The sequence below is a fragment of the Melozone crissalis genome, unplaced genomic scaffold (assembly GCF_028551555.1).
Source record: "Melozone crissalis strain CALT ecotype California unplaced genomic scaffold, PUWL_Pcris_2 ptg000013l_1, whole genome shotgun sequence".
Lineage (NCBI taxonomy): Eukaryota > Metazoa > Chordata > Aves > Passeriformes > Passerellidae > Melozone > Melozone crissalis.
Window position 1 is genome coordinate 44,311,837 of NW_026535791.1, and position 217,331 is coordinate 44,529,167.

A 217,331-nucleotide genomic window follows, 5' to 3' on the forward strand; every position below is an offset into this window, starting at 1 on the left:
ACCAGAAGTTTATTCCTGTGAGCTTCCCATGCAGGTATAGCTGCCAAACTTGCCCACCTGCCAAATTCCATTCTGTGGCTGAAGATTGGATCTCCAAGGAGGTAAAAATCAACAGATCCTAAGAACACATCAATAGTATCTTAAGTCTTCAGTTAAACTGTGCAAAGGCAGAAAATATTATATTAATGCTTGAGATAAAAGGGAGGTACACAAGGAATAAAATGGTTCAGCTGAATTTAGCAAGACAGTGAGAAATTCAGATTTCACGTGCATGTGAAGAAGGGAGGGTGGAAAAAAACAGGTTTAGATTGGCTATTAGAAAAAACTTCTTCACAAAGAGTTGTCAATTATTGGAACAGGCTGCTCAGGGAACTGCTGGAGTCACCATCTTTGGAGGTATTTAAAACATAGTTTAGTGATGGATTTGGCAGTGTTACATCAATGGTTGGACCTGATGATCTGAGAGGTCTTTTCCAACCTAAATGGTTCTGTGGTCCTGTTCCTGCTAAGGATGGTCCTCTCTTTGAAGCAGCTGAACTCAACATTTTAAAGAAATGCTCCAAATGGAAAAATCATCACAGCTCAAACAGAAAGCAAACATCCATGCTGCAGCTATCAGCACACAGAATATCTCATGGTTATGTGGAAATTAATTTCAGATGTGAAAATGTGGGAGCTGGGCACAGGCTGTGAGTTGAACCCACAGTTCAGGTATGTGGAATGAGAATGACGTGCATTGTGAGCTTAGTGCCCTTGCATTGATCAACTGCATGCAAAAATCCATATGGTGCAGTTATTAGAACAATAAAAACTGAATATTGCTCAAGTCAGCAGGTTCAGCACCAGAGAACTTCAGAAAATGGACAGTATTGGTCCTGACTTTGTAATTTAATGGAGCCTCCTTGAGAAAAGACTGATTTGGTTTACACAGCAATAATAACTCATGGGGGGAAAAAAGGCTTTTAGGAACTCTGATTAAATTGGCACACTGGAAAACACTTCCCCATACTCGGTAAATGTGAGTAATGCCATTTCCTCCCTTTGCAGAGTGAGGAATGAGAGTGCCACTGTTGGATCAACAGCCCCCCTCTGTGGCTGCCAAGGGCAATCTGGACGCCACAGCAGTGCCAGTGGCTTCAGGATTTCCTCTGGGGCTTATCCTGACACCTTGGAAAAAACATTTCAGATTTAATGGTAGCATTTTGCTTTAATTAATTGTGCACTGGGAAAATTACCACTCCTTTCCCCACTGCCAGGCTACACAGCTGCCATTCCTCAACAGTGATGTGCCACGAGCCCTGCAGCAAGAGGAACTGGAAAGTTCTTGCAGTTCAGTAGGGAAAGTCCACAAACCAGGACAAGGACCAGTCACACCAGGCTTTTACTTCTCTTCAAACATACTGTCACAACATGCCAGACAAGCCTAATGCAATCAAACTCTTTCCTGTATTTATTCTGATATTTCTTTCATCAAACTATCTAAAAGGAACAACTTTTCTTTCTTTCCTCTTCTGCATAGAATCTTTTTCAGTATCTCTTTTTCTATAGCTGCTCACCACACTGAATTATTTCCCCACCTTTTTAGTAACATTATTCATCAGATTTATAACATGAAATAAAGAACAGTGATCATACTGCTGTTTTTCTATGTCCAAAGCCTGCAAGTAGACAGGAATGTATCAATAAAATAAAACCAATAATAATAAAAACAAACAAAAAAACCCAGACACAATCTATTGATGAGCCATTATCTTTCTGGTTAACTACTTCCACCACGGAGACAAATTCAGAAGTTAGTTCAAGTATTCTATGCACAATCTGCATAAACATCATAATCTTCATCTTCTGAGGACTCAAATGATGAGAGCCCAAGAAGAAATAAAGAAGTGAATACTCAGAGAAGGGGAAGTAGACACAAAGTGACGCAATGGAAAACACCAAAATGGTGCTAAATAAATCAATTCAGAGCTAAGACTTCTGACAAATCTACTTCCAAAAATGCAAATTATAAAAAAAACAACCTGTGCAAATACATGTGGAAATCCCATGCTATGTTTACTCTGCCTTTCTACAGATACAAGGTAAAAGCCACTGTCAAGACAGGACATGAGAGAGGGATGGGTTTTCCTATACAAAGCACAGACATTTTGATGTTTCTAATTCAGGTTGGTAAGTCTTGAATCTATTTGATTGCTGGATCTTACCTGCTAGCTGCCTGTTTAATTAAGTAATTCTCATTTCTGTACCTGTCCAAGCAGGACCCAGAAAATCAGAGTTTCTCTGGCCCCTGGGTAGCCTCACCATTAGAGCAGCACTGCTCATGAAATGCAAGCCCCAGTGCAGGAATCCCGTTCATGGAGGGAACATTTGGGTCACAGAATTGCAAACAAGAGGCTGCTTCTTGCCTTCACCCCAAACTGTGAGAAACATGGAGCTAACCTAGGATAAATTCACCCTAAGAAACCATTTGTCCCTGGAAATGCCCCATGGCATTCATCCTGCCTGCCTCACTGACAATCCCCCTGGCAAAATGGGAAGTCACTTTCCCACCTCTCCACTCAGTAAAATTCCCAGTGATTTCTCAGAACCCAAATCAGCAGCACTTCACTGCCTTACTGAAAAAGCCACCTGGTGCTTTTGGAGTTGCTGTCTGAGGATGACTGGGGGAAAGGGAGAGAAGCAAAAATCAGAGAAAGAAGAGCCCAGTTTCCAGCACCCTGTCAAAAGCTGATGCAGTGAAGCTGCAGCAAGGATTTGGAGGGGAAGGATGATGGATTCCTTCTGGGGATGGATTCCTGAGGACTGCAATGCAGACAGAGAACAGGGAACAGGCAGCTCTTGAGGACCTTGCCAAGGCCTCATTTCTCAACCAGGTGTGACAAGTGTGGCTGGGGCAAGGCTGTGGCTGTGCCACCAAAGCCAGAGGTACAAATCCCTGTTTCTATTCCCAGCCCTGGGCTGTGAGAGAGGGAAGCTCAGGCTGAGGTGAATCCCACTGACAAACTTCTCATTAGCAATCTGTGGTAATCACATATACTCTCAACAGAGAGAGACATCATTCTCTCCCAGGATTTTCCTGGGAAGCTTTGAGAAAGCTCAGAGAAAATAATTCTTATCCTCACCTGCTGCACCTGTTTTTGTGCACATCTGGAATGTGTTATAGAGATTGTTTACCAAAAGGTGCCTTCTTAATTGGACTCTGGTGATGGTGTTTTGATTGATTGACCAATTAGGTCAAAGCTGTATTGGACTGTCTGGCAAGGGCAATGGGTTTTTCATGTAGGATAGGATAGGATAGGATAGGATAGGATAGGATAGGATAGGATAGGATAGGATAGGATAGGATAGGAACAGAATAATAAAGCAATGGATCAGTGTTCTGTAATCATGGAGTCAATGCTCATTATTCCACGTTCAGGGGCTCCCTGCTACTACAGCAATTCTCAATATAGAAAGCCTTAGGAAACTCATCAGGCAACTGAGATATCTACAGGTTGGGCAAGCTGTAGGTTGCAAGTGTCATTTGTAGATTTAGTCCAAGTGGTTCTTGCAAAGTTTTTGTGATGGAGCAGTGGAGCAGAATCTGGAGTGTGCAGCTCACTGCAGATCCAGCCACACAGCCAAGGATGACAGCTGGATTTTGTGTGCTGAGTCTGCCCCACAAAATGGTACCACACAGGACCAATCTAGATACACACAGGAAACACAAACATTGCCCATTTCCTCAGTAAATAAGCACCCTTCTGGCTAATACTTCTTAATAAACTTCATTCTAGCTCCTGCCATGTCACAAAGGTGTTCCAAAGTTACCCACTCCCAGAGACTAATCCCACACAAGTATTGTAAATCTGTATTTTCCACACAGAAAGTTTGTTCACATTTTTTTTTAAGAGCTAGAAGTTTCATGAGAGAAATTCTAAATCTAACAAGGAACTGAGAAAAGTCAGAGACTCCTCTTCAGCCATTTGCCTACAGACCCTGAAGTTGTGGATAGGGCCACAGCATTTCAAGGGAACACCCACTCAAACCCCCACTTGTTCACACTTAAAAAGCTGATTAAAAATAAAAGTTTATGTGCTGTGAAAGAAAGTCCCGACACACTCAGGGGAAATTTCATCAAAACACAACATGAAGAACAGGGAATGAAACACCATGTTTAGAGGAACAAAAGGGGGCAGGAATACTCCCAAATGAGAGAGTTCTGCTGTCAGAAAAAAATACAGAAAAACCCATCAGAAGGACAGATCCTGTTGTAGCTAACGAATGCTATTCCAGACCTGACAGATGTCTCTCAAACACCTAGGCATGTTTACCTCATGTTTGTTACAAACCTAAAACATGAAGGGGATTTTATCAACATTTTCAGAGCATTTCTGTAGCAGCAGGTAGCTCAGTGATTTCAGTGCTTGGCTCTGGTGCCATCATCTGCCTGACACCAACATTGGTTGGTGGCAATTCAATCAACACCTTGAAATACCTAGAGTGAGTTATTTCCATATAGCATTTCAGAACTTCTCAAATCTGTACTGTAGGCTAACAGCAGCATTTTGAGACATGGTTACAATTCAAGCAATTTGTAGACAAATACTAAGAGCACTTAAAAGCTATCTTACCTGCATGTGAACATGTTTTAATGCTTTTATTTTAGGAACCCCAAAGATCAACTTGCCTCTGTTTCAAAATGGAAATTGCAGGTGCCACCAATATGCTGGGCCAATGGAAAACTAAATGATAGGCAGCAACCAGAGCATGATCCTCAGGCTGTTTCATTGAAGTGCAGGATCCAACAAACACTACAACAGGATTCTCACTCCCAGATGAAATGACACTACAGTCCCAGCACATTTCCACAAGAGATGCTGCACAGTGGGAGAGGGGATGGTCTGTGCTGCCAAGCAGCCTTTGCCCACGAGGAGCAATGTTTGAGGGGATGTGTGTGAGCACCATGGCACCAGGCCAGCCTTGCTTCCACAGCGGCCTCCTTCCCTCCCTCCTTCCCTCCTTCCCTTCCTCCCTCCCTTCCACCAGAGGAAGGCAGTGGCCTCTGCTGTGGGGCCTCCCTGGCTGGCCAGGACACCCAGAGTGGGTGGGAATGTGCAGGTGGCTGTGGATGGAAGAGGACAAGTAGGAACCCCTGGCTGGGTCCTGGTGCTCCCAAACCTCCCCAGTGTGCTGTGTCTGTCACCCAGGATCACAGAACATTCTGGTCAGAAGGGCTCACCAGGACCATCAAGTCCAACCCCTGAGCAAATGGTCCATACAGGGATGAAACCCCCAACCTTGGTGTTATTACCACCACACTCCTAGCAGTCTCCCACAGGGAGCAGGGTTTTGGCCATTCCTGGTGTCCAGGCTGAAAGGTCCCAGTGACCCCTCTGTCCATGTCAGTCACTCTTGTTACTCAACCATTTTCTGCTTACCCCTCTTCAAATCACATTGTGAATAAATGGATAAACTGCATCCATCTGAATTGTGAAGGGCAAAATATTTCATTAACTGGGAGAGAATGTTCTCCTGACATTTAAAGCAATATGATAAAAAGAGGTTGCTGTTATGTTTTCCCCTTCATTGCCTAGAAGTCTTGTCGTTCATTGGGAAGAGATATTTTAAACAAACCCACTTGCAGTCAGCAACAATATATAGACACAAAGTTTCACAAAGATATAAGTCTGAGATATATTTAGGAATTCACAAACTGAAAAAGGTGGAAAAAGTTCACACTTGGTCACCAAAATTACATACAGCTTCTTCTGATGAGGATTCTTTCTCTAGTTTAAACAAGTGGTTTGCTATTTTTTCTTGGTTTTCTATTCTGCCATGCATTTTTTGTGTTTTATCTATGAATATTTCCTCTCTTTTGGCACAGTACATGTTTCAGACTTGAAGCACATCTGTGGCACCAGGTAACCCCTTCAGAAGTGCTGCTGGTACCTGTACACAGACTCCTGTACCAGCACGTCCAGCCGTGCCTGAAGGGCAGCAGAAGTCATGGGGAGAGATGGAATTCTGCTCCAGAGCAGGGCCCGTGGTCATTGCTGCTCCCAGCAGCTCCCCATGGGATCCCTCACAGCCCACAGGCACACAGGGCCCTCACACAGCCCCAGTGCCCAGGGAACCCAGAGTCATGGCCAGGGCTCCACATGGAGCAATCTTTATGGAAACACCTTCACCAGCTTCAAACATGGGACACTTCCGATAGCTCAGAATGCCTTCTAAAGATGTCAGATTTTCACCCATTTTTTTAAACAGCCCATCTTTTAAAATCAAGAATAATACTGGTAGATACTTTTTGAACACCAATTAGAAGTTTTAAAATCTGTGTATATATTTTTTTATATATGCATCTGATTTTGCATTTGCAGTTCAGGAATTCCTACCTGTCAAGCATCTTCTTCTCCTGCATTTTGAATGAAAGCAGTGTGGGTTTTTATCGTCTATTGTTTTTCCTTTTATATAACAAAAAAACCAAATCACTGAGCTCCACTAATGCTCCTCAGCCCTCTTTCACACAAAGAAAATTCTATTTGGCAGTGCCCAAACTCCCAGTGGAAACAGAGTTCTGTTTTTGTGTTCTATTCTTCATTTTTTACAGAAATCGGAATGCTCTGAATTATTGTCTGTTACACTATTATATAAACTTTATTTAATTTGAAATCAAAATGACAATCAACAAGGACAATCTGTCCCTGCTGAAAAGCAGCACAACTGCTAAAGCTGCTTGGAGGGATGAGTTGGCTCAATGGGAAGCAGCAGCAGAGAAAAAAATCTGCTAATGGAAGGAAAAGTGAAAGAACAGAGAACAAAGATCAGGAAGCTCTTACAGAATATTCACAGAGGAAGTAGGTAAAATTAAGGAAGAAGAATATGTCATATCACTTCTTTACTTAACTGCTGCTGCACAATGCACACCATGTGGGACAAGCTGGTGCCTCACTTAACTACAGAAAATTGGCATCAGCTGTTTTTTACAGGGCTGAGAAGTAACTACTTCCTGACTTGCACATCTGTGTAAAATGACTCCCTACAAAACTTGGCTTTATGTGCTCTCCAACAGATAAAAGTGTGTCAAGTCAAGGAGCCTGAAAGTGTTTACTTTCACTTACCACAGACATATTAAAAGTAAGCCACCATTGTTATTCTTGTCAGTTCTTTATTGGTTTTCATCCTAAAGACTAGCACATTTACAGCATACATGGATTGGATGAACTAGAATATATAAAACAGTAGCCATATGTTTATGATATATTAATACTGCCCAAAACCAAATAAATAAAAATATTTCAATGCACAAAGCATAGCAAATACAGTCGTGTTGGGACAAAACTGTGTCATATAATACAATAATTTTACACGTATAAATGAAAAAAAGGCAACTGTGCTGTAGGTACTTTCACAGAACATACACAGAACATACTTGGCAACAGTTTTCTTCTTTTACCTTTGTATGTTTTATAATTTAAAAAATGTACTCAAAAAAGGAACATTAGACAGAACTTCATTTTACAGTAATCCTTAGATTTGCCTCTCCTGTGCAACAGAAAAGCTCTCTTCCCCCTTGTGAGGGTCCCATGTGGACTTCATGTGTCACAGTTTTCTCTGGAGCACCGGTCGAGCCCTCGCTGTCGGCGCTGCCCTCGGCAGGAGCCCAAGCTGTGCCCATCCTGGCAGTGCCATGGCTATCCCAGCAGTGCCATGTCCATCCCAGCAGTGCCATGTCCATCCCGGCAGTGCCATGTCCATCCTGGCAGTGCCAATTCCATCCCGGCAGTGCCATGTCCATCCCAGCAGTGCCATGTCCATCCTGGCAGTGCCATGTCCAGGGGACACCGCGCTGGCAGCTCAGCACCTGGCACAGCCCCGCGGCATCCGGGGCTGTGGCTCCAGACAAAATTCAGCAACATTTTCAGATTCCATTGCCATACAAAATAAATAAAGGATTGCTAAGCTCTACAGCAGGTCTAATGATTGTTGGCCACCGTCTAAGAGAGCGGCACTGGTAATTGTTACAAGAGACATTTGTTATTTCCTTCTGAAGCTGAACATTGGGAGATTTTTAGTGTAACAATACAGGACTTAAAATAAACAACGTTTGAAATAGACAAAATAAAATTATCAACTCATAAAATTATGAACTCATAAAAACTAAGGGATATAAAGAGCATAGTTCATACAAAAATAAAGTAGCATTTCATAATGGGCCAGGGACTGAAGGCTGAGCAGAACTAATGGAGTAGCATGTCTACAGAGATCCCACTGAAAAATGTTTCATCACATATTTCTTTACATATTAGCAAAAAAATAAAATCAACACTCATTAATTGGCTAACAAGGTTTGCAACATTTCCGAGTGACCGTTCTACTGCAGATGATTTGTTCAGACCTGGGGTAGGTACTACAATACATTGCTTTTGCAAAGAATTCCATGTTTTGTTATCCTAAAGAGTCTAAAATAATGGTAACAGCCTAGTTCAGCAGAACTCTCTGACCTGGCTTTGTGACATGCTGCTCAGTGTTAAACTGCAAAAAGCAAAATGCAAAAACTGCTGGACCTGTAACCCCCAAACCTATATGGGAGCAGAATGAACATGGCTGATTGATAGAGCAGTGACAGCACAGACAAACATCAGTGAGAGGGAGAAAGAAATCAGAAAACAGCCATATACTTACCTGGCTGTTGCTACTCCCCCAAGAAAAAATGGGCAGATTTTTTCTATTCTAAAACTCAGATTTTTAGGAACCAAGAAGGAAAGGACAGTGTGCTGAATGAAACTAGCTAGAGATTACTGGATCCTGTTAAAATTTGGAAATTAACATTTAGCTGCTTTTTAAAATGCTATCTTAGCTTCAAAGGCATTCTTTGGGAGATTATTTCAGAGGAGATCTGTTGAACATTTTTTATCATATGCTATCCAACTGACCACCTTTGTCATAAGCTAGAACCCACCTGTGGTTCTCAGGCACGAGCAGTAGCACTGAGCAGTTCCCCTCTATCGACACAGGGCATTGCTACCTTCCTCAGAAATACCCTGACACCGGCCACACTTTCCCCCACCAGGACTCTCAACAGGTGAAATGCAAAGGTAAACAGAACCCAATTTTGATTTTGGAGCAAAGGGGATGCATTGGGCACTTTGAGACATTTGGTAATGACATACAAAACCAATACAGGAAAATCGTATGCTGACCAAAATAACGTAACGCCCCGAGATACTGAGGCTTACAATCCAGAAGTGATATAAAAAACCCATGGGTAAAAATGTGTTAATTAATGTACAACACCATGGAATATACTGAACATGTCATGTGCAACATCAGCAATTTGCTTGTTGCACTTGCCTTAGAGTGGGGAAGGGCATGGGGAACTGTTGCTGGCATTAATAGTTAAGCATCATGATGTTTCTGAAATACTTTTAAAAAAAGTGTGCCCAAGGCCTTATCGGCCAAAGATGACAGGAATTTCTTTTATTTGAACTGAATTATAAACCAGACCTCACATGTCTGGTTTATATATACAAGTGGCCTTTTATATATTGTTAATTTCATACATGAAGGTGGCATCCTATATACAGTAAAACAATTCTTTCTCCTGGCTCTTATTGTGCTGATTTTTTTTTTTAATCAAACCCCCTTTTATTGATTGTAACAATGCGTTCTACAGTTACTAAACTGTCTAGGATCCTTTTTATTTACAACTTTTGAATTTTACTCTCAGTTTTAAAAAGTTTAGGAAAAGCTCAATCTGAAATCAACTCAGTATAAAAAGATGTTATGGAAACAGCTGCCTAAATGCCGTTCCTAGAGTCCTTGCCCATCCAGGAGGTACCTAGCTATTTGCATATAGGTAATTATTAAGTAGCACAGTATCTGCTCATCTTACATACACTGAAGGCTATTGAGAGTCATCACACTATTCTCAAGCTAAGGTGTCAGAATAATTGTTACTATAGATTCCAATTCAGTAACATGCTCTGTATGACCTAATGAAACATACAAAAAGGTTATTTATCTCTTCTGGATGACAAAATCATGTGTTAATCTAGAGTGTATCCACATGTTTTAATGGAACAGCAATTAAAGGACATGGTATGCTTATGTTTCAACTTTTCCATAAGTTCCTTCTGGAGGCCTGTAATACTTTGGGAAAGCCTTCAGTTGCAGGGAATTAAATGCATACTTGCGACATCCAACATTCTTCATTGTATTTTCTCGGCGACAACCCTCACTAGGGAAAAAAACAAGCACAAAAAATGACAGCAGTAAAAGGGAAAAAAAAAGAAAAAAGACTTAAACTAAGATGAAATGAACTGGTTATTTTATAGCATTAAAATAAAGTTGGTTATATTTAATGAGCGTTTAATTAATTTGCCACTGCAAATATTAAAAGAGATGATTCATCATACAATGCCAGTAAGAAGCACACAGAATGGACACAAGCTATGTCTGATTGCTAGTTTTGCATTTCTAGAAAGCAGCAGCACATCTACTGAAAAGGCTCTTTCACGCCAGTTTCATGTATTTCAAGGTACACTGTTGAGGAGTTCACATGCCATTCACTGCACAAGGGATCCCAAGGGATTGCTTAAAAGCAGTTCTGCTAATTTATTAGCACATAAAGCTGAAAACCAAAACCTGCTGATCTCTCTATAAGAGCTTTAAAGTAATTTTATTGTTCCCTGTATATCAGTATTATAAGTATTTACTTAAAGATTAGAGCTGATACAAAAATAATGTATGCCTTTCTAGTTATCTCTGCATGCATAAATGGACATGAAAACCAAGGCAATCTAAAAAAATCCTAATCATGAAATAGCAGTGCAAAAAAGACTGGCTGCATCATCACCCCAAAGAAACAAAGCTGTGCAGAATTTAATTTTCACCCAATATTTTGGTGCAACTGCCCCACATTACAAAGAGGTTCTGTGCTACAATAGAAAACTACTCCAGTTATAAGGCTTCTTTACACTTGTAAATCTAATCCACAGTTCCTTTGATTATATCCAAAAAACAGACATACAAAGAGGAAGCACTATCTTTTAAATATATATTATAAATCAATTTAGGCTTGCAGGAGAATTATTATCCCTGATTGAGGACTGGAACCTAAACAATGACAACTAGACCTTCATGGCAAAGTGTACAGTACAGCATCTTATGGTGGAAATGTCAGATTAGTCCTGTCTTGGAGACAGCTGCAGCATCTACCAGGTAAGCTGGGATCATCTGATTCAAAAGGAGGGTTTGGATTCTGGTTCAGTTTGAAAGCTCTCGTGCTCTTACAGACCTCACCATTCTTCTAATTTTGGTTCATGAAACTGGCTGTAACTGTGTTCTGTATGTAATACCTAGTTTAACTTCATAAAATACAGTAATTTTTTTTCTTTACTTTAAGGAATAGTTTAACTAAGTTTGAAATTTGTCTCTGGAGCACATTCTGTGCTTGCCTTTTATAGAATGGATCATCTGTGATGACACTGTTTTTCTGGCACTGGTTTGTGTTTCACAAAACTCCCCCGATGGCTCTTGCAGCCAAATAGATACATCAAAAGTTTGCACAACTCATACTTCAGAGAACTAATAAAAGCAGTAAGTTTAACTAGCAAATATGTAATGCTAGGTGAGCATTTTAACTGCAAAGTGAATCATTCTCTTCATATCACATTTCACTGCATCTGGTTATTGCATGTGTCCCTCATGGCACAGATACAGTGACAAGGATTTATTGCCCACATTTCACATGCCATCTTCCTTGTCCTGGAAATATATAAGGAGGATGCAGTACTGCATCTTAAATCTGAATGCCTTAACAAAAGCACAGACCAGGCCCCAAAAGGGAAAAAAAAGCCCCAAATTTTTTCCCATTGAAATGAAAAAGAAAAAACCTACATTTTTTTCCAAGAAGCCTGGGCTTTCATTCCAAACAGTTTTAAGGTGGTCTTACTGCAACCCTAGTGGTAATCATGAGCAGCACCTTCACACTTTAAACAGATTAACAATCTCAGGGAGCTCAGTGGATGTGCCTGCCACCAGAGTGTGGCTGCACCCTGGAACAGCTGCCCAGGGCGGTGTTTGTGGCCCCAAGCCTGGCAGAATGCAAGAAGGGCTCGGACAGCGCTCTCAGCACAGCCTGTGGCAAGCCAGGAACTGATCCTTGGCCCTTCCCGCTCAGGAGATTCTGTGATTCTGAAGTTCCTTTCACATCTGGTTAGACTGAACCCAAGACACCCCCACATTGCAAGATCAAGGCCACAGTCCAACCTGACAACTGCTCACCTTGTAAAAAGGTAGACTGGGGCACCCCCAGCAGACAAACCAGTGCTAACCATAAAGAACAGATGATTTCTGTGGAGACACAGCAGCATCAGGTATCAGCACAGCACAGGGATGTGTCCCAAACCACCACAGCATGATAAACCTCAACAGCAGTGAGGATGCACCAATGTACTGAAACTCATTGCAACTAAAAATTAATATAATACGTGCTTTTTATATATATAGATAAGCATATATGTCTTTGTGTTGTTTTTTTGGTTTTTTTTTCCTTTAAAAACAAAATTGGAAGAATAGTGAGGAAAAATATTAAGAGATAGTGTACTGCACAGTCTGATTTCATGAAGACACAAATATAACCACACAATTTTTTTTTTTAGTTAGAATAATTAAATCCAAATTTAGGATTTAATTCTGATTTTTATTCTAACTGTGCTTTTATACTTTTTTTTTTTTTATTTCAGCATATTTCTCTCAGCAGCTCTCAGTTCCATTAAAATTTATAATAAAAGCTAAAGCTATCTATATTTTTTGAGCAAGTTAATAGTAGAAAATACAAATCACAGTACTAGTTCTCCTCAGAAGCCCAATGTCATCTCAGGCACCAAGCGAAGTAAAACCCCTTATGAAGTTATCAAACTACATTAAATGAGGTTAGTTTTTTTATCAGCTATTGCTATTGACAAGCTCTGCCAGACCACAGCATCAAGAAAATCTTTCCATTTAAATTGGCCTCCCCTAGTTTGATGTTATATATAAATGATGATCAAATTTCATCTGCAATTACTCTGCATCACTAAACTAGGAAGCCACTTCAGCCTCATCACTTAAATAAATGCTAACTTGCCATTGCTCGCTTATCACTAAGCCACTATCAGCATCATAATTTATTAAAGCTGTGCAACGCTTAAAAATGGAAGTAACAGTAATATTTAGTCTAATGTAATCAAAATAAAGCCCAGTGGAAAACCTGAAACCCATCTACTAAAGGAGTTAACTGAAACCTCCCACTTCTTGCCTGAAAATTAAAGACCACTATCTTTAACTTCTAGGATGCCCATATTTCACAGTAAGTTCTATAACAGAGCACCTAAAATAGATAATGGATCATTAGCAGGCTAATGCCAGTCACATCCCCTTCCTAACCACAAGGTTCATTTTCCTCATGTCTTTAATACATTGCAAAATGCAGATCTACAAATAGAATGAAATAATTCTGCATGCAGCACACTGCAAGTTGTTTTATGAGTGTTTTCTAGTCTATTAGAATATATTTAACCATGAGAAAGGAACAAAACTATGTTTCTACAAACTTCAATAATGTAATTTGGATATTATGCTTTTAAATGAAAGTATAAATTTGTTACTTCTTTAAATAAATTTCTTACAATTTCTTATAAACCCCACCCATGTTTTTATTTTTCTCTTCGTACCTCGTAAAAATGAAAGGCAAGGTTAGCATACACCTTAAATATACAAAAAGATACAAATTCTTTTCAGACAGAGTTCCTTTCTCTGGAATACATGAAACAAGTAACACAAAACTGTATTTGGTAAGAGATCTTCAGGCCGGCTAAAGTAAAGAGGTAACAGGCCAATGTCAGACTATGTTACAAGCACTGAAAGCAGAACAATAATTTAAAGTTTCAATACAACTGTTTTTGGATAAAATAATTTGATGTATATTTACAGTTTAGTACAATAGAAACGTAAAATTGTAAGGCATAATAATAATTCTTGGCAGACAATGCTATGACACATTCCTTTGTCCAGCAGGTACCAAGTGGCAATACACATTCAAGCACTTTTTTGTTTTTGTGGGTTTTTGTTGTTTTTCTTTTTTTTCTTTTTTTTTTGTTTTTGAACTCTATCTTCACTTGCAACGTAATCTGGCCACCAGGTATGCTATGCTCAGAAACAGCCACACAATCAGTAAATTGGGGCTGAGAGCTAGTAAAGGAATAGAGTAGAGGAGGCTGGGATCTAGTCTGAAATCTCGGATGGGCACCAAGCCACTCAAGTTCTTCTGGGTGACTATCTCCCGTGTTCCAATGCTGTGAAAAGGAAGAAGTTTGGGAAGAGGGAAAATAAAACAGAACGGAAGACAGACATGCAAATGGATGGATAAAAAGAGATGGCAACACAAGGTGGTCAAGAAAATGAAAAAACATGGAAGAACGCACAACAGAACCAGAAGATGAAGTAAAGAAAGAGTGGAAAAACATCTCAAAAATATGTATCAGTACAGTTATAAAAATAAGGAGAGGGAAAGAGAATAAAAGAGAAAAATAAGAAAGAAGTACTGTAGTCTAGTGAAAATAAACACATGTAGGTTGAACATTAATGGTTTTCCATGTTCATTCTTTCAGATTACCAAGCAACAATACCCCATGCTGCTCTGCCATGCTTTGGCGTGCTGCAAAGAAGTGGAGCTCTGAAAAGCAAGCTGAACATGAATAACCATTGTAGTATTTGACCCTTTCAAACATCTTTCCATGTGGGCTGTAGTGACTTAATTTAACCTCTTAACTACCTTTCCAACACCTTAATTAAAAAAAAAAAAGCCAAAAAAACCCACCCACCTATTTTTCTGCTTGGACATGAATTCAAGGATATATCAATAGGCTTATTTCTGAAGACATGCTGCAAAGCCCATCTCATTGTGCACCCACTCCTTACATTGAGCACCAAAGGCCACAGTGAAGAGCAGCTCCCCAGGTAGCCTGGTTGGCTCTGTAGTGTGGTCTCCAAGTCTGGATCACTCTTATACCCTGAGCACTCCAACTCTATTTTTAGTTTACAAAGCAACAACTAAATGACCAAGATGAACAGAGGGATGGAGCACCTCTCCTACAAGGAAAGGCTGAGAGAATTGGATTTATTTGGCCTGGAAAAGAGATGGCTTAGGGGTGATGGTATTGCAGCCTTCTAGTACTAGAGGAAAGACGGAGAGAGATTATTTACAAAAGCATGTAGTGACAGGACAAGGGGGAATATGCTAAAAGGGAAAGAGAACACGTTTAGATTAAATATAAGGAAAAAATTCTTTATTCTGAGGATGGTGAGGCAGCCAGGGATGTTTATCCCTGGGAGTGTTCAAGGCCAGGCTGGATGGGGCCTTGAGCAAACCTGGTCTAAGGTTCAATTGAATGTGTCCCTGTCCATGGCAGGGGTGTTGGAACTAGATCATCTTCAAGGTCCCTTTCAACTCAAACAATTCTATGATTCTGTGATTCTAAATGCAATCTGTAAGCCTGATGCTGCTCAAGCTTGTGCACTTGCTCCACCCATAACAAACCATCCATAACCTTGATGGTTGAGTAGCAGGGTTATGTAAGCATAAGACAATGTCCTGCAAGAAATCAGACACACCCTGGAGGTGGTGAAAAAGATGCATTCAGATGCCGGTGACACATCAAGCCAAATGGAATTAGGTGGGCAAGGAACTAAACCAACTGTTTTGATCTGGATTTCTGATCTGGATTTGATCCAAATTGGCGATGAAGACATGTTTTCACTCCTGGTGCCCAGTGGTCAAGGCTAGATTGAATCTGTGATGCCTACAAATCCCAATTTCTTTGTAGAAATGGGGAGAGTGTGTGTGTGATCATGACAATCAGCCAGTGGAAACCTAGTGTTTACTGGAAAGTGGTGGATAAAGCCTCAATGAAATGGCCTGGAGGAAGAAAAGTGTTTTAGAATATAGAGAAAATGTACAACACTTGGAGAGGTAAAGAAGGGCTAAAAATGCTAAGCTGGCATTATGAACACCACATGCCACATCCCCACCACTAAAAATTAGTATCATGCTACTCAATTTTACACAAAGACATATACACAGACACATATGGTGGGAATGGAGGCAAGAGCTGGAAAGCGCATTCCTTGTCACTGTTGGCCCCATAAAGATGCTTCCCCCTGACAGGTGAAAAGTCACCTTTTGGAAATATCAAATATTCCAAATTGTACAGGGTCTTAAATCAAAACATTTATCAGCAGACTAGCTCTAGGGTTAGGAGACAGAGCAATTTCCCTTCTACTTTAGCTTGCATTTGGGAGGTGGAGGGCAAGGTTTTTAAATTTTCATATTTATTTCTTAACATCTCCAATCCATTGGAAATAAATAAAAAAAATTTCTCTGAGTCTGATTTGCCAGTTTTGTACCAGTAACTGGCAAGGGATCTCCCTGTCTTTATTTCAACCCATGAGCTTTTTCACATATTTTTCCCCCCTGTCCTGTTGGGGGAAAGTAGGGAACAGCTGGGTGGTCATCTGCTAAGTGGTCTGGCTCAACTTAATATGATTTTATTCTTAAAGCAGGTCAATTAGTGAAGAAATCCAATCAAGACTGTTATCATAGCTGTTCTATTTCATGAGTGGTCATACTCAAACATGATTCCTAGGACTTTATTATGTAATCATTTTAGTCAGCACCATGGTGATTTTCCTCACCTCATTTCCAGCTGCTGTTCAAGAGCTCCTACCAGAGATGGCCCTTCTCTGTTGGCCAAATTGTTTGTGTTGCACCTTCCTAATTAATTTCATTTAATGAAAATGAGCTGGGCTACCCAAAACATGTAAAGGATTTTGCTACCCAGAATGATCTTGACTGCAACTGCCTTAGAGCATATTCCCACAAACAGCTCCACTGGCATTTCTGGCAAGACAGAAATCTAGTAGGAAGAGGGAGGGCAGGCACTCAAAGATCTAGAGGGGAATGTGGGCTGCAGATGGAAGAGACAACCTGAGCCAGCTGGACTTTGACTCTTGTTCTGACTTTACTGGTCAGGTAGCCATGTCCTCTTAGCTTGGAATTCCAGTCATATCATCATGATTTTACTATTTGTGAGCTGGGAGTTACTGTGTGTTTGATTTGGGACTGGAAAGGCTGTAACTTATTTACAGAAAATGACTTTATTGTAATAGGGTATCGGTTTCTAAGGTGAAAGCCACAAACTTGTTTCTGTAAATTTTTATACGAATCTAGAAGAACATTCAATGTTTCCTTCCTGATGTCCCTGCTCATTGAACATAATTATCACAGACACATAATTATCACAAGACTGGGAAAGAAGGGAAGTCCCTGAGGACAAGTAAGTGGGAACTAACACCTCTGAAGACCAACATTACATGGAAGAAGATGATGCTTTCCTAATTTTTTGAAGACTGGTATAAGCAAAGATGTTTTTCTTCTCTGGAAAGTTGTCAGTAGAAAAGAGATTAAATACTTTGAGTCTCACAAATTACTAGTGCTTCTACCCTGTCCTTCCAAATGCCTCAGAAACTTCAAAAGTCTTTAAGAATGAACAAAACCTTGCTTTTCCAGTACACTTAAATAAAAGACCCAAGTTAAAAGAACAAAATTCAAGCTTTCTGAATGCTCTGGAAGCAATCTGGGTACAATTTGCTACCCTTTTTTAACCTGTATCTGTCGTCTAAGTCAGGTGAAACGGTCCAGGCTGGAATGGGATTTGGTGGAGTTGGACTCCTACATATTTGTTCTATAATCCTTGTCTCTCTCATTATGCTTTATTAATTCTGTGCCATTGTTCCTGAGTGGAATTAACAAATAATTTTAAAAATATGACCACCTATCCCAAAGAGCAATAAGAGGAAGAGTGATGGGTTTGAAGAATGGTCTAATCTTGGTTTTCCTTCTGGACAAGTCAGTATTTGTCTTGCACAATCTCTCTTAGTCAAAGATTTAGCAGAAGAAAAAGTCATGTCCTTCACCTGCCAGAGCAAGTCCCTGATGTTGGTAGAACACTCAAGCCAAAGGTTTTGATTAAATTGGCTCTCCTTCAATATCCCTGTGTAGCTCAACACAAAGCAGTAATTTTCTTGGGTCAGTATTTTATCTGATCCTGTGTTATATTAAATTGGTAGACTGAAGGACCAAAACAATGTTATTATTAACCTCTCTCTCTCTCTCTCTCTCTCGATTTGTCCATGATTGCATTAAAAAAACCCAGTGACCCTGTAAAGAATTTGAAGAAAGTAACAAGATTCCCAGTATTTCTCCTAGTTGGTTTTACTCTTATTAAATACACAACTGTGAAACTGTGCAAGAGTTTCAGATGTCTATGTCAACAAGTTGGACAATTTAAATAAAGATGTCTGAGAACCACTTAGTCCATTTTAAGTTAGTAAATTCTCCCTCACAAAGCTGTTTCAAGTTTTGTTTCTAATATCAAGGTTTAAGTAGTTTCTGAGTGCACTTTTCATGTACTGTACTAACTCTGTGACAATGTAGCAAAAAGTGCAGCAAAAAATTGAAAATAAAAAAGTCCAGTGCCACCCAATTAGATGCAGGTATAAACCCCCAGATTACTAGTGTAAGAGGCTGCAAGTGTTATTATATGAGACATTTTTCTTCTAGGTAACTGAAGAGTAAGAAAGGGTCAAACAGCAAAAACATACAGAAAGGATAAGAGAATTGAACACTCTAGAGAATTTGGTGAAAAGACACACGAGTACAGTACATTTGATAAGAGTGAATGTTGAAAAACAGGACTGAACAGCATTGTTGAACTACATTGATAAAGACTAAAGCTAGATTTCTTATCCTTTCTTTTGGTATGTGACTTACGGAGTTTTCCAGCAGTGCTTGAAACAAGGCATTGAACAACAGTAAACAGATTTTTTTTTTAAGTACAGTACTTAATTCTGCAAACATCTCTGCTGCTTCAGAATACAGAACATCATTATTTTGATATGACAACAGCACACTGACACGTTGTGATGAAATTTGGTTGCTATATAGTGTGAAACACTCATACTGACATTTCACCCAGTGAGCAGTGTTTCACTGCTAAAGGATACACTGGCAAACCAGTGCAAACTGCAGGTGTCTGTGTTTCAAAGAACAAAAAACAGTAATCTCCCTGATCTAGAACTAAGAAACCTAGTGCTATGACAGTTCAGGTAAAGTAATCATTAAACAACTTTCAAAGAAGCACCAGTTTCCTGTTCTGTAAGCTCAGCATTAATGGAAAACATATTTTTACATGCTTGTCTGAAAACTCCTGATTTTCTACTGAAATCTCAAGCCCATCTCATATAAATCTGGTAAGAATCAGCTTTAGCATATGCAACTCACAAGCATGGGAGGGATGAATTCTAGCAGTCAGTTTTACAGTTTCCTGACTTTAGCTTACTTTTTTTTTTTCTTTTGATGGAAACAGAGACCATCAGTCCTCTGCAGTTTGCATGGTTCCTTATTTAGGAATAAGCAATGTGGTCAAACTCTTACCTCCTCATACACTCCAGAGCCTGAGTGAAGACCTGTGGAGCCATTCCATGTTCATGCTGTAGGATCAAACACTGCTCCAGGGTGATGGACATGGCAGTCCTATCCTTGGCACTCTTACAGCTCGTGAACCGAACCCCGTTGAGTCTGCGGCATATCTGGAAATGGGACAGACAACCCATCACTCCTTCTACAGGCAAAACTTCCTGCCAGAGACAACACCTGTACTTCCCCTCAGACACACACAAATGTTCTCTAGGGCTTCAATGTCAAAGTCTGGCATGTTTGAGGGAGCAGAACGTCATTGTATGAGTTGAGGGGAAAATCTGACATGGAAAATACATTTTATTTCCCCATGTCTCATTCTAGAGAAGGTCTAGCCCGGCAGCATTTGCAAGCTACATGCAAGCAAATGAAGAAATTCAAACATTCTAGTAATAAAAAAGGGGCAAATACATATGAATACAGAAAATCAGCTGAACTATGCAGAGATGGTTAGATGAATAAATACCTCAGCAGCTTGCCAAAGGATATCAACATTCTTGTTTTTCCTTGCATGAACATTTTGTCCCAGAAATCTTAACAGTTCAGGCAGGCACGTCTGACTACGAGATCGAGGTAGACCTATAAAGTAAACAAAATCAACTCCACTTATCTATCTGTATTCAACAGATCTTTTACAAAGTGTTTCTGTATGCCTGTTGCAAACACATTTGTGTTTTCTTGAAACTGGAAAAATTATTCAAGTTCTGATTTACTTAGTATCATCAACAAAACAAAATCACGTCTAATAAACTCAATTGGAAATATAAATTCCAGTTATTTAAAACTTCAGGGACTCAGAATCTAATAGCAGTATAATAAGAGAATGAACAAAGGGAGCAAGATTGGTATCGTCTTTTCATTTCAGATTTGACAGGAGAACATGCATGACTTCAGAGAAACTCTGAAGATATTTTATATTCTGCTCACATTTTCGATTTTAAATTTGCAAGCTGGTAGCTTTCAGTTACAAGAAACACCCACAGGACACCACATTGTCATGTTCTGTTTATTAATATTTCACTAAGTAGAAATAAAGTAGTTGAAATTTTTGAGAGTACCTTCAGTACTCATCTTCTGTGTTCAAACTGTTGCACATGATCTCTTACACATGTAGCAAGATACTCCAGACAATCAATTACAAGTATTTAACAAGTTCTCTTTTTTTAAAGGAGTAACCACAGAGAACACCAACTAAAGTTGTGACTGAATAAATACAGAGGTATGCACTGTAAGAGATAACATTGTGACAAAAAGAATCCTACATGAGTGACACCTGAGGCTTTATTTTAGGCCTACTTCTCACAGCAAAGTCTCAGGTTGGACTAACCTGATCTCCTAGAGGAAGGTGACCTGCTGAGCACATGGGGGAAGGCTGTGGATGTTGTTTACCTGGACCTTGGCAAAGCCTTTATTGCTGTTTCCCACAGCATTCTCCTCGACTAAGTGCTCATGGCTTGGTGGGACATTCTGTTCACTGGGTAAAACAACCCAGCTGGATGGCCAGGCCCACAGGGTGCTGGTGAATGGTGCTACACCCAGCTGGTGGCTGGTCACCAGTGTGGCTCCCCAGGGCTCAGTTCTGCAGCCAGTCCTGTTTAAAATCCTTATCAATGATCAGGAGGAGAGGATCAAGTGCACTCTCACTCAGTGGCACCAAGCTGGGCGGCAGTTCTGATCTACTGGGGGGCAGGAAAGCTCTACAGAGGGATCTGGACAGGCTGGATCAATAAGCCAAGGCCACTTTTGTGGGGTTCAGCATGACCAAGTGCCAGATCCTGCCCTTGGCTCACAACAACCCCAGGCAGTGCTACAGGCTGGGGCAGAGAGCCTGGGAAGCTGCCCATTGGGAAGGGACCTGGGGGTGCTGGTCCACAGCAGCTGAACATGAGCCAGCGGTGCCCAGGTGGCCAAGAAGGCCAATGGTGACCTGGCCTGGATCAGCAATGGTGTGGCCAGCAGGAGCAAGGCAGGGATTGTGGCCTGTACTCAGCACTGGTGAGGCCACACCTCAAATCCTGTGCTCATTTCTGGGCCCTCCACTGTAAGAAGGACATCCAGGTGCTGCAACCTCAGTGGTGTCCAGGGAAGGGCAACAGAGCTGGTGAAGGGTGTGGAGCACAAGTCTGATGAGAAGCAGCTGAAGGAGCAGCTGTTTAGCCTGGAGAAAAGGAGGCTCAGGGGACCTTACTGCTCTCCACAATCACCTGAAAGCCAGCAGGGCTCTTCTCCCAGGCAACCAGCAACAGGACAGGAGAAAATGGCCTCAAGCTGCACCAGGAGAGATTTAGATTGGATGTTGGGAAATATTTCGTCACTGAAAGGGTTGTCAAACATGGAACAAGCTGCTCAGGGAAGTGGTGAGTCACCATCCCTGGAGGTATTTTAAAAATGTGGAGTTGTGGCATTTGGGGAGACAGTTTGGAGTGGACTTAGCAGCCCTGGGGAAACAGTTGGACTTGATGATCTTAAAGACCTTTTCCAACCTAAACAATTCTACATTTCTATTCTATAATTAACAATACTGTGCCTGTCCTGGGCTGGGCTGTTTGATTTCTACATCTAGAAAGAAACCAATACCAGTAAACAAAAAGAGGGCACAGGCCATCTCCTCTCTCTAAAGACAAGGTGAGCTAACAGAACAAGGACAAGGAGCTAAGACTATTTCTTAGAAATTCTGCAGAGTTTAGAATTAATAACACAGACACATGGACAGTGGATAAGGAATCAACTTTTCTTGTGTAGTGCTCCTGAAGAGAAAATTTCCTGCAATCTTCCAGCAGATAGTTCACTGGGACCTTTGTCCCCTAGAATGATCTGTTTGTTTTTCCTTTTGCCTCTACCTACCACAGACTACATAATTAGGCATAATCACCTGGTTTGCAGTTAAATGTAAAATGCTATTCTTCCTTGATAAGGGTTCACAGAAAAGCACTATTCATTTTGTATATCCTAAATTATCACAACTTTCAGGAGAAAAAAAAAAGAAAAAGCCAAAAGATGATTGGATCAAACATAAGAGGTTTGCGGAAGAGGGAAGAGACTGAAATAAAAATAAAAAAAAAGGCAAGCAAATAAAAAGGAGAGGAAGGACCTGAATGGGAATTATTATTATAAAAGACTAGACAGATACATGAACAAAATTCATTTTAAACTGGTTAATTTTTGAATCATACAAGAAAATCTGATGCTAGACTACTATACAATAAAAAATTAAACTTCACAGCTAACATTCCAGAGAATTTATTATGCAGCAGTATGAATGCCTGGATGGAGGGAAGCAGGTTCTGCTCACAGCTGTATCAAAAAAAATTCAAAGTAACCAAACTTGCAATTACACACTTTAACAGACAGAATTCTTACTATCCTGTTGCATGCTGTTGCATTTGTATTTCTGGAAAAAAATTGTAACTGTAGAGCACATGAAATAACCTTAGAAGAGGTTTGATTGTAATAATAAAGAATTTATGAATTTTCACTATTTTTGTAAATAACACTTATGGCCACTGCCTTCTCAATAAAACCCCAAGCAGTAACAAGCAATTAAAACACCAGTAAAAATTAAGCATGTAGCTTTTGTCACTCTTCCAGGCTCTCTGTTGTTGGCTGCAGATGCAACAATTACAGGGAAGTGCCAAAGGAAAACAGAGGGAAGTGACTGAGTTCCAAAAAACTGGCAGTTGTTCTCTGTGCAGGTTTTATCATAAGTGCAGAGAGCATCACCAAAAACTGCAGGTAAAAGTGCTGCTGCTAGAACCTGTCACTTTTACACCTTTACCTTACAACAATCTCACTGCCTAACTGGATGATTATACAGTGCATAGTGCACTTAGAAAGAGATGTAAAAGTAACCTTAAAAAGGAAAGTTAATCAGTCTGACCTTTAAGCTCTTGAATCCACTCTGCTTTAGTACTAAAGTATTAAAACAGAGTTGTATCGTTTCCTGGAAGTTATTAAAGCTGGCGTACCATCAACATTTAAAAAACCAACATAAAGCAAACAAATGAAAAAATCAGCCTGAATTGTGCCGTTCAAGCAAATTTGTCATTAATTACAAAATACTTACAATCATCAGGCAAAACTTCCTTGAACTGCTCAAAATATGAATTCAATCTCACTAAGCTTTCCATGTTAATTATTTCTTGCAGTGAGGTGTCTCCAAACCTTTAAAAGGAGAAAAAAGGAACAATTAAGCCCAAGGAAAAATGTTTCTCTTTTTCTTTGAAACAACTGCACTTGGCAATATGTGTACTAAAAAAACCAGTTTAAAGATTCATCCCAAGATCTCCCTAACCATTCAAGTGCCAGGTGAAGAGTAACAGAGAACTGTTGTAATGATTCATTACAGAGAAAGAAAATATATGAGTATGAGGGGAAAAAAGGAAGGAAGGCATAAGAAAAATCTTGTAGAAAATAGTACTTAAATTCTTTGGCTTTCATGTCTGTCTTTCAATATTAAATTCCTACCTGGCAAATTTTTTACCTAAATTTAAACTTTTAATAATGGATTTAATAGTTTAGTTAATAAACTAATAATAACAACCATAACATCAGTAGATAGGACTGAGAACGTTGACTTCAGGTACGTAAATGAAAAATAGGATTAATAAACCATGAATGTAATAAATATTGTCAACAATGCCCCAATGCATCTTATCTAAATATATCCACTTACACAGATGTACACACAGAGTGCTGACATCTGTAACTGTGCTAGTCACCTTGGGCTTCCTTTGAAGGCAACAGAGAACAGTAATTGCTGCAATGCTTTTGTTCAGACTTTTTCTCGTTGTCCACCACCACAGTGCACACTCCAGCCTGGTACTAAGGCTGCTGTCACAACATGCATGTGCCTGGCTTCACTGGAGTGCTCCATTGGAGCAGTGCCCTGCCAATGTACTCTTTATAGGATGTGGCCATAACAGAGGGAATCTGCTGGCTCTTCCAGAACTGAGCAGTTTCCATAGCAAATATAATTACATAATTATATTTTTCAGTTTTACAACAGTAGTGTTGCATTACATTAAAACTGCAAGGGTATGTTAAAACAGAGGTGCACCTTGCCCATTATCCTGAATTTTGACAGTGACCAGGAGAGGGAGTCTCAGGGAGAGTGCAAAACCAAGACAGTAAATACACAACAATACCCAGAATGATCTCAGCCTCTAGTGATCTGCCACTCACAGATTTCTTAAGTCACAAGGAGCACCTCTGTGCTAACTAGCCCTTGATAGATCTCCCATTGTAAATTCATATCTGAACCACATAAACCTGGACTAATCTCAAACTCATGAGGTAAGTAGTTTCACAGCTACGTGGCACATAAAGAAGGACTTCTTTCTGTTTGGCATTTGGCAGATTCATTTAGAACAGTGCTGCCATGTTCATGTATTGGAGAAACTGAATCAGTCAGTTATGTAAGAGTGCAATTCCACATCAACATAGTTCCATTGCTGAACTGCCAGCAAGGCTGAGCTTGCCTGACTGGACACCTACTTCTCTGCTAGGGTTTGCTGCTCATTGATTCCCACGTTGAAAAGAACAGGCTGAACCCTCAGCAACATTCCACTTTGAATCTCACGTGGCAGCAAATCAAACAAGGCGCTTGGCAGAGGGATCCTCACGTTAAATCCATCACTGAAAAGAAATAAACAGCTGTGAGACATAAGGATAAAAAAGCTACATTCCAAAAATGTGTTATTTGTCTAAAGAGGGATAACACCTAGAATATAATATAAACATTAAAAAACAAACACCAGTCAGAACTGACTCTGAGGAACTGCCACAACTTGCTTCTAGTCAGAAGATCTATTCTAGTTCAAAACCAAACCTGCAGCAACCTGTAATGGTGCATTTATAACCTCATAGACATTCATATCAGATCTACCAATCTCCTGACAATGGCTGATTTTGCTCTCCTCATTTATACTGCAATTCTTCTACAACTTGGGTAGAAAAAGCCAAATTTTAGCATCTTCCCACTCATGAGGAATAAAGTATATTTATTGTTTTTTACCGATTTCCAGTGATGACTGGCAGCATGTCAGTAGATGTATTTGATGTAGCCTGAGTTACTTTAAAGGTTACATTCCTCAAGTCCATGATTCCCAAACTCATATCTTCCAGCATTGCCAGCTCCTCACCTAAATCCAAGAGGAAAAAGTGAATTGTAATTACTTGTTATGCACAACTTTCCTTTGTCAATTTGATGGCAACAATAGGCCAACACTCCATAGAGAAGTTCCACAGATGAAGCAGTGCTGCAGCCCTGGTCTCCCGCTTGTCTACAGACAACGTCATGGCTGATTTTTTGAGTTCAGTTTGTCATTAATTACAAAATACTTACAATCATCAGGCAAAACTTCCTTGAAATGCTCAAATAACTTGGTGTTTTCAAGTTTAGAAAACACCAGTTTTCTAGAACAGTCCAGACTACTGCTCTTTTTATAAGTATTTTATATGCTGATTTTCCAAGGTAGGTGATGCTAATAAGTACTTCTCAGCATTGTCAGAGCCATGATATCCTTTGCACAAGGTATTCTGGATTTGTCTAATAAAACATTCCCTAACCAGTATCCAGACAGCTTTTGAGACATGGAAGTGAAACACTTCTGAGTGAAGTACTTTCCCTTTTTCATATTCTCTCTTCAGTCTCACATTGTGCTGCAAGACTACAGAAGTTTCAAGAAAATTCAAAAAGTGTATTTTGGGCACAGTTTCTCCCAGCTTACCAGAACTTTCATCCAATTATTTTCTGAAAAAAAAAAACCCCAAAGACCACTGTGATACATTTTAGTCTTTCTTAAACCTTTGAAATTCTATTATAAAAGAACTACACTTATCTTTTGGAAGCAATTCAAGCAAGTGTAAAAAAATTCAGAGTTTTTAGATAATTAAGTACTTTGGCTATAATCTAGTTTTGCATTTTAGTTTTTAAAATAATTTTGTAGCTGAGCTGCAGATTGTCCCAAACACTCAGATCCTGCTGTAGCCAATTTAATGCAGAATTTGCTGACTCAACAGCTAATCCCACCCCCTGGCCTTGTGCCTTTACCATAAGTGCTCAGCAGGCTCTCAAACTGTGCCAGCAAGCCAATGGTGTAGAGTTGTCTTAGAAATCCATCATCATGCAGGCAGTTCCTCAGTTTGATAATGAAACCACAAATGAGAGCTGTCAGCTGTGAGAGAGGAAACAGACAAGAATGAAATGATTCAAAATAAAGAAGGTTCTTCAGCCCCAAACAAAAATCACAGCATGTATAAGAGGTGCAATAAAATCTGTCACATAGATGCACTTTTCCTTTAAATATCATTTTTTCCTTGCAGCTGAAGACAACCAACCAATGAAAACCCAAAACACTCATAAAATCAGATTCAGGGCACACTGCCTTCATCTCACAAGCTGTCTCAAAATGGGGCTGCTGTAGATCTCACACCTTGTTTTCTGAACACGATCACTTGTGGTAGGGTCTACAACTTATGAATTACAGAAGTTGCTCCTTAGAGAATTGGTTTTGTTTTAGACAGAAAAGCAAAACAGCTAGTTCCAGGCCAAGAATTTTGATAGTATGAATAAATTACTGCTTTTCAAAAATTACATTTGAGAAAGCTTTAAAATGCAGTATCTGTTCACATTATGAAGACTTAAACTCTGATATTACAAGATATTCAGAACAAGATCCTGAGGATCTAGTCCTAAGATTAGTACTAAGTAGTACTAAGTACTATTATCTAAAATTAATACTAGTCTTAATTCACTGTCCACAAAGGAATTTCCCAGGTGATGGCCATCTACTTTGTATATAGGCGTATGACTTTGTTATAGAATTAAACAGAAGAGAATAAAGTTCTGAACATGATGGGTAAACGTATCCAAAGGATTGAATTTTAAAATTATCTGCGTTATGTGGTGGGTTTTATATTAGAAAATTCCCTGATTTTATCTCTATGATGTGGTAGACAGGGAAAGGCGCCGCGGAAGTCGCCTGCCTTGTATCAGAAGGCAACACTATGAGATCACAGTATCAAAGATTCATTAAGGTTGGAAAACACCTCCAAGATCACCAAGGCCAACCCAGCAGCACCACAACGTACACCACTAAACCATGTCCTCAACTGCCACATCCCCACACATTTTTTGAACACTTCAGGGATGGTGGCTCCACCACTTTCCTGGGCAGCCCACTCCAGGTCTTAACAACCCCTTCCATGCAGAAATTCTTCCTAATATGTACTCTAAATCTTCCCAGCACAACTTGAGGACATTTCCTCTCATCCTGTCACTTGTTTTACATTTTTGATATTACATTATCAGACTAAAGCCCTGCCAGTGATGTCCAAGAAATAAACTGTTTAAAACAAATGAACAAGACCATGATTTCACAGGAAAGCAGACATAATACAAAGGTGTAGTGGGTAGAGGATTTTTTTTTCTGTGGGCAGTGGAAATTTTTTTAGTGCAGACACGTGCTAGTCAGTGTCGGACACAAGAGATGCCAGCAGGTCCAGAAACAGAACTTCTGGGAAAAAAACCCCAGAACTAATTTTTCCTCCTGTAGCTGGACTTCTGCTGGGTTTGTCCATGCAGAAAACAACAAAAGGCAACTGAGGGAGTACACCTGCTACTCACAGACCTTTTTGCCCCCCTGTCTCACACCTTACTTTTTCTTTGGCCTGGTGGCATTGGAAGGCAAGGGCTGTTTCTGAATACAGCAGGATATTTTAGCATACTAGTATTTTTACTAGTTCTGGAATAATTTTTGTTTTTAATAGCAAATGACTGTATATCCAAAGAGACACCTAATTTATGAATTGTCAAATGCACATAACCAGTAAGGACAGGATAGCACAGCTTGCAAGGGGAAATCAGTGTCAAACCTGGGAACAGATCTGAAAAATTCTGGAAAGAATAATCTTTCATATTCATAGAAACCCCACCAAACATGGAAGTGAAATCAAATCATGCATATGTGCTTGCTTACAGTCTGGCAGAAGACAACATCCCTGCGATACTGAAGGCTCAGGCAGAGCCCTATTGTTGGGGCACTGTCCTGCATTAATAAAAACACCATGGCTTTCTTGGCCTTGTCGCTCATCATGGCTACACAGTCAGTGAGTGTGGTCAGCAAGGGATAAAGAGCTTCACTCCATTCACCTGGTTGAAAGAAAAAAAATATTAGCAGGGTTGGAAGGACTTTATTTGAAACAAACACACATTAAGAAGAAACTTCCCGTTGCAGGACAAATAATTCACATTTAGAACTCATTTTATTTTGGCTGGATGGTTATTCCCTGCTTTGTAATAATTAAGTAACCTTACAGTGTGGTTATTGCAGGAGGAAAATATGGAGAATTTTACTTTGTAAAGCTGTTATAACTTTCCAGGCCATGTAAAATTTACCAAAATTTGTGCCCACACAACAGGCTGTACAATAGCAGATTTGGAAATCATAACAGAAACATGAACAATTATATACAGAAGTGTATATAACTGCATGTTCTTGTTTAAACAAACCCTTTCACTGCACATACATGGACAGACAGTAAGGAGTCCATTGTATTACAGAAATGGGGACCATCTGCTCAGCCATCTCTGTCAATGAGATTCCTCCCAAACACCTGCCTTTTCAATCTCTAGCCTCATAGGTGTATCATTCAATTGCTTCACCACCTTATTGATCCTTATTGCACCTCAGTGAGGCAAGATGATGTTCATCTCCTACTTGCACCTAAGAATAATAAGGTGTGAGGTGAGAAATTAATGTAGGTACTCTTTTAAGTGTTCCCTGTCTCCTGAACAGTTTTAAAGGCTTTAAGTTAGATAACAAGAAATATTAAACATAGTGAATTAGATGGGAGTCCTAGATTGTTGGAAGTACTTTGGAGCTTTTCTTCCACTGAAATAAACAACATATGATCCAGAGGGATTCTGTTCAAGGTCCTGCACAGAAAGCACAGAAGTGAAACTGAGTTGTCCAAGTCCTTCTCTTTTTACAGGGCAGGACAATATGTTTTATTTTTTAGAAGCACCAGAGCTCACAAACAGCACACACACAACTCTCACCCCAGCTGGCTGTAGGAACAAGGCAACATACAGACCAGAACCTGCATGAATGAGACACTTAAAGTCCCCGAAAGTAAATTGTTTGGGATTTTGATTCAGAGGCAGAACTAAGAGTCAGTAATAATAAATGTTCCTTTGATAACCAGCCAAAGAGGGGAACTCTGGAAGTCTGCTAACAGAAACATATCTGGCAAGAGTAACAGAACTATCCTTTTGGCTTTTGTTCTATGTGGTAGATGCAAACTACACAAAGAGAAAGTTGTTTGACTCTATTTCATTGCCTTAAATAAAGCAGGAAACATCAAAAGAACAGGCAAGGAATCACAGCTTATCTTCTAAATTCTATTAAATATTTATCTCAAAATTAGTCAGATGCCACAACATGGCCTTGTGAACACTTAGAAAGCAAAATACAGATGAAACTAACAGTGTTTCTTTTACTGCATTTAAGAGCTTTTCTGTAAGCAAATGAGAATAACGAGAACTGAAAATATTTTCCAGCACATCATCATCTCACTGACTGTATGTACATACATGTATATATATATATATGTACATGTATATAGCTACTAACTCAGTGAAGATTTAAAACTGTAGTGTGTCTGACAGCACTTCATTTTAAAGATATGTTTATCTTTGGTAATCACAAAGTGCACTGGTAAAGATAATGCAATTATTAGATGGGTTTCTTTCTTCCAACATTCACATACAAGGCAGGGACTCAACTGAGGTAGTGAGCAAAAATCCTCTGTGCTGTGTATTCTCTTGGTTTAAAATTCTAGCCATGAAAAAACAAACCCTTGTCAGTCTGCAAAGTTCTAAATGATTTTTTGCTGCGTACTTCACAGAGGTGTCACCTGTGCTCCTTTTTTTCTAGTCAGTGGCAGTTGTTATTAACAGTGAACAGGAAGAAAATGAATTGCACTCCCAGTCTCAAATTAGGTTGGAACAAGGTAGGGGTGTTGGGAAGACCAATGAGTTCACACAGTGAAATTTTGCTGACTATATACTACTGCCCATTTCATAAAAAATAAGTGTCTTATTAAGAGAACCAAATACATAAAGCTTGTAGGCTCTAACGTCAGGTGGGAAAAGTTCTTGCTTTTTTTGCCCTAAGGGTCTCTTCTCCAGAGCAATAAAAATATCATTAAAACAGCTGTCCTCCAAGGCCTTGAAAAGATATTTTAGTCTTTTCATATTAAGTACAGAGGGACAAGGACAGAAGAAAGAATGTTAACACTGGGATGAGACTCCTAAATTCTGTATCCTGAAACATGAGACTTGCAATCCCCAATACCACTTGGTGTGCACCTGTGGCCTCAGCTCTCTTCACAGAGAGCAGAAGGCACAACCTGCCCAGGATTTTTCCTGGGGGAGGTAGTGAGAAAGCTCAGAGAAGAAGAAAAACAATTCTTATCTTCACTTGTTCCATCTGTTGTTTGGCACATGTGGAATGTGTTATGGAGATGGTTTTCCAAAGAGGGATTTGTTAACTGGGCTCCGGTGACGGGTGTTTGGATTGATTGACCAGTTAGGTCAAAGCTGTTTCGTGACTGTCTGGAAAGGGTCATAGGTATTTTCTTGAGCATAATATAGTATAGTTTAGTATAGTATAGTTTAGTATAGTACAGTATGAATATAGTATAACTTAATAAAGCAATTGTTCAGCCTTCTGAAATCACTGGAGTCATTGCACGTTATTCCTTGGCTGGGGGTCGTCCTGCGTCAATATGCACCCACAACAGAGATTTTCCATCAGCCTTGTTGGCTCCTCCATGTTCTCCTCAACTTCTCATTCAGAAAGACCAGCTCAACAGCCCATGTGAAAGGGCATGTCTGAAATTTTAGACTCCCACAGACTTCAATGACATTTGGAACAAGCCTCAATCCATTGTCATCTACATCACTTTGCTGAAACACATCAACTGGAGAAATCAGAGGCCCTTAACAAGCACTCTCCCATATCTGGACATGTAAAAAGACCAGATACCCCCTGCACTCTTAGGAAATAACTGCTCAACAGCTTAGGTAACTCACGTGGTGTTGTAAAGCATTGCCATTTCAAAATGGTCCATCTTAAAGCAAGGCACTTGTTCAGTTAAGTATGAACAATCCCCTGCAGTTTTCAGAAGAAGCAGAAGCCATGAATGCACATACCTGGGGCAGATTCTTCCAGAGTAGGGCTGCAATCTGCACAGAAATGGAGGGGCAACATGCATGATTAAGGAGCAGCAACACAGTCTAAATACAAGCAACTCAAATGCTCAGTGCCAGGGTTCTCAAACATTTTCACTGAGTGAAGAGGAGCTAGGCAGAAATACTCTGTTGCCCCCAGGCATGGAGGGCATGGGCTGTCTCCTCCACTCCATTGTTCTGATCAGAGGAACACCTGGATGGGGACTTGGAGGAAAGCCAGTACCTGCTAGCTCAGAGGCTCGCTGTGGATTACCAGCAAGGGCACTGTCAACCCCCAGTGATCCACAGGGCACAATTTGAGAACCACTGGTTTACTGCAATCACAGATTAAGCTGGCAGTAAGGCTGCTAAACAGAAGAGCGAAAGACCAGCAATAAGTTCAATGCACTTAACAGAAAATTACATTAAGGCACCCACAATGTAAGAGTAAGAAGAAACCAGTACTTTGCTACCCGAGTCAAATTCCATTACACAATTTCTGAGATAATTAACAGAAATTTTAGAATGTATATTAAGGGCTGAAACTCCACCAGTGAAGTCTGTGAGTATTCCATACTCACTTCAGTGGGAGGATCAAGCTGTCAGATGAAAACATACTACAGGTCAGTGCTAACAGTAAAAAATAACATAAGCCCTGTTGTAGCAAGTCCTGCATTAATGAAAAGTAGTTTACTAAGCTAACAGAATTTAAGCTTCTGTTGTTTATATCTAGATTCACTAGTCAATCAATTATAAATCTGAATATAACAACAGAAAATATAAAATTCAACAGTGTTGCATCAGGACAATCATCTCAGCTAGATAATCAGAAAAACCTCTCACTAAATTAAAATCCATCATGTTCACTAAAAGAAACTGTATGTCCCTATGTGGTTTTAGTAATGAATATCTAAGCCAATAACCTAAGTATGTTTGAAAATATATTTTTTAAGTTTCCTTTCTACTATTTCAGGCAATATTTTCTTTCACAAACATTCATTTCTAGAGAGATCCTTCATTCAAATTTTTCCATCCCTCTCTTACCAGTTCTGGAACTATCTTGCTTGGCTTGGTTTTACATTGCTTTCAAAATAATTTCCGTCTGCTCTCTGCTCATTTATTCAAAATTCAGAATTACTGACTGGAAAAACCTTAATTCTTTCAATACACAAAACCAAAAATGTTGTGATTCTGAACTTAGAAAAAGGACCTTCTTTGTCCTTCAATTCTGCCCGAGATTCTGTTGGTTAAACAGAAGGATTTTTTCCCCCTATTTTGGAAGGACAGCAGGGAAAAGTTACAGAAATTCTTTGCACTAAAAAAATCTTCGGTTGGGTCACAGAGTGAATTCCACTTTTACATGGTGTAAGTGTCAAGATCCAGAGCAGATTTAAAAGAACCACTGAAAATGGTAGGAAAATATTATTCTAAGTTGTTTCCAGCATCCAATTGTCTTGGGAAAACCTTCTGACAACACTCAACACAGATTTTTCCCTGTGAATTTTTAATATTAAAAATCCACAACATTTAATCATTTGTGTGAATGTGCATTGAAGGTTACTGATTAAACTTACATGTAAATACATATAAAACTTCATGTAAACTAGCTGGCAAGCAAAAACATTTATAGGTATCAAACCAGTAAAAGGAATTTAGTCAAAGGTTATTGAAACAAAAACCTACACTCCTATTTTTTAATAATGCACAAAAATGTCAGTCTAATCTAGAAAAACATGGTTGTCTAAGATACTAAATAAACTATAAGGTAACATGCAAAACTACACAAAAAATATATTAACATTTTCACTTAATTTTTGCCTTTTTTTTCTTAAGGCACTCCCACTGCAACACTAACAATGTGATGGACATGAAGTCACAGACACACATAAGGGACAAGGGCCATCAAACAAGACAGAACAGGACAAAGGAAATGAGAACACAGATCAGGCATTTTAGAGGTTCACTTCGCCCACCTGTGCTATTAAGTGGCCAAATCAGAATGACCACATGCAAAGAATGTCAGAATAAGTCAAGTACATAAGTAAATAAAATAATTCTGAAATTTAATGCACAGCTGCCAAACTGTCATTCTAAAATTACAAGGATTTATTTCATTTGCATGCTTACAACTTTACACTGGGTTCAATACAGCACCCACTTGAGCTTAAATTTTGAATGGATTATTCAACTAAGAACTTGCACTGCCAATTCCTACATTCCAGCTACAAGAAGTCTAAATAATTGAGTGCCTCAGCACCACAGTTTGGGTTAAAATTTGCTTTGAATTGTTAGGTTCATCTACATTCAGCTCAGTCTAATGGGACTGCTTGTGGTCCTCTCCCATGCTTTAGCAGCCCAGCTGGGACTATCAGTTTTTTAGTAGTGCCTGCACTTCTCTCATGTTTTATTTACCTGTAATAAGCTTTGATTGCTGCAAAGAAGCTGAAGCCAACAGGAATGCCAGCAGAGGTGGTGTCTGTCATGTGATAACCCATACAACTGCTTTACCAGCTTAAAACACACAGGGTGAAAACCAAGCGACACTGCCACCAATGGATTTGGAAATTATTTCAGTGGGACCAGGATTTCAAAAGAAGTAATGGGCTTAGCAGCTCCCAGTACACCTAACAGCTCTTTCTGCCTGACATCACTGCTTAACACCACCACTGAGCTAAAAACACATGGAGGGCTGTAGGGGAGGCTCAGGAATGATGCCAGCACACAGGAAGAGAGCAGCAGGGAGAAGCAGCGTCTGGCATACGCACTTGTCTTGAGAGAATGGCATGCACAGGATGGTGTGGATGAAGATGGTGGTGAGGATGATGAAGGTGGTGAGGATGATGAGGTCTCATTTAAATCTTCTGGATTTATCCAGTAGGCACGACTGTCCCGATTACCTTTCTTACTGGTACTGCTGACATCACACTGGAAAACGTCCTCACAGCTGTCACTCTGCAGGCGCTCCTTCTGCAGGAGTTTGTCCACTCGCTGTATGATACACTCCAGACTTTTGTCAACATTCAACCAAACTTTCTCCTGAAAAGAAAACATTTCTTTCCCAGTTTAAAACCAAAAGAGACACTGGGTAACAAATCCCTTGGCGATATATTTCCTCCTGTGATTCTAGTCCCAATTCCTCTACAAACTTTCCTCTGGACTATTGGTTGCATGTGTGCATGTGTGCATTGGTTGCATTAGTTGCATGTAGTGGTTGCATGTGTGCACACACAAATTATGGATATTTAAATAACATATACCAGGATGTCAACAATGTCTAGTGACATGACTTGTGTGCTAAATAGCAAAGTTATTTTCTGTGTAAGCTTGCCAAACGATTTTAAGTTCCTCCTCTTGCCCTATAATTCCAATTTCTAGATGGCACTATTGTTTACTCTTGAAATTCATGCTTGACATAGTAATTGTATACAATCACACATCTTTTTTTCTTTGTAACTCAGTGAACAACAGATAAAATGACTGTATTACAGCAATGCCTAAACACTGAATTAGCTTTATTTCTATCTTATTACTGTGAGTTTGACTGTAAGTCAAAGTATGCCAAAATAATTACAACTAGCAAGGATCCATTTCCAAAATGAATTGAATCTCTTTTAAAAGTTGGTATTTCCCAATATTAGCAATTGCTTTAATTAATCTTGACTATTTGCGAGATTTAGTAAACTTCTGCTTATTTAGCACAATGACAGAATTTACACAGTCCAATTTTCATTTTGATTGGCAGTGTGGTAGGGAAAATAAATTAAATACTTTGTGCAAACAGATTTAAAATCCTGTTCATAATCAAAACAGTGATTGACTGCAAGTTCTAAATGTTTATGGGAGTATTTCTGTAAGAGGAAGGCCAAATTGCATAGCTAGCACCCCCAAAATACGCTTGGGAAAGTGCAAAAGCCCATTGTAGTGTGGTCAGTTCTTCACTTGAAAACCTATTTACTTTCCCTTGGGCCTCACCTTAAAAATGCTGTGTACCTCCTCTAAGAGTTTCCACTGTTTACGAGACCCAGAAATATTAAAGCCTGCTTGTATTCCCATGTCAAGGAGTAACTGCCTGCAGGATAGAGACAACATCTTTGCTAGCTGACCAACACCTCCTACATACTCATCCTATGCATATCTGGTGAGCAGCTACAGAGCTTATTAAAAAAGAAAGTAAAAAGAACAAAGGATTCATCGCTCCACTATGCAAACATACCCATTCTTCTTCGTGCCAGTCCACCTGCAGAGAAGATCGACTATTTCTTCCTGTCCATCTGGCCACAAGTGTGTCTTGATCATTCCTTAGCATCACTTGTTCCCCTTCCCCAGAGGTTGGAGATGCTTTTGAAGCTATATAGTCTGGCCTTGCAGCATTCAGTCCATGTATTGAATTTGCCAACAGCTTGCAGTCACAAACTGTGACAAGTTGCCGGGTCTAAAAAGCAATAAAGCCCCACATTTTGAAAACTTTTCATGATTCCATTCAGTTTATACTTTTCATGATTCCATAGACAATTTATACTGTATTTTTTTCAAGAAAGAAAAAAAAAGAAGCAGTATTCTGTAAAAGAAATTATTGCTTGAAGGTGCCTTTAGAATACTTTTACAGAATGACCTTAAAAAATAGTATAGGATCCCAAAACACAAATGATACATACAAAGTCTGTACTACTATATTAGATTTCTAATTGTTGAAAATTTCACTGAGGAATGTGCAATTCATCTTTATTTGCACTTTATTCTCCATTTGATGAAAACTTAAAACAATGTGCAGACACATGTAGTGTCTGAGCACTGAAACAGGCTCCCCAGGGATGTGGTCACAGCACCAAGACAGAGCTCAAGAAGTGTTTGGATAATGCTCTCAGGCACATGGTGTGTGTCTGGGCAGGGCAGGACCAGGATGATCCTGATTATAGTCCCTTCCAACTCACTATACTCTATATTAAATTATTTTTATACCCCACACAACAGTTGCCACACCAGAAGGATCAGGTTTCACCCCAATCATCCTGTCTGAAATCATAAAAATATTTAAGAGGAGGGCTGAAGGTATAACCCACTAATCAATGCAATTTGTTCCCTGTCTTATTTAGCTGTGTTGTATTAAAGGATTTCTGTAAACCATATGAATAGGAAAATTATGTGGCCTGAGTGTCTACTAAAATACCAACAAACAAGACATGAATATGTTATATATACACATAATCCAGTTGTAGAAAATCCCACAGAACAATTAAACGCTGTATTCATTTAGAATGAGTACTACAATAAATAACACATTTACATGAGGTCCTGTTATACAAAGTTGTATGTGTATCCCTTCCACTGGGACAATTTATGTCAAGCTGATTGGCCCCTACTGCTGTTTAGAGCCTTCAGATCTGCTTCAAGGACAGACAAGGTCAGTAAAACTGTATTTGGGTTTTTTCTCCCTGTAAGATTGTGTTCAGCTGTGGATCCAGTCTGTTTTTTGTTAGCACATCAAGAAATAACTTGTTTACATTACTATAATTCAAGAAAAGGTTATGTCACCATTATTCCTTATTTCACCAGTGGAAAAATACAGAATTGTTTCATTAACTTTCACACAGTTGCTGCTGCTTGACAGATGACTCAGAACATTAAAAAAATCCCAGGTGGTTATGGAGAAAAGGATATAAAAGAAAGTGAAGAATGCACATTACTGCAGTGTGATGAATGAATAGAGGGAATCTGAGGACATTGCACTTTCAAGAGGAGGTAAAGGCAAGAGTGTCAAAAGTAGGAGATACATAAATAAAACCAGGAACTTTTAAAGGCTTATATAACTTTTGTTTAGGTCTGTGCATGTTACAACACTACTGAAAAAGGTAAAACAGATGTTTCAAGAAAAGCTACTAAAGGTACAGACAGAACAAGCAATACACTGTGCTTCAGCAGGGAGATGAATTATTCTCCTACCTTATCTGCTAGGATGGCAAGTGTTCTTTCAAGGCCATTAGCTGATCTATCCTTGGCAGCTCTTGAGAGCCTTTCTGCATAGTAACTGACTTGTGTTTTCAGGGTGTTGATTTGTGCAATAATTTCCTTTGCTCTAACGATGTCCTGTGGGATGTATATTATAGACTGGGAACCTGTTGAAGTGCTGAAAAAGAAAGACTGATTTTAGGGGGGAAATTGATCTACAGGGACACACATTACAGTGGCATGCTGGGGAATTAATGGCAGACAACAAAAATGTACCTAAACTGGTGAACAACAGTGAAAGTCCAGTGGGCAATTGCACAGCAGGAACATGATGCTAGAGACTTCTCTGCCTTTAGTAAAAGTATTCAGATGCAGATTTACTAATACCTAATACCAAGGGGCTGTGGGCAGAGTTTGCACACCAGAGGAACAGTTTTGCTGAGGAGAATGTGGGTGACAGATTTTGCCATCAGATACAGAACCACCTTTTGCAGGGACATCTTGCTCCATTCTCCCTCTTCTTACAACAGAGATACTTCACTGAGGCCTTCCTTACAAACATGTTTTACCATATATCTACTAATATAATGAAAAGAAAATCTATGCTTCTTCTAACACAGAAATGCCACCCAGATCCATAATGCAAACACTGTTGTATTAACAAAAAAGTCCTTCTGCAAGTATATAATTTCCCCTATTGCAGACCAGAATCAAGTTACGCCAGCAAAAGCAATTTTATGATATGTAAAAAATCAACATGCATCTTCAGGCTGATCCAAGGACACTGTTCTCTGTGTAGTTTCTGTTAGCACACACTTAAAATACTAAACTAGGGACAAACATATCTTTACATGGGGATAATGCAGCTACACTAAGACTGCTTATTTGACAATGGAGAACAGATTATGCCCTTTTAAGTTTAGATGTCTATAGAAGTTGCTTATGCAATCCAAGACAGATGGTCTACAACTGCTGGAGAAAGAATGGCACTTCCAAAGGGTAATTTGATCCCACTTGAGAGTCATTCACAAAAGCTGCCTTTTAACTTAGAAAATTACTCTCAGTTGAAGTTGTGCTCTTAGTTAATTATTTGGAACCGACTGACAACTACTCCCTTTGTCAAGCAAAATGCTGGGTTCTTCCTTCCCAGTAGGAAAGGTACCCAAATACTAGGCCTTACATCATCTCCAGCCGTGCCAAGTGCAACATCCATGCATCAAGCATGAAAGGACACCTATTGTGTATTACCTTAATTTTATTATTTTTTTTCAGTCATGAATGGCTTCAGCATAGTGACAGCACAGAAGAACCTACTGTTTGCACCCATCTCAGCACTGTTAAATGGAGACAGCCCTGCTGAGAGGTTACATGGAGAGGGGTTTCTTTTTCAGGAACAGATCATGACCTCCAAGGAGTGGGAACTCTGCTACCCTTAGAGCAATGCTGTTCATTTCTGCAGTGTATCTGTGAGGTAGGAAACGAGGGTTGTGTTCAAAATCATGTCACAATTCCAATTCTTATCCCTTAATGGATATTAAGGCAAGGGAGAAGTCTAATGCCAGTGTCTGCCTGAGCTCCATTACAAAAGAAAGATGAGGGATGTGTTATCAAAGGATGTAACTCAGAAGTGATTCCTGGAAGAGTTTTCTTGTTTGTGCTCTGCCCACCCACCCAAGAGGCAGAGAACAACCACTTCCCAGCACTGTTATCCCATACAGCAAATTAATCTCAGGTTTTAGGGCTTTCCCTGTACTTGATTTGTGCTTTCTAGTGACTGGTGATCTTAGTGACAATTCCTCTGAGCAATTTCTTTCCACAACAGTGTGGTTAACATGCATAAAGACATAGTTGGCAGAAAAGGCCATGCAGCATATTGAGATTGGATTTAGAATTGTTATATTTTTAACAATAAACATTTGCTAGGATGACTGGGGAAAAAATTATGGTGTAAAGTTCACATATACTTACTTTCCAACCTGCAATTGCTTTTTCAAATGAACAGCTCTCATTGTGTTATAGCAGCAAACTGTAATACAGACTTAAATTCTCAGTGAATTAGGGGTTCAACCTTAATAAGAGTAATTTAGAGCAGAATTTCTGCATTTTTCAACCACCCAGCAATGTCTGCTTTTGATAGCACTGAACACCACAAAATGAGAAAAAATATTATGTGAAAATGTTTAAATAAAGACAAGGATTACAAAAGTATACATCATGCCAAATCTGTCACTATCAAGGTTTTAAAATACAAAAAATTATCTTAATTATCTTCCATTACTGGCAAAAAAGTTTCTCATTCCAGAGAGTTTTCACTGGAAATAACAAAGGAAAATATATAAAATCCTTGTGTTCTGATTTTCAGTTTTTTTAACTTCTTATGGTCAGAGAGAGCCAGAAGTTAGCTGTTCATTGCAAACAAACATTGCAGATGAAATGAAGTTCATTCACACATCATGTTCTACAAAGCAGCTACAATTACTTAGAGCACAATTAGGGATGCCATGATGCATGACATTAAAAAGCCCTGCACACTTGAAAACACACCAGATCTTTGCCAAACAAAGGAAAATAAAACAACCCAGAGAACAGAAACCCTCTATAGAACTCTTGGAAACAGAAACTCACCAACACTCCTCATAACTGCTACAAAAACAAAAAACCAAAATAAAATTAGCAGATTGTTAGCAAATACCAAAAGCAGAAACAAAACAAAGTATGACTGGGGAAATAACTTATTTGAGTCATGTTTTCAATAAGATGGGTATGTGAAGTTGTAAGCAAAAAAACACAGATTGCCAGATGACCATGAGTTGATCTGGGGAAATGCTGTGAATGCACCAAGCACAGTTATGCCAATGAAAGAAGAAGGAACTGAATGTAACAATGAAACTGAGGAGATGGATCTCAGTTCTACTATACTGGCTTTTTTAATAACATAGATGCATTTAAAATGAAAGTTGTTCTTCAAATGTTGAACCTGCAGTTTTCATGGACCCAGAAGGAACAGTTCTGAAAAGCTTAGAGGAAAAGTTCTGGATAGAAATTAAACTCTCCATTCAACTTAATTATTGGGTGAGGGGGAAAAGAACAAATCCCCTTGGGAAATTAGCTATTGCAGGAGCAAGAACCACTTCAGTGGCTACGCTGACAGAAGGAGGTAATTTCAAAGAGCAAAAGTGGTATCAAAAGAACAGAAAGGGTGAACCTGCATACCAGTGTTCCCAAGTTTACAGTTTCCCATCCTAGTGCACTCTGTCAGCCTGAGTAATTGCACTAGGTGTTTTTGCACCAATCTGTTTATCAGTTCGTATCTAACTGACATTCACAACATGCTGCTATTCATTTCTCTACAGCCAAAATTAATTCTGCAGTTAATTCCCACGTCATTCCCTTGTCCTATCAGCTCCAAATCCTACTAATCCTTTATTTGGAAGGACATTATCAAGGTCTCCTTTTCCCTGACTACAACAACTCCTTGTCCTGTTGCTCCTGTGCCTTAAATGCTCCACAGAGTAGCAGAAGCAATGCAGACCCTGCAGCGCTCTCCCTTCTCTGGGAGCTGGAGTGGGTGCCATGTTAGCAAATGGGACCTTCCCAGCTTCTGCAATCCCTATAGCTCATACATCCACTCTTCCACAGAGGTCACTGGGCAGTCCCTGTGGACCCCATTGGGGTCAAGTATCCTGCCTGTAGGGCAGAGAACAAATTCAGAAGCCCAATCTCTGCATAAACCTTAGGCAATGCAGGAAAGCCTCCAGCAATAGTTTCAGAACTAAATCTATTTTGTCAACAAGGAATTTACTAATCAGGTACAGCAGGTTCCTACCAAAGAGAGCTCAGCAACAGGACCTGGAAGCTATGAGAGGGCTGAAAGTCTCCTGAAAATAATGGGTTGAAGCATGATGTAGTGCAGCTGAGGATGTTCAGCAAATGTTCTGACCCACAACTGGGCAGTACCCAAACCCAACACCTAAAATAACTAAATTAAATGAATCAACAAGTATTCAGAAAAATTACAGTTTTCATAAAAAGACTCTTAGAAAGAGTCTGTCAGTAAACAAATAAATACAGTAATATAAGGAAGAAACTGTTTTCCCTCTCCTTCTTTGGAAAAAAAATGCATAGAAAAATATTCAATTCATAATATTGTATAGTAGTACTATTGAATGAAATAAAAACAGAATGGAATGATTTTCCAAATAACTGAGCATGGACCAGGAGGAAAACGCACAATAATAGCTGACACAATATTATTTCTACTTACTGTTTCTTTGCCTCTTCAAATTTATGCAGTTTTTTCCTCAAGCCACCTGATTTAAAGCCTTGACAATGAGCTGCTGGTGCTCCTATGGTGACTATGTCATAGTTCTGATCTGGGATGGACAAAAAGGACTTACAAATGAAAACCTGTCATCTTTAACATGGACAAACAATTGTGGACAAACAATTGTGTAAGCTCAAAATCTTTTCTGAAAAATTTCTGGAAAACTTTGCCAAGGTTTGAAAGACATGGAAAACTGAGTTGTTCTAGAGGCCCTGGAAATCCATCAAATACTTTTTCAGGTGAAAGAACCATACATGAATGCAGGTCCTTTGTTTCTTAATCTAGAAGATGGACTGTGAAAAAGAAGTATTGAACACTGGTCTGTATACAAAGCTTGCCATTACTGGAATCCCTCACATGGACACAAGTGTGTGTTCATGATCACAGGGAATTACTGCTAAAACAAGGGAAAGCCCAGATTATTTACAATGAAACAAGCTTGATGTGAAAAAATGTGATTTTGCATTGCCATACACATTGATTCTGGAGAAAAAGCACACAAGCTTAACAAGAAACAACAGTCAGAACCTTTTTTATTCTACTGCAATTCAGAATGTCTGGAAGGGACGCAGAAGCTAAACCCAACCCTACTACGAGGGCTAACTTGTGCCACCTAGAGTTCAGTTAACTCCAGAACCTAGTTTTGCCACCTGAAGAACAGCAATAATTATACTTCCATCTCTTCTTTTGTAAAGAGATTTGGAATCTGAGAATAGAAGGTGCTACAAAAATGCCAAGTAGCACTACTACTATAGTTTGCAGAAACTTGGCTGTACGGTTGACGATGGAAATTAAAAAAAGAGGAGAGAAAAGTAACAAGACCAGTGAAGAAAGAGAAACTAATACCTGATCCTCCATCATCCTGGACTCTCATCCTCTGTATATGTAAATTTGTGGGAACAAACTCCAGTTTTTTATCAGCTTTCAAGCTACTGGCTTTAAATGAAGGACCTGAGAAATGCAAGACAAAATTAAGCATAAAACTCTTCTCCTTGTGCATATGTTAAAACATTCAAGAAGCTTTATTCATCATTTGCTATGTGCTGAAAGTAAAGCAGAGAAAATTAAAAAGAAAAAACAAACCAAAATCTTTCTGTTACTGTTCATGCCTTGTCCTCTACTTTCAGAGTAAGATAAGAGAACAAACAGAATAGACAAATATTCCCCGGTAATTAGCAAACTCACAATAATTATTAATAAAGACAAAAAATATAATAACATTGTTTACTCATCATAAAACCTTCTGGGTTCCCAATTTCAGAGAAGCACTAACAATCCTGGTAGAGAAGAATCATGTTTTTATAAAATAAAATCACCTTTATACTGGTGCAGGTCAGTCAGATTTTCCTGGTAAGTTAAAATAATTGTTTGGTACTGTGTAACTATTTGTCGACGAAGGCTTTCCCAACAAGGAGACAGTTCTCCCAATTCTTCTAGTTCACAAACCCTGGGGGGAAAAAAATTGGGGAAGGAGGGAAAGAGAGGTGTTTATGTCCATAGTCCACTTGACCAAGAATGAGTTTCACATCTTATCAACAAAACACCATCCTCAGCTGACACACTCTCAATTTACCGTGTCTGAGCTACTCACCAGACTGGAAACAACACGTATCCCAAACTTCCAAACGCACATCACAAGCACATCTCAGAGCACAGGCTGAGCACTACTCTGAGGTAAATTGTTTCCTCACAGGCAGAATACACTGTACTCCCCCCAGGAGCCTCAGGTGTTGATCCTAAGCAGAACTTCCCACCTTTCTGCAGGAGCTTTCCAACTATATGAGGATTGGTAAATGATGGCAACTGTCTTGTGTCAGGAGACTTGGGACAATGAGGACCTTTTAAGGACACTTTACTGAACTGTGGTGGCTCTTTAATTAAAAACTCTGACAGAGGTTGAGTGGGATATTAGCACCTATCTGATGTTAGGTACAAGGAGTATATTCACTGGTAAGGTAGGTACACAACAGTTTGCAAGGCCAGGGAAAGCCTAAGAAGTGTAAGCATTAAGGGTTTGGAGAGTCTGCAAGCATTAAGGGTTTGGAGAGACTGCAAGCATTAAGCATTAAGGGTTTGGAGAGACTGAAGATGAACCAAAAAAATCTTCATCTGAAATCCAGGATTTTGGGCACTCAGGGTAGAATAAAGGAGGACTGGACATCCACAGATACAAACAGGAAAACCCCTTGTACCCCAACTGCCAGGTTTCCAGTCACACATGGCAATCCTCTGTTACATACTGTTCCCCAGCAGTGCTGCTGAGAAAATACTCAGTGTATTTCATGACACATTTGTATTACTTTCTTCTTGGATTAGTGTATTATTTGGAATAAAGGAAGAAAGAGGAAAAAATAAACAAGTCAACACCAGACTAAATTCAATAGCACATTACCCCGGAAAAGGTAGAACAATCATCTGTCAAAAGGATCCAGCACTTCTTTTTGCAATTCTCTCAATATTCCTAATTCCATAGTTTTAACCAATTGTCTGTGTATAATTTAAGACAGCATTTCACAGAGCAATTCCCACTCCACAGTACTTTGGATATTATCAAAAAGAACTAAATTTCCAAGAAAAACATCAGATTGATTTGCCAACAGGCAACAGCATAAAGTATATTTATCAGTGACCTAGATAAAGACACTTCCAGTTTCATCATAAAACTTGCTTTCTGCATAAGATGCTATTATGATTACCTTGTCAAACTCCCTGCTCAAAACCAGCCATGCATCTGAGCCCTGGTCTTCCTGAAGTAAATTCACAGCTTACCACTTCAAGTTTACTTGTTTGTCCCTTAGAGCCAAGCAGCAAGGAATATGGATGCCATAAATAAATAGGCAGTCAAAACGTCACACCCCCTAGATGTTTCCTTTCAAAGGGCTCTGGCCCAGAAGAGTTTTATCTAAGAGACAGCAGTTGTGATTATCCAAGGACGTTTTAAAAGTCACCAGGATGTGAAGACAGAAACAGCTGTGCTTGTTTAGCTGTCTGTCATTCCTCCAGGCTGCAGCACTGAGAAGGGAGAACAGAGCAGGTCAAATTTGAGTGACTCTATGAATACAAAGTGTGATTGTGCACATTATTGAGGGTCACCTCAACTGAACAGAGACAAGGCAGCCTTTCTCAGTAATTACACAAAGGCCTATTTACCTCTGAGCCACACCACCCAGTGGACATATACAAGGTCATATTAACAATCACCTGGGCTGTTATTAACCTGTACCTCTTTACAACAGGCATCCACCAATCTCTGCATGATTTTAGCAAGAGCATCTGAACAGTCACATTTCATGGCCAAGGCCTCTAACTTCACTGTCTACAGTCTTACTGAAAGACACATCTTTTTGCTCATTCACCCTGAATTCTCCTTATATTCAAGTCCTTAACCTTCATCCATCATACATGGCATCTTATGGATAAACTTCCCAACTCTTTATTATTATGTGGTTGTATCTAATAATGAATAGGTGCTTTTAAACCTACTGTGAGAAAAGCTGTACAGAAACAAAGATGCAAAATAAAAAACAAATACCTCATGACTTAATGTGCAATGGCATACCCCTAGCCTGCTCCACCAAGGTTGTAGTCGGATAGCTGAACAAGATAGAGCATTCAATTTCTAGAATCTAAGCACACACACTAAAAACATAACATCAGAAAGTTCAGAAACTCAATTAGCTTTCCCATGCATTACAAAAAGTCTCTGCCATCTTCCTGTGAGAGTTTGTCATTTTCACAAAATATGAAAATACCTACAATGAATGGATTAACCCATGATTTTATTTCACTATATTCCAAAGGAACTGAAATGTCCTAATATACAATAACGAGAACACCAGTTAGTATTAATTAAGGTCAGACTTAGTTAAAATCTACAGGATTGGATTAAAATACAGTCAAAAAAAAAGCCCAATACTCAAAAACACAGCTAAAATGTTTTAACATTCTAATCTTGGCATTTACAAAGAGTACATAAAACATTAGATTTGCAAACCACAGCCTACAAATGTAGGGAAGAAACAATCATAAAGGAGTATGTTGTCTGGAAGAAAGTTAATTGCTTCAAAAAAGCAAATTCAGACTAAACCTACAAAATGCTTAACAGATTTCCTTCCCCCTCACACCTCCTAAAATGAGACCATGTCATTACTGTACTACAGCATTTCATTTTACTTGCTTTAATTCTGTTTTGTTTTCCATTCAAAACTACTCTTCTGACTCTCAAAGCCATTTCTTATCTCACCGAGTAGTCAGTGCATTAACACAGATACATTTATGCCTTTTTAACTCAGTAACAGCCACATCACTGCTGTATTACTGCACATGTAATCCATCCCAAAACTCACCTTGCTGCATCTTCCTCTAGAAGCAGCTTCACAAATTGTCTAGGGATGTGCAGTGACAGGATGCTCTCTGCCATCTGCTCCAAGATTCTCAAGTGGTTTCCATCGGTGGTTGGGAAACGATACATTCGGCAAATGGCACCACCAAACACTGAAGAATTAAAACCATGTTATTTAAGCCTAGGATCTGACTTAAAAGTGTACAAAGTCTCTTCTTTCTTAAAGTAAATGGCTTCAGTTCACTATGCTGAAACACCCTGCTGTAAAGATCTGGTTTAAGCAGGCATCAGTCTACCTTTTGCAGGCATGGTCATTCTGCAATGGCCATTCTCCAAGTGTTTGCAGGAAAAGCCTCCACTCCAAATGACTTACTACACTGCTAAAGAAGCTAAATTAAATACATATTCACCTTTTAAAATGCCCTTTTTTTTGTCTATGTACTGTGCATTTTCCTCTCACGCAACCATTTGCTGGAAAACTAACTCTTCTGCAAGATTCTTTTTGTAAAGCAATTTGTTTTCCTCTGACCCTTTCCTCACCCTGCAACAATTGTTTAGGAATGGACTATGAAATTGCATGAAAAATGTTATATTACAGTCAATCTAATGGCAAGAGTTTGCTTCTGCTGTTTTTACAATACAGAATAGTGCATATGATAAAATGATTTATTCTGGTATGACCCTCAAAGGACTGCTCAATCAGCAGCCTGCTCCTATTCAAATGAAACATCTGCTGAAATGCCCTGGGGCCACAGGCACACAGGGCAGATCAGCTTTTACTGATACCTAAAGCTTACTTGTTACAGCCCAGGGCAGCTTACCAGATTTCAGTAGTGCATCCTTCCGCAATGAAGCATATTTGGATCTGATTCCTAAGGATTCTGTTAAACTTTCATCAACTGGCAACACAGTCTGAACAAGAACAAAAACAAGAAAAATCAGAAATAGTAAAGAATGAAACCTCAGTGCCCAAACAATATGCAGTGATGACCTATCAGAAAGACTTCAAAGAAATATCCAACTCCGCACATGCTTTAAATAAATATTTCAAATATTTCTACTGTGAATAAAAAATATTGCAGGCTGAAATAATAAATCCTATTTACTTCTATGCACACTTCTAAATACTACAAAAATTTTCATCCAGGCTTTCAATTATGCTAGCACAGCTCCAGAATCCTTGCAGGTACTGCATCAATAGTCATGAACAGATCTGGAGGATAAAAAGGGATTCTAGTGCACAGTGTGAATATAATACACATATAAGAGTGCAATGATCACCAAGATACTCAAAACACAAGCTTTGCAGAATTAAATATATGTCTAGGCTGAGAAAGTACTGCAAACATCTGCTTTCAAACAGGTCTGGGAATTCCCTAGCATCTTCATTACAGTTTTGCCTAATGGTACCTTCCTATCCACAATGTGAAATAAAATACCACATGTCTCTGAAACTGGTAATCCATGTGCCAAGTGCACCAATGAACAGTACCAGAAGCCTCTTCCAATGAAGAACATGAATACTTGATAACTAAAGCTTAATAATTTTAAATTAATTTTTTTCCCAAGACTTTTAACCCCACACATGAGCACCAAGAGCTCTGCAAATCTCAAAATGGCTTCATCACCATTAGGCTGCTCCTTACAGTATTTTGAAAATGTAAAGCTCTACTAAATATCAAGATAGACAGGAAAGTTGATGGCAGATGTCAACCTAGCTTATTCAATGCTGGCAATAAATCTGCATTCTTCTGAATTTGGTCGAATGCTCAAACTCACCCTTCCATTAATGGTATCAGGTGACCTTGTCACTGGAGGCCTTTGGTCAGATTTTTCCTCCATCTGCCATCCAATAACTGTGATGTTACCAACACGGTCACTTTCAGCCGACCTGCAACAAATACTCTGCGTTGAGATTTTTTTGGAGGAGGACCTGTTCATCAACAAGGAAACACTTATAAAAGGGTATTAATCTTCAAACTTCAATAACAGTTTAAACAGGAAGCTTTGCAACTTCATTTGTAATAATTTTATAATGGGTTAGTCCAACAGGAGAACATTCCCCTTATTCCACAAGGATGCTGCATGGAATGAAGGCAGCCTAGGTAGTGCTCTGTGCTCAGCTTATACATTTGAGGGTAACATGACAATGAGAAGAGATGCATGTATTCACACATTTTGATAATCAGAATATACTTGATATCAAAACAAGGGAGTTTAATTAGGTTCATTTCAACTTAGTCATGACATAAGAGGTTTTCATCTCATCTTAAGCATGTTTTGAAGAATTAACAGTTAAAAGAAGGAAAATATTACAAACCTTAGTGTTATGTGCAACCTGTGGTACTTCTCCTGAAGAAGATCCTTTACAGTGAATGTCCCAGAACCCAACAAATACATCTGAAAGAAGATGAGTTCCAGAATTTTATTTACCTTTACAGTGAACAAAGGCTTTGACCACAGCACTGAAGTGCAAAATACAATTATCATGCATAGAAGTCCAAGAGCAAAATCATAACTAAATACACCACATACAACTAATTAAAATCTCTTGAAATTTAACATATTTGACAATTTCTAAAAGTTTTTCTTCTACTAGAGGACAATATGCATTTTTGTTTCTCTAGGATATACATGGAGGCATCTCAGTATATATGAGCTTAGGTCAAGCAATTCAGGAACACTGAAAGCAATGGCTGAACAGGGCTCAGGCTGCATCATTGACCCAAATTTGTCTCCTTGTGAAGAACGTACTTCCCCTGGAAGCATTAATTTTTCCCTAAAGCTTCTCCATGAAGCACTGAACAGACAGGGACAGCTCTGCTGTCCCTGAGGAAGCCATGAAAGAGCAGACACATTGGGCCTGAAACAGTATTCTGGACAACAGTGGGAAAATAAACAGCCTGTATTGTCCAAAAATCCAAGTAGCAACATGGGAGCGCTGACACTGAAAGTTTTTTTTCAGTAAAGGAACAAACCTTACCCCTGAACAAAATGTAATGTATCAGTGATTCCCAGAATTTAGGTGTTCTGTTCCAAAGGAACGTTTCATTCTGGCATTTTGGCACAGGCTAGAAGCCTCAGTTAGGGATGTTAGATCCTATTCATTATCTAGTTCGCTAAAAATGTCCACAATGTAAGAGGACAAATGACAGGATCTTTTTTATTTAAATCCATGGTCTCCAAATTTGCTGCAGACAAGCCTCAGTTGAGAAAAGTGACAATGCTCCTCACTCTGTCAAGCCAATCTCATTTGTTCCTCCTTTCCCTACCCATCTTGCTTTCTGTATGATCAGTGCTGCTATCCCTTTGTTTTCTTCCACAGAAGTTACTAATTTTATCTCTTTGTCTCTCATTTCCTTGCTCCACTGACTGGGCAGGCAACAGAATAAAGCAAACTTACTGTTCCCTGAGATCTATCTTTGACGTCATACACGGAGAGTTTGATTTGTGTCATTTGATTGATAAGAGAGTCTTGGAAAAAGGCAATGCTGCTTAGAAAGATAGGATTACTTGTTCCCTGTAATCATAAACAAAAAGCCAAAAGTTAATGCAAGGTGATATTTTTTAGGAAAGAAATGATTCCTGTGTTAGCTTTGATTTTAAATCTAATCTAGAAATATCTGAGCACTCACCTCAATAATTTCAGTCTGTGCATGCTTCGTCCAGAATGCCTGGGGAGGCGTAGTTACACTCACTGCTACAAAACTATTTGGTTTTCGATCTAGCGATGGAGTTAGCAGCTCACTGCAAGCTTAGGTATGCAACAGATAAATACATTCAGATTCAGGATCTTTTTCAAGTTGCTGTAAGACTCCACATTTTTATAAAACCACATTATACACCCTGAGCAATCAAACCACAAAGGGCTTCATATTCATTCTATCACCACACCATAAAAGCAGACATCACTCATCTTTGTGCATGCAAACAGTAAACATGCAACCAGCTCAGCCTGGCTCCAAGCTCTGGAGCTGCAATTTAAACTTGTTCTCTTCTAATACATGCCTATCCACCCCTTGGCAAGCTCATCCTAAGAGCCCACATGCAGCTTTTCCCCTGGGAATCTCATGACCTGGCTGCATTTGATTCCAAGCCACGCTCCATTAAGCCCATTATCAAATGGCATTTGCCCAGGGACAGCCAACAGAAGCGCCTGAACATTGATCAAGCAGCACTGCTGAGGAAAACCAGCTTGCAATTGCAAGATGACAGCAATCTATTTCCTCTAAAATGTTACTGTGAGTTTAACTGCTGGGAAAAGGACTATGGTGAGTAGGAAACAATTTCCAAAAATTTTCACGAGTCACTCTACACAATAATATTAAATTTCAGAGCGAAATTCCATCTGTCTAGATACAGGTAGCTACAGTGTGGTCCAACTCAGCTTCAGCTATGTGCATGAAGTAAATGCTGAAATTTAGGTAAACAGCTTTGTAATTCTAGATATTTTAATTTATCTGAAAATAACTGAAATACCTCATTCAGCTCTGAGAATGCTTGTTAAGATTATTATTTATAACACAATTACACACAACTGAGAAAATTTTCTAATTTTTCATTAGCCTACTGTTAAGAGCATAACCTTTCAAATAAAAGTCCACTATTAAGCCAAGAAAAACATCCTGCAGTTGAAAATGTGGACTGAATTTTCAGCAAGAAAATATTATTCATTAATTCTTCAAGTGAGGTGAGTCAATGCACAAGCTTCTTGTCCAAATTCAACCATCTCACAATTCATGTCACTTCTGCATCTTGCATTATCAATTGACAACAGAAACCCCAGGAAAGAAGTTAGGTGTAATTCGCAATTCTTAGAAACCATTCTGCCCTAAAATGGTGTTTCCAGCAAATCTCTAGTTTGCTTGAAGATCTGAACTGCTGATTAACTGACAGTGAAGGGAGTTTCACTGCATCTTCACATAAACAAAGTAAACAAAAAAAAAAAATAATCATCATCATCATCATCACATAGTAAACATTAAAATTTTGTAAGACTGATATTTTAGTTACAGACTTTTAGAAACTCCACAAAATGAAACTGCTGGCTGCTTATCAAAAGATACTGTACAAGCAGGACAAAAACGGTACCCCATCTCCACAAAAATCAGAGCAAAGTTGCAAACTTCACTATATGAAATGCACTTCAAAATCAACACTTACAAAACCTCATACATATTCAACAGCACACATTATCAAAACTAGCATGAAAATCACTAAGCCTACCTAAACTGAACTCTAAAATTGGCTCATCTGGATCCTGAATGTTTCCTGTAAAACAGAAAAATTACCACAAGATTAGACAATTCACATCACTGCCCTGTGAATTCTTTCCTGAAGTTGCAATCACACAGAGAAAGAAACTACATTTTATACAAAAATATTTTTCTTTAATTCAGTGAGCCATGACTGGTATCGAAAACACTTATCTGGTAATCCTTGGTATCTAATAATTATTTGGAAAATCTGGGATGATCTCAGTTTACAAAACATATTAATATATGTAAACTTGCACAAGATTATACGCAATATGGGAATAGTAAATGCTTAATCTCAATAGAAAACAACAGGATTAAAGCCTGAGCCACTACTAACTCCAAATTATTAAATCTGTGGTAGTTAATAGGACAAAATTTAAAAGTACCTGTCTCTCTCACTAATGAAAGTAAACCTCTGAGGGTTAGAATCCTAATTTAATAACCATAAAAGATAAGAGAGACAAGCCTCAGCTCCCTGAACTCTCTTGAAAATTTTATACAATGTAAAACAAGGAGGTTGCCAAGACTCTTCCTAGACCGTGACATTATTTTGTTATTTTCTCCCCACTGCTTATTTTTGAGTGACAAACATAACTACAAAAAATCTAACTTAATTTTTTTAATGCCCCTCTGATTTCAATGTTTTGTCTATTTTAAAAGTTGCAAATTCAAGATTTTTAGAATTTTTTAGCATAATTCCTTTATCTCATTACCTCCAGATAACCAGACAGATCTAAATCTTCGAGCAATTAAAAGAAAAACACCAACATTAGCACAAGGCAGATTCTGGAAGAAGCAGTAACAGAGCAGTAGCTGTCAGGAAGGTACAAACCTGTCAGAGAAAGGCCAACCATGTCAGAGGTGACATCAATGGTGGAGGCCCTCTGCACGGTGCGGGACTTGGCCCCATGGCGGGGGCTGTGTTCTCTTGCTGTCATTTTCTCATGAAGAGCCCTTCTCTCCTGGCTGCTTGGCTTTAATGATGTTTGTCTCACAGCGTAGCAGAGTGCAGCAGGTTGTATCCAATTGCTATTCCTCTAACATTACCATGCTAAGCAACAGAGGAAGCAAAAATACACACCAAAATTTTAGGCCACTATCAGCTACTGTTTTTTTCAACAGCAGCAAATCTGCTGCCATAAAATCATCTCAGGTCATTCAAATAAAATGCTCAAGGCAGATCCAATGCATAGTAACTCCATTTGCATGAACTCTACATCTGCAAAATTTTACAGCAAATTGTTGAAAATTGGACCACATGCAAGAAAGTTTTTCTGTCAGAGAATGGGGCTTGAGAGAGACATGTTAAAAACCAGCTGCTCTTCTCCTTTGTCTAAGTGATTAAACCATCCTTAATGAAGTTTCCTGGTTTCTGCTCCCTGGGGAGCACAAGTAAATTTGTCAGATGGGGCCTCTGTCTGCAGAGGAAGCACTAGGGATAATGACAAAGGAACAACAGGTTGGTGGAGTGCAGAACAAAAGGGCAGGAAATGTTGTCAGTGTCAGCACACTGTGCTGTTCTAGGCTCTACTGCCATGAGAAAGGGATAATGAAAACTATAAATAATGCCTACTGGGCCAGAGAGAGGTTGAAATTCTGGGATGGTGGTGGAAAGAAAAAGCAAAAAGAGATGCCTGCTGATGTGGCAGATGGCAGCATCGGTGCTTTTCCTCCACTTTTTTGGACTACAGACATCCATGACAGTCCTTCCCCTCACAATGCCTATGAAGTGAAAATTACAGTAGGAAAGAAAGCCTACAGAAAATTTGGTTATGATTTTGAATGTGAATGTTCCTTCAATCAACCGTGCTAGCACTGCAGTTATGGAACTTTTTTATTTGTTTCATAATCTTATGACAAACTCTATTAATTTAGCAAGTAAGGAGTAAAATCTAATAAACCTGAAAAGTACTAATAAAGTAACTAACACCTTCCCAGCAGTCTGTCATTCATTCTACAAAACATTTGAACCACACTGCAAAATGGGAGAGTATTTCTTTTCCTTTTAGGTTGATGGGCCTAACAATGAGCAAGATGCATTCTAATTAAATAAAGCACCTAGCTTACATTTTGTTCTAAAACACCACTTTAAATCTGTCAGAAGGCCTCCAAAGGAACATTCAACCTGCTTAACTTAAGTCTCTGAATTTAATTAGTCAGCATACCGCTCTGGAGGATTTCAAAAGAATCTTTCTCTCTCTATGGGGTACTCAAGCTTCTTAACTATCACTGCTTCACTGGACACCAAAAATTCAAATGCAAGTTATGCAGGTAAGACAACTGAACTGAACACAGTCTGGACATCTACATCAGCTTAGAAATTAGATTTTAAACGAGGAGCTCATTCTAGGGAGGAAATTTGGACTTTGCCTACATAATAAGCCAGTCTGTTACCACTCAGAACTAAGAATTTGATTCAAGTCAGATTTACATAATATGGCATAAGTCAATTCCAAATAGGAAAAAAAAATTTTTTTGAATGGAAGAAGCAGAAATTGAGATCTCTGAACCTCCCACCCCAAAGCTCTAAAACTCAGTGACAGTGTATAAAAACAACACTCTGCCTATAGATAAAATTTCTTACAGCCAAATATTAAAGCAGGCAGATTTTCAATGCATATTGAATAGTTGAGGTTGGATAAATTCTGGAGTTTATCTAATCCAACTCCTTTGCTTGAAGGAAGCTTCTCAGGACAGTGTCCAGCTGGTTTTGGACAAGAATTGGACCAGGTCTTTTTGGACAAGACCTCTCTAACCAACCTGGTTGTTCCAAGATTTGATCACACACCGTAAAAAAGCTTTATTCTATTTATTAATGTTTAAGTGGCTAGTGAATAACCAACCTTTCTCAAATAGTACTGAATGTCCTAGTATTTATTCAAATAAAACTTCCATCAAAATTCTTTGACAGTTTCCAAGGCTTTCCATTCTCCTATATTTTCCTTTCTTTCAGCAATAGGTTTTCCTTGGTTTGTTCTTTGTATAATGTGATGTTTAACAGTCTGTAAATCTATTAAACCTAACTGCCTGATGAAAAGACCTACAAAATATACTTGCAGAGATTAAGACAGGATGCCATAGGCCCTTCCCCCAGAATCTATGAATAACATATTAGAGAATAATTGACATGTTCACCAAGGTACAGGCCAGACTGCAATTAGGTTCAAGAGCCTGGCTGCTTTTCAGTTTAAATCTCTGCAATCCTTAAAAAGGGTCAATCCTTGATAAGTTAAAAGAGGGTCAGGTATCTAATTTGTTTTGAAGCTATTTCTACTTAAATATTACTGAGTGTAGTAGTTTTCCAAGCCTCTCTAAGATCTCAACTATTCCTTTAAATTGCAATATTAATTTATCATTTAATGACACATCTTTACATTACTTACAAGGACCATACTTACAGAGGGCTCTTTTCCTTATGTGGGGAGGGATTTTGTATATCATAATATCAGTTAAATCCACATCTAAAAAAATAAACAAAATAATCATCATAAATTTATACTGCATACATAACGCCCAGTGGGCAGGTACCATTCTCAGATTAACTGTAAGTGTAACTTCTGATTACCATTGCTCACAATAAGGTTTACTGAAAATAAAAAATATTGTATGATCTTCTACTGGACCTCACAGAGCATTAGTCATGGCAATACCCAGCCACAGTAGGAGCACAAATAAATAAGCTTATGCTGAGAAGGACTGACTTCAGGTCAGCATTTGGTGAGTGGGTAAAACGGCTGTAAGAAATATATGTAAACATGTTTACCAAAAGGCTTGGTGCTATTAAGAAAAAGGAATGTATATGATATGTTGACTTTAAGACAACATTTATTACTATGCTTGCTTTTCTACAGCTAAACTTTCAAAATACTGTTGTTTGGAAGAGTTACAACTGTTACTGTCATGAGAGAAGATTCTGTGTCAAAACACAGAAGTTCAAAAGATCAGGATGCAGGTCTCTAAACACTATGTGAGGGAGGCTTCTACAAACAGGTGGCAATGAGCATTCAGTAACAGCAAATTATTTTTAAGCTTACTACAGCTTAATGAAGATTTATATTTTATAATGCCACCATCTCATTCAGTACATTTATATTAAAAGGCTATGTCTTTTAAGATCTCCCATTTATCCCATATTGCAGTAAAAGAAATTAGGAATTCCAGTCTCAGTTTCTTGCTTTAGTCACCAGCCCTACCAATTACCCAAGACTGCTTTAGAATTTAACATGAGCTCCTATGACTTACAGAAAGATATTATCTCACCTAAAGAACATAGGAGGCAACTCCTATGTTCTTTAGGTGAGATAATATCTTTTTGTATGATCTCAACTCACCACTCAGGTTCTCTGTGCAGTCAGTGGTGAGAGGCACTTCCAGAGAACAAGTCACTCTTTTCCAGGGTAGGTGGGATGAGTCACCCCATGGAGATACCTCTCTCTAATTATAAAAATTATTTAGATGACTCACTTAGCCCTGCTGCAGCTGGGCAAACTGGATCCCTCCTACAGCTGTGCTAACTCAGACAGGGGTGAGTTCCCTTTACTCAATGCATAACCAAATAGCAGGTGCTCTGATCCCTCTCCTGAATGACAACTGCTTCAACGATTAAAGCCTTATGGTCATGTTTTTGAGAAAAACCAAAGAAAGTAGCATTCTTACCAAATAAAAGGTAGTATTAAGAGTTTTCCTTAGATGGGATCTATCCTTAAATGGATAGTTTCCAAAGACTCGTACCACTCAAGCAGACAGCAATGCCAAGGCTGATGTAATTCATTTTGAGGCAACCTCTCCTGAAGATGGCATGATTTATCTACACACAGCCTTTGGCTTTGGCCTCACTAAGGTGGCAGACAGTGTATGTTGTGCAGCTTTGCACTTCATGAAGCTTTGCTGTAAGCCCAGTTTTCAACAGAAACATGAGGATCTGTTGTTGACCTCCAGTACTGGTAAAGGCCACATCCACAGTTCAGGAAAGGCTTCTGAACAAGCCTCCCTTCTGTTATGTGAATACTTATTTGTCACTATATTAGCACAAAAGTGTATGACCTGGAGAAAGGATCTTCATCTGATGCCATTTCTGCCCTGCTACCCTCGGGCCTGCCAGTTAGCTGTGGAAAGCAAACGCCATCCTGCTCAGCTACGTGACCTTGTGTCTTCTGGGACTGAAACTTTGGGACATTTGGTCTCACTCTGCTTGCAAGATCTCAAGCAAAAATTATGATCATCTCAGCCCCAGAATAAATCCCTGATGATTAGTTTCTACAACTGCAAGCTAATATTCTCCTCACCTCACCAACTGTTTTGGCAGTGCTTTGGTCTGTCCCCTTCTTGAAAAAAAATCTCCTACCAAACTACCCCTTGAAATAAACATGAAATAAACCTTTTTTCAGCCTAACATCTACTTTTTTGACACTCCTTACACAACTGCAGGAAACAGGATTTTTCCAATTCACACATCAATAAGCAAGAGAAAGAGGATACTCCAATTACTGACTGATTCAAAGTCTGCTTTGAGACTGTACTTTTCTACAGCCATAGTGCTCTAGACTTATGGCATTAGATCAGGTAAAAAGACATACCAAAGCAAAAAATGCAACAGCAATGGAAGGCTAAATGCTACTGCTATATCTACCTGAAGAGAATAATAAACAAAAAAAAAGAGTGTGACAGTTTCCTTAATGCTTTTTAAAAAAAACAACCATAACCACTGAAAGTTTACCATCATCTCCAAGAGAATATGAAAAAGCAGTTGTGGGTTACTTACTGAATTGCAATCAGTTTTAGAATCTCAAGGCTCTCCAGACTGTAAGGACCATTCCCTGAACCTTAACAATTAAGGTACTTGTTCCTGAAAAATCCATTTTGAAACATCAAGAGGGCTCCTTTAGCCAACTGCATTCTTCAAACAACATCTTCATAAATATTTTCTCTGATTGAAAATGTTTTAACAATACACAAAATCATAAAATTGAATATTGCTGAAACAGTATTTTGGATCTGCAGCATGGCCCAGTTTCCAACTAACATTTTATTAACCATATAAATATGGACAAAATAATGGAAAGGAAGAAATGCCTGATTATGGTAAGTTATGAACATGCTGCCTTTTGTGTAAGAGCACCATCTCTAGTATAACTAGCATGCAGGGAGTGTTTTATTGTTTATTTATTACTTCCAACAATAGAAAACTTTGGCAGTGAAACTAGATTTGACATGTTGGCTCAAACCCAATTTTTCAGCAATTCCAGCAACCCACCTCCAGCACCTGTTTCAAAGATGATGCAACGAACTTTATTACTCAGGCACAGGTCTGAGGTGAAGGTCTGGATCAAAAACTATCACTCATGGCTGCAGAGGCAGCCCAAGAGCAGAGCATCAGCCCAAAGGACTGCAGCTCCCAGATAAACCCTGCTAAGACCTTCTCCAATTAAGAGCTATTTTCTTTACAGTCTGACATGCACTTCACTATTCTGTCTCATTTAATGAGAAACTGAATGTCCTGAATCTCGCACAGATCAAAACAGGAAAAGTCAAAGCCATGAATTTGGCACCTTGAGTCAGATCCTTCCCGCCAAACTCACAGAGGCAGCAACACAGACCATGTCTACTGCAGATCCATGGATTGACAACAGTTTCAGTCCATTCATGCCATGAATGGACTAGGATGGATCTAGGCCTTGGGAAGGCAAAAGAATGCAGGTGATGCCAGCACCCAATATGAAGCTTTGCCTCCCACTGACATTATTTCCCCACAAAGACACACCGGGCAGGTGCCAGCTCCACAAAGAGGCTCTGTCTCTCCCTTCAGTCTGCTTCCTAAGTCTAGGTTCCCCTCATCATCTGGCTAAATATCCCCTTCTCCCAGAACCTTGAGTAACAAAAACAAAAATATTAAGTTTGGCCTGAAGAATCTACTTGTCACTCCCTGAGGATTCCCTGAGGATTCTGAGTAAGTGAGTAACCGCAGCAAAACAGGGAAAAGTCTTCCACAAGAAAATGAAATCAACAAACACAAGATGTAACAAAGGTATTTGTGCAATGCAAAAATCCCTGAATGCAACCTTCCAGTGATATTTAGATAAAAGGGCATTTCAGCACAGGAAGTGGCTTGTTTTCCTTTTGCTTTCCTGTCCACAGATCCTACTTAGTTGCAGATAAATTTGTAAGTCACAAAATTTTTTCTTGATCCTTCCCCACTATGAACTTCAGTAAACTCAAATAATCTAAAAACACAGATTTATCTTTTAATATATTTGAGTTCTTTTAACAGGAAATTGCAATTTAGGCCACTGAGTTCTCTGTGCAATTTAAAACTATTTGTCTGTATTCACAACATAAATAAAAATAGCACTCTTTTAAATGAGATACTGTTTTAATTTCATTCGTCATTAGAATATTTTTATTCCTTTAGTGCTTCTAGGAGCACAAAAATACACACATCCAGAGGTGGAAATGAGCATTTGTAACACATATGTCTGTTGGCTAAAAACTAAAAAGCACAGCTCTGTTTCACTTTGCAGAACGGCTTTATCAAGCTGAACATAGTCCAATGCCATGGAAAATGCTAAGTTTTGCTACAGGGGAGTTTGAAGTCCAAAGGCTCTCAGGCTCCTCTGTCACTTTACCAGCAGAAACTGAAACAGCTTACAAGTGGTCTTTACCCCAAATTAACCTTTACCCTCTTCACAAGAAATGTGCTGGGCACTTTGTGGTAAAGTTTCCTAGGATGAGTTCATTCCTCCTGAGCTGGGGTTCTCACCCTGCCTACACAGGCATGAGAAGGCCATGAGAACAGGGGACATATTTCCTGTTGAGGAGTCTGGACTGGAAACACTTATCTGAGTTTGATGGTCCTTTCAACACCCTCCCAACGCCTGCCTCACCTAGAGCAGTCTTTCATTATGACCATGAAGAATGTAGAAACACTCTGCTCTAGCTGGAAAAAACAAAATCCCTCTCTGAGCTCCTCCTGCTGCAATAAAAAGTGAGGCAGGGGGAAAACCCAATGAAAGAAAACAAATCAAACAAAAAAACAAGCCCACAAAAAACCCCAAGCACCACCCCAGAACACAAAAAAAAAAGAAAAAAACCAAACACAAACCAAACAACCCCAAATCCCACAAATAAACAAACAAACAAACAAATAAAAACAAACAATGATTTTAAAAACCCTCAAAAACCACAAACAAATCCAAACCCCAACACTTTATGACTTGAAATGGAGATGAACCAGACACATATAACATTTGCTAAAGATTTCACACTGCTGTTGTTTACAGATCAATGGCATTAACATATTCTCCCTCATACAGGCAATGAGAGGGGCACACAGACAAGACAGAGGGATAAAAGCACTGAAACAAGATCTGTAATAAGAAGTTTTGGTCAAGTTTGGATTACAACCAAATGTCTAGGGAACTATCTGATCTATGTACCTATAATATTCATCCACTCCACAGACTAATGTAGCACTAATTAAAGTCAGCGTATACTGAGCAAAACAACCCAGGAATCACAGAGCACTGACAGCACTGTCCTCTCTGTGTGTGATGGGATCTGACATCCTGCTCTGAAATCAGTGAGCTTCACCTGAGCAACAGGACTGCCCCTCAGAGTCACAGGGGAAACTTTATTTTCCTGACACTACATTTTCCCACGTGGAAGGAATGGTCCATGGGGTCACAGGCACAGCAAAAAAATCTCTCAAGCACTCTTCATTTCCACATGGGACTGTTCTGACTCACTGTGATTCTTACACTTACTATTTTAAATGTTTATATAAAGGAAAAATACACAACAGCACCTAAAGACAAACCAGCAATGCACAAATTCTTTCTCTAACTTATGTGCTTTAAAGAAGATATAACTGACTCAGAATTTGAAACAGTTTCAAGTATTTAGAAAATTAAAAATAAATGTTAGTGTAGGAGTAATATTCCACAAAGTTTATTACTAAGATTTAGGCAGCATAGCAAAACTGGAGTCCTAAGCTACTAATGCAAATCTGCTGGTGCATATTTCTCCATCAACACTTGTTTTGTACTCCTGAACTGTGTTTTGTTCATGTATTTCTGATCATGTAACTTTTTTTCTTACAGAGTACATGCCTATGCTATGCCTAATGGCCACAACAGTAGATATCTTTTTAAATATTTATTTTTCTGCTGTTCCAGTAACTTATTCCTTTGTGCTGCTTTCATTTTGTCTTCCTGGAAAATAAAATTATTTGTTTGCTTACAGTGACCTTTCTAAATCAATGGGACAGAGGGTTGCTGCAGGCCAAGATCCTGACTGCATTGCTCTTCCCTGCACTTCTTTCTGGAGTCACGTGAACAAGTGGTGGGATGCTGGCAGTGTGAAGCATAAGCCTCTAACTCCTCAGAGGCCAACACCAGTCCATGCTTCCCACCACTGTTCCCGTTCCAACGCCTCGGTGGAACAGCCTCCCAGTGAAAGGAATCCTTTTTAATGCCAGTACTACCCTGTGGGCAAACTGTAAGATCAGCCTGTAATATACAATGGAGGGGGTGTGCTGCGTTGGTTTCCTGCCAAATTCTCAAAATAGGTTCCTTGACAAGTACAGGAGGCCTGTCACTAGTGGTGTCCCCCAAGGTTCAATTCTGGTCCCACTGCTGTGTAACTTATTCATTAAGGATTTGGATGAAGGGGCAGATGCCGCCTCAGCAAGTTCTAGTGACACAAAGCTGGGAGAAGTGGCTGATACCACAGAGTGCTGTGCAGCCCTTGGGAAAGACCTCGAGAGGTTGGAGGGATGGGCAGAGAAGAACCACTTGATATTCAAGGAAAGCAAATGCAGAGTCCTGCACCTCGTGAAGAATAAATCTAGGCACCAGCACAGGCTGGGGGCTGACCTGCTGGAAAGCAGCTCTGCAGAGAAGGACCAGGGGGTCCTGTGGACAAAAAGCTGTCCATGAGAAAGCAATGTGCTTTTGGGGCCAAGAAGGTCAATGGTGTCCCGGGGACCATCAGGAAGAGCACTGGCAGCAGGTCAAGGGAGGTGGTCCTGCCTCTCTGCTCAGCCCTGATGAGGTCACATCTGGAGTGCTGTGCCCAGTTCTGGGCACCTTGGTGCCAGAGAGACATGGGGCTCCTGGAGCAAGCCAGGAGGGCAATAAAGGTGATTAAGAGACTGGAGCATCTCTCTTTATGAGGGAAGGCTGAGAAGGCTTGGCTTGTTCAGCCTTGAGAAGAGGCTGAGAGGGGACATCAATATATACAAGTATCTGAAGGGAGGGTGTGAAGAGGATGGAGCCAGGCCCTTCTTGTTGGTGCCAAGCAAAACAAGACACAATGGGTAGAAACTGATGCGCAGGAAGGTCCACATGAAAATGAGGAAGAAGTTCTTTACTGTGCAGGTGACTGAGCACTGGAACAGATTGTCCAGAGAGGGTGTGGAGTCTCCCTCACTGGGGATATTCAAGAACTGTCCGGACACCATTCTGAGCCATGTGCTCTGGGATGACCTTGCTTGAGCAGGAGGTTGGACCAGATGTCCCACTGTGGTCCCCTCCAGCCTGACCCACTCTGTGATTCTGTGATTAACTTGTAGCAGAGTAACTGAAACCCAACCATGTAGGAATCGTGATATGAACTGATGATCATCAATCACTTTTAAATATACTGGAATTATATTTGGAATATATTGAAACTGGTTGGTATTTGGCTGCTGAATAAAACAAACCCAAATCAGTAGCACAAAACTGGAATAAATAAAGAACACAAGGTGCAAAGAAAATAGGTAAGTGACTTGACTGTCTCTGAAGTGTCATAGGAGGAAACCAGACCAAATGTCACTGCCATATTTCTATGAGTTTCATTCAAATCAGTATCTAAGATCAATAGCTTCCTATTAGAATACCATAATTCAACAATTGATCCCTGTTTGTCAAAACTTCTATGAGTTTCCCCAGTTTTTACCATCAGCCTTTCCAAAATACAATATTGTTTGTTGAACTGTAATTGAGCAAAAAAGCTATTAGAGAAAATAAATGTCATGTATTAGATATTATGATGTTATCTCTGAGACAGAAACAACAAAAAGTTTGGTAAGAGTAACAAAAAGTATTTCAGCTGCTCTGATGGTTTTCATGTGTAAGATGAGCAAACATATGAACAGCTGAGGATAAATAAAAATGTTGCAGGTACTTATTTCAAAGGTTCATATCTCCTCATGCCAGCATATTACAGGTTAAAATGCTCCATTCAGACAGAGATGCTGCAGTAGCTGCAGGACATGTTGTGCAACACTTAATTCCACGATAATTTTATTTTCTGCCAGCTACCAACAGATCTGATGGAATAAACAATTCAGTCCAAATTTCCAAGAATTCGAAGAATATTAAGACTCCTATAGGGTATGGCCATGGATTTCTGGAGTACAGGGCTTTCAAAAACAATTTTCAAGTAACTGTAACCACAATCTACTTTGTTTTCAGCAGCTAATACTGATCAATCTTTCATGCAGTTTAGTGGCCTTCAAAATTTATTTTAAAAATAACAACTGCTGCAGGGAGGCAACAATTACAAAAAAATGTTATAAATGGTATGCAAAGACAAAGGGTGGATATTAATGCTGAGTTCCTTGCAGCACTCAGTGCTCAAAAATATGTACCTAAATGTCAGAATTTTGTCAATTCTCCAAGCACTTACATGACTTCTAAAACTGGAATGTTACTATAGGCCAAGCTAGCATGAATTTCACTTTTTGTAAAAGCAAATTTTGCATGAACACAAAAAAGCCTGAAAATGTGAATGATGTATCCCAAATTACTTTCCTTTCTTAAGCTCATGACTAACTCACTCTCATGACTATTTGACTCCCAATTTTTGCATGTTAAGGCAAGCCACAGTGATGCTGACTTTTGCTAACTTCTGTTGCCTCCCACCAGACTTTATCAGAAATTCAAATAAGCATGCTGCCTACCTCAGCAGTCAAACTTCCACAGCAAGGCAGCAGAAATGATCATTTTGTCCACAGCTACTTGTCTTGATCTTCAGGCCCAGATGAGAGCAGGTAGCTACATTTCAGCCACACTGCATTTACAGTCCATCACCTCATCAAAGCCACTTTCAGCAACAGGTTAAACTAAGCTACTGAACTGCATCACAGTGTGGGCACATGTTCCTACATCCACTGCTTCTGCTGGAGAGGCAAATGGTGGCACCCTTCCAGCCAAAAGGTGGGACCAAAAGCTGGATAAAAAAACTGGGTCAGAACAAAAGCTTAATCAAGCCTGGAGTCTTCTTTGAGAGCAGGCAATGCTAGAGGCTGAGAAAAACACTATAATGAGCAGCACTGATATTCTGTGCAGCATCTCCATGTTTGTACTCCCATATTCAGCTGACAAGCATCCTGAGAACTTCTTAGCTGGGCATCACACCCTGACCTCAGTATTTAAGGTCTGGAGGTAACACAACAGACAATGTCACCAGTGTCCCTCTCCGGCCCTTGCAGCTCTGTTACCCTATAGCCCTGTAGATACCACACTGCCATCACCAGTGACGGGCCTGAAGCCTTGCAGCAGGGCTTGCAAACACTGAGCATTTTCAGACTTGCTTTGTTTGAACTTCTACTGACCTGCCTGCAACTTTGTTTTAGCCTGCAATTAAACTTGGTTCAGCTGTGACAACAATTTTTTCCAACTGCACAGATGTCTGTGGCTGATTTGTTTTAATTGTTATTTATATTTGCATCATACCATCATCATTTTACAACTCAATACAATGATTTAGTGTAGAAATATAAAGGCCTGGCATGATAGCAGAGGCCTTCAGACTTGGAGACATAGGATGGAGTAGAAGCACAGGATAAAAAGAGAGAGGGTACAGAGCTGGCACTTGGTGGGACTGTGGCTATAGCTCACCCATGGTCACTTAAAGAACTGCAGACTTAAGGCTGGGTAAAATTAGTTCTAGAGTGATCAGCTGTATGTATAGTATCACATACAGTAAATCTGGATGTAACTCAGAGCTGCAGACCAAGGAAAAAAGGACCACATTTAAAAGATTGTCAGCAAATATAAAAATGACCCTAAGTGGATCCTAGAGTAGAGAAGAAGAAAACTACCAACATGAACATCATATTCCTCAGATATTCAAATCTTTTAGTATCTGAAGTTATTTGGATGCCAACAACTGCTAAATGCCTCCACACCCACCACCAAAATGAAACCCTACAGCCCAGAAGTGGAGGCAAAAGGTGAGCATTACAGCATGACAGAGGTAGACACTTTATGTGCGCAATGAATTTAACTGAATAGTTACTTATTGAGACATTCCCCTATACAGAAGCATTAATTCTTTTCCAGTAATTACTGGATCCAGCCAAGTAATGATTCCTGGATCAAGCTGTAATGAGTTTTAATTAAAATAACAACAACTACTTGTCTTTAGATACAACATGAGTCTCATCTCTGCAGTTAGAAAAAAAGATTCTGAGTGTAACAGCACGTATACAGAATTTTGTGCCATTCTTCCCTGTTTACATCTACCAGCAGATTCTGTGGTCCTGTGCTTTATAAGACAATTTCTTCAACAGTTAGGAGCACTAATTTTACTGTTTCCAGCCTTTTCAGGTCCTGCAGATCTCCTCTCTAGAGTTCATTTACAGAGTTTTTACAGACTAAAGATGGAAGAATGAGAGCTAGCCATAAGAGATTAGTCAGGACAGTTTGTGATCATTTGGATAATTTCCCTGTTACAAGCACAATATCTCTGCTTCCACTGGAAACATAATATGATTGCCTGCCCACAGAGATATCACTGTGAATCACGGACATCACTGTAATACATCTTTGTCAAATAATTTTTTAAAACAGCAAATGTCACAAAACTCAACTTTTTAACTTTTAGAAGTGAAATAAGCTAGAACTGCATGGCAAAACTAAATGGGACTTATTAAACTCAGCTATCAATAGCTTTCAATCTTTTCTGATTTGAAAATGCCCTGAAAATCTTCCAGTGGAAGAACAAGCTAATTTAGAGCTACTGATCGTGGGTTGTATTCCTCAGTCACTTCCCACCGATTTTATTTGCATAGTTCATGGACAATTTAAAACCATCAATTTAAACATTCTAAGAACTAAACAGTTGTTTCCATCTGCTCAGAACAACAGAAAATATTCACCTAACATTCTAAATTTTTCCATGTTTCATCTCAATTTAGAAGCAAATTTGTATTTGGAAAGTGTGAGCAAGTGACTTTCTGGTATTTTCCAGTTCTGAAAAGGGAAAGCCTATTAATAACTTTCTTTATGCAATTAAGAAAGAAAAAAAAGAATGCAATCTTTTTTCAACAAAGAAAACAAAAACAGAGCATAACTGAAACCCTACAGGGCAAATAGTTCTTCATAAAGTATATAGTTACAAACAACTAGCACACTTGCTAATCCAAAACAAAGTGAGTTAGAAAAAAAATGAGTCTGGCATTTCCTATGTGGAAGAAGTCAGGAACCACTGGTTGACATGAAGGAGAGTAGCCTTGACCTTTTAATACTGAAGCAACAATAGTGTCAAAGCCCTGTGAAAACCCAGCTACTAAAGGATAATGTAGAAAAAGTGGTATTAGTGTGCATCCAACAAGCACTTTGTTAATTCTTCCATTCTGTGGCTAAGTACCTTAGGAGGGATGGCTCTGGAGTAATAGAGACAAGATTTTTAAGGAGCACTCTACAGGCTACAATTGCATCCTTATTCTGGCTATGAAATTATCTGAGTTCTAGAGAATATCAGGCATGCAGCCTCAGTCCCTAATAGAGACTGTAAAAGTCACAAAAAAATGTCCTCTACCTTTCATTAATACTCTACAAGTTACTATCTGACCTAAGCCCCATGAAATGTTTAGCTAATTTAAATGATGGAATGATTGGTACTGTGAATCATAATCTTGCAAATAGATGAGGGTTCTCAGAGATCCAGAGGGGGTGAGAAGGTAAAGAAGTGTGACTGTCAGTCAGGTAGAAGATGCAAAAGTTGCCATATTTATTAACATTTGCATAAAAGCATATGCCATGAAACTGCAGCTATATCTGCCTTTCACAAGTGCAGATAGATCACCTGGGAGTGGACAACAGCAGCATCCAAACAATTAGAGTTCAAACATATTCAATTTTTCTCCCCAGTGACAGTCCCCAGGTCCACCCTGCATAGGTAAGAATAGAATTTGTAAGCACTCATCCAAATGGATTTTCCTAATATGCTCTGCCATGTCATACAAGGACCCCTTGATGTGCCAAGATCACAACATAAAATGCAGGATTTAACAGGGCTAAATATACTGTGAATTTCTCCTCAGTTCTAGGAAACCAGTGACTATGTGGTTATTGCCCTGTTTTCCAGGCACTTCTACAAACCAAAATCCTTTCAGTTCTCATGTTGTTCAGACTCTCCTTTTTGATTACTAATATGGAAACTGACCTCAGGACAAGAGATATCTTGCCCCTTTTGTGCTAAATGACTTCAAAGCCAAAACATTTAAGTTACAATATACCAGATATATACAATATATCTCTGTAGTGATGGATGCAGCTGCACATAGAAGAGATCTTTCCTATTCTGTAAGGCTCCTATTTAGCAAAGTGATTTAGTCTAGTCTAATGAAAGATGTTTTGTAATGGATGCCAAGTATTCATTGGTACTTAGTGGTGCTCCTGGGGAAGGGGAAGAAATACAGTTTTTAAACAAGACCCACAAGAGTGGCACCAGATGACTGGAGCTGCGCTGGGACAGTTACAAGCTGCTTTAAGACTTGAAGAAAAATCATAAGATATTTTTTGTCTGCACTTGCCTCTTCCCTTCACTACATAGCAAGATATCCAAATCCTCAGTTACAGACAAGCTGGAGTTCAACCAAGTGCATTTCTCCAACTCCTAAAGTAGAATAAGTATCAACACATGGTAAAACACAGTCAACTGAAACCACTCATTCCCATGCTCTGGGCATCTGTTTTGTCCTTCATATCCATAACCACTGCCCCTCAGCTTGACTTTTGCTCCCCGCAGAGCTTCCTTAAAAAAACAGTCCTCAAAATCTTCTTCTTTCAATTTTTTCCTCCTTCCATAGCAAATACTATCTGAAAGCCTTTATCTCCCAGCTTTCCTTCTCAAAGAAATAGAAGACCCTGTGTGGCAAGAGTTGACTTGATAATTGTTACTTAACCCATCAAAGCAAATGGTTAACACATACAACCCATTGTTGGAGGACAAAATGCACCAACAGGCACCACACAAAACAATGCCGATTTGTCCTACTTTGAATACAAAATAGAAATAGCTTTTCTTCTGGTAGTATATGGTTTTCAAAGATGATTCATGGAAAATATCAGGAAATTATTAACATTTTTTATTATTATTAAAGTAATTCAAAGAAACTAAATGCTACTTGTCAAACCATTGATACATGCCACATACCTTAAATATTCACAAAAGACTTTTTTTCCAGAATTTATATATATCTTCAAAAGCCATTTAAGTACACAGTTAAAGAACTCATCCTTGAACTAGCAAGGATGAGCAAAGAGCTCATCTGTTTGATAGTGCCTCACTGCTGACTTTGAAAATTTTGTATTATCCCCTAACTTATGATTAAAAATATGTAAAATGCCCTTAAATTCTAATTTCTATTTTTACCTAGTTCGTATTTCTTTGATCTATGAACTACAAAACAATAACAAAATGAAGCAGTGATGGCTTTCTTTTTTTTTTTTTTTCAGTAACTATTACTTATGTTTATAAATATATGCAATTCTATGGCAAATTTTATGCACCATCAATCCCACTATCCAGAGATGCTTTCAGGACACTATACCAAACCTATATATGTACACAACTGGAGTTTCCTCCACACCACTGTTTTTCTCCACACCTCCACTTTGAATGTTTGAAAGTATTTGGCAGCTGCCTGGGACAACCCCAAAAACCACCTTGTCTAAGATCACAGCAGATTTGACTGAAGGAAAGTCTCCAAAGTGAACATGCACAGCCACAAGTGAAAAATGCCTCCACTTAGAAACACCAAATCAATGTTCAAAAGTCCCAGTAAAAATAGCTCAGTGTTAATAGCCGAGCAGCACTTTTAAAACTCTTTCTTTGCTCATGCTAAAACGGAGAAAAGGTAAAAGTATAATTTCAGACAGCTTATTATTAAAATGTTTTCAAAGATAATATGCTCCTACAGGGATCTGTACTATAATACATCCTTCAGATTATTTTATATTCACATTCTAAACATTTCTGGGATTAAAATTTAGCAGGAACTGCATTCAGTGTAGGGGTTTTTTATTAGGGAAATTACAGAATGATCATGAACATAAATATTCTGCAAGGCATATATCTTGTTTCAAAACAAAATCAACATAAACACATTTCAAGAATAAATTATCTCTATCACGTTTGACTACAAACCCCCAAAATACCTTGGCAAAACTTAGGTTTAGTTTTTATAGCATATATCCTGTCCTAACAGCAAACATACTATTAAAAATATCATGACAGAATACACAAGTAAGTTGGAACAACCTTCTCTCTGGTACTGTGCACAGTTCAGCAGAGACACAGTTCAATAGCTCACATGGTTTTGTTGTAGAAAAATATTTAGAATTTTATTACTGTTTAAGAATCTGTGTGAACAAAGCATAAGTACAGTATTTACCTAGATTAAACCATGAAAAGGTTAAGCAAGGGGTACAGTCTTGGGATGAGATTCACTTCACTGAACTGTACTGAAGTTAAGCAAAAGAGGCAACTGGATAGAACTGAGTAGGGAAATATATGAATCTTCAAAAGGTCATTTTCTCTAACTTTCAAACAGCTATTTTAAGAGACTATGAAACAAGATTAAATTTGCATTCCAGCATCTCATGGTTAGTAATGATCTGCAGCAGTCAGTAGATTGTGCTTATTTGATCATCCACCATCATCCTCCTCACTGCCCATTCCCACACACAAAGAATCTGGGTTTGCTACAAATTCTTCTCTTTCTTCTTCCCCAATATGACTGTAAGAAATCTTTTTCCTGAAATTTAGAGGTGGGTTCCCTCAGACCTTATAATCCTTTCTTTTCTAGAAACATCTTCAAGTGATGTTCTTCCAGTTTTTCTGGGCATCTTTTTAAGTGACAGTCATGCAGGCCTGAGATGCTCCAAGTATTGTCTCTCAGGAAGAGGCTTAGACAGATTTTCAAAACAAACCCCCAGTTTACTAGCCAGAAAAACATGACTTGGAGCTAAATAAAACCTAGAATACAGGGGGGAAAAAAGACACATATAAACTGGGACAGATTCTAAATCTAAGGTAGTTGACCATGGCTCTAATAAAAAATAAATCTGAAAGAGCTCTGACACATTTTCACACTTATCTTCTCAATCCTCCCCTCCTTGTCATCCCTCCTCTTGGACTGTTATTCAAATCACAGTTTCCAGCAGAACAAACCCCTTCCAAACTACTGACAATTCAGTGCATAAACAGAGTTTTTCCTCACTGTGGCAACATTCCAAGGACTGTGAGATCATCATGCAATTGCTTTTACCATAGAACAATAACAACGTAGTACCACTATACAATAATTAATTACAAAGCAGAAGGGGAACAAAAAGAGAAGCCATACTAATCTCCCCTGATATTCTTCTCAGCACTTATAAACCTCAGAATCCCAGGCTGAGCCCTTATTAATGAACAAATAACTAGAGAACTAAACATAGTGCTACCAGAAGTACATTAAAAATGTTTCTTGCTGTGGTATTTTCCTCCTGTTATTTTATGAAGATTTCTGGTAAAAAGCAACCTGATCAATCTCTTAATAGCTGGCAAAGCCAATGAGAGCAACTCAGGATTTGCAACAGAGCAGAAAGCACATTATTCACCATTGCTCAAAGGATTCAACTTCTTTTCAAACCCAGTGTTGGGACAAACCAACATCCAGGGAAAGGGCAGCTCTTCACTAACACACAGTTTTAAGTTTCAATGTTTGTCAAAATAAGGAGGCATCTGGGGCAAGGACTGCCACTGACTGTAAGTGCTGCACCCATCATTTGTCACTACAGGCACATCAGGGATCTACAACCACAGTATTCACTTCAGAGCAAGCTTTTGTCTCAGTGGTCATGAGTTTGCTACCCAGCAGTCAGCTTCTAAATGTATATTTGTCACAGGCTAAACTAAACATGCCTTTTTCCAGCCCTACAAATTCACTCAAAGCCTGATTTATCCCACAGTTTTCCATGTGCTGTGCAGGGGAACTGCAGGGCAATACAGCAGACAGTAAGCATTACACTCTGTAGGAGTTATCAAAATGTACAAGCAGCCCAAACAGCCTAAGTCCTGCTGAATCCAAGCAATCACTGACCTTTATAAATCTTGAAGCTTGCTCCTAATTTTACATAAAGCATTCTCCTACTGATTACTGTCATGTATTATGCAATTATCATTATGCATTCTATGTTGGTTAAATATTTTATCCACGTGCTAAGTGAATGCACAAACTTAATCAGTAAGACATGCCATATATTCACTTCGCATCACCTCTAAATCACTCAAGCAGACGCTTCTGGTTTGGTATCATAATCTTCCTACAATACCATAATGTTGCACATAGACCTGCACTAGTCCTCTGCAGACATCCTGCTTGTTGGCTGTAACCTAGCTGATATCAGCCACATTTCAATGCTCCCCATAACTCCAACAGCAGAGCTGTGGCAATTACATTTCCCATTTTATCAGTCTTCCTGACTTACCCAACACAGCTGTCTCAGACTCCTCTTGTAACATAAGTTCTTTGATCATCCCTGCAGTTTTTCACCAAGTGGTTTGAGTTGAAATGGACCTCAAAGACAACTAAACCTGCCATGGGCAGGAAGACTTTCCACTAGACCAAGTTGTTCAGAGCCACATCCAACCTGGCTTTGAACACTCCCAGGGATGGGGCATCCCCAGCTTCTTTGGGCAACCTGTTCCAATGTCTCACCACTCACACTGTAAAAAAATTACTTCTTCATATCTAATCTAAATCCACCCTCTTTCAGTTTTCTCTGCCTCTATCACATACTGAGGTGAGGTTTCTCAGACACTGCAAGAGGTGTTGCACACTTATGCTGTATCAGGTCCCAGCCCAGATGCACTCAGCTGAGATTTCCTCCCTCAACTGGAAATACCTCTTTCTGACACTTGCCTGTCCCCAATACATCATTTTCATGATGGTATCAAACTGACAGACTAAAGACAAACTTAAACCCACTTACCCTCATATAGGCCTTTCTCCTTCAAAATCTTCCATTGCTGAACTCCCTCTTCATAGGAAAAGCTGCTGCATTACTTCCTAAGCTGAGGCTGTAGCACCATCCAGTTTCAGGCACTCAGCACTGATGCTAGTCAGGTGCCCAGGCTCTGTTAACAGTCAAGACAGAAAGCAGGAGTTGGGTGCCTAATTAAAAATCTGCCTCTTTCCCCTGATTACATAAGAGCTCAGACTGTCATACTGCTAATTTTGATATCAAGGTTAAACTGGGTAAGAGAATTCATGACAATGTGTGGCCTGACACGTTGCTGGGTTGAATTCCATCCCTTTAGTATTATCTAATTGTCCAATTAATTGTATAGTCACTCCATCTAAAACTGTGCACTAGAAATTAACATGCTCCTCCCATCCACATGTTTCAACAGCCTGCTTTCAATACAGCATACCAACAATATCAACTCCAGAAAACAAAACAAAACAAAACAAACAAAAAAGCCTCAAGAAAACTAAACAAGCCAACTCCCAGAGAATACTTAATCATATATATCTACCTCCTTCTGTCTCTCTCATGGCAGTTCTTTGGTTTACAGTTCTTACACTAACTTAATCTTCCTCCACCTTGAACAGTATATTTGTTGCAACACCATATTAAATGGCTCAGTAGAATCCAGAGAGACCAGATCTAGCCCATTTATTTTTCTAGAAAACCTACTTTCTTATTAAAAAAAGATACTAGGCCAGTTTGACATGACCTATCTTAGAAAAATAGATTGTGTTTCATCCTCCCTCCACTCAATTCCCATGTCTTTAATTATTTATCCTTTAAAAATTTTCTAAGGTCAATAGGGTCAGATTAACAAGCCTGAAGTTGCTCGATCATATTTTCCATAAAATTCAATAGTGTAAGTAATAGAAATCCTCTAAAAAAATCTTAGTAACGGATCTATATTTCAATCACACATATAAAAAGTACCTTGAAGAAATTCCCAAATTGGAAACTCCCAATGGAGCAACTTAAAAAGCTATTCTGACAGTCAGAAATTCTGATTGATTTTAAAATATGAGAGATGCAAAAATTGGATGCTTTGTCTGGGAAATGTAATATCATGAGTAAAACACCCAAGACTTCCTGAAATCTCCTGAGACCACAAAAAACACAGGATATAGTTAAAGCCTTTGTATAACTTCATATGTGTTGGACTCTATAATCTTGGGGGTCCTTTCCAGTCTTATGGGAAATTCCAGGGCAAATCTGAAATGTTTGTGGGATTCTGTCACACAAGCCTCTGAGAGTTGCACAATACCTTAAATTCTCATTATTCAGTTAAATTTCTTATATTCACAAACTGCTGAATATGTTCATGTAGGCTTCTCAATTACTTGGGTCACTCAAGCATGCAATATCTGGAAAAGTTTCTGTTATAAGGCATGATGATTTTCTTGATAATATCCAAAAGCTTTCTAAAATAATAAGTACACCATTCATTTCAAGAAATCTGTTCACATGCTGTGAGAATTTGGTTTTTGTTTTTCTTTCTCTTCTTGTTGTTTTAGTGTTTTGGTATCTCTACCATCTTGACATAAAAATGCAAAAAAAAAACCAAACCCAAACTTAAAAGTACAAAATATTTCTTAGTCTGCAATTTCAATCTCTTTTTCTGGCCCACATTTGCATTTCTCTGCCTTGAGCTGTAAATAATCATTTTGTTAGAAGGTAATATTTTTATATGTTGCCTCCTTCAGAAAAATTTGATCTTTATTTTAAAATACTCACTTATTGACTCATTCTTCAAACAACACAAGTGTGAGTTGTGCATCTTGGTGCTTTAGCAATAGGTTTGTATCTGCCTGCACATGCCCCACAATAGTCAAAATAGGCAAGCAGTTAAGTTTTCTTCTGGATATCATGGCTAAAAATGTCTATTTGTGCTAAATTAATAGCCATGGGGCATCCAATAGGAGGGGTAGAAGTGGGAGGGCAGGCACCAATCTCTTCTCTTTGGTGACCAGTGACAGAACTGCAAGGGAATGGCATGTAGCTGTGTTGGCAAGGTTTGGTTAGATATTAGGAAAAGGTTCTTCACCCAGGTGGTTGGGCACTGGAACAGTTCCCCAGGGTGGTCACAGCACCAACCAAGCCTGACAGAGTTCAAGAAGCATTTGGACAACACCCTCAGGCTCATGGTGGGATTCTTGGGGCTGCCCTGTGCAGGATCAAGAGCTGGACTTGATGATCCTTGGGGGTTCCTTCCAGCTCAGGAGATTCTATGATCAAGTAAGTTCTGGTTCAGGAAGGTGACTCAGCTGAGGGCCAGCACATGAGCAGACACACAACTATAGGCTTCAGCTCCACTGTAGCAAGCAGAAAAGTTAACATTTCTCCTGGTGTAGGTTTTAAGACTGATCTGACTTTTTGGGAGACCTCAGATCACTGATAATTGCTCCTGACTTCACCAAAGGCCGCAGATCCTCAGTGTCTACCGAGGACTTATATTGAGATGTCTGACTACAGTTAAAAGATATTAATTTAAAAATTTTCCCTGCCCCCCCAAAGTCATGAGAAATCCTGCACTAAAGTTAAAAATAACTATGAGTCTATTCTGCTATTTATTCTTCAGAGAGTAGCATGCTAGCAATGCCTCAGTATGAAACAAACTGCAGATTTTTTGTCTTTTATTGCAGTGCTTCAAGTTATTGCAGGCCATATGTAAGGAGACCATACAAAGTGTTCACAGGTGTTTGTACTGCACAGTCCAGACCTTCTGGTGTGGGGAAGTCTGTACCTGAGGACTTACATGGTTACTTTCTATCTTCCTAGCTAAAAGGAAAATACTGATGGAAGTAGAAAATTATCCATATGCAGAGTTTCCATGAATGAAAGAAGCATGGTAGACAGCTGGTTTTGAAAGGTGGTTTAGTTGGTTCACATTAAGTGTTAAATCTCACAGTATGTTTTAGTGAAACAATTATTGCTGAAACCCTCATTACTATTCTGTGGTAGTTCATCTACGTATCTCCCAAGGATAATACTGAGATTATTAACAATTAGGTACTGGACATTTTGTAATTTAAACATTGTAACAGCTTTATAATTAAAATGCAAACAGAGGAGTAAAATTAATGTTATTGAATTGAATGCAAGCTTGGGCTGGATAAACTTCCAAAGACTTTAAAGGGGTTGATGTAAGAGTAGCATTTAATTCCAGAAAAGGCTTGATTTTTGTGCTTGCACAGAATATAATATAGACAAAATATTTGAAAAAAGAGACAAAAGCCATAAGAAAGAACCAAAGTAATAGACCACAGATCGCTCTTGTTTCCAGACACTTAAAACATTTGAAATTCAGCCTCTGCCTTCTCCCTTTGTGCCCTCTTCAGCTGTTCTCATTAGCTATGTGACATTATGTCCTCTTACTTTTCTTTCTCTCCCTCTCCCAGGATTCAGGCTCTATTCAATACCATTACGCCTTCACATAACACGTTATTCAAACTCAGTTCATCTCTCTCTTCACTGCTAAAAGCCATGGTTAGCTCTGTATACTAAAGCCAGCAGCCAGAAAACCCTCTAATGGAATACAGAATATTACAGAAAGGCCAAGTGGCACACATTATGCAATGATTGCACATGTAGTTATTGCAATTATCCAAGCCACGTTGGCATGGGGCATGATGTGATCTAGTATTAACAAGAGGATGATGAACATTAGGCCCTAAGAAACAAAATCATTGCACATTGAACACAGCCACACAGCATACATGGCCTGCTCTGCATTTATACTTTACAAACTGGCAAGAAGGAAAAGGGAACAAACTAGCAAATGCTGGTGGTTTTTGCTAAAAAGCCTCAAACTGTAAAAGCAGATAGAAAACCTGCAGTAAAAGGAAACAACAATAATCATAAAGCAGCTTGCTGTGCTTATATTAATGATCACCTCTCCTTAGTCAGTCACCTGTGCTGTTTGTCCACTCATCATCTACACCAGTACATAATTTAGCAGGGCACATTTTCTAGACATGTCACCCAGAGAACTGACTGAAGAGAAAGCTGTTACTTTTACTTAAAAAGAGTGACATAACCTGTCTCATAAACAATTAAGGAGCCATAATCAAAAAATTATGTGGAGCTTTACATATGCAACACAGAGTTTGACTCCTAATAAAGAAGCCACTAAATCTACATCAGTGGAAAGAAAGTATTCACCAAAGTACCAAGCAAACAGGCAAACAGAAGTGGTGGCATTCTCTTTTCTTTCTCTCCTATCTTCTCTCTAGATCTACTCTAACACAAAGCTTCAAGCAGGTAGTGCAATCTGACAAAAAATGGAGTGGGTTGCACAGTCAGGGCTGTATTTGAGAAACACTTAATTAGGATGATATGCTGTCCCTGTAGGGGAGCCCCAAATGCTGGCTTTTAGCTCTATTATTGTGGATTTCTTTGCAAGTGTGGAGACAGACCCCACAAGGGAGAAGTCATAGCTGTCATGGGGTAGAATGACAATTCTTTTTTAATTTCTTCAGTAAGAAACAGAGCTGCATTGGATGGGGATGAAGGATTGCCTGAGGCATTTCTTTTCCAATGCAGACAATGATTAATAAAAGAAAGAAAGATGGTATGAATGACTGGTATTACTGCAATTCCTTTTAAGTCACAATATAGCTACAGGATCTGGCAATGCTAATTTGCTGCTGGCAACTTTATCCTGGCCTTCTTGGCATGGAGAAAGATCTGTAAGTGCATGCCCGCTCATTGAGCAGTTCAAGATGGTCAAAAGAAAAAAATTAAACATAACCCCCTAGAGCATCCTGTTGTGCACTCTCTTCCATTCAGCCCCAATTAAATAACTGAGTCCATGGTATCGACCATTTGCTTTAATTTCAGATGTAGGCACAGCCATGGCAGCACATCTCTCTAGACTTTCCAATAATTGATTCTCAGTCTGCTTTAAGACACACATTTAACACAAGAAAAGCAATGCTTCAGGAGAAAGTGCATCTGCTGACTTTGTCTGCTTGACCTTACAAAGGAATCTGATCTCCCTTAGCAGGAGCAGGGGAATAACATCTCTGAGAAGTCAATACTGTTCACCATTGACTCTACTCCACCATTCATTATTTGCTGAACTCTGTAAAAGGGGACTAAGGGCACTACATCAGGGACAAGGACAATGGAGGTCCACCCTCCATTTCTGCATGCAACCATAAGCATCACATTTGACCAAGAGCATCCTGTTACACCTCTCACTACTTCCTACTCCCATACCAGCAAAACTTCCTGCCTCTACCAGAAGACTCTTATTATTAGTCTGCTTCATACTGCCTTGCAGTTCAGGCCACATCCCCTCATCTCATCAGCATATGTGGCCAACTTCTCTTACTCTGGAATGCCAGAAGCAGCTGCTTAGCTCAAAACACAGCTGCTCTGCACACAGGAAGCAAGAGGAGTCCTATGACTGAACTTTGCTTGGAAACAAGTGGCCAAGAGTCTTCTCACTTCTGCTAACAGGAGCCCCAGAGACAGAGATTTCTCTCTCAGGGCCTAGAAATGTGACCACCAGCCTCTGCACCCTGCCACAGACAGGACATAAAGCAGCTCTTTCACTGGAGAAGCAAATACTTCACAAATGTTTATGAAGTGCCCAGCAGGGTTTAGATCCCATCCTGAAGGATACTGCTCCATGCTACAGCAATGGTCAGTGACAGGCAGACCTGCCTTCTTCATCAACATGTCTGGATGGTTAAGGAGAAAAAGTAAAGAAAGACTGGTTTGCTCGTATGGTAGAAACAGGCAAGAAATATTGGCCTTTCAGCACAGGCTGTACTTTAAATCTCAGAGACTTCCAGAAACACATAATTTGTCCAAATACAAACATATCATACTGTCACTAGCTATTGAACTTCCTCACCTTCTGTGGGCAATGCATCCAAATAAGAACAGAAAACCCCTGGCCAATATAATGAACTAGTCACACTACAAACCTTAGGGCAAAAGCACGCCACTGGTACCACAATGTTTGATCTTGTCAGTGCTTCATTATTTCCAAGGCTGAAAGTTCCTTGTAGATTTCCCTGCCTCTAATTTATGATGAATCTTTGAACTCTTGCCTTCAGTGTCAACAGATCATCACACATTACAGTAGTAGTGACTAAAATTATCTTACCTTACTCCACCTTTCACAAATTAAATTCAGCATGTGTATCCAGTTCTTTTTTTAATGAAGTCTGAAAGACACAAAAAGCACAAATTATTTCTGACTGAATCAATCCATATAAACAGGCTAGTAGTATAGGATTGGGGGGGGGGGGGGGGGGGAGCAGGGCAGCAAGTAGTAATTACAGGGACTAAACCCAACTAAAAACCTGTGAATAAATGCTGAGTGTTAACATTTTATAACATAGCTTCTCTATCATTTGAAACAAAATCATTCATTCAGTTTCACACTTTCACCTCTTTATTTACACTCAGAGAACAAAGTCTATATAACTGGGAGGTAGGAAATAACTCTATGGATCAAACTTTTTATCTTAAGGTCAAAACATGAATTTATCAAGTAGCATGCCTTCCAGTATAATTTTAACCTGAAATATCTACAATTTCGCTTCAATGGAGCATGTTAGAAATCTTTGAGTGTGGTACTACAAAACTGTGGCAAGTCAACAGGTTCCCATGTGGAGAAGATGCTTCTCTATTAATATGTACACATGGGCCAACCATATAAATATATACAGTAAGATTAAGAAAAGTAGCACTCCTCAAAACACTAAATTCAGGAAAGATTCATACATAAAGCAGTGTTCAAATGTGTGATGCAGTAATTAAGATGCAATTCATCAGCTTACAGCAAAACTAACAAAGGAGAACCAGAACTGAAGTACAAGAAAGAAGTTAGAAAGTACAAAGATAAAACAGCACACTACAGACTGACAAGCACTTCTGCTACCAATTGAGAGCTTATCAGTTGATAAAAAACAAGAAGAAAGAAGGCCTTCCAGTCAGATAACAGAGCCACAAAAAAGGGTGATACTTCACTGGGGCGGACCAGCAATGTTCTCCTGTTGCTACAAGCAGCAGCAATGAAACTAAGTTAGGAACACTTGCTACAATGAGCTGAACAGCATCCAGCTCAGTCTGCAGCATGCAGAGAAAGGCTTGTGCAGACGAGGAAGAGCCACCTTCTGCAAGAACGCAGTTACAATCAGCAAAGTGGAAGCTGAGATGAGTTACAATTTGCTCTGCAGAGATACATAACAAGGGCTTTCAACGCTGCGGTGAAAAAAAGTGTTAAGATAAACAGAATGTTAACAAAGTAACAAATGTGAGCTGAATAATAGTAACGAAAAAAGTTTAGACAAGCGCGACCTTGTTTTCCATATAATAAAGTGTTACACCAATGTTAAAACAGATTTAACAACTCAGGAAAAGGCATCTAGCCCTGTGCTTTCACGGACTCATAAACAAAGCATCTAAAATTTCTTGCAAAATTATACCTCTTCATAGAAGTGGCCTGCAAAGCAGCTTAGGTTTTGCTCCCTTTTCATTGTCCAAGGTGAAGGCAGAAGCACAAACTCAAGGTTCACATCCGTGACTGTCAGTTCAGATGAGAAGTTACAAAGCATTTAATTAATCCCGGCTTTTGGTCCTCCATGAGGACAGAGACGTCTAACATTATATGGAGCTCTTTTCAGGGTAACTGTGATAGCCAAGTTATCAAAAAAAAATCATATACTATTTAAAATCATTTTTATATTGACAAATTCAGTTGCAAAGTTCCAATTTAATACTCTTTATAACTTCAACCTTTTTTATTTAGTATGGTTATTTTTTTCTTTTTCCACTCCAAAAGTGCTGTGAAAGCTCCTAGACTCCATGAAGGCTATTGTCAAGGCAAGTAATTGCCAGTCACAGTCACAAGATCAAGGGCTGATACTGTGGACCTGCAACATTAATATCCTGTAATATACTGTACCCCCTTCACCTTCAAGACATCTAATATAAAACTTAAACCTGGTCAGTTGTTATTTATTTAATTTAAAGAAAGAAACTAAAATGCAGAGATGATAAAGGAATCTAAAAATTCTATTTACAACACTGTGACAAAACCCAGATTAGTTCTGTGGAGACAGGCAAATCCTTTTCAACTTTGTGGCTTAGTTCACATATCTGTAAAAGAGACAATGTGACCTAGTAAGTACATCGAGCTTCTTTGCTGCCAAGTCATACTCCTAACTTGTTCACTACCTTCAGCAAGTCACACCCATCTTGCAAAGCAGCACTGAGATTGGTGATGTGTTTTGAAATCAGCCCATCAGTGAGATTTTTTAAAAAAATATTTCAACTTCCGCAGAGAAGGCCAGACCTACCCCTACCAATCTCTCTGCAGTTTCTGACCTCCTGCAGATGCCCTCCTGCTCTGCACCCCCTTCTGAAAGCAACTTTGGGCTTTCAACTACATTTCTAGAGGTCATTTTAAAGTCCTCCTCTTTGACACAACCAGTTTTTAATTGCACTCCAGTTCTGTTGCACTTTGGTACCTGATTAAGAACTGTCAAAGTGCAGCTTTAGCTATAACAACCAAAGTGAAGACCAGCAGCACATGCCCAGGTATTACATTATGAGATGCCAATGGCCCTGGCAGATGAACAATTCTAACTGGGGACCTATTCAAGCCCTTTTGCACCCTACACTGTAAAGTTTTTAAATTATACTGCCCTGTAATAGCAATAAAATGATAGCAAAGTGTGGTAGTGTACTACTGTAGACTGCACCAAAGGACCACCTTCTCTACATGTTCTGCCTTCTTTCTCTGGCCTTTTGCATTAAGGCAGCTTCATTACAGAAAAAAAAAAAAACCAAAAACCCACATTCTATTAAAGACTGCAGCATGGTTTGGCTTAATTAAAAACATTCAGAAATTGTTTTGCAATAGACTGATGATGGCAGTTCAAACCTTAGAGCTTGCTGCTAGATTTTAAAAGCCATTCAGATCCTTCACTGTACAGAAATTATACACAGTGAGGCTTTTTCTCTCCCCAATCACTTATACTTGCATCCAGGGTTGCCACATAAACTAAGGAGAACATAATTTCTCCATTAAATCTGCCACAGCATTATTCTAAAGTACTGCAGAAAGTGAAGTGCATGACACTATTTTGTGTAGAAAAACATCAGCATGATAAAAACCAAACACAAAAATAACAGGGAGTGTGCATGCCCTCATTGGAAATCACTCACTTTCTCCTCCATGCTCCCTTCTTCCTTCTTCCTGACTCACTGAATAGCAGCTAAATCATTCCAGGAAGGAAGGCACAACTAACACTGCTCCTTTGCAATTAAATGTGGTGTCAACACCTCTGAAGGGTACCTGCAACCCAGGACACCAGGTGTGATTTTTTCTATTAGGTAATCGGGGAAAAGCAGAGCTACTTTGACTGGAGGTGAGCCAAAATGGCACATGTTGGTATAACTTAAAAGTCTTCAAAAAAAAAAAAAAAATCTAAGCACACCACATTAAAAGTAAAAAGACTCCATTAAAAAAAAAGACTCCACCACCCCACCCAACTTCTCCCCAGAATAGTTGGACAGAAGAAAAAGAGCAAAACAGAACACTTTGCAAAAGGTACAATGCAGAACCAAAGCTCTCTAAAGAGCTCGGGATGGGGAAGGACTGTTTGCTGATAATACTGGCAAATTTGAGGAACAAGAAACTCTGCAGTGGACAAGAAGGTGAGGATGAACCACATGACAGCAGAGCTGCAAACTAATGCTCATTCAAAACAAGTTGTTAGACTCAGTGTAGCTCAGAAGATATTTCCTGTAAACATATTTTAGAGGCTCAAGTTTCCAATAATCAGCCTACAAATACAGGCAGCATGTTCTTTTTCTAGCAGATAGAAGGTAGAAAATACTGTGTGTCCTGCTGTGCTGTCTGATCTCCTTTGCTTTGGGGCAAATAAAATACTGCATTGTCTCAACTCTCTGGCCACTCTTGCAATATATTATTTCTTGGGCTCTTTCTTCATTCCCGATTTTGAAATACCAGTTTACAGGAAACAAGAATGTAAAGAAGATAAACTCACTTCATTCTGAGCAAATCATTATTGTGATCAATATGGCACCTCTTTTTGCAGTATTTACACAAGATGCTATCACAATTACACCAAAATATACCCTCCAGGAAAAGAGTAAACCTGCCTTGTCTTCATGTCACTTCCCCAGAATTACTTCAGATTCACTTGCATTATGTATGCAACCTGTACTGTGCACATTACGTACACAACATTAAAATTTTATCTATTCTCAGCTCCTGGTTGTGAAGGAATAAACACGTCTTCAACTCTATCTATCATTTGGTTGCAGCAGTGCTTTAACATTCCTAATGCTAGGCTGTGTTTCTGAAGGAGTCACAGCTTCTTGTCAGGCAGAAATACAGATACAATTTACCCTTGCTCTACATGTGATTTTTATGAAAAGAAAATCACATAACACAGAAATACCTCCCCAGGTTGAACACACAGAGTCAGAACCCAGAGCATGACCCAACATTAGGTCCATTCCTCAACACTGTCAAATACACATCTCCACAAAGTCAGTCTAGATAAAGAGTGCAGTTCTGCAAAATGGGAAGCCAGGAAGAGAATATTACAAAACACAGATTCGAGGTCAAAGAGTTTGCACAAGTAGATCCTGTATTTCATATTCTATTTTACATACTAAAGAGAAGACATGGTTTGATTTCACAAGCATTACTGACCCAACCATCTGCTATGCGTTTATGCAAAAAGATGAGGTGACACCCAGGACCATGGTGCACCAGCTGTGAACAATTTTGTAATAGTGTTGATAGCAAATGAATGGTGTCCAGTGTCTAAAATTCTTACTCTCTTCTTTCATTTATTCTATCATTGTCACAGTAAGACACATTTTATTCAGCTACCAAATGCCCACAATGCCTCTCCCTTTTTTATCATGGGAGGCAATGTTTTCAAGCTAGATAATATTTCACTGTAAAACTAAACATCCAAGGAACAATGGCTGGAAATTATCTTCATGCAGTATAACCAATAATTTTCTGAGGATGTTAAGTTTTACACAAATTCCCAAGATGTTGAGACATCCTACAAACTGGCCTTGTAATGTTCATTTTATGAGCCCCCAAATGCAGCTTGAGAGCTCATGTAAATGGGAACATTGGGTACTCCAGCCATGAAACATACAGTACAATATGGAGAAATCTAGGCTGCATTATTAACTTTATATTCATGTAAACAGTCATGTTTACTGTGAAGGTTGTTTTCCAGAAATGCGAATCACAAAGGAACAGGGGAAAAATGCAAGTTCCAGGGAGGTTGGGAAAGGTTTAATACTTTCAAAAAAGAAAAAAATGCTGCACACTGTAACATTCTTCCTTCATCAGTTACCACAGCCCTCCCAAATGCCTATTTGACATATGCCTTCCCAGCAATCTTTTAGATGTCTGCAAATGTTGCTAGTGACAATAAAGTGCTGTACTAAGAAGAAAATGCTCTTCCCATTTATCCTGGATGCCTTGCTTATGACTGGAAGGGGGATCAAATCTTCACATAAATTGAGTCAAATTACAAGAGTTCTTGTCTCCTACTTATCACAAATATAACACCAGCTAAGCAGATCTTCACTGGTAAGTGTTTTGTCCTCCATTTCTCTTTCTGCTACATTTTACATTAAATTGCTATTTAAAGGCACCCCTGTTTTTTAAAGAGACAATTCTTACCTGTGCCAAATTTTTTCTAGCCCACAATAAATTCTTACTGGTTGCCCCTTGTGACATTTTGATTTTCCATGAAATTTAAAGACTAGGGTGATGTTTAGATATCTGAAATATAAATCCCACTAACAAGTACAGAAAAGAACATGCAGTCATTCTTGAGGTATTAGGAAATATTTGCATCACCCCAAAAAAGTCAAAGCATTTACAAGGAAATCAGAATGGAGACAACATGGGTGTTGAAGCCAAACCCCTCCCTTCCTCAGATCACACACACACATAGACAGTGGCAGCATTCTCTCACTTCCACACATAAAAGAAGCTGTATCCCTCACACTCTCCCTGTGCAAATGGAGGTTTATTCTTCCATGTGCCCAACCAGGCCCCCTCTCAACTGCTCTCTGTACCTTGAAGGTGCTCATCTCTTTCCACTCTGCCCATGCACTCTGTCTCCTTACTGCATTCCAGCAAAATCTGTCTTCCTTACTATGTACCAGCACAAGAGTAGTCACTTTTCCAAGCAACTTTCCTGTGTAAAATCAGTTTTCTGTATAAGTGCCAGCATTATAATACCATGTTCTCATCAGAATCTACAGAGCTATGGGACAATGATGAGAAATCTTCCTTATGCAGGCAAAACCACAATGGCCACATTCTTCCTATTACTCACTACCTCCTGTTTACCAAAACACAATTGAAAGTCATCTATGTCTCTCAGGAACAGAGAATAATTTGAGTAACTTTTCCCAGACACCCACATTTGAGAGAGTGTTTATGACAGAAAGAGCTCACTCTAGCCAGCTCAGTTGCATGCATTTTTATGTCATGTATTTAGAGCCATGATGCTTATATTTAATGAGAGTAATACTTGTGACACAGTCCTTTTCATACAAATCCACGTATCATACAGAGTTCAAAAGCGCTCTTCTTCCAAGTTTTCCTGAAACAATAGAGGACACTGTCAATGTGGCATTATTTATTTCATGTCCTTGTATGTGCATTATGCAAATCAACATTTTACCATTTTGGTCCACATATCCTCAGAAGAAGCCCTTCCAACTGCTTGACAGAAATAACATTGAAGCCTGGAAAAAAAAAATCTTATCCTGTAAAGTCAGGCCACTTGTGTCTATTTCTGAAATGAGACAGAAGAAATCTTTTATAGCAGTTTGTATTTCAGGAATCTGGGACTTATAATACATTCACCTATCACATACAGGAAATTGGATGAAGTTATTGGCATTTAGTGCAATCTAGAATATTGCACTGCTGTCTTTTTTTTTTTTTTTAACAGCAGACTCCATGCTCTGTTATTCACCTCTGCCTGTAGCTGCTTTGTCATCTGGAAGTAACAAGTATTTTTCTAAAAAGTAAATTTGAATTAAGGATCATGAACTCATTCCCTTTAAACTGTGTTTCACCTGAACATAGAAGGTCAATTCAGTGTTATGTGAGACATCAAACCTACCAATTAGGTGCTGTTTATTAAAGCTTATGCAGACGAGTCAGAGGTACTCTGTTGCTTTAAAGGCAAAGCATCAATTTGAAATGAAAACAGAGCTAATCCCAGATTTCTGCATCCCTATAAAATACAAGGACAATTCTGCAGAGAAATAACATGCCATCATAATCCAGGCCATAACCTCATTTAACCAGAGCAAAATGAACTACCCTCATCCTCACACTGGCTCTGACTCCAGAGCACGACAGGGGGACTACAGCCATGAAGTCAAGTGAAAACCCCGACCCTGAAGGCAAATGAAAGGACCATCATTGTTATCCTCAGAGTATAGGCTGTACCATTCACTCTTTATTTAAACCAACACAAGCTTCAAAATACACAAAGGTTTAAAACAGATAAAAAATGAGACTGTGACTTTTCCTGCCTGATGCAGAAGCTTGTGCAACACAATAAGCTGGGAGCCCCTCTAGCAGTTCAGGCCTTCCAGGGCAACCAGGATGTGTTCACGGTCTGACTGTGTCCTCCTGCTTGAACTGCTTCAGGATAAAGTGAAGAGCTTTTCAGGACACACCACAAACAAAGATTTAACAACTCTTTCCCCCTCCTCTTTAAAACCAGGCAACAAATCTAATCCCTATAAGAAGAGCTCTTCAGAAAACAGCCAAAGGGGCTGAGGAGATGCCCTCTAGATGCTTACACTTATAAAAGACCACAAAAATAACTCATGTAAAAATTGTCATCTCTAAAAATGACACAAATAAAAAGAGAAGTTCTTCAACAAACAAGATGGTGCAGTACTGCAAATGGTGCTATTCATACTGCTCACACGCTAGGATTTTATCCCAACAGAACTCCTGTTTACATGGGTTTACATCAAACATGCAAAAAAGAAACAAATACTTGTAAATAAAACCCAACTCATAAAATTTTTTCCCTCCCTCAATTTCAAATTCCTATTTGGAAACAGAAATGCTGTGCTGTTCTCTGACAAGGATGTACCACACAAACACCAAGATGCTGCTTTTTCAGATACTGCAGAGTCCTTTATCAGGAAGTCTAATGTCAAACAGCATATCACCACAGAAAATACGGCAACTATTTCCTCTGGGGAAAAATATAAATCCTTATTCAGTGCATGAGCTATCTTTTACTCTGTGCAAGACTTAGCTTCTGAAACAGCAATGGTCCAGTCTGGGCTGATCATTAGCTAAAAATACGATACAATAAAAAAATATCACTCATATTAAAGATGACTCACATAAATTAAATGAACTGCAATGACAAGACTGGATTTCCCCTAAGTTCCTCATCAGGCAAGGCTAGTTATAAATCATTGCTAATGCAGCTTTTGTGTAAAACAGGAGAGTAAGTGCTTCCTCCCACTAAAGAATTTTGGAGAAATGCTTTATTTTCTCTAGGGTCCTAATTTATCTATGTACTACCCGCAGCAACAGCTCTGTTTCCTGCAGCCATTTCCTGCTGTCATGGCAAGGAGAGGTAGAACCACATGCCCAAGGATGATGCCACTGTCTGTTTTCAAACTTCTGCTCAAGGACTGAGAGAGCAGAACATGTAAGAGATCAGAGTTAATCCAGCAGCTGCCAGGAAGGCTGACAAAGGGCTCAGAGTAACACAGAGCATGGCCACAAAAGAAGCCACCAAAAAAAAGCAAGAGGTTCTACAAAGGAAGAAACAAATCAAGGACAACCTGAAGACCCCATCTGTTGTTTAGAACACAAGCAGCACAAGGAGCAAAAGGGAAGTGATGAATTATGTGAGCTTTGTGGCATTCAAGGCTTTCCTAGGTGGAAAACCTACCAAGGGGAGAGAATCCACACCTGAGCAGCTGAAGTGAGAATCAAAAAGGGGGCTTAAATTCCAGCAGGAAGTTCACAAAAGCTTTAGAGAAGGCAAAAATAACAAAGCATGGCTCTGTAGTAATGCAGAGATGAGAAAAACAGCTGTGATATCCTGTAGGTTAGGAACAGGAGGGGAGAACAGAGAGCTGGGATCTTCTGTTTGGGTTTACAGAAAAGAAAGGCCAAGGATGTAATGAACTCTCACAATTCAAGTCCTGCCAAAAAGTACCAGTGAAATAATCCAAATAGCCTCTGCCACTTGTTACCTTTGCAGCCTAATACAAAGCCATCTTAAGGAAACAAAACTCAACTAACAGGGTGCCTAGAGAGCAGACTTTGACAAGCCCTGTTACACTTATTGCAAAATCCCTCCACAGAAGGATCAAATGCAGCTGGTTCCTTTGCACTTAACACAGATTTTATGCACCTAAATGCATACTTAAAGGCAATTGTTTAAGCAAAATTCTGACACAACCTTAAATAACAGTAATTAAGATACAAATCAGTGGAAAAATTCAGACTGTAAAGAATGTTTTATCTACTTGTTTGGGTCTGGGAGGAGAAGGAGATTGTTACGTGCCAGAATTTTGTTAGCAAACAGTCCCAAACCCACTGTTTAAACTAGTTTGCATTTATAATGCTGTAACATGAGAAATATTTAATATCAAAAACACAAGTCACAAAAATTAGTCAACAAAATTTTTCCTCTGGCAGTTGGGCACCCATGACAGACATTGTTTTAAATGCTCCTCTCACACTGTAGTTTTCCAAGTTGTATGCCATCAGAAGTATAAAGATCCTACAAATGCACTAACAGACCTTGCTTTCCATTTTATTAAGGAAACTAATCTATTATAAAAGCTAGAGTAACACCAAATCTGGTTAATTCATAGCAATGAAAACACTTTCTATCAGTAAATGCTACAAACTAGCATACAGAAGAAGAACCTAAAGATGCTGTCATTTTGAAATGCTATTATTACAGCACCGTATTTCTTCCAGAGAAGATGACAGTCGCCCCTTTTATGTAAATTCTACATGGAAATGAGTGGTAAATTCAAGTACCTGAAAGTAATCTAGGAAATGATCAGGTTTTGAAAATACCCTCATCCCCTCATTCTGAAAACAAACACAAGTGATCTGGCTCCCTTATTATTGAAAGCAACTGCCAACCTCACTGTACTTTAAAAGGATACTGCTTTGCAAATACAAAATAAATGGCGGGGGGGGGGGGGGGGGGGGGAGAGAAGAAAAGAAAACAATAAATTAAGATAAATTCACTACTGCAGTTCAAAACCAAAATCCCTAGCTTAAAAAATCTCTTGTGGGGAATACAGCAAATGCTCAAGACTCAGAGGATTCTACAAGAGCATAATAAGCTATACCAGTCTAACCACTTTTAAAATTACAGCACTAAAGTGAGTAAAATAGCAGTAAAGCCACTATAAACAAATGTTACACCTACTCTGCATATGTCAACACCAACTAGAACATGTCTCATTTTTTGCATATTACTAATTGCCAGAACATGACATATGTGCTTTTAGTGGCACAAGATGAAAATCATCCCAATACCACTCATAGTATTTGAAGAAACTGTTTACATCAGGCACTGCACGGATCACATGCACAGTCTCAGCCTGAATGCTGAAGGCAGAACAACACAGTGACTCTAAAGGTAAACAATTATTTTGCTACTTCAAATACAACTGCTTTTTTTATTCTATTGACACAGAAGTTCATTAAGCAAGAACTAGAGAACTGCAGCACCTTCCAAAGAACAGAGAGCTGCTTAAAAACGACTTGTTTTCCTTGTCCTACCGTCTAGCAGCACTGTTTCTTCAAAAGAGGTCTTCTGTCCTTAACATGGCTGCCATGCCTTACATAACACCAATGAATGAGAAAGTAGTTATTTTGTTTCCTAGGACACACACTGCCCATTAGCCATATGATTCTCCATATGGCACAGCAAGCAGCCCAGACAAAGCTTTGCAGCAACGCAGCTCCAAAGATCAGCATCCTCTGAGGATAGCAGCAACAGTAATTCAGACTTCACAAGCTCTAAATTCCCTATGGTACATATTTAAATAAACAGGCATTCTTACCTTGAGAAAGCAATATGAATAATAATAGCAGTGCTCAGTAGAGCCTCTTCTGTTTCATCTGTGCTTGTAAAAATGAATCTTGGTGCAACTGTGTGCTGCAGCAGGTAATCAATAATATAACCTGCTTCTTCTGTTGCCAGAGCTGCTCCATCTGAGCGCTAGCAAACGTGAACACTGTCAGTGTGAGTCATAGCAGTGACTCAGAGCAGATGCAGAGCTGCAGGAGGAGTTTAAGTTTCAAGGCTTCCTCTCGCTCCAGCTCGCTGTCACACAGGCACTCGCTGCCTGCCTGTGTCTGTGTGTGCCTGCAGACTGCTCCAGAAGTTGGATTTTATCCTCTGCATAATCTTAGAGAGTTGGGCAGTTTCAGTTTGTTTGTTTGCTTTGGGGTTTGGGTTTTTTCCCCCAGAATAGCAATTCTGCTTCACCACAAATATATTTGTCAGGAATGCAGACCAAGTGAATACCATGGTATGGCAGGTGATGCACTACTACAAGATAAATGTGGGCTCATGTATCTCATCAAGCATAGGGACAGAACTCAAAAAAACCAGGAAAGACTGTAAAATGAAAGTATTGAGTCTGGGCAATAAGCATTTACTCATGACAACTTCATAGCAAAGTGTCTGATTTCATTAAGCACTCTGGGCACAGCAAATTTGGTCTCAAACGCAGTGAGATGAGAGAGCTGTAGGAAGGACTGTACGAAGGAATGCATATGAGCAAAAATGCTCTGTGCCTGACACCAGTTTAGCAGGGAAAAGAACCTATAGGAAAAGAGAATAGCTGCATTATAAACTGGAACAGTGCATTTGGGTTTAGGGTTGAGTTCTGGGATGATACCCACAGGTATCCATCCCACCAGGCACTGATAACCTAGTCAAAGAAGCATTTTGAACATGTATTTATTTCCCAGACCTGCCAGACTCCCCACCATGAACAAGCAAAGCATCATGAAGCCAAAGTTAGGCACTAAATGTTGGACACTTGATGTGCATTGCTGTACTGATCCCACTTATTTCTGAAAGGCACATTGTACTGAGCAGTTGCAGTATTTAACAGATTCAGCCTTCAAGAGAGATGAAGCCATCTAGTACTGAGCCATCAGGTTAAGTACATGGCAACAAATTACAGTGGGAGGAATCAAGCAAGTCTTGTCAAAAGAAGATGCTGGCTGAAGGAACAAACAATGTCACTAAAACGCAGAGACATGCTAAAGAGCCACTCATATAAACATTCCAGATAGTCTGGGGAAAAACCACTTGGTTTATGTCAAAGCATTTACAGCTGAACAATTTTCCTCATACTTAGCAAATGTCCAGTTGGCTATCACCCAGCTAAACAGATTTGTGTTGAGATTTCTCATGGAAAGGCTAATATCGAAGCATGACTTTCATGGGTCTGTGTGTTTTGTCATTTTAAAGAATTCCTTCTTTTTCAAAGCCCAGTAAAGTGAAAGGTACCCCTGCCCATTCAATCCAAGTATGTGTGCAGCTCTCCTCAGGACTGTATCTGGCTGTTAAAACTGCTGAACAAACCTTGTACTACTGAGGGCGAATGTTTACTCCATGTCTCTTAAAGCAGCCAAGAACACTGCCTTGGCAGGGATCAAGAGATGAGAAGGAATCAAGCTGAGCAAAACAATTCTTGAAGGATGGTCATGGAAACAGCATAAACAAGGGGGATATAGAATAGCTGGTATCTATGAAGATACATTGAATTAAATTCTTTCCCCTAAAACCATTAGTTTTCTATCACTTGGAAAATCTGTTGAATCCCATCCTTTCCCTCGGTTTACTAATGACAGTGACTATTTGCTCCTGTTAAGTTTCCAAGGCTTTATTTTCATGTTTTAAATGTTTGAATGGGTAAGAGAATGCTAAGAACCACAGCATATCAGGGAAAAAAAACCCAAAACACAACAGCAGCAACAACAAAACAAACCAAGACCCCTGGGATTTTAATCAGGAAAACAAACATGATCCAAATGGCATCTATGACATAGGAAGAGAAGAAGACAAAACTGGATGATGCTTCACATGTCTGGGGGTTTGGAGGATGGCAATTTGTTTTCTTTTTGGAGGTGGGGAGTTGTGGGTTTTGTCTCCTTTAAAATACATGGCATGCAATTGTATCTTTACATTCAATTTTGTGCTGCTGTCCAGCTAAGAGCCAAGATTTGGATCAAAGCTGACTCAAAGAAAAGAGCTGTTAAAGGCCTCAAAGGGATAAAGCACACCAAGAGTGAGCACCCACTGTGAAAAATGCATGTACTTGCCTCAGCTGCAAATGACCTCATCTACAAATCAGATGTGATTTAGCTGCTGTAGGCAGCAGTTTCCTGTTGTTTAATTGATCAGCTTCTTTTGCTGGACATTCTGCACTAGAAAGGGGTTGGGTCAGGGGTTGAAAAGTGGGAAAACCTGAAGCTTCTTACCCTCCAAAAAAGTGAATGTACACAGATGTGGATGAAATCTTGACCAGAAATTTAGTACAGCCTTCTGAACTAAACACTGCTGCAAGTGATTCTGCATCAAGAGGCAGTGTAGACTATTCTTTACAGTCTACAGAAAATGTTTTTTCCTTATTCACCTTTAGGTAACAAGCAAGCAAAGCCTTTTCTATAGTACCTATCCAACATGGAACCAGGCTCAAGAATCTTGCTCTTCCTTATCACCTCCCTGTCTCTAGGAATTAGTTTGTTCGGAATTATTTTTAAAGTCATCATTAAGCCAGTGATGGTGGAAATTATTTCCCACAGCCTATTCCAGATTGTCAGATTTTTTATTAACCTGCTTTCTCATTAAATCTCAGAATGTCCTTACTGAGAACACAAACCTCTAATCTTGTTTCTGAGCCTTATTCTTCTTAGGTTATATTGTCTGGGGGTGGGGAGGAAATGGAAGAAATAAAAAAAAGCATTCATTCTCTTCAAGGACAGACCTGGCTCCTGATGCAGAAGCAGATTGAGGACCACTGCCAATATCCACAGTGCCTCCTTCCACCCTCACCCTCCTAGCTTTCCAGTCATCTTTCCAACAGCTACACTCTCTGCTGCATCCTAATGTTTTGTAATCTTGTTTTTCTGAGCCCTGTGTAAAGGTAAGAGTTCAGAGACACTAATTTTCGAGGAGCACTGACACACATTTTCAAGAGGAAAAGAAGAGTTATTTTCCTGAACCAGCTATTACTCATTTATTTTTGACAAGGTCATTAAAATACTTTCCAAAGTACCAGTGAGCAGCCACACATGGAAGTGAGCACCATGCACACACACAGTAGAAGACACCCACTGCAAAAAGAGCATGTATTTTGAAAATACATATAGGCAAAAAGTTGGAAAGATAAATATTTTTTGCATTATCTTACAAACACAGCTAACTGACTTGACATATGTCCACAGAAAAGAAAATGCAGAAACTAGATCTCAGTGTCTTGCTCATTAGACTATCAGGCTTCTCTTTCAGTGCATCTCACTAGCAGGTTCCTTTCTTCCATCTAATTACCTTTCATGGGTATTTTGATATGCCATGACAAAAGCACTGTTTGCTTCTCAGGAAAATTAAGACTCCTGCTGGGAAAAGTGTCAGAACCAGAATCTTTACCCTGCACAGAAAATGAACAGAGGAAGCCACACATGAAAGCAGATCTTTCGTGATTGGGTATGGGGGCAGGGAAGAGGATGATGCACTTAGCACAGTTATCTCAAGGTTTCTAAAGATTCATAACAGGACACACTGTAGCAGTTGAACTTTTTACCTTCACTACATCATCCAGCACTCAGTAGCATCTTGCAGTCCTCTCTAAAAAGCAGTGAGCAAAGCAACCCACTAGAGGCTGTGGGAATCCATTTCCTCCACACAAGTACATCTCTTCACTGAGACCACCTCCTCAAGCTACTGCTACAGCTGTGACCCACGTAAAATGTATTTTTTATTACTCCCTAACAATCCAAAGCTACATAGACTGCAATGGGAAGAGACAACAAAGTTACAAGCTGTCAGTAACACACTGCATGCAGACCTCAGAGGGAAGTACTTCTGCAAATCCAGTGAAAATGCAAAAGACAACCTAAATGCCCATTTCCCCTTAATTGTCTTTTCTCACCAGATGAAACAACAAACTGCAGAGACTAAGATCAGAGAAATCAGCCAAAACGAGACAAGGACAACACATCTCATAGCAACAAAGAAGTACTGACCAGATGAGAGACTGGCTTACAGACACTGCTGTGGCTCCTGCATCTACAGACAACCATGCATTGCAAAGGCTTGCTTGGGTAAGGAGGACTCTCCAGATTGCTCTTGATGTCAGCACAGAGTCAGCTGATCTTTTGGCAGTCGGCCTGCTCACATCTATCCACTTCTGCTCTCTTTTTCTCTCTAATGCTAACATCTGCCCATGTTTTGCATCCACAGAAAAGGTCAGCAAGACCCTAATGACACATTAAATCTGATAATCAAGCAAGACACCATTTGCAATTACTGTGTGCCTGCTCTCCTTCCCCTGATATTCAGAACTCAGTTTTTTCCTAAAAAAATCCCAACACAGGGCAAGTGCAGAAGAATCCATAATCTCAAATCTTACATACGTGTCATAAATTCAGTTTCTGACAGAGAAAGTATGTCAGAACACACCCAGCCTCCCCAGGCTTCCAAGAACATTCAAATTTGTTCTATCAATACAGACACAAATTCCTTACTCCAAACAATCTTTATTTTTCTATACAATGCACAACTACCCCTCTGTTGCAAACCAGCCTGCTGATTTTCTGCCCTCATACAATCACTTCAATTGAATATTGACCTGTGAATCCTAAGAAAAGAGACACCCAAACAACCCAGGCATAAACTCATTTTGAGGCAAGCCCGTCTGACTTAAACATCACAGTTCTTCACATTGTCTAACAAAATTCTATACTCTGATGGATATTCTCTAAACCCACTCATTTTTCTCATTCAATATACTCTAAACATTTTCAAACTGAAGTTCTTCCTGTTGTCTCCACAATGCAGGACTTGTACATCTCATGCTGGTGACCTGTGACTGGTAGATTCTTCAAATGCCTCAGAAAGAACAATTGTCAGTGCTGGAGAAAATGGATGCAAAGACTTATTGTTTTCCCAGTACCATCTGCTGCACTGGGGAAAACAAATCAAAACCCTGTAAGACTGAATGCAAAGCTGGACATTTTTGATGATTATTCCTGCAGTGTTTGTTATAAAATTTACTCCTCATTTCCACAAAGAAAGAGCAGCTGTAATGAGACTTCTGTGGTTGCACAACAGATTTCTAATGCTTTGTGCTGGCTTCCCAACTTATCTGTAGTTTTTTGCAAGTTAACCAGTCCCTATTTTCAGCAGGGAAATAATCTTTTGATAGGTTCCTAACTAGTAAGGCCATGAAAAGTAACTGTCTATTAGACATGTTTATGGGCCTCATTCTCTTATTCCTATTTTTGTCATTCTTTGCCTCCATTGTGAAAAAAAAGAAGGTCCTGCTCTTACTACAGTGTAATACAGCGCTTCACAAAATGCAAAGAGGGCTCCCAAATGTAAGTTGATCAATAAAGAAAATAAAATTAAAAGCCACGGGGTTAAATAATTTTTCTTCCTTCTCAAAATTCTTTATACCTTCTTTCAAAGGAAGAAAATATTAAAAATATTAGAACACAATCCAATCATAAAGAGTTATCTGCAAGCTCACAACTTTGAAGTCATTATGTATTTGTGGTACACAGGAAATTATTCTCCAGATTAATGTCACCAAATAATCAATGGGACCAGTCAAAGACTAAGGTAATGTACATATTGAGTTGTGCATCCAGCAGGGAGCCCAAGGTGAAAAACCTTATTAAAAGTGTTGATAATGGAAGTGTTTCATGACTAATTTAAATTTTGACACTCAGAACTTAATAGATTTGAGATCATTTGGGATTTTTCCTAAAATTAGGTCACAGAAAAAGCTCACTAAAAGTAGCACTGTGGTGTTCCTAATGGGATTTCAAAAAATCTATATGTCAAAGGCTACATGTCTTATTCTAAGAACAGTCAATTCCAAACCAGCAAACCTACAGAGACAGTAAAAGTAGGCAAGTAATAATGATTTTATAAAAGAATCAATCCAGAATCTCCTTATTAAATTAACCATTTTCTTTTCTGGCAGGTACATAAAAATACAGATCCCAAAGAGACCCACCAGTTATGACATCTTTTTCCATGTGTCTGTTGGAAGAGCAGGTTATATATCAGTGCTGTGATGGGTTTCTGCTTTTCTTTTTAATGAACTTCATAAGTTTATGTATAATCCATAAGCATGCATTAATATATTGCTGTATGTAAGTTTAGAATATTTTCACTTTCTATTAGAGTTAAAGGTCTCTGGCATGGGATGGCTTGGTGACTAAGGTGAGACCAGAGATAACAGGTGTTTGCATCATAGAGTGTTTTGGGAAAAGACCAAACCCTTGAATTTTATTTTAACATACAACTTCTTGCTTATAGGTAAACTGCACCAATCTAAACTGGTAAGATTACATCATCTTTTTATATTACAAAGACAATAAAACAAGTATTTTCTATCAACCTGCTCTTTCCCATTTCCACCTTCTTCTAATTCTGTTCTTCAGCTCTGTGGAATTGATGGCTGCTCCTGCACCTGCCTGATGATGGTCACAGCCCACAGGTCCTGCCACTCTGCACCCTGGGAGCTGCAGCTGTCCTTTCCAGCCTGGCTGGGCCACAGAACCAAGGCTTCCTTCACAGTTTGGTGAAAAGGACAGGTCTGTTGGCATGATTTTGCATCTGAGACAACTGAGGATACAGAAAAAGCATGCACCTGGAGATGAGGTCACATTATCCTCATTACTTGCTCTGTAGATTATCTCAAAGCTTTTAACCCAAATCAGAGGAAGGCTGGTTTTCCTTCCCCCAGCTCATTTTAGGTTTTTCTGGGGGGCAAGGTGTGGGACTGGATGGCTGTGTCTTGTTTTGATTTTTTTTCAAATGGAAGAATGAAGCAGATTGAGTATGAGGCTCAGAGGTACAAGTTTCTAGGGTCCACCTCACCGAGCTGGTAATGATTTTATTCACTACTTGCCTGACATTTTGTAAAAAGTCTTGGGAACTGAATCCTAAGCTCTAATTAGCGCATTTAATATTGGACAAGTTTTCTTTAGGGTATTATTAAGTAATTCTGGGAAAATGCTTAGTTTTGGAAGGAAAATATCCATTTATCTCCCATCCACATCTTGTGAAGTTGACTCTAGTCAATGCAGAACACTTCAAAGAACTATTTAATAAATGACAGTCACATTCCTAGAAAGGTGTACTCCAAACTACATTCACTTTTGCAAGTTGAGGACTTCAAAAACTCATTAAATAATTTTAGAGACAAAGAAGAAAAACAGTAAAAAACTGGCTATAAACACAAATCCACCAGTACATGTCAGCAAGAGCCACAAAGACAGGTAGCATGAAAATACTTCATCAATTGCTATATTCCAAAATAGCATTAATTCTCTGTTAATTTCTCTTGGGAAAAGCAATTCTAATAACCCTCTATGCAAGGCCTTCTGAAACAGACTACAGTAAATTAACATTTGCTGATTATATGAAAGGTGAACAGAGACAGCAAGCTGAGCAAAGAGGAAGAAGTACATGATCCACACCCATAACTGTGGAAGGACTCTTAAAATACACAGGCAGTGATTCAATGTTACACCCGTAGTTAAGACGGAAAAGGAAACAGAAACATTAAAATGAAAGACAAGTAAAAGCTATCCTCACATTAAACCAGTTTCAAAACTATTGGTGTCTTTTTTTTTACAGTGGGTCTAAAATAAGTAAGATTTAAGCAGCACCTGTTTTGGGCAGAGTTTCTAAATAATCTGCCTATTTTAGGAATTCATATAATAGACTGAAACCACACAAATACTGGCTAAACACTGTTTTAAAAGAACTTGACACTTTGTCAAGTTTATATAAATAAGCTAAAAATTTATTTTTATAGACTATAATAGGTAGTCAACATAAGTCTTTTTCTTCTACAAAAATAGAACCTATTTCTTCAACCTGCTCTCTCCCCCCAAGAAAGAAACTGAAGCAATCAGCATGAAACTGGCAGCAATCAGCATCTATATAAGAAAGTGAAAAGGAAATAATCATTTTTACTTGCATAGAAAAGAAATCCACAGAAGAAAGCAACATATTTTTGGTATCTTACTTCTGATCTTTTCATTTGTTTGCTTTTAAGAGAAGCCTTTACAGGTCTATTACTCCAATATGCAGACTCCTGTAATTTAGGTACTAAAAAGATGAGATAATTAGAGTCAAGTTTTTCATTGAAAAATGCCCCATTAAGGGAAAAAAAAAGGAAAAGAAAAAGTGGGAACTTAAAACACCTCATTAAAGAAACAAAGCTATTTATTCCTCCTACAGATGCAGCTTGCTAAACAGGTATAAAGGAATATTTAAGTACAGAAGCTGAAAAGTCATGCCTTAAAATTCTGCAATGCCTCTCGTCACTTCAATAGGTTGAGAATAATTACAATTCATGCTACCCCTTATAGGCTATGGGGAGGATGAATAGACTGCATTAGCAGGAATGTCCAGGGGAGTCAGAAAATGCACTGTATTTTCTACTTTCCCAGCAAGAAGACAGGCAGAGTGCAATTCAGAGCACCTAAGCTAGGCAGGAGGTATGTTGCTAACTTAGATTCTGTCAGGAATCACCTCTATAAAGGCAACTGCTTCCCTCTAAAACCACAGAGGGAACGAAGTCTGCTGGTGTTAATATGCCCAAATCAGGCCTACCATCAAATAAAAAATTCTGCAGAAGATCTACAGAAATGCTGCAGTGGATTAAGTCAAATAGCTATCCAGTAGAAGCAGAGCTCAAAATAGAACATAGATGGGAAGAATCTCTGATGTGATTTTGTACAATATGAGAAACCGAGGAAATGTCAGAGCAGGGGAATGAAGACTCTCAGCAAGGCAAAGATCAATGTTACCATCAACAGGATACACACCAACCTGAGAGCAGTTCTTAGCATATGGTGTTGAAGGGAAAGAAGTCAATAGCACTGTGGTGGCTCACTAATCAGCCAAACTGGTTTAGAGAGCAGGAAATGGAGAAGTGATGGCAAAAGTGCACAGCACGTCATCTTAGGGGAAAGTGTGGCAGGGCAGGAAAACAGCTCAGCTAACTCTGATGGAGAAAGATGCAAAGAGGTGGATTCAGGACAGGAGGAACTCGGCAGAGATGGGCACACATTTCCCCAGGCAAGAGTGAGCTGACTGATTGACAGGCTGCTCAGAATAGAGAGAGATGCTTGGGGAAGCTGTGACAGTAAAGAAGAGAGAGGAGACAAAAGGACCTGGGAAGAGATCATCAGGAAAACTTCACAGAAGCATTATTTGGCAACAAAAACAATGTTTGCTAATTCTCTGTGGAAAAAGACCCAAACTTTCTCAGGTCTGTCTCTTGTTTTGAAATTAGGCAGAAGTTAACTATATGAATTTAAGCTGTAGTTAACTATGCTCCTTGACAGCATCAAGGCCTCTTCCACTGACACAGCTGTACAGAAGCTGTAGAGAGCTTTTCACCATGAAGAGCTCTATAGGCTTCAGTCTGGAAAAAGGTCCAATTACAATTTCTGATGAGCATAACACTCCCTGAAAGTTTGAATCTGACTGTCAGGAAACCAAGTGAGACACTAAACCAATAAAGCTTTATTTAGGCAGAGGCTTCAAAAGTAACTCCCTTCTTTGTTCAAGGGGACTAACCATTTACCATGAGGCAAAATCTTCCTACACCAAAGCAGTGCTACTTCACATGAAGTATTTAAGGTCTGCTTAGCCTCTTTAATGCAATAAAGGCAATAATACTCAATAAAGGGAAAAAAATACCATGCAAGTTTACAGTGCTTCAATGAGAAACTCCTGGGTGGGCATTAATATGGGCATTAATATCAAAGGTTTGGCTTCTGAAGCTGTAATATGGAGTTATGCAAGTCCCCCAGGATTTCTGACTGTGCTGGAGCACAGTTACATAACCCACATGACAGGCTGAGCTTGGATGCTGTTTTGGACCACCCATCACTGAAACTCCTGGCCTTTTGGCTCATGACAGAATTACTCCTTTAATGTCAGCACAGCTTTCTCCAAGTGTTGCTTTGCAGATTGGCACTAGTGCTATTTTTCAGAATTGTGTGGTACCAACAAAAAAACCAACAAGAAGAAAAATATCAGTAACTCTAGAAGAACTGCTGTGCAGAGCCTCCACATGACATTCTACTGCGTGGGCGACATTCTACTGCGTGGGCTTCAGGCCTGGAAAGGTACTGTGGCAGGTGTGGCCTCTAATACTGCAGAAGCCACATAGAAAAAGGAAAAAATGGTACTTCAAGTTTGAAATTTCTATGATACTCTGTTATCAGCACCGTGAAATCTATAACAAAGCCACCTGTAGCAGTTACCTTTTATTGTCCTCCTTAAGTTCACACACTAGTTTTTGTACTTTGAGCAGCTAGTTAGTACAGGGTCTTCTTGAGGAGCTGGATATCAAATACAGGAGGAAAGGGTAACTATGAGGATTGCTTTTTTACCTCTTGGAAGGTGGGGTGGCTGCTTATCCTTTTTCCTCCAAAAATGTCTCTCATTAGTTTTCATCACTACCTCTACTACTCACCAGTTTTCTCTAAGTTCAAAGAACACTGAAGGAAGGTACTCAAAAGGTAGATACATAGCAATACAGGCAGCACTATGGTACTCCAGTCTTAGCCTAGTTTCTAGAAACTAAAGATATTAACAGCTCAACTACAGGACAAACTTGGCTTGAATGCAGCACAGCGGAGAATAACAGCACCAGCAGAATGAAATACTGTCTTTAGCTCACATAACACTCGACATACCCCAATTTGTGTACCAAAGCAGATCAACCCTAGTTTTTCAAAACAGCATAAAATTAATCCCAGCAAGACATGGGGGATAGCATTCTTAATATTCAATTTGGGAGAGCAACTAAGAACAGCTGGTGCAGAGCAGCATGTCTTCAAGCTAATCTCTAAACTGTTATCAAGTCCCAGAGTGCTCCTACTATCATCTGCAAGCATAAAAATGAGACAATTCAGGAAATTACTGTTAGTCCTTTTTCTCTTTCCTCAGTCTTTCAAGCCTGAGAGCTAACAACTCTAATAAGAAAGAAAAAGGAAAAAAAACCCAAAACAACTAAACAACAACAACAACAAAAACCCCATCAAAATAATTTTTCATATAAGTAATTAGGCTGGTAGGTCTTATTTTAGACAGAGATTACCCAGTTAAACATCCAAAAAATTTTCCATCTCCTAGGTATTTTTTATCCCATTGCCTGTTTGAACAAACACAATATAATCTATTTTTGCACTATACAATTGCCATGGGAGCTAAAGGATGAGAATTGTACACTTGGGGCTAATTAAAGGCAATGTCAACACTTATGCACACATGCACCATAATCAAGCACTTACCTTTCTTTGCAGGTGAAAACATGAAATTAGTCAGCTAGTTTTTGTAGTAATTTTGCTCTATTTCCTCAAGTCTATCTGCTTTTTCACTCTTTGAATTATTAAAACAGTGATGCCACAAAATCATTCAGAGTAAATTATCTGCTTGAAACATATCCCTTTAGACAAGTATAATTTTTAAAGTTAAAGTAGGAACAATTTTCTCCTGGCATTCTTTTAAGCAACATAAAATTTGTAGCTCTTGTAACTGTTGTATCTAAACAACATAAAAGAAGTAACTCTTGTATTTATGAGAAATCTTTTAATATATTTCTGAAAAAATGTCACTTAGAACATGAAGCTACATAGATAACAAAACTTGAACCTCTTTAGGATAAGTTCAGCAAATATTTTAAGAGGACAGTACAGAGGTACAGGCCTACCCATCTTTCTGAACATACTCATCCACATCTGGCTCAATGCTGCATGGAGAGACTGAAAATCAAACCAAGCAAAGGCATGTTTTGCAAAAAAAAATTAGGGCAAAAAACCACCTTAGGATGAAAATACTGCAAGAAGCATAAGGTAGACAAGATACACCCTCTGTTATTATGTTGTCCCAAGTCTGGGGCAGAGTCAGAAGTTTTAAAGCACCTATGGATGTACACAGTGTTTCAGGAATTACAAACTTTGTGATATTCAATGTTTTCCTCAAATTCCCAATTGCTAACACTGCAAGACTAGGCAAAAGTCTCAGATCTGACTCTTAAAATTAAGTAACCATCACTGCAAATCTCTACCCTTTTGTGTTTTAGCAGAGGGAACTTTGAAGACCTGAACCACCAAAGTTCAAGTGCAAGAACACTATTACAAGCACTTCCACCTCAGGGTTACTTGAAACCTCATCAATGTTTACAACTAGCTTGAATAATGAGTTTTGACCACTGGCAAGGTAGCTGCACCCAATTACAGTCACTTGGACTGGAATACTGCAGGAATATTTAGACCAGGTTCAAGTAGCAAAAAGAAGGATGCACGTTGGCACAAAAGACAAAAAAAAGTAAGCTGCTTCCCTCCAGATGGACAGTACTTTTCTCTCAAAAGAACAGCACCAATGTGAGACTTTCCTCTAAAAAGACAAAGGCATCTTCTGTCCATTGCTACATTACAGGGTACTCTCTACTCAGTTAAGCCTGCCCTATGCCTCTGTAGCCATACATCCACAAGCAAAACAGCAAAGCCACTTCCCCTTCTCCCTCTAGTAACTCCTTTCAATTTGTATTTAAAAATGCTCAAGAACAGAGTAGTTTTGCCTATGGTTATAGGTAATTTCTTTAACAGAAATTATTTAAAACACTGACTCCAGTCAGATAACTGACTTCCTGTTCTGCAAGTAACTTCACCAATGCCAGTGCAACTTACTCAGCACAAGAAAGACACCAAGGCTCCACTTCAAGCTGTTTTCAATATGTAGGACTGGGTGACAAACAGGAAGAAGTTCAGTTTCCCAAGGCGTGAGTTTTGTGCCTCTGAGCACAGGAAGAGCAGAAAGTCAGCACGTTACCAGTCATGAGTGTCTCAGATGTCTTGTGCAAACTTGTCCACTTTAGAACTAAAACTGCTGGGAAGCACTGATCAATAACTATAGGTAACTCTGAATTGCTTCACTTTATGTAAGGTTAAAGTAATCCATCTGGAGTGAAAAAAAAATAATTCAGGGAATCTGTGGGGACATAAGCACATGCAAAGGAGTGATCAGCAAAACCTAACACATCTGTGATCTACATTTCTGGGGGTTCTTCATAGGTATAAGCAGAAGTGGCAGCAAAACATCTACTGTAAAATGTAAAGTACTTGAGAAACCCTTCCTTAACAACAGCTTCCTTGTTTCATGCTTAATACAGAAAACCACTTTAAGTATTCTAGTGATACAATTAAAAGCACTAAGAAAACTGGAGTATTAAACTTTGCAGAGACCTCAGGTTCCTCTGACTAAATCTGTTGCCTTCAAACTGCAATCCCCAAGTCCCAAATGAAATCTGTTGGTGCTTTAGACCTCATCTTGACTCTGGCTCAAACTGTTATCCCCATAACCCTACAGCAGAATGAGCTAATAGATCATATAATCACCTCTTTGCTACAAGACATTCTAACATGCCTACTTGTAGAGGCCCCAGAAAGTCAGTTCAACCTAGACTGGTGTTGGTTACACCACTAAAAACTCAGAAAAAACAATCTGAGCCAGCCCTTCACTCCCATCCTACTTCCAACAGCAGGCTCATGTCTCTCAGCGTGCAGAACAACTGGGCTGAAGCCCAGACAAATATAAGTGCACTTACAAAAGCCTTGACAAAAAAATGAGCACTGATGCAAACAAGCGCATCCTGTTTCAGCTCATTTCCAACAGTTACCTAGAAAACTCTTAACTTTGCTTAAAGTATGTTTAATTACATTAATTAGTCATTTCTCAGTTCCAAAGGTTTGCAAAGTAGAAAGGAGACAGCAGCTAAAGCTATGCTTTTCTGTTCTTCAAAGAAGCAACCGGCAGACACCTGAACTCACACCTGTAAGGGCAAAACCTTTCATGATTTGTTGATGAACCAGAACATGACACCATTCATTTAAAAGGAATTACTTTTTTCATCTAAAACTATTAGATACTATTAGAGCTAAGTAGTATTTCTGTTTTCTGTATATTGCTTACTAACATTCCTCATATCAGCTTGTCCTATTTCTCCTGCTACAAAAATGTATGGATGTTTTTTTCTTTCTATGATTCTATGATCTATCTCCAGTCTGTATGACTTCCACAGAAATAAAGGTTTGATCCAACACCCACTGATGTCAGAGGAAGAGACAAGTCAGACCATAAAGAGAGGAAAATAGCCAGAATGTAAAAGGTCTGTTCTGACCAATTTAGTGTCTGGCTTTCACAGTTTTTAATGACACCAAGTGCCAAGAACAAAGACTTCCTCAGCTGGAGTCCTGGCAGGTATCATAAGCAAAGATGATGGGTTTATGTATTCTTCATTCTCAGTGTACTTATCATCATGAGCTCCATTTGCACACTGCAATCTATTTATTCTCCTGCAACAGAACAGAACTTGAAATTATTTTTTAAAGGGAAAAAAAAACCCCAAACCTCAGAAAAATATTACATATTTTCATCCTATCTTCCATTACCTGCAAAAGTTTCTGTTGACCATAGTTGCCTGAATACACACCCTGTACAGACAAATTTAAGAGCTCCTGTGTATATGGAACTGATATGCCTATGTAAGTTTGCATATTTGCAGATATTTCTCACCTACAGATATGTAGACAAACATCTTTAAGCAGAAAACCATCTACATATGTCTCACTTATCTCTCTGTGCCCATGGCCAAAAAAACCAACAACTGTATGTTCAAATAATTTTATCTTTCAAATCTGTGATTAGGTCACATTGAAAGAGGAAAGTGGCCAATATGTCAAAAAGAAAAAAACCTGCATAATAATTTTCATTGGCCTTTTCATTGTTTTTGGAGAGCTCCCGAATAACACACTATGTAAGAGACAGCTACCAATGGTATTCTATTTCTCTGAAATTAAAAGCCAGTTTCAAGGGTAGCAACAACTCTGTCCAGCAAAATAATTTACCATCACGAGCTGTTTCTGTTTTTAGACTTTGTTTTCCTTAAGCAATAAGTAAGCACAGACTTTAATTTCTCAAGCATTAAGAAAATTCTTCATCTCAAAGCCTACATTCACCATGCCTGGGAAAGAACACATACTTTTTTCCAAAGCAACATCATTATTGATTGCACTGTAACAACCAGCAACTGCATTACACCTCACATCTCTGGGTTCTGGCCACTCACCCCTCCTACCAGCAATTCCTTGGAGAAAACCAATGACAACCAAGGAAAGCAAAGCCTGCAGATTCTAAACCAGGTGGTGACTTGTACCAAAACATAAACAAAACCACCCCAAAACCCAAAGAGCTATTTGTGAAGTTCCTGCTTGTACTGCTTCTTGGGATATTCTAAAAGGACTGGAACCCTCAGCAGCCAACAGCCACATTTAGCCTTCTATGTCACCCTCCTGTGAGTCGTGGACCATTTTTCCCCCACGATGCAAGTAGCCATAAATAGATGTGGGAATTCAAAAATATTAAATTAGTTTTGTGGGATTTATTTTCTTTACTTAAAAAGGGATGATGGTTGAAAGAAAAAAAGAAAAAAATCACATCATACAGTGAAATACATTTAATTACATTTAGAATTCTCTAGGGAAAAGAAAGATCTGAGCAAATTCACCATTTGAAATGAAACCCAAAGTTTTACAGCACAACAAAATATAAACACACAGAAATACAAAACTTTCCCAAAGTCAAAGCACAGGATGTATGTTTACTTTATGCAGCAGCAATCATTTTACACAACAGACATTACTGTCATGTCTGATTAGTAGATATCACAGCATGGCAGTCCAGATTCCAGCTACAAAGTACTATGGGGAACAAAACACAGGAGAAATTTCTTCTCCTACATGTCCAAAAACATAAAAATGACTCTAAGCTACACCACAGCAGTTCCCTTGTTGCCCTGCCTGGCCCATTTGTGTTGGTAAAAACTATCTTTTGCAATCACATCTAGATAACCACTGCTAATGACTCACAGAAGCACATTAGTAAAGTGGGATTTATGCCATCTCTTTTTTCAGTCAAGATAATTAAAATGATTTGGCAGTACTGCAAACACAATTCAGCATCACTGGCACTGTTTAGAAAACTGTGTTCACAGCTTCACATGTATTAAGACAGGTGGTCATCTGCAAAATTTCATGCTGATGCATCCAAATAACAGATATCCAGCCAGCCATTTGAACTATGGGTAAAAAGGATGGGTGGGAAAAGAAGATAAGATCCAACAGGGTATGATTAAGCAAATACCCTGTTTCTGAGAGGATAAAATTCCAGCATTAAAAATAGACACTGTGTAATGCCATCTCAAGTGTTGCCTTTTACATTAACAACAGATTAAAAACTAAGACTTCAACAAAAATATAGAAGACAACTGATTTTGATACAAAAATACCTTCTTCCAATTACAATTATTATATAAAAATAATCATTTAAATATGTTATCAAATTGCAACAGCGTTTCTCCCCCACCCTCCTCTCTCCTTTTAACGTTGCCTGAAATCAGTTCTCCAATGACAGCAGCAACTCCACTTTGCTTCAGGCATTCTTCTGGCACCAAGAAATGGAAGCAGGGTATCAAGTTAATTAGGAGCATGATATTAAAAGCTGTGTTATCAGCAAATGGAAGGTGCAGACAGCAGCAGATTTTCTGTGACTCTTTGTGAGAGAACTTGTCTCCACTTCCATCTGAAAGTCAACATCCAGTGCTCTGAATATGGAAATTCAGTTAAAGCCTGGAGGTCAAACAGCAAGAGATTTCAGATTCCAGCAGTTATAACAGAGAATTCCATCTCCAACAGGTAGACTGCTGCTGCTACATGGGGCTATGCCTTCATCTGTAAGATTTTCACACAGTTCTTAGCAAATCCTTTCCAGAGGAACAATAGGCCAGTCAGCCTGACAGTGCGAACAAATGACAGTATCTTATTTCCAAAGCCTTCCAATGTGTTGCATGTCCATCTCATCACCCATCATCATGTTTTCCAGTAAAAATCATCTTCATGGGGACATCACAGAGCTCCCACTCCAGCTTAATGCCCCTCCTGTTCAGAAAGGAGACTGCTTCCCTACTACTCATCCTACCACATTTACTCATTATGTCTGTCATTTCAAGGATTTCCCCACTGATCATTACTGCCAGGAACACCCCTCTTGAGCCTAAACTCTGCCTTCATTTCCACCCCTGCTAGAACCCAACGCTGAGTGTTGCAGAGGAATTCAGTATCTGATAAATGCAATGTCATACACACTCATCACTACCAAAATATCACTTTCAAGTGTGAATACCACAGGAGGTCTCTGGGAAGGGACTTTTTTTAGCATTTCAACCACACAGACACAGAGTAACAGGTCTAAACAGCATATGGTGGAGTTTCTTTGTGTAAAAATCAGATAGAAAAGAGCAGAATGTGCCTGAAAGGTAACATGGAAAATGGCTTTAGCTGGGCTGCCAGAAGAAGACAAGAGTTATCAACTGTTCTGGTATTTGGGTAAATATAAGCACATTCTATATACACATAGAGGTGCAGTTCCTTTTTCTCCCAGAAAACTTCACTAAATCTTATTGAAGAATATTCAAATGAATTCCCAAAAACATGTAAAACAACCCAACAAAACCATGCAATGTAGGAAGGAAACATGTGGCTTTATCTTCATTTTCAACCTATCCAGCCATGACCTTATTCACAGTGCCGGCTCTCAGCTGTGTTCAATACGTCTTTTAGGAGAAAACCAGCTCTACACCCAGATTATTTCCAGCCACACACAACACAACAGGAGAGCACAAATATATCCTGCACTATTCTATCATCCTCCACTCCTGTCAGCAAACAATAATCTCAGATAAACGCAAGACTCTATTAGAAAGTACCTCCACTAAACAAAGCAAACTTAAAAAAAAAAAAAAAGCTTTTATCTGAGCTACCCACCTGCCCAGTGCATTTAAACACTGTTAACCAACACACACACCCATTCACCTTGTAAAAGGGTACAAGAGCTGTTCAAAGGCAAACAGGGAGGGAGGTGATGGGATGGGGAAGGGGACTGACTTCGCCACCTTGGGAAGGTTTAGCCTTTGGAAGGTCAGCAAGCAGCTCTTCAGAGACAGAGGCTGATTAGAACCACCTCTCATGCTGCCCAGCCCCCAGGAGGACAGAATGTTTATTTCCTGTGGGATGTTACTCAACTTTGGTTCAGTAGGAAACAAAAAACCCTTTATATCCCACGTGCCATGGGACTCAGAGCTACCTGACAGGAAGGATTACAAGCCAACATTATAGTAATGCATCAAACTCCCAGCTTCAACACAAACTTCCAGCCACAAGGGTTTGACCTTGACAAACAGCCTTACAAAGCACCCTGTCAGAAGCAAAAAGCTGTTCATTTAGACCAAAAGAGTAGAGAGTAGTATGTATCTTGCAGCTAATGGAAGCAGCAAAGATGAGATCCAGAATTTGATGCCAATGTCTCATTGAAGACATAGTCAACTATCAACCATAGCTTTATTTTTTAGTCATCTTTCTTCCTCTCTGGAAATGAATTACATTTGCATACTTCCTTCTACCCACAGGGTAGCCATTAAAGAAGTTTTCATATTAGTAATCACTGTCACTAAAATCAAAGTAGCTGAGAATATTTTTGGATAACCATGTAAACTGAAATATTATTTTTATATGCATCAGCTAAAATTAATGGTTTTCTTTGATTTAGGTATCTATAGTAGTCAGCATGGGAACCTCATGCTTCACTTTTAAGTTTTCTTTCTTCCTTTTATGCTTTAGTGTGCTAGTTTTGAAAGTTGAACAAATTCTTATAATTTAAAAATTCTACACAGCCTCTGTACCGGACCTTCTAATTTGCACAGTACCTTGAAGTACTGAAATAAAGAATTATTTCAGTACTTTTAAAATTTATCGTGCAGAGAGCTGCTTCTCCTTTCATTTTCTTTCTGAGAAATGCAATTCTCCCAACTTCTAAACTTTTGTGTACTTTCACTTTCTGACTGCTAATTCTGTTAATTCCTAGTACCAAAATTCTCTCATAATTCTCCTTCCTTTATTTTTCTTTTTTAAATCTTTTTAGAGGGTTGATTTGGTGATTATTTTTTTGCTTTTTAAAGTCTTCCTTCTTGCAGCTCTTTATGTTCTCCTGCTCTTAAATCACAATTCTAGAGTGTCTCCCATTACCTCCTTCCCAGCAATATCATCAAAATGACAGATAAATTATATTTTCCCTATATTATCCATAAAGTAACATCAAGGTCTTTTAAAGTGAGTGAGCCTAGAACTCATATATAATCCTGCCAAACTTTCACAGGCAGATCATGTCTCTCAACTTGTGCTCTGCAAGTACCCTTTCTGTTCAGGCATATATCTCTTGCCACCTTCACAGCTTCCCTGTTTCAACTGATCCAAATTCTAGTCTAATCCCAATGTGGAATCATAACTGTAGCAATGACAAAAAAGGGGTCATTGAAAAAAAAAAAAATCCCATTTTCCTTCTACTTATAGAAGTAACACTTTTCCCTTCTACTTACAGAAGCAACACTTTTACTTGCTTTTTTTTATTCCCAAGCTCTTGCAACATTTTAGGTAAACTGAAGCTCTCCTCCTTCCAGAGCCACATAATGTTACCCTCCCTAGAGGAATGTATCAAGGGCTCTCTAACCAGAATGCTAAACAATAAACAAACAAACACACAAACAAAAAAGGGTAAGAAAATAGATGGATTTTTAGCATTTCTTGGTTCCTCCCATCCTCAGATCTCACAGATTAAATTATACCAGCTGTTCACAAGCTCTAATTTATAAATCTCAGCAGCAGGTCTCAGATGGGAAGCATCAGACCAAGGGGAGCATGGCACTGCCACAACACTGCTCCCTTCACATAATTTTCCTTGGCACCACCCATGTGCTGGGAACCTTGGCCTCAGCAAAAGGCTGCATTTACTGCTCCACTTAGGGTTAGGGTTACCCTTAGGGTTATGGCTGAGAAAACCACAAAGCCTACAGCTCCAGGAACAGTGGAATTACAAAAGGCATGCCAAGTGGAGCTCTCCATTAAAAATAGTAAAATAGCATGCTGTGTGTCACCTGAAATTCTGCTGTTCCTGAAACTCCTCTTGGCTGACTGTATTTTGCTGTGTTTTCTTTTTATAGAGTATACAATCTTCTGGTCATAAAAGATTGCTTGCTTCCAGCTTGAAAGCCTCTTGGGAACACAGAACTCTAGCCTGCCATTCATATATTAAGTACAGAACATTTCAAAACACCATGACACAGCAATAAAAGTGAGAACTTGAGACAGAATTAACAAGGCTTTTTTCTATATCTCTCTCTAGATCAAGTGAAGCTCTAAATCCATAGTTCATGCTGGATGTCTGTGTCACTAGCACTGCTACCACAGCCACTAGTTTTTCTAGCAGAAATACAGTTCTTACTGATACTTCTTGGAAAGGGTAATTCCACTAAAATATAGACTAGGTCAAACTAACAGGAACATGTATTCTTGGGTAATCTGTTCTTGCCAAAAGAAACATTGTAGAAAAGATTCAATCAGAGCATATGTAGTTTTCTCAAGTCTTACAAACTTTGTAAGATGAAGTGTGTCTATTACTAGAAATGAAACGCTCTAAGTAATGCTGACAACTTAGATGGAAGCAACCATACATTTTGAGTTAATGCTCAACAAATGTTTCCTCGAGGTTGTTTGAGAAAAGGTGCATTGCTTGGGAAGAGAAAGGGTTTTGCTAGACATGAAAGCAAAGGTGCACTTCAACATTTCCACTATTCTTACCTAAAGGGGAAGAGAAGGAAATTCTCTGTTTACAGTGAAAGCAGTTCCTCCTTAACACAAGATTTCCCCATTTTTCTAATGGCCAAGTCACTTAAATGCCATCACTAGTCTATTTTAAAAACCTCTGATATGCAATTGCATGTCAAACATTACACTGCCATGCCACTGAACAACAGCTGGGATACACAGGCTCCCATGAAGTGAATAAACAGTTTTTAAAGCACTTTCTAATTTTTCAGCACAAGAGGAGCAAGCAGAAGGTGGGACCAGTAGCATCTGAGCCTGTAACTATGTCTGCTCAACACCACTTCTTAAAAGACTCTTCTTTTCACTTGCTTACATTTTCCCAAAGTGTGTGCCCAGGAATTTTTCATGCTGAGTGTTTGTCTCAGACTGGTTTTTAAAGAACAATCATCAGTTTCAGCTCAAACAGTTCAGTTGCTACCAAGAGTAAGGTCTAAAGAAAAAACATTTTGCATAATATGAAAAGAAAGCAAAAACAACCAACTGTAAGTATTTTCTTTCTATTGTAATCCTTTAAAAAGTCACAGTAAACACAGATCCAGTAGAGGTTAATTCACAACTAAAATCTCCAAAGATGCCAAAAGAATGAGTACTTTTGATTTCCACAGGTTGGAAATCAAAAGTTGCACATGCAGTGTCTTACAGGCACCCCAAGAGGTTCAGAAGACAGTTCCTTATAATAATCATTCAACATTTGGCTAAATACTGAACTTGGCCAACAGGACCTGTATTTCTACAACAGGCCTTAAGAGATAAGGAAGAAATATCAAATTTGAAAACACAGGTAAAAATGGCCAAACCAAAGGAGCAGAAAAAGTAACTGTAGAGCAATACTGGCAAGTTGTCAGAAGACCAGAACTGATGTTAGGAGCCAGAAATAAAGTCAGAAACAACTTGGCTGAGAGGAATCTTTGCAGTAAAGAGCTGGGAAATTGCCAAAAATGGGCAGACCAAAGAGATGGGATAGGTAGCATAAGGAGAATAACCAAAGGGAGCAGTCTATACTAGTGCAAGGAGGCTGGGAACCATCTCTGAGAATAGGAGAGATACTGCACACAGATTTCCAGGGAGAACCAGCCAGCTTCTGCAGAAATAATAAAGAACCAACTAGCTTGGGTGTCCAAATCAAGACACTCACGATTCAACATTGGAAATATACAGACTTTTACATAATATAAGTAATAGATGGGAAGGCTTAGATGGGAGGGCTTAGATGTTCTATGAAACTGAAACCAGGTCTTAAATCAGGCACACAAAATCTGAGAAATATTGTACTAACCAATGGCAAAAGGAAAATTTTCAGACTTGCCTTGCACCACACAGAAACTCTGAGGAGTGGTAGGGTTGTGTCACAGGCCTCTGTAAGGATGCAGCTCTCAATTAAAAAAACAATTTTGTCCTCCTCTTCCTTTAATCTCTTGCTTTGAAGGCTGCACAACTTCCAATTTCTGCAACAAATAAAGCTGTTACACTCACTGATAGTCACAGTGAGTTCATCCCCATCAGAACAGTTCATCCCCAGATTAGACCCCTCCTGTGCACTAAACACAACAAGAGAAAAGTAGATCATCTAACTAAAGATTTAGCATAATTGGAATCCACAAGGCTAAACTGTGACTACATAGATTGCTCTTTTAAGACAGCTCTTTTGACAGCAGTGTGGGTCATTTGCAGTTTAAAATGCTCTATTCATGCCTCTGAACTGTCATGTTTATAAGGAGCAGCCTTGCTTTCCATTATGGCAGGGAACCAGTTCCAAACACTTCTCCCAGTCTCAGAAATAATGATGGGTGGTCCACCCACACTTGGGGAGTAGAAGTTATGATCCCTTCAAAACCTTGAAGTTATGATCCCTGCAGAAGCTCAAAGTTATGATCACTGCAAAAACATGTTCATCCATGCTCACAGAAATATGTGACTGGACAACAAAGCAAGTTTGTGAGTCTACAGGGAGCTAAATGTCACAGGCTAAAAGCTCCCAGCTTCTAACTGTGACACCATCTTTTAAACATACATATATATAAAAATATACATAAGGCTTTTCTACCAAAATTATCAGCTACTGGCATCATATTAATTGTTGCTGTAACAGTCTGTGTGATACCGTACGATTTTGAACTTTAAAAAGTGACTCATAAAACCTGGAAGGGATAAGATAGCCATGAGATAATTCTCTTGTGCAGATAATGTCCATTCTCAAAAATAGAAATGCTGAAAAATGCTCTACAGACTTCTGGACTTGGACAGGAAGACTTATGCCAGAGTTTACATTTTATGTGTAGCATCTTCTACAAGACAACATGTGAGAACCTTTTAAAAAAGAAATTATGCAATGTACAATAACTTTTAATATTTACAGAACTGTTATCAGAATTAACAGTGCACTAGCATTTAGCACTTTCTGGTAAAAAATGTAACAGAAAAATGGCACTAAGAGCTCGGCAAGTAGCTCTGGTGACTGAACATATTACCACACTTCTGTTCAAGTTTACAGCCTCCCAAGCAAAGTCAATGGACCAGATCTAGTGAACACTCTTCAGAAATGTCAAGCCAACATTTTAAATCGAGCCACTGAACTTTGTACTAAAGTTGCTGAAGCGTAGGGACACACTTCATTCCACCTGCCCTGCTGTGGGAGGCAGTAGTTTCCAGCCTAATGAATGTAAAAAGTAGCTACATGATCAAAAGAATTGTTACTGGCAAGACAAAATGTAGGTGGGCAGGGGGGAAAACTAAAAAAATTTAAATCTTTAGACATTTTTAGAGATCAATAGCTACTCTATTCAGCACAACACAAACACCATCCCCACTCCACAGGTTGGTTTTTGAAAGGGCACTGTGAAAAATTAGAGGCTTAGCAAACTATGAAAAATTATTCTCTTAACACTGGTTATCACAGATAAAATGTAGAGAAAGAGCTGGAAAAAGAACAGAAGAGACTCCAAGCAGGCCAAGTATTTTTAAAATACCTGATACAATGCCATTTCATTCTGAAGTCTTATTATAACTCTTAAAGACCGGACAATCATTTAAAAATTCTTCTTAAGTTTGAATCCAAGCTTCAGACTGCCAAGGGTTAGGATTTGAACCAAACACAAACAGGAATTATAGAAAGATCCAATGCCTAACCTTAGCAGTAAACCCAGCACTGCATTTCAAAACAATAGATTTAACAACAGAGAAAGAGTGGAAAAACAAATTCTCATCAAATCTCTGCGTCTCCACTCCCAGCTGTAATTTCCACCTTGGAGACTTGTTCTACTCATGGCAAGGAGAAAATCCAGGTATCAAATTCCTTCTAATCACATTTCATTTTGCTGGAAGGAAGTTAGAGAAAACTCAGTGATACAACAGGGTAGAGCCAGGTAAAACAGTTTTTCAAGCACAGAGTTAATCTGGGCTGCTCAGGCCTTGCATAAAAGGTGGGAACTGAGCATGAGGCATTCACAGGAACTGGCTATAGTTGCAGGATTCTGCACAGTTTGCAACATTGCAGTAAGGTACCTTAACTATAAACTGTCCCAAGGAATTGAAGTGTGCTGTTTCCAAAGATTTGCAACATCTGTACATACATGCTTCCTGTAATTAGTCATACTGTGGGAAGAATAGTTATTCTTCTAAAAGTTTAGATGCATGGTAACATATATTATTTTGTTAAGGAAGATTAAAATACCTGTGCTTGTGAGAGCTGATGGCCCCAAGAGCTCTAAAACATCTCACCTAGCAATGGGAGCTAGCAGCACACAAACCTTGTAGCAGGCCTCTGCCTGCAGGTTCTCACTCGCAGTGGCACAGCCCCACTTGCTTCCCATATGCTCAGATTCAGGATGCATTTGCCAGGGAAGCCCAGCCATAAAGCCCAGCCCCTGCTGTTGCATCCCCCCCCAAGCACACCCCAACTAGAGCTGCAGGTTTGGGATACTTCCAGATTTTTTTCAGAAGTTACAGCTCCAAAGTGCTCCACTGGAAAATGCTACAAAACCTTGATGAGAAAGATACTGGATAAATTTTTCCTATCGCTATCTGTCCTCCTTCCTGTCTTCCTGTACTGTCTTATCCTCTACACTCATTTCCCTTCACATCCCTCCTCTGTATCCCCACTCCTTTTCTCCTATGCTATTCCCTTTCACCTCACTTGGTTACCTCCTTCACAAGGAGCTAATCTGCTCTGTCTGCAGCAAACTGGAAGAACAACAGCTGTATTTAGAGAGAAGCAACTCACACACAACAGGCTTCTCTGTCAGCACACCACAGCAGCAGATGCACAAACAAGATGCAGGCGTTTGTGAGATATACAAGAACATTGAAGGGCACAAGTGGGCCAGGTCTAAATGTAACAGCTCAAGAATGTCAATGTTTTTCTGAAAATAGCATGCTGGTTTCATACAAGGTCTTAGCAGTATCTCACTGCTGTACATGATGAGTACTTTCAGTGAATACTGACACACATTTACAAACCTCTGTTGCAGAGAAATCCTTGGTCACATTCTACAAGCTGGACAAAGACTCCCTCACCTAAGGTCAAGATCTCAACTTGCCTGGAAATTTGGGGAAAAACTACATTACTCTGTCATATATCATCAAGATGGTTTTAGCTAGGTTAGGATATACCTTGGTACTTCAATTTCCCAGTTCACTATTTATTGCATATTTGGTTAAATAATCATAAATTCAAGAATTTCACACTCAGTGGAAGTCCAGAAACCGTCCTCTAGCTGAGTGAACATACTTTACTGAAAGCTTCAAGTACTGTTTTCAGGAAATGCTAACATATTTCTGTAGTACTGGCACCTGTCTTTCCTCTGTGAGAGACCAAAGTGGCTGGATTGATGTGCTGACAGAAGCACAATGTCCATCTGTGTTGGCTCAGGCAACATCATTAACTTTATGGTACAGGGAAAAAAGAGCAGTAATTGCCAGGAAAGCCTGGAGTGTTTGCCTGATCTCCTGGATACCTCCCTTACTGTGTACAACACAAACCACAAAGAATATGGCCCTACCACTCCCCTGTGCAGCCAAGACACATGCCCTCCTCTCAATCATGCCCCGAATTGACAATGTTCATGACATTTTCTGTACTTCAATTGATTTGCTCCTCATTGTCAACTTGCTTTGTCTTGATTGTGGCATGGCTTTGCCTCAGGTGCCACCAGCCTGTGGTGACACTGCCCACAGCAAGCAAAGCGCTGCAGAGAACAGAACACGGGAAGCAAAGGAAGGCAGGCAGCGGTAGCAGGAGGTGCCTGTGAAGTAGAAAAGGGAAATGCTTCCTTCTATCTGAGAGCCAGAAGAATCAACTTCATCTGTAGGAAAGAGTTTATGGTATTAGATAAAGCAGCAATAGGTGTGATTTAAATACTTTTGAGGCTGTGCCTATCTGCCTGATAGATGTGCATGAAGTAGATACACCCTAAAGCTTTCTTCTTTCAAGGTCAACAACATTTTCAACAACAATGTTTCTGGAAAGGATGTCTGTTTGAGATTTAGGTAGATAATCCAACAATGGAGAGGAAATTCAGTTTATCAGACAAGAAACAGGAAGGGAAGTGGCAAGCAGAAGCAAAGAACATGTAAGACAGAGCTCTGAGCTGTGCTGCCTGTATTACTTGATCTCCCATCTCTCTTCAAACACAACAGGTAGAGGTTTCAAATTTCATGTCTAAGCAAGGCAATTGCTCTTCATATCCAGTCAAGAAATGGGGTTTTTTTCCAACAGAGATATCTACAAAGGGTGTCCTAAAGGTATTATATTCTAACAGTGCATCTTACACACAAGCAACTGGGCAATTAAAATTTGCTGTAGCAGAGCACAGCCCAGAAGCCTGAATTAAATCTTAACAAGGAAACAAGAACTGAAAGGGGATCCTTGGCCTACTCATTTTCCTTCCTAATTCTAGTAAAATAATACAGAGACTAAGGAACCAGAACATATAGGAAACAAAGCAGTCATTTCTCCTAGCAGTCAGTTCACAGGGAGAACCTCCATTTAATACAGCATCTGTACAAACAGACTGAACTAGTACAGGTCTAAGAGATAATTAATGACATCCAACCCTCAATATATCTGAGACCTTAAGACTGAAAATTCTGCTACCTGAGAAGGGGTACAGCCTTCAGTCTCAACTGACAGCAAATTAGACAGGTGTAAAATAAGCAAGTTTCTGCAGAGGTATCATCACTGTCTTCAGTAAGGGAGCCCAACACCCTCTGAAGATCATACGGTTCTTTTGCCATACTTTGGCAGGGTTCTTTGTTTCTCCATGGCTCCCTGCAAGATACCACCCACTACAGATTAAGTTAAAATTAGTTCATTAAAAATAAATTAAATCAGAAGCAAATGTATCTAGCAAAATACATACAGCCTGGATACAGATACTTGAAAGCAGCACTGAAATAATGATTTGCTATCAACTTAGTACTGCAGCAGGGAACAGTGAGTAAAAGAGGTCACCATCCACCTCAAAGTTTGAAAGTGCCAGAACTTCTAAATTTAAGAACACTAAATGTCAAGTTCCTGCCAAAAATACATATACACTCCCCGCCATTTGCTCCCACCTAACATTTGCATAAGAGAGTCAGAGATACTTGTGAAAAAATTGGCAAGATATTGCATTCTCTGAGTTCCTAGAAGCAAGGCTTCTGAATTAAGAAGCAAGTCCACTGAATTAAGATCTTCAGAAGCAGGAAGAAAAACTTAATAAGCTTTTAATTAAGAGCTTCTGTGAAAAGCATTAGCAAACAGTAGTTCTGCAGTGGGAAACTGCAAAGTAATCTTGTTTTCACCACAACAGGGTTTTCTAGAGTTTGAGGGCAGAGACAAAGATGAGTCTCTGCCTCTGTTGCTTAAGTAACCCAGCAAGACCCTCCCAGCTGGGTCTCTACCGCCAGCCTAGACAAGCTCAACAGCAGGGGCTTCTGCAGAAGGATGATACCGGCCTGCGGATGGAGAGCTTCTGTCAACACCGGGCTGGACCACGCAGGCAAAATCCCCTCTAGTGTCTCTGCAGTCCAAAGTGGGCTCTGATCAGCATATATTGACTTTACTCATGGTATGGGGGTACCTATGCCACTGGGCTAAAGCTTCAAGTTCATTCTCAGCGCCGCTCCGCGAAAACCACATAAGACGGATGATGGTGCATCAGTACTGCAAAGGCATTTCTACCATATTTCACAACCATATTCCAGCTCAATAAACAGGAAAAAATCTGAAATATGCACCAAATTAAACACACAATCTGCTTCCTTTTAAGGCTTCTCAACATGGGAAAGGAATCGTGAACCCCGGCCTGTAATAAATTAGGGGTGGTTAAACATCATCCCTGTGTTCGCTGTCTCGCTCCCGCGTCCCCCGGAGGCGGCGGCTGTTTACGCGCTGTCCCTTCCACACACGCCGTTTCCGCGCACCGCCGCAGCCCGGCACGGCTCGGGACCGAGGGCCGAGCGCGCACGGACGGAGCCGGCAGCGCTGCCCGTGACAGCGCCGGCGACCGAACCGGGCGGGCAGGGCCTCCCCAAGATGGGGGCTCGGCCGTGCCCGCCCGGCGCGGGGCCGCCTCCCGCCGCAGCCGCGCGACCCCTCCGCGCTGGGCGCCCGGCCCGCGCCCTCTCCCGCTGCCCCCCGCTCCGCGGCCGGCACCCATCGCTCACCTCCGCAGCCGCGGCTCGCCGGGCACCGCCCCGCGGCAGCCTCCGGCCCCGCGCCCCCAGCGGCTCCGGCGCCCGCCCGCTCTGACGGCGCCGGGAGCGGCGGCCCCGCCCCGGCCCTGGCCCGGCCCCCTGCGGCCTCAGCCGGGCCGGCATCGCCCGCCCGTCCGCCCGCGCTGGAGCGGCAGCGCTTCGGGCTGCCCCCGCCGGCTCCGGAGGATCCAAAAATATAGAAACTAGGATTCTCTTGTATCTTCATCTGCAGTTAAGCACCGGAGACAGAAGAAATTCTTCCAAACTACATTTCCCCACGCCCAGCTTATCACTACGTCCTTTTGTCCTGTCGCTGGTTGCCAGAGGGTAGAGGTGGACCCCCACCCAGCTACAGCCTCCTTTCAGGTGGCTGTAGGGAGCACTGAGCTCACCCCTGAGTCCCCTTTTCTCCAGGCTAAACAACCCCAGCTCCCTCAGCTGCTCCTCACAGGACTTGTGCTCCACACACACCCTTCACCAGCCTCACTGCCCTTCTCTGGACATGCTCCAGCACCTCATTGCTTTTCTTGAATTGAGGGGCCCAAACTGGACACAGCACTCAAGGTGTGACCTCACCTGTGTGGAGTACAAGGGAAGAATTACTTCCCTAGTCTTGCTGCTCACACTGATACATTTTAGCATGTTTCCTCCATCCATCCATCCATCCATCCATCCATCCATCCATCCATCCATCATTCTCCACACCTGAAGTTGTTTGATAGCTGTCTCACTCACAGGCACATGTTGAAATTGCTGTGTAGCTGGAGGCTGGGTTCCATTTCTTAACGAATTTCTGTACCCCACTATTATCAATGAGGGATTTATAGTGCTCAGGTAACATTAAGAGTCATTTGAAAGAATGTAGGAAGAGGTCAAAGCCCAGCTCTGGCACATTCTGTTATTTTTACATGGTGCACAAAAGCCAAGGAGAACACAGGTTACTAACAAGTTACCTTTTGGGAACTCCCAGGAGAGAGGTGAGGGGGAAAGACTGAAGTGGGGAATCAGTGAGACACAAACACACTTGTCTCTGCAGAGGACTGCTGCCAAGAACCAGCTGAGCCAGTCCCAACACTGCTCTAGTGTAAGAATTTTAATTTGCCTGTTGCAGTTCCCTCATGCTGGAAGCTGCCAGCTGAAGTCCCCAGTATAATCTGAACTGGGATAGAGAAGCCAGGAGAGACAGATTGAATTTTTAATTTTTCTTTCTGTGTGTCATTGGTGAAATGCCATGAAGGACTCCCTGTTTCAAAACCACACAAAATTTATAGAGAGGAGCTGTTTTCAATGCATAATAATTTTTCTCATTTACCTTTGCCCATCATTTAGCATTAAGCTAATGAACCCTGCCACATTTTTCAACAAAGAGGCAGAAAATAAGAGTTCTTCTGCATACCATGCAAACTTAAAGCTATCCTTGCAAAAAAACATTAAATATATTTGGTGAGAACAAGCTGGAAAGCAAGTAGATCTTGTCACTAGCACATTTCAAATTAAATACAGATCTTGACTGAAAAAAACCCCCAGAGTTTATTTGCAGCTGATGACATTATTAATCATCATCAACCAAAGTACTACCTTTGTAAACAGCAGACTTGGACAGCTCCCCACCAAGGACTCTGGAAGAACAATGTTTACTATTGATATTCATTTAGTATTTGATTTTGTTCATTTGATACTATTGATATTCATTTAGTATTAAGGAATAAAAACAGCACTGAAACCCAAGGGACCAGAAGGGCCTTACGTTGCACCAGTGTTGGAGGATGTGGAAAATCACCGTGTTATTTGTGGGCAGAGCAGTCTGAATTACCCAGGGCAAAATACAAGAAAACCCAGCAGGGTAGGAATGGATATGCTTGAGAGGTTTTCCATTTTCCTAATTTTTTGTAAGATTATGTTTTCCTCATCTATATGTAACGAAACCTCACAAATAGAGGGGAGTTGTATTTCAGTAGAGTACTTAGAGAGCTGCTCTGGGACCATTACCAACTATATGATTATTTCACATTTTCTTCAAAAGTGTGTACATACATATAAACTCATTGCCAATTCTATTTGTGGACAACCCAACACCTGACAGTGCTGAACACAAGAACTGGGCCATCACAGAGAAGTTCTGGAACAGATGATAAAGCATGCTGTTCAAAACTTCTATTATTCTTCAATGGCCACATGTCAGGTTATAAATCCAGGAAAAGAACAAAAAGCTACACCCTGGAGAAACAAGCCATACACTGGGAAAACATCAGAGGGAAAAACTACTGACTTTGAAAAATGCATCAGGGTCATAAGGGACATGGAATTGAACACAAGATCTCAACTTAACACGGTGTGTTAAGTGACAAAATGTGACACTCACCTTGGAAGCACAATCAATAGTTTAAAAAGAAAGCAGGGGTTTTACCTGTACAGAGATCAATGAAAAAAATCAGTAATAGAGGTTTATTTCCTTCCTAAAATAAGGTTGCAAATTTCCCCCCCATGATGAGACTAAGGAAGACAGGTATAACAGAAGTCACAAGTTTGGGGAGTCAATCCATGCATTTCATTGCATCTTTTTCTTTTCAATTTTTTAAATTTCAAATGCATTACAGCAGGAAAACATAAGATACTACTAAACTCTTTGAAGAGCCATCTTCTCTTCTTCTCCCAGAAGTGAAAACTGAAGTCAAATTCTGATCATAAGACAGACATGCTCTTTCTATAGAGGGATTACTGGCTATTGAAACATTCTATCAAGAGAAAACATAATCAGATTTTATGCCATTTTCAAGAGCTGATACCTTTCTCTGGCATAAAAAGCTTCACAGAAGGTCAGACTAGGTGTCTCTTACTTTAATTACTAATATAAAGCAGGAAGGGACCTGAATGTCCAGTCTCAGCTGATAAAAGGCTTTATGAAGTTTTTGCCCACAAATTGAGCAATACAAATTTTTACATATCCAATAATCAATCTCCTCAATGCACTATTTACTCTCATCTTCCTCAGCGTGCCAACAACCCAACAACCTGTAACAGATTTCTTCCCACTCTGAATTCCAGAAATCATCCTGCTATGAACCTTAGTGAGGTAAAGCTGCTACAGAACCAAAGCTTGAGAAAACAGCTAATAAATACTAGACCTTTGTGACCTCAGAAAGACTTCAAAACTTTCCCCACCAAAAAAGCCTCAAAAGTTCCTGTCACAAATTGACTACAAAAAGTTCATATTCCTCTTCCTTGGAGTGGTAATGAAAGGAAACAATACAATTTTACAGTAACACAATTTATCATTAGAACTTATTAATTATGAGCCAATTTCTGCTTTGCTATTTTTCTATGGCTCCTTTCAAAGCAATAGTAGCAATATTGCAGATTTTTAAAATCCTGTTCTAGGTCACAGAGATTTACTTGTATCATTTCCTCTGTTACTAAAAAATCTTTAGGGAAATTATTCCATTCTATTTCACTGCAGCCCATTAGTACCTACAGGTCAGCCAAAAAAGAATATTGCATCTGAAAGCCTCCATCAGGACACACCAACCTCAGCTTGACATTAAAATATATTTCCAGTGTTCAGCTACTAAAATACATTATTACTTGAAATATATCACCTTCTACTGACCTAATTAAGCAACTGTTAAAATGCTAACCTTTTTTATTCTTCCACTTTCAGTGTTCAAGAACATTATAAATGAATCTTCAGTAAATCCTGAAAATAAAGCATAGTCCACTTCAAGAAGCTCCTATGTTTACAGAATTTTCTTCCTACAGACTGTCAACCAAGTAATTGTGAAGTGTGCAACTTACAGAAATAACCAGTTAATGATTTTCTCAAGATATCTGCAATAAAACCATGCCTGAGACACAAAATTCAGCAGGTAGATTTGGAAAAAGAAAAATGGGAAAGGATCTTAAGGTTTCTGGTTATTATTCTGTCAACTACAATTTATGACTGGAATTAAGCTGTTGTGCTCTTCAGCTTTAGACAAGAAACATATTTACAATAAATACACATATTCTAAATGACGACATATCAAGGCAGTGTAAAATTCATCATGTTAACAAAGCTGCTACAGTTCTGTATTTGTAAATTTTCTAACCACAGGCTTGAACAACAGATATTGCTTACCACCTACGTTCTGTGGCTGCATTTTTAGATGATGACTTCATTTAATGCTGCTCTTATGAGTAGAAGGTGTCAAGCTAGTTTGTTCCAGGCTTTCACTGAAAACATATAATTTTAAATGTTTTCTTTGAAAAAAAGCATCTCATCCAACCTGCTACTCTCCAGAAACTTGAAGAAGTGAAAAGAGACTGGAGAATCAATTCCTTGTGCCACAGTGAATCATGAAGCCCTTTATAATACAAATGCACCTAATCTGGGTGCAGAAAATATTTCAAAAGTGAGGGTTTTATAAAGATACTTTGTCTTTCCTTCTGAGAAGCACATCTTACATACTAGATGTGTGATACTTTTTAAACACCAACCCTTCTCTTACTTTTCAAGCTATGTACAAGTGGGTCTTTGTTCAACAGACTCATATGCTTATCACTATGTACTAACTTGAAAGAACAATTAACAGCCTAAAGAATTTTCAGAGTAAATGACCACAGCCTATTTTTTATCGTCATAAACATGTGAGCAGTTCTGCAATATGTGCTTACAGCTCTGTAAATAGAACCATGTTTGCAGGATTGGACCACAGAGAGAACATTTAAATTGCTGAAACAGAATGTTGTAACACAGACAGGCCCTAACACTGACAGAGCTGAGATGTCAGTCTCAGCAGCATTTAGCACCCTCTGACTCTCCATCATGGAAAACAAATGAGAGGAACAAGAGCAGCAGTGAGGTCCTTGCAAACCCTGTTCTTTACTTATTCAACACAAATTATTAGCACAGCTTATATTTGGGATCCTGAAACTAGTATTAGCCTTTTGGCACCATGCCAACCATTGGTCCTCATCAACTCAATTTCACAGATCCCCTCTTGCAGAATCTACCAAAGAACAGAAAAATGCATTTGTTTCAGTAAAAGTCAGTAATGTAGCACAACGCATGAAACAAAAACATGAATATATTTAAATAAAAACATTTTGTGCATTAGGGGAAAAGCTGCAATCAAATGCATAGGCTTTAGGGCATTAATGAAGTGAATTATTTTTCTCAAAGGAGCATTAATATCTCTCAAGTAGGACAATGCTCAAAGTCCCAAGACAATTATATAATTACTTATCTTTAGATAGAGTATTATGTTACACAATATTGGAACTTAATAAGTCTCTTGAGCAAATCAGTATTTTGATTCCTGTTACAGTATTTTCATACTGTCCTAGGTAGTTTAGTGAACCATTAGGAAGTTTTGACACTAACATTCTATTGGATCAAATAATACATGTGTTCTGTTAATTATTAAATCCACAAATATCCAACAGATTTAATTTTAACACTTGATGTCCACTGGATCGAGCTGATTACTAGAAATAACTATGTGTCTGTCTATGATGCAGCAATGTTTCTGCTCCCTTCCAAAAGGAGTTGCTGCAGCACCAATAGGAGAGGCTTAGTGATTATGGCTGAGAAAGGAACAAAGATCACTTGAACAATCAATATACAAACCCATGCATTAGGGCACACCATGAAAGAGTCCCTGACTACCAAACTCCCATACCATTCCCACTCCTCTCTCTAACTGACATTTCAATACCTACCATCTGGCTTTATATTTATTTTTAGTACCTTTTTTATGTTTTTCCCCATGGAAAAGGCTTGTGAGTAATACTTTGGAATTAGTGTGTTAAGATAAAAATACTCTTATAGACATAAATTATCATTTTAGTGTACGTATAAAGCTAATATGGTAAGTAGGCTGTGGAAAACAAAGGATGCTTACAGCACTTGAACAAATGAACTAGCTTCCACATGATCAATAGAACACAGAAATGTGAAATCAGAGTTAATTTAGGTGGCAAAAATAAGGTCCTACACACACAAGGAATACAAACATTCTCTGACTCATTACAGAACAGTTGCTTAAGACAGACAAAATTAAATAGTCAACATGTGCTCCTTCACTGAAGTCATCAGCTTTAGAAACAAAAAGCATTGCATACATCTGTTCAGACTGAATGTGTATCAGACACTTGGCTATAAATTCAGCCAAGAAAAGAATTTACTATGGCTCTCTCCCCTCTCACTATTTCCTCATCTCACTTCTAATCAACTAGTCTGATTTGAGTTTCCACATGTAAGAGTTACAACACCATCTATTTCTTAAAGGTTTGACACTTAAAGAGGTGGGGACACTGAAGGAAGAAAAAGGAAATGTTCCTCTGGAAAAGCAGGTCTTATGCAGAACCACTTAACATTTACCACAGTCATGGTTTAAGCACTATTTAATGCTTCTTACTCCCATAAATCCCACTTCCTTAGCAGTGTGGGACTGAAAAACAGCACCACTCCCATCTATTACATGTTTATTGGGTAGCAAATTTACTGGAGAGGAAGCACCTTGCACACACATTTTACAACCTTGGTCAGTTCCTCGTCTCTGAAAATAGTTCTATTCTGAGAAACCCCCTGAGATACTCATCTACTAAGGAAACTCTTCCTCAACACATCAAGTGTTGTTCCATACCTTGTATTATTTCTAATAGTAAAAGATTATCAGAATTTACAGTAGAGTCACAAATGACAACTTTACTTCAAAACAGAATTACAACTTCTGCAGCTTGTTCTGGATTTCACATTTTTATTGCAAGTACATGACAGGTACTCATTTTGGCCAGAACTTGTAGCTTTATCCTTGCCTTCTTTTTAACATTTAAATGCACATCCAGGTCAATCTGTTGGAATACTCAGGAGTAGATACCTTCCATGAAAACACTGCATGAAAGGATGCAGCAGGTACCATCTTCTTATTTTAGTCTCTGTTTTGTGTAGAGTGCTGATGAACCCCAAATTTCCATGGTGAGATCTCTTGATGAGGACTTCAGTATCCCTTCCTTCCTCTGAATCTTGCCCTGGTATCCAACTGAAAATTGAAGACAATATATTATTATAGAGTGTTTGTGCTACCTTGGCACTTTTTAACATCAGAACAAAGCAGAAGAAAACCAGTGATGTAGCCAACAAGCCACAGGGGATTCTGATGAAAGAGGCGTTATATGATCTTAAACCTCACACAAAACTACAATTATGTGCTAAGTGCCCTATGTGTTCTGAAATAAACAACATAAATGATAGAACAGCATAGTAGGATGGCAAGGAACCCATGAAAAACAAGGTAGAGTAAATCTGCTCAGATCAATTTTGCAAACATAACTGATAAACTGGAGGAGGAAAATTCAGAGCTAGCTGAAGTAGGAGTCATACAAATGTCTGTGAGGAGAGGGATAACTTAAATACACAAAGTTTCTGGAAAAAAACTAGACATAAACCAGTAAAAACAGAAACAATATTCAGCTTGTAAAATCTGCAAGTTTGTTCTTGGCAATTACAGAAAAAGCATTTAATGACAGGCTAAAGAAGATGGTAAAGCTAAAATAAAAGCCACAGTGCAGCACTTACAGAAGCTAAACTGCAAGTTCTTTTCCAATGCAGCAGAAAAACATACTTTGATTTGGGAGAATTATTCTGAACTTAGCCAGTCTTGAAGATGGCAGTGACAGATTGCAACTCAGCCATATTCTGATATTAGACTGAGGAGGTTTCTTTCACCACCATTAACTAACCTTCTCCCAGAATTCAGGACAGCAGCAAAATTTGTAAAGAGCTAGAGTCACGTTGACACAGCTTGTCCAGTAACCAAACAGCTTTCATTTTAAACCTTGGCCCTACTTCAACATCTCTGATAAGACTTTCTGTTTCCTTGAAAAGAAAACAGCATTGAGGCAAAACCCCTGATGATTTCAGCATACTGCAAATTATATCTGTATTTAGTGTCTAACTTGGTTTTGGACAGTCTTTAAGTTTCATTATTACAACAAATAAGTTTGGCTGAGCATGATTATTGAAATTTAAAGAATTAACAGGACAAGAAAAACTTCACTCATCAGCCTTAAAATTTGGGAGAACTAAATAAAATAATTTAAGAGCCAGGCCTCTTCCTGCATGACTGGAGGCATTTAGCTAGAAACTTAGTTTCATCAGGCTCCCTTAACAATCCACAGACAGAAAAATACAGACACATCACCTGGAGATACATATGTTGCTACTGCAGTTTTATATAGGCATTTCAAACTTCCAATATACAACATCTTCCCACACACAGAAATAATAATTTGTCACTTTATGGATTAATACGGTTCATACAGAAGAGGTACAAAAAGCTGCCACAACAAATACAAAATGGAAGAAAAATTTAAAATACCATTTCACTGTACACTCTTTATCAGATAAAAATAAAAATGAGGCCTGCACTTCTCCTGTTTGGAAAGTTTTAATACCATCTTTACCACATCTTAAATATGTTTAAAATGTTATGGAAACACAAGCAAAAAAATGACGGACAAGGAACTCCTACCAAAAGACGGAAAACTTTATCTAATTACCTTTTTAAAAATGATTTGTCATTTCCATATGGAATAGTTCATTATATTAAAAAACAAACTGTTATTTATCATGAATTCTAGTACTCCAAGAAAACTAATGACTCAACAAGAATTCAATGCAAGATCCTGCTTTAACAGTGAAAGTCTTACTTCACTTCATTTAAATGTTCTCTATATAATTTTTTACAAAGATCTTACAGGCAAAAGGCAGCTTAATGATATTTTACCTTATAATTACCTGATCTACTAATTTTTAACCCAAAACTTTACTAAAAACAATAGTGAAAATGCCTACACTATCCGTGACATTCCAAGCCTAACTCAATTTAAACATGTTTTTTCCAGTTTTTCCTACTCTACAGCTTCTTCATGAGAACTGAATATAACACCCATAGTTTAATCAGGATTCAAAGGCAAGAGCCTGCTTAATGACATCCACCTTACTGAAATAATATGTTTTCTTAAAAAGAGATGGAAAAGGACAGGAAACACCCAGGCCAGTGGCAGAAGACACACCGCACTTACCATTGATCTTTTGCATGCAAAGAATGTCACTTGCAAACTCCTACAGTGTCCTTCCCTCAAGCATTGTTTAGGGCTTTTGTTCTCCTAGTAGATGAAAAAAGAGAGATTAAAAATTTGATTTCTACAGTTCATCTAAGAGACATCAAAACATCTGACCGAATCATAGAACAGAACCACCGAATATTCTGAGTTGAAAAGCACCCACAAGGATCATCCAGCCCAGCTCTTAAGGGAAGGCCAATACGGGACCGGACCCATGACCACGTTATTAGCACCACACTCTGGCCGACTGAGTAATACGGGTTAGAAAGGGACTTTGAGAATCATTTACTTCCAACTTCAGACAAGTTCACTGGGGACTTCGTTTCGGTACGGTGACCTGTGCTCTCCCCTGGAGCTGTAACTCCCTAAACTGCTACAAACAACAGGCAAGAAGCCCAAGAAGGGCGACCTGCGGGTCTCTGGCCCGGAAGGGCAGCGGCGCTCACCTGCAGGACGCAGGGGCTCTCCAGCAGGCACTGCCGCAGGTCCTCCCTCACGCCGCTGCAGGCGCGCCCGTCCTCCTCCTTATCCTCGTAGTACTTGGGCATGGCGGCGAGCCCGGCGCTACGCCCCGCTGCCACCCGCCCCGCGGCCACTGCCGACCGCGGCCGCCATCCCGGGCGCTGCGGCCGCTTCCGGCGGGGGCAGGAAGGGACGGGGCGGCTCCGGGAAGGATCCCGAGCGCCTGCGCCGCGGACGGTGCCGGAAGGCTGCGGGAGGCGGCCGCGGTGGCGGTGCCGGGCGGGGCGGGGGTCGCGCCGCGGGCCGGGGCAGCAGGTGAGACCCTCGGCGCGGGGCGGGACAAGGGGGGCGCGGCGCTGCCCGGCCCGGCCCGGAGCTGAGCGCGGGCCCCGCTGAGGGGGGGCGGGTGTTCGTCAGCAGCGGCGGCCGGGCCGCTCCTGTGCCATGGAATCGTACCCTGTAAGCGCTGGAAAAGACCGTGAAGATTATATGGTTCCAACCCCCCGCCGTGGGTAGCGATATCTCCCACTAGACCAGGTGGTTCTAAGCCCCATACAACCTGGCTTTGAACGCTGCCAGGGTTGGGGCGTCCACAACCTCCATGGGCAGTCTGTGCCAGTGCCTCATCCCCTCCACAGTAAAGAATTTCTTCGTTGTATCTCACCTAAACTTCCCCTGTTTCAGTTTGTGCCTGTTACTCCTTGTCCTGTCACTGCAGTTCCTGGTGAAGTGTCCCAGCTTCCCTGTTTTCCCCCTTCAGATATTGGGAGGTGCTAGGAGGTCTCCACACAACCTTCTCTTCTTCAGGCTGAACTGCCCCAACTTTCTTGGCCTGTCTTCATAAGGGAGGTTCTCCAGCTCTCTTACCAACTAACTCTGCGGCCTCCTCTGGACCTGCTCCAACCAATGTCATTGTTCATGCCTGTGCTCACTTTTAGCCACTTCAGCATTGCAGCCGTGGCCTGCATCGCGTTATTTTATTTGTACCCCGTATTGCGTGCAAAATCAAACACATCTTTTGAAACTCTTTCTTTAGCAAGATGCTGCCAACCACGCTGGTTAATTCTGGGAGCCAGGGCAATGGTGTGCTGAGCCGCAGAGATGCTGCGAGGCACACGGCCGGAGCAAAACGCTACAAGTACCTGCGGAGACTCTTCCACTTCCGACAGATGGACTTCGAGTTTGCGCTTTGGCAGATGCTTTACCTGTTCACTTCACCACAGAGGGTTTACAGGAACTTTCACTACAGAAAACAGACAAAGGACCAATGGGCAAGAGATGATCCTGCTTTCCTTGTGCTGCTCAGTATCTGGCTCTGCGGTGAGTGCGGGAGAACAGACAGCATAAGGAAGAGGGAGGGAAAGTTTAGGGATGAACATTTATTTTCCTTGTAATAACACGCACACACAAAAGGACCAATCTGTATGGATGATTTTTTAATCAAAGTAGAACAGAAGATAAAGGACTAGTCTTTTTGAAGTTAAGGTGGGAAGTAGAAATTGGAGTAGGCTTAAGTAGTACTCTGTAGTCTTGAATTGATCTCTCCATTGCAACTCATTTTCTGTTGCATTTTGAACTGCATAGTTCACTGTAACTTTACAGACAGTAAGAAAACCTTATGCCACGTGGCAATGTTTTTGTTTAAAAATACTGAATATTTGGTTTACCTGAATATTATGGATAAAACATTGTTTTTACCATAAAAGCCCTGGTGAGATTCTGTATATTGCAGAATTAAGCTATAAAAAAGTGGCTAATATAAATGACTGAACTGCAAATTCAGTATTGTCTCGGTTGCCTTCTATTAAATAGTGTATTCCTGTTCATAATAGAAAAACTCTCTACTGAGATGGAATTACACATGTTGTTTGGGTTAACAAGGAGCTTTTATAAAATAAAGAATGTCCTATTGTAGCATTGTCTGAATTTTTTTAAAAATAGTTTGGGTGGAGAATTACAATTGGACCCCAGTAGAGATGAGTGCTCATATTATGAATAAACTGCATTATATATATATTTTTTCATGGAAAAAAAACCCCCGAGCTGTTGGACTGAAAATCTTGGGGGAAAAATAAAAAGGAAACTGGAGATTTCATTACAGGATACAGTAAAAAAATCCATCAGTTTAAGATCTCATGCTTTCATTTCCACAGCTGACTTTAATGACCTTTCTCTGCTTTCAGTGTCTACTGTAGGATTTGGATTTGTGTTGGACATGGGTTTTTTTGAAACAATAAAACTGCTACTTTGGGTTGTATTCATAGACTGCGTGGGCGTGGGGCTCCTGATTGCAACTCTGATGTGGTAAGTAGTGATTTCTGCAGCCAAGTTCAGTATTGCTGTTCAGACACAGAGTCCTCTGCTGTTTGTGAAACACTAGGTTCTTTGTTTTGGGTAAACTTACACTAAAGTATTGAATATAGGTTTTATGCTGTTTGGAGTAATTGTTCCAAAATGATGCCTTAAAAAAGAATATATCTCTTTCTTTACTATTTCCTACAAGATTAAACGGTCAGAAGGTCTGTATGACTTTTGATGACCATTCCAGCTTTTGTTTCTTTCTTCTTGAGCTGGTTAATATTCAGCAGTAATGCCAAATTAAAAAAAAAAGGTGATTAAAAAAAGAAAAAGCTGTTCAATCAAAATAACGAATGAAGAAGTCAAGTAGTGTGAGCCTGAGGATGATTCTGTTTAAACAGGGCCATACACACTTGGCCCATGCTTCTTGCTGAAGATTGTAGCTACAGCCCCATCTGTTCTGTCTTGTGCTTGGCACCTTTTTGCTTTGTTGGTGCTGCCAGTTTTATCCTCGCCTGTCCAGAGACTTGCAGAAGTAGAGAGGCAGGAGCAGGTCATTTTACAATCCAGGCCTAATCAGCTCCACAGATGGGTCCTGCAGCAGTGAGGGAGCCATGAAACTACAGGAAGCCACTGTTTCTGGGCTGCAGCAAGGGGAGGGCACCAAAAAAAGAATTTTTATTTTACAAGGAACTTAAGAAAGCAAGGGCATGTAAGAGTTTTTAGGGATGGAGTTGACATCTTAAAGTGATGGTGATTGGAAAAGGGATAAATCCTGACAGTGGCCTCAGGAACTCCTGCTTGTAACTGCAAAATTGAGGATGAGGTACCTAAAAGAAACATAGCTGATAGATGAAAGGTCCACTTGACCTATGCTCCTGTCTGGGACAGCAAGCCATAAATTGCTTGGGGAAGAGCTAATAGTAATGCTCCCTGCCCCCATCCTCCAGCAATTTGTGCTTCAGGATGCAATCTCCTAAGCCAGGAAGACTTCAGCATCTGCTGGTTTTGCTCTGTCTTTCAGTCAGCTTCCTGCAGGCCTCAAGACCAGTCACCTGGCCTGAGTTTGGTTCAAGTCCCTTCTTCCAGTTCAAGCTCTCCTTTTTTCCCAAAAGCTCCCCCTATTCCTGATCAGTTTAAAGCTGATCAGTTTTAAGCTTCCATGAAAAATCTGGTCTCTTATTTCTGAGCATGTATTGACTTCCTGTTCCTCCTCTGTAAGGGATAAATATTTTGATGTCAGCAGAACTTAAGCTGAAGGAAAGAGCCTTGAGGCTCACTTGGTAGCCTGTAATACCGGGCAGTGCACATTGCATTTGCACATCTTTTCAGTAATAATAAGCACATGTTATGAGCACTCTCTTGCCCTCCTCCTGTCCTTGCAGTGCATCAGTTCTGTAGAGATCAAATAAACCATCTCTGTGTGAGGTGTGCTGATCCTGTAAGAGCACTTCACTGAAGTCATCTCCTGGTGTGTACAGAGAGAAGTGGCAGCTTGTGACTGATCAATTGTAGCACTGATCTCTTCTTTATAAAGAGGTTTTGTTTCTGTATTACCTGCGGGGTATTTCAGCTGCCTGTAGCATGCAAGGGACGTGAGGACAGTTTTAACAAATCCATTTAACAATAGTCTGGTCTGCATGATTCTTGCACGTTTTTATTCCCAGATAGCAGAAACTTTGTGGTGGAGTGTTGGGATCATTATGACTTACTACATCAAACCTATGTTTTGTCAGTCAGCTTTATAGATTCATATTAACAACAGTCTCAAATATCTTTTCATGTAGGTTCATTTCAAATAAGTACTTAGTGAAGCAGCAGAACAGAGATTATGATGTGGAGTGGGGATATGCCTTTGATGTACATCTGAATGCCTTCTACCCTCTTCTAGTCATTCTGCATTTTATCCAGCTGTTCTTCATCAACTGTAAGTAGAATACTTTGATCTCTGTGCTTCAAAATGGTGCACTATCAAAACAGCTGAGAGCAGTTATCTCTTGCAGATGTCATCATTTCTGATTCTGTCATTGGGTATTTTGTTGGGAATACATTATGGCTGATTGCAATTGGCTATTACATCTACGTGACATTCCTGGGATACAGTGGTGAGTAACATCAACTTCTTCTCTATTTGTTTGACTAAAAAGAAGAGCATGTTTTCAGGCTATTAATTTCATCTTAGCATATTATTTGTGAAGCAGAGGCTTAGCTGCATTTTGAAGTAACTCTTTCTTTGTGGTAAATGAAGTCTCATAGAAATGTACCAATCCATGTTTTCAGCTGGATGGACATCCTAACCAAAGAATTTATATTCTCCACCTCACCAAATTTCCTTCCTGTATTAGTCCTGTAGCACCATAACTTAGTTTTCTTGGATTTCCTCTGTAAATCCACTTGAAGATGTTTGCATTAGATAAAAATTCTGTAATGAGTTTAAGACCATAGTTTTAGGTAAAAGAGTTCCCCAAGGCATGTTGAGATAACTGTGGGGCTAGTAGGGCACAGATGTCTGAGGAGGGCAGCAGAGTAGAACTGTTTTTTATTGCTACCTTGCCCCAAGGCTACTTTACATGAAGCGCTTTTTTCAAAGAGCACTACTTTATACTTGCTTCAATATTGCTTCTGTTTCAGCATTGCCCTTTTTGAAGAACACAGCTATTCTTTTGTATCCATTTGCACTTCTCATCATGCTCTATTTGATCTCATTAGCATGTGGATGGAACTTCACCAAGATGCTTTGTTCCTTTTATAAATACAGAGTGAAATAAAACCAGGACTTCATGTATCTAATGTTTATTTTGTTTCTACCTTAGCCATTTTGACAGTAAAGAAAAAATTAAGAACATTTTGTATGTAAATGGTTGTAAATTTCTCTTTATTGTAGATAATTGTGTAAAAAAGTTTGAAGTGTCCTTTTTTATTAAAATATTTACAACAGTAAACATGTTAGCAATTCTGTTCAAATACTTTCGCAGTACATTCCTAAAAACAAGTTACTTGTACATTTCTGTAGCTTAAATTGAACTGCAACAAGTCTATGTAGCATAACTCTTACTGCAGATACTATGCACATACTGGCATAAGCTCTACATTATGAGGGGTTTAAGTGACACCAAAAAGCAGTTTTATTGAAGAGTAATATTGGAATACCTTGCCTTGGGACTGTGTGAAAGTACAGATCAATAGTGTTGCAATAGTAAAGCAACAACTGTCTCAAGATACAGATCTGTCCTCTCCTTGTATGAGAGATTGTGAGAACAGATTTACTTCAGTGACTACTTCAAATATACATGGACAATTCTGGCACACAGAAGAAACAGTGATGAAAGGCACAATTAACATGACCCATATCAGGTTTCCAAAGATAGCAGCAAGTTTTAAACCCAATCTCTAGCAGTCCAATGGGTATTACTACATCCACCATTCTGAGTGGCAGGTCAATCAATGAACATGGAAGGAAAGTACAAGTTGGTTTGGCTACAGGGGTGGGCTCATGGCAATGCCTGCAGTTGTGAAGTCCACAAGGCAGAAGTAGAAACTGACCATAACAAACAATACCTTATGGAAAGTGAAAATGACAGCTTTCCAATGCAGTGTTCAGCATGAAACATGAGCACTGGGATTCAGGTTCCAAAACAACACAAGAGTAAACTGGTTACAGTAAGACAATTTCAATACTAGAATTTGATTTCTAAGGAAAAACTATAATTTATCTTAAAATACCAAATATGCTGGCAGTGCATCTTACAGTACTGTGTGTTTCAGCCACTGTTAAGGCTTGAAGAGATTCATGTTTCCCTCTCAGCAGATGCTGAGCAATGTTCTCCTTTAAACAAGGAAAGCAGTGAACTGCTGATCCATGGAAGGTGAAGAATTCCAGTCAGGATCTGCTCCCTTCCTGGCTAACAGCACAAGCTCCTGTCCTGCAGGCAGCTGCAGCCTAACTGTACACCTTTTCCCTAACAGGAATTCAAGCATCACTGATCATCCACTTCAACAGTAAAAACACTTCATATTTAGTGCCCTATGGTGCGATACCATTGAAGGACTCAGGGCCTGTGTACCTTCCCTTTAGAGATATTAATGGTTTTCCCCTTGAAACAACACTTCCTCATTCTCAAAATAAAGCTACTTCAACTTCCAGCAGTTCACTGTTTACAGCAGAATTTAGCAAAACCCTTTAGAGACCACTAAGGTCAGAAAGGTGACACTCAGGAATAATTCACCAGGTCTCCATGGGCTGTGTGTTATACATCAGCAATCAGTGCTAGCCTGAAAACACCAGTTGTTTAATAGCTTTTCAGCCTTATGCTGGTGATTGTAAAGATGATTTAAAAACACGAGGACTTTGTTTTTTCCCCCCTTTCTAGCTAGAGTTACTTGTTCTAGCTTTTTCAGAATACATCCTTCCTAGTAAGAACAAACGTAGAACCTTGGGTTCATATATTTTAGGGGAGCAAGGCTTGAGAGGATTTCATTTTTCTTTTCCCCTATGACACTAAAATAATACTTTCCAAGTTGGAGGCGAACTACAAACTACTATGATACTTCATCTGGAGCAAGTACTTTCAACAAAATACAGAGATTACTGAAATTATATCTGGGAAAAAAAAAAACCAAAACTGATACACAGTTTCCAAATTTTTCCAAAGACTAATCACACTTCAGCTCATTCAAGGAACTGTGTTTCACACAGGCAAAGTATAAATTGCTTTGCTCTAAACTGACTCAAGGTATTTTAAAACTGCTTTGAAACAGTTAGACAAGCAGTGATAGCAGACAACAGGAGACTCCAGTCTTTTCTTGGTCCATGAATCACATCTATCTGAATTTTTCTAATCCATCTTATTAGTACAAAAAAAAAAAAAAAAATCCATAGGAATTTTTTCCATCAGTGAAAACACACGATTGAGATGCCTGCAAAAGCTCAAAGCCTTATACAGTGCTTTAGAAACACTCTAATTATCACATCCTGTTCACATTATTTACAAAGTGTTCAGTAGCATGACCCACTGAATGAAAGCAAGATTATACTGGCAGTCTTGTGTTTTCTTGGTCCCAAGCAATCCTGATCAGCTCAAAAAAGCAAATGTTCACATCAGTCAGTCTGTTTGGCATCCAGTATAAGTTCCTTTGCCCAGGTAATGAAGGTTTCTGGCTATGCCTTTGGTTTCACAAAAGTTTGCTTTTCTGGAGCTTTAACAGCATCAGGAGGAGCTAACAGGAGTATAGGATAGTGCAGTTTTTTTTCAAACACTTTCCATTATTGGATAAACTCTAAGATTCAGTGGCCTCAAGGGGATTTTTAAGGTGACAACAAAGGAAGTTGAATACATTTAGGGAAAAACTCCCTCAAAATAGGTAATAAGTTTAAGATGCTGTTTAAGATCTCCTGTGATATTATTGTCCCTTACAATGGAGATGTGCAGGAAACACCTGCCCACTGGTGCAGACCCAGTCACAAACAGGACCCAAGCTAAAGGCTGATGAGCCAAACAGCCCAGGTGTTTTTACTTCACCGTACTTCCAGGAAGGAGTCTTGCACCACTTTAGCCTGATTTGAGATTTAAAAGTACAAAGCCAAAAATAGCTGTCTGCAGAAATAATCTACCTGATTACACCAGCTCTGAATTTACCTGGATCTATGAAATATCATTTGTATTGATAATGTGGCACATTTTGTATTTGATAATGCGGCACATTTATCTAGAGAGCCTGTAAGCTCAGGAACACTGAAAGCATTGAAGCAGCCCAGAGTATTTTCAACTCCTGCTACTACAATGTAATAAAAATGCACGTCTTTAGAAAACAACCCACATTTTACCACACACTTGTTTAATTTGTTGTCTTGGACAAATTTCTTCTCAACATCTTTGAAAACTAAATCCACTACTAACCAGTCTTGCCATCAATGTGGAACGAGTTCTGTGTATTTAAGTATATTAGCAGTGATTCATCTTAACTACTGTGAAATGTCAGGAACAGTGATGCTTTTAGAATAAGCACACAGGTTTCTTACATAAATAGTACCAGTAAACTTCCAGACTCACGGAAAAAATGGAAAAGGTCACTGTCAACAAAACTAATTATATTCAGAAACTGCAATATCTAATGTATTTCTGCAGTCTGGATTGTAATAAATAATCCTAGTTTAAATAACTTGCATCATTCATTCACAGACACAGCTGAGAAGAAAACCTAAACACTTTCTCAGACCTTTGCTAGCTGATGTGTGATTAAAAAAAAAGCTGTTGCATGTTGGTAATTTGATGGCAGGGCATTATACAGGAAACAAACGGGGCTGTAGCACCACAATAGGCTAGAGTCACACGGGATTCAGAACCCAGTCACCCACATTCCCAAATCCAAGGATAAACTCCATTTATGTGACCAGTGTTTAGCTTATGCCCACAGCATCTATGGGCAATACAAGCTTTCCAAGTAACATTTTATTTACATCACCTGATGCAATCAGGAAAAGTAAGCAAGGTCCCCTTGGCATCTAATTTTTCTTGAACTTACACCAGTCAGTCTAAACAGAAGGTCTTGCTCTGCGTACAGATCTTGTCTTCCCTGTGTCCCCAGACAACATAGCTAAACCAAAATGACAACAGTCTGTAGAAGTAGTTAAGTTCTTCAACTTGAATATTGCTGAATTGTCAAAGCTATGGCACAATTCTCCAACAAGGCAGAAGAGAAGACAGGTTGACACTATAATCCAGTAGTGCTTGCAGTGCTAGCAAGGCAGGTTTAGGCTCCTGCTCCTTACAAGCCTATCGTGAAAGGGAACCCAAATCTATCAGCTGAATTTTAATAGGGAAGTATAAATTCAAGACCCCTGCTCTAGATCAGGGAATCTGCAACAGGTTTTGTGCATCTGTGCCCTGATCACAAAGACAATAAAGGTCTTTTCCAACTTAAGTGATTGTATGATTCTGTGTTGGGTGTAGCAGAATGTGGTTTTTCCCACAGGGAAAGCTGGCCAGCTTTTGAGATGTCAGTTCCAGGAGGCTGGTTCACAGCACAACTGACAATACCCAAGCCAGCATGGATGCCTCCCTCCAATGTCAATCAGGCACTTCATTCCTATTAAAAGGGAGGAATTCCTGCCTCTCTTTTTCCTGGCCATTTCTGACTAACTGAAGTCTTCCCATGCCTGAGTCCTTACACATAGGCACCTAAGCAGAAGGACTCTCAAGAAAAGCAGCAGCATTAGTACTGCAACAGTTCCACTCTGATTGTAATCCAGACCACGTTCTGTTCCTGACCAAGTTTCTTATTCATTTAAGATCACTGTTGTTTCCCTTGACACAAACAGGCAGGCTACTAACTTGAGGCCAAATTCAGTTCCTGCTATAAAGTTGGTGTGGGTTACCACACTGATCCATAAAGGAGTCAAACTAAGACCTTGATCTTAAAGAAAGGAAGAAAATAAACTGTAACTACTCACTAATGTATCCAAAATAAATGCTGCAATAACAGAACTTTTTAAAAGGAGACCTTTGTAAATCAAATGTATCTACTGTTCATTCTTTTGATAAAAGGTAACCTCTTGTCACTCCAAAACAAAACTGGAGAATGATTTTCTTCAGTACAGAAAATGAATTTGTTCAGCCTAGGAAATGTTTACAAATATTTTTAGAAAGAACTGGTTTGGAGTAAAAAAAAAATTCTTCTAAAATGCAATGGATTAAATCTAAAATTACTGCAGATTTAGTACATAATATGAAACAAGACATTTCAACATGCTTTTTATGTGGCTACAAACTGTACATAGTGGAATTTCATAGCCCCAAAGAATAATGCTCTTCAGAACTCTGTTTATGCCTCTGAACATTATTCAGATTCTGTGTATAAAACTACATAATTTAGAAACTTAATCTTGTTTTTTTTTAAACATGGCAGTATATTTGAAATATGGTATTAATTTATGTTTGCATCTCCAAAGAAAAATGTAGAAAGATAACTTAAACTAGAGAATTCATAAAAAAACTATATCAATTTAAAATTTTACTGCATAAAAATATGTACTTTTCAAATTATTTTAATAAATTAAATATCCCTAGCATTTTTAATATATATCCCTGACAAGTCTATAAAAGAGGGTTCTTGTTATAGAAAATAAATGGAACTCCGAAAGTACCCCCTTCATAAAACTTATTTAACAATAATTATATTTTTTTTTCTTCAAGGAATGTAACAATATGTACAACTCTATATTACTATACTATCAAAATAGTACAGGTTAAGCGTAGCAGGGTTCTGCAACCATAAGATGGTAAAGTCACATTACAGTGGAGGACAACCTGGGCCTCAGACGAGCGTTATCAGTGTGGAGCATCAGTTTCTGGATGGATCAGATAAGAAGGGGTAAATACAATCTTCTCATCTACAGTAGATTTCACAAGAGGTAGAGTTCAAGTGAAAAAGAATGACATTTGGAATAAGGTGCATGCTCAGTATTTTCAATTTGTGACTTGCTAAGGATGTCAGATTTTATAGGAAGAATTTTCAAGAATTCTTTCTTTCTCCTCTAAAGCAGATTTCCATGATCAGTTTGTAATCTTTTTAATATGAATCTGAAATAGAGAATCAGAAGAAATAAGTCATGGTTTAGTGTATTACATTTCTCAGTAATAAGAGCTAACTATTTTTAGTGTTAGCCACAAGTCTGAGCTTCCAAATAGAATGAAGAAATCTCCCATTCACCGGTTATGTTTTTCAATGTTCTACCACCTCTTACCTCATTCAGAATTGCCCAAACAGCTGAATTTTGGATCACTGAAAGCCGGAATGATGAAATAGGATTTAGGCTGGGGTCAACTGTTCCTTCAGCTACACCGTTTTCAAACTTCCCTGCAAAGGTACATAATTGAGTCCTGTTCAATAAACTGAAGTACAAAATCCAGAAAATGTATCTGCAGTATCACAATTCACAGTATCACAGTGAAACCAGTATCATTCCCAAAATAAAAGGCAGTGAGTGATTTTGACATCAGATCCAGTTTTGCCGCAGCAAACAATACAGGGCACATCATCAGCACACAGAGGATTACACATAAGAATAAAAGCTTTGAAACTGTCTAAAGGCATTAACACCTGAAACTCTGTGAAGGTTTTGGCACAGGTACTCATTTAATATCACAGAACTAATATGATGCCTTTGGCTTATGTGTTTTCAAATAGGATTAAGGACAAGGGATATCATTCATGCATAACATATTCCTATTTAAAGCATCTTCAATTATATTAGGATGAGTAAGAATTCAATTTAAAAGCCCAGTTAGACTTTACAGTTAAGCCATATAGACAACTGAAATTTATTATGACAAAAAAGGTATAACAGGATTGCCCAAACTGTGTCCAGCAACTAATTAAAATCCATGTGTAAAATTTCTCTTCCTTGACAACAAGTATCCAAGCACCTTCCCCAACAGCCTCTTGGCTGTTGAAATGCCAATTTCATCCTGTGATGAGACAGCTGATTGTCTATAGGGTGGGTTCAAATCCACGCCAAGCACACAACTCAAAAAAGCACTTGTGCAATCACAGGACAGAGGAGGTGATCTTACAAAACCTGGAAATGCCTCTGTTATAATCCAGGTGATCAGTCCTGGCAGAAAAGTTGGATGTAGCTGCATTACAACTAAGAGTCACAAGAGATCTCTGTTCAGCGCATAAGTCTTTGAAAAGAATTACTGGACACAACATTAAGTAAAGCCTATGGGGTCATATACTCAAAAATGAATGATAAAAACTCAGGTTTAGGTTTGTTTTGGTTTTTAATAAAGATGTCTATGAGAGTTGCAATAGTAAGAATACACATTTTTTTCTACTGTTACATACCTATCCTGAAGTAACCATCCTCTAAGCGTTTGTCTTTGGTTTCTTTGCTTAATACCAGTTCTTCACTCTAGAACAACAAAGCACAAATGAGATAATTTATTTGACATATGGCTTTTCCAGAGAAAGACAAATGTGTGTGCACTCTTCTTATATATCCATTTTTTCCAAATAATTACGAACAAGCCTGGAATATAGTTTTTTATAGCCTTATAGAAGCCAACATGAAAAAAAAAAAAAAAAAAAAAAGAAAAAAGAAAAAAGAAGAAAAGAAAGAAAAAAAAGAAAGAAAGAAAAAAAGAGCAGCAGTGTTCCAGAACTGAACAATTCTTGGCTTCAAAGGAGAAAAATCAAGTTCTCTAATGCCCCATGAAACTCGCATGGTAACTGCCTCGTGAACAGAATACTTAGCACGTACTGGCATACACAGCAGGAGACAAGCAAAGGCAGGACTTGCCTTCTTTTTCTATGGCTTAACAAGAGCTTTCTTTCTTGGACAAATGAAAACTTACAGTTTACTTTTTGATCTAAGACTTTGGGTGAGATAGAAAGCCATCAGACCAGTGAGGGAAGCACCACAATTATCACTGCCTCACTATATGAATGGGAATCAGTCAGTTTTATGGAATAAGCACAAAAAAAATTTGTAGAACAGATCCTGAAAAACAGCTTGAAAATTACAACCATGATCCAATACTGAAAGACCCACTCTAAGAATTTCCCAGGAATTAATTTAAAATGTTTGGCAAAATGGAGATTATATTAATCAGCTTTTTTTTTTTTTTTAATTCCTATTTTTTTTTTTTTAATTCTTATGCTGAAAAAGTGGTGGCAAGGTTTTTGGTTATTTATTTGGGGGGCAGGTGTTTTGGTTTTCTATGTTGTTGTTGGGACGTTCGGGGCAGGTTTTTTTCATAGATTGTCTTGAGGGGGCTTTTAGTATGCTGCTTGAATCCCAGGCAAATTCAGGCTGGGGGTACTCTGGTTTCTAAGGGTTTTTTGTTTTCCTGAATTCTACTAAAGGAAGATCAGGGTTAAAATATTTGAAGGAGTTTCTAGGTCTACTGAAGTCCAGGGTGGAGAAACAGGGCCCTGAGAAGCTGCTCTCCTCAGCTGACATTATTTTACTGACAATATTTTCTTCTGACACCAGTGGCTTAGGAACAGGCCAGATGCAAAATTTCCTGTTTACCTTTTCCACAAATTGCATCAATAGCAATAGAACCCTGTAGAATTACTTCCTTAAAGGATGCTCCAGTGAGGGACATTCCACAGCCAAGTAAAGCCAAAAAAGAGATGCCTGCTGCACATTTTTGCTTGTTATCTTGTGCATTCTTGTATCTTTAGCTTGGATGAAGTGAGGGCTGCTGCTGTATTTTGTGGTTGAATGTATTTCCACAGGTCTTGATAAACAAACCCCTCAGATCTTATGATATAATATTCCACATGTCATGTTTTATAATTAGAACCAAACGAACAATTTTCTTTTCAAGGATAGGAATAGTAAGAATTTCCTATTTTTGCCTGCTCTAAGGAAGGTAGACTAGGAAAATGGAGATGTGAGTAATCCTCCATGATTACTTACTTAAAAAAAACAGATAAAAAGAAAGTTAAAAAAATATTCAACTTACAGCAATTTTGGCCTAGATTTCAAGATTCCTACCCCAGGTATATGGGGGAAGGCAGAGATATTTTGTCATTTTAATATTAAATAAAATAAAAATTTGTCTGAAGTAACTTCTTAATCCCCTCAGTCTTTGTGATATAAATAGGTAGCTGTAGTATCTAGTAGAAGAAAAAGAATCCATACCATCTGACTTCAAACAAGAATATACTTTAGATAATGTAGTACTCTCCTGTGGTAAAACTGGCTCATTTATGGGGAAGAAACATCAGAAATCAGGAGAAAGGTACACATTCTGTTTTAAGAATCTATATATTTCAGTATCTAGTGGGTTTGGATGTGTGTCAATTCCTAAACTAAGACTTTTTTACTAAGTCAAATAGTAGATTGACTTAGGTTTCCCATTTGCCAAAATACACAGGAGAGGGAAGACTGTTTATTTTTTTTGTTTAAAATAGTAGCAATGAACTGGGAGAAAATGACCTTGTTCACCTCAGAATTACCAACAGCACTTGTATCAGACTGCACCCTGAATGAACATTTGAATAGTTACAATAGTCTTCTGTGAACATATCCAGTTAAAAGAAGGAAAAGTATAAGAACATCAGAACATCAAGTTCATACAGTTAAAAGAAGCATTTATGTCTCCTCACTGTTAAAAAAGTCAATAAAGAGGCTTTGCTCTTATCCTGTAATGGAGAAGATACAAATCAAAAATTTTGTACCTGAAAAGGCAAAACTTCTACAGTTGTGTTTAGAAGTATGTCTCCTGGATGCTCTGGATTGCCACTGTGAAACAAGTACCTATAAATGAAAAGGAAAACAAAAGACAGGTTATACATCAGTCAGAATCAGTTGTGTTACTGTCTGACATGTTAATTGTCACATACAGATGTTACAAGAATGAACATTTTTAAACTGAGCCTACATCAGCTGGGATAAGGTGCTTTCACATATCACTGTAATTGGAAGGGGTCAAGGTTTTCAGTTGCTAAAGAGTAGTTGGGCAGTATTTCACACAGGAAGGGAGCTTGCATCATGTGTAATTTGTGCATTACACAAAGCTGTGGTCATAACTGCCTGGCACACACTGGTATCGCCTCCTGAAGCACGAGCCCTGCCCTCCTTCTGCCTCTCCCTGTGCCCACAGGATGAACTCTGCAGATCAAAACAGTTCTGGGAACTTAGCCAAGTCAATATTTTGCCAGGTGAGTGTTCCCCAAGTCCATTTCTCCACCATGGTTCACTGCAAAATGTCATTGATTATTGTGCCAGGAATTCCCAACCCACATCCACACCCTACATGTTACGTGAGTTCAAACTTCTATTCCAAAGGCAGATTTATTTAAGAAAAAAGTATCCCAAACCAAAAAAGCCTGGTTCTGTCATGTATACACACATAAAAAAACCCTGTACCTTTTAAAACCTGTACAAAGTCCCCATTACTCTCACTCAGTTGTACAATTAACTTTTTTTTTTAATTGGACGGAGTAAATAAGTTTGAAACATTATCTAAGTCATCCCTATCAGTATCAATCAGTGAAGTGTTCAAATTCTAGCTGCCTGCTTTGAACAGCTTTTGCAGTACTGCACATGTGTAGAATATGTCACAAAAGAGACAGTTAATTCCTCTTTCTTTATATGTGACAGGAACTTCATATTATTCTGAATATGTATTATGTAAACCAGTAATCATATTTTTTTACCACTAGGTGGAATCAATGCTTGAAAATTGTTCACTACTTGCCATTTTTTCTAGTGGACTGGAGTTAATTCAGATTACTGTCATAAACTAATTAGATCCTACACCTACTCAGATGCCACTTTTAGGAAGAATATTTTACTTTTATTAGGTTTAAATGAATATGTAAAAATCTATCAACACATTTCAAATCTTTCTTCAATTGGAACTTAGATGGTACTTACTGTTAATTTCTCTTCACCATTAAATATGTCACCAGCCAGAGACAAAATTAGTTCAGAAATTATCACTTGATTAAAATTAAAAACATCATCTCAATTTGCAATTTATTAAGATGCAGTTAGAAATGTAAATTCCAGCTTGTTGTTATCCAATATATCTGAAGCCAGGCTGAATACCTGCCATTAATCCATACTTCATAGCAACAAGACAAGTAGAAAACAGTGCTCTGACCCCAGCCCAGAAATGTCTGTGACCCCAAAATGATAGAAGTATTTTAAGAATATGCACACACATGTAGAACATTTCTTTTATCAAGGCTCAGAAAAGGAGTAAAACATCAATAGAACTTGTGATACAAGAAATTAACACTGATTTCTATTCCATTGGTTTCAGCAGAACTGCACAGATGGACTGGAAAACAGAACTGCACTAAATAAGCCTCACTACTGTGTCTCAAGAAAAATAATTTCCACACTGTACTTTAATGTTAGGTTAGTCAATTCCAAAGTATACAAGCTACCTAAAACCCACAGTTCTTCCAAAACAAATGTTGTGATTTTTTCTAGACATTAATTACATCCAAAAAACCCCAACAGGTAACAGTAATTATTTTCTAGGAAGATGCCTTCATTGGACATCTCAATAAAAGCAAAACAAAACTCTCTGGAAAGCTGACCAGAAAACCAAAAGTACATTCTGCTGTCTTTTGACCTAATAGATCTAACTAGTCATTCCTTAGTCAGTGAGATATCCTAAGCAGTACTGTCCATTTTTTATCTTGAAAACACTGAAAATTCTAAGGAGATTTAATTTAAAATGGAACTTGCCATCTAAGGTATTGCCATCAAAGGCTCCACCCAAACCACAGACATGCTGCTTTTCCTTAGCACTTAGTTCTGAGTGGACACACCTAAAAATCCCCAAGAGACTCCCTGTGATCTGGGATCACTGTGCTCCCAATGAACAGTGACTGGCTTCAGAGGTTTGGATGATTTTTTGGGGGGAAGAAATAGCAGTGAGGGCTTTGTTTGTTTGTGAGGGGTTGTCATTTATTTATTTGGGTTTGTTTGCTTGTTTTTACAAACAACCCTGCAAGCACACAGCCACAGCCAAACATTTCTCCTACTGTGCCATCAGCTTTGAGACTGAGCTGCAGCTTCCCCTCCTCAGCAGTTGTCACTCCATTAGAGCAATGCACTCCTGGCACGGAGCCAGAACAATTTACAGCAGTAATTAATCAAACCTGATTTCCATGTAATCAAACCTGCTATTTTAGTATGTTTTCTATAACTATCTGTTAATCCATATGCACACACAAATGTAACACATGCTCATGTCACATTTTAAATTATGTTTAGAAAGGAAGGGATATTTTTATATCTGAGCCTTGCTTCAACACTTGACAGATAACACCTACTTAGACATTAAAAGTTACACATATTGAAAACAGAAGCCTAAATACACATATACAGTTAATCCATATCTATAATATTTTGTTTAGAACTAAAATTTACCAATTAGAAAATTTTATTAGAAATAAAATTTAATTTATGAACAAACAGATGTTCTACAGTTCCTAAAATAAGTGTCATTAGCTATTCTTTTGTAAAACTTGCTTTTCTGACAGGGTAGATTTTCCAATGGAGATTCTTTGGAAATGGGTTGAGAGAGTAAAACTAATTTCAAAGTTAAGGTCAGTTAAACCTCCCTTTCAAAAACCCTTGAAATGGCTTTTAAGTAACCTATCTTTTCCTCCCCAAACCTTTTGGGTTTGCACTCTTTATATGCCAAGACCTTTTTTACAAAGTTGCTGCTATGTTACTAGACATTTAATTGGACAAGAGAGTATTATCGGTTTCTCCCTCCCAGGTGGAGAGAAGACTCCTATGTCTCCTAACTAATGAACTAATTTATTCATCTGATATTTCTTTAGTAAAACAGACATTTCTAAAAACCACAGAGACATTTGCAGGACATGTAGGGTCCTCATTAAATCACTAATGTAGAGTAATCCATCTGATACCCAGAGGATTATGAGGTTCTTACCTTTTACTTAATTCCTACACCAGTAGTAAGATGTCTGGCCCAATCCTTTTTTCTTTCAAGGGAAACACTGGTTTATAACTGGACTGAATGACCTTAAATGTCTTTTCCAACCCAAATGATTCTATGACTCTATGGTTTTCAGACTATGGTAAGTATTTCTCAATACAGATAATGAAGAACCTGGGAACAGCTTTGCTTTCAATTGCTAAATTATTTTGACACCTGTCCTGGGATTTACACATGACAGGCCATGTAAACAGTAAAAACATGTGCTTTTTTCCCTGATTACTTAACATTTTTCTTAGGGTAGAATCACTAAGATTTCCTTGTCTACCTGCTGAAGGTAGACAAGTTAAACCTGTTAAACCTAACGCCTTCTGAAGCATTCCTACAAATAAAAATTCTGAAAGCAATGGATCTGTAAATACAGTAATCCCAACCAAACACAAATTCACCTAAAGTTAAAAAAAACAAACCCTACTATTGCCTTATGGAATATTACTTCACTACTTTCTTAATTACAAAATACAAACATGAACACAATTGAACATTTTTGATCAAAGTCATTAGAGAAAAGTAACTCTAACTTACAATTGCTAAGTATAATACTAATGTATCTGAATCTAAGAGAACCTTTTCTGCTGGCAGTGTCTTTTTAAAGAGTCACAGGTCAAAGATAATAACCAGCAACTCTAGGTATTCAAGCACAGAGAAAAACCTCCTCTCTACCAGAAATAATTAAATCTATGAACTGACTACACATCTAAAATCAAGCCAAATAGAAGGGAAACCCCCCTCCCCCCAGCCAATAAGCTGAAACAAATATTCATGCACACCCTAACACACAAAGGGAGGGGAAGGTAGAAGTGTAATTATCATTTGTACACTGACAAAAGATACCATTAGTCCTCCAATGCAGTTAACTATTTACAGTACTTTAAAAGCCCACAATCAGGTTCCGAATTCCTCCAATAGTGAGCACCTCAGAAAGATTCTCACCTTTTGTAACATCCCCCATAAAATGGATTCATCAATATTACTAATTTGAACTGCTGACTTTGATATTCCTTTAATAGCTGAATTTTTTCATCACCTGTGCTTTCAAAAAAAGCCCAAAACAACCATGCACACCTCTACCCACCCCCTATCTTGCTTATAAAGGGATGAATCTCTCTTCTTTCAAGCATATCCAAGCATATTTATGCCCAAAAAACTATTATTCTCTGTATTACCCAATTTGACTTCTTTTACGTGTTAAAAAAAATCTTCATTTTATTTAAATGAAGTGCCCATTATTTTTTCATCTATAGAAAGTGTTCTAATTACATGTTCTAATTAAAATAGAACTGAACACACAACAATTTTATTAGTAAATTATGGCAGTTTTATAAAAGGAAACAGTATGCAAAATACCTTAAACAGCACAATTCACATCCACTGTCAATATGCTTGGGTTTTGTGTTGAAGGAAACAAGTTGCTTGACCTGATACTAAACCTGATTCTAAGAACATAAGAATGCAGGCCTTTGTGCTATGTAAACATCAGCAATCAAATACTTTCCTTCACATATCCTCCTTATGTTTTTTTTAGCAATCTGATGTATTTTATATCCCATTTTCAGAAAAGGAAAATAGGTAGGAAGGCAGAGAGGAAATGTTTCCTTCCATGTTTGAACAAATTATCCATAGCAACATGCAGCCTTAGAGTTTTTAATTCTGCACAACATGAATTTCTGTAAAAGCAATATTCAGTCAGCAATTTTTTGGCTTTCTACAGATGCCATCATCCACTGCAAGAGTCATTATTCACCAATTCTATCCAGCATTTTTGATCACTGGATGCAAATGTGGTAAAAGAAAACTAATCTACCTCCTTTGTGTCACTTTCTCAGAATCTTAATTAGGAAGTGTTATTCTACTGTCACTGGAAACCAGTATTAACCATGCACTATTTCCTCATGCAAAACACAAACAGAAGATGAATCATTTCTTTTCCTTCTCTTAAGCTCAATTTATTCTCCTATTCTTCATGCCTCTTGCTAAGTCATTTGAAAAAAATTGCTTATACTTCCAAAGAAAAGTGCAATTCCTCCAGTCTATATATATGCATCTGCAAAGTACTCACAATAGGTAAGCAATGCAGTGGAAGCTTTTTAAAATATATTTTTATATATAATATATATTTTGTATATATATATATATATATATATATATATATATATATATATATAGTTGTTATAATTCCAAATCTGGAAAAACTCCCCAAAAACAAAGAAGAAATGTCCTGGCCTCCCCAAACAACACAAAACAGAAAATACCCCCATCCTATTACCTTCTGTGCAAAATGCCTGGTAAGATTTCCACTTCCTCTGACAAAATGAAGCCATCTAAGTGTCTTTATATAAACTGGGCTGCATGGTTGAGAACTGTGAGGGTTGAATTCCCCATTTTTACAGAAGTGTTGACCAATGCACCAAAAGGGCTGAGCTTTCTCATGTTTGTCAATGGACCACAAAGTAGCTTGAGTGAAGAGGTGATGGAAGGATTCTGGGGAGTGGTCTGAGTCTGTTTTATCCATCACATGTCTAAGAAATATTTTTTCTCACACCACTTCAAAACTCAACCTGAATCAATGAAACCTGTACCATTTCCTAACCCTCTTCACTTGTGCAGCATGTGTAGAAGGTTTTTAGCTGTGTAAGAAAATCTCATTCTCTGGTCTACTCTTCTACTGTTTCCCAGACAAGACTGCGACATCCACTTTCTAAAGCTGCACTGTGTCTCTGGAGTGGGCTCACATCAACTGTAATAAAAATGTCTGGCATTAAATTAATCTTAAATTTTTCAATTTGGAGGTCGTTAGGGGTTTTTTTCTATTTTTTGGATAGGGTTTTTTGTTTGCAGTTTTTGCTGGGGGTGATTGATTGCTCTTTTACAAGGTTATTTCTGCTGAATTTTTAATCCAGTGAGATGTAGAAAGGCTTTGTTGGGGTTTTGAGTTTAGTATGTGTGTGTGTGTGTGGGTGTATGCACATAAACATTTTTTACCCCTCCAGCTTGGCTGGGGAAGCATAGATAACTCCCTTCAGTTTTCCTATACACAGGCATTTGCCACCCCTTGAGATTGCACTTGGGTATGTGACCTCATCAAAGGCTGCAAAGATGCAATTATGACATCTCAGAGACTCCAGCCCTTCTGGAAATCACGTGAAGTATTTTAGAGTATCTCAAGTGGCATTAGACATCTAACATTTTGGCAACAGCACCAAGCCTCCAAGATTTCTGACTAAGAACTATAAATCCAGGAACACTGCCAAGTACACAAATCTTGGATATTAGTATCATTAAGGAAGAAGCAGCATGTCCTTGGCTTAGGCAGCTCTTTTCTTCTGTCTCTGATCCATACTTTGAGTTTTTTCCCTTTTCATATGAAGTCCTGGCCTCATTGTTATGGGCAGAATTCCATGCCCAGAGCAAGCAGCATCAGTGCCTGGGAGCCTGCCTGCCAAATCCCTGCTGTCAGTGCATCCATTTGAGGATGTTCTACTCATTAGTACAGAAGCTTATGCAAACAGAAAAACCAAAGTTCTGAAATTCTCTTTTATGTACACTAAAAGTATTATCCCACCTGAAATGTACTGACAAACACCAAAACATTTAAAATAATACACTCAGAGATTTTCAAATATTTCCTATCAGCTGACATAACCATTACAAGCTTATAAAGTGGTGTTGCACTTTAATAGCAAACATCTTTACAATCAGAATTAGAGAATTACTTTTAAACTATACACTCTGTGTTTATGCACTTACATGGTTCTTGAGCTAAAACTGCCCATAAAAGGTTTAATGCATTGGGCTGAAGGGGAGGTTCTACACTGAACAGTGATTATGAACAAAGAACAGCTTCTACATCAGGCAAGTCACTGCTGCACTCATCTAAAACCAAAACAATTTTGCAGGTCTCTAGGTTTTGAGTGGTTGGTACTGCAAAAGCAAATGATGAGGAAGTTCTATTTCCAGTTTTGGCAAGCTGTTAGGAAGGTTTTTTTCTGATGTAATGCATTTGATCTTGTATGTCTCTAGCCACAGGAGGACTTGCATCCCTGTGGGATGCATAGTTAATTATATTTTGGATACATGCAAGACTGACAGCTATGATACTTTTTTGGTAACTTTTTTGTACTTAAAAAAATCATTTTCTTTTTCACTGCTAGAGAACTTGTTTCAAAAGCTGCCTTTACTTTTCTTTACAAAATATCACGCACCCATCTGTCATTTTATGTAGGTATTTCTCAGCACTGTCACAATAATTTCAAAGCAGACAAAATAATGTATAACTTTAGTTACCAGGAGTCCAACAAGATACTATTCACACTCAATACATTGATTTTCTAGCTTAAATAGTCAAATATAGATTTTCTTGCATGACTATTAATTCTGTGTTGTGAGAAGATGCCAGGGAAAATATAAGTGAGGTTAACATCATGTGTTCCCTGTGATCCCTGTGCCCAGAACACAAAAAATGAGATGAACAGTCTCAAATACTGCATATCCAGTATCTATGCCAATATCAGAGTCAAATATAATCTACAAGGTGTTTTGTCAAGGTATTAAGAGTCTACTTTAAAACTGAAATACCAGTCAGCAAGTTGTACCTCATAAAGTCCCTTTATTAATAGCCAATGTCAAATGAGGATGACTACTCAATAACTTGGTAAAAGGAGAGGCCAACCAGCTACAGGGCAACTATAGAGTTCAAAGCAGTGCTGGGGGGAAAAGGAAGGAAAAAACCCAATACTACAAACAAAACCACATTGCCCCTCCCCTAAAAAAAGTAACCAGCTAATCCTTTTGAAAACATTCCAAGTAACACTATGAAGCAGTATTGCAGAAGAGTCTGGAGCACAAGTCCTGTGGCTGGAGCCAGGTGAGGGTCAGTCTCTTCTACCATGCCTCAGAGGAAATGGCCTTAGGTTGCATCAGGGGAGGTTCAGATTACATACCAGAAATATTTTCTGCACTGAAAGAGCAGTCAGGCATTGAAATAATGTCCAGGGAGATGATGGAGTCACCATCTCAGGAAGTTTCCAAGAAGCAACTGTATGTGGCACTTAGGGATAGGGGTGCTGGGTTGATTGGTGGACTAGATGACCTTGAAGGTCTCTTCTAACCTTGATGATTCTGTGAAGCAGTTACATACAAGAAACCTCTTAAGCTTGAAAATATGAGCCTCATATTTTAAAAATATAAAGCAAATGTATATATGTGTACTAGTGAGGTTGGGGTGAGTCTTGGTTTTTGGTGTTTCTTCTTTTCTCACAGTATAAAATACATACTTGTCTTTTCCTGCAGCTTTTTTCTTTTAAAAAAAGAAAAAGCTTTTTTCTTTTAAAATAAAAGTCAGCATTTAAAATGCATTTATACTGAAGCAAACCTGAAGCCCTGTCTAAAAATATCCATTATTAATTCCTACTGCAGAACAGCCATGTGTTATGCACTTTCAAGGGTTTTCTCAAAGTAATTAGTGCATATGTTCTTTGAAAACAACATCTGACTTGTGTCAATCACACCTATAAGGAGGACTCTGAAACTTAGTCAAAAAAGAAAAGGTTGTGTTGGTGATGGACACCAGCATCACCTAAGTGCTGCAATGGAATGTCTTTCTCAGATGTGTTTTGACTAGTTCATAAAGAAACTCTTAAGTACAATTGTCAGATTTAATAAATCTGTGCTTGGAACAGCAATGCACATGCCAAAACAGCAAAGTGGATTACAATAATTATGCAAAAAACCTGAGGGAACAGACATTCAATATTATTTATCTTTACAATGTAGGCTGTTTTGAGCATTTAGAGAACAGTCCATCCCTTTATTTAAACAACACAAAACCAACCAAACAAAACCAAACATGTCTTCAACACTGTTATACAATTTCTTTTTAAGAGGAACCTCCTTCAATCTCCCTTCCTTCTCAAGGATTTTCTACTGAAAGAAATATATATATTTTCATATTGCAAAGGATGAGACCGTAGATTACTATTAAGGAACTTTGGTGTTTTGGCTGGAGAACTTTTGCTTTGAAAGAACCTAGAAAGCTTCAGTACAAGAGCTGTCACTAAAGCAAGCATTAGAATGTTTCCATTTACATGTCCCTGATCTCCAGGTGTGGTTTAGAACAAGCACCATCTATTTGACTGCTTAATATTCAGCAGGAATCTGCCAGCCAGGTCTTGCATAAAATAGGAACAAATGCTACTTTCTGCTCAGTGAAGTGAGCTCAGTTCTCACTTTAAGTTAAGAGATCCGTGACAGTGTTATCCCTGACAGTATTCTCAGATCTCAAAAATTAAATATTTAAAGACTTAATGAAAGCTAATTACTGAACTGCAGAAAACTCAAATTCAGTTCAGCAAAACATTTGGTGTGGAAAAATAAACTACAGGAACAAGTCAGTGCTCTGTCAAAGTGCAATAGATGTGCTATTTATTCAGTCTGAGCTGTGGTCAGTATTTCCATTAAAAAACTTCTTCATCACAAATTTATTATGGCAGTTACTAAGCAGTTACCTCAAACTGACTTGGCAGACAAATTTTCCTTTAAATTCATAGAGCTCTTCTAATACTTAAAAGGAAAAAAAGAAAAAAGAAAAAGCCTGTTGCTTCTTTTCACAGACAGCAGATTGCTATCAAAAGTGTATTTTCTACTCTTAATTCCCACCATCAGATGCATTTCCCCACCAGGTAAGTCTTCCTAATGCTTGGTCCATTTTCCCTTTTCTGTGTTTCAATCTGCCAGTCACAGTTTTATTTTTGACTGCCTCAGTAAGCATCCTTGAAATACCAGGAAACTCCACTGCTCTACTAGACCTGCACTTGCCAAATTCTGCAGCTGCTGCTCAAGTTACACAGACAAACAACTCCCCAATAATTTTAAATTACAACACGTGTAAATCTAATTAGTCACTGAGTACAGAAAAGTAAAATACTGTATTTTTGAGGACACTGTGGCAATAGAAGCTAAAAGTTATAGTAAACTTTGAAATGGCTTACAATGATAGCTGAATAGGTAGCATATTTCAAACTTGTGAACTTCCTTTGAGGAAGCAATGGAATGCAAGATGTTTCCTTTCTTCTAAAACCAAAATACATTTCTTCAATAAATAAAAATAACAAGACAAAACAAACAAGGAAAAACAAAAAACAACAACCCCCAAATCATACAACCAAACAAAAACCAAACCAAACCAACACAAAAATCCCCAAATAAACAAATCCTACAACCCAATAAACCTCCACAAAAAACACACAACCACAAAACCCCCCCAGGAACAACGACAACGAAAACCAAACAAAAAACCCTCCAAAAATCACCATCCCACCCAAAAAAAACCCCAAAACAAACTTCCACAAACAAAAGAAACCCCAAACAAATCAAAACAAGACCCTGAAAAACCCCACTTCTTCCCCCAAAAAAACAAAACATATAATCCTCTCAGGCTAAGACTATTCTTTAACACAGCAGGTGGACATAACTACCTTAGGCCTGGCTACAATTTTCCAGGGCACAACAATGACCATTATTTTCCCACCTTTTACACAGATAATTAGTACTTTCTCATTCCCCTAGCTCCCTTCAGCATTAAGGCAGCATGTATTAAAAAAATGCATTTTTTCAACTGTTGGCACAGAAAAAATGTTTTGCCCTTAATCCAAGGAGGTGTGGCAGTTATGCTCCTCCACACATGCACCTGGGACAGCCAACCAGGGTAGTCTTTCAAAGCCTAGCAATCAACTGAGACAGTAATCTGACATCTCAAACAACCACCTTGGGTTTCACAGGTCAGACTAGTTTGGAACAACATAGTCACAAGGGAACCACATCGTCACAAGGGAACAATCTTCCCTGTTGTGCTAAGCCAAGGTGAAGACTTAGCCTTTGATTATGTACCAAGGTACACAAGTTGACTAATTGGATTCAGGACAGCAAAAATGTCTCCTTCACAAGAAAAACATTCAGTCAAATTGATTCAAAAAAGCTTTGTTCTACCAGGCTATAGGTATTGGTCTAAAAAAAAACAAACCACATAAGGTGTGTGAAGTAAGGAGAAAAGGAATCCACTAACATAGCAATATTTAACTGGACATTAAATAAACCAAGTATTTTATAAATCTTGAATTACTATGTTGGCGAGACAGTAGTCAGCAAAGGAGCAAATGAGTCTCAAGAAAACTAAAGGATGACTAATCTCTACAGTGCTAATTACCTTGATTACCCTTAATTCATCTGACCAGTAGTTGAAAAGAAGTCACCTTTAGTCCCCCATCAAATCTCAGATATTTGTATTCTGAAAGCAAACACTCCCCTTCTTTTTTGTTGCATTCTAATATTTTTTAAACAGGTCAACCTGGAATCTTAGCACAGTGACTTGTTTTAAGCTCTAAAGGTACATCTTAAAAAATACTGCCCTTCAGAGTCCCCAGCTTTCAGCTCTGGGGACATCCTTTTATGCTCCAGCAAGATTTCTGATCTGGATAACCAAGGGACCAAGGCCACAGGGCAAAACACACTGTACAACAACCATGCTGTACAATTGCTCTGTAATTAGAAACAGACTAACCAACTACAAATAGGACCAAATTGGCTTCTTTTAAATTCTCTGCATCCGAGAAGCACTGCCTTTGCATTGCATTTTTCATAAAGGCTCTAGATTAAATGAAAAGGAAAATTTAAAAGCAAGACAAAATTTACCATAGTAAGAGAATTAGAGGGAAGACAGTAATGATTACTCTTTCAGCTGAACTCCAAATGTCCTACACCATTTCACTTTAGGTTACAATGACAGCCTCAAATTCTACCTTAAAGCATTCTTGGTACAAGCAACTTCATATATGAGACCAGCAGCAAGTAATTACTAACCTTTCTACATTGACTGGCTTGTCAAATTTAAAGAGTATATAATCTCCAGCAACTGGTGTGACAGCCCAGAAAAAATCTTCCCCTACGTAGGTTTTTTCTAGCGTGTGCCCCTGGTAGACTTTTAAAGATGTCGAAACCTCTGCAGGTGGATTCACGTGGATTTTGTGCAGTAATGGTTTCAGGAAGTCTTTATCCTAATTGAAAGACAGACAAACATCATGCTGGTCAGACAACCTTGTTTATTATGTTCCTTTCCCAAGTGGTTACACTTAAAACAAACATTGGCATAAAATGGAAAATGAATGCATTACTCAATGTGGGTGCATCAGATCTTGTACTGCTCAATAATATGGATATTCCATTAAAGTAAAAAAATTAGAAAAAATCCACATAAATATGCTGGATTGGCACTTCTACATTATAGTAGCAACCAGTCTGTATCAGATTTAATTCCAGTTGGAGCAGTATACATCATGCTCGAAAATGCAAGGCAACAAGAGAAGACTCTTCTTCTCCACAATGTTTTTCATTTAATCAGCCTGCTCTGTAAAGGAAGGGAAATGTTTTCTACTAACTGTGAGTTTCTGGATCTTCCCTGCTAGAGAAGAGTGGAGGCCAACATGCTGGAAAAGAGAAGGCCTGAAGCGTATCCGTAGGTTAGATTTCTGCCGATCACAATGTTTCTGAAATGGTGGGGGAAAAGGTAAGGGTGGGATAAAAAACAAAAACAAAACAACACATTAGTAAAAACCAACACAAGGTAAGAACCTAGGCCTATTTATGCAGTTTTTCTTGTTTTCATTCCAGAAATCTATCAAGACTGCTGTGCAAATGTAATACTGTTCAAGGTCCTTGCACAGAACCTGTTTATTCAGCAAGGGAGTCTCTTGAGAAATGGAGGGCCAAAATATGAAGTTCATTCCCCATTTGTAACTTTCTCCAAGACTTCTATCCAAGCAGTGACATTCTGCAGAGCTTCTCCAGTGGTTACAGTATAAGTTTATTTTAGGTCTATTACACATAGAATCTTACTAGACTTTTGCTTTTTATCCTGCTGCACCCGTCTCCAAAATCTGAAGCAATAACAGCTATGATGCTCCTGAGAACTGTCCCTCTAGAGTTCTTTTTGATATAATAATCTTGGCAGGAAGAAAGACTCTTCCAGAGCATGCAGTAACTATAATGTATACTATGCTGGCTTCCAGCTCACAAAAATTAACTCATTCATCATCATAGAAACATTTTAGAAGCTTTATAATAAAAAAAAAAAACTTACAGCATCTTTCTCAGGGTTACACACTTTCACCCAGAGGATATGGTCCAGGAGCCAATCAATAGGTTTCTCTTTATAAAACATAAATATGAACTCTACAATAAGAGTGATATCTGGAGACTGGAACATTTTACCTGTGGGTGACATAAAGAATAGCTGGAGTTACTTTAGATTAGAGATAACACTTTCTTTTGAAATAAATGAGATAGCAGATATAATATTTGTGCCAAGACAAGAAATATTAGCACTGAACAACTTGAAATTTCAATGTTATTAGAAGCTCCACATCTTTCAACTAAATAAAACAGCTATTCAAACAATAACTTGTCATATATCTTGGTGCTATCAAAATATTCAGTGTGTATTCAACGTAACACAACACAGTCTCCTTAAGAATAGAAATTGTCAGTTTGAAATATTAAGAGAAAGAAAAGTTATGGATTGGCATCTGTTGTTGCCCATGTCACATGTCAGTTCAAGTACCTGAGATGAGGAGTATTGCAGGTGTTATCTGCCCAGTCACACAGCTTCAGCTACTGCAGGTACAGAAAGCAGAGATGCAACACCTACCACTAACTTCAGAATCTCCCAGGCAGGAAATCAAAAGGAAAGAAGGAAAGTTCCAGAACATAACCAGATACAATGCAAATCAAAAAGAAACATCCCACAGTGGCCAGAGTATTTTTCTGCAGTGCATAGGCCATCAGCAGGACTTCTGGGTGGCACTGTGCAAAAGGATTCTTGGGAATCCTGAAGACTGGGAGGCTTAAAGGAGGCCTTTGCAAAAGAAGGAAACTTACAGGTGATGAAGAAAGTCTATCTAATATCAATATGAGCAATCACCTACATGGTTGTGGAACACTCCTCTGGCAGTAGAGGTGTCTGAAGAGAAAGGTGGCCAATGCATGGGGCTACTGTGTCAATCTGAATGCAGCACTTGAAAAAGGTGCCTTGCATGAAAACACTGCTACAGGAGCAACACAACTGGCAGTGGGCCAGTCCAAGGCTGAAGACAGACTTGTGCTTGCAGGGACAAGTGCTTGTATCAGGGACTGCACTGAAGCATTGGAACAGGCCGCAGAGGGGAATGCTTAAGGCAACATCCCTGGAGGTTTTTAAAAGATGTATAGATGTGGCACTTGGGGACATGGTTTAGTGGCAGATTTGGCAGTGCTGAGTTAGTGGTTTGTCTCAATGATCTTTGAGGTCTTTTCCAACAAAAATGATACTATGACCATATGCCAGCTAAAATCCCAAAGGCAGCTCCTGATTTCAAGGCAGATTCAGAAAACATCACCAGGTTTGCAGATGAAGTCTGAAGTCTTTGCTAGGTTACAACAGAGAAGGCAAGGAAGAAAGACTTCATGTAACCATGAATCTCTCAGGAAGACATCTGCTGAAGGGATTCAGTTCTGCAGATGTTGCTGAGATGTGGGCAGTGCTGGGCTGAACAGGGACGGGCTATTGGGACATGTGTGCACCAATGGATCAGAGTCCAGCAGAAGCTCTTTTCCAATGCAAGTCCTCTGTCTATCCACATTTCAGAGTCCTGTACAACACACTGACACACAGCACTCAGGCATGGGAAATGTTTTGAGGGTTTTTTCCACTTGTGAAGAGGCCTCCATAGACTTTCAAAATAACAAGTTCCACAAGTGGGAGAGTTTCTAATATTTTCTCTACTCTTAGGAAAACCAGCAGGAGTAGACATTAAGAGGAGATCACTGGAAGAGCCTTGCCCCTTTCAGAAAGCAGGTCTGATGCAATCTCTTTTCTTTATGACTTGTGCAAAATTGGATCAGAACAAAACCAATGCAAGAATACTCAATGGAAACTCTGAGAGCAGTCTGGAGGTGTCTGAGTTAGACTACATCATCATGCCATACAACAAATAAGGAAAAAACCTCTGACTAAAGCACCAATTATTTCACCTGTTAGAATGATGCTATACTCATTATAGTAGACAATTTACACACTGGGGTGGAAAAGTAAATGTGATAAAACATTAACTGATTTGTCATTGCTATATCAACGCTGTCCCTTACAGAAACTTTTCACCCAGCCCTTTACAAAGCAAAATATTGTCATCACTTTTAAGTTGCTGCTGTAATGAGGTCCTCAAATAGGTATCTCCACATGAAAATACTCTGTGACTAGAATTTGAAGCTTCCACTACGCAAGGCACAACACTTACTAAACTAGGGACAATTGCAAAGCTTTATTCTTAAAAGACATCAAAAAGATGTTATTATTTTTATTAGTACATTGTTTAACATTATTTGTGGAAGTAAATATTTAAAAGTGGGTAGGAAACAATCATATGATTAGTTTAATGTTGTGTAAAATAGTCATGCAGAATAACAGCTTTCAGCTTGTCACACTTCCAACTAAACAGACCCCAATTTTCCTGGTGATTCATCTCTGCCTACTGCTTCCAATGGCATAGGGCAAGAGAGGAGAAAAATATTGTAAGCCCTGATAAAACACCAGCTAAAAAATGGAACTAATGAGATGTTTGTGGGATTTTTATGGGACTGAAACCATCATTTCTAGGTGACAGCTGCTGAGGCAGTCTGTCAGTCACATTTGTTTCCATACAAAGTGCACCTTTCCATGTGTTGTCAGAGAGATGCACAATATGATGAGAGTCAGAAGACAGAAATATTGCCCTAATCTCAATGCCTCTTCCAGGATCTATAAACAGCCATGATGCTCTAGAATCCTTTTATTCTTCTACCCAAGGACAGAGCAGAAGAATCACACTGACTTTTTTTTTCCTTGGACTAGCTCATCTTCTGGAGAACATAAGGATTACTGTCTTGTCCTCACTCACAGACCATGTCACTGAGAACTTGGCATGAAGGAACAGGATGCTACAATTAAGTAAACTGAGAACAAGACTGAAGATATGAGTAGGAATTTACTCTTATCCCTAATTTAAGTTATCCTAATTTCACATAAAATAGAAACAGGATATCAATGCATTATTTACCCCCATATGGCAAACTTGTCTAGGCTCAGAGGCAGTTTCCTCTAGGCTGGCACTCTACTGTCCACCATGAGTCAACCACCCCAGACTGGGGAGTAATCTAATTGCCATGGTTATTTCACAGGGCACAGCAGGGAAAAACAAAGCAAACAAAGCCCAACCAACCAACCAACCACAAAAAACCAAGCCAACCAACCAAGCCACTCTGACACATCCAACTGCAGCTAGTCAGAATAAGAGAGGTGAGCCAGCTGTACCTGCACCGGCATCTTTAGATCAAGCAGCCTCTTTGCCTTACACTCACAGCACTGTGAGTGTAACACTCACACCATGGAAGTGTTCAATGGTGAACACAAAGTCTTCTCGTGTTAATTCCTAATGAACACTGGAGCAAAGATGAACAGGAAACACCCTGATCCCAAGACAAGCCCTTGTCTTCCTTCAGTAACCAAGGACAGACATCCCCATACCACTATCTGAAATGCTGTCACACACAGCTTGGCACAGCTTGGCCCCAGCCCCTCGTCCCTCTGTATAACATCACCTCACTCATCTGTCATTTCTGTCTAAGGATACCACCTGCACAGCAGTTCTGCCATGGATCCATGTCTCCTTTTTTCCATCAAAACAGTCTGTCTACAGCAGCTCAAAACCAGAGCTCTGCAGTGAAGTCTCTGGTTAAACAGTCCTTCAAAGCTCTGGATCCCTGACTGGGCACACCTAGTCCTTGTAATGGAAACCAACCCAGTACAACTCCTACTGCACAGATCCAACACTCAGCCCCTCTGGATCCAAATTAACCAAGCCCTTGCCTAGTCTCTCCTAACCAAGAGCAGCAGCAGCAGCACCAGCCTGGCTTCCCTAGGGCACAGCCACAGCCCAAGAACAAGCAGCAACATTTGCTGAGGTCCTTCTGTCCTGCAGCTCCCATGAGGAAAGTGCTGTGAGCCTCAGAACCACTGAGACACCACCCACATCCAACCTAGGGATTGCCCACTGGCCATCCCCAATATGCAGCCAGAAATCATCAAGCCAAAGGGACCTAACCAAACACTGCAGTGAACACACACTGCCTCAAACTGCAAACTCTGAGAAAGAATGAAGCAATGGCTCATGCTGCACCATGTAAATGCACTTGGTACAGTGCATGGGAACAGTCATAAATCCAGAACACTCTGCTGACAAAACTTCAGAGCTTTTGGATTCTGGGCACATGCAACCTATCATTGTGAGGAAAACTTCAAAATCTGAAAGAACTAAGAGACAAAGGTAAAAGTTTGCTCCATAAAACCCTAGAGATACAAAATGTAGACTTTCTCCAATTTATTTATCTATATTGATAAAAATGACAATGAAGACTGAAAAAAAAGCAAACCTGTAGAACACTTTCTGAATTTTCTGTGTCCTGACAAGACTGCTATTCATTTTTCAGTCCTTTTAAAGGCCATCCTTAGTGAATTATTCTGGCCATCTCAGTATTTTGCTGGCAAATACAAGGCACATACTAAATGAAACACTTTGTTTTCTAGTTCTCTGAACTGCCAATATCTAAATCATTTTAATTCTTCCACATGAGCATCACAAATATTGAGTCTACACCAACAATAATTTTACACCTGCAAGCACATATTCTAGCCATAGCTGATGTTTTCAATGCTTTCCTTGGTAATGATATGCAAATTGCTGGCATTAAAACCAGAATCTCTTTGAAGTTATTTAAAGCTCAAATGTTTGACTTGCTCTACTCTCTCCCAAACTTCAACTATGTGCACAGCTTGAGCAAAACTGCAATCAGAGCAACTTAAAATAATCAAAACAACAGGCCTTAAAACATTAGGACACAACAAGACTCCGAGGAACTGCACAAGACAACCAAAAGGCCATTTCAGACCACTGCATGAAATGTTTGTGACAGCTGGCATTATAGGTCCAGTGCAAGGATTGCAGTTCCTCTGGAAAACACTTCAGCTCACAGGCAGTTGGAAGACAAATCATTATTCCTCATAAAAAGACAGTAGGACTTTCCTAGATTATGTCACAGGTCTCACAGTGCAAACAAGAATCCAGAAGAGTAAAAGATACATCTCCTTCCCCAGAGCTTCTTAAGGAAACAGCATACATCTCACCCATTATTTATTAGATACTTGACAGCATTTAAGACTATGCTTTCAGGATTAAAAAAAACCAAAGGAAGCAACGTCTGTTCTGTGGCAGAGGTGACAGAATTCTATAATCCTGCTGTCAGCCTAAATAGCTACATTTGCCACTTCCTCGTGTAGCACTTGCATAAATTAGATTTTCAGTTCAGAAATACACTATGACAAAAAATCCCACATTTTTACCTCGCAATCTTGCAAGCTAAACAAGGTTTCCAACAGCTAACAGTGAATCAACCACACCTCTCTTTTTGAGAGATTATTTCTAAATCAGTAGCATCTAGACAACAGTTGCCCAGGGAAGCTGTGGATAATCCATCCCTGGAAGTGTTCAAAGCCAGGCTGGATGGAGCTCTGAGCAACTTGGGCTAGGGACAGGTGTCCTTGTCCTTGGCAGGGGGGTTGGAACTGGATGACTTCAAGGTCCTTTCTACACCATTCTATGATTCTGTGAATTCAGTGCTCTACATTATTTCTTGGACATCTACACATAAAACTGGTCCCCAGTTACAAACTACTGTTGCTCTTCCCAAAGGTATCTGCATTACCAAATTGCCACACTATCAGTCTGCATCAAGATCCATAAAGGGATGGAGCAGAGATGAGAAAAATCTACATTACTTGCATAAAATTTCCAAGCAATATATGGTTATAGCACACCAATGTGTACCAGAGCCAAAAGTTTTAGTTGCTCCTATGAATACTAATTTTCCTCTCAAAGCTTAAAAACATAATAAGTAGCTATATTGGAAGAAGAAAAAAAGCTAATTTAATTTTTTGAGTAGAAAAGTAACATTAAGATCTGTAGCCATAGCTAAATGCATCTGAAATTCTACTGATATCATCCAGTTAAAAGGAGGCAAACAAATATGATACAAGGAACAAAGAACAGGGATGCAAGCAGCAGGAGCTAACAACTAAATTTAACTACAGCTACTTTCAGAACCCACACTGCCCAGAAGTATACAGACAGTGTAGAAAAACAAGATATTTTTAAAGAGTTGTGCTTTTCATTAAGCCAAGTCTCAGTATTAAGAACTATCTACCTACCCCACCAGGCTTAAACACTGTGCTCTCTACAACAGAGAATAGAAAGCTGGGGTGGGGGCTGAAATACACAAATACAAAGCAAGTTAAGTGACCTGAAATACAACTGCATGGGGTATACAGCACACGTCCTAAAGTGTAAGCTGGTTTTATGCACATTTGGTTTTATGCACATTTGATGTGTCATTCTTGTAGAGTGGCAATTTGTAAGTGAGCACACTCTACTACTAAATCAGGCAAAAGTAGAATAGATGTAAATTCTATAGCTCAGGGACTCCATAGAGAATTACACTTAAAGTGCAATTAGACTGGAGCTTAAACTCAAATTGTAGGCTGAGTCTGGGTTAGTGTTTAACTGTTCAACAGTAGAAACAAAATCTTATCAAATGCTGTATTCAAGCAGTCTCTGCTAACACAAAACAATGTTGCACGAGTTCCCCAAGCAAGAAGTTTATTTAGGGCAAGATATCAGTAAACTACTTAACTTCTTATTTTTCCATGCTAGGCAGCATAATTTCCTATTTCTCCCACCTCTAAGGCCACAGAACCAATTCCATAATTATTTCATCAGCAGTGTATCTCTGATGGGAGCCCAAAGCAGTTAGGTGATGACCAGGTGTATAAGGAGATGTCACTCTGCCCATTTCCTTTCCTCCTCCCCACTGTTTCTGTAGGCTAAACTGGCAGGCAAGTCTACAAAGTCTACATTCTGTACCCTAACATGGCATGTAGGAGGGATAATTTCTGTTTTCCTTTCTACTCCAGGAACCTCTGAGACCCCCAAAGTCAGGGAACTATTGCCCACCTGATGCTGAGCTGGAAACAGGACAGCACATATTCAAGTAGTGCCAACATGCTCAGTTCTCAATAAAACCATTATGGGTCACTGAGCTAAAAATGAAGCCATTCTCTGGGAAGTAGACCCAAAGGAAAGAGAACAAGAATTTCCAAGAGAATGACACAACTCAGGGCTGCACTTTTATCTGTTACACATAGGATTTTGTTTCTGTTCTGATCTTAACTTACAGCCTTCATATTGGAACCATTTGTGTTGGCCACAGGAATCTCCAAAGTCTGCCCCAGCTTTTGATTTTTCCTTGCATATCTCCAGCTTGCTGCTTTTAAAAAGATCATGACACATCAGTGTAGTAATGAAATAACCTTTTGACTTGTAAAATCCCTTCCAAACTTCTCTATCATTGCTTTTCTGTCAAGTCTAGTGTCTCTCCATGAAAAGATGTTGTGTAAGAGCAAAGAACCATAATTTCCAGAGCACCCTGACATCTGACCCACAACCCAAGATCCTGCATTACCTCCTCTCATTGTTGCTAATTGCAAATGATAGACTGCATCTAGGAAGGAACAGATTGTCCTAACTTCTCCTTCATGAAGTAGAAAGATGGAGCTAGAACAGGCTTTGCAACAAACTGATGCCTGCTAATTCTTGGAAATTCTGGCACAAACAGCAAGTTATTTTAGGTGGAGCTAATTTTCATGGTTTTTCTTTCTTTCAGTCAGTTATGCTTTAATTACATTTTCATTTTAACAGCAGCTAAATTAAAAATAAATCATGCCTTGCAGTTTGATTGTTAGTATTTTTATAAATTAACTTTTGGTCATAAAAATTCCCTCTGTTCCAACAGTTTGAGTATGCCTCCATCATGCAAAAGTATATAAAACAAATGAGGGGCAAAAGCAACAACCATGAGCTAAACCAGAGTTCCAAAAAAAAGGCAATGAATTTCTACTTCTTGGTCTATTTCCAGCACAAAGAAGATAGCTTTGAAGGCAGATCACTATTAATTCACAGTCTGAGTACAAATGTATTCTTTCAAACTGCAAAAGTGAACATTTTCTTACCAATGAAACCCAGCTGAGAAAATTCTAGAATCATCCAATCTTCAGAAGCAAGCTGAAGTGCAAAATTTTTTATTGTGCTGAAATAATTCTGCTTGACAACAATGTCATCTTCAAGCTAGAGGAAGGTAGAAGCAATATCAACATTAAAAAAAAGCACTAGCAAAGCAATAGAAAAAAGTACAGCTAGGAAATACTGACTTATAATAGATTGCTAACAAATAGCCATGTATTTCTAATGCTAGCACTGATATAAAACATAGATGCCATAGCCTGGAATAACTATTGTAGGGATCAGTCTGTCTGTTTGTGGAGAACTAATACAGAATCCTTGTGGAAAAGTAATACAGAAACTAGTAAGAATCCACAAACATATCTCGACTTCTTACTTTAGAACACTGCTTTTCCAGCTTCTTTCTTCAAAGGAAAAACATCCATGACATAATGTTGGTCTAAGTGGCATCATCAGAACAAGTTTAATATCTGTATTATCTGCTTACTCACAAATGTTAAGGGCACTGAAAGAGTTCCTCCTCTGAGACAAGAGGCTGAGACACACAATATCTGCAGTCCACAACCACCCAGCCCAGGCTGCAGAGCTGCCAACATGGGGTGCTACATCCCTTTAATTCACAGTAGGGGCTGTAAGGCCATTGCTGCAGTAGGGATCCTGCTCCTCCTGTCCTTTCTCACAGTGCAGTCATGCCTTCCCCCTCATGCTGGCACTAATATTTGTGCAACTTCTCAGTATCAAACCAGACTGTCACATGCTGTTGGCTCTGCAGCTTCCCAGAGAGCTGAGACTCCAACAGCTCTCAGAGAGGAGTCAGCAGAGCTTTGTGAAAACCAGATGAGATGTGTGGGACTTTACACCCCAAGGACACAGGCACAACATCTAAATAAAGATCATCAGTGCAGTTACTAAATCTGCAATACCTGTAGGTAAGAATTCTACTTCAAAGCAGAAACACATGATAGGAACAATTCTGAGCTAAGGGGAAGAACTACTTAACTCTGTGGTTAGAAACCTCTTAAAAAAAAAATTCCATGTCTACACACAACAGTCATATTAAAGTGACACTGCACTTTCAAAAGAAAAAAATAGATTTTAGCCTCATTCATTCCCACTAAAAACTATGCTGGCTTTTTTTTTTTTTTTTTTTTTTTTTTTTTTGCCTAGGCAACTCAACAATAATTCATTCCAGGGACAAGGAAAAAACAGTTAAGCTGTTTGGATTCCTTCACTTTTTTTTTGCTAGGCCTCTTATGAGAAGTGACATAGGATAAATTACTTTCTACTTCAGAGACAGTGAGACAGTATCCTGCTCAAATTACTTTCCCATATACCATAACCACCATACTTAATGCCCTCTTTAAATGATGGGATCAAGTTCTCTGTTCTGTGTACATCCTTCTGATGAGTCCAACAACATAATTTCCAGAGACTCATTTGAAAACTTGTCTCAAAATAAAGAAGAAAAATTTACCTGAATATAATAAACCCCTTTTTTCTGGGCATACATCATAAGAAAACAATAATCCAAGTTTTGTTTTGTTCTCCATCTGAAATTAAATTGAAAGCTTAAGGTTTATGAAAAACTGTTATTTCAATACAAGCTGGCAATATAAAGTAAATTTCATTATGAAGAATGACACATATTAGTGAAATGTTAGGACAGCTGCTTTTGGCATTGTTCCCTCAGGAAATCCACTGTCTGAAAGAAAAAGGAACAAAGCTTTCACCTTATGCTTTAATACAGACATCAAACTGGTTTAATTTGAACCTGACTTTGTGACAACTACCTGACATTTCACTAAAAACACATGTGCATTTAAAATGGTAATTCAACAAGTACTACTGGGTTTTACCCTGTATTTCATGAAGAAAACCATCAAATGAAAGAGTCCACATAGAGGAATAAAAGTACATCAAAAGTCTCAGTTGTCCTCTCATATTTAAACACTAAATGGATTCAACCAAGCACAGGCTCTGATCATGCACAGAGCAGCATGTAGCTAAGAATGAGATGGATTCATAGAGCACTTTTAGCATCCCCACACTTGCAAGAATTACAGTAAGAAAACATTTCAAGAATTCACATCCCACTTGCCGTTTTATAAACAACCAAAGTGTGGGTGTGGGAGGAGATGGGAAAAGATCTGGGAGAATAAACCTACCTCACTCTCTCTTTTGAGTCTCCAAATGTTTCTTTCAAGTTTGTCAAGTCAGGATAGTATGTTGCAGGAGGGGCTATTACTTCCACCAAGCCAGAATTGATCTCTGTAGAAAACCTGTCAATGGAAACACCCTGAAGTCACACGAGGGATCCTGAGTCCTGTAGTTCCTGCTCCTGTCTGTTGGAGCAGTTGCTGTGTCTGGGTATGAGGACTTGCTCAAATGAGCCATACAGAAGAACAGCAGTATAGAAAAAAGCATTGTTTTCCTTAGCATGCCCTTCAGAGCTCTATCACCTTCTGCCAATCAGAATTAAACTACATTCTAAACATTTTTTGTGCTTTTTCAGAAACTAGTGATTTTTTTCCTACAGTTCTCTTTGAACATAGAGAATACAAGGCCCTAACACAGATGTCACAAATTTCCCTTCATGTTTAAACAATCCCATCTGTTTATGGTGCATCAAATAATTTAATCGCACTTACTGTTTTACAGTTTAACTGACTGAATCACTGCCTCTTAATTTGTCTTACTTTTTTGTTCAAAAGTCCAAAGCTCCACAAAACAAAAAGGCATGACCTCTTATTTCCAGAATATTTTTAATTGCTTATTACAACCTGATTTATTTTATCACGAATAAACTAAGAAATACCCAATTAAAACTACAACTTACTCTCTTTCCAGGCTTGCAACAACACTGTTAACATAATCAAGATCAGTCTGGGGAAAAATAAACAAACAAACAAAGAAGAATAGATTAATTGATAGTTCTAGAGTTACATGTCAAAAGAACAAGTGAAATAAACATTGCAGGTGGCTGTCCTTGAAAATCACTTTCATTTGTAAGATATTGGAGCAATAAAAGAACACAATACACATGTAGCTATGTCTTACCTCTAATACGAGAATTTTTTTGTAAACAGAGGGGAATAATTATCTCATACCTGCACTTAACAGAAAAGTGTTAGAACTCACGCCCTTGATGACAAAATGATCACTGTTTGTGTAGGAAGAACTTGATATTATTATTATTATTATTATTATTATTATTATTATTATTATTATTATTATTTATTATTACTATTATTATTATTATTATTGTTATACAATCGTAAAAATATATAAGAAAATATTACCAAAGAACTCTTTCTGGAAAACAGACCATTGAACACACACTCACATACACACTCACTCCTCTTTCAAAAGTACACCTCCTAAGCTTTGCATTTAAAGCAAATACCCCAACCACAGAGAGCAGTGAGCCTGCTGCCTTTCTGACCAGGGTTGCTTTTTTGCATCAGAGACTAAATCTGAGGGACAACCAATCCCATCAATCACTCACTGCTCATAGATGCAACAATTCTAAAAATTACTTGTTGGTGAAAATACAAATCGTGACATCCTGGAAAAGTCTAGATCATCTACATTCCCAGGACTGGGCAATTATTCAACCTGGCTGTACACATGCATTCCAAGAAAAGAGAATTTGTGAACTCATAAATGTGACTGAAAACCCTGGTCTTTGTTACACTTACTAATCTAATGATTTGACATATTGTTTAAATTTTTGAAAAGAATAGTCCATAAATCAACCCAGATTCTGGCTCATGAGGATTCTGGAGAAAGAGTTGTCTTTGAAATACCAGAAACAAAGGAACAGTTCAAATTTTTTCTGATGAATTTGTAACACAGGATATCATTAAAGGATTATACACAGAGAATAAATCCCTCCCAAGCCTTTCTATAGAACTGCTAATCTTGTTTGATAAAGGTGCTCACCCATTGATCTTAAAAAACCACCATTTCTATTTTTTAAAGGTTTATTTTTATGAAATCAAACATAATGCCAGTGACGCACGCTTTTCAAAAAGGATAACAACAGCAGTGGATTTCTTCCAAAAGCAGATTTTAAATACCACAAGAACATGTGAGGAGAAAGTATTTCTTGTAATTTTGTCATAGGTGTTTTCTTCTAAGTGCTATGCCTAATGCTGGGCAGAGGTTTTAGTAAGCTGGTAAGGTGCTCACAATTTAAAAGTCATCTTGCACTGTGTTCCACACAAGGAGACTCACAAGTCCATAAGGACCTTTACATATCACTGTTTAAATACCTCTACGGGTTGTTTATACATGTTTAATTAATAGAATGGAGTTACACATAAATTCTTCTGTTTTATATAACAGCTGCAAATCACAGTAACCTAGTGACTACCTAACAATAATTTTAATATAACCATCTTTATTGAAGCATTTCTTTTTCTCTCTTTTCAAAGCCTTTTAAGCACTAAAAATACAGAAGCTGCAGTTCAAACGTCCTGTGAAAAGACAATAATTTGCATTTCAGTTGGCATGCCAAATTTCAATTACTCAGTCCAGCATTAAGAACTCCAACACATGTAATACAGTCCATACTGAAACTGCATAGAAAAATATAGGATTTATATATATCTACACACACACACACTCAGCAGAAACACAGCTAGTTTCTATTCAGTTTTCCAGAGATTAAAATAAATGCCAAACTTCAAGCCAACTGGAATCATATATTCGATCACAAGCCTGTGCCTTAGTGCACATCTCCTTAGCAGGAACATAGTTGACCTATTTTCCAGACTACCATGAAACCTTGCTACTGCTTGTAAAACCTTACACTCTTGTACAGAAAACATCACAATCAGAAGAAAAAAAAGTCTGGAATAAGAGAGTTCGTGTACTTCATGTGAAAGGCTGGCAGTTCCCCCAGTCAGAGCTGCAATCACAATAGGATCACATCAAAAAGATGCAGCTTGAAGTCTTCCAACCTCATATGGTAATCTTGGCTGTCACAAAAAGTCAAGAAGGTCTGGTCTAGCTCCTATGAACATGAGATATAGAAAATACCACTGCAGGCTTGGTAGACAACTTTTCCTTCTCAATCAGCAATCACTGTATCACTGTAGTGCAAAAGCACATGACACTTTTAGAAAGAAAAAGAACACATAGATGAGAAGAGTTGATGTCATTTTTCACATGATCAAATGCATTAAAACACTGTATTCTGCCATGATTTTAAAATAAGCAGTTGTATTTCTATCTACCAGCTCCATACGAGATTCAGAACCAGGATTTCAACACAAAACATCTTTCTACATCAGAACTTCAAGAGACAATTGAGTCCTTTTACTGCCCAGTCTGACACTAAGTAGGATCTTCAGGACATGTCCCAAGAAGGTGGCACTTTGATGTTAAGTCATACAACATCATGAAATGAGAATACACAACAAATTTGATAAGCTGTGACTATACCCAAGGGAAGAGCTAAGCAGACAGAAGACTTTGCAGGGTTGCAATGGAAGGAAATCTGGAATAGCTAAATTAAATCTAAGGATCTTTCAAGCAGTATCAGTAAATTCAATCAGCAGCTTAAAAGTAACAGAAAAAAAATCCATTATTAATCAAAATCTATTCCCCATTTTCAAAGAATGAAGGGTTTACTGCCTTGACAAAATAAGATACAAGGTCCTCTTTATCAGCCTGAAGGACACAAGACTGCTCATCTCCAATAATCTTAAACAGGACAAGACAAATCCAGATTTATAAAAAGAAGCCACCAAGAAAGAAAATGTGTAACTGTTCTTTAGGCCTCCCACAAAAATCATCTGGTTGACTTTGGAGTAAACTTGATGAACTTAAAATCTGTTTCATGGCATCAGTGCTGCTTGTAGATATTGAAGTGAAATGTTGCTGGTGATCACAACAATACAGCTATGAATGCTTTTGTCTATCAAACCCAAAGGTATTACTAAAACTATCATTATTTCTTACTAAAACTCCTAAGGCTGAAGATTAAAAGAAATCCCTAGAAATTCTGGACCCATAAAAAAGAAGCACAAATGAGTATTTTAAGAAGAAATTCCTTTTAAGCAACTAAGTGCAAAATTGTGTTAGGCCCCAACCAAAGATAATTTCCAGCCACAAGGATATATCTTATCAATGAATCACATGAAGCCTTACAAAGAACTTTGTCCTGGTGAGTGGATCTCAGAGAACTTCATAATGAAAGGCATAAGTAGAGATGGTTATTTTAGTATCAGCAGTTCAAATAATTTGGCCTGTTCTTTCCTCCTAGTCATATGAAATAACTGATGTTCAAGACAATGCAAAACACTTGAAGTAAGACATCTTCCTTTATTCACAACAGACCAAGGATTGATTCCCATCAGCACCTTGCTTCCATCAAAGGCAGCCATGAAATGATACATAGCAAAGAATAAGAACAAGAACAAGAACAAGACAAACACATACAACAACCCCTCCTGCTATCATCCACGCTTCAACTACTTTCAGTTCAGGTTACTTCCTGAGACAGATGTGATTTTGTGTATTTAACATTCCACAGTAGACTCATCTTCAAGGTAGCTCATTAGCATCCCCTTGAGCCTATCAAAACCTTCAACAAGAAAAGAAGATTCTAGTTTATGAGATATGTGCAGTTTTATAAGCCAGTGAACATGGCTGTATCTAAGGTTTAACTGCTTACATCAACAATATTGATGACAAATGCATGTAGAATGCTTTGATGAACCTTTCTTTTAAAAAAGCTTCAGATTCTGTTGTAGAACAGACTGAAGCTGCAGACTGTCAGTGAAATAAGTTTTAAAATTTCCTCTGTTTTTGCAAAATGCTGTACTCCAATTCTCTAAAGCACTTTTTTGAAGTGCTGGCAAGGCTGCACGTCACATTTGTCTGAACAGACATCATAATTCTCAACAAACACAGAAAGAGCCAGAGCAGCAGTGAACTTTCTGAACTTCTTGATTGATTTTTATGAGTGAGTGTGTGCACAGCAAAGCAGCAGTATACATTAGCTAGCCGACAAAATGAGAGCTTAGAAAGTTCTGATGAACAGCTAGCCAAATGTCCTACAAAACCAAGATTTTTTCTTTTAAGAATCAACCCTTTCATACTGTTAAATCCTGACTTCATACCCTCAAGGATGACAGAAGGTAGACTGTTTGTAAAAATGTAAGAAAAACCATGGCATTTAAGACCAAAAGTTGATTTACTGTCCTAAGTGGCAGATGCATAGAAAAACAATTGCAATCATAGAATCTCTCAAGCTAAAAAGGACCCAAAAGGATCATCAAGACCAACATTCAGTTCCCCAAATGACCACCTAAAACTAAACTATATGACTAAAGGCATCATCCAAATGCTTCTTGAGCTCTGACAACCATGGCACCATGGCCACTTCCACTGGCAGCCCATGCCCATGACTGACACTCAGTGAGGAATCTTTTCCTGGCGTCCATTCTGAACTTGCCCTGATGCAGCTTCACACCATTTCCACGTGTCCTTCACTGGTCACCAGAGAAAGGACATCAGTATCTCCTCTCCACTGACCACCTCAGGGAAGCTGCAGAACTGTGATGAAGTCACCTCTCAGTCTTTTCTCCAAAGTTTAACAAACCAAGAGACCTCACCTCCTCCAAAGTTCTCCCCTTGAGGACTTTCACCACTGTGGAAATTTATCCCGACTAGATTATCTGGATTATCCAGATCTCAATTCTCAAATGAAATCTACTAGAAGCAAGACTTACATTATTCAAGAACACCCTGAGGAACAAGCACGCTAACCTGCATAGTGTGGTCATTTCATTGCTTACTAATTACAATTTTGTTTGATCTTGCATCATCCCATAGCACAAGAGTGGGATTTTACCACGTATTTCATATAATGACAAGCAATATAAAATTACAGCCTTCAGAAAAGGCAAACTACACTTTTATTTGCCCTGAAATAGTAAAAGTACATATAAGTATCATTACCTATACACAAGGCATAAAATTTTCATAGGAAAAATCAGCCACTAATGTGGCATTTGACCTATTTTGGGATATATATGCAGTGAAGACAAAACCCTAAGGAATAAACGTGCAGCAGTGGCTTCCAGTGGTTGCAGTAGTGTGTGTATATAAACAAAGCCTGTGGAAAAAGGTAGTATCATCTTTTAGAGTTCAACAAATGCAGCTGAAAAATATTTATATTCAGAAATACTGTGTCCTCTTTTGAAGGATCTGAAGTAGTGAGTTCAAGTTAAATACAGGGAACATGAGACCAAGTAGCAAGGCAAGAAACAGGAATGAGAATACTGTCATAACATAACCAGCTAATGTTACATAAGCAAAATGCAGCCTGTGTCCTATATGAGCTAATGACTTCATCTCTCCCTTAAATTCCCCCCTCCACCACATAGGCAAGACATTTCTTTCTGTCTCCAGTCATTTCTATGATTAACCCAATGCCGTTCAGGAGAGGGTTTCATAACGCAAAAGCCTTTGGCAGCAGTAGCAGGATTACAAGTACACTCTTGTAGCACTCCACTCTTGTTTCTCCCTACCCTTGTGCCCTGCCTGTCAGATCCTCAATCATGAGAGCAAATATCCATATGGATTGTGCTGTGAACCACAACAGCATGTCAAAGAACAAGCTGAGTTTTTAAGAAGGCCAGCCAGAGCAAAAAGCATCGCATTACAATGCAAGACCAGACATTCAGATGCAAGTTATGCTAGTGCCATACAGCCACTACCAGTTGTGTGGAGTCTGAAAGAAAGCAGCACATATTGCCTTGCAGCATGGGAAACCTTTTGTTCTCCTTGGGGAAGCCATTGTTGAAATGGTCTGGACAGTTTGCCTTCCAGAAGATAGGCAGCTGCTGTATCTTGTACAGAAAGTACCTTTCTACAATTTGTGCTCTTTATTTGGAGGACAGAAGGAATTTTTAGGTCAAGGCAGACCACTGCAGTAAAACTTGATAGTGTTGTCCAAAAATTCAGTGCCAATTCAGTCCACCATACAAGTATGAAATCACCTGCTGCAATGCTTCTGAAATAAGATTTTTACTGTTACTTCCCACCTCACAAATACCCTAGATGTCACCAGAGAGATCAGACATCTCTGCTATCAATAGTGATGTTCTCTCATCAGAAGCATCAGGTATTTATTGTGGCCCAGGTGCACCTCAGCAAGTATCTCAGAGAAGCATTTCAGTCATACAAGTCTAGGGCTTGGGGAAAGAGCAAAATCCTGGATTTTATCTTGGTGCTGAGATAGCAAATTTGTCTCAGGTACATTCAAGGTTTCAAACCCTGTCAAGGATCTTTTCTTAGATCTAAAAAAGATTTTTATCACTGGTTTAATTCCTTATAGAAAATTTGCTAGTCACTGACATGAAAAGAGAAGAATAAAATCCTATGTTGGTGCCCAGTATCAGCAGTAAATACTTCTGAATACCAAAGCTTAGGTGAAAAAGGAGAAGGACTGCAAAAACAGCATAAATATCTCAAATTCTGACTGACAGGTCAAGCTACCTTTTCAGATACAAGAGCTGGCAGTGTATCAGGAAGGTGCGATCATCCTTATCAACTTTGAGTGAGATGTCCAAAACAAAGATTTCCATCTGTGTAGGCCTTTAATATTATTTGGTGTAGATAATGTATCTTGACATAACAGCTTTGATTAGCTTTGATTTTTTAAAAGTTTATATACATTACACAAATACATATATTGATGTATACACTAAGATCTATCAGATTCTCTCCAACTCCAGATGCACAGTCAGATCTTTCAGGGACTGAAAATACTCTCCAGGGCAGTTCCAAGAAGGGGCAGCTCACAAACAATTAGCAGAAAGCATGAACATTTCTGTAGCTGGGATGATGCTAATACATCCAGGTTGAGAGCAAGACAGACAAAACACTCTTATTTTTTATCTAGAGAGCTGCTGATCAGAGAGGTCTAATTCAGGCCCAGAGCAAGAAGTGAAAATACAGCCTTGTGGAGAAGGTTTACATATTGCATTGCAGTGTCAATACCTACAAAACAGGTTCAGCAAGATTTGACCCAGTCCTTAATCTGCTAAGGCTTTGTTCATATCCATGCACAGGATGGTTCCTTGCTGGGTGCTTGTGTCACACTCACCTAACCAGGACAAAAACTTTTCCAAAGAAATAATAAATAAGATTCTCCAGAGACGGAGCACAGAGAAAACACTACTCAAGATTAACATCTCTTAATTTAGCAGCCACTGTTTACATAAAGAGATAACACGATGATAGTAAAAGATAATCAAGATATGCAAATTTTTCCAGCTTGAGTGAACTGTACATACATGGAACCAGAAAGTAAGATTTAGATAAGGAATATGTAAGAAAGTAAAACTTGTGGCCTAATGGTCCAAGAACAAAAGGCTGGTCAATTACTACCTAGACAGATGTAATCAGCAGCACACAGAAATAGCAAAATGCTTTTCCATACCTGTAGTGGCTTCCAATTCTTCCTGAAATGATTTGTCCTTCTGATATTTTTGGTCAAATCAAGGGCTTATAGTCTTTCCAGCATGCACTGATTACTGTTTGTACAAAAGACTGTGCTAAGTGCAGTCTCTGATTAATGAAGTGGACTGACAATAATTTCTGATATATTTAGAACAAGTCTAAGGTGCATTTTCTTCATTGTAAATGACATCTCCTCACAGCAAAAAAGAAATAACATTTTGTTTAGATACCAGGAAAGTATTCTAATTTCTCTCTTATTCACTTGTGAGTGTATATATGTGTCTGTTGTTCCACTATGTTAATTTAAAGTACTTCAAAACCATGTTTCCCATGTTAATTGCAAACCCTAATGAATAAAAATACTAGACAACAATTTTAACTCAGAGTTCACGATTTCTTAAACCTAGAGTCTATGGCTTATTCTGAAAACAAGTTCTTGTACAAAGCAGGTTAATGAGATTTAAATAATTTGTTTTCAACTCATATGAACTAGGAACTAGCTACATAGTGAGGGGGAACAAAAAGATTTTGAAGTACTAAAGAATAATGAATCATACCTATTTATTAGTCATCCTAATGAATACCTGCAAATTATTCTGCCATAAAGTGATTTTAACAAATTGGAGAACACAGACGTATGTCAGTAACTAGGACAATTGAATAGTTTACTGTCAAGCAATTCTAGTAATTATTTAAATTGGTGATTAGTTGTCACATCAGCTGAGATATTTCAGAGTTTCTTGAACTTCCAGTACAGAAATTTACTGTGTACAATTTTGTTACTGAGAAATATCCATACAGTAAATGAATGTGCATATCTCTTTATTTAGCAACCATAATGCATCTCTATTTACTAGCTCCTCTGTTTACACTGTTGATGCTGTTTGCAGAAGGCCATTAGCCTTCTAATTTGTTTTCTAGCAAAAAATGAAATTACAAGAAATGAGTGAGATTGAACTACTAAAAAACAGCAGTATTAGAAGAGTTTTGCAGTGTGCTTAGCACAGAGATTACAGTCCACAACTATGGCTCCCAGCAATGCTTCTTAACCACTGTAAATTTGATTTTTCAAATAAAGATAGCAAGAAAAATACAAAAATCCTTTTAAAATGCTATTTTTCCTATAATTTTTTTCTAAAACCACTTTTGTAGCCTTGTGCTCCTTTTTTTGTTGTTGCTACAAGCTATAGACAAGGCACAGATAGTAATTTTAAGCTTATTAGCAAAATTACATAACCTCACCCTATGACCATTTCTTGCTGTACTTAAACTGCACACATGTTTGAGCAGAGGCCATACATTTTTTTAGAAACTTTTGGCATAATTTTTAAAATAAGCATAGTTGGTCAAAGCTCTAATGTATTTTTAAATAAGCCTTTATTATTGCACCTGTTAATGACAGCAATAGTGTAATGCATTTCAGACTGGGATGTGCCACAGATAAGAGGGGACAGACAAGGCTATTTTAAAAGACACAGCCCTTCTTTTTATCTAAGGAGAAACAGAAGTCTACCAGAGGAGTATGCCTTCCTTCAAACAGCCAGAGAAAATGCTTATTAAACCTACAGTTTTCCTCTTCTAGAAGGAAACTGAAATATACAGAATAACTGAGAAAAAGCACAGCATAATTCAGGATGAAGTATTTAATGCACCATATTAATCATGTAGAGAGTTCCCTGTAGCAATAGCAAAGCAAACTGTAAGATATTGAGCTTAAGAAAATAAAAACATTATCCAAGAATAAAGAAGGAAAGATAATAAATTAGATGGAGTAAAGAAAAAGAAACGCAAATCTAGTAAGTGGTTACAAGAGAACAAAAATATAAACTTTGGTTCTTCAGATGTTCCCATACATTCCTGACTAGCAGTGCCCAAAACAGGTGCCTGAATAAGCACACAGAACTGCTCTCAAAGTGAAATAAAGAAGTAAAACACAGAGGGTAACTGCTGTGTAACCACACAACTCTCCATGGGCACAAGAGCAGCAGCTCCCCTGTTGAAATGTTCAGTTCACTGGTGGTCACCTCTGTAGAAACACTCCCAAGGTGAGAGTGTTCCACAGCACCTCAAAGGAAGGAAGTTCCCAGCTCTGGAAAACCCAGGTACAGCAATATGCCTTGTCTAAGGCAACACAAGATGAGGGGACATTTCACTCCTATTCCAAATTTTGCAGAAGACAGAGAATCCAATGATAACAGACAGACCTCATAGTTCAGACTTCCTTAAGCAAAACAAAAGAAACTTCAGTTTTAAACCTTGAAAATAAGCCACATTCACAGGCAATAAAATTTCTCCAACTAATACAGTGAAGAAAAACAAAGCATTCCAGTAATTCAGAAAGAATTCTGTTCCCTGATACTCTCAACCAAGAAATGTTTTAAAAGCATTTTTTTTCCCAGAAAAACTGTATCTGTCCAGACAGATAGTTTTTGACTGGCTATCAAGAAAAAGAAAATAGAGCAATTTGCATTAGAAAATACTGAGAAACAATTCTCAGATAAAAGCAAAATGTTTACAAACTTTTCAATGAAAGTTTTAAAATATGTTGATAACAGAAGTATTAAAATGACTGATTTTCTGCTGATTCATCCCTGAATGGACACCAGCTCACTAAATTAAAACCATTTCCAGTTATAATTGGGGATTTGAATTTTCATCTGTGGGACTTATAAAACACTGTTTCAGCAGAGCACTGCAGTTAGATGGATGAAGGTCAAACAAATTTCCCACTGTCCAAGTCAGACTTCTGAGAAAAGCATAGAGAACAAAATAGGTACATGCAATTCCCAGCATCTAACAGAATTATTTCTGAAAGTACTCTATCATTTTCCTAAATTTGATTTCCACTAAATCAGCGCCAAAGTGAACAAACAGTCCAACTGAACACTGAATTAATCCATTAGAAAGGTCTGGGCTTCAAACATCCACATTGTCCAGAAAATTAATTCAACAACAATCTGTGCCTCACATCTCCAACTGCAGCACTCGTTTGACAGAGGACTAAGCAGCAGCACAAAGAAAATGGAAGGAATTCTCCCCTACAGAATTCTCCCCTACAACAGAGTTCCTTTGCCATTATTCTTATGTTGAAGGAATAACACCTCTTTGCCAATAAATATAAACATAAGATTTGCAAAATAACCACTTCACTGAATTCATGTCCACCATTCCCCTGATAAACAGAAAAAGCTGGGCTCTTCAGGACAGTATCTCAGAAACTCAAGACTGACACTTTCCTTTTATTGGAAGGAGAGTCATCTGTCTGCATCTTGAAGAAAAAGCAGATCCTCATCAATTCCTGAAAGGAGTGTTACTTGTGATTAAAGGCAGGTTAGAAATTGTATTAAAAATGTAAGCGATTTTACCTCTCCTATAAAGACAACCATAACACAATCCAGTTTTTCTTCAGGGGACAGCTTATCAATAAGGGAGTGGAGAGTTTCTGTAAGGTAAGACTTGACTTTTCTTTTCACTGTAGGTATTCCCATTACAATGGAAACTGAAATCAAACAAACCAGAAAGGTACTTTCAGTGATTGCATACACAAGATAAAAAAAAAAAAAAATCTTGCAATAAGGCATTGCTTAATAAATGCAAAGGTTTAAGAGGTGGAGATTGCAGTAATTAAAAATAGTTTAAAATATGCCACCCAGCATCAGCAGCATGACTAATAGTTAACACCAGTTCTCAGAACAAACACAGAAGACAAAAACTCCCAATCCTAGACATGCCAGACTATTGTGTAGGTGTGATGGGCTGATCCTGACTGGACACCAGGTTCCCACCAAAGATCTTCTATTGCTCACCTCCTCAGCTGGACAGGGAGGAGAAAATGCAACGAAAGGCTCATGGGTAGAAATAAGGGCAGGGAGAGACCCCTCCTTGCTGTCACAGTCAAAGCAGACTTGAGGAAGTTAATTTATTACTGAGAAAATGAACAGAGGGTAATGAGAAATAAACCCAAATCTAAAAACATCTTTTCCTCATCCTTCCCTTCTTCCTGGGCTCAATTTCACACCTGATTTCTCTACCTCCTCCCTCCCAGGAGCACAGGGGCATGGGGAATGGAGGCTGGAATTCAGTTCATCATACATGACCTCCACCACTTTCTTCTTCTCTGTAGAAGGACTCCTCAGACTCTTCCCCTGATCCAGCATGGGGTCCCTGCTATGGCAGATGGTCCTCCATGAACATCTCCATCCAATCTAAGTTCTTTCCCCAGGCTGCAGTTCTTCATAAACTGCTCCAGCATGGGTCCCTTCCATGGGTTGCAGTCCTTCAGGAACAGGCTCCTCCACTGTGGGTCCTCCACAGGGTTACAAGTCCTGCCAGTAAGCCTGCTCCAGCACAGCTCCTCTCTCCATGGACCCACAGGTCCTGCCAAGGAGCCTGCTCCTGTGTGGGCTTCCCAGGGGCTCACAGCCTCCTTTGGGCATCCTCCTGCTGTGACATGGGGTTCTCCAGAGGCTGCAGGTGGATCTCTGCTCCATGGGCTGCAGAGACACAGCTGCCTCTCCATGCTCTTCACCACAGGCTGCAGGGGACTCAGCCTTGCAGCACCTCCTCCCCTCCTTCTACACTGACCTTGCATGTTCTCACTCCTCTCTCCAGCTGCAATTGCCCTTGAGCAGTTTTTCCCCCCTCTTCAATCTGTTATTCCAGTGGTGCTGGTCTGGCTATTGGTTCCACTGGAGACAGGGAAATCTGCTGGCCTCTCTTAGAGAAGTACCCCCGGAGCCTCCCTGTTACCAAATGTTGTCACACAAACCCCAGTGCAATGGGAAATTATCAATAACCACGGTATTATTCAGACAAGGTGCACCAAGAGTGATTAAACTCCCTAACTGAAGTTTAAAAATAAAACTAATATAACCATTCTTCAGAACTCAAGAACTTCTGAGATGACTTCTCAGAAGTCATCTTTTAAAATAATACTGTTGAAAGCCTCTATTAATTTTCTTGCACCTGGTTTTGGTTCTTCTAAATAAACAAGTCCAGGACAACGGAACTGCATGGAAGTTTCTCAACAAAGTTCCTTTTCTCTGATAAAAGCACCACAAATACAAAGCAATACATCCCTAGCTACAAAGTTATTAACATCATCCTTCAGCAAGCCATTTGAGTCCTGTGTTGCTTAATTTTTCCATAGTTTTCCTTCTGCACTGTACCTAGGCTGGTTACCTTCTGGAACACTGCAGATAGCAGCAGGAATGCAGTGAAATGATAAAGCAGACTTCATCAAGTCCTAAAACTCTGAATATCCTCCCTCTGTTTAATTAAATAAATCTGATTCCAATTCCTATTTCTCAATTCCAAATTTCTGCCATATATTTCCTGGGGACATAATACAGACTTCACTTAAAACAATGACGAATGATTAGATTTTTCCTCCCTGAACAACAACATTGAAATAAAAGGTATTTATAGTCAGAAAAATAAACCTGTGGCCTGAGCCCACACATCTGTCATACAGGCATACCTTCTGTTAAAAGAAGGAGCAATCAAACTCACTGAAGTAATGAAAAAATACAAGCCAGGATTAACTACAACACTGTCCAGATTTTATTGATGCAATTATATCTGGTTATCTTACCTCTCTCAACTTTTAATTTATATATTGAAATATACTGTTCAGAACAAGAGAAACATCAATGCTAAAATAATTACAACCATGCATGGTTGCCCTACAAATCTGAAAAGCCAGATTCTGTACTGCTTGAGCTTTGTTTCCCTTTAGCTACAGAAAAATTCATCCAAACTAAATGCTTCTTAATGTGTGCCTTAACATGGCATGGGGTGTGACTGAGATTATGCAGAAAAGAGCAAAGCTGAAACCAAGCTCCTTTCATCTCAGATTCAGTGTGAATTTAAAGGATTTCAATATCACACAAGTTAAATGAGATGTCCTTCATCTACCAAGAAATGCAGTAAATTCTTTTCCTAAAACTAGAAGGTCCTCCAGATATAAAACATGAAATAACCACCATATCAGCATACCTCCTGTCCTTCCAAGGCCAACCTGCACAGAAGGTTGAAGGCTTCCTTCATTTTTCAACAAATGAGGCAAATGGTAATAGATATTTGGCACTTGAAGAGATTTTTTACTTGTTAGCTCTTTTAACAGCTTCAGCGTCTCATCTGCAAACATACATGAAATCAGAAATGCAGAAAACAAATTATATGAAATTTTAAGCAATAGTAAACAGTGTAAAATCCCAAGCTTGGTCCTAACTGAAAGCCAGAATAAATTATGCACTCTTCTGAGTCATCATATTTTGTCTGCAAAGAAGTCTTTTCTTATTTTGATTTTTTTAATAAAAAATGGCCAAGACTAATTTGCACCTATCATCTTGTTACAGATAAAGTTAATACTTATTTGATCACATAAGACTTAATGTGAATTTACAGAAGTAAATAATGCTCCATTTATTTGGGGGGTTGCTGATTTTGTTGGGTTTTTTCCCCAATTAATCAAATGGGAGGCTTATTTCCCAAAATAATTTTTCAGTTTTGCTTACAGAAGTCATCACCATCCAGCAAACACTACTGCAAATAACTTTTCAGAGCTATGAATACATATTGGAATATCCTGCACATAGAGATACAAAATAAAATAGCATTAAACATACAGTTGATATTTTGAGTATTCCTGAAAAAAAAAAAGATTAACACAAACTTAATTTAGTCCATTAGCACAGAATGATCCTATTAGATTCCATTAGAATCATTCTTGCTCTTTCTACTGCAACTGCCTTTCAGTATGTCCAGGTGGCTCTCAAAGTTGCAAATAACAGTTTTTAAAATTACCCTGCTGGGTGTGTTGATTTTCTTGCATCAAGTGTGAAAACAACTCATTTCAAATGAAAAATATGATAGCATATGGATCTTCAAAAACTTATGGGCTTTATAATATCAAGTTAAGCAAAAAACTGTAGTCAAGATTTCTTGAGAAAAAATTGAGAAGCAAGAAAAAGAAAGCCGTAAGTGTAATTCCTCTCAGAGTCTTAGCACAGCTTCTACAAAGAGAGATGGGATTTGTTTTGGATTTTGGTTCTGTATGTTTGGGGATTTTTAAAGCATTTATTTTTAGGTGAAACTAAATTCCTAACCACGTCAAACCTCACAAAAAGCTTTGTAAATAGATGCCATAAGTAGGTATGTCTATCTTGATAGACTCCAATACAGGAACATTTTACTTTTCCTGCTAACATTTCCTTAACTTCAACTGCAAAACCTGGGCTAAATTCTGTCCAAGTATGACAGCTCTTGTCTGAATGAATAAGGATCTACACAAAACAATCTGGAATTCTTTCAGCTTCAAAGAGAGCAAAGAGTATTAGGCATACTTAAGTGTATTAAGCTTAATAAAAACCTATCTAATCCTATGTTCTGAGCACAAAAGCTCAGTAATTCAGATGGCTTCCCATTATGGCTCTGCATGAAAAAAATGCATGTCCATCCCAGCTGGGATCCAGACATGGTAGAATGTTAAATGAATTAGTACTTTCAGCTGCATCAGAAGAGAATAAGTCCTTACAAACATATTGCCTAAAAGCAAGCTAAGTCAATTTTAGAAACAAATGTGGTAATAACTTAATCCTAAATCCAGATTCAAAATTATTTGACCTCCTCCACGCTTTACTTTAAAAGCAAAAACACACACATGAAATAGGAAGACAAGATTTATAGACCATGCTAAATGTAACCTTTATCTGTGCAATTCCTGGAGATCCAGGGAACTACGGAGATCGGGCCATTAGTGTCAGACAGCAATTCATGAGTGGCATCAACATTGGAGCCTATAATTATAACCATTTCCCAACCAAAAAAAATCTATTGAAAATTGTAAATCACAGCACAAAGGCAAGTAGACAACAAATGCAAAAAAATCTTGTTCCAGGCTTTTGAACTGCAAAACTCTTCGAGTTTCAACTCCTTATAGACCAACTCCTTAAGATCAATACAAAGAAATTTCTGCAACCTACCAAGTCAGACCTCTTGACAGAAAATTTGTACTTATTTGTTATTCATTTTCCATCCACAAAAATCAGAGCAACAAAATAGTAACAGTGTGATTTTAGAAGTCAACATCAATAGTCTGGTGAATATTGCAGTGTTTGTCTCTAATATTGCCAAACAGCTTTTTATAAATCTGACTATCAGTTTCCAAAATGGGTAAAAACTTATGAAAGATTTTACCAGTTTAATCACTAGTTATTGAAAAGGCCATTTCCTGTACTTCTTACAAATCATAAGCAATACTTTAGTCTATATGATTTAATACTTTCCAGTTGACTTTTAAGCTTATTTTAACTGCTTAAAGTTCATCCATTTCTTCTGTTTGCTCACTTTTCCCCTCTGACTCTATTTAAAAAGTGATGTAAATTAATCATCAAAATATATTCAACCTAATAGATAAGTAACGAGAAGTTCCAGACTTTGGGAGCTTGGTGTGGAGTAAGTAATTCTTATGACTTTAGGGACTGAATAAGGGTGGGTGAATCATTAAGGACAACAACTGGAAAGAACAAACCAAAACACCCACATCAGATACAACTCCATTCACACTGCTGAACAGCTTCATTCACCAATCTTGGGAGCAATTTCTTATTCTAGAGTAATAACAAGAAATATTGGCATTGCAGAGTTATAAAAAAAAATATTTTGGAGCGTGTACCTGAAAAATTATTCATGGCATTCTTACTGCCGTTGGTCTCTGCCACGGCCCTCCGGAACTGCTCCAGGATGGCGTTGAGCTCGGAGGAGCGCTGCAGCGTGCGGTGCTCGGCGATGCGCAGGCGCTCCTTCAGCGCGTGGAACTCCCGCTGGTAGGCAATCAGCTTTTCTGGGGAGAAAACCACGATCCAGGTTATGTGTGGGAACCAACACCTGCTGACAGATCTGACCAGCAGCTAACACTGCTCATCTTGGAGCACCTGGAATGCTCCCAGGAAGGCAGAGCCCAGCATGGCCCCACCTGAGGAGCTGGGTGCCAGCACCCAACGTGAGCGGTGGATGGGTACACTGATGCCTATTATCTGTTTCCAACAAGCACCTCCTGTGGAAGAGCCAGTTGGATTAACATTCAGGCAATGCAGTCAGACTCACACACCACAGTTGGCTCAGTGAGAGAGGCAAGAAGGGTCTTTCTGCAGGAGTTAATTCCAGTGAGATTTATTGTGTGGAAGCCAAAGGGAATGCAGGTGAAAAACGAGGGCTACCATGGGCTCTGGACAGCTTCAGAATGGGAAGGGATGGGGGCAGAGATAAGGGTGGGGCAAAGGAGATTGGTCTCCAGGGGTAGCAGCCACCAGGGGTACCCAACCAGTGAGAAAACAGGGAAGGGAGAAACCAGGGTAGGTTGTAAAATATGGGCAAGGTCCATGAGGGAGTCTCATCTATCCCACAGGAGGAATGAACTCTATGGTCAGTCTTTCCAAGGCAAAGCCTTTGGGAATTGGCTGAGGGGAGGGAATTCATGGGATGCTACAATAGGCAATCAGCTTTTCTGGGGAGAAAACCATGATCCAGGTTATTTGTGGGAACAAACACCTGCTGACAGATCTGACCAGCAGCTAACACTGCTCAGCTTGGAGCCCCTGGAATGCTCCAAGGAAGGCAGAGCCCGGCATGGCCCCACCTAAGGAGCTCAGTGCCAGCACCCACACACCACGGCAAGGGGACAGCTGCACACACCAGGATGGGGACAGGCATTGAGGGGAAATGCCCCTCACCTCAGCCACAGACCAGGGACACCCTGAGCACCCAGCACTCAGCACAAGGCCGTTCTGAACCATTTCTTGGAACAGATGCCCACAAACCATTTCTTTTAAGAAGCCACACAGCAGTGGCCCCTTACAAAAGCACAGGTTACATCTTGTGAAAGACCCCTCTGAATGCTTCATTAAGGATAAGTGGAACTTGACAGTATTTCAGACATATCAATTTCAAACCCAAGTTTTAACTTAATATTATGGTCAGAGCCTGAGATCTGAAGATCATTTTTTACCAAAATTCTGTTCATGTTGATACATATACATACTCTTGAAAGGGGACCAAAAGGGAGATGGAAACACCAAAACTGATATATTCCCTTTTCCCTTGACACCCAGTAAAGTAAGTGGGCCTAGATTTTGTATCCTTCCTTCTTCCCATTGTTAATTTCCTCAAATCTTCCGCTCACCATCATCACTATCATCCCCCTGCAACCAACATACAGACACTGACTAGAGTATTTTGAGTGAATTTGTAACTCAATCAATATTCCAGCCATTCAGCTGACATCCACAGACATATCTCTCTTGTTACTTACCTATCCATTCCCAACCTTTTCATATTGCAATGGCAGGGAAGTAGAAGTTTAGCAAGCAATTTGAAACCCTTCCTGTTGCTATATTACATAAGACACAGGGCAAGAAGGAATTAGAGTCAACTTCCCTTGTTAATAAGGCTGCTTTTCCTCCAAATTCTTTCAATTTACATTTATTTTCCTCTTTTTTTTTTTTTTTTTGGTAGTTGGGATGTACTGCGCCAATTATATTTAGAAAACTTAATTAAGTAAAATGCCCTGTGTTCTGAAGATGGAAAAATAAAAACATGGTTCACTATCTCTTAAAACATCTCCTTTGCCAGCTTTATTTTGCTTCTTTCATTAAAATCAGAAGATCATTGCTTTTGTGCCAACAAACCCAGAACACAGCTGCTGGCCCACTCCACAGTGCTAGGCACACTGTACACTGCTGACTGGATCAGGCTGCTCTTTGAAATAGGAATTGATGCTTTAGTCAGCAGCACTTAGAAGACTGGGAAAATTTTTTGAAGTTTCTGGCATGAAGGCCATTCTTATTTGCCAATGATAACTAACAAAGTAGTTCAGTTCTGATGCTTCCAGTGAACTGTACTGGTATTGCATCCATGGTACTGGAGACCTCAAAAGCATTAATTCCTTTGAGAAATACTAGACATGTATTTGTTGCTTCAACCAGACATATCTAGGTTAAGGAGACTGCTCTAAAAGATACATAAACTCTGGGAATCTATCCTTCACAAATATACAGCAATTTTTTTCAATTAGGCACAATATTATTCAGTGAAATGTAACTAAAAATCCTAAGATTACAAATACAATAAAATTTTTAAGTCTACTACCCTATGAATATTTTTCTAGTTATTTATGTAAAATGAAAGTAAAAAATAATTCTTTATTTATGTGAACTTACATGACCTAAAACATTTACATCTCTAACACTAGTAGAGCCCTTTTCATGTTTTTGGAGAATAATGTGTAATTTGGCATTTTGGTACTTGTTTTATAATATGGCTGCCTGTACTTTTAAACTAAACAAATTAAATTTAAATGACCAACACCCATATCTTTAGCATACTTGCAGCCCTTCAAAGATCAACTGCTCAGATACTTGTTACTTACAAACAAAAAACCACAACAAATTTGATCTCATACTGAAAGGCACTTGCAAAGGAGAAAATACTTCTTAGACTTTTACAGTACCACCATCAGCACTGACCACATGTACCAGGCTTTAGAAAAGCATCCCTTAAGCCATCAGCATTTTATAAATATTCTAATTTGACTTTTTAGAGTTCCTGACTAAGTATGTGAGAATGAGCCTACAAGATTAAATTTAAGAATCTATTTTTATTTTAATTTCGACTGAGGTCAAGTTTGGTAAAGTCCTATTCAACTAATTTGGTCTCATTCTGAGATAAAATCACTCTCCTCAGGGATGAAGGCAAGATGAGGGAAAGGCAGTGGTTGGTGCAGTCTCACCTGGAATGCTGTGTGCAGTTCTGGGCCCCACAGTTTAAAAAGGATGTGGAGCTCTCTGAATGCATCCAGAGGAGGGGAACACAGCAGGAAGGTCTGTCCTGGGGGAATGGCTGGGGCCTTTGGGTCAGTCTAGTTTGGAGAAAAGGAGGTTGGAGGGGGGACCTCATTGCTCTGTGCAGATTCCTGAGGGGAGGAATTGGAGAGGGATGGTTGAGCTCTTCTCCCTGGTGTTTAGTGACAGGACACATGGGAATGGCCCTAAGCTATGCCAAGGGATGTTCAGATCGGACATCAGAAAGCATTTCTGTTCTGAGACATTGGTAAAACACTGGAACAGGTTTCCTGGAGTGCATAAAGTATTTAGGAGGTATCTGGACAATGCACTTAATAACATGCTTTGGCTTTTGGTAAGTCCTGAAGTGGTCAGGCAGTTGGACTAAATGATTGTTGGTAGGTCCCTTCCAACTGAGATTCCCATTCTATGACAAGCTGACTTGTAGGCATTGCATATACAAAACAGTCAATAATGCACCTGATATTTTCAAAATACATTTGACCATTTAGTGTTTTACTGTTGAGAGATTTCTCCAAAACCAAAAGAAATTGAATTGATTTCTTGTCCAGAAGTATGAAAACACTTTTTTTGATTGCTATTACAGTAAAAAGGAGAGTAGTGAGCCCAAAACCACAGAGAAAACAGAGTGATCACCACCAGTAAAAAAAGATTCTTTTTCTACAGGATTATGGATTCTGTTCTTATTTTCATACTAGAGTTATTCAAGAGGACAGAAGAAGGAATTCAGACAGTAAGTTATTGGCCTTACAACACTGATGGAAGAACCCCAAACATATCTGTCTGTTCTCTGACAAACAAAACATCCCTCTAACAGCAGCTGTAGCCAATATTGAAGACATCTGGTCTCCAATAATTTCAGCATACAAGCATATTTTTATTTAAGAATAATGTACTATTTTACATTAAAATGAGAAGATTTTCCACACTTTTCTCTGGAAGCCACAAAGATCAAATAAAATAAATATCTTGTTAAGAAATTACTCCAGAAATGAAAGCATTAATTCTTCATAATTTTTCTCTTAAATTCTAGTTGGTCCAGCAAAACTCCAGAAGCTAAAGACTAAATATTTTAGCTGGCCAGATGCTGTGCAGTTCTCCCAGCACTGTGCCAACTGAATCAGTACTTTGTCAACTTTTTTCCTTTGTTGCAATACATTCCCTTAAATATGCAGAACTTAGAATTTAGACAAGCTCACTTGAAAGTTGATGCAGTCCTTTGAAAAGTGAAAATTCAAATGAAACTCGGGTGGTTTGCTGGTTTTCAATCAGGGATGAAATCTCAGCTCTCAGCCTCCTCTGGGTTATTTACAACTCTTCTACTACATAACTGTAAAAAAAAAAATTCCAAAAAGACACCACTAACCCAAAATTACAAACTCAGTCCACTCTCCTCTTAGCCATAGACAATACTGACTACACAGATTGCTAAAGAGTTGTCTAAATTTGAAGAAAAATTCAAAGTTTTAAAACATGGAGTTTCTAACATCTTTGCATGAATATAATTTCTTAGTTTGGGCTTTTGTACTTCTTGAAAAATCTGTTAATGTACTTTCACCCCTGCTTTTCATAAGAGCAAAGAGTTTTCCCTTGACTTAAAAAGGGACATCCAAGTAAAGGAATAAGAAAATAGGCTGTAGTTTGAATTTAGAAAAGCATTTTGCAGAGTATTTCAGCTCAACTGAAATAGCTTAAATCTGAATTCCAGGTAAATTACCAACACTGTCAGAACACCTGCTGAATTGTAATTCCAAATGAAATATCTACTGAACAACAAAACAGAAAACATACTGTGGAAACTCAATCAAAGCAATTTCAAGGCTACAGAGTCTCAAAGTCAATAAAAATCATCAACAGCTTAGTTTTTGGTTCATGTTACTTTTTTAGCTAAGTTAGATTTTTTTAATGCCCCAAGCCTGTCAGTATTTAAGAGGCCTTTGGACAATGACATTAACAACCTGCTTTAGCATCTGGTCAGCCTTGAGGTGGACAGGCAGCTGCACTACATGACCACTGTAGTTCCCTTCCAACTGAAACAGCCTATTCTATTCGAACATGAAAACTTCATGAAGAAACTATTTGAGTGCACTTCTAAACTGAGTGGAGTGCACACTTGTAAAAGAAAACAGAATTGCCTGAAAACCCTTTCGCAACCAAAGAATGTTTCGGCAATCCTCAGTGTTGCCATTATTCTCAAGGAAAGCCTTGACTGTCTGCTAAAAGAACTACAGTCTGCAACACAAAAAGCAGCATGAAAGCTTTGCAAGCTGTTATTTATCTTATCAATCAAGCAGGTTCACAAACATGTTAAATCACAGGCCATTTTCACAACTGAAAATTGAACACATCGAATTAAGATTGTTGAACTAAGGTGGCTGCATTCACATAAATAAACAATTAAATGAATAAAACACAAGCTATAATTTACTCAAGAGCTCTGTTTTAGTATGGCTGGTTGTACCAAAGACAGATGCATCAGACAAGATCAGGAAAAGCTTTATGACCTTTCCATATCACAAGCAGGCAGCTGAGCTTTCCTTCAAACTCCAAACCAGCTAAACGTCCAAAGTGATGGATCTGCCACACAGACAAAAAGGAAATCAGCAATAGACTTGGCACTCAAAAAAGATAGCAAGCCAAGCACAGAGGGCTTAGCTTTGCCAATTAATTGTAGGCCTGATTTATATTTTTTGCCCTTGCCCAACTGAACCATACCTCACTCACCCCCTTTTTTCATTAAAGAGCAACAGGACACACAGACAAAAGGCTCTGGTTGGCAACAAAGTTTTGTACACAAATACGCAATAAGTAAAACACCTAGAGAAGGAACAGATACCAGACACAACAGGACTTTTCCTCTACCCAAGCGGGGAGACTCCAAATCATGATCAAATCAACAACGTATCACACATTCACCAATGTATCACTGCATTCGCCAATGTAACACTTTATGGCCCACCCTAACGACAACCCTTTCAGCTTTTACAAGTTAAAGGTTCTGCAGCAAAAGCCTCATTTTTCTGTACACCCTATTGAAGAGTTATTAAAATGCCATTAAATAAATGTTTGAATGTGTGAGAACACACTGTAGTTAGTGCTAATTCAGGTATTTCTGTGATTAGTTATTCTCCAACTCATTTACTCCCACTATAAAAGCCCTACAGTAGTTACCATCATGCCATGGGTCAGAGGCTCTAACAAGCTTCATGTATTAATTCATTACACTCCCATCAAGGATGTTGATCAGTTTACAAGTTGATAGAGAGTAGAGGTCTTAACTGGCAGCAAGCTTCCACACTGAGTTTCACACAGAGAATGTGGTGAGGCAAGAGGAGGTCATTCCTCAGTGAATTAGGGATTTGTCAAAGTGCCAGCCAATTCAATCTGGCACGGCTCTTACAGGAACATTCCTTTGTTTGAGCTACATGAGGTATAAAAATTAAGTTCTGCACTTCCCGTAAAATCAGTTCAGATGTTGTATGTGATCCATGAAGTTGTAGTATCAAGTAAATCAGTATCCAGTAAGTCATGATGATACCTGCATGGACCTGCATTTCATTCCCACAGATGTAAGCAATATGAATCTTTTAGATCATGCTTGGTTCATAATACCCAAGTACCTTACAAGCCATCACATTTGTAGTATTAGTGATAAAATACTCATCTTCATCTCTTAAAAGCAGATATCCTTTTAAATTAAAACCCTGCTATGCTAATACGTGCCAGACTAAATTATTTTCACTGTCAACCAGAAAAAGTGAATTTTTCTAATATATAAAATAAAACTCTTACCATGCTAACACTTAAGTAATTCTAAACTTCATCTTAAAACTGACACTCTTTGACAAAGGCTATACTTTCTTTTTAGCACAGGTTTTGCAAAATGTAACTGCAAATACAATTACCCATTATTGTGATATGAAATTCTGTTCCTACTGCACTGCACAGTCATCCAGTATCCACAATAAAGATGCACAGACAAAATCCACACACTGGCATTTACTGAGACAGCATGCACATTGCCTCCATTGCCCTTTGGAAGTGACTCCAGAGCTCAGAGATTTTCACAAGCCACAGACGAGGCACCGTGTTCTCAAATGTCCGACTGAAGGGACACAAGCAGAGGAATTGTCAAATCAATCACACAGGCACAGACAAAAAGCTGTGTCCACACAAGAGATATTAAAGATGTTCCAGAATCCTCCTGTGACATTCAGACTTACAAAACCAGCAAAACACTATAGCAAGCTGAGCTAATTATCAAGTGTCAAAACCTGCACATAGGCACAAATCATATTTAGAAATCAGCAATGTCAAACAGTGAAGAGTAAAGAAGGTGTTAACAAAATTTGTCCCCAAAGTTTAAGCGTGCACACAAATCAAATTTTGACTTGTCTCAAAACTGGCTAAAAGCTGATACATGGTGTCCTTGAAATGTTACAATGTATTACCATGGATGACTACTCAACAAAAGCTAATTAGCTTCCCCGCTCTTAAAGTGAAATTAAAACCTTTTATAAACAAGCTATGATGAGTTATAAAATCTAAAGCAGTAAAGCAATCAACCATGCAAATACAAATAAAGCAGTATACTGTAAAGGCTAACAACAAGACATGCTATAAATAAAAGCTCTTAAGAAAACTGCTCAAGGTCAAATTTTATCAGTCCTCTTTCAACACTTGATTCTGTAGGCCTTTTTAGTTACAGAGTTTGTAGCTATGCCTATTCATAAAGCTATCTTATTATTTTGAAGGGATTAGAGGACATGCAAATTTTTGTGAGTATAATACTCTGTGAAATTAAAGACAGAAAAATATGGGAGATGATTCACAAAAATATGCATCCTGCTAATCATGAAAAAATATTTTCTGCATCAGGAAACAAACAAACAAAATCAAGATGCAGGAAAACAAGTGGGCAAGTCATTTCTTTATCCCTAATCTTATTATTCAAATTGATAGGTCATTTCAGCAATTCACTAGTTCAATCTACCAAAACAATCCATCAGAACTACTCTTTATTGCCCTTGTTTTCCACATAGAGATGTACTTATCAGGACTGCAAGTATTTTTAAAAGTGCTCATTCAAGTAGCTTTCATTGTGAAGAACAACTTGTTTTTGAGGGAAGGTTCTGCAGGTTTTCCTAACTTTGGTAAAAAAGTAACTCAATAATTCTAATTACTTCATTTCTCATCGCAATTTTTTACGTTTTGCACTTCAAGGATCTCTATAAACAAATACTGTTTTTTGTTCTCCCCACATTTAGTGCACTAGCACAAGTCTGAAGTGCTTGCTTTGAAACTTTCAGGGCCTGATCCAATCTCAGTCTAGATACTTATGTTTAAACATTCCATTGCAGCAGGAGCTGAAGTTGTTTTCTCTAAATTTTTTTAAGCAATCTGAATATGATCCTTTGTCATATCAACTGGTAAAACCTTTGTACTTTGATCTGTAAATTAATTTCAGAATCAATTTTCTTGTAAATAGTTCTTTGATCTGAGAATTTGCTTTCCCTCCATTTTTTCAATCTTTAATATAAATACACTAAAAATTATGTAGCTTACCAATGAAAATGGAAGCATGAAATGGTACATCATGTTTGTTTGATTTTTTTTTTCTAAAAAGCCACAAAATTCAACATTTTTCTAGAGGAAAAAAAGTCCTAAGAAATTAGAAAGCCAAAGAAGCCAAACTAGAATTGTGACAACTGATGAATTATTTACTTAAGGAGTATCTTCATAGCTGGATAGAACAGCCAGGAACATTTTTAAATGTCTCCAGATGCAATTGCACACCTCCGCTTCTAGATAGAATTTATTCAATAAAGAAAGGTCACAATTAAGAAGATTTACAAATCAATTATAAAATCCAGTATGACAGCACATTCAAACATCCCCTGATGAGGGCTGACAGTGAGTCTGAATGTTCCTTTGGACACAAGGAATAAAAAGAATAATATATCAGAAAATCCAGACGCCCACAAATAAGGAGGTCAAGTCAACAGAAGCATGTGGTCCTCTGTCTGTGCACGTGCTTCAGACAATAAAGATAATTAAACACATGATTTGTTTGAGAAGAGTTATTGGCAGCACTTGAGCTGAAGGTCTTCTTTTAAGGCAGAGAAAAGCAAGCCACAGTGATGGGGAAAAAGCAAGCAAACAAACAAACAAACAACAAAAAAACCCCCAACCAATCAACCAACAAAAAAACCCCAAAAACAACCAACCAAAAACTCCCCAATCCCCCTCCCTAAAAAAAAAAAACCCAAACAAAAAACAAAAGAACTTCAAAAAAGAAATCGCACAATCACGCATTTGCAAATTATTTGTCCTGATCTGACTGTTAACTTTACTGCTAACTTTACTGTTTGCACTTCTCTGACTAGTAAACAACACTGCCCAACACTCTAAGGATGAATATCAACCTCAGGGCTTTTAGGTTCCAGCTACTTGGTTCTTATTTTATTCCCAGAGCTAAGTAAAGCCACCTCTACTGGCATTTCTTCTTGAAGGGGACAGTGATATAAAACTGTCACTGAAATCATGTGCTAAATCTGTCCCACAATAAGCAATCAGTATTTAACACATCTCTGTCCCTGAACAGAAACACTACGGGATGTGTTCATACATCCCTTCATACATTCTATTCCCAAGAAGCAAAGCAGAACAACAAAAATCATTGCAACTTATGCTGTAGACATTCATGGCACAAAGAGTTCAGTTTAAGAAAGTGATACAAGAAAAGCTCAGCTGAGTACACAAAGCAATGAATTCATGTAACATGGACAGTAACTCTTTACAGTGAAGAAAATTACCTTCAAGTAACTGTCACTAAAACGTCCCACTTTGACATTTCTAACATGTCTCACACAAGATTTAAAGCATTCAGCAGTGTAAGAGAAACTAGGAAACCTTCAACAACATCACAGTATTACCTCAAAAACATAATTTACAGTGACAGCTTTTACAAAGATCATCATGTCACAATTATTTTTTCACACTAACTGCCAAATAAAAAGGAAGACTGTAACTATACTGCTCAAGCAAACACAAAGCTCCAGTTTAAGCAAACATTACAACCATAACACTGAAGCACACTTAAGATATAGGACAGGTCAATAGCTAGCCTGCATTCTTGGCAACACTGAAGGACTGAAGCACATTAGGTGAAAGAAAGCATTTCTATAGCTTTTTAAACATACTAAAATTAAACAATCTCTTCTACATTTCTGCAGAAACATGTGTATTAAGCATACTTGTTGCATTCATTTATTATGTTTGCTTCCATCATTTAGTTTAGATCTATGTGTATACATACATATTATTGCCACCAGTGAACAGGAGTATCTTCCAAAAACCACATAACAGCTAATCACACTCATTCCTAACAGGACATTTTAAAGAAGCCATAACCATTGATCTGATCAGAGCAGTGTGTGGCTTTAGAATCAGCATCTCTGCATGGTATCATAATTTCAACATTAAAAATAACAACAAAACCTAACCTTGATGGGTTAGGTCACACATTTCTTTCACATCTGTTAAAAGTGCACAAGAAACAACCCTTCACCTGAAATACTTACAGATTTGCTGACCATATAAACAAATGTAATTACCCCATAGGTAATCTGACCTCTTGGAGTCAGTTTGACTACAAGTTATCTGTGACATCTCATGTTTCTCCTCAGATCTCAATCAGACAATAATACTTTCAGCTACCTTCTACAAACAAGCACATAGACCTATATTAAGATATCATGCTATCTAGTGGCCTCCAATTCCTGGGAAGCTCTTTTGTGGTGTTTTTCTTTTTATTTTAAAGAAAACTTTCTCTGCATACCACATTTTATAACCTACCGTACTTCTAATTCCATTTACTAACACAACATTCTCTGCTGTAACCGAATTTATGGAAGTAGGGGGTTTGATTCTCTTTGTTACTAACTTGCTAAGTTAAAACTGGAAAAGGGATTTGAAAGAGAAAACAAGTTTCCATAAAATTACCAATTTGGTAATCATTCAAGCTTCTTCTAATCCTCTAACTCTCACCTCTTGCAAACAGCCAGACTTGTGCAAGACATTTGACACTGTCCTGCACAGCATCCCTGTCTCCAAAGTGCAGAGACGTGGATTTGACAGATGAATCACTCAGTGGGTAAGGAATGAGCTGGATGGCTGCAGTCAGAGTTGCAGTCAATGTCTCAATATCCACGTGGAGACCAGTGATGTGTGGCACCCTCAGGGGTCAGCACGGGGACTGGCACTTTTTAACATCTCTATTGGTGACAAGGGCAGTGGGACTGACTGTACCTTCAGCAAGTTTGCCAACACCACCAAGCTGTGTGGTATCTGATGTCTTGGGAGGAAGGGATGCCATCCAGAGGGACCTGGACAGCCCTGAGACATGGAACCAAGTGAATCTCATGAAGTACAAGGCCAAGTGAAAGGTCCTGCTTCTGGGTAAGGGTAATCTCAAGTTCAAGCACAGGCTGGGTGGAGAATGGATTGAGAGCATCTCTACAGAGAAGGACTTGGGGCTGTTGGTTGACAAGAGGTTCAACAGGACTCATCAATGAGCATGTGTAGTCCTCAAAGCCAGCTGTGTCCTGGCCTGCACCAAAAGCAGTGGGGCCAGCAGGGTGAGGGAGGTGAGCCTGCCCCTCTTTTCTGCTCTCATGAGACCCCACCAGCAGTGCTGCATCCTGCTCTGGGGTCCCCAGCACAGGAAAGACACAGATGCATTGGAGACAGTCCAGAGAAGGGTCACAAAGATGGTCAGAGGAGCACCTCTCCTATGAAGACAAGGCTGAGAAGTTGGCGGTTGTTCAGCCTGGAAGGGAAACCTTACAGCACTTCCTACGTAAAGGGAGCCAACAAGAGAGCTGGGGAGGGACCATTTACAATGGCATGGAGTGACAGGAAAGGGGAAATGGCCTCAAACTGAAAAAAAAAAAGGTAGGTTTATATTAGATGCAAGGTAGAACTGCTTTACTATGAGGGTGTGAGGCACTGGAACAAGTTGCCTAGAGCAGTTGTGGATGCCTCATCTCAGGAAATGTTTAAGGCCAGGCTGGACAGGGTGTTATTTGCACCATGCTCTAATCAACTGAGATGATCTCAGTTGCCTCATAAACAGGAAAACAATGAAACAGTAAGAAAGATGCTTGCACAAGGTTAGAGAAGGCTTCCACTACTGAGCTTCCAGTTAGCCTTGACTAAGGCCATTAGAATGTGTGTGCCACAAAGGATAGGAAGGTGAAATTTGAAATGTTTTGGTGACAAGTAGAGTCTCCAAAATACTCAGTGAAGAAATTTAGTATTTTGGTTAAAATATTCCAAATCACTGTGCTAATTACATATTTTAAATTATTTTTCCATTATAGTACTCTTCATCAGTATTACTGAACATTATGATGCTATAACACTGAGAAATATGGCACCACTTGTATTGCAAATGGGTTAACATTTCTGAATAGAATTATCATTTTCATATTGATCCTTTCTGCAACAAGGAAACAAGGAGTTTGTAGAAGAATTAGCACAGCGTAGTAATTACTCCCACAGAAGAAGACATCCAAGAAATATGATCTTAATAAAGAATAACTGAAAAAAAGTTTTTATTCTCCTTACAGGAAAGACTTTGTGTTTTGTTAAAGATTCATACCCAAAAAATTTTGCATTGCCAAAATTGGATGGAAAATTCAGTTTTTAATTTTGAAAGATGCAAATCAATAAAGCCATAGAAGTTTTTATTAAGTGTCCTTTTGCTTTCATATCATTATTGTGGTATATCAATCAATTTGCTATTTTTTTTGAGAATGAAGGGTAGAGTCAACTCCATCAGCCACACACTCTGCAGTTCCACCTAAACAACACAAATGGAAACACTCCTCTTTGGTATAAAAACCTAACCTAATAACAAACTCCTACATCCAACTTCCATTTGAAAAATGCATCTATAATGTCTCAATAAACAACAAAGCCAAGTAGCCTTTAGTATTGTTTTCTTCTATGGCAGATTTAACAATACCAACAGCATTGATAAGAAGTTAGGATGTACCACAACACCAATACAGGTAAAAACAAAAAGCTGAAGTATAGGCTCTTGCCAGGCTTTGAGCTATTCTCCACTAATTAAAAAAATAAGCAAGTACAAAAATAAGACTAAGACTGTAACTGTGAACACTATCACAAGCATTTGTCTTACACTTTGAAGGACTGAACTAGCAGTATCATGAAAAATCCAAAACTGAGGCATACAATTTACATGTAAATGCCTGCTTGAGTTTTAAATAAGCCATCTCTCTCACCTGGCACTCTGGTAAGTTTGTGTGGCTAGAGAGTGCCAAGACTGAGGTGGGGAGGGTACCCCCAAACTCAAACACAGCATCCATACAAGCTCCACAGATTTGACTTCCAGCAGTTTCTACCCCTCCTCATTTACAGGAGGTTCTGTCTCTGCATCTCCTGCTCTTTCCCAAGACTCTGTTCCACACCCCAAGACCCTGTTCCTCTGCCCCAGCCCTCAAAACCAGCACTCAGGCCAAGTACACACCAGCCCTAATGCTGCTCCCCATGTGTGCCTTCCTATCCATAACAGATCCACCCCTGACCAGCAGCAGCCTCTGACCCCCAGCAGCAGCAGTGCTGCAGCAGCTCTGCACCCACAATCAGCAGAACGTGAGCAGTGGCAGCACAGAGCATTCCAACAAACTCAGAGGAATACAACGTCCACTTTTACTCTGCAGTAAATTTGAACCAAGCCAGACTAAAACAGTATTATGAAGGAGGGAAAAAGAGGATACAGTAGCATGTTTTAAATGCAATTTTTGAAAAAAGCCATCCTACATTCATTATCCAAGATATTAGGTTATCTTATGATTGCACTTAAAACAACTTAAAGCCCTTAACTAAACATCCTGTGAATGTCCTAACATCCATTGCTGTCCTGTCTCAGTTTCACCCAATTCAAACCTTTGCTCACTTTAATCTACATGTAGCTAAAATACCACAAAACCCAATTCAGTTAATTGCTGGATCCCAAAACACAACAAGAGAAGTCTTCCATTCAGTTACAGCTTGTTCCAAGTTAAGCACTTTCCTCAAACTGAGTTAAATACAGTTAGGTCTAAAGCAACATACTACAAGTAGAGAGTAAAGCATTAGTTCCTTTTTCAGGGTCTTTGTGTAACATAAAATAGCATTCTGTACAACTCAGTAAAGCAATGTGGAGGAGGAGAGCAAGGGAAAATGAGCCCTGACCTGAGGGAGTCTATGAGAAAGCAGTTAGTCTACCAGCACGTGTGTACACATGTGAATTCCAGAAAGGTCTCCCCTACTTCTTCCAGAGCCCCTCTCCTCAACAGAGAGCTTTGTGCAAAGCAAAAATGTTTAACCCTGATGCTTCCACACAAACAAACTCTACAACACATGCACCTCCACACATCCTCCAGATTGTGACTCACAGCACATACACCAACCAACTGTGCAGTGAGTGGCTGACCCTTCTCAGACATCCCAAGCACATGGATTGAGCACTACTGTGCCACTGCTGCTCAGCAACTACTGATCACAAATATGCACTTACAGAAAGCTTCCCAAAGGTGTCACTTGCTGTGCACACTCCGTCTGTGTGAACACAATTGGAGTTTCTGCTCATGCAGTAACCTCATCAGCAACAGGATGCCTGTGCAGCAGCACCCACCCATCCAGGCTGCAGGCTCTGCCTCTGAAGGGATTTCTGCCCAGGCAAAATTTCCACAAAGAAATTGAAGTCTTGTCCAGGAAGACTCCTGTTTATGGGTCAAAAACCTTGTCCAAAAATTATCACATTAATATGCTCACATATTCTTCAACATTCAGGGCTCAAGATTTTTGAGGGTTAAGATGCTGAATATTCTCAGCATAGTTAACTTAGAGTCCAATGTGGCAAGGAAACAAAGTGCACAGCAAAGTGGAACACAGTAGAACACAGAAAAAGCAGCTACTTCTGATAACCTGAAAGCTTCCAAACACTTTAACATGATTTGTTTCTACTACAGAACTGTCAGTAACTCAGTGAGTTTCTGTACATGTAAATCAAGATGCTCTTACTTTCAATCATTCCTTTCCCTCCTCTCAGAAACAAACATATACATACAAGGCAGGAACTACAGCAAGAAAACCCAGCTTCCTAAAAAGAGATTAATGATTGATCTACAGCCAAATGTTTAACATGGCAATACATTAGAAAAAAATTCATCTAGCAAAAATAACTGCTCAGAGGAGTGAGTACTACTACCTCAAAATTACCAGCACTATTTTAAGAGTTGAAACTTTTAGAAATTCTTAATAGCCTGGGCACAAAACTGAAGTTATTGCGAAAGTGTGGTTATTGTTTCCACACACGCTAGCGGGCTGAGGTTGCTGACACTCCTTGTTTCTTTGTGCCTTGACAACTGTGTTGAACAAACTGTTTCTGAGAACACATTCTTCCTAAGTTGTCCCCCTTGCAAACAACTCAGGATCAAAGCTTCATCATGCTCACACATTGCTGCAAATTAACAACAACCTTGTAAGTCAAATGTAATCCCATCACATTTGTTTTATTCAAATCTCTCTCTAAACAGTAGCTCTACAGTTTGTCTCCAGGGGCTGTGCAACCAAGTATGAGGGCTGTTTATTGGCACAAGCACCACACTAGTAATTTGTAATGGCAAAAAAGATTGAGTTCAGCCCACCTCTGAACTGTCTGAGGAAACTTACACATCCATGGCACCGATATGTAAGACCACAATGGATCTGCAGGCGACTATAGCAAAATTTATGCTTGATAGGCGCTGAAAACTTTTAAGTTATTTTTGAGCATTATATAGTAAAATTACATACTGTCACAAGTATGTAAAAAAAAAGAGGGGATCTGTTGTTTACAGTTAGATGGATGGGTGGCACATCTGTGGGAAGCATCCACAGGAATAGGCAGAAATTTGCATGAAAGCTGAGGAGACAACCAGAAAAACAGCTGGAAGCACAGCTCTAAAATGCTGCAGAGCAATTGCTTTTTAGGCAGAGACTAGCTGGAATAAAGCCTTTCACTGTGAGCAAGGAAACTGCTTTCTATTCACTTTCTGCCATGCTCAGGAAAACAAAATATAGTGCATTATAAACAAAACTAAATTATAGACTTACCAGTGTATCATCTTAAAAAAAAAAAACCCCAACTTTCAGGATTCTAGTCCTAAAGATTGTATCAACAAAGAAAAAAGCTTTTTTGTCATCCTGGCAGCAAATAAAGTCATAATTACACAGCAGGAAAAAGGTTACTGAGTAAGGTACTACTCCAAACTGTGAGGGGAGGGAAAAAAAAAAAAAAAATCACACTTGAAAATAAAAGTAAGTCATTTTTTGATGTTTTTCTAACGCAGTATGTTCATGGCTCCTAGCTATAGAAGGGGCTGTTTATTGTTAATAACAGCAAGAGACTAAAAATAAACAGATAAAGGAATCTGATAAATACAAGAAAATATTTAATGTATTTTAAGGGATCAAATTATATTATAAGAAATGGCAACACTCTCATATCTCATGCAAACATCAATATTATTTAGTAATGAAACACACTGTCATGTTGCTCTTGGCATAAAGAGAGATAAACCTGGCGAATGCCAAGAATAACTAATATAATTTAGGTTAGAAGGGACTTCTGGGGGTCATCTAGTCCAATCCCCTGCTCAAAATTATTTTCACCACAATTGCTACTTCAAAGCTAGAGCATTCCTGCCAGCTGTAGGTCTTCCCTAGGTAAGATTTATTTTGGAAGTGTCATACTGACTCACTCTTTTTGTGCTAGCCCAAATCTCTATTGGTACCAATTATGGTATCATTTATTTGTCATTGCTGATTTAACTATTCTTGAAACTGCCTACATAAAAATTCTTCACCAACAACTCCTCCCCAATAATCTACTCTACTATGTAACTATTCTTGCCACTACAAAAATTGTCCACTATCAAACCTTCCTCTCCCATTCAATTTCAGCCCCTTAGATCCTGTTATTCACTATGGCCACAAACAACAGATGACGTCTTTTTTTTTTTTTTTCTTTTTTTGACAAGAAATTCTTGGCAAGAACTTTTAAAATATTTGAAAATTATCATCCTGTCTCTCACCTCACACCTCTCCTTTAAGATAAGGAATGTCCAGATGATGACCCTTCCCTTACAGAGCAGACTTTCTGGATCTTTGATCACTTGTTGCTTCTTTGAACCCCATCTAATGAATCTATTTTCTTTCCAGTGCACCATCCCAAAGCAGACACAGTACAAAGCAGAGCAGAAAGATTTCCTGTGTCTTACAGAGCAGTAGACTTCATACGTATTTCCTTAAACCTCTTTTTTGCTCAATTCCTATTGTTTTCTGCAATAATGTGATGAGTCATATGTAGCATGACTGCCATTCCTACCTATAATGCCAACATAAAACTGCTTCCTAATTCTTCAAGTACACATTTGATTTTCTTTTCAGCACCCCATATTTTGACTGAGGCACTTTCACCCATCTTCAACCCACCTTCACCCTGCTTCCTGACTTGGTCTCCAATTTGTTTAATCAATTTTAAATTTCAATCTCATTGTCTACTTTTGTTGCTCCTCCCATCATGGTGTTTGAAATCCAGTGAAAATTCTCTAGATTCATTAAGGAAAACATCAAATGCCATCAAAAAAGGACAGATCATTGAAAAGTCCCTTTTACTCACTTAAAAATATTACAGTAAGTAATGAGCAATTGTGTCAGATGCAACTGTCTTTTCTAGCTTGGCTAAATTACACCCATGATAATCTCAATAGTCTCTGGATGTGAGCAGAAGCCAGGATTTTGGAGGAGTTGTTACCAAAAATTGGTAAAAATAAAACTCCTTAACACTAATGTAGCATTAGGAAGCAGGCATTCCATATCTGGCTGGATGCAAGAGGGGGTATCTCATGGAAGCACAGAAGACTCAGGCTGAAGAAGAATTACAAGAAGCTACACTGAGCAGAAGTATGGGCTTTCCCCAGCTCTAACACTAGGCTGTAATCAAGAGCAGTACCTCAAGGTGTTGGCTAAGCCCGATCCCATTAAATACTCTGGTAGTAACCAAGTTTTATAATCCCATGCACAGATGAGCTAACCTAGCTAGCAGGTTCCAAAAAAATGCCAGGAGCAAGGCAGTGCTGCAAAACCCCTTTGGTAGCAATCCTTTTCACTGCAGTCTCCAAAAATCACTGCTCCCAGAGCAGTCCTCCTGCAGCAGTCATAAGACAGACACAAAGATGCTGCAGACCTAAACGCTGTCCCACCTGAACAGCTGTACAGCTCTTCTGTATTATTCACTCAGGACAGAGTGCTCACTACCAGTAACCAAACCTACATGCCTGATTAGCTTCAATGAAATACAACTATTTTTAGTATCAGTAAGCTATAGGCCAATTTCTTGTTGAAAACAAGCTTGAAGTTTATTTTAGATAAAGAACAGAACAACATTCATGTGCTAGTGTTAAAAAGAAAAAGGAAATTCTTATTTCCTTCAATTTCACCTCCTGGAGGATATGCAACAGAATTTCCAAAGGAAAACAACATTTTCCTGATATTTAACAGAAATTAAAGAGCCCCCTCTTCTCCAAACTGGCATAAATTGTTACAGCACCTTCCACTTTAGCATCCCAGCCCATCCCTTCCCTGCCTTCACTCCTCCTAGTTTGTAGTCCATTTAACTTTTTTGGTTGGTTGGTCTTAACTCACACATCAGTGGGAAATGAGTGTGTAACTCTGAAGATCAGAACACACAGCCAGAGGGCTGTAGCAGCATTTACCTGCACAACAGCTTCTCCTAGGATCCATGTAGAAACTAAGGTGGGTTATAGCTGCAAAATACATTTATCTCTCAGAATTTTCACCTTTTCTTAATGAGAATATTGCATAACTACTGCCAAGGGGGAAGATTAGATAGATAGATAGATAGATAGATAGGACAGATTCTGCCCTCCTTGCCTTGTTTCCTCTGTGGTTCTTCCTGTAGGATCTTCTTCCTCTGGGGATAAATATTGCTGCTTCTTACTCCAAAATTAGCCACCCCTGGCTGAGGTTTCTTGTTTTAGTCACAGTTAGGTTTTGTTATCCTTGCTAAGTTTAGATGTTTTTGAACACTTAACCACTATTGTGGCTGAGAACCAGCACTGCAATTCTAATTTTGCAAAAACAGACAGAAAAGAGAGAAGATGACATTTTTATTACAAAGTCTAGGCCATTTTCTCTCCAAATGAGATAAAACTTCATGCTTAACAGAAAACACATTCAACCTTCATTACTTGAGCATGAGTGACTGTTCAGTGAACCAGGAAGCTAGATAAATATCTCAAAACTTTTCCTGGAGGTCTTCACATGGGAATTTGTATTAGTGTACCAAAATAAACCATCCCCATGTAGTAAGGAAATCCTGCAGCTGGAAAACACCCCTGAATGAATTGAAAACCAGAAGTTATTCAATCAATCCGTCATCATTAAAGAAGAATGATTAAATACACTAATGGTTTCAGGGTGCTGTGACAACTACATAGTTTAACCAGTTCTGAAGGACTAAATTGCATCAGATTTTCACAATAGATATTGCAGTACCTGTTCTCAACACTTCAAGTAGCCAAACATCTCCTAGAAGTGATGCAAGACACTGCCAACAACTGTCTTTGGTCAAGAATAAAAGTTACATACTTTAAATGAAAAATACTTGAATTCTATCCTACCATGCCTGCACTAATTCAGTGAAGTTATTTACCTTCCTTCCCAATTTCCACAGCCATCAGGAAGTTTGTTGATCCAAGTAGGGAAAGTTATTTAGCATTATGGAGCACAGGACTCTTCCTGGAACATTATGGACTCAGACCAATAGTCACATTAAAGAACAAAGCATCTAGACTACACATTTTACATAGCACACAACTGCTTTGATGTAAATTTTGTGATTGGTCTAATAGGTATGCAGTACTGTTCTGTACTGGTTAGATCTTAAGAGCAGTGCCTTCAGGGTAAAAAACCCAACACATTTCTAGAGCTCACAAATGGGGTGGTGAAGACCAGTGACCCTGAGCAGGTCAGTAGTACCAGAAAACACAATTCAGTCAGAGGAGATGGTATTAAGCATAAAGTTATTCCTTGCATAAGAGGTCGGTTTTAGGAGGAACTCAAGGACATCTTACACTGAACTGTGAATGTGAAGTGACTGCAGATCATTTAAAGTGTTTCCTCTGCGCACCACAGAATTTTTAAGATTCCATTTCCTACATGTACTTCATTCATGCTAACCATAGCACATTTTAAACCCTAGAAAATGGTCTTTCAACTGATTTGCAAGAATCCCCCAGGAGAGGTCTTTCCCAGATGCATTCAGGACTTGTACTGCTTCCTTACACCACCAGTGCTTCTACACATTGAATGAGGTCCAGAAAGCAACAAAGACCTTGGACTCATTTTGAAGATTCTCTCCAATGACCAAAAATATTTCAGTGAACCTTCTTCAAACACAGTTATTTTATAAGCAAAATCATATGATGGGCCATTTCATGCACATAGCAATATATGACTTGTGAAATGTTATTCACATAATCAAACCTCTGGGTAAGATACAGCCATGCTTTTTCCAGCAATGAAAATTTCCTTCAGCTCCTGGCAACTTCTCAGCTTATCTTAAAATTTGTAAAGCATTGTTCTACTGAGACAAACTTTTGTGCTTTAAAAGTCTGTATCACTTACAAGTATCTAAATCCCATCCTGTTTAAAGTAAGTCTACATACATTTACTAGAGGAAGGTATGATCTACAAAAATATCAGATTATCCCAGTCTAATTGGTATTCTACAATTGATGCTGCATTTCAAGTGACAATCATCCAAGATCTTAGTTTCTAAATTAAAATTAATCACTTGAAAACTGATTAGGGTAGTTAAAAAAAAGCATTATGCTTCTGCTTTAAAAAGCAGAATTTGTTTTAGTTATCATTGGGCAATTTGAGGGAGGTAGCTTTTTCTTTAAGAAAGTGCAAAATACCATTTCTTTCTAACTGTAGATTTAACTTGCAGTCCAAAGATTGACAAATACGTACAGGAATCTAAATGTAATGAAAAACAAAATAGGATCATCAAAGAATGTGACACCCCACAGCCTTTCAGCGAATGGGAACAGCAAGCTATGTTTGTTTCTAACTTAGCCACTCAAAAATTTGTAATGAAAGTGTTATCAATGAATTAAAATACCATCCCACAAGGCTATAAAATTACATTGAACTGGAAAAAATAACTTCAGCAAATATTTATGGTTAGTCTCTGAAACCTTTCCATTGTGCATTGATTGAAAATGTGGTACTGAATTAACTCAAATCTGTTTTGATTTTGAATAACCTGTGAAAAAATTAAAAACCAATGTTCAATGTATGAACATCTCTTGAACAATATTATTTAGACTCTGGTTTCATGACTGTGACATGATTAATTAACAAATTACTGATGTCCTGTTACACTGATTTTTATTTCACAAACTATCATAATGCTCAACAGCAAGATCTTGAAGAAGATAAATGCAGAACTTTTACACCAGCATTAAGAAAGTATTGATTTTAAGCACTCAGATGGAAAATAAAAGTATAAAAAAAGAGCAGTCTAACTAACAAAAGCTTAAATTGTTGCAAAGTGCCATATATTGTATATTCTCCAAATAGCAGGTTTTTGTTGATTTAGCAGAGACTTTTCTTTGTGGCATGCTTTGACAAAAGAGAACAAGACTTGCAAGTCATATATCAGGTAAGAAAGAAAAAAACATATGGAAGAATTTCATAGAAACATATCTCTGCTGAAGTGAGAACAAAATTCTTACAAGGTTCTTAAGCAAGAAATTAGTAAAAATGTAACTACTGAATTGGTTAGTAGTCAAAATGAAGAAAGTACTACCTTCCAGCGCTATTCAGACACCCCTTTCTTGTCTTAGCCACATCTAAGCTTTTATTGTCTAATTAAAAATCTCTATATATTACCATAACCTTGAGAACCTGACATTTTTCCTGCTGCTTGCATTCAGAAGGGTGGCCTACCAACCAACTGCTACAGCAGAGATCACAAAGCATCTGCTTCTTCCACAAGTGTCCAATGGAAAAAAAAACCAGCATGCCACAGAGCTCATCTGCTTCTTTTTTACTTTAATAGTTGGCCATGCTACAACAGACAGTATTCCTGGAAAACCTCAGCTTCCTCTAATTGGACTTGAGGCACAACTGAAAATAATATTTTCTGCAGAACGGTCAGAACAAACAATCACTGAGATGATTATTAGTTTTAAAATTACTTGATCTTTGAAGGACATAGTCTCCTATTTTTCAAGAGATCAGATGTTTATAAAATAAAAAACAATCCTTTCTTCTTCTAGAAAACATTGCTGAACAAGTTTATTTGCTTTACTGAAGGACAAAACTAAATCACCTTGCTTTCATAAACAATCCCAACCCTCAGAAAAATTGGATTTTTCAGGGTTCACAGGGAGTGCAGTAAGAGCAAAGATATACGAACAGATAAAAGTCTACTATACAAAACAGTTACTTAAGTATTTTATAAAATTGCACCTTACTTTAATAGATGCATTTCCTGTTACCTAGTGGATTTCATAATTGTATTTCACTTTTTACATGGTACTTTAACAAAAAGCATTTTAAATTTTTTTTCAAAGACAGTAAGAAAAGTCTTCCAACAGTGTTGATTGGCAGTTTGCCACTGCCATCAGTAAATCACCAGGGAAGACAGAAAGCAGAACCAAAAATAACATTCTCTAGTTGGGTCCATTGGCCATATGTTACACACGAAAAGAAATAAATAAACCACCAACCAAAAACAAACATATGTTTCTCCAACAACCATAAACCAAGAAACAAAAAAATAATAAAATCGAACCACAACTCCTCAGCCTTGACCAACCCATTCATCCAAGAGCAGCACTTGCTTTTGCTAAGGTATCTTTCTTTTTTTTTTCCCTTTTTAAATGAGGACCACTCAAAGTTAATTTTCCTGAACTTATTAGCAACTGTTTATTTTTCACCAAGGCAGTACCTTCTGTAGCAGAGCTAGTCAACAAGCAATTTACAGATTGCTACCATACAGCAGCAGCACACAGAAATGCAGCCACGTGAAGGTGATTAGGTTTTGGAGTTTTTTCCTTACCTTTCCCATTTTGCCATGCAGTGTACCAGGACAAACTGAGGAAAGTAGTGATGAAAACTAACACGGTGGCCACAGTTCCATTTCGGAGCCTCATCTCATTTCAGCATCACACTTGCTTATGTTCTGCTAGTGGTGAGGACTGATCACTTGGGCTCGCTGCAGTGAAGTCAGCTCCAGTACTGGACAGCAGCAACACGAAATGTAGCTCTCACATATCAGATGTATCATAAATCAATCCATTCCAAACTGCTGGATGCCTTCTCATCGTACTCATCAATCCAGCTTCTCTTTATTCTTCTAGTCCTGTTTAAAGGAAACAAAATTTTAACAGATTATGCCAAAGAATCTTACAAGAGTCCCCCAAGAACTGAAATACACTACATCTTCTGTGTCTTAGGTGCACCACCCTCTCGCTGCCTCAGTCTTGGCTCAGAGAACAGAACTTCTTAATGTGTGCCTTTTCTAAGACTATTTGCATCTGGGGGAGCTGTATTTCACAGGAATTTGGTCACCAAAGGACAAACACACACATCACCAACATTACAATTTGACTTTCAGCGCAAGGGAAGGTCATGTGTCACCTGGCAGGTGTCAAACTGATACAACAGCTGCTTTCAGGACGCAGTAACTTTCAGGAGGCCCCACTCCTAAGACCTCACTTCAACAAAACCCCTCTGAAATCAGTGGGTCTCATGTAACTGCAGGAGCAGAACTGTCTCCAGTGAGTTGAGAGACCAGAGCTTTGAACACTGTGTGCAAACCTACATCTCTCATCTTTGCTCAGTGCAAGAGGATTTGATCTATCCACAACCATTTTTTTCGTATCTCAGCTGCAGCTAAAGCACTAACTACAGCCCCACCTGCAGAGACTGCTCAATCCATACCAACTGGCATCAACCCAGAACTCCTCTATACCACACAGGCATAAAGATAAAACCTAAGTTACCTACAGCTCAGATTTATCCCTCAGGAAAGTTCCATACCCTGGTATTAGAAAAATCACCAACTGGCCAAAACCAGCCAGTTGTGTTAATCACACTGTCTTAAGCAGGACAAAGAGAGTATAGGGCAATAAATAAACCAACTTTAAAAGAGAGGGGAGAGGTTTTCAAAGTATTAAATCATCTCTACAGTAGTCAAACATTAGCCGTCAACATTCTTTCAAGGCACTGCCAAGTTTTTTCCCCCACTATAAACTATATCTGATGCAAGTATGTTACTCAGCAATAAATAACTTGCTCTGCATTTTCTTTGGAAGCAGTCTCTGTCACCTTCTTGCACTGCTGCATTCAGAACAACAGGGGAAAAAATGTTCTTTACTATTATGGTACCAAGAGATTCCAGTCCAATTTGAGCTATTCTTCCCAAGCTTACATCACAGCACATATCACCTCTACCAAAGGGCCCACAAAACAAGGCATAACCAACAAGCATGGTTAACAAAAGAATGGAAACCATCAATAAAGTTGCAGAACTACACGCTCTCGTGTTCAAATCTCAGTCACATCATCTAGGTTACTGGAAGTGTTTACCTTTGGACCACAGTTACCTCACCTATAACGCCAGTAACATGCTTTATTTGAGGAACTTCATGCACAGATAGGTTTGTGGCTTTAAACATTAACTCAGAAAGCCTACACTACCTATGAGGAAGGGAACAAATGCAAGTACATGAGAAGCAGACACAGTCGATGATAAAATTCATGAGAAGCAAAATAATGAACTGGAATAGAAAGAACTGCAAAATGCCTTACAATGAGAAACCCAAGCTCAACACAATGAGAGATATAGACAACTGAGACCCCTATAAAGAGCTAACACAGAGAGCACAGAATGCCAGGAAATATCATCAGTCCCAGAATGGGAGATGGACAAAATGAAAGCCAGAAGTAAGGGCAATGATAACTGTCTTGATGAACTTTAATAGCAAGGAGAGGCAAAGATCCCAAGTCCCAAAGTTTTATAAGGACTATGTGAATTTAGGAAGTTCACGTGATTCCCAAACTACCAGATAAGCGAACAGGACACCGATGTTGTTACCCTGTTTCAGTACCCTGAAACTGTAACTTAGCTTCCCCATTATTTTAGCATCAGACCGATCTCTCTGGAGCAGCTCAGGTGCACAAAGAACCAGGCTGCAAGCTAGAGGGATTATCCCAGGGAGAGGAACTGGCAGCTGGTCCAACGCGCAAACAAGAGAGGGCAACCAGGCGAGTAGAAATATTATCCAATAATGCAAGGAACCGCCTGCCTTTCCAGAAAACACAGGCATAATTTTTACATTTGCTGCAACAAAACCAAGATGCTGCGTTTAGGGCCTCTCATTGTGCTATCTGAATCCTCCAAAATACTCAGAAAAAATTCAGAAAACAAAAAAGCAAAAGGAACAGTAGCAACCTGATTCAACCAGCAGTCAGTATGTGCAACATTGTGTCAAATCAATAACTATCATGAGTTTGAGTTGGTTGGTTCTGCTTTCATCCTTCTCTTTGGGTGTTGCAACCACTCCTCTTAGCACAGGCACCAGCAGCTCAGCTACAGCTCAGCAGTACTTAGATGATTATTTAAGCATTTCACTGTATCAAACTGCATACTTCAAGGCCATGCATAAACTAGACATGTTCCAGCTTTTAAAAATGTATATAGCTAAACCAGCAGAAACACATGTGTAGTTGCACATAAATTATTTAAGTCTCAGGTGGTCACTTTAGGTTTGTTCAATAATTTACAGCACAATCTAAACAAATTTAACTGAGGGGTAATCCAGTTTGAGATGACAGTATGATAGGGTATAACTAGACAGATGAAGCCTATGAAATTTGCCAGCACCATTATGACCTGAACCTTTCCCACTGCAGACCAAAGGGAATGACCCGGCTGGATGCTGAAGGCCGAGGGTGCTGAAAGTGCCGGCACCTCTCGGATGCTGAGCAGAGCCCTACTGAATCACAACTTAAATAAACCAAGAAGTTTCTGCTTGTATCCAGACACTCCCAAAATACATACAAAGCATATTCCCAACCGCAAACCATAAAAACTGATACACTCCAGTGCGCCTGCAAAGGCTCTTCACAGAGCTGCTGAAGGGCTGGATGGTGCGGGATCACAGCACGAAGCGCGCCAGACTTCCGAGAGGATGAGCCAGACCCCATCCTGCCGGGAGGGTGCGAAATCTCCTACCGCGGTAGCGCTGCTGCGCTGAAAAGGGCGCTCTTGAAGGCACGGAAGAACAGCCCGAGAGGAAACGGCAGCTAAAAGGCGAAGGCGGCGGGGACCTACTAAACAGGGGGTTTTCCGCCGTGTTTCCACTGACACGCTCCCCCGCAGCCCGCGGCGCGCAGCCCGCCGCCGCCACCGCCGCCCCGGCACCCCGCAGCCCTCAAAGGCGGGGAAGGGGGACCGGCTGCCTCCGTGGAACCCGTCCGAGTTAGTCAGGACCTTCCCCGCTGCCCCTCCGCCCCGGCCGCAGCTATCTCGTCGGGGAAGAGAAAAATCGGGGGGGTGACGGGCACCGGGAGCCGCCAGCTCTGCCGGGCGGCAGAGGGCGAGAGCTGACGGGGACGGAGGGAGGAGGGAGGCGGGGAGGGAGAGCGCCGGTCCGGGGAGCTGCGCGGCGCCCGGGGCATCGCGGCGAGGCTGCGGGGGAAGGAACAGACACAGGAAACTGCAAACTCCGCCGAACGCCCCTGCGATCCCAGCGCGGCGAGGAGGAAGAAGGGTGGGAAGCGGGGTATCCCCAGGCACCCCGGCAGGAGGGAGGAAGAGGGCGCAGCGCCGCTCTGCCCCGGAGCCCCGCGGGCACCGCCGAGCAGCGGGCCAAGGGAGAGGGCGGCAGCAAGTCCTGCGGAGGAGCGGACGGCGCTCCCCGCACCGCCACGCAGGTGCACGGAGCGCAGAGGAGAGCGGGCGGGCAGATGGCGGAGCAGGACGGCCCCCAGCCTCCCTCCGGCGACACCGCAGAGACCCGCGGGGAGGGGAAGCGCCTCCGCCGCGCTGCCGCTCCAGAGGGTGAGGAGAGCCGCCCGTCCCCGGACCCCCCCCGGAGCAGAGCCGGCGGTCCGCAGGGTGCGGGGCGCGCAGGGGCAGCGGGGCGCGCTGACCGCCGCTGCCGTGCTCACCTGTGCGCGGCGCTCCGGCACGGCGGACCCGCGGGGCGCGGGGGCTGTGCGGGCTCCGCCGGGGCTCTCGCTCCCCTTCCCCGCCCGCCCCCCGCGTCAGCGGCGCGCCCAACCCCGGCGACCGCCCCCCGCCCCGAACGCCATGGAGCGCGCGGAGCCCCGCCCCGCCCACCCGCCGACACCGCAGGCAGCCAATGGGCGCCGCCGCGGGTGGCGCCACTGATTGGCTGGGCCGCCTGTCACTCTCTTCTGCCGCGGCTATAAATGGCGCTGTCTCGCAAAGCCTCCCTCAGCGGCTGCGGCGGGAGCCGGGAGCGGGGGTGGTGTTTTGGAGTGCCGCTTTCGGCAGCGCGTTCCCTTTTTTGGAGCCGTGCTTGGGGGTTTGTGGCTTCGGGAGAGCCCCAGGAAAGGTTTAGCTGCGCCAGCACTTGGGTGCTCATTGCCCCCTGGTGACGTGCGCTCTGAACTTGGCTCAGGGCTGAGCCCCTAGCCTACTATGTGGGTGTTTCTCCGTCTGCCTGTCAGTGCCCCACAAGCCACACGTATCGATGCCCCGTGTGACCTGCCGGCTCACCACTTACAAGAAGTCACAGTCATGAATTTCACCGTTGAGGTCATACCCTGCTAATAAACACCTCCCGGAGCTTGGATTGGGAGGTGTTGAAATTAAAGAGCGGCTTGTTGCTTCACGGCAGTAAAAGGAGCCCTGTGTGCTTTGTCCCGCTCTGGGCACGGTGTTCTCGGGCAGCGGCGTGTGGGCCGCCTCGGGCTGGTTACACAGGTACAGCCGTGTGGGCGTGAAAACCAACGCGGCTTTCTCCAGAGGCTCCTGCTCTGTGCCATCACCGAGAGAGAGTCAGTGGCAGCTTTACTCTGTGGGTTCACTATTTACGGTCACGATGCTCCTGTTTTGTAATAATCCCCTATCTTCAGTGGTTTGTTTCATGTGTTCCAGGTATTCCATGTCTTTTAGGGTCTGAAAACTTCAAATCAGATGGCATGCTTAGCTTACAGTGTGGTCCCATCTACCTCACAAGAGCTCTGCTCTTGACACATAGTGCTAACTGGCTGGCAATGTTCAATTCTTTTCATGGACTTGATTTCTTCCCCTTCTGTCCTTACTTTCTACCTACTTCAAAGTCGATAGTATACCTTTCTAATCTCCATAGAGTTATAGAATGGATTGTATTGGGAGAGACCTTAAAGATTATCTAGGTCCATCCAAGGCCCCTTGCCATGGGCAGGGATCCCTTTCACTAGATCAGGTTGCTCAAAGTCCCATCCAAGCTGGCCTTGAACTCTGCCAGGGCTGGGGTATCAATAACTTCTCTGGGAAACCTGTGGAGTTTTGTTCTCCATTAAGGCTCTTACACTGGATGTAGTGGGATAGTTCCCCACTAGAACTTTAGTAACTGTGGAAAAATCTTGCAAGTTATTCTGTCTGCAGAGTGACATTTAACAAGTTTCCATATGCTTTCATGTTTTCTTAACAGTGCTTCAACACATTACAGTATTTTTACACATTTGGGTACCTGCACAGTAGCCCTCAGTGATTTTTCTGTCTTTCTCAAGGATTTCAAAGAGGGTCTGGTGGCAATTGAGGCAGATTGCAATAAAGAAGCTCAGGAGAAGTTTGCAAGGTCTTGACACCCAGGCTGTTCTGTGATTTTACTCATTGAGTGGTGAGAATTTATTATGTAAATGTGTGCTTCAATCCTCCCTTTTACAAAGAAGTGGAATGAAGTGGATTTTTTATTGAAAAACAAATTTAACACAATAACTTTCAAACAAAAATTAGAGCATGCACATCCTCATGCACACAGACACATCTATAGCAGAATTTTCTGTAGAGATCCCAACGAGCTAGAAACATTAAAGGCACCATTGTTTGCATCTAATAGATTAGTGCTGCTTAGGGATATGAATTTTTGCATTTCTGTGCTGCAAAAAAAAAAAAAAAAAAAACGGCATAGACATTTTCAGATAAGTCCTTTTGTCAGGAGAGCTTAGTCTGCTGAAGAAAAGACTTACAACATGAGTATAATGACAGTTATTTCACAAGGACTGTCTGAGCCTTCCTAATTTTTGTCCTTTCACTGATTGAACGTTTACATTAGGAAGGTTTACTGACTGGAGCTTGGCAGTATCCACTTAACTATTAACTTCCCCAAACAATAGAGTGCATGTAATGTAGCTGCTCCTCTGGCAATCATCCTCTTGAGTTAGCTGTGCTTCTTTCCTGAGAAAGAAGGCAAAGTTCAAAACTGGAAGGAAAAAATCCACATTGCCCTCATCTGACCTACTACAGCAATATCAAATGCCTCTTGGCTTATTCCAGAGCTTGATGCATGGACAAAGTGCACAGTGAAGGAAATGCTGGAGCTGCCAGTGGAAAGGAGCTGGGGCAGGCACACTGAGACATCCCTTACTTCTGGTGAAGATGGCAGCCCCCTTTTAGGCCTGAGCAATATTTAATGCCAGCAAATTTCTGAATTCATCCTTCCTGCTGTTCTTTCATCCTGCAGCCACTGCTGTTGAACTGGAGTATCTGTCTGAAATGGGAGATGATTGAGCAATCTGAAACTCCCAAAGTTGTATTTAAATGCAAGTGTAAGGTACATACACTGTAACAGCCTTAACTGGGGAGACCTGCAGGGAGAAAATAAAATTTTAAAAATACAGGAAGTTTAAATCCCTAGCATTCCAGATTTGGTTGCTGAAAAAAAAAATACCAAGAAACTTGCAGCAGGAAACAACACAAGCAATAAATGAATAATCATATTTCAACAGAAGGAAGATTTCATGCTGGGAGATTTTTGTTAAGGTATTACCTAACTATCAGAGTAAAGATAAATTGGTAAAAGATGCTCCAGGCTTGCCATAATTTCATATATGCTGCAGTGGCTGCACACCTGGGTAGCCAGCTTCTACAGAGCTGTGTGTTTGTTGCTATTCATCAGATCTGGATCTTGTTTTATCCAAGCATTTTCCTGACTCCTTCAGAAGCACAGCAGCTGTTGTTCTTGCATTTCACTGTGTTCATGTTCTGGCTTTCTCAGGCACTGAAAAAGATGCAAAAAAAGGTAGAGGGGGTTGGCAGTGGCAGCAAAAATCTGAATGGTTTTTTGGCTGAAAAATGGCCATCTGAAAATTGTCAGCATTTCCCAACCAAAAATTGAGTTCTCTCTTAGAGACAGGGTTTATTCCCAGCCTGCCACTTACCCTGTTTTTTAACAGAGCGAATTCCTCTCAGTGCTTCTACCTCCATTTAACCTCAGTTTTTATTTTTTCAGCTGTAAACCTTTCATGACCATCTCTTTTTTGCTTTATGTTAGCTGAGCACCTTGCTCAGAGAAGCTGTATTTTTGCTGGGCCTTTTCTATACTCCCACATCAACAATGAAGAAAGAGGGGCACAAATACACCAGTGTGTACCACAGAAGGACTGGCCATGGTTGCCCACTGCCCCTGCAACTGTTCTGTGTCCCAGGCTGGCTCCTGCTTAAGGCCACGTGCCATCCCTACAGGGCATGGATGGGGGAAGGAAATCTGCCCTTCAACCATGTTCTTAAACCCAGTGTGCTGAGGAGCTGGGCACAGCACAGGGACGATCTGAGGCCGTCACCTGGCACCATGGCAGGGCAGCAGGAGGCCAGGCTCATGTGGAGGGCAGGGAGGAAGAAGGGGATCTTTCCCATCCCCTTGCTATGAGTAGGTTAAACAGCATGAGAATAGAGAAGGGTCTCCCATCTCACAGACAGATTTCATGCTCACGCAAACTCAGATCTCATTCTGGTTTTGTAGATGTAAACTGAAACAAATGAATGCCTCAGTTGCTGAGCTAGTTTGCAAAATACAGGTTTTGGTTTGTAGTATTGTAAACTTATTTTGTACACAAAGCTGCTAGATGTAGAGTTCATGGCTCGTGTAGCACCTGCTGTAGCACTAATACTCAACAAGAAAAGGGACATGGAAATCATATTGAAATACAATTATATACACAAATGCTTAGTAGCCATAAAATGCCACATTTAGGTCATTACTCTGTCTTTTCCATGATAACATTATGAAATAATCTATGTTGTGATGCTGCATCTCCACACAGAGCTGTTTCACTCAGAAATCAGGTGTGATCTTTTCCAGTAGGTAAATTGTTGTTCCACTTTGACAAGATAAAAACTGAGAAGTGAGAGAGAGCAAATAATCTCTCTGAGAAGTCTTTTGGGAAGGTAGGAACAGAGGTTGGTCTCCAAACTTACAGAATCATGGACTCATTTATGTTGAGAAAGACTATTAAGATCATTGAGTCTGTGTTTCTTTACTCTCATCCCCACATCACTGTCATTCCCCTTTCTGTGGAGATTCTGTCTGAGCCACAAAAGCCTCTGTCATATGCTTAAAGGTAATGAATATTTACATTTATTCATCTCTTTCTGAGGGCAGAGGCTTTTAAATGCATTTGTACTGTTACATAAACATAAACCTGGAAACTGTGAAGTTCAAAGTGTGCCAATGTTGATGGTAGCTGAGGTCCAGTGTCTGGGTAAAGAGCAGTCAAATACACTTATATTGAAGAGATAGTCCAAGTGATAGGAGATCACATGAAGAATTAAGGATTTTCACTGCCAGCTCATTTTTCAGTTGCCTGCTTTGTGGTACTGCTCTTGTAGAATTAGAAGAAAAATGTTCCGGGAAATTTTGATAAATAGACTTCACACACTGAACATCTTGTAAGCAAAACACACTGTGAAGGTGGCTCCTGTGACTTACCTCAGGGTAACTTGGTGGATGATCCACTGATGGCCAGGAAGCTGCAGTTAAAGGGAAGTCTCACTTAGGTCCTCAGCAAGTGTGGTTTTCTGAAGGTCTTCTTCTTCTAAATGTCTGTTTCACTCTTTCCTGGAAAAACTGAATATAGGTCCAGACAGCATGGCAAGAGAATCCAAGGCAACATGCACAGGCAAAAAATGAGATATTTTAGAAGGGTCTGTCAAAATCCAGCATACTGTCTCACTGACGGCTTTGAAAGACAGAGTCTATGTCCCCTCTATAACTCTTAATTATTCTGTGCAGAATTGTTATGAACTCTAATGATTTTCTAGCTCCACTCACTGCAAATGCCCAAATACCTACTTGAATAATACACAGTTAAGGCTCTAGTGTATTTTCCAAAGATGTGAAGATTTGTAAAGACGGATCTAAAATTTGCAAAAACAATACCAATCTAAATATCTGACTGCTAAGGGGCATGAACTATAAAACTTTTTGTTCCAGACTTCTGGCACAGGCTCCCCTGCCAAAGAATGGGCTGGTTGCACATTAGTCTTTGCATTGCTTTCTTTGTCTCATCTCTCTTCTTGTCTAACCCAGCCTGCCTCCTCTTCACCAATCCTTCTTCCCAGAGGAAGGTGGGGTTATTCAAGGCATGGTTCAAACCACTTTGTTGGAACCAGATATTAAAGAGTCAAAACCAGGCACCAGGCTATTGGCTAAAATCTATCTCTGGGGCAAGTAGCTCCCTCCTACTCTTGCCCTGTCACTCAGGAGACATCTGGAGAGTGAATGTCTTTTCCTTCCTCTGCTGACTGAATGGCAGGTCTAGACATCTCTTGCAGGCCAAACTGGAATAAAACATTTGTAGCCACATTTCTTCACTTTAGATTCTGTTTCTGATGGGAGTCGATTAAGACAAGATCTCTACAGATGGAGGAGCAAGGGAAAGCTTCCTGTGCTTCCTCATGCTGACCTGACCTCTTTCTTTATATAGAGAGAGCACTAGGATGAACATTTTCTGTCACTAGAGACAGCACAGGGCAGGGAATGAAGATTCCTTCTCACAGCAAAAGATCAGCTGGGAAGTGGGTAGCAACAAGTAAATAATGGAATGTTTTCAAGGATGGAGCAGGCTGCATGTCCCTGAGTGACTCTAGGAGTGTGCATTCATCCTAGTGACCTAATTCCCAGTCCAAACTGTACATGGAACCTGGTGCTGAAGATGATGGCTGGGTGAAGATTTGCACTAACAGCAGTGGCCCAGCAGCACCTGAGTCAGCATCACCTCAAGGGGCAAAGCAGCAGAACCCTTCCTCTTGTGCCTTACTCACCACACCTGCTGCTCTGATCCCATGCCACTCTCCTGTCTTCCCCAGCTGCTTTGCTTTCATAATGCTGTGCCAATATTGTGAAGAGCAGGGAGAAGTGGTTGATCCCATTAAAACTGGTATGAATGGAAAAAGAGACAGATTTATGAGCACCTTGACAAAGCATCACCCTGAAGCTTGCACTCTTCTAATCATGTCCAGCACCATCCCATCAGATATGGGTAAAATGTTCAAATCCAGTTGATCCCTAATGATTGGTAAGAGGTTTTTGGTCTCCTCATTAATCTGCCTGGTCTAAATTTCATCCTGAACAGTGTATTTACTGTGCAAGTCATTCCAGACCACAGCAGGGCATCCAGACCTCACCTCTCCAAATCCAGCCTGGAGAGATGAAGTCTGTTGCTTGAACCTGAGGTTTATGCCCAAGTGATTCTGTCAGCAGGTGATTTGGAGTGGGGGAATGAAGGAGTAGCAGAATTTATACCTTTAGAGCACCTTGTTCAAGCTGTAGTACAAATCATTAACATTAACTTCTCTTCCAAGACACATCAAGTGTCAAGATAATCACTGTGAGCCTGTGAACTGCAGCACTGAAAAGAATTATCAAAGCCACTCTCCATTTAAACTAGAAGAGCTGTTGCTCTGCTGTAATGAAAAGATCTCATGCTTTGCCCTATCACAGCAGGGACCCAGGCTGTATTAAGTCATTCTTACTGGCCTTAAGGACTTTAGTGATGTTTCTTTCATTTGAGCGTTATCTTTCTGCCAATTTAGAATCCCATCTCCTCCCCATAAAGCAAACCTGTAGTTATCCAAGCAGTAGTGGAGGATGGTAGGTGGCAAGGAAAACATAGCACTCTTTGTGGCATTTAGAAATAATGAGTGCAATTTCCTATGTCTTAGGGCTTTTTAGACCATAATTTCAGGAAGAGGAGAAGTGAACTTCAGTCAGACAGGAGCCCTAACCATATAGCTGTAATACCATGTAAGTAGCAACAAGCCAGGCACTGCTGCAGCTCCAACAGGCACCAAAAATTACAGTAATAATGTAAGAGCTTTGGGACTGTCAGGCAGCTTCCTCCCCCAGGAAGGACAGTGAGGATGTACATTTTTTAATGAAGTAGTGTATTCCCGTTCTTCATTGATTTAAAAGAAGCTTTAGATTCCCATCTCCACTTGCAAAGTAGGTGTTCAGCCTCCTCTCAATTGCATGCAGATTGCTCTCCTGACACACAAAGGGAAACCAGCAGTTTAAGAGCAATGTGTT

At 39.3% G+C, this 217,331-nt stretch overlaps 4 protein-coding genes across 17 annotated transcripts; 1 reads left to right on the forward strand and 3 right to left on the reverse strand.

Moving 5' to 3' along the window:
- Positions 1–7,130: 7,130 nt before the first annotated feature.
- INPP4A (inositol polyphosphate-4-phosphatase type I A) lies at positions 7,131–117,790 on the reverse strand. Of its 13 annotated transcripts, none has more exons than XM_054272198.1 (28): positions 89,079–89,253; positions 78,070–78,130; positions 71,916–72,060; positions 55,065–55,127; positions 52,499–52,717; positions 51,635–51,679; positions 50,044–50,162; positions 49,812–49,928; positions 48,729–48,808; positions 48,188–48,299; positions 47,230–47,320; positions 46,413–46,560; positions 43,383–43,513; positions 42,913–43,017; positions 42,007–42,115; positions 40,368–40,382; positions 37,737–37,920; positions 36,010–36,228; positions 34,694–34,832; positions 31,779–31,811; positions 28,540–28,712; positions 26,613–26,736; positions 25,575–25,701; positions 25,055–25,195; positions 23,625–23,722; positions 20,028–20,140; positions 19,520–19,674; positions 7,131–10,222 (listed from the first exon to the last, which is right to left on the reverse strand). In XM_054272198.1, the coding sequence occupies exons 5-28, from the start codon at positions 52,602–52,604 to the stop codon at positions 10,090–10,092; spliced, it is 2,817 nt and encodes a 938-aa protein (XP_054128173.1). In that variant the 5' UTR covers positions 52,605–52,717; positions 55,065–55,127; positions 71,916–72,060; positions 78,070–78,130; positions 89,079–89,253; the 3' UTR covers positions 7,131–10,089. The 13 variants fall into 13 exon arrangements, with proteins under 13 accessions (XP_054128173.1, XP_054128172.1, XP_054128170.1 ...); XM_054272197.1 differs by having other exon boundaries at positions 40,368–40,385; XM_054272195.1 differs by having other exon boundaries at positions 40,368–40,385; positions 48,188–48,341.
- A 2,472-nt stretch (positions 117,791–120,262) lies between these two features.
- Positions 120,263–127,432, reverse strand: LOC128934455 (cytochrome c oxidase assembly factor 5). Its single transcript, XM_054272033.1, has 3 exons — positions 127,293–127,432; positions 126,805–126,888; positions 120,263–124,760 (listed from the first exon to the last, which is right to left on the reverse strand). The coding sequence occupies exons 1-3, from the start codon at positions 127,392–127,394 to the stop codon at positions 124,719–124,721; spliced, it is 228 nt and encodes a 75-aa protein (XP_054128008.1). The 5' UTR covers positions 127,395–127,432; the 3' UTR covers positions 120,263–124,718.
- A 122-nt stretch (positions 127,433–127,554) lies between these two features.
- UNC50 (unc-50 inner nuclear membrane RNA binding protein) lies at positions 127,555–135,744 on the forward strand. Its single transcript, XM_054271600.1, has 6 exons — positions 127,555–127,623; positions 128,345–128,628; positions 129,492–129,612; positions 131,394–131,533; positions 131,610–131,711; positions 132,238–135,744. Exons 2-6 carry the CDS (start codon positions 128,349–128,351, stop codon positions 132,372–132,374), a joined length of 780 nt encoding a protein of 259 aa, XP_054127575.1. The 5' UTR covers positions 127,555–127,623; positions 128,345–128,348; the 3' UTR covers positions 132,375–135,744.
- Positions 135,745–135,764: 20 nt separating this feature from the next.
- Positions 135,765–206,021, reverse strand: MGAT4A (alpha-1,3-mannosyl-glycoprotein 4-beta-N-acetylglucosaminyltransferase A). Of its 2 annotated transcripts, none has more exons than XM_054271602.1 (15): positions 205,847–206,021; positions 182,454–182,621; positions 179,774–179,914; positions 177,142–177,275; positions 166,134–166,180; positions 165,463–165,576; positions 164,772–164,847; positions 163,288–163,402; positions 155,239–155,369; positions 154,538–154,645; positions 153,963–154,156; positions 141,799–141,877; positions 139,453–139,519; positions 138,350–138,462; positions 135,765–138,185 (listed from the first exon to the last, which is right to left on the reverse strand). In XM_054271602.1, exons 1-15 carry the CDS (start codon positions 205,938–205,940, stop codon positions 138,159–138,161), a joined length of 1,608 nt encoding a protein of 535 aa, XP_054127577.1. In that variant the 5' UTR covers positions 205,941–206,021; the 3' UTR covers positions 135,765–138,158. The 2 variants fall into 2 exon arrangements, with proteins under 2 accessions (XP_054127577.1, XP_054127578.1); XM_054271603.1 differs by having other exon boundaries at positions 182,454–182,616; positions 205,847–205,931.
- Between the last annotated feature and the right edge of the window lie 11,310 nt (positions 206,022–217,331).

Excerpts from the sequence above, each read along its gene's own strand:
- INPP4A (XM_054272189.1), bottom strand. The coding sequence starts at position 52,604 with ATGACAGCAAGAGAACACAGCCCCCGCCATGGGGCCAAGTCCCGCACC. Across the intron at positions 50,163-51,634 it reads AATTTTAGAGTTCAGTTTAG|CTTGCAGTGAGCTGCTAACT; the intron begins GTAGGCTTAGTG and ends TGCATACCTAAG. Across the intron at positions 20,141-23,624 it reads GGAAGTTTTGCCTGATGATT|GTCTACCTCGATCTCGTAGT; the intron begins GTAAGTATTTTG and ends TTTACTTTATAG.
- LOC128934455 (XM_054272033.1), bottom strand. The coding sequence starts at position 127,394 with ATGCCCAAGTACTACGAGGATAAGGAGGAGGACGGGCGCGCCTGCAGC. Across the intron at positions 126,889-127,292 it reads AGAGCCCCTGCGTCCTGCAG|GAGAACAAAAGCCCTAAACA; the intron begins GTGAGCGCCGCT and ends TTCATCTACTAG. Across the intron at positions 124,761-126,804 it reads TTGCATGCAAAAGATCAATG|TTGGATACCAGGGCAAGATT; the intron begins GTAAGTGCGGTG and ends TTCAATTTTCAG.
- UNC50 (XM_054271600.1), top strand. The coding sequence starts at position 128,349 with ATGCTGCCAACCACGCTGGTTAATTCTGGGAGCCAGGGCAATGGTGTG. Across the intron at positions 131,534-131,609 it reads CCAGCTGTTCTTCATCAACT|ATGTCATCATTTCTGATTCT; the intron begins GTAAGTAGAATA and ends TATCTCTTGCAG. Across the intron at positions 131,712-132,237 it reads GACATTCCTGGGATACAGTG|CATTGCCCTTTTTGAAGAAC; the intron begins GTGAGTAACATC and ends CTTCTGTTTCAG.
- MGAT4A (XM_054271602.1), bottom strand. The coding sequence starts at position 205,940 with ATGAGGCTCCGAAATGGAACTGTGGCCACCGTGTTAGTTTTCATCACT. Across the intron at positions 154,646-155,238 it reads GTAACCCTGAGAAAGATGCT|AAACATTGTGATCGGCAGAA; the intron begins GTAAGTTTTTTT and ends CCACCATTTCAG. Across the intron at positions 141,878-153,962 it reads AAGCCAGTCAATGTAGAAAG|GTACTTGTTTCACAGTGGCA; the intron begins GTTAGTAATTAC and ends TTTCATTTATAG.